Source organism: Pempheris klunzingeri, chromosome 14 (assembly GCF_042242105.1).
Source record: "Pempheris klunzingeri isolate RE-2024b chromosome 14, fPemKlu1.hap1, whole genome shotgun sequence".
Lineage (NCBI taxonomy): Eukaryota > Metazoa > Chordata > Actinopteri > Acropomatiformes > Pempheridae > Pempheris > Pempheris klunzingeri.
In genome coordinates, this window is record NC_092025.1 from 17597289 (window position 1) to 17846552 (window position 249264).

The 249264-nt window shown below is 40.8% G+C and overlaps 6 protein-coding genes across 10 annotated transcripts; 2 read left to right on the forward strand and 4 right to left on the reverse strand.

Moving 5' to 3' along the window:
- The first annotated feature begins 21836 nt into the window (after positions 1-21836).
- Positions 21837-59718, forward strand: sh3pxd2b (SH3 and PX domains 2B). 2 transcript variants are annotated; one of them, XM_070843890.1, is made up of 14 exons: positions 21837-21908; positions 25016-25096; positions 34166-34241; positions 40495-40571; positions 46006-46097; positions 49905-49930; positions 50336-50371; positions 52178-52309; positions 52943-53044; positions 55242-55359; positions 55565-55752; positions 56101-56147; positions 56245-56370; positions 56463-59718. In XM_070843890.1, exons 1-14 carry the CDS (start codon positions 21837-21839, stop codon positions 57981-57983), a joined length of 2694 nt encoding a protein of 897 aa, XP_070699991.1. In that variant the 3' UTR covers positions 57984-59718. The 2 variants fall into 2 exon arrangements, with proteins under 2 accessions (XP_070699991.1, XP_070699992.1); XM_070843891.1 differs by lacking the exon at positions 50336-50371.
- Positions 59719-60865: 1147 nt separating this feature from the next.
- On the reverse strand, positions 60866-99975 carry stk10 (serine/threonine kinase 10). Its single transcript, XM_070843272.1, has 20 exons — positions 99430-99975; positions 89844-90008; positions 83300-83348; positions 82404-82553; positions 79642-79714; positions 78258-78452; positions 77486-77567; positions 73069-73203; positions 69978-70325; positions 69272-69700; positions 66720-66844; positions 65678-65801; positions 65256-65435; positions 65005-65097; positions 64674-64803; positions 64377-64501; positions 64060-64248; positions 63847-63972; positions 63576-63689; positions 60866-62724 (listed from the first exon to the last, which is right to left on the reverse strand). Exons 1-20 carry the CDS (start codon positions 99586-99588, stop codon positions 62584-62586), a joined length of 3132 nt encoding a protein of 1043 aa, XP_070699373.1. The 5' UTR covers positions 99589-99975; the 3' UTR covers positions 60866-62583.
- Positions 99976-103094: 3119 nt separating this feature from the next.
- Positions 103095-104908, reverse strand: LOC139213566 (cytokine-like protein 1). Its single transcript, XM_070844296.1, has 4 exons — positions 104756-104908; positions 104433-104477; positions 103948-104094; positions 103095-103139 (listed from the first exon to the last, which is right to left on the reverse strand). Exons 1-4 carry the CDS (start codon positions 104906-104908, stop codon positions 103095-103097), a joined length of 390 nt encoding a protein of 129 aa, XP_070700397.1.
- A 5114-nt stretch (positions 104909-110022) lies between these two features.
- Positions 110023-165515, forward strand: stk32a (serine/threonine kinase 32A). The gene is made up of 12 exons (XM_070843813.1): positions 110023-110093; positions 114684-114739; positions 116295-116446; positions 128196-128369; positions 143095-143132; positions 149910-149999; positions 151662-151765; positions 153756-153872; positions 155421-155546; positions 156785-156913; positions 163931-163995; positions 165398-165515. Exons 1-12 carry the CDS (start codon positions 110042-110044, stop codon positions 165513-165515), a joined length of 1221 nt encoding a protein of 406 aa, XP_070699914.1. The 5' UTR covers positions 110023-110041.
- Positions 165516-173146: 7631 nt separating this feature from the next.
- Positions 173147-210924, reverse strand: dpysl3 (dihydropyrimidinase like 3). 4 transcript variants are annotated; one of them, XM_070843149.1, is made up of 14 exons: positions 210571-210924; positions 193296-193384; positions 191704-191888; positions 189834-189998; positions 188861-188922; positions 187410-187490; positions 185135-185203; positions 183936-184056; positions 182802-182958; positions 182310-182451; positions 181096-181266; positions 177568-177747; positions 175867-176020; positions 173147-173294 (listed from the first exon to the last, which is right to left on the reverse strand). In XM_070843149.1, exons 1-14 carry the CDS (start codon positions 210922-210924, stop codon positions 173200-173202), a joined length of 2025 nt encoding a protein of 674 aa, XP_070699250.1. In that variant the 3' UTR covers positions 173147-173199. The 4 variants fall into 4 exon arrangements, with proteins under 4 accessions (XP_070699250.1, XP_070699249.1, XP_070699252.1 ...); XM_070843148.1 differs by having other exon boundaries at positions 175849-176020; XM_070843151.1 differs by lacking the exon at positions 210571-210924 and adding an exon at positions 203097-203244.
- Positions 210925-217868: 6944 nt separating this feature from the next.
- On the reverse strand, positions 217869-243061 carry jakmip2 (janus kinase and microtubule interacting protein 2). The gene is made up of 23 exons (XM_070843250.1): positions 242992-243061; positions 230918-231165; positions 229807-230061; positions 229313-229555; positions 228685-228894; positions 227561-227659; positions 227242-227388; positions 226974-227114; positions 226543-226599; positions 225922-226044; positions 225666-225794; positions 225294-225377; positions 224467-224529; positions 224242-224340; positions 223163-223264; positions 222863-222916; positions 222705-222770; positions 222539-222607; positions 221781-221858; positions 221446-221496; positions 220862-221014; positions 220636-220701; positions 217869-218765 (listed from the first exon to the last, which is right to left on the reverse strand). The coding sequence occupies exons 2-23, from the start codon at positions 231044-231046 to the stop codon at positions 218586-218588; spliced, it is 2598 nt and encodes an 865-aa protein (XP_070699351.1). The 5' UTR covers positions 231047-231165; positions 242992-243061; the 3' UTR covers positions 217869-218585.
- Between the last annotated feature and the right edge of the window lie 6203 nt (positions 243062-249264).

The following is a 249264-nucleotide window of genomic DNA, read 5'->3' on the forward strand; positions in this document are numbered from 1 at the left end:
TCTCACTACATATAAACTGGTTTGTGCCAATTAAATTAAGTTGAGACTGTTTTGGAAAGGATCTCCGTGTCAAATCAAAAAGTTTTAAGACATATATTTTTTTCCTGTGTTGTGCTTAGCGGCTTGCATTGTCTTGAATGTTTCTTTAATCAAATTACTATACAGCTAAACCAAGTAGTAATCCAGCATAGAAAAGCCATACACATTACACAGGGGGGGGAAGGGGGAAGCTCCGTTGGGCCTCGCGACCCTTAGCAGATTAAATCGACCGTGGTCAAACTTTATCACAAAAACCCAGTAACCGTGCACGCTCCCTCTGTAGTCACACGAAAGAGGCAAGCCAGTTGTCAAGGCAGAGGATCTTTAAAGCCCCAGATAAAGACAGGGCCCTGGCAGAGCCCCAACAGAAACAAGAGATAGAGGAGTTTTAGAAAGAGAAGTTGGTCCTCTGTTTACATAGGGAGAAAGAGGGGAAAAGAGGGGCAGAAAAGGAGTAATGTTACGTTTCTGCTATCTTGAAGTAGGTCACGTACACAGTGCTGCATTTGTCATAAGTGACAGCCCTATTAATCATGGAAGGGGCAGTGTCAATGCCCAATGGCTTTGCCCTGCAGGTGGGTTGTCCCTCTGGATGCCAGGTCTCCAACCTCGGTGTTCTACCCCTGTTGTGCCTACTTTCCTCCTCCTCTTATCCCTTGGTGTTTGAACGCTCTGAAATGGCTCTCCTTGCACGCCCTCTGTGCACATCTGACTCTCACCTCTTTCCTTTTCCAACTCCAATCCCCTCTTTCCTTGCCCTTGGAACTTTTTGTTAGATTTTAAGTCCTGCTGTCTGAGGTTTTTCTGACTCTTCCTCTCCTTCTCTTTCTCTCTCTCCCCTTTTTCACTGTCCAGTGATTCTGGTTCTCTTCTCTTACCCTTCCCCTGTTTCTCTTCCTTTCCTTTCTTCTTTTTTAAGATCTTCAACAAGGCCTGCAATCAGAAATCAGCCAGTTTGCACTCAAAGCACTGACACGTTTCAGTTCCCAGGTGTCTTGACCAACCTTGTTCCACTCACACACCTGTCTCTTCATTCCATCTACTCCTTTCTGTGTAGGGAGTTGTTAGTGCAGGCCTTCAGGGAGAAAGCTGTTAAAGGAAGATGCCTGTGTAACTGTCTGTTTGATTGTCGGACAGGTTGTCTGTATCCTAATGTATGCAGGAACTTGGGATACGGTAAGATATGACTCAGTAAGAGTTTTGGCACTTGTGAGTTACTTTATCCCTCACATCATTCAACTGACATGCAGCATGTATGCAATTTAAAATGACAATGAAAAATATATATTGTTGTGTTTATTCCCCAAACTAAGTGTACAAGATTGCATAATGATACACATATTACCAGCATATCACTTAAATCCCAAGAGACAGTAAATCAGTACAGGATATTTATGCTATAAGAATCACAAGTTGTGCCTTTCAGGTTGTGTTGCTCCCTATATTTACCCAAAAATCTATTTGTTTAATTCATAGTAGAGACAGACATGGCTAACTGCAGCAATAGTTAGAATTGTAGATTTCTAATGTTTTCCTAATTTTGGAAAGAGCGAGAGTGCAGCACCAATGTAGCATCGCATGTAATAAGTAAGTCAAACAAAGCAGGTCATTGGGGCTACTTGAACAATAGGCTGTCTAACACTGCCTATGCATTACTACGTTAGTAATGCATCACAGTAATGTGTTTTTTCAAAAGTGAGTAAAGTACGGGATTACACTTGACGTTTTGTAAGGTCTTATAGAATTCGATGGATGGTTTGAACTGACGATGACTCTATTAAGGACAGTTAAACCTGCGCAGTCTTTCTACTTCTACAACAGCAAGCTGTTGCAATATTATCATAGAGAAGGCAACATCAACAATACAATTTATTCTGTGACACTGACACTTTCACAACTCTTCAATGAGGCCGTCTTTTCTAACACTGGCCTCTGTCTTTGTGTATTTCTATGTGCGTGTGTGTGTATGTGTGTCTGTGTGTGTGTGTGTAGGGGTGCGTGTATGTGTGTGCGCGTGAGGACGGGTGTGCTCATCACTGTTGTTGATAGTGTTACATATTTCAGTCAGATTCCACGGTCATATATCTGGGTGCATTTGAGACCCGAGATAAGGAGGGATTTATGAAGGCAGCCTTCTGCTAAGTCAAGGTGAACACCAGAGATATGATGCTTATGTGTGTGTACGTGTAGGAGTGTGTGTGTGTGTGTGTGTGTGTGATTTAGTGTTTGTGTGAGAGAGCACAGATGTATGAAGGAATGAAACACCATACACATGCATATCTGAATGAGTGTGTGTTTCTGAGTGTGGGTTCACCATTGAAGTAGTATTACCAACTTAACTATTCCCTCTGTAGAATACCTGTGAAGGATTTGATGTCTTATAGTGTTTGAAATCCATCCTTTTAATATCTCAGTATCATTTTATTCTTTCATTCATCCTTTTTTCCACATGAATATAATCCTTTCCGTGGCCAGAAGGCTTTCCCAACATGCACTTGGCAGAGGACAGGAGGATCCGTGATAGGCTAGTGATCTGAGGTGTTTCCCTGCTTTATACCAAATGTAGTATAGTTAATGAATCAAATAATTGAATTCAATGTCTCACAGCTGCACAGATTGAAGAGCTAATTTTAGCATTATTTCTCCTGATTTCCAATGATGTTATCCAACATTTTGTCTGTTTCTGATCTTTTCATATGACTAGCTTTCATAACTGTCATTGCATTACTTATTTAATTTTGAATAAATTTCTAAGCTAATGTGTAACCTAATGTTTATGCAGCAGGAATTCCAATTCAATATGCTCCGATGCAATATATATGCTTTTTGGTTTAAAATAATAACGATGCATGCTGACTTAAATATGTGTATAGAAAAAAAAAATGTCAGCTAGTGTAGCACAACAGCAGCAAGCATGTCAATAGGAAGCCCTTTTTAATTGTTGGTACTGTCTGTTTGATCCTTGCTGAGGTAATATTAATGAAGTGTTGATTCTCCATCTGTCATTTTTTAGTAGCAGGTGGAGGATCATTATGGAGTGCATTTCTGCAAAGGTTTTCTTTTTATATGGGTCACTTGCCAGCTTCAATCTTTTTGCCTTGAGACAAGCTCCACCTTCTCTCAGCATGCTCTCCAGCAATCATGGATGGATTATCATGACCATGGGCCCTGGGCACAAACTCATTAAGGTCCCTTACGTGCATATACACTCTTCCAGAGCACACGGCTAAGTAACCTACACATGCAATGTATTCGCTTATGTTGCAATTATGTTGATTAGTTTGTTGAATGACATTAACTACACTATATTTATTCTGCTATAATGATACCATGTATGTAACGCCATGTGCCTTTATCTTACCAACAGTGAAATATGCTCTAACTAAACCACAGGCTTCCTCTGGCCTTTCTGACCCACCATAGGAATGTGAAATTAATTTATCAAATAAATTGAACAATGAGATGGTATGTCAGGGAGAGTGAGGAAGGATATCTGAGGGGGTATTTTAAATTATACCTTGTACTTGGAGGTTAGAGGCTCTGGTCTCTTCATTTTATTCATTCATTCATATTCATTTTATTGGGTCATGTAGGTTTTGAGAGGATTTCAGTCAATGCTAGAGGAAACCATGGTCTTCAGATTTGGGGAAAGTGACTTTTTGGAAAAGTTGGATAGGTGATAGCAGAAAAGTACGTTTTGGAGAATGAGACTGAAGACATCGCTGCAGAGGAGAGTAGTGTTGGGTGACGCGTGTCACTCCCTATTGCATGTCTCTCTCGCCCTGCCACCCCATTCGCTGGCACACTCCTAACTGAGGAGGATTGGACTGCACAGCACACAGCGACTCCTGCCCCCTCGCATTTTGTTATTTCATCAAAGAAACTCTCTCTTTTTTGACTTTTCTTTCAGGACTCTCAGATCCCCTTGTCACTAACTTTCTTCTCTCTCTCTTTTTGACTCCCCCGCTTCCCACCTCCCCCAGGAAGAACTCCAAATCCTTACTTTATTTAACACTCAATCACCATCAGAAGGCACTCTATGCAAAGAAGTGGGACAGAGAAATATAATAACGTGTTTTCTGTGGGGGATCACAAATATGTGGCTCTTTTATTCTCTCATACTACTTTTGGTACATCTGCTAAATGCCTACGGTGTGCCTTCAAGTTCAGTTTTGCATGCTGTTATTAATCTGCGTACATTATACAGCTTGCACAGTTCACAATAAATTGTGAAAAAGCTCAAAATGTAGGCCATGCAATAATGTTAGCACTGGACATAGACAGAAGTTTCTGTCTATCACTTTACTGTGTGATTATGTTCAATTCTACTTAGTAGCCATCAAGTGACACCCTCAGTAAGTAAGACAAGTCTCCACCAGGTAATTACCCCTTCAAAAATATTAGATTCAGCATTATTGTCACATTCATGTCTTCTTATGGGGCATGTATGCCACAACAACTACTAATTTCATGCAAGGCTTGACACTTGAAGGACTCTATTTTGAAAATTCCTGAAAAGGAATGACATCTAATTAAATCTAACAGAGAGTACAAAATTACTGACTGAAATAAAGAAGTAAATCAAACAGAAGTAGTAAAGCTTTAGCACTTAATGAGAACAATATTGTCCTTTAACTGTCCCATGAGTAGACTGTGTCTGGCTGCAGGTCTCTAATTAACAGTATTTTGTGTTCCTGTGTTACACTCTGTGATTTACTGACACAGGCGGTGTGTGCACAGTATTTTTGCGAATCACATAATGGATTTTTCAACTCGACTGTACCATCCTGGTAAATATTCAAGCCACCGGTGATTCCAATGACAAAATACCATTTTCCTATATGGGAATAAGAAAAGACCTTTACCATCATGGGAGTACAGCATAATTGGGATACATTCTCAAACACACTGAGCATCTTTACCAAGTTGGTCAATGCTTTCTGTGCTAAATGGGCAAAAAAGTTCCTGTGTGCATTACTTATACCACGTCTGACAGTGGTGACACTAATGACTCCTGTTAACGATGTCCATGCTTCTAGCCCATGGTTATTGACTATAAGGCCATTAGCACACATTGTAGCTCTTTCTCTTCCCCAGCTGTAGCTCTCTGTACTGTGTTCTCTCTTTCTAGATATGTATACATGCACATGACTAAAGAAGCATACAGTGCACATAACATAATAACATATTATGAACATATTCAGTATAGTCTTGTGCACCAACCGTATAAAATTGCCTGCTCTTGCACATTTTCCGCTCTATCAATTGACTGCAGTAAATATAAACACGTTTTACAAATGCAAAGACATTTTATACACTGACTCTGACCAGCATTGCCTGGCAGAAATGTCCTTGCAAAAAACATCCAGTCAGCTTTAATTGGCAGTTGTATTCTACGGTATACCTAATAAAGACAACCATTACAAGCACAGGGAAAACATGTAAACTCCACATAGCCTGCAGCCAGCCAGCAGGTTTGAGTTGGGCAAACCTTCTTGCAGTGAGTGCTAACCACTGTACCACCATGCTACCCCTATCTTTTATTGGTTAAATTGGTTAAAAACTCCAGATCAATACTAGTACTAGATGTGTTTGGCCTTCTAGGACTGCTACCCGTCTATCACTCCATTGCAAACTCTGATTTCTTTTGTGCTTTTTTAAAGGTGATGCATTTTTGGCAGGTGGGTATGTTGAAAATTATTTTCACAAAAATGTATATGTCCTGCGTGCACCAAATCTACAAAGAGACAGAATATCTTGGAGTGAGTTTTATCAAGCAATCACAAGGTTTAAAGCTTCAGCAGGAGACCTGTTAAGATTTCGTACACTATCGGAGTTCTCTAGGTGGGTGCAAAGTTTGATATTCATGAAGTTACCATCTTAGAGGAGTCATAGGAGTGTGAGGTAAGGATATGAAACAGGTTGTAGGTTGAGAGTGACACTCCCTGGGGGCAGGGAGATAAGGTATAAAAAAACACAACCCTTAAACAATATGGGCTGGTTAACTTGCTCCAAATCATGCCTTGACCTTAAATTTAAATGTTAGCGATGGTTGAATTGGTGAGACTTCCCTTGTCTCTTTCATTCATTACTTCCTCTTCATCAATCACCTATATACCACTATTGTTTCAGCTGAATGTGACATGCTATGTGGTGGCTGTCACCTCCCGTCCATTTATGCGACAAATGGCAATTTGTTCGTGCAAAGCATGATGGGATCACTGACAGTAAAGGAGAGGCACAGCAGGCAAAGTTCAAATAAGTTTTCTTTGACTTTGAAATGCCTCTATAAGTTAGACCTGGAGTCCTTTGAGTTTATTGTGTAAACAGATGTAAACTAGCCTATCGTGTTAGTGCTGAAATAAAAACTCTAATGAGACCCATTACGATGGATCCACCCACTGATTGCGGTAGGCGTCGGCAGCCCATGGTGGTCTCGTAGTGTTCAACTCCTTTACTTCATTTCATCTAATCAAGCAACCTTGAAAGTACCAGTCCTCTCACTGACCCGCATAGGTGATTATCGCTAATCACCATTGCCTTTTCCATTCAGTTAACTGCACCTGTAGCCAGCTGCTTCCTGCACCTGACAGCAATGCCAAGAACCTTTCCCGCCACCACTGCGGACCTGGAGATGCTTATACATGCCTTTATCTCATCCTGCATTAACTAATGTTACGAATGATTGTCCATTAATTAACTCGAATGTTTCTTTTTAAATTGCTGTTAGTTTTACGTGTACTTCTGCTTTAAGTCACACACAGTCACTGCTGCTGAGCAAGGCATAGAATCCTCAACCTCATCTAGTGCTGTACCGTCAATGTCCCTGTGGTGTGATATATGTGTGTGTGTGTGTGTGTGTGTGTGTGTGTGTGTGTGTGTGTGTGTGTGTGTGTGTGTGTGTGTGTGTGTGTGTAAAGGGGAAAAAACACATACTGAAGATTTGATCTCAGTTCCACTGCCTTCCTCTCAAGACTGGTCAGTGGGCTCTGTTTAAACTGGCTCATCTGTCACTATGGGGAAACAGATAGAAAAAGAGGCACTGAACACTAATGACAAATTGAGGTGGTGTGTGCAGATTATTAGCGAGCAAATACAGTGACACAGTTATTAGCAAGCAAAACAAAAAGATTTCTCTTGTTTCACCTCTCTCACACACATTTTCTTTTTATCTGTCTCTCCCCATCTCTCTCTGTGCTTCTATCCAGTTAGGTACTGTTTGAATGATCACATTCCCTGGCATGAGAGTGCTATGTAATTAACCTATGAAAGTCTTGCTGTTGCAACGTGCCTGCTGCCTGCCTCAGTGGTCCGCTCTGGTGGATTATTACTGCCATCTTCTGGCCACACCAAAACCTGAGTATCCGTACAGAGAGGGGAAGATGTGATGGGGGAGGCAGTTGACACCCCAAGTATTCCTGAAATGACAGATTACTGCCCGCTCAAAAATCTACCTCTGCCTCACTGTCTTGCATCTCTTCAGAGGATTCTGAAAAGGAATATCTGATGGGGACTTTCTGAACAGAAAACAAAAAAGGGTAAAGGGTAAAGCCCAGAATTGTATAAATGCATACAGGTCTGGGTTTATTTATATGGCACTGTATAAATAAAATAAATATGTAAGACTTCACACATCAACTTTTGTATTAGCTAAGAATCTTTGAAAACAATCATTTTCCATCATTTAAAAAATAAGTAAATAAATAAAACAGGTTTGACAGGCTGGTTCTCCAAACCTATTATTCCGTTAAGCTGCATCGGTAAAGATTTGGTTGGAGATACTTTGTTCTATTCTTATTATCAACAAAACCTATCAGAAGACCAAAACTGACAATTAACAAATCCTACTACCAAGTATTGTCTATGTAGGATAAGCCTTATATAGCAATGTGCCATAGAACTCCATTCTTGTCTAAAAACACATCAATGTGCCACTGTGTTCCCCTGCTCCTTCATTAGAATATACCCACTTACTAAAATACACTCTCGCCATAGCAAGGTATTGTTCTTAATATTAGTGCTGCAATGCCAGAATAAACTAGCATCTAGTGCTAAATCCCACATATCAAAACAGAAAAAGAAAAGAAAAAAATTATTCTTGTGCAACCTGCAAACTTTCTGTGTCTGTAGATTACTGCTCAGTCGGTCTCCACCCTCAGCATTGTCCTGTCTCTCTTTCCACTCCTTTTTTCTCTTTGTTTTTGTGGCTGCTGGAAGGACACCACCTCATTTTGCATGTCAGGATTACAGTTTTGCTTCAAAACAAACTGAAAGTCACAGTGGGCAGGTGGACCAGAATGAAACAGGACCCTTTTGGGGAGTTTTGCAGATATTTGTCATTGCAGCAGTGGCTTTGGGATGTTATTTTGCTGTAGCTGTCAGTACTGTGGACTTAGATCAGTCATTCTTTGGAAGCCCCCTCAATTCTTTGGGGTCCAAAACAGTTTCCTGCCTCCCTTGTATATAAATTGCACACATCCACCTCTCACACCTCTCTGCTCAGCAGCGTATTACCCCAGCAGACTTGTCGACTTGTAGCATTCAGTTAAACAATTATCATGTCTGTGAGAAGGTTTATTTTGTGTCTTTGTAGATACTACTTTTTTCTCAGCCTGGTGGACAGGTGTATTAGTATCAATTTCTTTCTAATTATGCGTGTAGTAGATGCTTACGAAGGCTAATTATACATTGAAGCTGCGCTGAAGGAGTTTTATCTTGGAAGCGGGATGTAAAAACACTGTAATTATAGATAATGTGGGTGTAATTAGGTACTTCTTAATGAACATACTTTAAATGAGATGTTTCTTAGATGAGGGCAGGAGCTAAATAGGATTGGGAGACTTTATGAACTTATTTCTGATGTATTGTCCTCATGCACTTCGCCTATATGAGCATACAAGAACTACCTTTGATGTAAAAATGAGGAGTGTTGTTCGCTCATCAATGTAACCTCACAGTGAAGGCTAATCGATCCAGCAGCCGCCGTGTCTATGCTCACCACATTTAACACCTGGGATGGGCTTCATGATGAACAGAATGTCTCATTTCCCCCCTTTTGCAGATAAACCCTGAACATTGCAAAGTGCTGAACATTATGCTGCACTCTTTTGGGGGGGGTTTGTGGCACATGTTCCTGCATGCCAATATCCACCCAGAGAAACTAGAGTGTGATTCTACAGCTTAGAAAGGCTCCATGAAATGAGAGAACCTGAATCAAACTTTCACTTCTAAGAAAGCAGCAGTTCTTTTTTTTTTTTTTTTTTTTGCCCCCCAGTTGGGGTCAGATTCTCGTTAAGGTGACGCGGCTGACTGCTATGTTTTTGAGCGGTGACTTCTCTCTCTCTTAATTAATTTATTCCTCTGCTCCACCTCATCTCTCGCTGCGTTCCTCTGCCTCCTTCCTCATCAAAGAGAAGGGATGTGATTTAGCTACCCTCCCTGCTGCGTTTGATATTCTCACTCTCCTCCACACTGATCCATCAATCATGAAACCTTGCTTTGATCCGTACATTATTGGCCTTGGCCATTCACATTCGCTTCTGTCGTTATGTCCACTCCTGCGCGGTTCAAAGGCTCCGGTGCTTAAACTTTAAGCTCTCTCCAACAAACTACTTTTACTTTGTCATCTGTGACTCCACATTTTTCTTGCCTTCGCCCCTCTAGTCGTCGTGTCGTGGACTCTTGGGGCGTGAAACAACATGAAGGAAAATCTACATGTTATGTGTCAAATGGAGCCATACGTTTGAAGACAAAAGATAAGATACACAACAGTTACCTTTTTTTGCAAAAAAACGAATGTCAACATTCATGACAGGCAATATCATTATTATTGGATAAAGCCGCAAAGGCTTCTGCCACTATACTTTTGGGGCCTTTTTTCTACTTGTGGGAACAGTGCTAAGTGTAGTGTACCTCTCGCTGTGTCAAATGGTCTCTTTCAATTGGTGCCTGTGAGGCTGATAGGCCTTAAGATTCCAGTCACATTCAGTCTTCTGTTTGCTTGCCTCCCTGCTTGTTGCTCAGATCAGCTTTTAACTTGTACTGTAGGTTCATGGGAATTCACATGAGGGGTGAAGGACATGGATTGACATTTGTATATTTTAAAGGATATGTTCTGCTTTAATGTTGTTGCCCACAGAGAGACCAAGACGTGTGACCAGACTTCAGTCCATCCACCAACGCCCTTTGAAAGCCCTCCCTTAGCAGACATGGAAATGCTTTTAGTAGAACACATTATTGAGACTTTGGTGCCCCCTGTCTGCTCCCACCAGTGTCGCAGAGTTCATCGCCTGCCCTACAGCGCTCTGTTGGTCTGCTCAGGCTGACTAAACACCTGCTCCCCAAACCCCACAAATATGTTTACAAATCAACAGAGCCAAGTGGGTGTGACTGTGCCGCTGTGTTGAGAAAGCTGAATTAGACTCGCTGAGCAGTTCCGATCCATCAGCAGACCACAGAGCCTTTTCACAAGCGTGTTTTTGTGAGATGTTCCTTTCACCTGAGCAGCAGAAAGAGGCGAAGTAAAAAATGAAATGAAAGACTAATAGTCAGGCTGATGCCCAGTAACCGCTCAGCTTGTAAAAGGGTGAAATATCGCCGCATACTTTCGATATTTTGTCTGCCAACAGTTCTCAGTTGCAGTGCCTTCAACCTTCACAGGGAGAAGCCTCGCTGGGTGCTTTTTCTTTACACATGACAGGGACCTGAATGTCATTTGAAGCAGGCCTGGCCATTCGCTGAAGGGAACAGGAGGGAGAGAGAGGGAGAGTCAGGAGAATTAGAATGTATTTCAGGTCTGAGGCAAGTGGTGCATTGCTGCAACTCGTATCTCAGGGATGGAGGGAGTTTAAAGAGGGGGGTGTGGAGGAGAGCAGGTGGGAGGGGGAGAGTTTTGCAGCAAACTGTTGCTAGGAAACACTTGTGGCTTCTCCTACTCCCTCTCATTGAAATGCCAGAACTAACTGACAGAGAAGCCGGAGTGAAATGTCAGTCCTATCCTCTCAGGAGTTCGAAGAATGTGGCGCGTGTTTCTATTTAAGTAGCCGTGTTTATCAAAGGGTTCGCAGAGAGTCAACACAAGCCTTTCTTTCTGTGGATGTGGGCAGAATGGCTGCTTCTTTCTTGCCTTCTGTTTTCTGATTGGCTGTCTTTCTTTCTTCATCTTTGCCTTCTTCTGTTTTTCAAGATTTTTCTGCCTAGTTTCTCATTCATTTCCTTCCTTCACTCACTCACTCACTCACTCACATTTTAGCACTGTTCCTCCATCTCTCCTTCTCCCCTTATTTTTTTTGTCTTTTAATGGTCTCCCTCACTCCCTAATTCCCTCATTCCTTTTCAGATTCCAAGCCATATGGTCCATCAGTGTAATCCTCTGCCCAGATATTTGATTATCAAAGCTGTCTGGCTGAAAAAAGCTCAACTCTCCACTGGCCACCATAGAGTCCGTTCCCATACACTCAGTAAATTGTGATTCAGATAGAGTAAGCAGCTCTGAATTAGAATAAGATTCAAATTCTCCCGTGACCTCATCTGCACCAAATACACTCGGACATACAGATTAATAGAAATTTGAATAAGCAAACAAAACTCTAATAACTCATCATTTATGGATTAATTTCCATGTAGCTGTACTAATGGAGCAGCACCTTTATTCCTGGTATTTTAAAGAGAAACAAAACAACAGTAGGGATGTTTGAGTTGCACATCTGTTAACATAATAATTTACTTTTAGAATGCATGTGTCATCTCTATGCTCACACCAGCTAAGACTAGTTTATTCTTACCAGTTATTTTGATAGGAAACACATAGCATCTCTCAAATAAAGCCAAATTTAGGCACACTCCCATGTTGTTTTACCACATCCAACCATAAGGATTGTTTTCACACAGCTTTCCTCGAGTGTTGAACTGGATTACATCCACATAACCTTGAAAGAATCTGATTCGCCGTCTTTGGCTTTGACCGCATTCATTCTCCACAAAGCTGACTCTTAAATACCCCCATACCCACATGCTATACAGTATTCATCCTTGTACCTACGTTTCACTCTCCCACTGGGAGGAGATAGAATTCATACCATTGATTGACTTCCTTTGCATCGTGTGAGGCCTTAAAGCTAATTATCTCATAATAGATGCCAGGCTCATGCATGGAGAATAATGATTTTCTCTGTCTCGTTATAGGGGAGAAGCTAGAATTTGACAGCGTGAGAGTACACAGCAGTGAGACTTGACACAACAGTCCAATGCCTGCTGACTGCACTGCACCTACTAATGGGTTTATATGGGGGGTGTAATTGGAGCCATGAAATTAGTTCCAGTCTGTATTCCATGTTTACTGTGCTATATTTATTCCCTCAAGTGAAAATATCAACATTCTGAAAACTCATACTGCCTTTTTGGACTTTTTGGACAAGCCCAAAGAATGATAATATAATTCTGTGTTGCAGCTTTGTAGCAGTTGACATTGTATTAACTGCCTGACACGCCTGTGAACATAATCCTAGCAGGTAATTACATTTCTCGCCACACTGTATTTGGGAAAAACAAAGAAGTACTATGTAAATGTCATTTCTATGAGACAGGGTTGCAATATAATTGTAGTAAACATCTCATTATCATATTTTGTTGTTATCTTGAACATTCTCCACCAAACTAACAAGCTATTGATCATAGTGCAATATATTGATTGAATCAATCAATATAGTTTCTGTGTTATAATTCACTGTTTATCAAGGACATAATTGTCTTTAATCAAAAATATGTCGCTTATGCGTGACACGTGATCATTTGTTTTGTGTTTTACAAAATATTGCGCAGTTAAGGTTAAAAAAAATGAAATGAAATTTGTCCGTGCTGTTGCTCAGTTGGTTTTACAGTAACTAATTTCTGATGGGCCTGTAAGGTTATTTCTTCAAGCCTTACTTCCATCTTTTTTTTTTTTCTCAGAGACCAATAGCTAGCCATGTGTAATTTCAGTACAGCAACAAGAACTCAATAAAGCGAGCCTTTTCCAGCAAGTAAATGGGTGTGTTTTCTAAAGGCCAATATCAATATTGACAGTGGGGGAACGTCCTGTGGCCCAGGCCTGCAGCTTCCACAGCAGGCTGATTTTCCAACAGTCCCTGCTTTGTGTTCCTGCCCACTGCGCCTGCCGCCACACCGCAGCTTCTCTGTAAGACCTGTATGTAAAGTTACATTTTCTCTCGCTAGAAAATTCTCAGCGATATTCAGTCAGATATTTTGTCTGTTTCTGTTTGACACTTGAGATCTGAGACAGGATAACTACTGTATAAACTGAGCCAGTGTGCAGGAATATGCTTCGGGTGAAATCGGGTGAAGTTGTATGTATAAATAACCCCAATACATACATTAGCCTCTTTACTTTATTCTGCTTTTTATGAGATTGACACCCATGGGACACTTACCTGACTAGATGGAATACATTTTCTATTTTTTGATGTCATTCTGCAGATGTTTGAGTTCTGACTTGATCCTCTGATGATGAGAATGCTGTTGAGGGCCTGTCTTATCACAGCTCTGCTAGTATGCTGTAAGTAGCCTACTACAAATGTACAAGTTTTATCATGCAAGTTTTATCATGTGCATATCAAATATACAATACGCCTGGAGATTTTATGTGCAGTAACTGTATCAAGTTGACCACACAAACTCAAACACAGAGACACATGCACACACACAAAATGTCTACACACGACTATAGTACTATAATCATGCATGTGTAGGCACACTCATATACACACATACAGCAATTTGGTATTCCAGTGTGCACTAATATGATTCCTATTATAGAAACAATAAATGGTGTAGAAATATCTGCCTGCCCCTGGAGATTACCATGAACTGAGCCCTATTAGCAGACTGTAAACTCCTGTAAACACAAACCTTGGGGGGCGGGGGGGGTTCGGGCCGATTGCTGAATTGACTGTGTGTTGGCACAAGTGGATGAGACATTTGAAGCATGACTGAATGCTTAATGCAACATTACATAATTGCATCTAACTACCAACCTTGAGGCACACTGACTCTGAGGGACTGTGGAGCTACATGGAAATGAGACAGACATTTTTGTTATAGAGATAAAAGATTAAATGATTCATGCCACACAGTGAAAACAACTCTCACTCTGCAATTGTGGGAGCGGTATTTAGAAATGTGTATATAAAGTGGATTTAATAGATATATGCCAGCCAATCAGAACTGAGAATTATACCTGTCTCTGTTTGTATTTAATTGGTTGGGGTCAATTTTTGGTATTCTTTGACTGAAAATCCCTCTTTTTATGACATAAAAGCGTAACTGCATTTGTGTCCGTCTGTAGTATCTCGCCCACAGACACAATACTTTGTCATCAAAGTAAAAGTACAAAACAATGTAGCTGCTGTAAACCTTCTTTGACTGAGCAGCAGGTTATTTCCCACTCCCTGTCACTATCTTCTTTTGATCACTTCTGTATATGTTTACCGGAAAACTCACTTCTTAAACTATAGACTATACTATAAATAAATTGTGAAGAAGTCACAGCTCAAAACTGTTGGATGGAACAATAATAATTATGTAGATAGATACAATTTGGCTGTGGCTTGCCACAGTTAACACACATTGTCATAAAGAAATATCAGATGTGGAGTTGGATATGTGTGGTGCACTTTACATAATGTGAAAACTTTTCATTTTTCAATTGTTTATGTAGCAACCACCCAGCAATGCACTAGCAACCATTTAGAAAAACACCAGTACAATCCTCCTCCAACTTGCTATTGCTCAGGCAACAGGCTCACTTATGTTTCTGACGTAAAATTTTTGCCTTTTCTTTTTCGTCTTTTTTTTTTTTTTGAGTTCACATGCTGAGGGAAATTGCTTTTCCATGTGACAGCTAACCATCCTGCCTGACTGTCTCCCAGTCATTAAGGCCTTGTGGTGATAAGCAGCTTCTTTCAATCACTGAGCCCAGCATGTGCTCCTGTGCCAGGGCAGCATGATTGAAATATTTTCTGTGCCTCTGAGGTTAATAGAGTTAATGAAGATCAAAGACTCATGTCTGGGCAGGATAATTAGTATTCTGTCAGAATGAAAACACACTATGAATAACTGAACTATGACTTTGTCCGTCTATATGGACAAGTAAAACAGCTCTCAACAAGTGTGCCCGGGCAGTGAGACGTACCCTTACACATTGTTAAAATGTTATGAATAACCACGTTTAACAAATTTTTTTCCAAGGCATAATCTAAAGCAAGTTCAGTGAACTCATTAAAGTTTTTTTCTATTAACATGCATCAGTTATTAACGTCTAGACGGTGGGCTTTTTGGCTTTCTGTATTGCATTTTAGGGTATGCCATTTTAAAGCAATCAGCAGTAAGGTGTTACTTAGAAATGTATCATATTTGCTCCAGGATCAGGAAGTTTTGGGGAAAAGTAATTTATTTTTCTTCCTCTCTTTTTGATTATGTGAATTTCTTGTAATTGGTTAGTGATTGTTTTTTGAGTGCTAAATTGAACCCACTTAACCCACCTCAACATTGTGCCTGCCCAAATTTACTTGTGATGCTCTGGATAGATAGATAGGTAGGTGTGTAGATGTGCAGCACATTATATGCATACCCTCAGTTGGCAGTTTATTAGACAAAGTAATGCAGTCTAATACGACAGCCCTGCGAAAAAAAATCCTACCTTCATCAAGGTTTTAATGTTCATTTTTTATTGAACTGTTTTAGTGAGGTGTTGATTCACTTGGCCCTTTTGAGGGCTGCAATTTGTAGTGTTGTTAAATTGTACTGTGTTATATTTACAGGCGTTTCTATTACTTTATCCACCCATTTATATCAGTGAGGGTAGGCTAAATAACAGAAACAGCTCTCTGTTTGACGAGTACAGCAGCAAACAAACTGCACCACTGAGAGTTGATTGGTGATTTGTGTACAGATAGTCATACCATCTCAGTGTCCTTCAGATCAGATTATCTATGATAATTCTTTAGCATACACTGTTTTGAGTGAGTTTTATTTAATCTTTAATCCGAGAAAGTTGTTTCAAGCCACATTCTCATTTTTAATCCTCTATCTTTAACTCTCTGGGTACCTTTCATCTCTCCTTAAGGTGTCCTGTTAAGTTGTGGTTTAGAACAAGAAAAGAGGAAAGGTGAAGAATTTCAAAGCCCTGACAAGAATACTGGCAGTAACATCGAGGTGAAGAGAAATAACACGGCAGCAAATGATGGGACACCTAAGGCTGGGACTCAGAGGAATGAGGTCAAGAAGACAAGAAGTAAGAAAGTTTCCATGGGGGCAAGAAGTGACATCAGCTGCACCGGACTGGGAGGCATCTGCCAGCCGAACCGATACATCTGCCAAGGCCGATACCTAAAAGACAAGTGTTCAGGGGGCAAGACGCGGCAGTGTTGCATGCCAGGTGACGCAGTTACAAATGAATGCAAACACACTCCAGCGCATATGCAAATACTAAATATTACAAGTTCTAACTCTAGGAAAGAAATCACCAGCGCATGCGCTACTTCAGAAATTAATTTCACATACAGTCACACAAACAAACTACTGTTCTTTGCCAAGTAGGGATTAAAAGGGTTATGTAGCCTTCTTTCCTGTCTGAGTCATAAAAATGTGGGTGTGAGGCTGTGTGAGGCTGTATCGATGTCTGACACATTACTGATATGAAAAAAACATCAATACATGACATTTGAATGGTGTCTTTTTTCTGTAATTGGCCTTATTTCCACATCATTAGAACATGAAATGACTCAGACTTGATGGATATTTTATAAATTTAATTTGCACGCATGGCCCCTTTGCAATGGAAGACATTAGCCTTTAAATATGCTGTATTTTTGGGGAATTAAATGTATTGGACTACATTATTTTTTTTCTATAGTTGGGGCTTGGAGTGTCCTTTGTGCTGGTCACCACAACAACAGAGTGAGGGCATGTGATGGGCACGGCTGTGGAGCTTTCAAATCCAGAAGGTAACTCTTCCTGGTCTGATTTTTATGTTTAAACTTCAGACGATTACTCACGCTGCATCATAAGAGCCTCCAAGCAGCAATGAGTTGATAATGCAGCATTTCTGGTGTCGCATATTCTGTTCACTATGCCGCTATTGGCACGTCTTACTGTGTGATTGACCTGGTCATTAGGGAGCTGTGACAACAGCTCCACATCATTTAGCATGAAGGGCTTGGCAGACGTGTAGTCAATCCATGGCCCGACTTTCTTTTGAGCAAATTATGACTATTTGAAACATACCTGTTAAGATGGCTGTGTAATTTCTCTCTGTTCTGTTGCTCCTCTTACAGAGGTAATGGGCTACATAAAGCAGTGGACCTGGTGTGTGATGACTATGGAATTGTAAACACTCCATTCTCAGGCTCTCTGGCGGGTCCAGTGAGTCGGAAAGATCGTGCTGGGAATCAGTACGATGGGGTCAAACTTCTAAGTGATGGTAAGTAGGACAGCTGTCGATACAGTTCTTGAAAATGAGATTCCAGCTTTTGAAAATGTTATATCCACCAACACTGACACAGACAGCAATGTTAGTTAATCTGTTACTACATAAAAGTAAAAGTGAACTGTTCATTCTTCTCACTCTTCTTCTAATGATGACTGTATCAACAGCTGTTAGATAAACCATGATGGCCCTTGATGAAAAGTGAATGGTCCACCAAAGGTGGGGGAGGAAGGATTTATCATAGGGGAACCATGAATGTCTGTACCGAAATTTGTTCCAATCCATGTGGTAGAGATATTTCGCTAGATTAGTCAAACATTTGATCTGTTGTTGGTGCCAGACAAAAAGTGGGAATAGCCAAAGTCATTGGGGTTCATCATCTTGGCACTATTGATATTTGTATCAAATTTTACGGCAATCCATCCAACAGATAGTTGGATAAAAGGATAAAAGGACAAAAGGACAAAAGTTGTGGACCAGACTGACCAACATTGCCATCCCTTGAGCAACATCGGTAGCATGGTTAAAAATCAGCTCCATTTTCTGCTATACACAACTAGGAGTCATGCCCGTATTTGCTACAACAGAAAACAATGGAAAGAACATGTTTTGTTAAACTACTGTAACCTCTGCAAATAAATTCCTCTAATCTGCAGTGTATAGGGCCATGGATGGGGCAAAGGCGATATTACGTTATTGTGGTGTGGGCGTTAGGTGGGAATGAAAAGAAGGAGTGATTTAGAGGGATTAGTCAAGGTGTTGGAGAGGGGGGTTGAGACTCCATTGAACTCCTGGTTGCCTTTAACACCCAGACCCAGCTGCACGTGAAACCCCATCAAAGGCTGTTCATGAGTAATGACCCCCACTCAGGGCCATCATTACAGAACAAAGCAATGCATCAGCGTTTGTGTGTTGGTGTCGATGGAGCCTGGCAGAAGAGTGCACACATGCCTTTGCAATGTACAATATATTTGTCCCCGCCTGTATATGTGCTTGCGTGAGTGTATTTTGAGAGCATCCTCCGTTGATAGGGCACTGGAGTGATGAGTAAACATCATTAGTCCTCATTCTGCCTCTACCCCTAATTGAACTGTATTATCAGAAGAACACATGTACTGTCAGCTCCTTTCATCTCACGGTAAAGCACAGACATGATTAGACATCAGAGAGACACATTACCTCGCCATGATACCCACATTAATGCTCAGACACTCATCATTAGGAGCTTGTAGGATTTAATGACGGTGTTGAGTCGTAGACTAGCCTACTTTCGGGTTGTTTGTTTCTAAACTGGTAGCTTGCTTGTTTTTTGTCTGCAGAATGGTGAAGGGAAGGGAGACCGTAAGACAGGTGGTATTTAGGGTTTTGAACCTATGTTGATCTATTTGGAATTATAAAGGAGCGATTATAATTCCTCCACATTTCATATTTGTTGCGTGCCCTTGGAGCATTTTTGTGTGCTATACATTTATTTGCTATACAACTGTATACAGCGAGCACAGAGATGGATTTATAGCTTTTAAGAAGCACTTGCCCAAGGTGAAAACAATGCTAAAGTTAGCAAACTCCTTTGCTTTTCTCAAACAAAAACAATTATTTTGTAGAAAAATATTGCAGTTGATGCTGATTTTGCACCTGTGGTCTAAACAACCTTTAACAGGTCCAAACAGGAGAGAACGGGGTGTTTATATTCTCAGAATAGTTTTGCTTCTGTCTCATCCAGCGCACTGCTTGAAGATCTTCAACATCCGTCCATACCGTTACACCGGCTCAGTGGCTCAGGGAGAAGCCTTAGGTTATCTGTTGCCGCTGCAGGAACGCTTCTCAGGCATCACATCCCACCTGGAGCTGCAAATGTGTGACGGCACTGACCCTTCACCTTTCATATGACCTCTAACTTGTCATCTTTCTTGCAGCCTGAGACCCCTCACTTTCTGAACCCCTTACCATGTGACCGTGCAGATATAATCCCTACTGCTGAATGATGCTTATGCTAGTTTATGTTATTTCTGACTTTTCTGTGTTCTAAATGTACACTTTTTTTTCAAAAGTTCTGATACTTCATATCACAAAATCTGGTCTATGATGCAAAAGTCCCCTTTAGAATAAAACTAAAAAAAAAAACTAATACTATTACTAACTACTATAACTAACACTGTCTAATGACAGTGCTTCCAAATCAATGTCTCACATTATGAGATCTGATTATATTTTTCCCCTAGACAGCAATTTAAGAACATTGTTCTTACAGCCTCATGATGGCCAGCTTTTGTATGACTTTTATCTACATTTCTCTTTTTTGTTTTGTTTTTTATATTTTTGTATCATCCTTTTTTCCACTGAATGTCATATCTTTTTATAAAGTTAACTGTGAGGAAAAAAAACTAATAATTATGACTCGATGCAATAAATTCTCACTTTCATTTCTGCCTTAAGTAAAATATAGGATGTGACACCTCTAAATAGAAGACTCACATATTTCGATGACTTGCAATAAAGAATAAATTGTTCAATTTACCCAGTTCCTTATTCCTGCTATGACAATTCTGACTCATGACCTTTTCTCTGTACTGCAGCCATCATTTTATATTCATCAGCTGCAATTCTGCAGAGATCTACCTCTGCAGATGGGGGGGAAAACTGCCACATGTACAGTATTAATGTAATGAGTACTACACACCAAAAGATGGAGCTGTCTTGCAATAAAATTGTCAGTCAAATCTAAAACCTGGTCATTAGTCTTTAAATCTGTAAACATGAGACAAGTTAAAAGTATCCATTTTTGCAATTAGGAGTTACTTATTAAAAGATTACAATTAAATGTAAAACAACAGACTGCAACATAAGCCTGATATTAATAGCCACAAAATTATTATACTTACGAAGCACTTTTCGGAGACTAAAATAGCACACTTCCATTTTAACCCATTTTAATCCCAGCTTTTAATCATCTCATGACTGTGAACGAGACATTAACCACATACACACTGCTGATATCATGGGATGTAGTCTCGGTTCCTCTTTCAGCCCCCCTAACCCTAACCCCCCCCATAAGAAAAAATATATGTTCTTGTGTAGCATAAAGGGACTACAAGTTGCATTTTATTGTGCAACCATGTGTTGTAGAATGACAAAGTAAATACACCTTGAACCTAAAGTTTTTCTGGTTTCCACCATCACTAGGAGCAGTTGATGGCCACAGCACAGACCCAACTGTTAACAGGAAACCTGTGGTGGATCATGTGCAAGAAGGCCTGAATGACAAAATGTATCCATAATTCCCATAAATACATTGTGGCTATACAATCATTATGAAACTGTTTCTTTCAAACTGACTAACAGTGGGTGCTAAAAACACCAAAACGGATCCGGACACTTCTAGGCGGTTTTATTCAAAAAGCCCAGAATCAAAAATTCACCCCAAAGGGCTTTACAATCTATAGCAGTGATACCTACCAGGGTGACATGTTAAAAAGATATAACTTACAGTTTGATTAAAAACACAACTTATGCATATATGCTACAGCCATAACACCTGAACACCACAGGTAGGAGTGAATGAACTAACATTAGCTAATTTCCATAAATAACCATAAATTAAGTTGTTTTTTTTAAATCCCTACCTAAGTCTCATGAGTATGACACGTTTAAGTGCTGCCCCAAAGATGTCCAATAATACTTTTTTTTTTTCTTTCTTTATCATCACATAGATGTCACTCTCAGGATCCGTATGCAGATCATTGACATTAAAGGTGTCTGATCAAAATCCTTCACACCCACTGACGTTAATACAGCTTTAAGTGTATGGATTGAACCCGTGGCTGAGTGATCCTGCAGCCTGTGGTTTGCTCAGGCTGCTGGAGGGTTGGTCCGTGGAGCTTTACGGAGCTCGGCCCAGTTGCTCAAATGGGAGTGGGCGAGCTGGGATAGGCTGGGAGTTTGGTTGGAGCCGTCAGCGGGACGGGACTAGGCGCAAGAAGAAGTGTGTGTGTGGAGGAGGGGGGGGGAGGCAGCTGGCGAAGAACCGACAGACTAGGCTGTTAACTTCTGGCCTGAATGTTGGGGCAGGAAATTTGACGTAGACGGCTTTACTGGCGGGGGGGGAGACAAAAAAAAAAAAAACCCCAGCATTTGTTGCGTTTAGAGGTCACGGATCTGAGCGGCGCGGATGACAGAGAAGCGTCGCCGTGCAAACTTTCTCAGCCGGGTTTGATCGCTCGTGAAAACCCAACCGGGGGAATTCAGATTTTCTCTTTCTTCTTTCTTTCTTTCTTTTTTTTTTTTTTTTTAACGGCGTCGCGAAGAAGAGGACATCATGCCACGGCGCACCGTGCAAGATGTTACTGTGCAAGACGTCCAGAAGCGGAGAAATCCGAATAAACACTACGTAAGCCTCATTTAATTCTAACACACAGCGTCGGCGCCTTGCTGCGGAGATAGATCGAGGTTATTCGGCGGTTCGTCTCCCCTTTTTTTTCCCTGCCGGGTAATGTAAAAACAAAGAGAGTGTCAAATTACAGCTCACCAAGCCAGCCGACATGGACAGTTCGACTTGTTCGGACTCTTTAGACCAATCCTGGTTTCATTATTGGCACCAGAAGCAGTGGAGAAACAGATTTGTCAGATCTCAACAACCCATTCAGTGAACTAAAGACAGTAAAGCCTTTAGTTTGACAGCTCCACAGTTAGTCTAGTTTAAGTTATCCCCTGCTGTTTTTTTTTTATCTTTTCTGGTTGGCATTGATCTTATTGTTGAATCAGACTGTTGGGAACAATGTTGAATGAATCAAGTCTTAGTTTAAGTCTGAGATTTAACCAGCAACTTTTTTTTTTTCTTTTTCTTTCACTCCTTTTAGAGGAATTGCGGTCAGAAGCCTGTTGTTGTTGTTTTTATGTGTGTCATTAAGGAGCATTCAGATGAATCTGACTCATGTGACCAGTCCCTGAGTCTGCATACCTTCAAGTTGACCATCAGCAACTCGGTATCACATGTGTGTGTATATAGGGTTTGTATTATTACTGCCAGAATCTGCAGTCTTAACAAAAGTGCCCACTGCTTTTCATGCCACTCGTGCCATTGCAGAGGAAACGTATTAAAGAGGTGAATCGGTCCAGTCCACAAACCATCCAAATGAATCTCCATGAGGATAGATTTCCCAGCTTTGTCATGCCTCAGGCTCTCCGGTTCACTCAGAAAAAGAAAAAAAAACCTACGCACAGGCGCAGGGAAAGAGGAAGTATAACTAACAGGGTTTCTACGGTCATCACAGTGGTTACAAAGCTGTGTTTGAACAAGGGAATAGGCCTCAACATTACGTTCCATATGCCATGTGGCATTTGTAGTTTTATGGCTTTGGTTTTGTAGTGCAGTACTTATGTAGTTTTCATTTATGCTACTTTTACAGCTTTATTTAAATCAAACATGTCTGCTTTTAGCCAAATATACTGATAGCTCAACTATTTCACACTGAATAGGCCCAATTCTGCATTCTTCAGTTGATGGAGACGTTAAAAGCGATAACATCCTGATCTCCGTAAGAGCTGTCAGGTGATGCTGCCATTAACTCATTAACGGTGCCTCTCTATCGCTGTGCAGTACCTGAGCCAATTTAGGAGATCTGCTCCAATCCCATTACCGTGTGTGGGGCCGGAGAAAAGTGGGAGGAGAGGAACAGTCAATGTGTGGATACTTCTCCTGTTCCAGCTACAGTTCCCCACACGCACTGCAAAGCTTGTGTGGGTGACAAGAATGTCAGAAATACAAAAAGACCCATTGCTCGCTTCTCTGCAATTCATAAACAATAGAGCTTTCATGGGGCTCGCCTGAAAGCGAGTGGGTGAATTTGTCTGCATAAGTGCACACAGTCGGCTTAAAGTAACACATATGACATCATAGGATCTAGAGGGCCAACAGTGAGCTGCCAAAGCCTTAGCAGGTGTTCGTGTTAGTTCCGTGTACATGGTGTGTTGGTTTGCATCCATCTATGTGTGAAAATGAAGCCTGGGTTGAGGGACAAACAGACCTTCTACCGCTGTGAGTGTTAGTGGTCAAGGACGTAGAGTTCTTGAGGTCCTGTGTCTTATCCATCTGTCTGTTTTCTCTGTGGTGCAGCCCATGTTGCTCTGTTCCTCTGGTGCTCCCTCTGCACACACAGGGCCCAACACCTTGAATCTCCCACAACCCCGGAGGTGTGATTTATAGTAGAAAAAGCAGCTTATAGCTCCATTGTATATGAGAGTTGAGCCTCTCCTGGAGGGAGAAAAAAATACCTGGAAAAGTGCATTCTTAACAGACTTGCTGATAGGAGGGCATTTTATTGCCAGTGTTAACGTTTCATTGACTAGATAAGCGTTATAGCCAACATTATAGCTTTCCCTTTCTTCCCCACAGCTATGGCATCAGCCTCCTTTGCCATTGTAGGTGGTGTGCTTTAGAGAGCTCATTTGTCTCCATTATTTTTATAGACTGTATCACAAAGCCCATCACACACCTTTTTGCTTATAAAGGTTCTCCTTAATTGTTAAAAATGTAGTGAAAAACAGTTGGCCAAAGACAGTACCCTCAAAAAGTGCCCATGCGATAGACGGCCCTCCATTGGTTTAAGTGTATACACACAAGCTCTGAATTTAGAATGAATATATTATTATTTTGGGGTACCTGTTTTTATTTAATGAAGACAGCCTCCCTGCTGGCCCTTACAGCTCCTGTAGTCGGTCCATCTGACGTTAGTGCCCTGGAAGGGAGGCCAGAGAAGGTCCGGGAGCATGGCCAACAGCATTCAGCCAGACAAAGCAACCCACCAGGGAGTTTCCAATCACCTCCCTGCTTCTCCCCTCTTCTTCTCCTCCAGAGGACCAAATAAAGAACTGTGTCCGTTCTGCAGTGACTAGGCTGGTTAGCTTTGTGGTGTTTTACTGTCAATATCAGGCTGGTGGAGTACGCAGCCGCTCATGTACAAGAAGTAAAGTTTTAAGTTGACTTAGTGCCACACATGATGTATCATTGACAGGGATGCATCTCTGTATTCTAATGGTGGTTCTAGACTCGTACGTCTAGAATGTGACGTTATGGAAGGTTTTAAAACCAACATGTGAGCCAGTGTTTCCACTGCTGAGATCTGTGTGGCTGTACCTGCCACCACAAAGCTGCCATTTTGAAAAGACAGTGCAGTCAAATCTGCTGCTTCTTTACAGGATAATGATTTCGTCTTCAGCGGGAAGTGACTCAAATGGACAGGGAATTGGAATAATCGGTTACCCCTGTTGCGTTCATGTAAACGGATGATAACAGTGTCTGCTGCTGATGTTGCCTGACAAGCACGCTGTCTGCGTTTCCTCATGCTGCCCTGTCTGAGAGTCACAGCACTGCCAATTACTGGCACTGTGAGTCAGGAGTGATGCCAGAGGGACTTTGGATCATCAAGTGGTAGACAATAATGGCTGTTTGTTATTTTTTTTAGGTGTTACAATTATTTTTGTCTTTTGCTTTTCCAGGTTTACATCATCAAAGTGTCCTGGAGTGATGGCAGTACAGAAAGTATTTACAGGCGCTACAGCAAGTTCTTCGACCTGCAGGTGAGTTAAGCGCGCGAGTGTGCGTGTTTTAGTGGACAAGACGAGCAAAGGTCCGGAAGTGAATGGGAAGTACTCTCCCCCCACACACACACACAACACTGTCATACTGTAGACGCAGTACACGTAGCTAAGCTCCCCCTGCTCCACCCATATGACACTGGTAATTATATTGTGCGAGAGGAGTCGGAAAATGTCCCAATGAAGTTAATAGAGGACAGTGATGAATGTGACGACCGCACTGATGACCACAGAAATGTCTGATTCATTCTTGAGCGTCATGCTGGCAGTGTGTGTGTTGCACAAGGAGGGAATCTCATTAGTATCCTACTTTCCCTTCCTCTTTCAAAGGTAATGGATCTGGGGCCCTGGCCACGTCTGAGCTTAGAGAGCAAGGACTCCAGGAAACCCAGAAAAGCAACGTCTTTTAATGATCACACAGTCGATTCAGGGGAAGCATACGGTCAACTCTAATTGGATTAAATTCCTTTTAATTGATTAGGATGGGTAAAGCATGAGCAATAAAGAAAGAATTACAATGCCCCACTAAGGTTTTTCTGAGGCTGCAAATACAATGTTAACCAGAAGTATGTAAACTATTTCACTAATAATTCCATTACTTTGACTTGAGCTTTCAAACGCCGCCAACAGTTTTATCGTAAATCAGTTCATATCAAACTCTTAACCTTTTTTTTTTTTTTAATCGTAGCAACTTTCTGTTGTTGAGGCCATGTATAGTCCATGTATAGCTTGATGAACAACAGTTCAAAACTCCTGGACAAGCACAGACCCCATCTGTCTTTCTCATTGATTACTAGGATCAATATTGACACATATAATAACGTTACATTTCATAAAAGAGACAACAAAGATGGCTGATCTGTAGGAACGTATGCAGTGAAGATCTATACCACAATAAGTTGACACATTTAACTTTTTTGTTGTAAATATTCTGGACTTTTGGACTGGAATTAATGCTACATGAAGGATTGAATATCTGTCATTGGTTTATTTAGCAGTTCTCAGTTAGACATAGAATCCGGACTATTTATTTTATGTTTTTAAAATTGCAACTAAAGTAAATCGAGATCACTGAGGTTATATTATTGGTAATTCAGTACATTTAGGTTCACCATCCAGCCGTAGAAGTGCTTTGCTTTTGATGTTTCTGACTCAAGAATAAGGCCCTTTTTGACTTTGCGAGTGGTTTGACTAAGTGAGAGGAGAGGATTGCGAACCCTTCAAATATCAATGAGAGGGGAGTTTTCTTTCCAGTAAAAGCTGAAAAGTGAGCTCTGAAAGCCAGAGATCTTAGCAGTGGATAAGGTAATTGCTGTATCAGAATTAATTAATGGCTGCACATGTTGTCAGTTGTGTGCTTTGTGTGCATGTGTGTCGTGGTGGAAGCAAACGATCTCTCCCGTTGCCTCTTTTTAAAACATGCACAAATATTGATAAATCGCATAGTTAACTATGACTGGTAATTTTCAACAACTCATTCCATGTTTATTTCATACATACTTCAGCATATTGACAGCACAAATTGCTAGTTCATCTACTGCATCACTAAAGACCTACAGCATCGGATCAATGCCATTGAATCATAGCATACATGAGATATTTTCAGCAGGGACATTCCCCGCTGGTGCTCACCCCTGCCATGCCATTCAGCTGCTTCCTGCTGTGTTGACAGCCTGTGGGTGGGCTCTCAGTGGTGAGGGAGATGTAGATAAACCCAGCTGGAGAGATTACAAGCCAATCTCTTATCTGCTGTTAGGTTTGGCATTGATATCTTCTAAGCCACCTTGAGGCTGTGGTATTTGTTACAGAAAAATGGCAAGGTAGATTGCTCAAAATCTGATCGGGTCCATGATGATAAAGAGATTATACATGTTTTACTTGCCATTATTGTTTGTAGAATTTATTTAAGTTGCTTTTTGTGGTCTTTAAAGGTCATTTGATCATTTTGATCTGCTACAAAATGAGCTATGATGAGGAATAAGACAGGGGTTTGACATCATCCCAGGTGCCCAGCCAGGATGGTGACATAGAGCTGAGTCATTTAACTTCCCATTTCTTCATTTCCTGTCATCCTCCTTTTTTCTATTTTTTTTTACCTTTTCCCATCTGCAATTGCTCATCTCTCATTTTATGGCTTGATGCTGTTATCCGTACTAGAACCGAGAAAACATAATACAGTTTAAAAAAAAAAAAAAAAAGAGGGAAAAAAACTCATGAAGGTGTTTCTTGCTATTTCAAAGCCTCAGATCCAGACAGGAAAGATTTTTCACCACATCCTGTCAACACAGCTGGCCCAAGCAGCGGATGTCCTAGTTCAACCAAGCTGCTTTGGTGCCATGCGCTTTGTAAATGTTTTTTCTGTTTTTCTCACTCTGTTTGAGTGTGATAATTGTGAACAAAAGTAGACTGATCTGTTGCTTCAAAGAGATGGAAAGATGGCAATGATTTTTTTGCCATGGGGCCATCCTAGTCGCTTTGCAATTTTATTTCCATGTCACTAAGAACAGTTTCCATGCTGCACACGTGTCCGCTCAACTTTACAAGCTTGTGCTTCTAGCATTCATAGCCGCTTTGGATACAGGATTCAGTTTAGTTTTAAAGCTGTAGGGAAAAAAATCCACATGGCTACTTATTGACAGACTAAAGGAATCTTTTGTCAGGAAACATCAACTATTTTGACAAAAATGATTAAATGCAAATGTCTTTTGAAGATGAACTATTAGTTGAGACTGTTTTCCTCATGATTCAGTGAAAATGATACAGAGGACCAAACTTCTGAACCTGTACATCACCATTGCACTCTTTTTTTCTTAAATTTCTTACTCATATGTGTTTATTTATGACTGCTGTGGGTGGCAGTGTATTCTAAGCAGCATGGCCCAGGCTCATAGAAAGCCAACACTAAAATGGGACCTCTGTTTTTCTGGCTCCTTAACAATTTGCTGTCATTGAACTGTCTTGACTGAGATTGGCCAGCATGATTCTCAGTTGTCTGTCAAAGGGCAAGCCTTGATTGGAATTAGTCACGTCTTAGGGAAATGGCCTATTGTCGCTAGCATAATTATTGATAGATGACAGGCACAAAGGAACCCACTTGCTATTCCCGTCACATGCATGTCTCCCCTTAAAGTGTCAAGAAACCAAAAAAGAAACTATCTGCTGGAGCTATAAAATACCATAAGACGCTTGGGAAGTTGTGCTTCACATCTTGTGATAGACTGGTGACCTGTCCAGGGTGTAAACTGCCACTTGTCCGGACCATGCTGGTCTGACATTCAGCTACTGTTTATATTACGGTAGCCACCATTATCCCAGCAACAGATTCAGACACTTAATAGAATACTGTTATTTTATTCATACTGGATCTGGAAGAGCCACTTTATTTCTGTGTACTTGAGAAACACAGAGCCTCAACCAGACCCTTGGGTGCTGTTGTCAGACTGACCTCTCTGGAGGTCGATATGTAAAAGGAGAATCGTTCCTGTAGGAAGTAGAATTATTACCATAACTTGACTGAACATATAAGGCACCAATATCATCCACGAGTCCTCAGAAATTGGCCTTGGTGTTGACTGTATGATATCATAAGCATATAGTGTGCTAACTAGGCATCTGTATTAATCAGAGTTAGTGTAGTGTTAATATTAAAATGGATGTCATTTACTCACCCATCTATCTATCTGTCCATTAGCTCACAATGGGCTGTCATCCTTCATTTTCCATTACTGTGGGAACGGGGAAAGCAGTCACTGGAAGCACAAAGCATTAAGTTATCTTGGTATCATATTTTGTATGGATTTTACTTCCTAATTTGGAAACAGAGGGCTGCCCTGAATATAGCCATCGATTAAATGAACGTTCCATTTAATTCCAACTACTACACTTGATGATAAGCTTTTGTTGTCATACAGTATAGTATGTTAAACTGTTAATATTGAGAGCCACACCCCACAGATGGACTCTTTGCCCTCACCACTTCATAGGTGAACTCAACAGATCAGCCTTCCGTGTTTCTGTAAAGTGTTGTTTGCTGCAGAGGATTAACATGAATGAATGAATGAATGAATGAATGAATGAATGAATGAATGAATGAATAGTGCTTGAGTGAATAAATCAGAGGGCTTCTGAAACATGCATGTTGAGAGCAGCCATTGTTCGCTGGCCTTTTATACTCTCATTCAAGAGAGTCTATCTACTCCTTTTATTTGAAGGCTGATGATGTGGTTAAAGCGGATATGGACTAGACCAATTATAGCCCCTTGGAAGATTACATCAGAGTAGATTACTCAGAATCTGCAAAATTCTGGTAAAATTTGGCAAAAGTTGGGATGAGTTAAAAGTGAGACTGTGAGAGTTAAAAGACTGGTAATGTGACAATGGAAAGGTTTGTTATTCTTGCCTACACCCCACTAAGTATATTAGTCTTAATGTGGACTGCAATTTTTTTTAATTCTATTTTTTTGAATTATTGGTAATAAAATCAACATTGGCACATTGCATCCCAATTAAGAGGCCGCATGTCGTAAACAGATTTTTAACAGCTTATGCTCAAAGTTTATTCACTCTTTCCATTATTTACTTTCTTGGCAGAATAAAGCCTTCCTGAATGTTGCCTATTATCACAAGAAATGTAGATACCTTCCAAGCATTGTTTGTAATAATCTCTTAATCAGGCTTTGGCCATTCAGAAAATCAGCCCATGAGCAAGTGATAGTCAGTCTGAACTGAAACGTCACTGTATTTCATAACTGAGTTTGGATTTAACTTTTGACAGAGTTTTGAATATTCTGACAACAATAGCATATGTACAGAGGTATAGTACATATCCAAAACTGATGAGTTCACACATTGAAATTAGCATTTTTATTAAGCCATTGTTTAATGTGATAAGTGTGTGATGTCCACAAATTACCATCTACATCTGTCATTGTACAATATATATAGAACTAATGTGGCATGCATTCCCTCCTAACTAAAATGAACTCAGCAGTATATAATTTACAATAACATACTTCAGAATATCCTTGGAAAGTCATGTGGAGGTTGACTGTGCTCTGCCTTAGCCTGTCATCTGTCTGTAGAGCATGAATATTTGATGTCGAGTGCATGATGTAACTGGTATTTGAAAAAGACATCTTTACTCTCTCCAGATGCCATTTCTTGTTTGAGTGGCTCTGATTACAGAGTAGACACTACGTTTAGAGTAGACAAGGAGACTGGGTGTGTCTGCACTCGCAGTCAGACACATGGGAACAATTACAGTGTGTGGGGTATTGGCTCTTCTGTCTTTGTGTCCCTCTGTCTTCCTGTCTCTTTGGCTATGCAATCTCTCTTAAGGTGGTACTGTGCCAATGAGAAAACTCTTAAACTCTTAAAGTAATAAGAGAAATCAAAGACTCTCATTTAAATACATGTATTTTAAGTGACCTTCTATCGCAGAATGAGGTAACACAGTGATTATGATTGAACTGTATGTAGGCGGTGACATTCCTGTGAAAAATCACAGGCGGTGTACAGTAACAGATTATCCATCACCAAGCAGTGGTTGGTCCGAAGAGAGCAGGCAGAGCTAACGCAACACAATCACTCTTCATCTCACTCATGTATGAGGCAGCGTACAGTTGATGAGGCCAAATGAACAAAGAGAAGATCAGTGACAACAGATGATGAAATTTTAAAAACAAATGCAAATCCAAAGAAAAGGAAACAAATCGGACGTTCACATGAAGCTAACAGCCAAATGAATGACATCATACAGGCAGCACTGAAAAGTCTGGAGTCTAAAGTGGACTGACTCACCTATTTCCTTTCTTGCCTTTGAAAACAATAAGGATTCATGGCTCACTTTTTTGCCTCCCTTCTTCTTATTGTTTAAGACATAAAATTTATGCTTAAACTTTTCCAGACTCATCATTTTGTAGATATGCTCATATCTTTAAAGGATTCATGACAATTGATTGCTTGTTATTAATGTTTGGCCACCTGTGCTCATTTTTTAAAGGGTAAAATTAAGGCACTTTGCAGTGGGAGAGATGGTTCAGCTAGTCAAACATCAATAAAGATTTAGAATTAGGATTCCATAGTTCCAATGTCTTTTTTTTTTGTTTTGTTTTTTTCATGCTTGGAGATTTAGGGCTTGTGAAGCTCATTAGAGGGAACTTCTTTGTTTATAGAGTATGTGCTGTAGCACAAAATGGTCAGACTGAAGCAAATGGATATTTGGTAGCACAAGAATTGTGGAAGAGTTGGTGAAGAAATAAAGTGAACAAAGGCCAATAGGGTTTTTCTGCACAGCTGAAGATCTGTTGACATTCATTCACCTGTAAAACATATGTCTTCTTGTATGCTTGAACATATATCATGTGTCTTCCCTTTTCCTGAATGGTGTTTTTCCATCCAGATGTCTGCAGCGACTGTCCAGAAACTGTCAGACTTTTGGCTCCAGTTCCATTGTGGCACTGTTTGATTATATTTTCTCCTAAAATGTAGATTACGTTTTAATTTTTCTTTATTGTTTCAGTCTATTTGCAACCTATCCACAAAACTATCAAGTCTTATCTACTTAACTGATTTGATGCTGTTTTTATGTCACTCATTGTTTTATGGCAACACCTTTTGGCACCCGAAGCAAGTTACAGAAAATACTATTTGGCACGGGTCTCTGCCTTTCCCATAACCTCTCCATCACCTCACCTCGTATTACACACCCTCTGTCTCTCTCCCTTTCTCTTCCCCTTAGGTTTGGCTCAATCCAACTTATTGTTTTTTTGTTGTTGTTTTTTTTCAAATTTACCAGAGGACATTTTGTGACTGCTTTACATGACTTCATTTATACTGTAAAAAAATAAAAATCAAATGATTACACTGGAAAAATATAGCAAAATACCTATCATTGACAGTAACAGGCCATTAATGTACTAATGGCCTGTTACATTTTTTTCATGCATCCTCTATTTGGTGATGTTCATGGTTAATGTTTCATGATCCTCATGTACAAGAAATTGAATTTAAGAGTAGGTAGATTAGAGGAGGCTGACCAGTGACTTAATATTTTGAGTCAGTTTTATTTCATGTTGAAAGCAAACCTGATCCTAGTAGTATCGCCAAACCAAGTGCAAAAGCTTTCTTACTGTCAAATGTCAAAAGTTTATATTTTTGTTGAAACATCTAAGTCCAGAAAAAAAACAGGTACGGGCTCATCCACTCCTACTCTCTTTGTGAGATCTGAAAGCCATTGAGGGTGAATATACCAAAGCACGACCTCAAGGGTGAGCCTTAACATTCAGTGTACGCAGTGCTGCATATCTAGAAATGAGTCAGTGGTTGGGATACAAAACATCCCTGGTTTTGAGATTTGGCAAGACAATTTGTTTTGACCCTCAAATACCTCCAGCACAGCCTTGATTCTTTATTTTATCAGGTTGACATTGAACAGAATATCAGGAACTGTATTAATCACATTAAGTGGTAGCCCTGTCACAGAAGCCAACACACTGGTCAGCTCTGCAAACCGTTTTAATGGTTAACTATTATGTTTTTGTTACTTGGGAGCAGAAGATCACATGATTTGTTGTCACCCTGATTTCAGTTAAAGCTTAACTAACTCTGGAACACCTTCAAGTGAAGAAGTCTACATATGTGACATTTGCTCTTCTCATTTGCCAAAACATTAATTTATACCAAAGTCTTATTAGGTAAAAGTATTAATGGGTAATCTGACTCAGTAGTCCTTGCTTATGTTTCTGATTAGAAGTAATTTTTGCTGGCAACTTTGTGTCAAAAAGAACAATGGATTGAAGTATCAGCAGCTGTATGTCCTGTTTTTGAGAAGTGAATGTAGTTTGGTAATAGGATACCTGTACAGTAAAACATCACTACAATGCTGTTCATCGGTATCAAGTGTTTGCAAGGTTTTCTGATGTAATGCATCCCAGAATTAATGCTTAGGTTCAACTTGTGATTTCATTAATACAACATTCAACTGTGAGGCGGTGCCTGTGGTTAAAACAAAAACCTGCAGAGCCTTTTTTAGCCAGTTCTTTGACACTGCTAATTAAAACAGTATTTAAATAAATAGGCCATCAATTCAAGACATGGTGTAGCCCTTTATATCATCCAGCCAAACTTTGGCTGTTTCTGCAGAGCCATGAAGCACTCACTCCAATCCCCTTAACAATGTTTTTCTGTAGTCAAAGAAGATTTACCTTGGAATGTGAAAGTCTTCTCTTGTTCTCTTGTTTTTGAAGTATTAGATCCTGCAGTCTGAGTGTGTAATGTCAAAGAAAACACTCCTCTCAAACTTCCAATTGAGTCAAGTATTTTTATTCTTTAGATCTTTTGGTTGGTGGTTTCCTATTGTTTTATGTCAAGCACCATGCGAAGATCCATACCTGAAGAAAAAGCGCAGTTCCACTGTCAGAAAAGTGCTTGAGAAAGATGTCATTTTATTGGCCTCAGCTGCACGGAGAATGGAGGACATGAGTGCACACACATGCACACATATACACCATGTATGTATATGTAAACAGCCATATATGTAGAAGCACCTCAATTTCCCCAAGAGTCAATAACAATGGAGACATTAATGGCTGAAATGATGGAACATAACCTGTAGTTTGTTGTGACAGAGACAGAAGTCAGAAAGTAGGAACAAAAGAGAATGAAAATGACTCTTTAGACAAAATTATCTGGAAAAACTAAGAGAAATGGTGATCATCAGGTATAAGGAACCACTGCTCTCTGGCCATTGAAAATTATGGAAGCAGAAATGTTCCACTATGTCAGTGGGGCCTTGCTGCTAACAGCCCCCTTTGCTGCGGCAGCATGTGAAGTAGTGGGGAAAAACCATACCATCTGCTCAGGACATTCCTAATCATTGGCAGGCCTTACTTTATTGGCTGAATTCCTTCTAGGAACTGCTGATTTGTAAAAATGTGAACCTTCCTCTCTAGCTTCAGCTATCCTGTTGTGTGTAATGTTAAGTGCATGTTTACGCATCTGAGTGTAAATGCTTTGTATGCTAATAAATTTAAATCAATTGTGGTGTTTCAGATGGAATTGCTGGATAAATTCCCGGTGGAAGGAGGCCAGAAAGACCCTAAGCGCAGAATCATTCCATTCCTACCAGGTAAGCGTTTAGCACACAAACACACAAGCATTAAACCCCCATGACCTTTGCTCACATACACAAGAACCACTTTATTTTTACTATGATTTCTGATTTGAGTTGAACTATTTTACTTGTTATATATTGAAAATACCTATCTGAGGATTTTGCATCAGTACGTTTTGGGTTTTTGGCAGTTGTTCAATAAATCAAGCAAACTGAAGATGTCTTGGGTTTAAGTAATTGTGACGGGCATTTTTTGTTATTTTATGAAATTACAGACTAAGAGATGATCAATTAATCAAAAAAATACAACAAAAATAATTGTTAAGTCCCACTTGCAGTAAGATGTGAAATATGCATATAACAATACAGTAGTAAGGAACAGTGAACGTATCACTAAATCATTTCCACCTTTATGTATTGTCGTCATCTCATTCCTGCTCCCATTGACTCGTCCATCACAAGCATTTGTTGAGCTGTTGGCTTGGCTTAGCTACACCAGTATCCTGGCTGAATCATCATCTTGTGTAAAACCTGACCCAAAATGATGCTGTCTCTTTTTATTTTCCATTACTTTACTACAAGTACAAGTGGCATTGAAGTGTGTTTGGAATACAGGCTTTCAAATGGTTTGAGATTTAGATCGTGCTGAAAGTAATCCTTTTATAAGAGTTTGGAAGAAAGCCTCACCCAAAGACCCCATCCACATCTCCCCTACCAGGCTTGGAATGAGTGGGGGATAGGACATTTTTTTTTCCTTCTTCTTCTTCTTCTTTTTTTGTGGCCTTGCAGGTCTGGAACTCATTGAGAGAATACACACTTATGCAAACACACACATGCACACATACCCTCAGACTGTTTGATGAACTCTGAGTAGGAGGAGGGGAAGAGGGTTAGAAAAACACTGCTTTTCATGCTATCCCTTACTATCCCTGTATACAGTCAGACAAAACACACTGGCCATGAATACTATTAGAAATTTTCATATAACTTAATGCTTTTACTGTAAACACATGTTTTAGAGAAAATGTAGCATTTCAGGGTCTACTTCCCATGAAGGATCTTTGCTTTGTCTATTCCTGTCTTCCACTAAAGCTCTGAGTTTCGGCAGAGGTTTTCACTTCTCCTGTGTCCGTGCAAGAAAATGACCGTTGAAGTGCCCCTGAGGACGGCATCAAATCCCCAAATGCTCATGTGGAGCTGCTAAGTCACCAGAAGTTAAAGACTGATTGAACTCCACATTGCACTCTCTAGGAATACCACTGTGGAACTGCTTGCCTTTGTGGCGCAATGTTGCTGACAAACATTGTTTATGCTCCGCCTGCAGAAACTGAGGTTGAAGAGATTGACCACTATTAGTCTTAGATCTCAGATCAGGTCATACAACTCTTTGAGATGGATTCCAAGGTAACATTCGCCTGACTTGCAGAAGAATTTTCCTGACAGCCCAGAAAATCCTTCACTTACTGAGCAAAAGTCTGGACTGCCGGCTGAGACCAACCTAACAAGTTACGGAAGTGGTTTCAGTTTGGTTTGTTCAAGGCCTCAAACTGTTTTTACTCCTTTGGTATCTGCACATCAGCAAAGGGGCTTGTCTGCTGGGTTTTTTGGCAGGTCTACACGCAAAAACCTTGGCTGGCGTATCATGTTCCGAGTCCACCATAGAGTTTACCTCTCAGAGGATGTTCCAAAAATTCCAAAACTTGGCCATCTAATTCATACTTAGACTTAGACTCTTATCTCAAAATTGCTTGGTATGTACAGACTATCTATAAGCCATTTGTCATTTGAATACCTCTCATAGTGCTAAATTCCGTTTGAGGTTCGTACATGACATTTAGATAAAAGAAAATGAATTCAATCCGTTGACCCTGGGGCCCTGAATGATGCACTTTAAGGCAATGTCAGAAGGTCAGCCTTTGAAAAAGAGCTGATATGCACAATTATCTAAAGTTGGGGTTGTTGAACTGTGAGTCAAGCCCCAAAATGGAATGTGGGTCTGTTTCTTTAGGGCCCCTGCATGATAAAAGAGGTGATATTCTTTCACGAACTTGGATCCCAGAAGTAGACCGTGAATCTGTAGTTTGGGTTGCCTCTTTTTTCCTGTTTCCTCTTAATGATAGATCAACAGTACATGCTTCTTTTCAGCCACTCTGTTTTCCTGGGGATTTCTCAGCCTGTCATGCTAGGAGGCACAGTGTGTTGGTCGGGTCAAATATGTTTCTGTGGATCTGAATAACACATTCCCCAGTTGGTACTCTGTGAAGGGCAGGAAAACAAAAAAATAACAGAACAGTTGCTATGACATTATTGCTTTTTCCTCAGTCATATCACATTCATCTCTTGTCTGCAGGGGAAAGCAATCACTGCTCTTGTCTATTTGAATGTGGTGTACAAGTAGCAGACTTGTCTTTTTTACGCCCTTAGTCAGCAACTTATCTAAGAACAGAGTAATTACTACACGCACGCAGCTTATTCTTTCATGCTTTAACTTGGAAGCTCCACACATGCCTTGTGGAAGTGTTATGTGGAGCCTTTTGGGGCAAGGGATTTTAGACAAGTTAAGTTTTATGTCTTAGAAGTCAAGTTTTTGAATCAACTTGTTTACTAGTCTCAGGTCTTGAGTCATTCAAGAGTCCACGTCAGCTGATGTCTGGTTAGTAATAGCAAGTTTCATGTACGTTAAGTTTGGCATTCATAACTCTCAAGTCTTGTATAAGCAAGTGTCAAGCCATGTCCAACTTGTGTTAGACAAGCCCAAGTCTTTTGTTTGTAGTAGTAAGTTTCATGTCAAGTTATTCAAGATAAGTCCGATCCAAGCCTCTGGTTGAGGAAAATTGCAAGTTAGTATTTCAGTATCAGTATATCTAAATTCTAACCATAAAATTGACACAGGATTCTAACATTTTTCTTTCAATGCATAGGCCTTATTATCAAAACATGTGTCCATACATTTTTTTTAAGGTCAGCATTCAAAATGTGAATGTTTTTGTGTACTCAAGTCAAGGGAGTCAAGTATCAGAGCAGCCAAATCCAAGAGTTTTCAATTCCTCAGTTTTTTCCAACTGACCAAATTCCATGTTTTAAGCTTAGGTTTTAAGTTACAGCTTAGGCGTTACGTAATGGTTTTAGCTACTCAAAATCCCCTTAAATAGCCAAAATAGGGTGAAAAAACAGGAATAATTCATGTGTGGCAAGTCCACTGATTAAGAGGTGAGCGCTGAGAACAGCTTTCTGTGTGTCTAACAATGACCCTCTCTGTGTTCCCACATCTATCTGTCTCTTCTCTCCATCTACCTCCCTCTCTCTTCCCCAGGAAACAAAAGTTGTTTGATAGCCCTTGGTCACTGCTTGCTCTTAGATTCGCCATAAAATCTACCCTGCCTCAGCCACGGCTTCCAGGCAGCAGCTTTTCTGCCCTCCCTCCTCCCTCCCCAAGCAAGCCCTTTTCTGGGCTGCACCCATGAGCTGCCGTGCATACAGAGTGGGCAGTGTTGAGTCAGTGCTTCTCTCCTGACCCGAGAGCTTTGGAAAACCTTCAAGAAAGCTTTCTGTTTGAGGAGTGACTAGGGGAGGAGAGAAAGAAAGAGACCGAGAGGAGTAGGACTGTAGGCGTCCAGGGTTTGACTTTCAAATCTCTTTAGTTTTTGTGAGCTGTCCAGACGGTGCATCCTTTTGGCTGCCCCGGCAAGATGCTGCCACTTGCCAACACCCTACAGATTTTGAATGTTTTCTTTGACTCTTCATCTAGTTAATTTCATTCTTAATAGTCTCCCCGCAGTCTGTAGTATTATACTGTTCTCCTCTGCACAAATGTGCTGAGAAATTAAGCTGCACACTTTTTATATTTCCCCTTCATTCTTGTTTTATGTAATTATGTTCAACATGTGAAACTTAGGAACATATAAGGTTGTATTTACTCTGGCATAGGATAGTGTCAGAGTAAGGATCTTTGGTGACTTGTATAGAAAGGGTTTATTGTGCAGTCCATCCAATAACTGTCAAGATTTCATTCTGACCTGAAAATTGTAACCTTCTGATGGTGTTAGATAAAATGGCAGGGGATCATCACATAAGTCATTAGAATACATTGTCTGGGAATCATTAATGTCTGTTCCACTTTTTTTGCCAATCCATCAAGTAGATTGAGCTAACCAAATCATTCTTTGGATATCTTGAATATCTGTTCCAAATTTCATAGCAATCCACCCAATAGTTGTAAAAACTTTCTACTCGAATTCAAAATTGTCAATGTCGTGTTGGCAGGAGATGAAAAATCAGTGGATTCATCTTCTGGAGACTATGAATGTCTGTACAAAATCCATCCAGTAGTTGTTGATTTTACTCCGGCATGGCCAAATAAACACCACAGTGGTGCGGTCCAATGTCCAAAGACGTGCATTTTTAATGTTAATTGGTGAGTCTAAATTTCCTGCAGGAGTGAATGCGAGTTTGAATGATTGTCTGTCTCTATGTGTCACCTGGCCAATCACAACAGAAGTTCCTTAACAAAGGCCACAAGAATAGGAGCTGCAGGAACACCGATTATTTTGAAGATCTAAGTCGTGTGTTTGTGGCCAAATCACAGTGGTTCACACCAACCAGCATAAGCTTCAGGTGGGCCTTAGGTGTATGGCAGCGAGAAGAAACAACAATGGCGGCTCCTTAAGTGGTTAATGCAGATGCTGTTAAAGCATCAGAGTATTTTGTCACTGAAAGAAGATCAAAGCATGGCACTTTTCTGTCCCGACTGGCTTCACCAAGAGTTTTATCCACGTCATATGCGTTGTTGAATGGGCTGTTGGGTTGAAGTGACCCATTGTAAGACAGTGATAGACAGATGGTTCATCCATTTAATTTTTGGAACGTGCCTGCACCCTTACGAATAATTTCTGGCTCTATGTAACAAATCATCTGCCATGTCAGGTTAAAGAGGAAGTGTCATGAATATGATTTCCTATGTTTTGCTCCATTGCCTTGCACCTGAGTCAACTAATGTGTTACTCTCAGAGATTGGATGGTTGGATAAAGTACAGAGGTGGGGGCCTTCTGGAGGTTTGGTGTTGGTGGTTGTGGTTAATGTGTAAAATGTGTGAGATCTGAGGTCTTTTGAGGAAGTCTCTCCAGCTATACACTCACCAGTCAACATCTATTTCCTTTTTTCTGATATACCATTAGTTTTGATTTACAAGATGAGCAGTAACACTTAAGCATAAATATTCACATTAAGACACTGTGATGATCACAAATTGTCACTGTGTGCCTGTGTCTATATTTTCATCAATATCTAATTCACTCACTCACTCACACAAAACAAACACTTGTGATTTTGAGCTGTAGGCACCAGGGGAACACAATCGCCATTTTTAGTAACATGGACAGAACAGTGGAGCTGTAGGGGGGTTGACTGCTCAGCAGTGATCTCCTGTGAGATAGTCATGTCCCAGCAAGTCTCTAAACAAATACCACAATCCTGTAATGGAGGTGATACAGTAACTTCTCAAAACATGTTTTTGTGTTTAGGATCTTGTTACAGCCTTGACTTCCTGCCCAGTTTATATGTTTGCATTAGATCTGTCTGAGTGAGTTAACTGGAGAAACTTCAGCAGCTAAAACAAGGAGAAAGTCTATGCTGGCACTGAAATTCCCCGCACGCCATTAAGCTTTTTAAAAGGCCTATTTGCAGCCATTTCTTGTTATTGTTATGGCGACCCACCTCGTCTATGCCGGTGGTTATTTGTGCCTGGAGATAAGAGCGGGCAAGTAGCATTTCAGCTGTCAGGCAGACATAATTTGCTTTCCCAAAATCATTTATTCATGACTTTTAAAGGCCAGCTATTCACCTAGCTCCTTACCCACCTCATTGTGCTGTCAGTGTTATTGATGACGTGGATGTATTGCGTCTGCATTCTAATTCACTAACTGTGCTTTGTAATACCCACTTTGTCCTTATTGTCCTTCAGTGGACACTTAACTTTTTAAAGTTGGTCTTCACAGCATCATCCAAATTAAAAAGCAATTGTGTGTGTTTTTTTTGTTAATTGTTTTTATTCTTTTTATTTTGGGTTATTGCTTTTATGCATGTGGCGGAAAACTAATATAAATATAGAAATAATAGCTAATTATAAAGAATGATGACAAGAATTTATTATACAGTCATTAAAATCTGCATCTACAGGAGATGCATCCACTATCTAATAAGAGTTTTGACAACTGAAAGTAAGTCTGACTTTGCTGACTTCTGCATTTGTTTTTCCCTCCTTTGTTACAGGCAAGATCCTGTTTAGGAGGAGCCATATTAGAGATGTGGCCATGAAAAGGCTAAGGCCCATCAATGAGTACTGCAGGGTAAGTATACTGACCAATTTGGTACTATAACCTAGAAATCTGCAATGCCCATATTATTTGTAGTTCTTGAAAGGGACACTGACCAGTGAGTATTTACATCTTCTGCACTGCAGTCAAGGTAGAAAGTAAAGTGGTCAGGGGAAAAGAAAAACAAGTATCCCACCCACATTGTATCAACTTAGTCATGAACAGGAAAATGGAAAATAATCTTTTCATGTCCTCTGTGTATATATAAGCAACATGAATTGCTGTTTCTTTCAGCACATTCATTCATCCCAGCCATCTGATTTCAGAACTTCTTTATAGTTGAGTATTCTTGGTTTGTGATTTTTCTCGTGACAACTCCAATGTTCCAAATTTGTAAACCTTCATCCAGCAAAAATCAGACACTGTAGTTGTTAAAAATTCAAACACACATTCATTAAACTCATAGCTATAATTAATATTTGCATAACAGCTAGATTTGTAGTATTACATTTTTCCAAGAACAGCTGTATGAATAATGCCATTGCCCTTGCCCTCTGTATTGGCACTGTGTGGTGGGTAAAATGCTAAACTCCCTGGAGCCAACCCTTTGTGACAGCAGGCATCCACCCTGCTGATGTGTCCTAAAAGCTCCCCAGGTGCTCTATAACCGACTCTGACCTCCCTGCTGAAAGAGACCAACTGAAGGAGAAGTTCTCTCCAGGGATCAATATGTATAAGCAAAACATCTGTTTGATGCCATTGTACCTCCCAAATAAACAGTAAACCCTCATGATCCCCGTGGACAAGAGAATTTATAAGTGCACTTAATATGTTTATGCTGTTGTTGCTGTTTGGTGACAAAGGCAAGACAGAATGGACACCACTTTAGTTGAGTATAAAAGTGTGTCATTAGTCAGTGGTGTCTGTTTTACCATTTGATATACTGCAGCTCTTTCCACCAGTTAAAATAGAGATAATGTAAAACCTGTGCATTATCCAGCCCATTACATGGCTTTTTACCAAGAAGATTAATCATTTGGCCTCAAGAAAAGGGGGAAAATGTGACTGTACATTCTCAGACTCCGCTATAGCAGAAGTACAACCATAAAACTGCCAATAGCTACCAACTAATTGCTCCAATTTGACAGAAATGTAACCACAGCAACTTAAATGAATACATTATGATTAATGTCCAGCCTCTTAGCAACAAGATTAAGGTTTTTTTTTAAGGAAATTCAAAGCAGTTTTAAAATTCCCATTCGTCTAAATTAGGTTGCTGTTTGTCTGCAGTAACCAAGGAGTGAGTGGTGGTTATTACTTTTTATGAACAGACATCTCCAAGCAGATACGTTGACCACAAATTCACATGATTTTAGGTGTGAAGCTGTGTGGCATTGAGAAAAACCAGGCCAGATGAGCTGTTGTTGTGGTGGTAACTATCAGCAGAGTAGTGCCAAAGAGAGAGAGCTAGCTAGTGCTGAGCTTGCTCCAGTCAGCACATCCACAGCCCATAGATTGTGTTTTTGTTACGGGCTTGCCTTAGGGCCTCCAAACCTACACACCTCCTTCTGTCTCTAAGAGGGGAAATTTGAGGATGTTTTTACAAGTTAGTTCTGACCTGTGCCTTCTTGACTTTCCAACTGTATTGTTTTATCATGGGATCTCTTGTACAAATTGGTTTCTGATGTGGTGCTGATTGGCCTTTTTGTCACATTTTCATCCCTGAATTAAAATAACAATTAAATGCCTCTGAGTGAGGAGAAACAACGCTGTGGACTGCACGGGCTAGTGACTGTACAGTGACTGTACAGCTCTACTCCACCAAGCGTCGTCTGGGGTTAAAGGAATGTACAGCTGGTGTTAGCAACATCTTTAACCACTTATGTGAAAAATAGGAGTTTGGGGGAGGAATGGGTAGAGTTGTTGGTTCGTGTCCATGGGTGTGGATGTTTATGGGAACAGCTGAGCCACACCAATGGTGTTTCTACAGTCTAAATTGTTGCTGAGGGTTTGAAAAGACAGAACAATTGAATGTACCTGTCGAGGATGATTTAGTTGCGAAGGTGAATGTCCTCTGATTAACATCAACATTTTGTCAAAATTATTTATGGCATTGGGCTGAGTTAATGTTGACATTTTCACATTATGATCGCAATGAAGAAAATAGCAAGATATCTGTATCAGATTCATGAGTCTTACCTGATGAAGGTCCACCGAGTGAAACGTTGCAACGGGATTTTTGTATCATTTTGTCTTTAAGATTTTATGCTGTGCAAGAACTTTGTTAAAGTCATATTTGTATATTTTATACTTCAGAATATGTGTGGGCATCGTGTGAAGTGGAAATTAATTAAATCCTGTTCCACTGCTTTTAAATTTGAGCAGTGGGAAGGCACTGCGCTCGAGCCAGTGAGTCAAATGCTATCTCACACATCAGCAGTGTCTGTCACACATACCTGGGAATGATTTAAAACATCATTCAGCCCTATGATAGCATCATGGCAGGTCGGATCTCAGAATGCAGTGGTGGCAGTAAATCCCAGGTATTACAGTAACTGCTGAAACAAATCTGAACTTGACTTCAAGCAAAAAAAAAAAAAAAAAAAGGCACTTTCATCCACCCCCGCGTGCAGTCAGGTTTTAGAAGGAGAAACTTCATGTTTTTTTCTGAGGAAAGAGCCGAGTCAGTCCTTCTGTTGTACAGTTGAGGCTTTAACCTGACTCATATGGAATTTCCCTGGTTGTAAAATCTTTTTCAAAATGTTTTTATTCATGTCAGGAAACACAGCTGGATAAAGAAAAAAAAAAAAACACGGAATCAGGGATTGTTTGCACAAACAAACAGAATGTAAGACTGCTGAGCTAGCATGACATGAAGGTCACACAGCTTGACAAAATACATCACATAAAAAAGTCTATTACGTAATATCGCTATACCTTTATTCATTAGTTGGCCTAATCAAATCATTAAAAAAGGTGTTTGTATGTAAATGCATCAAGATTTTGCATAAATACATCAATTCATACATTCAGAACAATGGGCATTTTAAATATGTATTCATATCCCTTTATGTTTTTCAAAAAATTGACACGTTTTAGTGATTGATGCCTTTTTAAGATGTAACAAAAGCAAACATTTAACATAAACCTTGTTGTCAAGACAGAGGATCCCTATTTGCTGTGTGCGTCTGTATGTGAAAAAGCTCTTGTGCTCAGATGTACTGTACGCTGTTGGAGTGCACAAGTAGACCTCTCATTTCCATTACCTATTTTTCCTGGGAGAAAACACACACACACACACACATACACACACACACACACACACACACACAGACTCACACAATTACCTTAATGCTGCCTGCTGTAAAGAACACCCATAAAGTCCATTTGCTGTAATGTGCCCTGAGCCTCCCTCCCGTCTGCTCCCTGGGGAGAATTGTAATGAGTGGACGGGCCACAGGCTGACACGAGGAGAGAAATAAATCCAAGTAGAGGATAGCCAGTTCAGGATGCACTATGACCTCAGGCACAGCGTAGCGTTCCAGGCTGCGGGACTAAAGATTGGGAGGGTCTGCTGGAGGTCACCAGTAAAAACTCTTAAATCAGCCACTTAGCTGCAGTGTCTTAAGATATGGATGAAGCTACTGGAAAAGGGGATATTTCAAGATCATGTTGATGGATAATAATCAAACAATATTGTATGTACCATGAATGAACAAACATCTAAGTGAGCACACATGCACGCTCACGCTCTGTACGACTTTGCAGCTAATGGAAACCGTTAGTTCATGGCAGTGGTCCCACTCCTTTCTTTCAAGACAAGCTGTTGGCATCGACTTGTGGTTATAAGAATGACAAGGCAAATATGGCACATGGGACAAGGGCACCTTGGTTGGGTCTTTGGCTTCCATTCCATATTCGCCAGCCCTGATATTATATTGGTGTGTGTCAGAGAGTGTGAGATGTAGACAGAGACTGTGCTCCCTTAAATGACAGAACTGAAACACTTAGGAGTATTAAAATCAGAGGTAGGGGCCAGCAGAGGAAGCTTGATGGATAGCATTGAGCTTTGCCTGCCAGCTACAGGAGAAGGAGTGGCCTCCTGTAGCTGCCTTAGCTGACAGAGATGGTCACCACTGGGTCGTAGCTGGCAGTTATTCTGTCTTCTTCTTAAGAGCACCAAGCTGCTGAGGTGATTAGCTGTTTTGCTGTTGCCCTTTACTGGGTTGGTTGAAAGAGAAAGAAAACACAGACTCAGGAGAGAACAAAAAAGGGCTAGAAACAGACTGTGCGATGACGTGACAAGCCGTGTGCCCAAGAGAGCGATCACACTAATAAAGACGAAGCTGAATGTGGCTGTTTGTCTTTCATCTCCAGGCGTGTTGTCAGGACTCATCTCCCTGCCGCCAGTGATCCTCCACAGACACATAAGATGTGGGAGGGAGAGAGACGAGACAGATCAATGAACCAGACAGGAGAACAGAACCAGCTGGTGTGACAGAAAAACACTGCAAAAAGAGAATGGAGATATACTAGTTTTTATTTATTATTGATCTGCCCATCTTTCGAAATCATGCAACTTTTTACTCTTCATACACCAGCGGAGACAATAACTGTGATATGAGAAACAAGTAGAAATTATGTGTGAAACTACAGGGCACATATGTCTGCCCAGGCAGCACAATCCTCTAAATGTGTTATTTTAATAAGATAATAAAAATGCAATCTCCATTTGGCATCGTGCAAAACGTGAGCCAGATTCACACAATAGTATCAGATTTTGCACTTCAGTTGCTTAAAGTTGGCATGTGCATGTCATCCAAATGTGAAATTGCACAATATGTTTCATCATATTGTGATGATGAGACCAGACCTGATGCAGCTTAGGTGAAGTAGGCCACACCTACAGGAATGTGTCAGTAAAAAACCACATTAATTGATATTAAAAACAAAACAAAAAAAACTTTTTTGGAAGTCATCCGAATATATATTTGTAATATATACAAATTTTGATACAAATGTTTTAGTTGTTCATGAGAAAATAGCAAGAAAATGATACGTGAATTATATGGTCACATGGTGAAATTTGAAATCTGTTTATTTGCAATCCACTGACAAACAAACTCTATGAAGTGAAGGAAAACCAGTAGTTAACAGTGTTACATACCCCTGTATGTGAGAGGAGAATGTACACAGGTAGTTGATGTCAGATGTAACGTATGACCGAAAAAAAAACACACTAGATAAATAAGGTGCTTCTTGCCTTTTGTAACATTTATCCCTGTGCAGGAGGGCAGTCTGAAAATGCACTTAAATACTGTGTTGGTTGTTCTGTGACTTCTTAAGGAGGCCATGCACCGAATGAACACTATATTTAACCTCTGGTTGACTTCTGTATTTACTGAAGTGATTGTACCTGTTAGTTTGTGTGATTACCCATGTTTCCTGCTATCTTTTGTGCCTGCAGGCCCTTATTCAGCTGCCAGTCTACATCTCCCAGTGCGAGGAGGTCAGAGTGTTTTTTGAGACCAGACCTGAAGACCTGAACCCACCCAAGGAGTAAGCACACACACACACACACACACGCGCGATTCCTAAACCCAGGATTACATACAATACAAAACACCCTTCATTGTTCCCCAACTCATGTCGTGTCATGTCGCATCCCGCCAACAGCCTGCTAGTAATGAGCATTCATTACACCCTCTAATGGATATGATTTCATTCTGTTAAACTGCTTCCCGTTGGATTTTTCGAGCATAAATACACTTGATGGATCTCTTTGAAAAGCTGAATTAGCATTTAAGCATGTAGCTGCAGCTCAGTTCAGCCACCAGACTCCAGACAGCTGAGACTGCATGGTTTCTCAGAAGGTGTGCAGACCTGCTCTGTTGTCTCTTGTAAACCTCACTCGACACATTAGCGTCACATCCAGCTCTGACAGTTACTATGTGCCAAAACTAAGACATCAGCGGACAATGAATGCCAGCGTCCAACACACACACACACACACACACACACACACACACATGTTGACACATATGACTTCACACACAGGCCTCTCTTACAGATGTGATGTTATTTAGGTTACTGGCACCTTGAGGGCAGTGGAGGTTACGGGTGGCTGGTTTCATAGAGACCATATTGTGGGGCTCACATTTTGATCCTGGAGATGGTTTTTACACCAACAGCTGTCAGCTGACTTATTAGTTTTAAGCTCTCTGTCATCACATACTGATGTGTGGCACTGGGCGTTGAGACGTCGCCTCAGTCGGGAGGAAATTGAGTTGATAAGTCCTGTGATATATGCCGGGAGTGCACATAGGGTCAGCAGTAAGCTAGTGTGTAGAGAGACAGTGGGTTTTTCAATTTGCTAGGTTGCAAAATCTGGGTCACAGAAGTGAGAGACTTCTCACAGTGTCCTGTTCCCTTACTACAAATGTAATATTATCCTACTGTGGTGCACTAATAACATTACACTGCACTATTTTCAGGGAACTATAGGAGACGTTATTGTACTTCATCATATTGTATTTCCACTAGCAAAATGTTTCTTAAATATTTATTGGTATCTATTTATTAGAATCCTTTACTCTTCACTTGCTACAACTAAGATGCCCTCTCTGCCGCTTGGTTCAGGCAGCCACAGTCTTACAACTGCATTGATCAGGTGTGAGTGTGTCTTTTTGTCCCCACAGTCACCTTGACATTAAAAATAAAGCAGTTGAGCCAGTGAAATTGCAAAATGTTGCTCCACTGTTGGATTCAATTTTTATACTGTAGCTCCCGGTGCATTTGACCTGAAAGCCACTGTGTGTAGAATTTTTTGTGATTACAGAATCTTTCAAGATGTTTTTTTTGTTGGTTGCAAAAATAAGAATCAGTAGGAATCAGTGCAGTCTTCATGCAGAGTTCATTTCGGTTCTTTTTTCACGGGCGTTTTGATACTACGTTTAAAGTTTTGCGGATAATGTAATATAATTATTAACACATCTTTTTGGAAACGGCACAATATTTACATTCATATTCTTGGTATTCAGCTAATGTCTGTCAGAGTGACTTACACCGAGTGAGCAGCTGGGGATTCTTGCTCAAGGACAATTCACAGGACGCAATGATGTTATCGAGATTGAGTGTGAGATGGGTACCTGCCACATTGTCCACTCTAATGTGGATGGGTTTAATGTCCCTTTGAAGTGTGCTCTCCATTGCAGTCAGGTGGTTTACAGAGTTTGCTGTATTATGCAGGCCTGTGATAATATATCAGAATATTGTGAATGTGTCACTCAGCAGAGATGCTTCTCTCATCCCAATGTTTTTATTAGTGTGACAACCGTAACCCATAACTTCTTCATATCTGCGTGTGATCATTGCAGACAATATACTGTATGTACATGCACTCACTTTGTTGTCAGTCCTTTCTCAGAGGATTTTGGACACATTATATCTTCTTACTGTTCATACCAAAGCCCAAGTATGTGTTGGGAGATTCAGGAAAGAGAGGGAGCTTTTACTCTCGGCAGATGCATGTACAAAAGACCTTGGTTTGTCTTTATTGAAATTGGATTACTGCTCTCTGCTAGTGCAGCCTGATGTTTGGCTGAGTGACAACAGGGTTGGTGTACAGACACAGCAGCCACCGAGGGAGAAGATTTATCATGGCCTATAAATCTACTGCACTGAGCGGGACATCTTAGACTTTCTCCTTAAGAGCAGCAAAGAAAAGGAGAAGTGGGAGAGGAGAGGAAAAGGAGTACTCAAATGTAAAGAGGAAGTAAGGGCTCAGAGCAAAAGAAGATGAGTGAGAAGTGAGAGTCTGCTGGAAAGGGGAAGCATTGCAGCAAGGACAGGACAAGGAAAGCAAAAGGGAACGTGAGGGAGATCAACGGAGAAGAAAAGTAAATTAGATGGTGGATCAAGATGGAATAAGAGCTGAATGGAAAGAATGAAGAGGAGCTCGTATATAATTAGGATAGAGGGAGATGAAGAGGTGGGGTGAGGTGAAGCAAGGAGGGGTGGAGACGGCGAGAGAAGGGATTTCATTAATCATTCAAAACAATATGGTGTGAATCCACAGTGGTACTGCACCTGTTTACTGGAAGGTTAAGGTTTGGCTCCAGGTGTAGAAACTTGATGGCTTTTATTTGTAAGAATCAGAGCCCAGAGTGAATACATCCACATCATCTCTTATGGTTTTAAAAAGTCACATCACGCCAAGTGTGTAACCCTGTGGTGATAATTTGCTGCTGATGTATTGCTTTTGGGCGTCTTTTTGTTGTTTTTTTTTTGCAACCAACCTCAATAATGAAACAAGTGGAAGGATTCATTTGATTTGAAACTAGTTACAGTAGGATAATCACATTAGGGTCAAGATCCAGGTCAGTGGCTATGTCCAGTGCGTAATGTGACCCTGGTTTCACCGCAATTCAAAACAATCAAACGAAGCATACGCGCACTTTAGACACACATTCCTGTTCTATAATAATCCAAATCATTGGTACTGCTTTGGTTGGTCATGGATTTCTTTTTATAGTACATTAATGGGCACTCTCATGGGTAAAGATTTATCGAGACTTGAGCCTCCGCAATTAACAGTTCTGCCGATCGAACAATGCTTTATGCGAGTGAGAGCGTTCGTGTTGATGAAGGGAAATGAACAAGCACTAGTTGCCAAGGAAAATGATCAAGGGAGATGAAGGAGTGAGCTGAGTAGACATGGAAGATGTGAAATGGAAAAGGGAAGGCGACTGAAGGCCTCAAAGTAAAAGAGTAATATTTAGATAACAAACAGGGAGAGGCGGAACAAGTGAGAGAGTAAAATGCTTGTGCATTAGCCATCGTTGACTTTTCAGGGCATCTGGACATTGAATCAGCTCCTGACTGCTGCTGTGGAGTGATGGTCTATTTATCTGGCTAATGCCTAAGCCAGACACAGCAGATGCTGTATTGAATTTAACATCAGACTAAATTTCAGAGACCAGCTATCTAGAAGCTCTTTATTCAAGTCGGCCTGGGGTGGGAGAGAGAGGTGGAAAGAAATGCCTTTCTCATGCGTGTGTGTGTGTAGCACATTGATAGATCTAATTGATAACGATAATGGTAGCAATTATTGTTAATTATTAGCTGGAGTAATCCAAGTAAGTGTTGTGCTGTGGGAGCGACGAATCCTCAAATCGAATGAAACTATGAAACATTTGATCAAATTAAATAAGTCCAAAGTTTATTTAAAAAGCGTCATTAGTGCCAGTCTGCCACATAAAGTCGTTCAAATGACTTTGCATATGATATTTGTAGGTCAGGGATATCTCCTCAGCTCTGCTCTTGATATTTCCTGGTAGTAATATGATGATCTCCTCTCTTAAACAGGGAACCCATTGGAAAGAAGAAATCAGGTAAGACACTTGTTCATTTGTGTGTTAGAAATGAAAATGGGGTTAGGTGGCCCTGGCTACCATGTTTGTCCTTGAAAAAACATCAGAGAAATACATTCACATGCTTTATTTTACTTTTTTAATGCTCCACCTATTATAACTTTACACACAATTAGTCTGTAGTTTATACTGTGGCATTGTCTCCCTCTAGTGGTCACAGAGTTTTACACAGGAAAACTGATTCTACCAGCCCAGAGATATTGTTTCATTATTGAATGCATATTCTGTTAATACTCAAAAGTTTTTCCATTGTTTCACTGTTTCTTTTTAATAGTCTCTCTTTCCTCTCCATTTATCTAATATTCTTAAGTTGCATCCATGTCATTTTTTTCAGTTTTCTTCTCCATTCATTTTCCTTTCCATCAGGGCTTGTGGAGAGAGCGACCACTTTCCTAAAGCGAGGTAGTAAACACTTGGTCCTGCTGTATGTGTGACCCAGCGGGTTGCTAGTGGCCTGCCCCCCCCCCTCCCTCCCCCTCTGGCCTGGGCAGGTGGGATGTGGCTCAGATGAAGGCTTGGGGCTTGTTCTGTAAAGAAATCATACAGTATAGTGGGTGATCTTCAAACCCTGTGTGACTCGTTTGTTGGGAGTATTTATGCATCTTGCGCCGAGACAGAGTAGAAAAGATAATGGCAAGATTGTCAGTGGTTAGATGTAAATGGTTGAAACCAAAGTGCTTGTGAACGTGTGTGTGCTAAGTTGCATTAAACTAATCACTAGAGAAAAAGATTTTGAAAGTTAAAAGTTAATCTGAGTTACTTAGGTTAGCTTGTCAGTCTAATTTGTCTAATTAATCAAGTTTTTTTTCCCCTCTCAAATTAGCTAACTGTGGTTCTTTACTTAATTCAACCTGATATTAGTTTCCTTTCTGCTTTTGACAAATGTTTTTATTACTAATACAACAGAATTGCAGACCTACTGTTCTGTTGAATTTGCCCAGTTCGGTGCTGCTCACTGAAGGATGTGCATGGAAATACCAGCTGTGGTATTTTAAACAGCTTCATGAACCATACAAGCAGAATTCTACAACATGTGTTATTTTTAGATTTTCCTGTCCAGTTAACTCTTTTGTCTGGTGAGACCTGTTTTCTGTCTCACTGTGTGTCACGAAAAACCTTTGTTGAAAACGTGTCCTTCAGTGATCTGCACGCAGTGGTGGATTTCAATGTCCTGTCATTATTCCTGCAAAGGCAGAAAGATCATTAGAATTTCAATGCATCATCCATCCATCCATGCATCGTCTATACCGCTTATCCTTCAGGGTCGCAGGGGGGCTGGAGGGAATCCCAGCTGACTTTGGGCAAATTTCAATGCATTATGTGTCATTTAGAAAATATTTGGTTTTCACCAACTTTGTGAATTTAATCTATGAGGATTTGTTCTAGAGAAGTTTTTAGAGAGCATAGATCAAGAGAAATGAGCCTTAGGGGACATATGAGTTTGTCTAACTGCTTGTTTTGTGAGCCCCAGTGTGTAAATGCTGATTTCTCTCAGGCTGGCTGGGTGCTAACATTGGTGGAGGGTCCTAGTGGTGCCGGTTTGATTCTGTGTGGAAGTCACAGCCATGTTGATGATTGACTTAACCCCCTTTACACTTTTTAAACCCCTACCTTTCACTCCCATTCTCTAAATCTCCCATCATTCCTCTGTCAGCTCATTGTTTCCCTCACGCCGTCTCTCCAATCACATCCGCTACCTCCTCTGCTTCATCTATGGGTGAATCTCCATACTTTACATAAGCCTCCCCTCACTTAAACTTTTCGCTGAAAAGCTTTTGCACAAATTTGGACCTTCAAATTACTCTTGGCATTTCATCACAGATGAGTTGTTCACTTATTATAGCTTTATAGATGCATGTTGGCTGTTTCGTAAAGACCATGCTTGGCTCATCGCTAAGTTTCTCTCAAGTGTGTCTAGAATCTGACATTTTAAAAATGTCATAGCCCCTTCATTTAAGTGGTATGCAAGACATTTTAAAAGGTCAATATCTCAAAGTCATACAGATATAATTTTAGTATCCAAGTTCATGGACATCATTTTAATATCACATTAAAACAATATTACTTACGATCCTCAGTGAAAAGCAATGTAATGAGTGGAGGCTTTTACATTATCGAGAGTTCATCCGTAGCTTCTCATACAAAGGAGCAGAAAGGGGGAAAAAATGAGCTAAATAAGCTCGTGTTTTGATGTGTTCTCCCTAACAGGAGATTCCACCTCAGCAGACCCTCTCCTCCTCGACCAGTATGTGGCAGTAACAGACTATGAGAAGCAGGAGAGCTCTGAGATCAGTCTGCATGTGGGTCAGGTGGTCGAGGTCATTGAGAAAAATGAGTCTGGTAAGTCCCACAGATTCCAGGGTATTCGGACATTATTTTCTCAAGTTGTATAATGGAAATTGTAGCTGCGGTTGACAGCTGTAGTGCCTCTGACTAAGTTGCTAAACTCAATCGTTTGGAGTTTTTCAGCAACCATTGGTAGAGTAGCAGAGGCATGCTGGGAGCCAACTATTTTTATTTACATTTTCAATGTGCGCATAGAAGAAAAAAACCATAGCTTGAAGAAAGTTTGCTTATCAATAAAAATGAACATGAAACGAAGTGCATGTAACTGAAATGAATATCTAATCTGTGTAGACCAATGAGGAGACTGTGACTCTTAATTGATACACGAATTGAACAGTATAGGCCATAACTGCCACCTTTTTAAAATCATGTTATCTGGTTGCACCCTCTTTTTTCTGCAATAGTTTAATGGCAATGTTCTGGAAAATCTGTTAAAATTTGAACGACGTTTGGATGGAAACTTCAGTCATGTGTAACGCGTACTTGGAAGATCACATCATTTCTCAGCTTAGCTGTAAAATAAAATAGGAAGAACCATCACATGCATTTCAACAATGAACTGCCACAAATAGAATTTCCTCAAGATATCTTGTATGTCAATGTGTTTTTTATTCTCCCCCTTTTTAGGGTGGTGGTTTGTGAGCTCAGAAGACGCCCAGGGCTGGGTCCCTGCCACCTGCCTTGAGGCACAGGATGACCCTGATGACTTCACAATTCCAGGGGAAGAAGGTACATAAAGCTTTCCATCTGTTGTTTTGATCCAATGTTCCTTCAAAGTAAATTGTATGATGCATAAAGGCCATTTAGCATTTATTCTGAAATCCTACTGTACATAGAAGCTATTTCTTACCCTTGAAATAGTGAGAGCAAATAGAAGTTAAATTGTACTCATATGCAATTCTGACAAATGTTTCATGCTGTGTTATTTCTGTTGCCTTCTAAAGTGCAACACACATCACATGTAGCTTTGTGTCATTTGACACACCAGAAACTCCAAATGTGATAAATGTGTCATGTTAATGCCTTGACAGTGCCACTGTGTGGCCAAGAACTGCCGGTGTTTGGATGTGTGTAACATGCTGCTGGTGTGTGTTGCCCTTAAGAACAGCAATCCAGATATGCTTAAATACCTGAATTATAAAACATATATTACAAATAATATATGTAAGCAATCCATTAAAAGGTGAAGCTTTAGTGAATTAATCCATGAAGACTTTGTGGGGAAAAGCCATCTGTGCCATAAATTAGTGTGGATCCTATAAAAAAAAAAAAAGTCTAATGTAGATGTGAAAAGCGTGATACAGCACATGGTAGGAGCTCCACTGAGCGAAGAAGTTCACCCAGCCAATATGCAAATTACAGGCCATATTTCAAGTCTTGGCAAGCCACAGAAGTATGTATTTTAAAAGTGGACGTTGAGCTGGCTGCCCTGTCTTTGTTGGGTTGGTCAGTCCTCAGAGTCCTCAAATTAGAGGCACTCACATCTAACATCCACATTCAGCGACGTTATCACAAAGTTATAGAAAATAAGATACAAACACAGGAGCAAATAAATTAGTAATTGGGCGAGTACTTAATTAAGTGTGGTCAAGTTGTGCCTATGTTAGTCAGCATCGGTTCTGCAAGTCCTCCACTAATGAGAAAGATTTAATCAAACAGTCCCAAGACAATGTTCACAGCCAACTTCACCCCACAGACCCTAATTAACCATGGCCTATAACCTGCTATTAAATAAACATGTCAGAAATTAAGTTACCCCCTGTGGCAGTAGCATGGTGTAGTAACATCCTCAAAATACTGGGAAGGACCACACATTGCATTTGAAACTAGAGCCGGGATCCAAAGGGAGAAAGCATGGAAGAAACCTGTAGAAATAATTTAAGGAAAAAACATGAAATGCGCACCAACCAAGAGGGATTATTTGTAAATAAGCAGCAGGCCTGCCAGGAGTAGAACTACGTTCTAGGCCCACTGATACTGAAAATGCTTTCATTTAGGATGAAAACATTCTCCAGATGGCATATGTAATGTTCCCTTCCTATTTTGCCCCGCTTACTGTGCTGGGATGTCAGTGCCTCGGAGATTCTGGTCACTGCCAAGGCACGTGGGTCGTCGCAGAACTTTAGGGGATCTATTCAGCACAGGCTTTGGGCAAGGTGGAGCGCACGCCTTTCTTCTCCCCCTATTCTGTGTGTGTGTGTATGTGTGCACACACATGCATACACACCTGTGTGCATGTTTGTCCGACTGTATGCACAAAGTGTTTGTTTGCATGAGAGATCCAAGCATGTCGACTAAATCCTTGCATGCAAAGTGGATTGTGTGTTTATTATTTCATAATAATTCATAATTTCAGTTAACTAGCATTAAACACTTCAACTATCTGTAGTACTTAATAGAATATTTATAATATGTTAATAGTAGAAATAGTAATGATAGTAGAAAAAGCTGCATAACAAGTTTGTCCTGTGGTGAATATATGTGGAGGATGTATGTGTGTTTTATGTGTTGCACATGTGTGTATCTTACATCTTCTTACTCCACAAGATCCTGCTCAAACCTCGCCTCGTTCAGTCAGTTAGCCAATGCACTTCTGCAGTGTTACAGTACTCTGAATCACATAGGGAGAGTGTTGTGATAAAGAAAAATGTTTTACCCCTTTTTGAAAGGTTGCAGACATTTTCACCTCAACAACAACAAGCTTAGTCTATTAGACTATTCACTGCCGCAGTTTAAATTTGAGGAAACTTAAAAGGTCGCTACTTTGAAATTCTACAAGCCTTTGTAATCCAAGTGTCCCACTGCGTGCTTTGTCTCCCAAGCTACTACTCTGTCAGCATTTATTTTTGCTTGCCTATTTGTCAAACCTATACACAGCAATCACGTTCTTATTTTTTTTAACAATATTGTCTTTTTTGGACTCCAGAAGAGAAGTACTCAGTGATTTACCCATACAGTGCAAGGGACCAGGATGAGATTGACCTGGAGAGAGGCATGATTGTCGAGGTGATTCAGAAGAACTTGGAGGGCTGGTGGAAGATCAGGTAATGAAATCAATGACATCATAAAAGATAATCTGTATCAACTAAACGTGCTAATTCCTTCAAAACATGAAATGAATGTATCATCAAAGGTCTAATCAGGGGGGAAAAAAACCTGACTGTCATTGTACAGACTGCCAGTACGTCTGTCCCAGTCAGTTTTTTCAGTGTTGTCACCTGAAATCACTTCCTGAAATCCTCCACTCAGGTACCAGGGCCGCGAGGGCTGGGCCCCAGCCTCCTATCTGAAGAAGTCTGACATCCAGAGCCAGAAGCAGTCAGCAAGTGCTGCCAGTACCAATGACCTAGACGGAGTTTCTAAACAGTACCAGCAAAACAATGCGGCCAAAGACAACAGCCAAAAAGAAAACAGACTCTCATTTTTTTCTGACAAAAGTAAGTGAATTTCCAATCCAGTTAATTGTCTTTTGTTTGTTACTTTGCTGCTGCGACACTTAATATATTTCAAAGCCATCTATATAAAATGAAATAATGCCAGGATATATAAACACACTGTAAAAATATACAAAAAATATTCATGTACATCAAGTGATTAACAGTCGTTTGACAAGTCAGTGACCTGTTTCAGGCTACAGTCCTTTAGTATTCAACACCAAATTCAAATGGAAAAAATGAAAAGAGGTGTAAAAATCTATTGCGCACAGGTGGTATGTTTTCAGATGGACTGAACAACACTGCTTTGCAAATGTAGAACAGAATTATTGAGTATTTTTGCCTCCACAGAAGTGGGATCAAGACACAGACCTCCTCCACGCAGAGATCTTACCATCGTAAGAGATCCCACATAAATCTTCTGTATTGGAATACAGTTTCTCTCAACAGTTTTTCATTGACTTAACCTTTACGTGCCTCTCTCACATTCCACAGCCACGTGGTTCAAACTTACCCAAGCCGCCCATTGCCCCTCAGGTTGAGGAAGAGTTCTACACCATAGCAGACTTCCAGACCACCATCCCTGATGGTATTAGCTTCCAAGCTGGAGTCAAAGTTGAGGTGGGTCTGGCAACTCCTGAAGTTATATATAAAGAATATATTGAATCATTCTGTAATATGGTGAAGTAAAATGAAAATTTTCAATCTACCAGGTGATTGAGAAGAATGCAAGTGGTTGGTGGTACATCCAGATAGATGACAAAGAGGGCTGGGCCCCTGCCACCTTTATCGACAAGTACAAGAAGACCAGTAATGCCCTGCGACCTAACTTTCTTGCCCCTCTGCCCAATGAGATGGAGAAGCTGAGAATGGAAGATAGTGTGTCTTCGAGTGTTTCAGGCATAGATGACAGCTGGTCTAAGCCTCTGCCAGATGAGCCAACTACAGCCCCCGAGTCCTGCGCCCGGCCTAAACTGAGAGATTGGAAGTCCAGTGCCAGCAAGGGGGCATCTGCCTTCTCTGCGCCTTTACCTCCAGCCCCAGCTGCCCCTCCAGTTGAGGAGAAACCAGCTCTGCCACCGCGGAGGGAGTCCATTAATAAGAGCTTTGAATTGGAGGTAGCAGAGAAACCAAGATCTGATCATTCAAAACCTTTGCCCCCAAAACCACCAGCTCCTGGGGTCATCATGCCGCTGGTTCCACCCAAGGCAGCTGGCCCCTTCAAACAGGAAAAGCCACCTGAGACCAAGAAAGAAGATAAGAGCAAAGCTCTTCACCTGCGGAATGAGATGGGTCTTGAATGTGGCCACAAGATCTCTGCCAAAGAGGTGAAGAAGTTTAATCTGAAACCTGTACCTAAACAGCCAACAAAACCCAAATCAGAGGCGCAGGAGGAGAAACCAGAGGCAGCTGGCCCCGCAGTGTTTATGAAGCCAAAGCCAGTGATCAGACCTAAACCTGTTCCAGCTGCAAAACCAGATCCACCCGCAGAGAGCAAACTGGACATCACCAACCTGAGAAGCAAGCTGAGGCCGTCAAAACCTGCAGATCTCGGCTCTGACACCACAGCTGCAGCTAATAGTTCCCAACCCAGTTCACCCCCTAGTTCTCCCCCCATCCACATCCCTACTCTCAATAATGGTAAGCCCTGGGATGAGCCAAAACTCCCCCCAAAAAACATTAATGGTCATAGTCAGGAGAGCTCATCACCCCCTGCAAAACCAACCATGCCTCCACCCAAGGAGCCCCCTCAGAGACCCCCCGCCATGGCTCCAAGGAGGCCTCCACCTCCAAAGAAGACCGACCCATCCAGTCCAACCGAGCTCAAAACTTCACCTGCTCTGAAAGAAGCCCAGGACGTGCCCAAGGCCACGACGCCCCAACTCAGCAGACCCCCTCCCCCTAAACCCAAAGGGTTCGCTCAGGCACCTGCAAACAAAGAGAAAGAAGAGCCCAAAGTTAACAAAGTCCCGATTCCTCCCAAGCCCCTGTTAAAGAGCGAGAAGCCCGGCCCCCCAAGGGACAAGCTTCCACCTTTAGTAAAGGAGTCCAGTAAGGATGAGCTGTATCTAGCCGTGGCGGACTATGAAGGGGATGAAAACACATCCAGCTTCAAGGTTGGTACAGTATTTGAGGTGCTGGAAAAAAATGGCAACGGTTGGTGGTTCTGTAAAAATATAAGAGAAGAAGTCGAGGGCTGGATCCCATCGAACTACCTGAGCAAGAAGCCTTAGTGTGCCCTAGTGTAAATGTGCTCTCAAAGCCATCGCCATATGAATACATAAACAAAAAATATCACTACTTAGTAGCTATTTAGCATTTTTTTTTTTATTTATAGGTACCTTTTTTTTTTAATTGACACATTTGTTATGTTTCGTTTTGATAATATTCTACCTAAACTGAACCAGCAATAACACACGACCATGTTGGGTCTTGTGATGTTTACTTTTTTTGTTGTTGTTGTTTTGTTTTTATCTAAAATATTACATGAAATCTTGGGTAAAAAATATAGACGCTAGAACAGCTGTAAATGTATCTCCACCCATGCCTTCTATGATACGGTGCCTCTATATTACATACAAAGTGCTTCAGTGCTTTATATACTGTATGCAACTGTAGACATAGTCCTTGTTGGAATCTTAAATCTTCTGACTAAAAATCCAAAAATTGAATACACTAGATGTTCAAATCCTGCTAGTCTCTCCCCAGCAGTAGACAAAAAAAAATGTTTAGATAACTCACTGGGCTATTAGGAATTACTAAAGAGATGTCTTTGCCACGTAGAAGTGCTGTTTGTTATACTAGAAACGTGCTATTGTATTGCTTTCTTCGTTAACTGCATAATTAATGTTGCAGTGACTTGTAACAGATGTGCACTTTTTCAGTCATTTCAGATGAGGTCAAGCTTAAGGTTCGCACGCGCTGAAGGAAGGGGAAAACATGCCACAGTGCATTGTTGTTTCTTAGTTTTATTATTCATTTTTATTAGCTATGATTTTTTTTTTTTTTTTTTTTTGTATTCACTGTAACAAATATCCACCAATGTAAAGATGAGGCTGGAACGACCAAGCTGACAAGGTGAAAAGAAGGTCTCTGTCAAAGTATGTTCACATTATCATGTTATCTCATTTGTGAAATGTGACTTGCAGAGCACGTCTGTGTATCTGTACCAGATGGCTGATCGGAGAGATAAGAAATTGGAGATCTACAGTGATTTGTGCAATGATTTACAGTACTGTAAGTGTACAGTCTGTCCTCAACCGAAGTTTGGTGCTCAAATAACAGCAAAGTATGACCATTGTATAAAAATAATGTTTTACATTAATGCTTGACTGGTCTCAAGCATGGTCAGTATAGCAAATTATTTTTATTGTACAGAAATGAGAGGCATATCTTAGCTGTTGTCACTTTTTCTTTGATGGCCCATCTGTTAGGTCTCTTACTCTGTACTGATGAAGGAATTGGTAGAGGGGCCAGGAAAGAAACGGTTTGGCTGATTTGTGGAATTTGCTAATCAGAGGAAATGTAGAGGGGTTGTGTCAGTGGAGGAATAAGTCATGAAAAGAATGTGAAACAACTGAATGCTAACTTCAACGAGTTGTCCATAAATTGGAAAGTGCCAATGTATGTTCATGGGTCTTGACACAATGAGACAAGGCTACGAGCTGTAACATTGATTCTGTTCTGCTTCTAGTCGCTACAATGTTATTCCACCATCCACCTATGTGTTATACAGAAAGAAGTGGGGAAAAAAAAATCAGCTAGTTTTAAATATACGTAGAATTTGTCTTGTTTGGGTAAATGCAATGTGGACAAGAGGCAGGAAAGTACAGTGCAGTGCAGTGCGAGGCAAATGGGTGGATGGGGTCGTCATTTCAGTATTGTAATCTTATTTACTTTTTTTGCTATGTATTTTTCATTACATTGAGTCTGCTTTTACTTAAGTCAATAAAAGTTTCAGATTTTTCAGTTCAGCTGTCATACTGTGTCTCAATTGGTATTTCAAAAAAATCCCAAGAAAAATGTTGGTTATCAAGTTGTTTTTTTTTTTTGTTTTTTTTTAAAAGCAAACATTTAAATATTTCTCCTTGTGCTAATCAGCGTCTTTACAAAAGTCTCATGAGAAAGGAAATACATTCAACTTGTATGTTAGAACTAAGATACAGGCAGAACGTATTGGTGAGAAACGCTGAAGGTCTGCAGGAGCGCACTATTAACAGTGGATCCCATCACATGAACCCAGACTCTGCTACTGCCCTTCACTCTTATTTTGCTCAATGTTATGGTTTTGGTTTAGTCTCATTCCTCTCATCAGTCTTGTTTCCTGCTCGAGCAGGCGGCTGTTTTCATGGGAAAAGCTCAGATAAACACACTTTAACGACCCGCCCAGCGTCAACTAGCTGATGAACTCGGTAGAGCAATTGGCCGTTAAAGAGCCATGTCATTTCCGTCAGCAGTTGAAGGATTGTAAAATTGTGTAAACATTTTTTGGGCAGGCAGAAATACAACTCCAAATCTATGCTAATGTTGCCCTGTGTTTGTTGGACGAGTAAATGGGCAACTTTCCGCGAACGGATTAGTCCCATCAACTAGTAGGTGGTAATGTTTATGTTGTCTTCAGTTTCTTGCACTGCCTCCAAGTGGCCAAAAAACATGAATGAAGGTTTATCTGCATTTTGTGGCCACCTGTTTGACCCACCTCTGATAGCACAGCTCAGTGCTCCTTGTGTTTCTTCAGGGCCTTACCTTGTACACTGTGTTGGTCCCATTCTTGCAGACGTTGAGGGTGCCAGCAACGTCAGCTACAGTGAATCATGAGAACAAAGACATGATTAGATACGGCAGAGTAGGGCTGAGTAATTACAAAAAGTCGGTGCAGGTATTTTGGATGAAACTTAACTGATCAGATGATCCTCCTCTTGCCCTCCATTCAGTGTTCCTCTCTCCTGTCTTTTGCTGCTTCCTGTCCCTCTACGAAACTCAAGGTGCCAGAATAAAACTAAAAATCCAGACTTGAGGAGTCATGTCAGCATGACATCATGTTGCAGTCTTCGTAACGTGACGTGTGCTTTGATGCTCTCACTGTCACCACGATTAGAAAAAGCCTCCTCCGTAATCCAATAATTAGAAAATTTGCCTTTATTAAGAGTTATTTACAACAGTGGTTCCATCTGACACGGTTTCATTCACACTCACAACCCCTCCATACAAATAATGACATGTAAACTGAGGCACAGAGAAGAAATCATAGATAGAGCCATTAAACATGACAGAAAAGAGCATTTTTACAACAAATTTAAATACTTTTGAGAGAGTGTGTGAGAGGGAGAAAGAGGTTAAGCCGTACCTGATTGCTGACCTGGTTTAATATGTGTCTGCAGGCCAAACAGCTCCAAGAAAAACACTTTCTCTCACTCAACAAGGCAACAAGTTCCTCCGCTGCAAACTTGAAGTTTAGTTTAAGATTAAACATCTAGAGGCATTTTACAGCAGACTAAACTGCACTCCCTTAAAAATTATATAAAGAGTTATGGACAAAAAAAATCAGATCAACATTTGATGAAATCCTAAATTATTGCAAAACATTTTGAAGATGGAAATATTTTTAAGCAATGCTTCCTTCAAAAGGTTGACACATCCATCTATTTTTGAAGTTTAACTCTTTATATTATTCCCCCTCTCAGTGCAAAGGAAGGCAAAGTTAAAGAAAAATAGACCTCTTTAAGCTTAGCAAAGACATAAATGTGATATTGCACTTTGGTTAGCAGGCAGTGCATTTACTGCACATGGCATAACAATTATACACACAATACATTTTTTGATAAATCAAATTTAAATCCCCTATCTAACATCTTTCAAAAAACAACAGTATTTTGCTTTGGCTTTGTCGGTTCCCATCCAGTGTGACTGATTTTACAGTAAAAATACAACAGAAAAACACAGATGTCACAATAGCAACACTTTGTGTATGACCATTAGTCTTCCCTTGTGTTAAAAATGTCATTCCTAAATAATCATTTAAAAGAAACTAATAAATTCTAATCTGGATTCAACCTCATTCCCCAACTTCAAACAATACACAAATCAATAGGCACATCCTTCATACCATAGGTGCTGGTTAAAAAGAGAGAAACTATTTAAATTAGCATTTACAGTGATAAATCTGGATGGGGTTGTTTTATAATTAGTAAAAATAAATAAAGGCAGACTTTCGCTGCTATGTGACATCCATCTAACAAAACAGGTTAATGACCCAAGGCATACAGGAATAAAGAAAAAAAGTTGTAAATTAAATTTTGGGTGCGTTTTTGGTCATCTTATTGCTAGGCTGGAAGACGGCACTGATAATCTGGGGGTAAACAAAAAGTGCTTAGTTACTGGCTCACCATCTTTCAAAGAAACAAACTTTTCTTCCTCCTCATGTAAAAAAAAAAAAAAATCCCCCAAATGGATACTTAGAGAGCTGTTTCAGCTCACCCAAAGTCATGGCCACTGTATCATATTACCCTCATGTTTTACTAGTGAGCAATAACAAGTGGACTCATACATAAAAGGAAATAAAACACTGTGTGAGAGCAGAAACTAGGTAATTGAGTCATGTGAAACGTGTTTTATATCCATCCAGGACAACACTTTTTCAATGAAAAACCCTAGAACATGAGTTAAAACGAAGATTTGGACTAAAACAAAGGAACCTAATGGAGGGATAGGTATGCTGCCATTACAGGCAAAGCAAATTCAAACTGAAGCGGCGGGACATTGGTAACGCCTGTGGGTGTATTGGTGAGTATGCGTATGGTTTTGTGATATCGTGCGACGTCACTGCAATTGTTTTTATGTGGCAGAAGAGTCTTGGTAAGGTACAAACTTGGAGAGTTTGTTGGGAGAGCTTGGGTTTGGGCAATCACAACTCTCGCTCATCCTGAAGAAAGCCTCCTGCTCCCTTTTCTTCAGGTTAAGCTCCTCTTCGAGGGCCTAGCAGAGAAGAAAGGAGGAAAATACATTTAGATTACCTGACCAAGCTATTTAGAGTGATGTAAACTTTATTTACACTTGGTTCATGCCACACAGGTGGAATACTTCTAAACCAACAAAGGGAAAACAATCACATTGAGTTCCTTTGAGTGCTCTGCAGTACAAAAATGAAAAATACGAGACAAAATTTTCATTATGGGAATTTTTTTCTCATAATAGTTAAGGGAATCTTTTGACAGTTTGTGAAATATGCCGAATTCATGTTCTTGCCAAGAGGATGGGATTATTGTTACCACTCATATCTGTGCTTTAATTACTGTATGAAAACTGAAGCCAGAGGAGCTTAGCTTAGCTTAGCATAGAGACAAGACAGGAAGTCACTGCCCTTTTTTTTTTTCAAAGAAATTGTTACAGCATGGAACCCCCTGTGAAACCACATCTGGCTGTTTTTTACATATTGGCATATTCTTGGATTGATTTCCACTCTTTATGCTAAGCTAAGCTAAACGCCTCCTGCCTGTAGTTTCATATTTAATGCACAGACAAGAGAGTGGTATCAATCCAATTATCCAAGCGTCAGCAAGAGAACAAGTAAGCATATCTACCAAAATGTTGAACTACTCCTTTAATTAGCTAGCTACTTTTGTTTTAAGATTAGCAGTCTTAAGATAAAAAAAAAAAGTTAGTCTAATATGTTCTGACATGCAGAAAGTTATTCAAGACCATCTGGTCACGTTCGTATCACAAACACTTAATAAATAATTTCAGTAAAAATAATGAATGCAGATAAGCTAGTGGATAAAATCTGTTTTGTGTAGCACACTGTAATAACACTTATGGGAAACACGTACCATCTTTCTGGGTTTCAGATGATCCCTCCATTCCTTCAGCAGCTGGTTGTGTTGTTCGTCCAAGTGCTTGAGCCTCTGAGTCTCATTCTCAACTAACAGGTGACATTTTTCATTCTGGAGCACAAAAAAAAAGGGGAAAAAAAACAACATATTGTCATCATTGAGTGTTCTGTCCTACAGACAAGTAAAAGGAGAAATATGCCTTAGAAACTTTGATGGAGTGACAAATGTCATGTGTGTAGAAGATGAGAAAGTGTCGTCCGTCATCCACCTGCAGCTGCTGCAGCTCTCTGATGTTGCTGTCACACTGGCCAATCATCTCTCTCATCTGGTTCTCGTGTTTCTGCTGCTGATGAAGCCTCTCTGCCTTCTGCCGCTTATCCTCCTGCTGAGAAAACTAAAGAGAGACAAGAGGGAGTGAGTTACTAAATTATTAACTTTGTGCATAATTATGTGAGGGAGAAAACCCGTGCTGCCCCCGCACCTGTTTGATCTTCTCTCTGTCCTCTGAGGCGCTGCCTGTTGAGTTGATGCGGAGGCTCTTCTTAAACATGGCCATGCGGGTCTTGGCCTCACTGCGCTGGATCTTAGGCATCCGGCTCTTCTCCTGCTGCTGCCGAGCTTTCAGGATCTCAATCATTCGCTGATTGTAGCACTGCATCTGTTCCTGCTCCTGTAGTGACACGGAAAATAGACACAGTGTTGCATTCACGTGACGCGCACGTATCCGGTGTGTGCTCATTCCCCACTCACGATTCTGTGATTTAACCCCATAGTTAAAATAGTGTAGAATCATAATACCTTCTCGTGTTTTTTGAGAAGCTGATGCCTCTGGAGGAAGTACTGGTCTTTCAGCTGCTGCTTCAATAACTGGTGCCTCTCGTAGAGGTTCTTCTCCTCCATGTCCCATATCGTAGCTTCACGTTCTAATCATAACAAGGAGGGAAAGAAGAAGTTACTGAAACACAATATGTCAACACAGTAGAATATATACAGTATAACATCACATTACCCCAGGGGTACGCAGAAAAAAAAGACTTATGATCAGGTGGTCTGTTGAGTTGAAGCAACCCTACGCCCCTATGACAGATACCATACCTCTGATTAGGTGGTGTTTCTTGTTAAGGCATCCCCTCTCCATCTCTGCGATGTCCCTCTTGTTGTTGGAGATGATTCTCTTCAGCGTGGTGTCCAGGTGGCTCTTCTGAGCTTCCAAGAATCTGTTCTCCTAAAAACACAGAAGAGAAAGACGTGGAGGGAGAAAAGGAGATGTGGCTCATTTATTCCATAAGAGAAGAAAAAAAAAGTTTGATTGGGCTGAGAGGTTAATTTATTGTGTAGGTTATATGATAGCTTTTCATTTCTCAGTATTTTCAAAAGCGATCCAGTGAAGCAGACAAGAAAATACCACGAGCGATAAACAACTTACCTCTCTGATTTTCGTTTCTTGGAAGGAGTTCATCATGTGCTTCAAGGATTCTTTACGCTGACTTCTGGGCAGCTTATCAACTGATTGTTTTACCTACACATATCAAAATAAGGCACTATATTCAATGAGTGTGACACAGGACTTAAACACAAGAAAGGATGTGAAGACTTTCTTTGACCTATTCGCATTCCTTCATCCCACGAATTCTTATGATTTAACTGAACTCAACGAACGAAAGCAAGAAAGCGCACCTCCTTCTTCTTGTGTTTCATCTGATCCTGGAACTTGTGGTGTTCTCGCTCCTGCTCTGCTTTGATGCGTTTGGTCTCTTCCTTGAGTTTAACATTGTGGTCTGCCTCCATCTTCTCAATAGTCTGCTTCTGGTGCTTCTCCAGGTTCTCCAGTTCCACATCATAGTGCTTCTTCTTGGCCTGGAAGATAGGAAACAATCACACTATGAGTTTGGTGAAAATAAAAACAGCCGTAGAACATTTTGTATGACATTAAACAGAGTTAAAGCAACAACCTTCTGACAAGAATTCAGCAGAAACATTAACTGTGAATCTTCACAACTGTAGAATTTAGTTGCATTACATTATGTTGCTTGGTGTACCTAATAAAGGGACAGCTGTGTGTGTGTGTGTGTGTGTGTGTGTGTGTGGCTGTGACTCACATTCATCTCCTGGTCAAAACGTCTCTGCATTTGGTCTTTCTGCGTTTCCAGCTTGGCGTTTAGAACGGCCTGAGCGCGGTGCTCTTCCTTCTGCAGCAAACGGAGCTCACGCAGCTCCTGACGCCTAAACACACGCACAGTTATTTTTAACAAAAACAAAGCATTTGTTTAAATTTTCAAACAGGCAAATATAGTTCATAGTAATATTTAAGGTTAATAGTGTATTAATTAGTTTAGAAAGTTAATGGGGAAATATCATCAATGTTCTGTTTTCTCTCAGCCTCTGAACACACGTAATATCAGTGTCCTACCACTAGATGGCAGGAGTAATGCAGGAACTCCACTGAGTTTCAAAAGCAGTCTAACATGTTTAAGACTGTTGTAAATTTACAAATTATTCAATTAAGAAAAATGAAAAAATTGGACAGCACATATAAAAAATATTGTGTTTTTATTGTTTTTATTTTGTGTTGTTGTTTGGTTAGTTGTTTAATTGTTAATTGTTTTTTTTTTATTACATGTACGAAATAAAATCAATCAATCAATCAAAACTGCAGGGACCCTTCTACTTGAACATCTTGACTCCCTTCACCAAAAGTAGCTAAACTACTCATCCTTATCTAAAAGTAACTTCAAAGACTTTTTCTCTGTCAAACCAGAGACTGAATATAAAGAAACTATTACTTAAATTAGTCTTTTTCCATAACAGTTTGAATATTGGTGAACTAAAATCTCAAGGGGCCAAAGCCCAAAAGAGCAGGATGCCTGAAATAGTATGTATTATAAAAAACAACATCCAACAGGCCACTTATCATTGTACAGGCTTCACTCTGGCCTGAGGAATGAACAGACCCCGGAGTTCATTGCCCTCATTCACAGAGAACGAAAGCAGATTATTTTTCCAGGAACAAAACAAGGCCGACCAAAGATGGAGACACGGACAGCACACGTGTCAAACTCCGCTCATCGAGATGGAGAGCGGATCTATATTTAACTTTCTGTACTGAATGTGTGTTCTGTAGACAGACAGTCATCCGCATACCTCAGGAATCTCATCTCCTCATCTTTCTTCTCATCGTCCCTGATGATCTTGGAGGTGGTCACGCTCACCTCCACGCCGTCAATGACAAACTTCCTGGTTCGTTTTAGAGTCTTACTTGAGAAAGCCTGAGAGACAGACAGAGAGGGGCAAAGGTCACAAAAAGGGATGACATTGGACTAAACCAGAACTTAAGTGCAAGTAAAGTAAAAAAAAGGATCAAAATAAATGCAGCAGAACCAGGTACATTTCAGATTCTTCCATCCTGAAGCTAAATTAACCACCGACAGCTCGTCAAGTGATGTCAATCACATTGCATCAAGGGACGTCACTTGAAGCAATTTATCAGATTTCGCACAGGTCGCTAATTGGCGATAAGAGGCTTTGACTACACAAGTAGGAGAACCCCCCCCCACCCCCTCAAGACCCGTAAATTGACTTTAAAGTGTTTAAAGCAGAGTTCCTCTTTAAATATGCATGCATTTGGGATTCCCAGTGTAGTCTTTATCTGTTGGAAAGAGAGGCAGCTGTGTGTTAATGTGTGTTGACAAAGGCATTAATATTCCTGTCAGTCTGGTTCTACTGTAACAAGCAGCAAGGCGCTCCATCCATCACTGTAATGGGGAGCGCCATGCAGGAAGTAACAATACAGCCTCATGCAGTTCATATGGCACAGTGGGACTCTCTACAATGTTTGGTGAAAGCTTACTTAATCTGTAGCAAGGTTGAGAAACTATCAACCAGCTTGGCAATTTTCTTAGTTAGTGGAAATCTAGGTTTTAACTAAAAATTAGCAGTCTATTGCTTTATTTTTATTTTCTCTAGTTATGTCATACTCTATGATACATTCAGAGTCAGGGTGTGACCCCTCCTTATAATTGAACAGACAAAATTGTGTTGTTGAAGGATCACTGTTCCATTGTCCCCTATCTAAATTAGCCACATCAGACAATATTTACAAGACTGATATGGCAGGGTTTACTCTGCACACACGGAGTGGTTTAAACCCTAGATGTTGTCATTTCCTGGTTTATAAAGGAGAGAAGGAAACTGAACCAATGAGCTAGAATTAATTTGGTTTGTGCAAAATGTTGTCCACCCTGACAAAGCTTCCTCGTGAGTCCTAAACAGCTGAGCAAATACAGCACTACTTTAACAGATGACAGCCACTGGATGTTACTTTTGCACTGTTCTCTGCTGTTGATCCTCTTTCTACACGACTGACACATTTACAGTGACACTAAATCCATGTGCGTGTGTTTGAGTGTGTCATTAAGTCCAAACTGGCACTATAATGAGAGGACATGTGGGTCATTCTGTAGCTCGGCTGACTTGTTTGCGTTTGAGGCTCTACATGACTGTGTTTACTTCCTATTACTTGCCATTCACAAAAATCACAAACGCAGCTCTCCTGTACACAGATAGAGTTTCCCTTGCACATGCTCGTGCACACACACACACACACACACACACACACACACTAATGCTCTCAATCATACACACTTGTGCAGACACACACTTTCACACAAAAGTCAGTGTCCTCCTGTCCAAAAACAAAGACAGCCCATTCACTCTCAGTGCAGGCTACTGGCTGAGTCGCCTGCTGAATAATCTGTTCTGGAAAAACTTAACATACCACAAACAGACACTACTCCACACACAGTCAATAGGATTTCAATCATGGTCAGTACATAAGCCTCCAGAAGCAGCAGAGTGACAATGAGCTGCATAGAAACTCCCATTCACACTGGTGAATACTGAACCGTGCCCACACAAAGGGCAGTGTTGGTCCTAATGAATGGAAAATGTTGCATATTTCGCTTCAGAAAGGCTTGGTGTCTACTGATAAAATGCTTTCTCTCTTCTCTTCCCATCAGGCTGAGCACAGACTTGGTGATCGTCAAGGCCTCTATTGGTTACAGGAATTATCCTTTGCTAGACTACTAAGCCTTAAAAAAAAAAAAAATCGAATAAAATAAAAACTTGCATGAAAAATGCATATTGATTTTCAGCTTTCACAGAGGTGTTTAAAACTGTTTCTAAATAATTCAGGCCAGCTTCGCCAAATAAATCCATATTCACCACAAATTACACTTGATTAAAAAAGAAAACATTCGGCTTAAGAGTATAAAATGATTTATTCTCCAAACCCTAACGAATTGCTACGTGTAGTGGAAGTCTAATGGAAGACAGGCCATCCTCTGTTTCAGATGGTCAACACCCACACCCCAAAACACAACACAATGCAGTTTCAGTTCCTCTGTGGGAGCTGCGAAATACTTTTTCCAAGGAGGGGTTTTCCTACAGAGGAGCTGCCTCTGCACCTCTTTTACACTTCAATACCGGCCTATTTCGCTTTAAAAGACACGACCTCCTGAAACACTTAGTGAAAACAGGATATGTCTATAAGCCATTCCCTGCATCAACAAGTCATTATGCAAGGCAATTTTCATTCGGGTACTTGTGAAGGGACAAGACTGAGTGAATATTCATACAGGGCAGATTAGGCTGCGCATTTCTTCAGTTAGAGAAAGTGCTGCTCCATGGTTACTCACCCTTGTGGACATTGAGATGTTCTCCTTGTGGATCGACATGTCCATGCTCTCTGACGCCATGCTACCTGAATAAGAGTACCGCTGGTTGATGATCCCTCCGTTGATATAAGGTGAGACACTCTCAGTGTTTCCCCCCGTGGATGTTCTCTCTGGGGTACCCTTGATTAAGCTACCGTTTGGCCCAGAACGGGGTGTGGGAACGTGGGTGGGAGCTGAAGAGGAAGCTGGCGTGGGTGTAGGAGTGACAGTGGGACTTCGGCTTGGAGTTGATAAGCCTCCATTAGCCCTGACTTTGCTCTCTTCCTCTGTCGCCTGGATCTTGGGCACCTCTGGGTCTGCTGTATCTATAATGATGTCAACATGTTCCTCGGATGCCTCGGGCTGGGGAGGAGATGGCGGCTGCTCGGTCTCTGGGGTCTCCCCAACAACCTTAAAATGAATTTCAGGATTATTACCAATACATTTCAGTTTTAGTACCAATACTAAAGTACCAATAACTGCAATATACTTGTTCCCCTCTTTTTAAGGGTATATATCTGTCCACTAGTTTATTATTTATTGTTTTTCTAAAGTTTCCATTTTCTAATTTCACCACCATGGCACTAATAAAGTAATATCTTCTCTTAAATCTTTCAATACAACACAGTCAACACCATCAACAGAGGAAATAATATTTCATTTTCTGATACAAAAGTCTGAAGGGCACCTTTTCCTCCTCTGATGTTGGGGTAATCTTCCCATCCTCAATGCCTGAATCGGAGCTGGTCTTAGTCGAGGCCTCGCTCTCAGATTTCTCTGATTCAAGAATGACTTCATCAGCGAGTTTGTCACCCAAGTCCTCTGGCGCTTTTGGAGGGAGATTCTGCCGTGGTAGGGGAACAGGGACCACCATGACGGGGCCAGGCTGCTCTTCTGTTGGTGTATCTGGCTCTGCCTCCCTCCTGGGTAAAGGAAATGGTGTGGTTGGAGGGGGTGTGGTGGGGCTTGGGGTGTCCGGAGACTGGTCTCCTTCCAAACTGGTCTGACTTGTCTGGCATGGCTCCTTGCCTGGAGACTTGGAATGAGGAGAGACAGAATAGAGGTGTTGTTACGCAGTGATGCGACAAAAAAATTGATATTTTTATGCTTGAAGCCTGGCCATTTAGGAGGTGCAGGACAAGATGTGTGTTCATGTTTTTAAGTCAGTAAAAAGGAGAGTTTAGACTTGGTGGTTATCAAAGTCTTGTCCGGTTGCTCTCTCTACAACAGAATGCTGACATCACTTGTTTATGCAAGATCTAAACACTGGTTTTAGCCCAAATGCTAATTGCTAAATTCCTTCAGGCATCCCATCTTCAGTGAAGTAACATTAACTACGAGCTTCAGTAGGAATGCAGTCATTCCTGCTTAAACACCTGCACTGTTACCTTTCACTGTGGCAGAGATCTTATCTGTAATGAGCACACTAATAATTAAACAGAGGTGGAAGCCTGTGTAAATCACGGCTGACAACCAGGGACAATATGTGTGATAAATTGATTCTTGATAAACACTTTGAAAATAAAGCAGTGGAGAGTCTATTGGTTTGTGCTTCACTTTGAAAATGCATTTCGCCAAGTTAAATTTAAGATTTGTGTGAAACTTTTAATACCACATAGACTGCATTTAAATACCTGTTCCACAGTCACACTGGAGCAAAGTACAAAATATATCAATGAATATAATGAAGGGATGATAAGGCCTAGAATTATTTACAAAGTGCAGGAATTTATTACCATTTATATAACATCTTATCAACACTTGCATAACCTAATCTCATTGAGATTAAAAATCTTTTACAATACCTGCTAAAACAGACTGACATCATGAAACATAAAACACAAGAAAACTGTATACAAAAATGCAACTGTAAAATGAATTGTATAAATTTGCTAAGAAAAGTCACAACCATGAAGCAACCAGAGGAGGAAGTTTCTGATGCAAATACAGATTTCACAGAATTCACAGAAAAAGGTCATTTTCACGGTTTTAAATCTAATTACAGGTTCCCCACATGTGTGTTAGACATGCTGATTCTATGGTCTTTAATTATAGCACCAAAATGGTATTTTAGAATTATATGCCCATTTATCTGTCAAACGGAGCAATTCTTCTTCCGGAAATACCTCTCTACTGTCTTCCTCTAGAGGTAAACAATACCATGAGACATCTTTATGGTAAGGTTCAGCCTTTCTAATGTCTCAGCAAACATCTCCGTCTGGCTGGGTACGATATATAGGAAGAGATAAACAGTCAGGCAACTGCTTGGCTCACTTTCAGGGCCTCGTAACTTTGTGTCAAAATATTGCTGTGTGCGTGCAAGAGTGGCCTTGCTAGAAAAGATGAGGAAACAACTGCGAAGATATCATAGTTAACCAAGCACAAGGATTAGAAATATGATGTTATGGCCCATATACAGTCATTTATAGTGAAGTCTGTGATAAACATCAACATACATTGATATTTACATTCATCTCATTATTTCCCTATAAATAAATGTTTGTTTTGCAACCCCAAAATCCACAGGAAAACTGCGCAGTAGCAATAAACCCAAATCACAATAAATGTAACATTTTGTGTTTAAAACCTCTAGTGGGTTTTATCTGGGAAAACTCCTGACACACTGGAAATCATGAGTTTCAAGTCTTCTTTTTAGTAAACACAACGAGGCAAAGAACAGATACATAAATAGTAATATAAATAAATAAATGCATAAATGGCACCGCCTGCAGAAACTCAAACTTCCAAAGATTCATCCATAGACCTAAAAGTGATTCACTAGATGTTTGGAAAGGGCAGTGCAAAGCAGTGCAGCAATGACCGCTAAGCCAAGTTTCGAACTACACTGGAGCCAAGTTATTCACCTCAATAAATTTGGACTTCATCACACTAACTGTTGACAATAGGGGAGGAAGAGATAAGTGGGCCAACATTCAACTTCACGGAGAGAAAAACATCCACGTTCAACACATTATCAACACATCTGTCTGCTCACAGCTATGATTTCTAGGGTCTTCTATCACTGTAGGTTCACTAGTGTACAATAACTTGTGTGTCTTTAGTTAAGGGTCACAGCATAACAACAGAACAATGTGCAACTTTAAATAATTCACTCCATCAGGGGTTGCGAGGTGATGGTGTTTCTATGCAGCACCGAGACTGAAGGCAGCACCTATATTTAACCATGTGTGGGTGTGCATGAATGCCAGGATTCCTGTTTCCGCTCCTTTGTTTGTGCACAGGGCAGGCGGTGAACTGCACCCTCCTAATATGTCACTTTCTAATCTTATGCCCTCTTAGGATTTCTGAATGGCTTCTGCAGAATGAACCCTCAGGAAGGCCGTGTTTACCAAAAATACTATTCAAAGAGGTCAACAGGACAGTAGGGAAAGTGGACGACCGGGGAAGAGCCCGTGTGTTTGAAGGCATGAGTGCATGTGCAGGTAAATGCATGCCTTTGTGTGATTATGTGAGTTCCAGCTTAATTACATAGTCTGGGACTAAAACCAAAGCACGTTTTAAATTATAACCTGTCAGTGTTTTTTTTTTGTTTTTTTTATAGTAGAAGTCAGATCACAAGAGTTACTGTCCCATTATTGACCTTGTAAGTCCAGATCACGTGTACTTTTACCACCTAACAGCTTAAAGCCACAAGGCCTTCAAAAAAAAGCTACTGGAGGAACATGACTGCCTACTGCCCACTCTCCTTTTGGAAACAAACAATGACAATGAAGAAAGTGAAGGGACATAAAGGAGAAAAAAAAAAAATAGTTTGGTACCACAGTGAGCTCCATGGCGTCGTCGTCCTCTCCTTCCTCTCTATTGTCCTCTATTTCCTCCATGACCTCAGCCTTGGCCTCGGCCACCAGCTCCCGCAGTGGACGGTTAGTCGTCACTGAACTCACAAAAGGGTGCTGTGGACACAAAGGACAGAGAAGACTTGGTTAATTAATTATAAGACAACATTCACAGAGTGACTGGTGCCTAAATGGCAAGACTTTAAGATTTTTCCCCTTGTATTTAATTTAATGCATCTTATTCTGAGGATAAATGACCACACAGGAGAGAGAGAGACTTTATGTGACAACAGGATGAACACTGTTACAACCATTAAACAATATTTGCTGGAGGGAAACAGGACACATTACCCATGGATATGAATATCAATAAAACATGAGTTAAACATGATTATTGCTTGAGAGATGCTGCAAGTACTGAGTTGATGATGAGGCCTTTAATTAAGTTACTGAATTAGCTGGAAATGTCTAAAATGAAACGAAACAATTAGGAGATGTAAAAGGCTTCAGTTAACAAGGCAAAAACTGTGTAAAATATGCAACCACTGTAAATACAAGGCAGCAGAGGACTTTCACTACAAGGGAAACTCTATCTGCCACCTGCCAGTTCCTGAACAGCTACGACAACAGTGGCTCTACAATACAACTCTCCCCATGATGACACACTGATGGAAGTGTTCAATCTGACATCATTTTCTTAAAATACCAAACTACATTTACTTCAATAGCTGCAAAAGGAGAAAATGTGTGTTTTGCCTGGGTGCAAACAAGGCAGTGATAAGTAGATTCCAAGGAGAATTTCCAAGACTAAATTAAAAGTTGAGCACAGCATGGATACAAGGCTGATCATCTATTATTCAGACGCTTTGCACTACTGTGTAATTTAATTTGAACAGCTGACAAAGGGAAAAGGCTAAAAGTGGTGGTGGACCATGAAGTCAGGGTGTGTGTGTGTGTTTGTGAGTGTGTGCGTGGGTGTTGTTTGTGTGCAGGGGCATGTCCTCGAGGACTGCATTAGGCTACAGCTTTTAACTTCTCCAATGACTACCAACAGTCAGCTCTTGTCTAATGAATCACTCAGTGTAAATGCTGAGTGCCAGATAACCTTTTATTACACCACAGTGGAAATAATTGTGTTGGAAAAAAATGTTTGGAAAACACTTTTCATTTTGAAAAAATATTATATATAAATACACACACATGCAATTGTTTACAGCAAATGTGGGAGGATACAAAAGGGTCTTAGTAGGATCTACTGTGTTTCGAATTCAAGCAAATAAAGGTCCTGGAGTGGGATTTATATGTATAGAGGAGGAGAGCCTCACTGGGTTAATTAAAGACACATTTAAACTGACATGATTCAGACTGAACAAGCACTTCCTGAGAACACACCAACATGCTGAGTGGTCAGCCATCGTATTGTAAAAGCCATACAAATCTGTAGTGGTACGGAGTGAGATAAGCAAATACTGGGACAATATTAGCATATTTGCTCACCGACCAGTCCAAAAATACTTTCCAAGCTTGTGATGCTTGAAGGAGGGTGTGACAGTTGAGCCAGTGTTGCAGTAGGTGCATGCATTTAAAGGACAGCTTTAGTACTTTCCTTTATATAATATAAAAGCCTACAGAGGTATATCAAAGGGAAAAAGCAAACACTGCAGTATAGCTGCTCTGTTAAATCAACCTTTCTTTTGTAAAAAAAAAATAATGAATCAAGATTTGGATCAGTGGAGCTCATGTCCTCTCTTTTAGGTTTCACGTTGCTTTAGACCCAGTGAGGCCGGTAACTTTGGGTCTTACATGCGTGGTTGTGCGTGAAAAAGTTAAATGTGAACAACGTGGCCCATTAGAGGTCCAGAGTGGGGCTCTGCCTGAGGGCAGAGTTACTGTGTGTCGTATTACAGTGTGTGTATTTGTATGTCAGTCTGTGTGAGAATAAATGTGAGTTTTAGTTGGGAAAGTGAGGGCATTGTGGTCAGTCTTCACTTCTTCGAGGGTGGTTCAGAGGTTAAGACTTGTTTTTAGGGTTAAGGTTATAATTAGCTCTAGGTTACGCTTGGGGCAAGGGTTGGGGTTAGACAAGTAGTAATTTAGGTCCGCATAAATAAAATTCACTTGACTTTTATTTGCCAAATTTTTGAAATATCAGTCTGAGAAAAAGTTACAGTTCTTATTATATATCATTTCAAGAAAGAAATCCCTTACTGTATAATCCACAGACCTCACAGGAACTATTTCTACTGAAAAATAGTTCCTGATGAAAGCTTGTTCTTTGGTTTATCCAGAGAGACATAGTATTTTCTAGAGAGATGTTATTACATTTTTAAAAATGAAATTCTTCAATGCTTTGACCACCAAGGATCTCAGAACCTGCGCAAATGTAACAAACTTAAAAGTGGTTTTTAAAGACTGACATTATATGACCCCCCATCAGACAAAACTGAGACAACTGAGCCATTAAAGTATGTCAAATTAGCTATTAGCAGTTTGCAAAGGACCATGGATGTACAACAACTCTTCAGTACTTTGGTACAACAAAAACTTTGGTAAAAAAAAGTAGGCAAGTTCTGGTGTTCTAAGGGTCTAGGGTTAAAAACATATATTTTTCTATGATTTTTTTAAAGATTTGTTTGGGCCTTTTCAGCAATGAACATTAAAGATATAAGTATAAACTATAATAAATCCATATAAATTTGAATTCCTGCATTGACTTCTTGTTGTTACAACACTGTGAAGCACCTATCCCTTGAACTTGTCTCACACCCTTCACCTCCTGAGAATCGTGCTTCACTTCTGAAAACCAGAACAATCTATGGGGGAAAAAAAAAGCGTGGAAGTTGTGTGAACTGACCCTTTAAGTCAGGGTCGGGTTTGAACACACAGCTGTATGTGGGCTAGGGAAGGCATGCTGCCGATGAGGGTTTGTCCGTCTGTGTCTGCACATGTCAGTGCTGCAAAACCACAACAAAGCCGTGTCTCTTAGATAACATCGCCAACTATTCCCGTGGAAAAATTACTCAACATACAGACACGCTGTGATCCAAAACAACCAAGACAACCGTTCAATATCATACACGAAGGGAAGCTATGCCGAAAAGACTGTAAGAATCCTGACCATGAGAAACTATGTGGGAGGAGAAGCTATATTCAGTATGGGTACAAGTCATCCAGATGGTCTCCCACCAGCCACAGTGACTGATTCTGTGTCATGTTGTTTTGTATACATTCTTTACAAGCACACATGTGGGACAGACACGAGGCAAGAGGTTCAAAAATGTTTTAAACCAATGCCACCCTAGAAAAAAGCCCGATGACGAAGACTTTTTGAATCTTTCATTTCCTCTTTTGATAGTCACACATACCTCATGCAGTTATCTTATGATTCATTATTATATTCCTGTTCACTTACTGCACTTCATCTGTTCTCGACAGCCGACACACTCCAATGAATAACTGCATTACAAAGTCTGACAAAAAATGTGTCACTGCCACTTCCAGTAAAGCAACATCATTCAACATCTATTGCATAGTAGAATTGAATGCTATCATTGCATAACTATCTACAGCAAATACTATCTGACAGCCGTTAGGAGCAGCAGGCATGATAAACATCTAAAACTTCCAGCACGGCACCAAAAACTGGACCGCGCCCGTCTCTTTCCCCCCACTAGAGAGCACATGCAGAATTCCCAGCGGGCCTGGGTCTAGAATTTTCATCTCTGCCTCTCTCTAATTGGCCAGAGGTGGCGAGCTCAGGGTAATCCAGACATGCTATTGGCGGAGGGTGGGAATGTAAATTGTTGGCATTCCCTCAGCTGTGGGATACAGACAGGAAACTGTGGCTCTGAATTTTAATAGACACTGTGCTCGTGCTTTAATCCACACCCTGTTCCCCTTTTTCTCTCATTTTCTTGCTCGAGATTCTGGATTTTGAGAAAGATTTGTCAAGGCTCATCCTCAGATATCAAGGTTTTACTTCATTAGCACTTACATGTAAAGTTTTCTTTCTAGGGTCAACAGCCTGAATCATTTGTGATCATTCCAAAAAAAAAAAAAAAAACCACACTTGTCCTTGTGAGGAAAATCTTAGAGGCAATTGGTGAACAATTGCTTCTAAAAGTTTGGAATGATTCTTTTTGAGCTGTGTTCTTTCACTCCTTCTCTGCCTGCTCCATTTCTTGCCCATTCTTGTACACACCTTCTATTCCCCTCCCACTCACATGCCAGTGTCCACTCACTTCCCTGGCATAGATCAGTCCACTCAGGTCTTAAAATAAAAGATTGTGTGTGTTGGCGCAAGATAAGGACAGACAGAGGGACAATATCCCATCATACATCAAAGTGCAGCATTATATAACTTTTGCTGGGTTATAATTGCACATTGCATCAGGCCTACCTCCATGAGTTGCACTGCAGTCGGACGAGTCTCTGGGTTTTTATCCAAAGCTTTCTTCAGGAAATCTCTAAAGTCCCGCGACCTTGGGTGAACAAAAGAAAACAGAATGAATCAAAAACAAGAGGAATGAAAAAAATGTGGGGAAGGGATTAAGGGGTTGTGGCGAAACGAAACTTCTGAAAAGAACATTTCCAGATATGTCGGATATGTGACGCTGGCACATGTGGATCATCTTTGTGCACAGCTGTGCTTCGTACAAAGCTTTCAATAGGGATAAAGAGTCAGCTCCCTATCCAAAATCTCCTTTCAGCACCAGATAACTTCCCATTTGCTGTGCTAAATTTGCTGCTATGGAACATTCAGACTCATAAAATTGATTGGGAAAAAGTTTAGCCTTCGCCTAAGTCCTGACTCTCTGCTGAATTGTATCTGGGGTTTTGAAAAGGGCTAAACGATAATGCGAAGGGGGAGGACAATGTGATATATCGAGCGCCTGTAGTCGATTACAGGACAGTGAGTGGGCAAAAATTTGGTAATAGAACGAAGTTAAATGGCCCGGTGAAATCTAGACAGGAAGATATAAGCCCCTGCTGACTCCCCCTCTCATATCCTATGCCAAAACAAATGAATCAAGCATTGCGCAGAATACTAGGCTTTTATTTCCATTTACTCCTGTTTGGAGTAAAACATGCTTAACATATCCCTGTTTTCTGTTCCCATTGTGCACATATACGATACATTCTTTGTTTTTGTTTTTTTTTTGCATGCTCACCATTTGTGTGGCAGCTCCAGGGTGGGAGGCTCCGATTTGGCAATCTTCAACAGCACCCTCATGGGGTTGAGCTCATGATGCGGCGGTTCAATCTGGGCGAGCTCAATCAGAGTGATTCCCAGAGACCAGATATCGGCCTTGTAGTCGTATGGAGCGTCCTTCATTGTCTCACACATTACCACCTCTGGGGCCATCCTGAGAAAACAGCAGGTAAATACCTATTACACAGTGTTGGACACCGACCCCTCAATTAAAAGCCAACATGCTAACAAATAGGTCCAAATTTACAAATCATAATAATTGGTTCCTAACATGTGAAGATTTGACTATGACACCATGTTGTAAAAATCTTTGTTTTGTTCTATTAACAGACTACTACCGACATGAATTGATAGTCTCTGATTTCATAAAGACACATCTGCAGTATTATTGCAGTATTCTCAGTGTCAGGAAGTGACCGACTGATAATTAGTGCCGAGGGATAAGGAGTGTGTCTCCCCTCTCTCACTCACTATTTTGCGTGTGTCAATATGAAGCACACTTCTCCGGTCAGTGTGTGTTTGCTGACAATCTGAAAAATGGCCCTCATAACCCGCAGCTCTTAGATTTACTCAAGTACAAAGAAAGAAATGTTTGCTCTCCATTTCTTGTTGACTTTTCTAATCGGCACATTCAAGGGAAAGCTGTACACCAAACCATGTCTGCAATTTACTTTTCAGGGACTAATCTGTATTGTGCAAAATGAGAGCGCTGCCGTGTTTCTTAAGCTGGGATGGAATCCCTGATCGATTGCAGCCCGTTCTGGTCAATGATTAACTGCTTCCAACCATATTCAAGCAGGACATAGCCTTGAGGAACAAGGTTCAGTGTGGAGACTTCAAAATGGAGCTTTTCCAATTTGTTCAGGTGTGGAGGAGAGAGCCGCGCTGTTGTGACAACAATGGAGGATTAGAGTAGTGAGCTGAGGTATTGGGTTTACTGCATGTATACACAACATCGTACTCTTTGAAATACTATGGAAAAGTTGTGAGTTGCAGTGAATTTGTTCTCAACAAACAATAATCCACCTCTCAGCCAGGGATGATTGATATGTCTACAGATGGATATTTTGCTATATGCTTTATACCAACATGAATATCCTTTTAATAGCTCAGTGAATTGGATTGGTTATTTTGGATTTAGAATATGTTGCATCAGTGTGATGAACGGCCTTCATTTGCCAGGCATTTCATTCACTTTATTAAGCAAACTGTACAAATGGTGTAAATGGTTTCTCAATTGAATTTCTGCAAGGAAAAAAAAAAGAACAAGTCATCCAACCCTTATAAACATGCATAGCTCTTTTCTTCAGCGGTGTGCCGATGTAGAGTAACGTCTCACTCACCAGTATGGCGTTCCAATGAAAGAATCTCTTCTTTGTAAGGTTTTGTTGTTTTTTGCAGACACTCCAAAATCAGCTACAAGAATGAAGACAGACAAAAATATATAAGACGTGACAGTCGAACAAAGTTCCCCAGAAGCACGTCTGAGTAAGAGGGAGCGCAGCCAGTTGAAAAACTTCCACACCTCTTTTTTCTTTATAGTGAACAAATGGTTTGTAGCTTGTAAAGCTGTCATGAAATTGTGATTGGCAGATACATAAAGCCACAATCAGAGGATTTATAGCAGTCCTGTTTCCTGAACAAGCTGCCCCCATTCCCTAACATGACCCTCAGATTACAGGGGTGCTGTTGCCACTTTGGCTGCTTTCTTTTATTTCTCTCTGGAAGCAGAGTGGCGTGCCCGGTGTTGAGGACAGTTTGGCAGAGGCCTGAGGATTTTACTCAGAAGGAAGCAGGCTGACTGCTTCAATTACAAACTGGCATGTTCTATTACGGGGACTTAAGTGACTGGCTTGGTTTTGCAGACTACAATTCAAATATCTTTGACCTCCCAGCCAAGCATACCATTTGGGCTGTTGCAGTCTAAACTTTTGCAGAAAGAATATACAAAATGTCAATAAATAGTTCTACTGCCTGAACTGTACATCAAAGAAGAGCTCACACATTAATGTGCCGCAGGGTGATTACATACTCCATTACATACTCCAGTAAAATCACACCAGTGGGGGTGGACAGTGTGAACCCAGAGGTTAAACACACATCAGTACATTCTGGAAAAGCGGCTCCTTCCCCTCCCCTCTGCTGGATCACTTGGTTTAGCCCACACTAAAAAGGGGAGCCTCTTTAGAAGCATTATTATGATTGAATGCAAATACTTTTTTCCCTACACACCTGTTTTCTAGTCACGTGTGTAGCTCAAATTGCTGAAGAGATTAACAAACAAGAGTTTTATAAACATTTACCGAAAGTTTATAACAAGTTGTGCTGCATGGAAGAACATAATGTTTAACGCCATGGATCATACTGCAGAAGGATATAATGCACTTGGCCGACCTCAAAGACATTTAATTGCTGTTTTCTTTGGGGTTCGGTCTTGACCTGCTCTTTATGGAAAGCGTCTTGAGATAACGCTGCTATGGATTGGCGCCATATAAATAAAGATTGATTGTTTGATTGATAGATTGATTGATTGATTGGCATGATACGTTTGGAGCCTGCAAATGAGTCAGTGTCATAACTAAATGAGTTTAAACTTTGGTGTCACAGAAAAGGACTTCAACAAGAAGTGCTGTACAAGTTCAGGTCAGTGAGCGCAATGGCTGACAAACTGTGCCAGACAGAGAAAGAGAGAGTGAAATTGAAAAAAAAAAAACAGTAATGCAACAATAAACCATTTGGAATCAAATTAACTAAACTTAAGTGCAGTTCCACAGAGCCAAAGAGAGTACAGAAAGTAAAAACACCACGCATGCAAAACAGACCCTGATATTTTGGTTTTTGCTTTATGTCCGAAGATCCAAATTTCAGGCAACCATTTAGAAAAAGCAGCACGTCCTTAACTGACACTCGCATAAAGCGCATTAAGATGCTTCTCCCTTTTCTGGAAATGACGCCTTGATCCAACACATACTGCCGATTGGGTTGGATCCACAGCATCAGCTGTGCAATGTGAAGAATGCGGAGAACTCTTCAAAAAAAACCAATAAATGAAAATATGCAAAACTTCTAAGAATCCAGTTTTCCCACACAATGTTCACTTATGATCCCCCTACAGCACCACAGGAGGGGTACAGGGCCTCTTTGTGTGTGTGTGTGTGTGTGTGTGTGAGAGAGAGAGACAGCATATTTGTAAGCTAAAGAACAGACCAGTGTGTCAGAGATAACCTGTTATGTTAAGTGGGAATGTGGGGTTTATCAGTGATTGGTTACACTTGCATCATTTTGGCAGTGAAATGTATTTTTCTATGTGAATAATAGGATGTAAACATTACTCCAGGTGGAAAAAAAAGAGTTTCAAATATGTTTATACACTTCATCTTTTGTTCTGCAATAATCTGCTGAATTCTTCCTTTTCTTGAGTTTAATTCAATTTAATGGCCTCACTCCACTCAGTGGATGTACATGACACCACAGACTCTTAATGGAGACTGTGCTGTCTTGTATTCTACATATATTATTTTCATCTCTATGGAATATTTGCCAATTCAACACATTTAAAAAAGCAAGAAAGTACTACCCCATGTCACACATGAAGAGATTTGTTGAATAGACAAAACCCCATCTTGTACTTTGAACAAGATTTGACCAAGATTTTTTTTTCTTAACATCATTTGTACTTCAAAAGGATGTGGTGTTTGGATTTAGCCACCATAACCTGTTCAATCGAGGTCAGAGACCACAAATGCATGTTCTGCAGCCATGCACTGTTTAAACCCACAAAACCTTATTTTAACCGCCCATCGCGTTTCCTAACCTTCTCAAGATGTGGATTCATTTGTGCACCTCAACAACTAAGACACAACCGAAATGTTGCACTGTCTGCACAAATACACTAATGGAAATATTGTGTTTCTGTCAATTCCAGATGAGATTACCCCCAGATTGCATTTTTCAGACTGTGTACACCTACTTGTGTGATCATGGACAAAATGGCACTTGGACACCGTGACGCTTACACAAGGAATAATGGTCAGTGCATAAGCTCTTGCTTTCTAGATAAATCTAACTACCAATTTTCTAAAAGTATAAATATCTCCACCCTCACCCAGCTTGATGTCTCCATCCAGTGTGAGGAGAATGTTCCCAGCCTTCAGGTCTCTGTGGATGATCTTCATGCAGTGGAGGTAGACCAGAGCTTCCAGCATCTGGCGACAAACAACCTTAATCTGTGGCTCCGTCAGCCCACGATCCAACTCTGATAGAAACAGGAGAGGTGGAGGCAGGAGATGAACAGGTTAAACACAGATGGGGGAGAGGGGTGAGAACAAGAGCAGAATGGTGGCGAGATTTGAAAAAAAAAAAAACTTGCCGACAGGGTTCAAAACCCATTACGCCCGCCGTGCACATTCCATATTATTGGGGACACATACAATCACGGCAAAATAAAGTCTTGAGGACTGATCTGGTGTGTGAACTCCATGTGGGAAAACAGAAAAGGGTAAACCCACGATGATATCAATGAGGTCTATAAGATAGTGTTACTGGATAAGTAATCCCAGATCAGAGAAGCTTTCACACATCCAAGCTAGTACTACCCTGCAGACTTTATTCTACCGTGTCTGTGTTTGGTTAGCTGCAGTGGGGGTACAGACAGTTATGAGCATGTGGATTATCCAGTAAAAACAGACCAGGGGGGTTTCCCACACCAGAGGACTTTTCTATGTCTGACTACTCCAAGGCCATGGTAGAGAAGTTGCAGAATAATATCATGTTTGTAGTAAATCAACTATACTGTGATAAAAGCTGGCTTTCTAGTCTTTTCCTGTGTACAATAAACACACAATGATTATCCAGTGTATGAACTGGAGTCTTAACACTACAGAACAGACTGACAGCACATTGACTCTTGTGACAGAAAGGAAGGTGGAGCACTTATAAAAACACACAGAGAGCAAGAAAAAAAAAAAAGAGAGAGAGAGAGAGAGAGAGAGAGAGGCCTACCTAGCATAGTGGCATCCACAGCACCTCCAGGGCAGAACTCGATCATGATCTGGTGAGTGAAGGGGAGGGGAGAAGGAGAAGTGGTGAGGTTTAACTTGACCTAGCTTTATGAATATACAGTACAAACATACAAATGGCAGCTGTAATCTCTTTTTCCAGGGATTTATATGTACAGTAGCAACAGAAAGAACAGATTGTGCTCCATCAGCAGCACACGCTTCTTCTCTCTGATTGTCTGGTTAGAAATATTCAGCACTGATAGACCATGAAAGGTTTCGCACTCGACAAAACCTCGACAGAAGTGTGGCAATAAAATGAGTTAATGAATAACACACACACACACACACACACACACACACAACACTCCACTAAAGATGAAAACCACAACACATTATGCAAAATTCCCAATAACTATAATTAACTCTATTTTTGAGGAGGAGTATGACATTTTTGGTGTTATTTCTGGTTAAGCCGAAACTTGGGGAGGAAAGAAGATAGGACAATGTGTTTTACGAGGAGATTTGATTAAAAATGAAAAATAATAAATACTCTTCACTGCTGAGTATGGCCCCACTACGTTGAACATTGCCTCACTGCTATTATTTTCTTACAACACCAGCAGATGTTGACCTTGTTGAAATCAGTGGAGTATGTTTCCCATAGAGGATAGAATATAAAGTAGGTACATCTGCATTAATTAGAGTTTTTGTTATCTTTAATGGAGGCTGTTAAGGTGATTTTGACAGCAGCAAAATTCCAAAATAACCAAATTTAGCAGAAGCGCACTGCACCGCAGGCAGGGTTTTGATAGTCATCTCACACACAAAAAAAAATAGAATGACTCATGGGAATCAAGGTAAGTTTATGCAGCACTTGGAGGAAAAGAGGAAGAGGATCAATTCCTTCACGGTACTGAATGTAGCTAAGTATCTGTCTGCACTGTTGACTGTTAATGTTATGACATCACTACCTACAGAGCTCACCCTGCACTCAGTCATCCACAGTGAAAGTACTAGAATACACACACCTTGCAAAGTGGGCAGCTGGATTCAGACTGAAGTGTGTGACAAACAGGTCAGGCCGTAATTATACACACTTCCCAGGACGCACTTGCCAAATATATAATACCAGTTCAGCGGTGAAGTAAAACCAGAGACAGGAGAGAAAAAAAAGATCTGAGAACACCTTCCCTAAATGGTGTCTTCTTGGCTTATAGCGACTTCCAACAATCACCTTTCATTTCCTTACATAGTCAGTCTCCCTCTGATACACACACACACACACACACACACACACACACACACACTCACGTGTCAGAGAAACCTGGAAATTTTTCATTCAGTTAACGTGCGACAAAATAAAACAAAGACACAGGATTTCATAATAATTCTGTGCAGAGCAGGAGTGTTGTATTCCAAGAACTGTGTATGTATAGGGCCCATTTACAAGAAGCTCACATAGAATGTGTAAATGCAGCATCCAAATGGAATCAAAAGATCAACCACCCCAGGTTGTGTGCCGCATATCTGCTGTGTGATATCAGTCTTATTCAATCAGTGAGTCCTGCTTGCAAGGACATAACTGTCAGAGCGTCAACCTGGCACAGGACAGGGTGTGGAGTTTCAGTCCAAGGTACAGACGTACCAAGCACAAATGAATGGGAGTAAATGAGATGCTTCCATCACATGCAGTCATATGAAAACACACATATACACACACACACACACACACACACACACACACACACACACACACACACACACACACACACACACACACACACACACACACACACACACACACACACACACACACACACACACACACACACACACACACACACACACACACACGTGAAAGACGAGGAATGTCAATCTTGGTATGCAGCTCCAGTTGAAACAATGTTCTTTTGTGAAGTTCAGATTGACAAACCCCATTAGTTTGGGATTTGTCAAGTGTTTGTCAAGGATGTTTCACTTAGTTATGGTGTCTTTAAATGACAGGTTCACATCTCATCTGTCTTCTTAAAAGACAGACAGTGTAAAGACACTCTGGTCTGCGTGTTGCACACTCTGCTGCTTCACACTTCCATATCTCTTTACTTTATTATAAACATTTGTCATCTGTTTCTTAGGATGTGGACATGATTCAGGGATTACCAAAGAACCAGAAAACTTGGCCTTATCTGGATATTGTTTGTGCTTGGGTTTCAGATTCTGATTCTCATGTTGCTAAATTTGGATTTGTCCAAAGTGACATCACCTTTTTCCAGCATAACCGTGCCCACTTCAAACCAACAAGAGGAAAACAGAAAACACAAATACCGAACCTTCTCATGCAGAATAAGCAGGATTGTTCCAACTTTGGCGGATAATATTCTGCGCACATTGAACCTAATCTGATAAATTGGTCACACTGATAGATTGGTAATATTCTAGTCTGAAAGCACTTCCCTATTCCTGCTCACTGTTAACCAAACATTAATCATCTTAATGTCTCCTCTGTTTAAAAACTCACTAAATGATATGAACGGCCCTTCAGTAGTAGCACACTGTACTGTGCTACTGCCCAACCTAAACAGCTGTACATTACACTACTGTGCCCTGAAAACCACTGGTTTGTGTTTTCATCAGTGTCTCTGCAGACAGATTTGCACACACTAGCCTAAAAGAATTCAGAATGACGTGTTCTGCTGCGGTGAAGAATGTGACCCGACTGGTCAAGCTACATGCAAAGCATATCCACTATGGGCTGAACAGCCACGAAGACACTGGCTTTCCCTATCTCACCTTAATAAAAGCAAACATTCCAGTTTTAATAGGAAGTAATACAGTCGTCTATCTATTCTTTATAATTATGTGTAAGTAATTAATGTTTTAAAATCAAGAGATGAATCTGATTGAAGACAATTACCAGACTAAACCACCTCTGCAGCGTCTTACAGTAAACAGTGTCTCAATTATGGAGTTCCTCCTCTGTTCGAGCCAAATTACTGTAGACACAGTCTACAAAATCCAAAAAGCTTTAAAATAGATGGAGCAGGCCTTGCTGACATTGCAGTGTTCCTGCAATTCTCTGTACTCTAACAGTGATTTGCCACCTAATTTCGTCAGAAGTCTGAAGAATGTAAAAGGCTATTTGCCAGCAAAGACCTGCTTAGAAACTGAAATACAGAACAAAGAAAGATATACAAGCATACAAAACCTTAATCAAACAGACACACTGACTTATTTATGAATATGACATTAGAGCGAGAGCCAAATCATCTCTTCTCATCTTCTTCAAACTAACGGCTATTGAAAAGAATAATACAAACTCTGAATTCACATTATTGAGCTATTGTCCCTCCTCTTCACAGTTGACTTAATGGGTTAAACCTCGAGGTCTTATCTGTCTATCCTCTTAATTTGAGGATAGAAAAGCTGCATTGTTTCTATTATTCTATACATAAAAAACATTATGATGAAATTAGAAGATGAATTTTAATGAGATATTTTGGTTTTAAAACTCTGATCTGAAACTTAGCTAAACCTGCTGTGATACTACACCCCCGCTGATGTACACCGACAGTGATTGCTAAAGGCCCTTAAAAACATTGCATCGGGCTCTGAAGGGTTAATAAACCAAAATAACAAAAAAAAAAAAGATAATGAGATGCATCTCTGAGATTTCTGCTTACAATGGAGGTAGATGGAATTTTGTTTGTGGTGCACAAGGCGCATGGAAAGTAGAAAAAGTTCATTAAAAAAAGTGCATAGCTCGGCATCACTAGAGGCAAATGAGACAACCTTTTAACAGGTAAAGCTGAACCTGCGGAACTTTAGCGTCCCCCTGTTGGCAGAGGGGAAGTAATTAGATAAACACTGTCAATGCACGCTTATGATGTATGCCAATTTTATTTATTTATTTAGTATATGTTTCTTTTCTTATCTGGAGCATCAGAAAGTTTTCTTGGATGCCTATTTTTTTTTTTTAGCGGTTGCTCTCTCCCTCAGCTCTGGCAAACCAACGTAACCGATAAAAACACATCACTACGAGTGTTCTAGCACGGGAATGTTGGCACAGAGACCACATTTAAAAAAAAAAAACTCCAGCAGACTGCAAAACACACACGTTTACCTGGCGGCTTAATGAGCATTGTGTGAACTCATCTGGCGAGGGCTTTTCAATTTCAATGTAAAAGTCCTGCTCTCCAGCTTTAATTAAGCTTATAAATGATGTAAGTTCTCTTCTCCGTTTATTGTCTCTTTTTCATCCATTTAAACCGTTCTCCTCCCTTCTCTCTCTCTCCGTTTCTCCATTCGTTCCTCTCAGTGTGCTGATGTCAGCAGTCCTGTCCCCATGTTAAAGGCCCTCTTTTTCTCACGCTGTGGGCCCGACTGCCCCTTTAGCCTCAAGACCAGATTGTTCTTGGAAGGGAATAAACAGCCCTTCTCTCCCCATCTCTCTCTTTCTTTCCTTCTCTATCCCTCTCTCACTCCGTAGAAAGCAGAACGGCTGGGTTGGGGCTGGAATGCATCATCTATCCCCTGCCCTGCCCACTGAACCGAAGGTTACTGAGGCCTGACCGCCAACCACCGGGCTAATTGTTGAGATCCTGAGGCTGGCGCACGCACTCATAGCAGTGAGGTGCACAGCTTGTTCACTGTGTCATGTTTTATATAATTATTCTACTGCCAGTCGGACTCTCATATGTCCCTTTTGGCACAGAGTTGCTGTACTAGTGCAGGAAAGTATGGTTGCTCTTAAAATAGAGGAGGAAGAACAGATCATGAAGGGATTGAGAGTAAATATGTGGAAAATGTAAAACAAGAGAATATATTAGAGCACAGTTTCAGAGAGAGACATTAAAGCAAAAGCTGACACCCTGAAGCCACACACACACATACACACACACACACACAGGAAGCATGTGGTTTGAATGCTGCAGGAAGGGATGTTTGTACATTTGACTTATCAGCAAAAACTAACAAGTCTCAGAGTCCACCTTAGACTGACTGCGGACATTCACCTTCCACACTTTGCTTTGTGTGTGTGTGTGTGTGTGTGTAGGCTGACATTTTAGGATATATATAGTAATACGTGGTTTGCCAGTGTTTGTCAAGTTTGCTTGAAGTTATAATTCTTAACATTTTCATGATATGAAACCCCATTTTTAATGCTACTTAGGGTCATCTTTTTTTCTGCAATAGTCATTCAATATATTATATCTAGTAATTAACTCTCTATGTAATGTGCATGTTTGTTTGTTTGTTTTTTTATTGGTAGTGGTCTAATTCGCTTTTCCTGGGCAAGATTCAGATTCTCTGGATAAACACAAAGAATTCACAGGAAAACTAGGCATGTATGTAGTTCAGCATAGTTTTATCTCATTGATAACGGCCTCACTGTTTATTGTTTGCTAACTTCACACCACGCCAGAGCTGTATAGTAGGATGGATTTATGGAATTATTATTGATTGAGTTCTTTGTAAACAGATACACCAGTGGCTGTTCTATTGTGTTTCTATTTCTACACTTACAATTGTTTTGATAACTGAGGACGGATTGAACACTGGAAACAGTCAGTTCACTAATACTTAATTGCATTTCTATGTAACAAAAAACAGAATAGTTAGAACTAAACTCTTACTCATACTCTTATAATAACATCACGAGTAGAGGAGTAAAAAAAAAAAAATACTAACACAACTATCTTTAGTCTTAATGTTGCCTTATAATTCCTCAGAAATTCAGGGTCGTGCCCCAGCATGAGGTCACTATTATTTTTCTTGGCCAGATAGACGAGGAGATTACAAGGGGAGTTGAAAAGTTTACACTTGACCCAGTGAGCGAGTGTGGAGAGGAAAAATAACTTGCGAGCAGAAAACACTGAACTGAAACTGATCTACGTTCTTGCAGTAAGATCAGGGTGAGGATTAGGTCATTTCTGATGCATTATGTCACCCCTGGGGGTCTTCTGTCATCCCAGTTTAAGCGATCCACTTATCTTTATGTTTCAACTGAGCTTTCGTATGTAGGAGAAATATACTCTTGATGAGATATTGTTGCAATGAAATAACAAGGTGGCCACAGATAGAAATGGAACATCCCATGAGCCAGCCAGCATACATAGTTCAAAAGGTGTGTTTTTCCACCTCCCTGCTGATCGTTCAGGTTTACATGTTGTGGCTCTGTTTGGAAAGGCTGCAAAGAAAACTTGGTGGAAACAATACATCTTGTGAGGAAGACATCAGAGCAGACAGCAGATAAGGTTCCTTTGGTACATTATGCACCCGTCTAACATAACAGCAACCCGGACCACATTGTTCTCATGCTGCAGCATACTGTCTGTTCATTTAAGTAAACTGAGTGAGCTCTGTTCAGCATCTGTGGTACTTGTACTTGTTTTTGGATACAATTTGTGGAAAAACAAGAGCAATTTCTTAAAAATCTCATTTAATTTTTTTATGGCAACCTTGTTTAATTAAGGAAACATGAAAAAGAAAGAAAGAAAACTCGACGACTCTGTGTTCCACTCTTTAACCATGTCTGTGTTACCTACCCACAGTTTGTTGTCATGGTAAAATGCATCAAGCAGCTTGACGATGTAGCGGTGATCACATTTAGCCAGGATGTCAATCTCAACCATGTAGTCCTCCAGCTCTTCCTCGCATTTTGTCTCGATCTGTTTGGCTGCAGCCAGAGCTCCTGTCTCTTTGTTCCTGGCCTGAAAGATAGAGAAAAAGAACAACAGATAAAAAAAAAAAAAATCAACATGCATGAGTAATGGTAGGCCTGTTTGATGAATTCTGGCATTCCCTCTCATTCAGTGTAATTGAACTCAAGAGTTTCACTTCTCTAGAGAGAGCAAACAAATGTCCACAGAAAACATAAATAGCCGGAGAGATACAGGGTGTGGCTGCATGATATGAAGAGGGTGTGAAGAAAAATATTTATCAGCCTACATGCAAACATTATAGAATAAAAAGTTTGACTCAAATACCAGTTTACTGTGCTTTTTGCATGCTTGTCACTGCCAGCCAGCCTCTTTTACCCCGGTTGTAGCCAAAGGGAATCCAAAACATCAAGACACACAGGACAGCAATTAAAATGTTGACTAACTAACATTTAGAGACAAAAAAAGAAAAGAAACTCCACACCCTCTCCGAGCAAGTGGGGAAACGAAGGAACCACAAAACCCGTTGAGTGTCAGGGTGGCTAAACAAAGACACACACATAGAATTCCAAGTAATTCTGAGTAATAAAAGGAAGTGCACATAAACATAAGTAGAGTTTTCTGAAAAGCATCACAACACCCAAACCATCGCGTGACTCAAAGTGCAGCACAAAGCACCAAACACATGATGTTCGTCGAGTGTTGCCAGTGCTGACTGATGGGACTTTGTTGGTAAATGTGTCATTAACGTGCGTCTGCAGACAGAACCGCACGTTCGGTGCCGTAATTGCGAGAGCACGACCGGAGACAAACCAAGACTCGTGTCAAAAACATGTAACGTTTTTCAGACATTTACAGTGAAACCTGTCTGGAAAGAGAAACTGAAAACACCTGAGAAGATGCAGCACGTCGTCAGTGAGCAAGGGGAACGTAATTGAGCGTGAAAGTCGGTGCATGAATGACAAAATTCGTCTGGACAGGCATATGTCACGGTGAGAAATGGAGGAGACACCGTTGTGAACGTATTTCTGTGTGCATGTATGTGTGCACCCAGTGAGCTGCAGACGCGCTACAGACTAAACAGCCTGGTGGGGTCCGATGCCTCCACGCGTTACAGGGGCTGTGGGAAAACATCTGAATAAACAGACTGAGGCTTAGGGTAAAACATTCATTTGAACTCATCTCAGTTCACCGTGACTGTGTGTGCGTGAGTTTGTGTTTGTCAAACAGAGAGGGTAACCCACAGTGTGAGTCAACAGGACGTCTCCTGCTGCCATCAAACCATCAGTCAGTCAGTTAACAAGCCTCGACAGTATACACAGAGACAACAGACACTTTCACTTCTCTGCGAACATCTCAGCTCTCTGCTACCCCCCCTCCCTCTGCACCAACACGGTCAGCCTAAACACACTCACTGTCTCTGCTGTGAGTTGCAGTAAATGTTGCTACATGTCATGTCAGCTGTTTAAATACCTTCAAATGTATGAAACTTTAGAAGATATTTAATGTATAATACTGCCGTGTTTAACAACAATTATAAGCCGTGGTGTCAGACATGACACAACTTTTATTACGAGACTTGCTTTATTTTACCTGCCATCTTACCTGTACTGCAATACTGTGTCTCCACTAAAACACAAGACCTCTTCATCATCATTTCCTCCTCTTTTGTCCCTGATCATGCGTCAGATTTACAGATCGACAGAATGATGGCCGACATTATATCTTAACGAGTCAGAGTAATGTTGCATCTGGGGTTTTATTCCAGTTTGTCTCGAAGAAAACACAGATATGAACGTCTGCCACCACGTCAAAAAGCAGCAAGTGGACTTGTCAGGTCGATATGTTTTCTGTCTGAACAGATGTGATCGACTTTATGTTATGCTGAGATTAACAGCAAACATAAACACATAGGACGGTGCGAGCCAGAAGCTTAAAAATGTCTTTCTGCTGTGGTGCTGTCTTAACGTTAACAGCCAACCCCCTGACCCAGCTACACAAGGGCATCCACACATGCACACGCACACACACACACACACACACCTTTACATCTCAGTAGGAACAACGCTGAGGAATGCGCCTCTGGCCTTCAGATGGCTGTGGGAGTGGACAAAGGGGGCTGACAGAGAAGTGAGCCTAGTGAATTTATGCAGTGCTTTTTTTTGTGTGGCGCGGGGGAATGCATTACGTCAATGAAGGTCCTCAAGTATTTCACGTAAACATGCATGTTTTCGTGTGCACCGTTACCAACAGTATACAAGCATGCAGAGAGGAAATTACCCCGCAACGCCTCATTGTGTCTCTCACATGGGACCCTCAGACTTCCTACGCTAGTGTGACATCAATGCACAAGAGTGTGTAAATGTTTGTGCGTGTTTCGGTAAGTACACACGAGAGAGGAACAAGGAAATAATTGTAGCAGGAGGTTTCATCCTTCTTAGCGATCTTTAATCTTAATCTTGAAAAGAAGAGCAGCAGCCTTTCCCGTAAACCCAAATTCCTGTCTGATTGACCCACGACAGGAAAATACTTTCTACCAATGTTGTTGTTTGTTTGTAGAGTTTGCTGCAAACTTAACCTCCCATCCTGACGTACTATCCTCCGTGCTCTTACTGCATCCCGCAGATGTAGCAGGGTGTAGATGCAGCATTTAAGAATTTCTGCACAACTAAAGGTTGAGGCCAGAGAAGCATGCCTCCAGGTTTAGAGGGATGGCTCAAGCTGTCATCAGTTGGCCCAACGGACACAAACTAAAGCGACAAGAAAACTAAAGAAAAAGCACATAGAGACACCAGATGTCACACAGAAAACACTGTAATGTCATCACATCACATCACAGTTTATGACCACAGGACTGAAGAAGTAGGAACACAGTTAACTACATACTGTAGCTGCTGTAGCCATCCCAAGAGAAAACAATGCTTCACTGCGTCTAACCCACTGACTCTTCACTCTCTCCAGAGCAGAACAACAGTCTTGGGCTTTGTTTGGGTCTGGCTTCCATGGAGACCTACTCGATCTCTGCCTGGACATTTTCCTGTTCATTAGAGACTTGGCTTTCATGTAGGTTAAGTGCAAACGGATTACTTAAAAAGGACCCTACCTGGCAGAGAAACATACAATTCCACGCTCTTCTACGGTTGCCTAAAAAGTGAAAAATGTCAAAGTGCTGGGACATTTTAAATATCTGCACCATTTCTAATTTGGCATTGGTAAAATACTCCACTTAACAGCTTATTAAAATACATGAAATATGTGTGAGCTGTGTCACTGCTATCCCCAAGTATAATCTAAGCACTTTCCCATTTTTAATCCCCTTACTATCACATATGAACAGTCCACTTCTCTACCCTTCTGCCACTCTGCTCATCTTTTGTCCCTCTCACCAAATTTGTCTGTCATCTCTTCATATACACCTCTCTCCATCTGTCATGTATATTTATCCATCTGTTCTTACTAACAGTCTCTCTGAGGGCCGCAGACCATGACGAGATGAACACCGGCTGCTGCTCGAGGAAAAGCTTCAGAGAAGGCAAAGCTGTGAAAGCAGATGTTACTGACCCATGTGTTGGTATACAAACACACTGTACTGTATGCTCTGGTAGACTAAGTAAACACGCTCATAAAGCACACGCTCCCAGCCTTGTGTTTGCGATCATTTAGAATTCAGACAAGCAGCCTTTTTTTAAAATGACTCAAGCTGAAATTATGTTTAATGCTGTCTCTGTTGACTAATGTACTGAGGAGGTGGGGTGGCTTACAGGCACAGCACTGGATCACACTCAAAATGGAAAAGAACCCCACGGCAAGGTAAGACACCAAGCCCAGAAATAATCTGGAATTTAAAGAAAAATACCTTTACCAATAGATTTAACTTTAATAACACATATAGGGAGCCTTCGTCTGTTTAGACTGTTAGCTGAAAAGAGCGGGGAGTAACGTATCTTATTGTCAATGGACCACATGCCCTCATGTAACCAACAAGACAGAGCACTTTCCCTAGGGTCAGTCACCTCCAGGTTGAACGAACATACCACATGCTGACAAGTATTTTCAGCTTGCTAGTGTTACAGTCTCAACAAATACACACACACACACACACACACACACACACACACACACACACACACACACACACACACACACACACACACACACACACACACACACACACACACACACACACACACACACACACACACACACACACACACACACACACACACACACCCCTCTCCTTTCAGGGGAATGTGTGTGTATGTTAGACCTTTGCCCCATCATAAACCTTTAAACCGCCCCTCCTCTGTAGGCTCTCCCCATGTGTCTGCGAATTGGAATGTGGTTCTCAGCTCCTACATAATGACAGCAGCTAATAAAACCTCACCTCTGACAGGAGACGCCTGTGGAAGTGATGATCACTCATTTGGGAGAACAAGGTGCACGAGCAAGGCGTTTTAAACCAGCTTTAATGGCAAAAGGTGGAATGTATCTACAAAAATTAGCTGCCTTAGGAGCAGAGATTGGTTTTCAGGTCCCGGATTTTGTCTCTCAGGCAACGTACAAGCTGCCCCGTCTTGGTGGTGGAAGCTGTATGCAGCTTTTGAGGAAGACTGCAGACACAATTAAGAGCTAGAAAAAAAAAAAAGCTTTCTTTTCACTTGGAGATTTGAGTAGAAATGTGAACTTCACACCAAATCTCACACCTAACTTCTACCTTAAAAAGAGACACCGTAATGCACTGATCTCTCTCTCTGTGGCTTTTCCAGACAATGTTAACAACTTAAAACTCTAACAACTGAATGCAAATGCAAAGAGTGACAATCTCTGAGAGAAAAACTCAGCCACTCAGACTTAACTCTTACTGTCTTGCACAACCCGCTGACTGCCGGAAAGCCTGAATTTATGCACACATAGTGCAACTGGGTGAGAGGCACACAACGGAGCAGAGTTCGAACTTAAAACCCCCAGGTGGAGCACTGCGTCTTTTCAGGATGTGAAAGTTTTGAGCAACATTGCGAAATGTCCCACATTCAAAACGTAGGTCAGTGAGACAGGAAATCTCGATATGCCTCAAAGAGCTTTGAAAGACAATAACACACACTTTCAGTGTGTTCAGTCATACTCAAGCAAAGCCATGTACAATATTTCGAAAGCATGAATCACATGAAAGATGAGAACCACTTCCTGAAGACGGCTTTCAGTGCAAGCAACAACAGATTGGATGGCTCGTGCATTCGTGGTCAGAGCGTGCTGGTTGCAGACAGGTATTTCGAGATTATTAAGTGTAACTCTATCTCGAACTGATCTGAACTTCAAGCAAATGGCACTGGGACAATGAAAAGTAATAGTGAAACAAAAATGTCTGAAAAAAAAACATCACATATCTCACAGGCTACATAGAGGTACGTGGTTACTGTGAGTGTTATTCTGCTCTTGCTTTAATTCCAATGTTTTCAGAGTGGATTCTGACTCTACGAGACTAAAAATCAATATTGTAAAACCTCTCATGAAAGTCCTCAACCTTCAGCTTGTCACAGGCCTATAATTACCGGCAGTATATGGAGGTACTGTAGGAGTACAGAGGAAGCTTTCTGTAAGTGCCAGTAACAACGTCATCGTGAGGATGAAGGGGGCTCCCTGCATGCTGAGCCTACGCCCTCCCACCACCCCCCGCCAGCGTGGGCTCTTATCAGTCACCGTGGGGCCCAGCTGGTCCCCGAGATTAGGCCCAGAGTTTCAAGGGCACTGACGACGGTCTCACTAACAGCATTTCAACATGCGTCTTTGTGTCACTGCAATAATCTAAATTAAGACGTTAGCATTTCACATAGACTTTGTGGAGAGAGGATGTGGCAACCTGTGCCCTCCCCCTCACCCATGACACCCTGCGGGTTTCTCTTTCACTTTACCAGAGAGGATAATCATGCTTGAAGTGACTGCTCCATAAGCCTTTCACTCGTTTAACCATCTGTCATCGCAAGTGACACCAGCACATCACTTTTCCTATTTTGTGCTATAAAGCCGTCCAGGTTTCCTACAACATCTGGCCTGGTGGTAAATATCTTCAGCACATCAAAGAAACAGACCTGTTCTGAAATGACAGATTATTAATTATTCAAACCTAATGTCCATTCATTCATTAAAAAAAACAAAAAAAACAAAACATACTGGTTCCAATAGTGCCCTACAAATTAAGTCTTTTCCAAAACAGACCCAGGGACAATTCTGTTTTGGCCTTGGCTGAAAGGCATTCAGACCCATTAAGCCCTACAGTCTTGAATGAAAAGCGACAAAAGATGATGTGAGAAACAGACTGTGCCCCAATTTCATTAATGCAGTGTCATCTAACCTGCAATCTCTTTCCTTTTACAATCCTCGATCAAAAGAGTATTTTCGCAGCTTCGTGTAATCAGCAATTGTATTTAAACACATCTTTATCAGTACGGACTACTTAAACAGCAGAAGAGGAATTATTTGTGTAATTGCTCTTTAAGTCCAGCTTTAGAACACTGTCTTTCACATTACAGACCAACAGGGACAAGGCGCACTGCGGTTATCAACCCACAATGGGAATTTGACAGCGTGTAACCTTACAGCCTGCGCGTGTCTATGGAAACATTTCAGCAGCAGCAGCAGGGCAGTGTGCTCAGCTGCACGTGGCCCATTAATTAGTGAGGGGAACCATAAAACTCCTCTGTTTCATGCTTCACTTGTAGCCACACACCTACACCAACAAGTGCAAGCATGCATAGATAGATGCGTACACAACAAAGAAGCCATCCTGTCACACCAACTCGGGTGATTTTTAAGAATCACCACAGTATTGTGATATTGTGTTATTTGAGAGTGTGCACAGCATTGTGCAACATTTAAAGCAGGATGCTGCGGACTTCCAACGTGCACCGAAACTGCATTAAATATTACCCACGCTATTAAATCGAGCTGTATTTCAACTCTAACGGTAGCGCTGAGGGCAGAGAAGTTAAAAAGCTGTTACACCATTCATGACGGAGATGGTGTAACCGTATGACACAGAAAACTTGAGAATGTCAACAGCAGCTTGTTTGTGCACCTAATTGCTTCTGTGTGGCTCTTACCTCATGAGCCTGCATCTGACAATGAATGCTTGTTTATTTTGGTGCGCTAAGGCGCTCATACATAAAATCAACTCATTAACTTTTGATCTGAATCCTTTGCGAGTTAGGCTCAAAAGACAATTTAAACAAAAACCATATAGGTTTATTGTTTCTTATTTCATATGAATAAACTCAGGATACCAATATATCATACGGTAAACCATCATACGGTAAACCAGCAATCTTTTTGGCATGTGACCATTAAAAAAAGCAAAACTATGCACAGCAGTTTAACCAAACAGTAATGAAGACATAAAACGATGTAAAATGATGACTGAAAGATTATATTGCACTTTTTCAGATCCTTCTTTCACAGTGTTCGTGCAGTATAAACGCACACAGCTCGATGTGTCCTTAACACTTAACACTCCCACACAGCACCACAGTAGGACGGTATTCTCCCACTGGTGACATTAACCTTTAGAGTTAGTTTGACAGAAGCACTCTGTACTCTCAAACAGCACCGTACAATTAAAGAGGTCTGCGCTTAATCTCAAAGACAGGTGGTGAAAACAAAAGGCCCTTGCCGTGTGCGAATGACAACAATTAATCTTTGTTATGAAGAGACACTCGGTTCTGCTGCCAGTCACACATCCAAAACCTCAATACAATTGAAAAACGGAAAACATGTGTGATTCACCACTTGAGGCCTTTCACTCCCACAGACGAGCTGATTATTCTTTGGGAGCTGTGAGAGGAAGATGTCCCAAGATTTCCTCTCTTGGCCGTCGCCGGCTCCCCCTCTCTGCCTCCCTCCCCTCCCTGCCCTCCATCTGACACATGCAGGTGTGGAGCTGTCCCCCTCCAACCCACTCAAGGAGAGGAAACAGAAGCCAAAACAGAGGCTTGACCTTTGTATAAGAAAGCGCATAGTGGGAAAATATTATGTTTTTGGATAAACCACCTCTTAGTTCGTCTTTAACGTCACCGAGTGTGTGCCCTCACGCTCTCTCCACAAACTAACTTCTGAAGGCGTCTTCAAACTCGAAGCACCGCGTGTTCAGTCAGTCCCTCAGCTGCTTTGAAGCAAACTGAAAGCAATATTTGTTTTCATGGTATACTGTTTGCTTCACTTGTGCTTTTCTGTTATTTTCTCTGTGTTATCAAAAGACTGTCCACAGGACGCCTCACATGCTCGCTCTGCTGAAAAGATACATTATAGGACGACTTGTGTGATGCTCAATTCAGACCTGTGGCTACATGAGCAAGAATTGAACTATTGTGTCTTGTTTTCATTACAAACAAATCACCATCCCACTGAGCCTCTGAAATAACGTATGAAGGGATGATGAACTTTCAAAAATCACCATCCCATGTCTGTGCTCTTTTCATTCCCCCACTGTATGTACATGAAAAACAAAATACCTAAATAAGGTGGAGTCCCCTGAAAAAAAAGACTACATTTTGTGTTGAGTGCAGACCTCTGGTGAGGCATCACTTCTTCCACTGAGGCCCCCGATGTGTCAAAGGCTTTCACTGTGCTCCGCTGGGCAGCGCAGACACAGCGCGCCTGTGCCATGCTTCACAGAGCGGACTGACCAGCTAACAGATCCAGATTAAATAACTCCTCTGAGCCAAAAGTGCTGCCTCGGAGGTTTGAGGGGAGAGGACAGGACTAGTGAAGAGTGCTTTCACTGTCGCTGAGGCTGCTGCACACTGGAGTCACAGCAAGGAGTGGGCGAGTGGGTTGTGAAGATGTTTAGATGTTTTTAAACTGCAGAAACTCTTAAGAGAAGCAGCTGGTTTCACATGTACTTGAGGAAAACTATGGTGATACAAAAGTGTTGAGGAAAGAACAATAATAAGGAAAGAACTGATGATGAAGTGGATCTCAGGAGGTGAACTCTCTTTGACCAATCTGAGTACAATACATGGTTATTTCTCTAAACAGGTTCAGCCTTTTCATCCACTGGTCCTGTTGGAAGTAGTAAAACTTCTTGGCGACACCCAAAGCCACAGTATGGTGACTGCCTGAACTCTGGACCAACAACATAGTTGAAATATTAGTCATAATCTCAGCAATACTGGGACGGTGAAGCACCCATGGGTGATTGAGAGTAGTTCACACCTCTGCTGTGGGCCTTATTCAAAGGGGTGCGTGTATCACAAGAAATGAATGTATGAGCTGTAGCTTATAACTTACAATATTGCATCATAGAGTAGGAGAGACAAACTGGTGAGCTTTAAGAGAGAGAACAGAAGAGGGACTTATGGTAGTGTTGCTGAATCTGGCAACAGGTGGGTGACTTGTCAATAAAGTTTGATAGGTTTAAGGACTATAAACAGGGTTATCACCAAAACTAGAGAGGTCACTTGGCAGGTGCCTCGTGTCTTACCTTGTAGACTTTACCAAACGCGCCGTCGCCAAGCTCGCAAATAATTTCCCATATGTCGTTGGGATTGATGTCCCGATGGACGTGCTCGTACTGCTTGACTTTCTTCTTGATTTCAAGAGTGGGCAGACGAAGTATTTTGCTGAATCTAGCGAGTGCCATTATTCACAACGAAGCAACATTCAGCGTTAAAAAGAAAAGAATTAAAAAAAAAAAAAAAAAAGTATCCAAGCTCTCTACATAGAGAGCTTTACGCACGCAGAGACGCGCAACACGACAAAAACACTTGTCTGCTAATTTACTAATCTTCACTCTCCGCGTCCTGGTGAAAAGAAAAATGAAAAGGGAATTGTGTTAGTTCAAAGAAGTTATTCTACTCCGTCCATTTAACCCCGCGGCTCTGAGGGCTCTGCGGTAATAATCCCATTCACAAACTGCTGGACGCGCGGTGACCACCTGCCGCTGGAAACACGATGGAGAAGCCTGCCTGCCTGCCTGCCGACCTGCCAGGGCAACTTCTTTCAAACTGTGCGACAAAGCCCCACCTCGTTACTGGACAACCCTCCCACTGCCGTCATGGAAATGTAGTTTCTTTGAAAGAGCAAGTCGTCGTCACCGCTTCACTTGTGAGGTAAAAAGAACTTCATGTCCGGATCGGTGCTGGGCGCGTCCGCTGGCACAGCCCAGACAGCCGTGCCAGTGACAACACGACTCGGCTTGAGCTCTGTGAGATGCCGTCACGAATTGCTACCCATGTATTGTGACCCTTTATTTACTGTTCTTTAATGTCTAGTGCTGTTTGTTGTTGGTTTGTTTTTATTACAAACAAAAAAAAAAAAAGAAAAACTCAGATTTTGAGTTAACTTTGCTGAAAATCTTAACTTCACAAATCAGTGACTTTAAATTCATAATCTACCTGCGGTCTTATTATTGTGGTTTACTCCCTTCATTTAAACTCAAGGCTGGCTTAACTCGTTTGCCTTTCACTTGTACAGGCTGTACTATAGCGCCCCCTAGAGGCGCACTCAGCTCAGTGAACGTGTAGCTGTTGAGCATGTGGGACTGAAGTACTGAAATGATTCAAGTCCTTTAAGAAATGTATCAAGGAAAAATGCCAAACACCTACCTGAATTTGTTTTGGGACTAAATAAGTAAAGTGAAGACATCAGCTTGGGCTCTGAGGAAACAGTGACTGGCACTTTTCATGAATTCATAGAATTAAAAATCAACCAATAAAGCAGAAGGTCAATCAGTTATGCATAGTGACAGTAAAAGGTGTGTGTTTGAACTGTGTTTGTTGGTCTAATGCTTTTATATTACAGGATTAATGAGCATAGAGAACTAAATGAAGAATCCGATTGTAAGATGGATGATTTAACCTCTTTTCGCCAGTGTATTCGGCATCAAATACGCTCTATGCTGCTGTGATATTTTACTGTTATCTTATCGCTTGTTTTTGTAACATTTTGGCCCTTAAGATGATCATCTGTGCGTAACTAATCTGAACACGACACATATGTGGGGACAATACATGTAGTAAATAATCAGTCTGTGGTGTTGTTCTTTTAACTGGCGCTCTGTTAATCAGTTTCACCTCTAACGCTTCAGAACCAAAGTTATGAAATTAGGAACCGAAGGAGAGGATAAAGAGATTTGTCTCATCTAATCATGTCTGATGTGTACTTATTATGTTACTGACCTCAGGTGGATTCTTCAGTAGAAACTAAGGTTAATGTTGGGGAAAATGTGTTTGAAGAAAGGGTAGGATCTCCGTATAAATGAGTTCTTCCATTAACATGAAACTCAGGTCTCATTACTACTGAACACAATACTGATATTCACAGAGGACACAGTAACTGGTAACTCTGAAATATTTGTCAGTGAACATCAGGTAACGTTTTCCTTCAGACTGTTGAATGAAGTCAGGCCTTAATTTGCATGAGTAATTGTCTCTCTAAATTATATGGCGTGATTAGTCAAACAATCGAATGCTGAATTAAAAATTACGGACACAAAGATTGGTGGCAGTGAGCTGACGGTTGCTCATCAGTTGGGCACTGAGCTGCTTAAATAGGCTGAAAAACACAATTTGGCATGTTATGTTTCAACAGCAATAGTTCTCTCAGCTGTTTAATGCAAAACCGACCTCGCCATTAATCATGCTCTAATATCACTGTGCATTCTCGATACATTGCAAACAAGGTGAAGCAGCTTTTAGTTTCTATGCTCCCCACCTATGGAACAAGCTTCCTGAACACCTAAGGTCTGCTAAAACTGTCAGCACATTTAAATCAGGTCTTAAAACATTGCCGTTTACTGTGGCTTCCCAATAATAGTGCTACATAACTTCTTTTAATTTGTCTTCTTTTACTGCATCTTCTCTTAAGCTTTAACTATTCATTTCCTCGTGCTTTTATTATCTTTCACATGCAATTTCTTGTTTCGGTGTCTTGTTTTTATCGTGTTTTATGTCCCTGTAAAGCACTTTGAATTGCCTTGTGTCTGAAAGGTGCTATACAAATAACTTTGCCTTGCATATATGTTGTACAGCTGCTATGGCTATAGAACTGTCCAACCCAATTAAGCTCCAGCTTAAGTTAACTTAATGCACTTTTTCCTTCCTCTAAAATCCCTCAAGTGCGTGTTGATTCGATCCATTCCGCAAAACAATTAAATTAAATGGTGGATGATGATTTAGAAATACACAGAAATGTCCGGAAGCCTAACAACAGACCTTTAGTCATGGAAGACATTTGACATGTCCCAGCAGGAAAAGCAAATGTGTGAATCATAAAAGAAATAATGGCTGAATTCCATTTAGCTGCTTCAGTTCCAGCGTCCAGGTATTGGACTCCTGCTGAGTCACTGTTAGAGTCACACAATTCACACTCGAATTGTATGGTGCCATTGTTAATGTTATTTGTAATACACATGCTTGTCCTACTATGACAAGTTAAAACATCTGCTGTGAAAGAGGCACAATGTCAACACCACTTCAAAATATGGCACAGAATATCTTACCTGCATTCACTTGGTAGTTATATTTACCAATGGTGTGAACTCAGTAATCTTAAATTAGTACATTTAATATCACTGGTTGAGTAATTGGCACAAATACATAAAATATTTTATCAGAAAAAAGAAGATATACATTTTGTGTATTTTTTGCCATATAACTTTTTTTAATGCTCCAGATTATACTGTGATTTAAAGTGTACTATACACAGAGCATTGAACATTGGCAGAGTGAAGGAGAGTTTCAATAAGACTGGTCATTATCGCTGTGATTCTATATATAGTAGCCTATATTTTACATAATTGGCATTTCATCTTTCCTGACAAAGAAAAAGTCTGCATGCATTTGAGCAACTAACTTTTGAATTATTTTTTTTACCCAATAATAAAAGGCATTTAAACAAAGTTTGTGAAATGTTTCCTCACTAAGATTCCATAGGAAATATGTGATAATTAGTGGCAGTAAACACCATTATAGTCAGAAAACGGATGATTGAAGTCATTTTTTAGGAACCTGACAATAGTTACCCTAGAATGAAACTGAATGAAACATCAGTCTTGTGTCTGTCAATCATTGCCAACATTTGGAGTATGTGGAAGGGCTGTACTGCTGTCTCTCCATTCTCCTTCTCCTCATTTCAGGATCCAGTATGTTAGCGCTCCAATGCAGCACAGTCATAGATCGTGAACACCAAGTCCTGTAAAAAAAAAAAAAAAAAGAAAGTCAAAAGATGTTTGTGACTGATTATTTTTATTCAGGATTTATATTTTATGTGTTCTGAGCAGCTCAATTTGATGTGCAAAATGCGTTGTTAACTGGATTGAAACTATACAAATAAAAATCCTCCGTAGAAAGTATTTCTTTCTGTTATTGAAAAGCCCATAATGAAAGTGAATTAACTCTATGCCTTTATGGTGACATCACTGCCTGCAAAGCAAACACAGGTCATGTCAGTGTGTCATGGGAAATAGGCCACAGACCCAGATGTGTCTGACTTCACAGTTCAGGTGAGCAGAAAAAAAAAAAACATCCACAGAGCACTGAATGCTTTTCATAATCTGCATCATAAACCCTGCTTAATCTTGTGAAATGAACAACTGAGTGACCCGTTCACCAGCAGTCTGTTTGGGTGCATCTCATCAGGCTTAGCCTGTTTTATGTTGGGCTGCAGTGACTCAGGCTCTTTGGATATACAGTTAATAGGTGTTCAGGTGCTTTTAGGTGACTTTAAAATATGATTTGATGGACAGTTCTTTAATTTATCTTTGACCCCACCATGAAAATGAGTTGCAGACTCCATATTCAGTAGATTAACCCAATTTCAGAGCTGGATTACAGGTGGATTTTTCATGTAAATGTGACAATCGTGTTTTTCATGTAAATAAACAATCTGTAGCTCAATAGTTCTCAATAACAAGTAAATATAACTATTTATCTGAAACTGTTAGATTTATTGCCATTAGGGTTTGTCATAGTCAGTGGCTATAGCCAGTGTCTTGTTTTACCCCGTGACATTTCTCTGACATGAAGATGAAGAGCTGTCTCAGGGTGACACCCAGCTTCCTCACTTCTCCAGTGTATGCGCAGCGACGCTGTCGCAGGCCTTCCACCAGGGAGATGTAGGTCCTCATTTTGTACATCACACAAGCATTCTGATGGCAGGAGTAGCAATTAGTGTCCCTGTGCATGATTTACAGCTGAGGTCTCCAGTCAAAATGCCACAGATGTTAGTGTAGAAAAGTTTGGGGCAGTCACATAACTCAGAACAGTGTCAAAGATAAACATCGGCTAAAAGTACAGAGCAGAAAACTTTCTTTTGATGTTTGTTCTTTGACAGAGGAGTTTAGGTAGAGTATGAATGGTATCTTAAAATCTAATCAAATATGTCAATTCCTGTATGTCAGGTATATACAATAAGAAACCCAATCATTCTCATTCACAGTAATGTAGGCTTTTGTTACAATTGTGGGGAATTTGAAGTCATACTTACATGAACATCAAGGTAGAGATCTGGCATGTGTGCCATGCAGTAAGTCTGGATGAAAACAACAATATGAACCATGAAGATCCACAATTTATCATTGGCAGGATAATCTATGCTGTTTTTATACCCATACACCCATATGATGAGAAATCAACTCAAATCTGCTTGAATTTCTCCTGTTTTAGCCTCCTGTTTAAATTTGATGGGAATAACCTATATGAATGGATTGACACATATTCAAGTACAGCATGGCACATAAAATCATCTAAAATTAGATATCAAACACAACTTTAGTGTTAAATCTAATCCATATAGAGCAGCTGACTTACAGTTTCAGGGTCCCTCTTTAAATCGGCAGCCCACTGGGTGAGCTCCTGTGCCATGGTCAGCACCTTGGTGTAGCATGTCGGTGGGTTGAAAGGGAGGCTCAGCACCAACGGCACCAAACACGAAACAAGCAACAAGTGGTTAAAGATCGCCATGACTCACCGACACCTACAGCACTGACAGATCCTTTTGTTTGTTTGTGTCACAGATGCAGACACGCAGCCACGTATGCATGTGGACAGATTTTAACACACCCTCTGTTTGCTCCAGAATAATTATACAACTGAGGAGGAATGACAGGAGACAGCCCATTGTGTCAGATAAGCCAGAGCTGACCTTCAAGGAAGAATCAAAACGCGGTTGACAGCAAAGTGAGCTGTGACTTCTGCCCAAAAACTTAAATACTGAGAAGACATAAAATAGTCATTTGCTTTAGGGCGGCTCGTGATGGGAGGGTTTATTTAACACGGTATTTCTTAAATCAGACTTTTAGCTGTGGAAGTATTAGCCACAAAAAATATTTGCTAAGTGCTAAATGTAAGTAATCATTATGCAGAAAGATAAATACAATACTGTAGTTATTGATGCATTAATATGAGCATCACTTTCACATCACAGCTAGTAAAGGTGGGACTAAATTTAATGACTTTATATATTTCTTGTGAATTTCCCACTAGGGATCAATAAACTCTACATGATGATGAAGTTATGTGCTGAATACATTTTATGCTTTTAGTCTGAATTTCTACAGTAAATGGAAACTAAAGTTATTGAATAAATGTAGAATTATTGCAGAAAATGGAAAAAAAAGTACTTCAAAATTCTAAATTGTAAGTAAATACTTAAATGTTCTTTGTTACTTTCCACCATTGAAGATTTGTTTCAATACATTTCATCTTTACACAAATAGCCAATCTAAAGATCCCAACTCAATGCCAGTTTTTAGATTCCTATTTTATGTTATTTGTTTCTGTAATTTAATTTAAGCACAATTAGTTTAATTATGATGAAACGTGCTATATAAATGCCTTGCCTGGAAGAATGCTGAAAGCCTTGAGGCCAAAGACGGACCACAAAACATTTGACCTTAACGTGCCATAGAAAGTATTTGGAGCTTTATAACATTGGTGCAGGTGTGCATACATAAACTTAAATGTTACATTTGTCCTCCTTCTTTTGATTATACCAAACATCTGTAACCTTATATATTTAATGTAGTAAAACTGCATATATTTCCTGCAGTAAAATAAAGAAAATAAACATCAGGTATGAAACATACCTCTTGATATGTACACATTTTAAACAGAAGACCTTTAATAGCTTGAGCACTTATATGTGTCTTCCATAGTGAAGCGTTTTTACATTAAGGGGGGCGGCGGTGTTTAACTGCTGGTACTTTTACTGGAATACTGATCATGAAAGTGTATTATGCTGTAAATTCTAATCCCATGAGACCCTTGCTGCATTAAACTGGCCGCTGTCGTATCATGTTGTGTCTTTTTTTACCCACTAGATGGGGCTAATTGCACAGATTAATCTCTGTGCATTGCACTGACCTTAAAAAGGAAAGCATCCTTAAGCATCATGCTCAAGTTCAGCAAATAGTTTTCATTTCTTCATTCAAATCTGAGTCTAATTTATAGAACTTTACGGGCAAAAAAAAAAAATATCCTTACTCACAAAACTGGGGCAACATTGCCACATGCTGAGGCTTCCCGCCCATTGGAAAGCTTTACTCCATCTCTATCCAGGTGTGATGTGACACTGTCATTACTCATCTCATCTAACAGAGCACGCTTCCTGATGCTGCCAAACGATGATAGTGTATTGGCCTGCTTTTGAGGGATGCTTGTCACCTATCATAGAGTGCGTTGAGAGTTGGAGGTCTGTCTCCTCCCTCTGTATGAAGATAGATGACCAACACAGTGTGCGTCTTGGCTTGACAGAGTGGCATAAAGAGCAAGAAAATGTGCAGTGTGCCCTGTAAGCATATTTTCGGTCCCACAGTCCCACCAATCAGCCACTCTCCTCTCGACCTTGGCCTGCTCAATTAACAGGGGACACGGGTGACCGCGCCGTTCTTAAAATGGATGTATTTGTTTTACAGTTAGAAGTTAATGGCTGCAGAGGACTATAAAAATCTCAACCCCAAAAAAGACAGCAAATTTCAATGGTGCAAACACATATTCTGGTTTTAAAAGCCCTGAATATTCATTGCAAATGAATCACAGAGCTAACACACATAATGTGAAGGGCCTAATTTGTCACATTTCTAAGAAGCTGAATCCTGCCGGTAGCCCAGTTCTATACTGTGGGCTGTCCAGTGGTGAGCCAGTGAGGGTTGAGGGCCTTGCTCGACAGGACTCCAAACATTAACAGTGATCGTTGAGGTGAGTGATGTCAGTTCCCCACTTTTATTTCTTCTCTGCTTCTCCAGAAATGTTAGCCAAATCTACCAACTGCTGTGAAAATCATGGGGAGTGATCTTATATTTCAGGGTTACTACATTATTTCAGTCATATCATGCTATTCTAATTATGACTTTGTGAAATGCAAGACCAGAATGATATAATCCAGACCTTTATGAAATGATAAGCGAAGGAAACTATGCTCATATGAAGAATATTAAAGGAATATTATATTGATGATATTGAAGAGATTTAAAAAAAATACAATAAAGCACAATGAGGTCAGCATAGACTCACAAAGGAACACAAGAGACATTAGTCTCCATTATTCCCCCTGTATAATGTCTTTGACAGCTATTATGAGACAGTAGGCTCAGCCCGTCTATAAAGAGACGTCTATAAACAGCATTGTCGACAATCTGTTTTGCTGAAGTGCCTTTAAGCAAGGTAGCAAGCCAGTATCATCTCTGGGGGGCGCTGTTCTAAAGCTGACCATAACCTCTGACTCCATGGTGGCATCAAGATAAAGAATTATTCCCTGCAGACATGAATAAAGCAGAGTATTATGAGCCCATGCAAATTGTTAAGTAATAGGACGCTTAATATGAAAAAGATCAGAATCAGATCATTTTGAATTGACTTTCCAGTGAACTCATACCAGGCACAATATTATCTCCAAAATATTTCCAAATCACAACATAAAGATTGTATGTGGTGTGGCACATATTGGTGTTTCTCTGGAAATAAATCGAGTGATACATTTATATATATATATATTTTTTTTTTTGTTGTTCTGATGAGTGAATGTTAACGACAGGGAGCCCACAGTGCCACAGTTACAGCTGATCAGCCTGACCAGCCTATGAAACGTGCCTCTCCAGACGCATCAGTGGTGGCCAGCCTCATTACACAGGCGGCGATGTGGAGGTCAGTCGCTCATGAGTGCGACGCGCCGAGCACTTTCCCCCCTCTAAACTCCAGCTGTGTTCCCTTTGTCCTCTTGCCCTCCAGAAACGAGGGATTTCGCATCGCACTCCGTCGGCGCATCCCGCAAGTCACGTCTCGCTGTGCGGTTCCATTTTTTTCGGGCGGCGGGCGTCCGAACACAGGACAAGTGGCGCTTTGAGGTGCACTGTTGCTCCACCGTCGCCTCACATCTCTGCAGCAAACCGGGCTGGACATGGTCCCGTGCTCAACTGGCCGGCGGCGCCCAGAGGTAGGTGCCCCGCAGCTGCCCCGCACGGATGCGGGAGAGGATACTTTCCCATTCAGCGCATGTTCGCATGTTCCTCCCAGCTGATCAGATAAGGGCTCCGGGCTCAGCGTCCTCTGCGGGGAGCTCGGCACTGCGGCTTCCCGCACTAGTTTTTGAATATTTCATTTAACTCCAGGGGGGAAATTTCAGATATGCTGTGGTGACCTTATCATGCAGTCTGGGGATGACATTCATGAAAGGGTTTCCCCCGGCGGACTGAACGCTGCCACGATGAATTGAAGTTTGCCTATTTAACCAGGGAATGCGTCTCATGACCGAGTTCATCCATTCTCCTTTAAGATATTGTAGTGGGGCAAGCTGTCAGTCAGTTTAAAAGAAGATCGTGGGGAAACCTGATAGTAATTCTGTGATATGAATATTGGAGTATCATAAGAGATGTCATTTCAACTTAAAAATAAACTTACTTTCTGACTCCAACTTCCTGTGGGATGATGTGGGATGAGGCTCTCAGGGTAATGTAATATTATAGGATGCCCAAATGACAGACTAGTACCTACACTTCAGTTATAATACACATTTATTTGATGACTTCCTAAAGAACAAAACATAGTAACCCGTGAAATCTCATGTCCTGATGAGGAGGGCAGCCCGAGGGATCCCATTTACAGTACACAACACCAGCAGAACTATAAATCAGAAGCCTCCAATTTTGTGCTGGTAATGGGAAATGGATCATGCCATTCATCACATGTGCGCTGTAGACGGTGCTGCACTGGGATGAGTTTCTAGATTAAAATCTAGAAATTTAATTATTGATAAATGACAGATGAAGGAAAAAAGGAAGGAGTGAAAGAGGAAGGAGACCCGCATATGTAAAAATAGTGACGGGAGTCATTGCTGCCTGTTTACTAATCGAGTTGATTGCTAATCAAGTCCTTAACATTAATGCCAATGACCTTCTACTATTAGAGTTTTAAAATCCCTACATCTAAGAAAAGTCAGTCAATCTTTCCATTGATCAGTAGATGCTGTGTCGGGAGCTCTCTCAGAGGCTCCACCTTTCTACTTTTTTCCTCCCTCCCTCCCTCCATCTGTCTCTCCTTCCCTCACTCTGCCAGTGGTGTCATGTTTTCCTGCCTCCCCTCACAGGTTAGACTCTCAGTCAACAGAGGGTCACAGCCACAAACACATCACCCACCCTCCTCCTCCTCCTCCTCCTCCTCCACCACCTGGCTGGCAAGAGTCGTCCGTCTGCCTGCATTCATCTAAACAGCAGTGAAGACCGACAGGAAACACTGTAGCGCTACTGCCCGTGTGTGTGTGTGTGTGTGTGTGTTTCAGTGCCTCAGTCCCTTTGGTGGTATCCCAAGCCCTCCAGTGTGTGTGTGTGTGTGTGTAATGATGTGTGGTTGTGTCAAGGTGGAGAATTAAGAGGAAGACGGGACCTGTTTAAGTCAGCAAAACCAAGCCAACTACTGCGTATGTGTGTGTCTGGGTTGAGCAGCCCTGCACGTGAGAGAAAGTGTGTGTGTGTGTGTGTGTGTGTGTGAGTGAGAGAGGGGCTAGAGTTGACCAGGCAATGAGTGCGTCTCAGAGGGAGAGGCCGTTCGATGCTGAGTTGAGCTAAAGGAGCAGAAGAAGAAGAATCTGTAAGAGGAGCAGCCATGGGGCTCGGACAGTCCAGCAAGGCTCCGGTCACCGATGACACAGACGAGGGTGAGTAATGAAACAACCACAACTCTTATTTCACTTTTCTTCTGTTTGTTTCTCTACTTTTCTGGCTCAAACTTTAGGGAAGATAAACAGGGGAAAACAAAATGTGCAATGACACAAGTTGTGAGCAGGAACCGGAGATGGCCTTGTCCCTTTTGGTGTCCAGGGTGGGTTTTTTTTCTGCGGCCTTATTAATGGGTTAAGTTATTCCTATTAACTGGCAGATTTAGGAGCACTTATAGTAAAGGGTTACACTGATCTGCCACTAGTTTTCCTCAACAGCAGAAAAGAGGAACTCCCCTTGCAGTAGCCATAGTCTGACTTTGATGTGGCCACAGCATGTACATTTATGAAAATATACACGTAGCAGAGGAAATGTAAAATATGATACACTATAAAGTTGTGTTCTCATATCCATGGATCACTTCTAGACATTTTTCCCTAATGTTGGCTTTAGTTTTCATATTTATGATTTTTTGAAAACAGCTTGAATCTTGCCAGGCTATTATCTTTATTTATTTATTTTTACAGACCGACTGCCATCAAGGTCGGCATCAAAAGGAGTTATTACTTTGATTGGCAAAGGTCTACGTTTGAATTTATTTCCCTATTCTTTGTGACACGAGTAGATAATACAATGTGAATTTATTGATCCGAGTCAGTCTCTGAAATTAATTCCACTCTGGCTGCACCCCAAGGACTTCAAATAAGTCAGCATTACATGAGTCAGTGATTTAGTCAGAAGTGAACTGGTCTTACCCAGGTTCTTCCGTACTGTAGAGCTGTGTGTCTGGTATCTTAAATGGTCTGATACATTTACTTAAGTTGCAAACTGTAATATATGTTTTCAGTTTAGCCCATTTCACAGGTTAAAATTCCATTAATTATTATTAGAACTTTCTTTTGTTTCTTTGCTGAAATAAATATTTAATTATCGTGTGATGAACTAGAATTCTTTTTCCGCCCTGACTGTCAAATTACTGCAATCGCACCCTGATGAAATCCATCATTTCGGTGGCTCCCTCTCTTTTTTTTTTTTTTTTACTCGAGGCAACCTCTATCAAAGAGGAAATCATTATTCATGGTTAACCTTGCTGCTTAGTCATCTGGCGTGCTGTTCTGGAAATGTCACTCATAGCAGAGCTTCTCTCAACTCTGAGTTAATGCAACAGTGCACCTTTCTGACTTCCCTCTCGCAAAACAGCGTGGGCGATTTCACCGAGGGCAGGGGAATAATAAACACAGACGCACATCGTTTTGAATTAGAAAAAGCCCTGCTCACTGGAAACAAAGTAATCCCCGCGCTGATGAAACTCACGTCAGACACAGGCAGGATTCTCCTTTTGAGGTTGGAGGAGCCAGACGTTTCCCTGCGTGTTGAGTATACATCATCCTCTCACCCCTCTGAGTAGCAATAAAGATGCAAATCAAGTTTTCATTTCACACTTCAGGTACGGTAAAGGTTGCTTCAAGCTAATATTGGCCACTGAGGTGGGATTTATGTTTGTTTGTTAATTCAACAGAGAACATTAATAAATGCAGACATTTCATAAATATATCATCAAAGTACATGAATGCTCTGAGATCATTTTCAGCTATAGTTCCTGTGCAGCTAAAAAAAAAAAACTACCTCACTATTTTAAATATAGCTGGTGGTAAAGTTATGAATATTTTACCTGTTTACAAATATTTTTTTTAACCCTTATTTTCATTTAAGGTTGTGGTGGCACAGCACCGCACCACCATTACAACTTAGTTTCTCAGAATATATAATTATGTATAACAATGTATAATGATAATTATTAATAAAAATCAGAATCAGAATGCGTTTGCTGAATGAACTTAGTTAGTTTAGAACTGTTTTCCTTGTTGACGTCAGTGCAGAGACAGGCTTCATACTCAAGCCATATTAAGTGATTTATAGAGGTGTTTGCATGAAGGTGAACTCTGCCAAGACATGTTTATCTCCTCTGAGAATAATGTGTGCACCACATGTTCCTTATGTGCCACATCCGTTTTCCACTTTGTGCAGCCCGGAGAGTCTGGTTAATGGACAGGCGCTGTTTACTGCTGATCATGCTTTATTCACATTGCAGCAGCACATGGACCCATGGGTTCTGTTTCAGTTGTCAGAGCAACAGCGTGATGTTTCAACAACGATGGGTCCTTAAGTGATTCACAGGATTCTGTGTGAGAGGCAGGAAACAGAGGGGGGGGAGAGAGAAAGGGGGCACGTCCACAATTGAACGCGTCATTTGTGTTTTTTCTACACAGAAACACCTAAACAATGGAGGATCTGCAAGTCTCTTCCTCTCTGTTCTTTACTATAAAACTGTTTAGTTGTTTAATCCTCTCCTGCTGTCTGTAATCACCTACTGTATTCTGTGCTTTGATACAGCCAATTTTTGGCCCTTCATATATACATACTTTACTGTCTCTGTTGTCAGGAAACTGAATGAGTATCGACAAATGATTTGAGGGTCACAAATGTGGTCTGTTAACCAGATCACACTCCTCCACTGCGATGAACGTGAACACTGTAGTTTACTTTATATCAATCCCACATGCACTGACCTGGAGGGAATACTGAGCATCAATTGTGAATTAATCCACCGCAAAAAATCTTTGAAACAATTAAAGTGGCCATTTTGCCCTGATTTTAAAAGTGTATGTCTTCAGTGGAAATGATTGTGCTGAGAGTTGAGTGCAACAGATGGTAGGGAAGTTGGAAAGTACTAAGAGACCGACTAACACACTGTTGGTTTTGGCCTTTTCATGGGATTTTTTGAGAATAAGAAAAATATAGAATAGCGCCAGCCTTCAAAATGAGTGATCACACTTAACTTTAGTGTTTACTGGCTTAGTGTGGACATCTGACTCAGAGACGGAGATGCAGAGAACGTCTGACAGACAGAGGCAGGAAGGCACAGACATACATTACAGTGCAGTCATCCAGAGGGCACCAGAGACAGTGTGAGTCTTTACAGTGAACCAGCGTGATTACTTCAGTCCAAACTGATTAGCAGGTGTCAGTCAAATTCCAGTTGACTAGCAGATGAGTTCCTCTGTCAGATGATTTCCTCAGTTAGTTTAAGCAATGGAAAGGCTGTCAATGTGTCAATTCCACTCATGTGAAGATTTCAGTGATTACACGCTCTGTTACTCATCTGTCCATCATTTAATACAGCACATTAAACCATTCAAAATTCTGCTAGTAAAATGTGACTCCATTTCTTTCTCTCTCTCTCTCTCTCTCTCTCTCTCTCTCTCTCTCTCTCTCTCCCTGTGTATGACTGCCTCACTCTCTCTCTCTCTCTGCAATCACAGAGCTCTGCCCTCTCAAGACCACAGCTGTCTCTGAAAAAACCCATCACAGCAGAATCTCCAAGTAGCTCAGCAGGAAAATAACCATGTTTATCTGGAGCGTGTGTCTGTGTGTATGCTAAGTATGTAGACCACCATCTGCAAGTCTGTGCATGTGTGTGACTGCACCATAAAGCGGGCCTCGCATGGTCCCTATCAGAGGAGGTTGTGTAAACACCCCAACACAGATAGTGTGAGACGAGGAAGTGCCAGTGATACGTGACTAACAGAGCATAACATTAACTGTCACATCCAATAGATCGAGTGACTGCAGGCAGAATGAGAGTGTGCATGCGTGTGCGTGTGCGCGCACACTGCACTGTTGCAAAAGAACAGGTGATGTTTTAAATCAGCACTTTATGATCAAAATATAGTATATGTGTATGTTTGAGAAAGATCATGAATGCATCGTGAATATAAGTGAGCCCGTTTGCGAGTGTGTGGTCAGTACAGAGTTGTTCAGAACAGCAGCTGTTCTATCCTCGGGGAAACGGCACAGAGGCAAAATCTCCTGTCCTGGTTGTCATGGCAGCAAGAAACAAACAGCCCCATCCGGTTCAAATTGGCGATAAATGTCGCTGATAGATGGAGAGCGTGATAGGGAGTTAAGCTCTGGTTTAGGCTGTGTGTGGCTGTGCGTGTTCGTGTGTGCAAGCGTGACAGCGTGTTCATTGAGTGTGCAGAGGAGAGAGCGACACAGGTTGAGAGGATATCAAGCTGCAAAAAAGAGCTTTTGTTCAGTGGAAAAACGTGTAACGATCATAAAAGATGTCTTTGTGCAGATGCTTATTTTAATTCTGTGCTCTATAAAGCCAGTAACCTGTGGTCGCCCTGCAGACCTCCATCTGTTTCAGCCCGACTGTTGCATTGTTCAAATGAACGTGGGGGGAACATAATGTGACTGTACTTACACTTACCATTTCCATTTAGAGGGATTTACGAAATAGTTCTCATTTTAAAAGCGTTAAAGTGTATTTGATTTTTACACAAGTTTGTATCCAGCCGTAACATATTCTAATCTGCTTTTCTTTCCTCGTTAGTTTACTTTTGCAGTTGTTGTATTTCAAGGTGAAATCCATACCATAGCCTCTACAGCAAAAATGTGTATCCAGTGCCGGACCTGTAAAGTCGTTTCACCTCGTTTTAATAGTGAGGTCAAAACAATACTGTGAATTTATGTTTTAAATTTGATAGAAATTAACAGAGATTTTCTGCTCTTCTTCCTCATAGTGAATTTCGACCACTTCCAGATCCTGAGGGCAATAGGAAAAGGAAGCTTCGGAAAAGTAAGTCCATGTTTGCCAAAGTGTTTTCTTTTTTAGACTCCAAGTAGACTCAAGTTGCAAACAGTGTGCTGGTGTGTTTCAGCCTAATGATACATACATGTATTAATCCAAAAAGGGGAACCTTTTTTAGTATACTGTATATACACATCTGATCCAATAGTACTGTAAATGGCCAATCACAAGAGATGCACCTAAAAACATGACTGATAAAAAAAGGCAGACATAGGAAACAAAAACCTAAATAAAACAGTATATCAACTAATCTTTGCAGTTCTACATGATGGCCCTTGAGGGGCATGTGAACATTAGGCGTAGCATTTTGTTAGAAATAACATAAAATGTCTCCTTTCTCCCTGAACAATATTATCATACACAGTCTAGTAAAGTCGTTTGGTTTAATTTGCTTGTGATCAACCAACAGCTCACAGAAACAAATCTGAGGCGATGGCAGTCGTGTTTCCTCTTGCTGTTAAGCCATAGAGTGCAGAGTAATTCACGTCAGCACTTAGAGTACTTTTAAACACATGTCGCGACGCACATGCACACTCTCGTGCACATGCATACACAGAATGCAGACCCACACAGCATCCATGCTCTGTCCAACAACAGATAAGCAGTCTAATCACAGTAGATGGCAAGCTGTTCAATGGGAGGAGTGATGCGATCAGGGTTTGGCTGATTAACTGTGCCAGCTGGTCCACAGATCACTCTCTTAGATAGCAGTAATCACTGGCTTATTGATGCTTATAGCACAGGCAGGCACGTCTTCAAATAAATATGCAGTATTACACTGTTGCATATTGAAAACAGTGTCTATCGTCAGATACGTTGTCAAAAAGGGGGTAATCATGTACAGTTTGATATATACACACACAAAGCTTCAATATTATTACGCCAGTGTTGCACCAGCTGTTATATTCTGCTTCACACATCTGGGTCATGCTGTGTTTTTCCATTGACGTAAGTACGCTGATTGCCGTCTGAATGCAATTTTGAAAGAAATGTCGACATTGAAGTAACATGTAAGAAAAATCTACATGATGTTTCCCATCTCTGAAATGCAGATAATAGTGGTGTGAAAAGTTGAGCATCTTAAGAGAGGATTAAATTCAAAATCACAGAGATTAAAGAGAAATCCTGAAGTTTCCTTCCAGCGTTGTTAGATGGACATTTCTGGCTATTGCACTGTAACACTTCACGTGTCTCATGCAATAAAGCTTTGGACAAACATGGATCAATGATGGTAAACTCACTACTGTATTGCCACATGCATAGTTTTTCACTGTTTTATTCTTCTATGCATCATGCGACATGACTAACTAACATGACTGTTCATCATACTGGCAGTGAGGACTACAGTATATTAACATTTAGTATGGACATGCCATCTTTTTAGACTTTTTAGACTAGCAATGTAATGTGTGAGTCACTTTTGAAAGCCTTGAACGTACTCGAGCATAAGAGAAGCAATACACAACTACAACAGAGCAACAAAGCACTCAGACCATTCTGACCAAAGCAGTAAAGGAAATATATGCTTTTGTGATCTTATCAGGTGTGCATTGTACAGAAGAAGGACACTAAGAAGATGTACGCCATGAAGTACATGAACAAGTTGAAATGCGTGGAGCGGAACGAAGTGAGGAATGTCTTGAAAGAGCTGCAGATCATGCAGAACCTTGAACATCCTTTCCTCGTCAACTTCTGGTAAGCCACCATGCTTGGTGAATGAGCACTGGAATGTGTGGTTGTATATGTCGGTGTATCAATTAAGTTTTTTTTGTGAATGAAAAGCAAAAGCAAATAACCCTGGAGCAGTTCTCAAAGAGTTTAGGAAATTACTTTTGCTACTTTTTGAATTCAAACTCAAATTTAGCACTAAGTGACACAGACAGAACCTTCATTCCTTAAGTACGAGGAAGCTGCTTTGTGAAATCTTAAGCACACTGTGAGTCATTTCTACCTCTGTAGGTCATCTCCACAAAGGCTTGCGTTTAACACAGGCTATTACCATCAGCCATGATGAATGATTCTGTAGTGCACTCTGTCACCCATTTGATTTTTATGGTGATTGCACCCTATCCATTAAATCGGTGAATGCCCAGACGCACAGAGAGGCTATCACCCATTTAAAAATAAAAAATAAAAAAACCCGGATTGAGTCTGCAGATGTATGCAGAAAAGGTGTCGTCCACTGAAGAGCACTCTCGAGCCACCACCCACGTCATCTCACTCTTTGAAGTTGCTAAAAGGAAAATGTAGTTTGCTCACTGATCCAAGCTCAACTTTTATGGACACAAGCCTCCTCTCTTGGCAGCTTCTCGTTTGCTTCACCGCATCTGGGCGTCAGGGAAGCCTTTCCCTCAACACCGTACATGCTCATTCAAACTCTGCTGTGCTAATCTAAGTTGACTCATCAGGTAATTTTCAGCAACTCATTCATCGTAATTTGGAAGCTCGAGCATACTGAGCACCAGGATTCGTACTTTTGAGATGTCTGATAAGTATGGCTTTTTAAGTTTCTGTCTGAAAGGCATCATTAATTCTTGATAAGCACTCCCACTCTGCCACGTCTGAGAGGAAGCCACCCTGGTTTTCTGTCAAGCAGAAGAGAGGAGGGGATGTCTATCCCAAGACAATGAATAATGTAGTCCTACTTTTTAAAAAAAAAAATCAGATAATGGTTATTTACTTATATATTCTTAGTATTATTTGTTACTTCGATTCTGTTTTATTTGATTCATAAGTTTGTTCCCTGATTTAAAGACGAAAAAAAACCTGAAAGTGAACAGTGAATAATTAAATGAGATACTAAACGAGCAGCAACGCTCTCCAGGTACTTTGTCCCCATCGACCCTTTGTCCTCTGTCCCACTTTCCTATCCTATCCTCACCCTACTTCCCTTTTCACCCATTTTAATGCCATATCTTTTTGAAAGCTACTCTGGAAGAATCAATAGCTGCCTTTTTAATTACTAATTTCTGGGAAACAAAACTAAATCCTCCCACGGTGGGAATGAACGAGGAGAAGAGATTAAAAAACATTGAAGAAACAGAGGAGAGAGGATAGGAAAGGACTGTAGCTACAGAGCATAGAGAGGAGGTAGAGAAGGAGAACAACAGAGGTGAACAGAGACATAGAGAGAAGAGCAGTGTCCAGACTCATCAGACAAACAATGCCAGTGCTTGCTTTCTTGCTTGATTGCATGCTGTGTTGGACAAAAAAAAAAGGTTGGAAGTTAATGCTTTTGGCAGCATAAACCCCCCCTGGGTGGGGGTGATTTCCTCTAGAGATGTGCTTGGGTCAGCGCTGTGCCCACTCTCGCTCCCTTTCTGTCTCTCTCACTGTGTTGAGTTGGCGTAAGTTATGATTGTCCTGAGGTAAGCGCTCAAGGTCAGAGACGGGGAGAGATTACCTGCAGGCATATGAACCGCACTGAGCCAGCCGCATGCAAAACACTGTTCTTTATTTTTCTTCAGCCCCCCTGTGCTGTCTTCTCATCTTCCTCCTCTGTCCTCTTTTCATTCACCTCATCTTCTCTCACCTTTTCTTTCTTTCCTCCTTCTTTCTTTCTCCTCCTCTCCTGTTTTCCTCCTTCACCACCTGCTTCACTTCCTTTTTTCTCTCCTCTTGCTGTCACTGCACTTGCTACTTGGCATAACCTCAGATGTCTGTTTGAGCACTGCGCACAGCCAAGCAACAGGACAAAACTTCAAAACAAGGCATTCCCCTTCCGTGCAAACTATCAAGGAGGCTATAATATGAAATACTGAAGAAGGAATATATATGAAATACTTTGAAGAATCTTAACCTTGGGCATTAAGTGTGTGGTACAGTCAGTGCATCGATATGCCAGCGTTGCTGGGGCAGTCCGTCGTGCCTTTGCTGCACCAAGTCTAACTGTGTAAGGGGAGCCCTTATTGGCACTGCACTGCTTTGACACAGAGGCCAGAGATACACTCACGCTGTATCAAGAGACAGACGGAGCGAGGGAGAGATGGCAACCAGCAGCTGATGCTTACTGTCTTCAGCTGTCAGTCTTGATGCTTCTTGAACTGTGGATTTTGCAGTTGATTTGTTTGGTGGTGGAGAAAAGTCACAGAGGAAAAACCTCTTAACTGCTTGCTTGCTGTTTGGTGCGATGGATGCGTTGATCGCGGGCTGTGTAACGTGTTCTCTGTGAGCAGCACATTTGTTTGGGGGCATCTAACTGTTGACAATCATTTCTTTTTTTCACTATTTAGGAATTTGCCTTTTGAGCTTGTTTTAATTATCGACCATACAGATGATTCATACAGACTTGCAGAGATTCAAAATTGTGAATGATCTAATCCAAAGTAAAAATGACTAATTAGTGTTGGAAAAGTTGGAAAATGTTTCAAAAGAAGTCATGCTAATTTGAAGGTTTGATACCAACCAAAAAGATAGCTAGGATTTAGAGGAGCAATATTTGTGTTTGTATTACAATTTTTCTTAAACTTTATGTTTACATGTCCAAATTTTGCATCATCTAATTAAATTTGCACAAATTTGCATTCATTTCCAGAACAGCAATTGGATTTTTGTATATTGGATAAAGCTAGGTCGATTTTGTTGACAGATTAGAGCCAAATGTTTTAGAAATGCTAGAATTTTTTTTAGAAAATATGGGCAACAGCCATAAAAACATGTTTTTTTTAAGCAAACAAAAGTTATGGTAAGTAAGAGCTACTGAAGTGAAGATTTCTGGCTCAGAGTATTAAAATAAAACTCATTTGGCCTCAGATATAAATTTAGGAGACATTTACAGACGCAAATGTGCAGTAAGTGCAGTAAAATCAACTAAATGTGTATTTTGGATGATTTCTTCCCACTAGTCTGAAAGACTCAAAATCTCTCCATCAGTGCATGAACAAAATAATGTTTTTACCTGTTGCGTTTCTCCTAAATTACATAATCCTCTTCAGCTTCTTTTCTAGGTTTTCTTCCCCAGACTTGGCCACAGAGCAATAATGTTCACTGCCAACATTTTTTCAACGTATAGTTAAGATTTCACCACTAAACCTACTTTTAATAAAGTCCATAGGGCACCCCATTCCTTTACATCTTCCATGTATAACCTATGATGTAACATGCTATTGAAACTATGTAACTGTCAAAGAAGAAGAAGAAGAAGAGGCACAACAAAAGCCTGAAGTGGAGTAAAAGCTTCACTTGCTTCAGGGAGTCCCCCTTTCACGCAGTTATGTAATTTTACTAACGCATTTCATTTCTATGCAGAGCAAGACATCAGTCCCCATTCATGTGCATGTTTGCGTCACAAAAACCAAACAGAGATGACATAATGTCTCACAAAGGAAATTATTTTCTCAAAAAACCCAAGTGAAGAATTCCTCCAAGCATCATGTTATAAAACATCTAGTACACCAGATATGTTGTACTGCACAGGCACTACAGTCTGCTTAGGTATAGGGTACATTTTGAATGAATGTTTTGAGCCAAGGATTGATTCCAGGCTTCAATATTACAAATAAGCAATAGTAAAATCTGCTTGTGCCTAAGGTACAAACTGTATCCTTGTGTAAAATGTGCACATCACATCCTCATTTTACTTTTACCACCACAGGCGTTACTGAATACTGGAAAGCAGCGTGTCAGCATGGCAAGTGTTTGGTCTGATGTCAAGGTGACCTGATGAAATAGGAGTGTTGAAAATTAAGAAAACATCCCATCACTAAGCCTATATGTTGCCTTGATGGAAGTAAAACCAGCCAACTTTAAACACCTTCTTAAGTAAAAGCAAAAAGTAATTCTTTTAAAATCTGCTTACATGTTAAATTACTGAAAAAAGACTCGGATATCACTTCACTTGTCAACTACAAGCGGTGTTTTAGCGCATAGTTTACATGTAAGATCATATCTCCTGTGCCTTTTGTAAGAGATGTGCGTATGTATCTTTGCATGAGAGCGCATCTCTGTGTGTGCGCTCAGGGAGCATTAGACACAGACCGATGGGAGCTGTCAGTCAAAGGAGGTGTTGGGAGATGGGATGGGAGGAAGGTCGGAGGGCTGTCGGCATCGATCCAACATGTCACTGTCTGAGTGGTTGGCCGGCTGCGCCCTTTGGTGAGATGCTGTATTTGTGGAGATGTGTGTGAGTGTGTTTATATATGGGTAGTTATGCATGTCTAATCACCATGGTGAGCAACATTTTATTACTGAGATTCAGTGATTTTCTGCTGGGGGCTTTCAATAGATAGATGTTAATTATCAAAAATGACTACAGTTTAGCAGTCATTCTACAGGAGTATAATATCATCTAATAATGACTGGGTGCAAGTGATGTTCTCCTTTCAGAGAAGGGGACACGTTTAGGAAGATTGCCAATATTACCGTTACTTATAAAGAGGAAAAATTTATATTTATGAAAGCACTTACTGTAGGTATTGAAAAATTGAGAAATCATGCTGAATATTGCAGTATGACGACCTGTCCTGCTTGACTGAAGGGCCAAAAATCAACTTATAACAAGAATAATTGGAGTGTGTTGAAAACATTTCCCTCCTTTGAGAAGCAGAAATGTATTATAATTCGGAGAATGAAGCGGTTGTAGTAATATTTGAATTAACCACATGTGCCTTTACATGTCAGTGTTACCTTTGAAAGACAGAAAGTCTTTTTGTAAGGACACGTTACCATTAGCTTCTAAACCCCTGTGGTTTCCCGAGACTTCCATTACTGAAGTGGCCTGGGGTGCCTGTGCCTCTAAAAGCTCCATGCAGGATGCTCTCATCAGACTGGCTGCCTTGAGGCCACCAAGAGGTCACATTGAAATGCATGTGTTGCGGAGCAGATACACACACTGAAAGACAGAATTGGACAGGGCGAGAGAGAGGAGAAAAAGGCACGAACGACGAAAGGACAAGAGAGAGAACAAGCAAGCAAGAGAGGAACAGCTGCCACCAAGGCGCCAGCGAGGCTGATGAAAACTCTGCACCGTTTCAGCATAATGAAGGCTACAGGTGCTAATCTGCAGTCTGACTGCTGTTCTCTTTACCAGAAATGAGGCATCAATGGACTGAATGACTTTAAAACATGTCTAAAAGGCTTTATGCGTTGACACGCCATAAGGTTCATGAAAATTTATGTATGTAAAACACTGCCCATAAAAGTCGGCTGCCATAAGTGTACACTGGATCCCTTGGTCACAGCTGCTTATATGTGATGGCACTATTTTTCTGACTCACTTCTTTTGAAAAACTTTCAAACAATTGCAAAAGATTGTGATAAACTTTTCAACGCCCATGCATAGCTTCAAATCGAATAAATCGTACAGATTTCCAGCATGTTGTCTTATTAATAGTAACTTGGGTAACTACCCAGGGCCTACCTGTGATTAACAACTTACCATTTGTAATTCATTTTGGCAGCTGTGGCACCGGGCCACTGGAGACTTCATTCATATTAAAACAACTTCTAAATGCTCTGGCGCCATGTCAGAGAGAGAGAGAGAGAGACAGAGAGAAAGAGAGAGAGAGAGAGAGAGAGAGAGAGAGAGACAGAGAGACAGAGAGAGAGAGAGAGAGAGCACACTTGTTTTTAGAGGAAATAGGGCTTTTAGTGTCATAGGATATCTATTTACACTCTAAGTGGTGAGGGGATTTTGATGAAATGGCAGAAAATAGAAAGTTTAGTTAGCAGCAGGTCATTCAGTCCCAGAGGGAGGACGTTGATTTGATTACCTTACATACGGTACATACAGCACAACAAATTATTCACTGCAATAATGTGCATGTAAGCAGTCAAAGTTGTTGACTTTGTGTGTGTGCGTAGAGTATTTCAATTTCAACCATGCACAGCGTGTGTGTGTGTGTCTGTGTGTGTGTGTAGTAGGTATGGTAAGATTAACCAATTTGCATCGGTGCACCAGTATAAAAGTTCATGAAGTGATTGCCCCAATTAAAAATTATTATTCTTTCGCATTATATCTAATCACATCGTATATCGTTGAACCGTGGAATTGCACTGCATCACAATAGGGGTGAAACGTAGTAGCTTCATGTGTTGTATTAGATCGTTGGCAATGCATTAAGATGCATATGTTATCAGTCTCAGTGATGGAGATGCATATCCCTGTAGTGTTCATGACATTTGGTAAGTCCTAACATCTATCAAACAATATTTCATCATCTGTCATTCAATCTTACGAAAAAAGGTAAGCCGCTAATACAACAGGCTGCTTTGTGGAATTAATACATGTCTAAATACATGTGTGTGTCCCCTATAGTGTGTACATTATAGTAATTATAGTGTACTGTATGTGCCCCACTGTGTGCATATGCATGCCAGGCTGTCGCCCACCTTTATGGCGGCTTTGCTCCTGAGCAACCATGTGAGAGATTGCGGTGAGTCGGTCGTATTTGCTTACGAGGCAGAGCTTCCCCTGACAATGATGTGTGAGCCTCTCCAGTTTGTACCACTTTGGCTTTCTGATGGAAAGACTTGTGGGACAGAAAACACGGAACCCTCAGCCAAGTGTGAGAGCTGGTTTTCTACTCAATTAAACTGGTTTCAAGGAGCACTCGCATGTTCTGTCAGTTAGGTCAATCGATGGATTTCCTGTTCCACCTTAACCCCAAATCAACCAGTGTGTGATAGAGTAATAATACATTCTACTTTGGCGTTTTCTGTCAAATGAACATTCAAGTTGATAAAAAAGTTGCTACATTACATTTCTGCTTCCTATAGCCCAGTTTTCCAAAGGGAAAAGTAATAATAATATTATCAAAAGAAAGTTTGAGAATTGTCAACATAAAAGTAAGTTTGGAAGACAGGGAGATTATAGTTCTCAACACAATGAATAGAAATAGATTAAATGGTAGACATTAGGGAAGTCCCAATCCTGATTTGAGTGTTTATTAAACTATACCAATAGCCAATACCAATCGTTAGGATCGTGATAGTAAAGAGTAAGTAAAATGAATAAGTATACAACACTAAATACTTAATAGGAGTAATTAACTAAATAATAATTACCTAATCAAAATAAGAGATTAAGTTAAACATGATGAAGATGAGGAGTATAGAGGGAGTCACCGAACCCTCTTCACTAGAAGAAATACTCTGATTGTATACTGAACTAAATAAATAAACTGCTGTTTTCCTGGAAGAATACAGTGTTTGTCTGCCAAGAAAAGGTGCAATTAAAGTTAAGTTTGTGTCGCCTAAGTGCTTGTGACAGCAGCCTCTTGGATTTTTTTTTTTTTTTTTTACCACCTTTACTACCTCTGCTTTACCGTGTGAGCGTCTGAGTGTGTGTGACAGAGAAGGGATAGAGAGAGACAATGAGGTAAACTGAAGGAGAGGGAAAAAGTGAGAGGCTTGGAAAGAGAGGGAGAGACGAAGGGAGTTAATCAAATGATTAATAGACAGAGTACAATGGAGTCCATCCAGCAAACAAACTCTTGCTCACACTTTGCACCACTGACAAGCTTTTTTTTTTTTGTCTTGGTTTACAGTTTTCAGCTAGCCTTGTTTTAAGCTTAGACCATCAAATGTGGTTCTTCACACATATTTAGCTTGGCATTAAAAAAAAAAAAGACAGTACACATATTTTGTGTGCTGGATCTCATATTATTGGCCTTAATGAATGTTTATTTCTTATATCCATGCTTTTTCTCACGCCAGTATTTTTTATAATGTTCTCTTTAATGGCCGTAGCAGCTTTTTATAGTCAAAGTTCTCTCTATCCTAAAATAGAAGCTTCAAATTAATAACAACTTTCCTTGACTTTCCTTGACTCTTCAAATTTACACATTTCAAAATGTGCAGTGGATTAGTTCTTCACATGTCCAAACATGTACACGGAACCGGAGCAGCAGCACTGTGGATAATTGGAGAGGAATGTTATGACCGTCTATGAATTCAGAAGTCAGAGTCGTGTTGGACCCGAAAACTACAAATCCCGTATCAAAGTGAAGCAATGCTTTGATACTTAAGAGAATGTGATGTTATTATGAGGCCTGTTTGATCTGCGCTTCCTCTTTCTGTGCCAGAATAGAGTGTCATATCATTTTCCAACACACTATCCCTCTCTTTCCATGCACACACACACACACACACACACACACACACACAGATCCACTCTGTCGCCTCAGTTATCTTTCCCTTACATCTAATGGCAGCTACTGGAACTTTGATTGAAGTCTTTGTAGACTATCCATGGGTGTCCCCTCTTCTCTTCTCGCTTTTAAGTAATTTTGTCTCCCCTTTAATAAAGGTTCGAGCTGTCAATTGTGCTTCAAAAAATGCAGGACTGATGTGATGTTAAAATCTCGAGTAGGTATCTGTCATTCTGACCGAATAAAGAATGGTGCTTTATATGAGTTTTGGTATCTAGGAGGCTAAAACTTCAAAGCCAGTCCCCTCACAGACTGAGACCTTTCTTCATCCATCTCACACTGACTGACTGAGTTCTTTATTTTGCTCTTTAATTTGAAATAAATAATAACAAAACCTGAAAACAAAAATCTACCCAAAGAACATACCTACAAAACAATCAATCAATGTCAAAAAGACTATGTCCCTTCCTTGTAACTCACACACACACACACACACATAAATAAACTTTGCCAAAAACTTTGGAGAACCTTGGTGTCCACTGCTTGTCTGAGTGATTGATGGTATTGCAGCTGGTCTCATCCATTCAGCTGTATTGTATTAAACCCTTTAAGTGGGGAGAGATGGCCTTGTCTATTTCTGTCTTTTCCTTAAAACTGATATTCATTGTTAGAGAGCTGTTTCTTGACGGGCTGTGTGTGTGTGTGTGTGTGTGTTCAGATTCAGATTGTGCATCTGTGTGTTTAGGATAGAGTGACTCATTCAAATTCAAGATGTGATGTTTATATTTGCTGGTCTAAGCTGTTTTATGATAATGCGTAACAATATTCAATGATGCATGTTTCAACTAAAACGTGGAGGTGAGGGGGGTGAAGGACAGCACCTTGTGTGTGTGTGTGTGTGTGTGTGTGTGTGTGTGTGTGCGTGTGTGTATCTTCACACACCTTTTTGTGACATTGGCAAATGTGTGTGCATCTTCAGGACGGGCATCTAACAGATAGTCTTTCCACAGTCTGAGGCCATCAGATGTTAAGTGGTCTCAGCATTATCTGAGCCTTAGCAGACAGTTTAGAGTCAGCTCAATCAATCCCTGTCCATCCAGAGCAGAAAAACACCACCTCCAGTTCATTGGAGAAGGGCCCCCGAGGTAGGGAGTTCACCAACGTGGCAAAAAACTAACCTCGCTCTCTGAAGATTGAGTTTGAGAAGTCAAAGAAGTATTTGCCAGTGGAAACCCAAGCAAGGTCTGTGCTGACGTCTCCAAAGTGTTCAGTGAAATTAGCATTTGTTTCGGCTCAGGAAGACGTTGAAGGACTTGGGAGAGGTGGTAGTGTTGTGTCTTCCAAATTTATGGAAGACCTAAAATTACAGATGTAGGGCGTTGCATTGCACACGAAGCAACGCTTTAGGCAAGCCAGGAAATGTTGGCTGCTGCAATTTTTTAAACATTATTTTTGCATTAATTAGGCTCTTGTGGGAGAGATCTAATTAGCTTATCGTTTAGAGGAGGGAAGAAACACTTGGCCCCGGTGGGACGCTCTGCATGTAAAATCAATGACGATTTGTGCAACGGCCTCTCAAATGGCGATGCAGTGGGCCGCATGCTGACACAGGCTTGCTCTGCACGACAGTGCTTGATGGATGGATGACTAAATGGATGACCACAAGAAGCATAACCACCCAGAACATCCCTCACGCACACTAAATGAGGACTGAGGCACTAAAAACAATGTAAAAGCATACCACTGAGCACAGAAAAAAAACATTTAAATTGAGTGTTATTTCATTTATGAATAAAGGAAGCAATATTTTGTGCCATTTTGTCACTTTCCCTGTTGGAGACATAGAAGCAGACAGTTGTCCCCAACAAAACTTCAGACTAAACACTGACAGAATATTTAAAAGGTTTAATGGTCTGCTTTAAAGAAATGGCAAGATACTCACCAGTACAATGGAAAACCTGATAACAAGAGATAAAAGAAGGGCAGGGAACTGCCGGAGCAGATAATGTTGCTGAGTGGATGCAGAGTTTTGCCCAAGAATTGAGCTAGAATCAAAGTTTTTCATACTGCCAGTGTCGATGGGATAGAAGACGTACAAATGCTCAATAACCCTGCGTACATCAATTCATGGAATGAAATCTGTTTGTTGATCATTAACGTAATCACAAATGAGATTATGGTTTCTCTGTGTTGACTGTCCTCATTCGCTTTCTGCTATAAAAACCAAAAAGCAACAAAAACAATTGGATGTAACTATGATGGTGACTGTGTCCATAATGATGTATTGACTGTTATTTTGCTATGTAAGGCTGTTGTATGCACGAAATATTTTGGTGAAAAGTATGCAGTTTTGTTCTGTCCATTATAATTACAACTGGTGAAATCCTTCCTATCAAGCAGAATGGCAGGTATAGTTGCTGCTAATAAATGTGGGCCTGAACACTTTAGTTTGTGCCTCTTAAATGAACAAAAAAAAAAAAAAAAAGGAGTCTCTGCAGGGGTAAACACTGAAAATAAAAATATTCATTGTAAGTATCATAAAAGAAGAGATGGAAGAAAAGAGAAGACAGAAAAAATAAGAGATGGAGGAAGAGCAAAAACAAAGATTTTACATAGTTTACAAAGTAAAGATCCTGTCAAACTGCATGTCTTTTTAAGCTGTCAAAATGTGTTCAAATAGGAACACTGTTACCTGTCTCACCTGTCTCCAGACTATCATAGCCACTTGTGTACCAGATAATAAAGGCTTTTCTTAGCTTGCTAGGATAATGAGCATTGCCTCGGGCATGACTACGCCAATATGTGCTCCTCCTGCAATGCAAAAGTGTGTGACAAGTGCTTTTCTTCTGCTTGCTGTAAGTCATAGAGAGGAGAGCACCGTCTACCCTCAGAGATCCTGCGAGGCTCGTGAGGTTGTGTTTTCAGAGATCATGAGGTTGAAACACTGATGAGTAATATTTGTTGAACCATTTGTTCTTGTCAAACCTTTTGTTCTGAGGTCTTTCAAAAATAAGTGACTCTTAATTTTGGCTGTCTTGTCACTTTCTGCTTCTTCCCCTCCTCCTCCTCCTCGTATCCCTTATTTCATCCCTCCTTCTCTCCTCCTCCAACTTCCACATCTCCATATTTCCTCAATTTTCATTTTCTCTATAACCACTGTATTTTCCTCTTTTGATTCCCCCCCCCCCTCTAATATGATTGCATGCATCTCTTCTCCTTCCACCACCCTTATATGCATCTACCACTTCCATTTCATACCCTTTTCCAAATCTCCTTTGCCTCTCCCCCATGTTATTGCCAATACCTGGCATTTCTCTGCCCTTGTCAACTCCACTGGTGACTGCATTCCCCTGCAGGTATTCCTTCCAGGATGAGGAGGACATGTTTATGGTGGTGGACTTGCTCTTGGGAGGAGACCTGCGCTATCACCTCCAGCAGAACGTTCACTTCTCAGAGAGCACTGTCAAACTCTACGTCTGTGAATTGGCCCTGGCCCTGGGGTACCTACGCACCAAGCGCATCATACACAGGTCAGATATTTTCTCTTAATTTCCTTCCTCTGAATCCTTTTTTGTAATTTATTATACTGCAGTTTGTGTAATAACCATTATTAATGCAGAGGAAGTTCTGGCACCCGCTCCATCTACACAAATAACATAAGAGCAATAGCCTTTGACTGGCCTCCCCATTAATTCTCTTCCTGATACAGTATGCGTCCCCCTTCTGTCTCTGTACCTTGTTTTTCACCAATGAGTTTGAGCAGTAAGTCCCCCGGTGTTCCTTTCTCCTTGGCTGTCCACTTCTATATTATTTTCAAATATGACGGCTCTACCGCTGTGTAGAAAGGTCAAGCTGTCTTGACATGAAGGTCACACCTGACACAACAGTTTAGCCTGCGCTGCAGACTATGGCCATCGTGAAATGCTCCAATTCTGTCTACGCTGCTGTGGTGATGCTTCATTTAATTTGCAAAATGCAGGTCAAGTGCTTTTTAGGCAGAAATAGCTGCTGCTGTGGTCATGCCACAGACTCGCTCAGCCAAGAAAGACATGGCTACTGCCCAATATTATTATTTTAAGTTGTTGAAGTGACTCATAGAGCTTGGGAGATCCTGTTACAGCTAAGAATGCTGCCAAAATACATTGAATTGAAGTTGAGAGAGTGAAAAGTTAAAAACTATCTCTCTTAGGCATTAACCTGCTGAGACTTCCTTGTGGTATAAATCTAACACTGACACCGTTTTCATTTAGTGCTTAATTTCAGTATTCCCGCTTGGATTTTTTTCTTGATCTATCCATATTGTTAATGAACATCAACCATTTTTGCAGATTTTTCACATTAAAAGCCTTCCAAGCTGCCTTTTATTGGTACGCTTTTGGTGAATATTGAATTACTCTGTTAAGGTACTGAATGAGCACAGTGGAAAAGGACATTAGAATTTATCATAAGAGCCACTTAAGTTGGCTATGTTATGGGTGGCTTTTAGTCACCGGCTTTTATTTCTCTTTGCTGGCAGTGGCTATCAGTTCAGATTATTTGAATGCCTTCTATAATATGAACATTTAGAGTAGTTTTAGGCCACTAAAACACTTGGTAATGGGAATGATTATGGTTTTAGTATAATATTGAAAAAGCCAACATTTCCTAACTAACAACACTTTGAATTATAGTTGCCTTTATATTCAGCTAAGACCTTGGTCTTTCCTTAACCTTGATCGAGCACTTTGAATTGCAATCAGTGAAAAACATTTGATAAGAAACACATTTGTTGATGCTGATAAAACCTAGACTCTTGGCAGTTTTATGCCTCTTACAATAGGCATTTGCTGATGCAAATTAGTCATACATTTGTTGGAGGACTTTAGACACAGAAACATACACTGACTGCTGCAGGCTACTGAAGCATAACATAACACTTTTGGCATTTTAACGACTCTTACAGAACTGTGAGTGCATTTTTAGCATTGCTCCAACCTCTGAAGCACTGCGATGTCCATATTCCATCCACTGCTTAGACTTACTCCTCCACTCTGGTGACTGAGCTCAGAGGTAAACATAGAAAGAAAAGCCTTCGCAGATCATGACTAATAGGAACCATCACTGCAACAGAGAACACTAATTCGTCAACACCCCCAGATAACAAATTACGCCATTTAATGTAACGCAGACTACTTGCTCTTGTCCACACTCTTAAACCTCCACAAGAGAGAGAGAGAGCGAGAGAGAGAGAGAGAGAAATAAATGGGACGGATTATTAATTTGCTTATTCACTGAGTCCATTGAGAGATATGAATATTTAAATCATGTTTTCTATTTCGGTGCCGGAGAGGACAGACTTGCCACTTGATGTGCAGGTGTTGGGGGCGTTTGTTTAGATGGAATCAACATCTTTTCAATCTGCATTCATTAGCTTCAAATAGGAAGAGGAGCTGAAAGTAACTCTCAGCTCATCTCTATGGAAATTGAATGTATAATTTCCTCCCTCAGATGTGGACGTGCTGACTTTGGCGCGGCAAGTGAATGCATATAAAGCCTCCAGAATGTATTTGTGTGTTTGCACCTGTGCATATGTGTGTAATTGCAGTATGTACACATTCTCCTTCCGTTGGTCTTTGATAATAAAGAGGGGAGCAATGGTGATAATGATATCAATCACATGCTAGATGACGATACGGTAATTATGTTATATAAAAGTTTGATCATTACCATGGCAGAATATACTTGGCAGCATTTTAGTTCACTATGATAAATGTCCACATTAGTTAAGCTAAGCTTCATTTATTTAACATGTCTCATTGAAATAAATATCTCCTTTGACAGAGAGACCTACGAACAAATTTCATACTGAACAAGTTATAAGACGTATCTGTCTAAAAATCCCAAATATGTTGCAGTACATCAAAAGCCTGTACTCCTGTGAAGTGGATTCATGTTGTCTTTATAGTTACAATAATCTTGAAATGAATAAATGAGGTCTGGGGGTCATCAAAAGCAAACTGCAATCTGGAGAAGGGCTGGCTTGTGGGAGAGATGTTGGCATACATGCTGGCATCATCAGCATAAAAACTGACATGGCAACATGGCAGTATTGAGTTGTGATATAACTTATTTGTTTGCACAGGGAATCTAATATTGATACTCGTAATACTTTAATAAACTATTTGGAGCCTTGATTTAAAACCACTAGAAAAATAGTGTGAAACATAGTGTATGGGTCCCACCTGGGACACAAAAAAAAGCACCCAGATTTTTGAAAAACAAATTTTGATTGAAGGATGAATAAATGTTATTTCATTAGCTTACAAGTAGCTAAGTTTAGATATAAGATTTAGTGTGGTCACAGTCAGGGTAAGAGCTTAGAGGGAATTTCGTCCGTAACTATACTTGGATTCACAATAATATAACAACCACCCTGTCAACAACAGACATCTGTGTTTAGTATTGCTACTATTTTCTACAATGAGCTCTTGCACTGTATGCTTGTGTACGGAAAATAGGTACAATCTCAGGGGAGTGAGGACAGAGCAGCAATGAGGTCAACAACAGCAGTTTACCTCATCTTGACAGAGCTGGATGGAAAATCAAAGAGACGGTATCGTCATCATGGGAGCATGATGCACAATTCCATTTAACTTAACTTCCACTGAGCTATTAAGTGGAAATGGATTTTACTTGAAACCCACAATGTACTGTAGAGAGGTTCTTAAGTGTTTGTAACACTTATCCTTAAATAAAACTATATCAGTTTGCTTAAGTAAATGGCAGGTGTGTTTTTGGACCTCATACTAACAGAGATCCAAACAGTGTCCTCACTGATGGTCGCTTTGCTGTTTTAATTTAATCTTTCATCATTATTAATAATGATTAAAATGAAAACTATGAAAATAAGGCTCATGTTGGAATAACCCCTTCTGCTTTAAATTCAATTTTTTCATCATGATTAAATTACATATACATAAATGAAACTCAACTCACAGAGTAGGAGTTTTTATCATAAGCTAAAAATGTAACCCATGTTTTCATAGACACTGGCAATTCATCCCATTAAATTCCATCACACGTTGTGTGTCATACTACTGCAGTCCTTTTCTAGTCTTATCTAAATATGTGTGGTAAGAAAACATAATTTTATGAATGGAGTGTGTATTTGCATTTTGACACATCATGCTCAGAATCTTATCAACGTCAGGAGTATCGTATATCTGGTTCAACCTAATTCAGCACCAGTTGGTCTGTGTTTTTCAACCCTCAGCTCTCTGAGGGGTTTGAATTATTAACAACAGAATGTATCTCAATTAGATGACATCTTCAGAGACTTGATGAGTCTCTCCAAACAAGTGGAAAGATAAATGGCAAAGACATATATGTGTGTGTGTGTGTGTGTGTGTGTGTGTGTGTGTGTGTGTGTGTAAACCCCAGCCTCTTGACATGAACAACAACAATCTCTGCTTGAATCCTCAGGTGCATTTTGTTGCCTCCTGAAATCCTTGTAATGGAAAGACTTCCATTACTTTCAGGCAGAGGACTTTTAACGAGTCGATATGCCTCACTGTTTCATTTAGGAAACGCGCTTTGAAGTGGTTAAGGGACTAATTGTTTGGTCCATATCAAACTGACTGATTGATATGGATAGAGATCCTACAAACAGACCTCAGCTTACAGTTAAGATGGATGCTCATTCTGTGAATCACGATTATGAAACCTCACAGTGAAACATGTATAATACACGTATGTAGTAATAAACATGTAATAGTACATTGCTTTGAAGCATTAGTGTGTTGCATGAATTAATTGAATAAAACCAAGCAATTACGAGACAGTACACACTTTGGTTGCTATTATAAAGCCTATTCTTCTATGTTTTTATAGTGTGCAGAAGTGCTGTCTGTGCCATGCTTTTTGAATTTGAATCTGTTCAAAGGGAAACAGCAGCCATTTTAACAATGAACATTTATTTTTCATGTGTCATGTGGTCATGTGACTTGGCTCATGGCTTGTTCAAGTTGCCTATTTGTTAGGCAGTAGAAGTTTTTCTTATTGTCAGCATATCCCATATCCCATGTCATGTCATGATAAGTGCTGTCTGTGTAATGAAAGCAGGATATACACATACATATTCCGTGCCACAGACTGTGCCTCAATTATTGTTCTTTCATGACCATGAACGTGGTTGTTGTACTTTTTTATGACAAATTACCACATATATTGTCCCACTGATGTAAATGCTCAGTAGAGCTCCAAATTAGTAGGAAACACAGCAACATTTCAGATTATGGAAAAGGTGTGTCCAAACAGTCCAGGTGCACACAGCTCTTATAAACTGGCCCTTCTGATGCCCTTCTGAGCTTTCAAGGCTCTGTGGAACATTTTAATGTCATGATATGCTGAAAGCATAAAGAGAATTGCATCATATGAATGCCCTTTGTTACAGTAGTCCTTTATGATTTCAATCTCCTCTTCCATCCTTTCAAACTTAGTTTAAAATTTGTGCAAAGACACTGCTGAGAGTCGTGCACAATAGAAACAGGACTTCGACATCGAACCTCCACCAGGGACCTGGACTCTGTCCACTCACAAACTCAGAAGTGTCATCCCACCTTTTCCCTAATATAAGATGTTATGTTTTGTGAAATAATGTCGTTAAATGTTGTTTTCTGAGAAGTTGCTGTGCTTCGACCCACAGGGCCTCAGTAGAAAAAGCCCCAAACAAATGCACTACTTAGTCCTGTTAAGTTTGCTAAAATCTACAGTGCAAAGCTGAATCCACTTACCATTTTTTAAATATAAGACTATGCACTTGTGATGCATTTTTAAAAGATGTCATCTTCAATTGGAGCAAATGGGTTTGGGAGTGAGTGCCACAGTGAGGCTGGAGAGGTTGGAGTGTATTGAGAGACAGACTAACACATTGTTGGTTTTGGTCTTTCCATGGAAATTGTCCACTCTTTTCATTCAGATTCCTATTTCTTATCAAATAAACTGAAGCGTACGGAGACCCCAGCTGTTGCAACAGCAAGCCTGTTCCATATGAGGAGGATTTTCTCTCTCTCCTGCCTCTCTCCCTCACACACACACACACACACACACACACACACACACACACACACACACAAACAGTGTTCAGTGCCTTTCCCTCATAATCTCTCTCATTATCACTCCCCTTTTTTCCCCTTTTGTGCTATTTTCTCTACATGCAGTCCTTTTTTTTCTTTTCTCCCTCACCCTAATTTCTTAGTCTCCATTGTGCAGGATTTGTCTGTTTCTCTGAGGGGGTGGCATAAAGCATAGCTCTGCCTCAAATAATTTATTTGCTCCTCCATCCCCCTCTACTCTAGAGGCTTTTTGCCAAGCTGTCAAAGGGTAATATGGCCTTAATTCACCTATCTGCTTAATTGAAGGTGAAAGAGAAAAAAAACAACTTGGTTCTTACGGATGGTTATGAAAATGAAGGGATAAAATAGTGCTGCAGATTGCATGGATGCAGGCTAAGTCATTACTCTTACTCTCCATCAGCTGCTTGAAATGGCGAGCGTTTGTCATGTCTTCAAGTGAAGTATTCTTTATTCATGGAGTGTGTTAATGTTTTATCTCCCAGCAGAAGAGCAAAAAAAAGAGCCAGGAAACCAGGAGGGAGGGTAGGTAGGGTGGGAGAAATTATACACTCATATTTCATAAATACAGATTAAGGTGCCAGCTGGTGCCAGCGCTCTGATTTCCATCACAAAATGGTGAATTGAGCATTATCGTTGTGCAAAATCTCTCTCAGCTCAACCCAGCTCACAGCGCAGATTAGCCGATGGGAGGACGTTTACGCTCTGAACATGATAGAATGTTTACTAGGTAGTCTGCTCCAAAAACATCACTAATTGCCTGCTTGTGTATCTAGCTCACGTGTCTGCCTGTAGGAGAAAGGAGAGAGAGTTTAGCAGGAAAAAAAAATGTATTCAAGGAGTCAGAAAGGCAGACGGGGGGGACAGATAGAAGGAGCTACAGGCAGAGATGCAGAGTCAAAGAGCCAGGCAGAGGGTGGAGCGGCTTAACATTTTTTGTAACACTCCCTGAATGTTTCTGACTCAGTGAATTATTCATCACTGGTAATTGTGATGTGAGTTTTGGCCTTGGCTTTTTAGTGCCGACTGGTTGTTTTCAGTGTCTGCTCGGGCCTCTCTGTCTCCCAAAAAACGTCTCCAGATGAGACTGGGGGCTTGTCAGGCCCGACTTTCATCAACTAGACACACTCAGTATGTGTTAATGAATAAGGAATGAACATCTCTCAGCTGAAGAGCTGTTACTGTCACACACACACACACACACACACACACACACACACACACACACACACACACACACTGTTTACCTAGCTGTGCATAAACACTGCAACAAACACACACATGTACACCTGTGCCGTTCTCACGCTTGTCAGAGCTGCCTTTCTTTCACGGCAAGAAGAAAGGGCGAGTGAGATGCAGCAGTTTGCTGGGTTGGAGCCGTTAGCCTCGCTGGGTCTAGTTGGGCTTTCAATTCACGTTCAAAGGCAGCGGCTGTCTGACTCGCTCTTAACTGGCTGGTGGGCGTGGGTACTTAGAACTAAGGGATCGACACTGTGTGTATCTGTGAGAGCATGCATGTTTCTACGCGCAAACTGTGCATCACCGTGTCCATGTGTGTTTACGTGTGTGTTGCTTGTTTTTAGTGTGTGATGTAGCTGAGCTGCGGGCTTTCTGAGGCTTCCAGAGCTCCTCCACTCTCCTTTGTGACAGAGAGGGAGAGGCACAATCTCACAACAGCTCTCTGCTTTTATTCTGGAGTGTAGATGAGAGCTACTACAGCAAGAGAGCCATGAAAGAGCCTCTGATTAAACTGCCGGCAATCTATGACCAGAAAACCAGCAACAGCAATTCCACTGTAGCAGCTATGTTTTTTTTTTCTTTTTTGTTTAATGGAATTAAAGTGGAACTCCACTAATTTGAAGGTTGTTTTTTTTATATGCTGAGAACAATCCATCCATTTTTCATATTGCCCAAAGCCAGAAAACCAACAAAAAAAGTCAAACGCAATGTAACTAGGACTGGGTAGCAAATCATAATACAGTACTTTTGGGCTTTGGGTTCAATCCAAAGTGTGTCAGTAGCACAGAACTTCAAAAATTATTTAAATGATGAAAATGATTAGGCAGAGCTGAAATGATTAGTTTAGTAATCAAATAGCAGTAGTAGCAGTAGTAGCAATAGTCAATTGAGAGAATATCAATCTGCAACAATTTTGTTAATCAATTAATTGTTCATGTCATTTTACAGTAAAAATGCAAAAAACTTACTGCAAACTGAATCATTTTGTGGGTTTTGGACGGTTGGTCAGGTGAAAAAAGTAATTTGAAGAAAAATCTTGTACTGAGAAAACATATTATTCAATTAATAGAGGAAATAAGATTAATCAGTAACGACAATATCTGTGAACTTCGACATCTTTTGTTGAAAAAAAAAAATACAAATATGGTTTTAACAACAACAACAAAATTTCTGTATATCTCGCTAAAATAAGCTGTATCGAGAAAAATAAGTATCGCTTTGGTAACAAACTAGTTTCAGTCAATACCCAGCCTTAAATTCAACTCTGGAAAAAAAGAGTGGCTGTGCATGCTTCACTGAGAACAAACAGGCTGATTTGCAGAAACACAAAGTGTTTTAGTGTGTTGTTATCAAATGGGGCCATTATTTGTCACCTTTATCTGCTCTTATTCCCAGAAAAATCCCTGGGATCTAATGGAAGGGAATAGTGCATTCTTGCATGCACTCGTGTAGGCTTTGGTAAGCTCTATGAATGCTCCGAGCATGAGGCTGTATGGTTGCATGATCGGTGTGTGTGTGTGTGTGTGTGTGTCTAAGCCTTCGTTCTCAGATGTGTTGGCCTGCTCCAGTATCAGTGCAGTATCGTGTGACCAGGTACAGGGTTCAGTTACCTCTCTGCCTTTGATGGCAGGCTGTAATGAGGCCATTAGATCCTGGTAATAGCTTGTAAGGTCAGTCAACCGAGAGAAAAGCCGCGGGGATCAGCTTGCAGTGAGCACTCCTGGCCCTTCGTCTCACTCCTTCAGGGGAGTCCCAAATTTTTTACCTCCATTCTTCCCTTTTACTATTTTTCCTTCCATTCCTGTAAACATACTGTCTCAAGTTGCTCGTGGTACTCTCTGCTTCTCTCTTTTAATCTACCCATAGCTCTCTATATCTCCTTCTCTCTTTGTCTTTCTAGTCCAATTCGTCTCATTGGCTCTCCACTTCATGTTCTTCTCTTTCGTCCATATAGAATAGCACCCATTTCCTCCCTTGTTATGCCTATAGCTCTCTTCTAGCTTCCTCACTAAATAACTGTATAACTGTCTGACTTACTTGCTCGGTTCAAACTTGTCCCTCTCAGTTCTCTACATAGCACCATCTCCATCCTTATCTTTCTGTTTTTCCTCCATATTTGGGCATTCAGACCCTGCTGTCAGTTCAATTATCATAATGTTTTCTTCTCTTTTTACTCTAAGATGGAAAATCAGAGAATCAGACAGGAAAATGTGCACTTAAAAGATTAAAAATGGTTCCCTCATGCCTTAGTGACTGTCAGTACATGATGCAGGATCTGGGTTTAGAAGATGAAGAAATGCATTTTGTTCAAACCCACACAGTCACACACTCCTACAGTTTTACTTAATCAAGCATTTCCCAACATTATTTTTTCCCCATCAGATTGCATCTGATAAAATAGTGCAACTTTTTCATCTCACACGCCTTTTTCTCGTGTCATCCCTGAAAGCATCCCATTCAAAGCGGTAAACGCTTGCAGATGGTCGAGGTTTCACCTAGCCAAGCAGTCTCGTCTCCACGCAGCACTGGTGTGACCGGGGCTGCAACAGACCCATCTGTTTCTCAGCACTAATAGATGCTGCATAGCAGTTATCCGGGCTAATAAACAAAGGAGACACCGAAATGCACTGCCGACAACTCAAGGTGCTTTCTCAAGTCATATTTTTTTTTTACTGTAAAGATAGAAAGTCGTAACGATGAGTTATTTTTAAAAAACTTCATTCAAACCAGTAACATTTTCCTCAGAATTGTAGTCTTAAAAATATACATGTTACGCCATCCGATGCACAATGCATAGAAAGATTTCTATCTCGTCAATGGGAAAATATATTAGTGGAATTCCTCACTAAGATGACTTCTGTAGAAAGTTTTTGAACACGTTTATCATGTCATAGCCCTCCTGTAGCTGCGGTGATCACAGGGTAAACACTAAAGTCTCTAGCTGAGTCAAAGAAAAAAAAATAATCCTGTGAACATTAGTGCTGCTCTTTCCCTTGACATCATCATTACAGAGCCGTCTGACCTACTTTCCATTATGAGTTTATTTTTGATAGAAAGACTTTAGCTGGTAATTGCTGGGTAATTCTTTTATGTCAGCTTTTATGAAAGGAAAACAGAATTGAATTCATGGATCATTAAACTGAATGCAACTGAGAAACTGTAAGTATTGATTTTGACTGGTAGAAAAGGCTTCATTTGTATCTGAGGTTCATTAAATATTGACAATTCTAGTGCAAAACCACTATTTATACGGGGCTGAGCCCATGAAGCTTGTTTGAGACTATTCTTTCATTTGTTCTGTATTTGTATAAATTGTAAAGTAGTGCTTATTCATTTAGTTAAGTAACAGGAGCCAAATTATCCAGTTTTATAAGGTGAGTGATGATGTCATTGTAATTATCAGAATTATCAAAATGGGGAAAAAAACAAATATTGATTACCTAGAGTGAATGTAGGTTGGCCAACAACTTGGAAACTGATACATATCACATATTAAAAACAAGGGCATTTCTTTTAAATTCATCATGCCACCCATATCTCACTTTAAGAATAATGACCATGGTGATTTAGAAAGTTGTAGGAGTGAGTCCTCATTTCCTCGAATATCTACAAAGGCAAGTGCAAAGTTAGCACAAGCCATACGGCCACAATAGCTGCCTTTTATTAGAAATATATCAGGTTTAAAGAATAACTTTATCCACTTTTTTGAGTTGGAATTACTGCGTATGTACAGTCACTTTATTATGCTGTCTCATTCATTCGGGTCCCAGACTAAAAGCATTGATTGCAGCAGCAGTTCTTTCTCTTTCTAACTGTGAAAAATAAGCAATGCAGCAAATATAACGGTCAAGAGTGTGGGACCGAGGGAAGTAGCTGAGGTATATGTTGTTGTGGAAAAACTGCTTTTTTTTCAATTCTTCTAAAAGTTTCTATTACAATGTACATGCCTTGCACTCACACACATCGTCTTTCCTGTCATTTTCAATGGCTTCAGCCCTGCGAGTGTTTCAAATCAGCACAGCTCCAGACCGCTTTTGAAAATGTGAGTGAATGTTAAGTTGCCCTTTAATGTCAGATGACCAGGTCACTCGTGGCCCTCATCATCATCACCTCTACCTCATCAGCTTGGCTTTTACCGCACGCCACCTCCTAATGAGCCTCGCTGCTGTGCTTTATTGCTTGAGTCACTTGTCTCAGGCCCTCCTTGCCCTGTGGCTTCACAATGGCAACGTGGCCTTTAGCTTTAAAGGAGGCTTCCTAGTTCTCACTTACAGCCTGCTTTTTTAGCAGCGACACATGCCCCTCCCCTCTCCCCCAGTGCCAGTCTTTGAGGGAAATGTCAGCTAATTAAGGCTTACATGGTCGACCTTTCTCGCCCCCACCTGGGCCCACGCCATTGACTCCACCAAAGCACCCAAGTGCTGAGCTCCATGTTACAGGTTGTCCTTGTCTCCAAGAGTGCGCCGCAGAAACGCACATATGCGCACACCAGCACACACAAAACACAGGTCAGCGTGGCCTTTGATATGCTAAATACTGCTGGTTTCCTGCAGGGCAGTAGACTCAATTAGAAAAGACACTCGCTGTCTAACAGGATGAGGATGCACAATGAGTTGGCTGTCAAGGGAGACTGCCAGAAAGTTGATATGCGTGTGCTTCAGTGCTACAGTTGCCATGTTGTTGTGATTCAAAACACAAGAATGCCCTCTTGAATGTCTCAGCGTCCTTTGATTCCTGTTGGTGTATTATCTTGCTCCCATAACAGAGGGCCATGTAAAATGCAACATTCTCCACTTTGTCAAATGTTTTAGGTGACATAGGAGTCACTCATTTGAACCCATTTTGTAAAATCCCCTGCTAACCTGTATACAAATCATGTCATATTAAAGGCGCCCACTGCAGAGAGATTATCAATAGCATCTTGATTTCACAGCCCAGCTGACAATAAGTTCTTCTCAAATGTCTCCATTTGGTAATATTCATGTCACTTTAAGGGTGTGGCCGTTCTCAAAATGTATGGTGCATTTGATCATCAAGCACAAATGAAACATTTGAGAAGGGCGCTAAATATTAAATATCATCTCTCAAGTTCAAAGCATTTTTAGAGCTGTGGGGATACGTTCCAGAGAACAGAGAGAAGCTGGGAACACACTGTATCCTTCCACTATTTTAGTCTGCAGCAACGCACATGCATCAATAAATGGACTGGCCAGACGAAAAGCACTCATATATATTACAACATTGTAATTATTAACACTTTTGTGTACCTGAGCATGCTTGTCTGTGTGTGTGTGTGTAACAGGGTCTATGTTTCTGTGTTTGAACGGGCAGTGGTGGAGACCAAAAAGGGGAAAAAAGTATGTAAGCAACTGTGTTATTAGGCATAGTCTGAGTGGCATTGACAATGTTAGGTTATGAAAGAAAGACAGAGAAAGTTGACAAGGAGTCAAGGACAGATAAAGATCAATGGAAGTGAGAAGAAAGAGAAGAATAATGCTGCTCTGAATTAAAATGAATGGCCAAGAGGAACGTCATTAGGCACTTAACTCTTCTTTGAAGTGGCGTATTGTCACCAGGGACCTTGGTATTGTTACGGTTGCCCTTATGTCACCATGTAACAATTTGGAAATCCACAGTCTGCTCTGAATTCTGTTTTTAAAGGGTATTCTCCTCTCTATTAATTCACTTTCTGTGGTTCCAGTACATTGAAGAGTATTCAATAGGGCATCCCTAGTTCTCTGAGTAGCCTCTGAATGCCATTTCGATTTATGTGGTGTCATAGAAAAAGAAAAAAGAAAAAATAGCTGCAAACACAAGTTGTTGCATTAGTAAGAGCCTCAGTCTACACCTGCTCTCAGGTGTCTCAGCTACTCCCACAGCTTAACCTGCTGTCTCCCCTTTACCCTCAAAAGTATTGGATATTCATTTGTTTTCACCACACAACTGGTGCACAGTGGTGCAACGTGACAGCCACTCTGAAGTTTTGATCAGGGTGTTATATGTCAGTTTTTGTCATTTACTGTAGGGCAATGATTCAACTCAGTAGTGAGCCAGCCTATTGTATATCCACCTCCTGGATGCTTTTACAGGTGATGATGTGTGCATGCATTTCTGGGTATTACTCTGACACACAGGAAGTGTTTGGTTTTCAGAGTTAAGCAGCAGAAAAAGTGGTTAGTTCAGAAGTAGAAGGAAAAACTGGGTAATAAATATGAACAATGTCACCTTCTGGCAGGACAGACAAAGAAGAGGGCGGTACCCACAATAACTCAATGATATTCTTCCTCTATGTGAAAGTGCATTTCATTTCATTTTGTTGCGATGATGAGACTGGGGTGAATAATGCTCGCAGACAGAGTTGTCATCTCAGTCTGACACCACTGGTCTCACTTTGATGCATTTTGTTGCCGTGTTAAATAATAATTCCTTCGACTGGTGTAATGAGGTCACTGTTACTGAATGTCCAAGGTTATAAACCTCGTCTAGTTTCAATAAAAGTTTGAGGCATGATGCAAGATGTTACCGACGGCATTTCAACAACCTCATACCTTCACAACTAACCAAGTTGTTTGTAAGTGCATTCAAAGTCTTCAAAAGCCACAACTTCTAAAAAGAAAAAAAGTGTTTTATTATCTGCCTCCACTATGGTGAAGTTATGCTTGACCCAAACTAAAACGTCATATATCCTACATTTCTCTTAACCTAATGACGCAAAGCCTGGCCTCCAGTGCCAAAGTCATTGCGTAGGCTGGTTGTTCAAATAACCCAATAATATTATTTTACACCCACAGACGCAGGCTTGCAATGTGCCTCATACTCAACAGTTGAGTTGTGAAAAGATGTCTATGAAAGTTGTAGCTTTTATTAAAAAGATTTTTTTTTAAAACTGTGATTCAGAGTTACAGTGAACTGAAGAGAGCAGAGTGAAGGCCAGTGTAGGCTAGCTCTCCATTATCACTGTGGTACTTCAGTGCAGAATCACACAGTTATATCTGTGTGCTCACACTCACACATACACCCACCAACTACACTGGATTTCTTGGCATTGGATTCACAAATGTTTTGGCTTAATGCATATCTAGAACGCTTAGTGCTTGTTGAGGTAATAGCAAGTGATACTAAACTGGCAGATTATGTTTGTGATGCTACACCGAAACCATATGGTTCCAAAGGGTGGCGTGCACACACAGATCTTTGAAGCTAAGTTGACTCTTCAGCCACCCTGCACTTCTTTGGACTTGAACAGGTAACCCCTCCAGCCAGAGGGGGCAATCTACCAAAATTACTCTCCCAGAGGGAAATGCACTGTTTTTCTATACTCAACATATTGACACCTCCTGGATGGAATGAGGATTTCAGCTTCAAATGCGTCCGTAGAACAAGTTTCAACACATGGAAATGAAATATGTACATTACAGAATTTGTAACCCCAGAGTTGTTCATTTGTATGGTTTTAGTCACTGGCATATTATTAGTAAAAAAAGTTGTATATAGGACTTCAGGAGGTTAATCACTCACCATGTGGCCCTTTAATCATGTGTTACATAAATGATATGACTTCCTTTGGTAACATGGCCAGGATAAATCTGTAAAATTGAGATTGGTCAGCTTGGTCCTGAAGAGCTGTGTGTGTGTGTGTGTGTGTGCTACCTTTTACTTTTTGGTATTCAATGTTGATACTAAACTGGTATTTTCATATTGATAATTTACATTCTGTAACTATTGTCTTCTTAAGACTCTGACTGTATTTACCTTAATGCCAGATCGTGTTCTATTGACAATACTGTGAATAACAATCTTAAATATTTGCACAGAAATTACATGCAAATACAGTCTGCTCCTGTTTTACCTCACTACACATAAACACATACTAATCCCAGCGTACTGTTTGTGTTTTCCTTTCCAGAGACATCAAACCTGACAACATACTACTAGATGAACATGGTAAGATACCTTCTCTGATTCTATTTGTAATTAATTCATGTGTGTGTGTGTGTGTGTGTGTGTGTGCCTCCTTGCCTATTGGCCTTCCAGCATCAAGAAGGAAAGTATCTTATTTTGACAAATGTAACATAGAGAAGAAGTGCATTTTCATTTTCTGCCCACACGGTTAGTCTGCGTTGGACAAAGCACTGTGACATTTACATTGTGTGTTTTTCTCTCTGAACTATGAGATGGAATAAAAACGGAGTGAGTGATAGTGAGTGTGGCGGACCGGGAGATATTCTTCATGTCTTCTCTGTCTGAGAGAAAATCCAGCTCTGAATGATTGATTAAGTCTCATCACAGGATTTAGTGTCAGTTTCACACACACAAACAGACATACACACACGCACACACATACAATGAAAAAATGGAGCGTGTATGTCAGAGGGAGGGGAGCAATAGTAAATTATGGCCTCATAAAGACAGACTGAGAAATTCTTCATCAATATGTTAATCAAGAAGAATATTACAGTAATTCATGTTATGATCTATGCTATGAGAAACACAGACACCCTAAGATAAGACGCGATGGTACAGCACTCACATGTGCACCACATGGCCAAAGGATTACAACATTACAAACATTATAGTTTAACATAAACCCATGGGCAGTAATGTGCTGCAGGGATTTGCTCCCATTCAATCACAAGAGCTTTAGGCAAGCTAGCCAGGTGATATGGTCTGGCTCACAGTCTGCGTTCCTGTTCATCCAAAAGGTGCTGAATGAGGTTGAGGTCAGGGCTCTCAGCAGGCCAGTCAAGTTCTTCTGCACCAAACTAGGCAAACAATGTCTATGTCGACCCAGCTTTATACATGGGAGACTTGTGTTGAACATAAACTAATAAATGTGCTATATGCTTTGCATAGTTTGAACTGAACACATAATTTGACCTGTTAATTAAGGGTGTCTCCACAGTGACAAAGTCTCCAGCCAAGGAAACCATCATAAAACCATAATGCATCATTCTTACACTTCTTTTGTGCATGCATTAAAATGCGTTAATCAGTGAGCTTTCTTTGCGCTAAGTTATGACAGCCAGCTGGTGGCTGTAGCTTCATATTACAGCACCGACGTGAGAGAGGTGTTAATCTTCTCATGTCATTCTTGTCAAGGAAGAAAAGAATCTTTCACAAAATGTCAAGCTATTCTACTGTTGACTATACTAAGAACAAAGCGTGTCAAGTTCTTATATATGATGAACCACCGGCTTGATATACATGATAATTATCTAAACATAAGAATCATGTCGTGAACTCACACCAGGTTCAAGTGATGGAGGTGACAGATTATAACAGTATCATTGGGAACTAAACCCTTAATTAACTGTTCGGAATTGAAATGATGTCAGCATTGTATTTAGAGGCACAAACGAGAGTTATGTTGCACACTTTGTTAAAAATGTTGGAAAAAGATTGTGTTGTGTTGCAAATTTGTTCATGAGCTTGTGATATTGTGAATCCAATATTAATATTGTACTGTAAAGTAATATTTCAGTCAACTAATAATTAACTAACCACACAGTGGCGTTAAGATTACCCTTAATTGGAACTGAGCAGTCAAGCCCTAAATGTGAGACACCGCTGAGGTGTCCGTGTACTTTTTGGCCATGTAGCGTACACACATACACACACACACACATACACACTCACACACACACACACACACACACACACACACACACACACACACACACACACACACAGACGTCCTGAGATCTCAGAGGGCACTGGACAGCTGCTTAGGGGAGCTGAGGAGAAATGTGGGACGGCAGGCCGGCTGTCGCTACAAACTGGAAGCAAACAAAGAAAGACAGAGAGGGAGAGGGAGAGAGAGAGAGAGAGAGAGAGATGGAAGAGAGAGTGTGACAAACACAGAGAGCCACACAGATAAGACAAGAAGGAGGATAGTGATGAGCAAACATTTCTGGACAGAAATTTGTCAAAGGAAGAAAAACAGGGCAGACAAAGAGTGGAGATATGTGCAGAAGAGAGATAAAGAGAGAGGAGAGAGATAAAGGCGGCTTTGTCAGACTTCCGCAGGACAATAGACGTTCACCTTTGCTTTCTTTTTCTGAAAGGACACGCACATATACACAATGTGCGTGTCCTTTCAAACTCAATAAGCACTTCTCTCCTCCCCATGCAGTCTACCCTCACTCTGCTTTTCTGTGCAGACCTGTAGTTCACCTCTCCGCTAAAGTCTACAACAACAACATGAGGTATCAGAGGTGGCGGAGCGGGCTGTTTGCTTCTGCGCACCACGTCAATTCCGCCAGCTGAAATTGACCCGTTCCTCCTGTGCTCCTCTGGGAGCTGCTTCAGATAGAGAAAAACAATTTATTCTTCCACATGCAATGTTGCTTTGTTAAACAGCGTAGCCCCAGGATGCTGAGAGGAGCTCCATGAGGGCTGTAGTCTAGGTTATCCACTTGCACGCACGCACGCACGCTGCAAAAGCAGGCACCACTTTAAAGTGATATTTGTGAGCTCTCGCCTCCTCACCCAAACAAATACAAAGAGGCACTGGTGCGCATGTATGCCACGTCAACACCTATGAGACTCTTTAGAAAAGTGAAGTATATGATCTTTCCTGACAAGAAGCACCGAGTGCAGTTTTCAGGGTAATAGAATCAGTAAACGCATATTGGAAATTCACACGCCAATACAATGCCACATGTCTGCAGGCTAATATTGTATTGCACAAGTTTGCAACATGCATGTTCCTATGTAGATATTGGCTAGGTAATGCCTTCATTAATTTAACTGATGGCTTCATCGGCATAAGTGTGAAGATGGTGATTATTTCGTCAATATGATTTGGCAGCTCAAGTGGCTGTCGTTCACTGTGGTAGTATGATATCTAAATCCAATTCCACAATAGTGTGTCGGCACGTAGGTCCCTGCAAGGTAGTTAAAATCACATCTGTCTCCAATGCAGATAAATGTGAACACTGACGTAAAACAACCCAGGCACCTATGTCACTAGACAGGATTAATGCATCATCTAGATAACTGCACTGAGTGAGTTAAACCAGGAGCAACTCTCATTACACTTTTGTTCAACACTATTAGTATTATACTGTATCTTATTATTGTATTTGTACAGAGTGCAGGTCTTGTATCTAACTTCTGCCCAAGAAGGCATTCAGACGAAAAACAGTCCGGCATTAAGAAATGCAAGGGGGCTGCCCTGCTGGATGATGATTCTTCAGGTACTGGTGAGACAATTAAAGTGAGTGATACAGTGATAGAGCCGGGAGTTTAAAGGCCTATCAGACATTGTATAGTATTACGGGGAGTTCACAGCTGCAATCACTTAATCTTCATAGAAATAATTGTAACATAAAAAGTCAATATGTGGCATTCAGATTTACACTGCATTCATATGACTGGCCAGCACACATCTAGCAGGATGGCGCCGCATCGCTGTCAGAAAAAGCAGAGCCTAGTTGAGCTTTTTGCTGTACAACCCTACTTTTTTTTTTTTTGCTAGGGTCATCTGTGTTGGTACAGCTGGTGCTTTTCGATGGAGAAAGGTGGACATGTGCCAATGGGATAAAGCATTTAGAAATAACTACAAAGAGAGAGTGATGCACTGATATGGAATAAATGTAATGTACGAATTCTGACTCTTTTTTTTTTAAGATTTTCTTTTAAATTTTATGCTTTTTATGCTTTGTTGAGCAGACAATAGAGAGTCAGTAGAGGGAAGTGAGGAGAGAGAGAGGGGGGATGGCATGCAGCACAGAACCTTTGAACTGGGGCTACCAGGGCATCCCAAATGCTGAACTTCTGCTGTGGCTTTGTTTTCTGCTTCTTGAAACAGGCCAATGCAGTTTGAGTCATGTTACATAAAGCTTATATCGTATACAAAGTTCATGTAGAAAGGCTCCAAGAGATAGTCCAAGTGTGGATACATGGCCCACGGACATCCAGGATGGGAGCAGTAAGCTCATTTGTGTATGTACAGTATGTTATGTACTTGTCAGAAGGGGGGGGGGGGTGTTTTGAGGCAGCAAAAAGCAAAGAGAAATTAAAAATAGAAGAGATATGCAGCAGCGTGACATAACCCTAGGATCTAACCTCAACAGTTGTGGACGTAATCCCAGTAAAATATGTTAGATAACTAAGCCACCAGAAAACCTGCTGAACCATTGTTTAGCCACAATTCCAGCTTTGACTGGAGACAAACAGGGGTTAATGTCACGTTCTGACAAAAGAGTTGGAGCAAGAGAATTTATTTGAATTCAAGGCAATGGTGCCACTCTGAATTACATGTATTATTTCAATTCAAATTTGATGTGTATTCTTTCCATTAAGTGCACATGCATGCATCAGAGTGAGTGAAGTGGCCATCTCACAAATGGTGTAATAGCAGCTCAAAATCCAAAAGGGAAAAGTGCAACAAGAAACCGTAATTGAGGCTTAAAAATCTATATATCAAAAGCATTGGACCAACAGTTGTATTCAGGCCTCTAAAACAGCATACCATGTCAATAACGGGAGCAAAACGCTGTGTCTCAAACGCTCTTAGCAATAAGCCACTTTTTTTCTCCCTGGGATGCACTTTTCATTCACTCACAATGGATCCCACTAGTCAGGAACCACTGCTTTATTACATCCAGCCGCGGTGCACTGTCAATATCTCGCTGACACTACTATAACCCCAAAGCAATGTACAGTATGTTTTTCATTACACACGTTTGAAAACTGTCCCATAGGTCATCTTTTAGTCTCTGTCTCTCGCTGAAGCCATCTCTGACAACGCCACGTTTGGATCCTGACACTTTTACTCCTATATATGTCCCACTGTAGAGCAAATCCATGAGTCTAAAAGCATCTGCTGGCTGTACTACTCCTGGGGCAACAAGGTTTGAACTGACCAAGCAATGAATCATCACTGTCATCCTTGTAGCTGTTTTCAACTGATCTTATAATGACACACTGGTTAAAATTTTGGTCAGTGGGTCGATTGGTTGGTCGATATCCTCTTGCCTGACTTAATTTTCATTTGTCAAACAGTCGCTGTTGTCGCTGTCATAGGGAGAAAAGCCTTTGTAATCCATTATTTTGGTAATTCACCACCAGTGGAGGACTGACGCTGGACTGAAGGGTATGATGGATATGAGACAGTACAAGAAGATGAACATGGATGTGAATGAAGATGAATGTTGTTCTTGCAGCAGACAGGTGGAACAGGTTGATCCGCCGCTACGGTGGAATACCTGTCCGTCAATCTGTCTGTCCCTTGCAAGAAGAAAAACAAGGAGCAGAAGAAGAAAGCGTGTGCTGACAGTGCAGTGAGTGAATTAGAGTTGCGGTAGAAAAGCCCGTCCTCCCAATTGTCCAATCAATTGGTTGAAGAATAGGTAAAAATTTCAGTCAACCAAGATTTTATTTAGATGACTACAGCCTTAATATTATTTTGCGACGAGCTCCTTTTGGCCCAACATTTTCATGATGGTTGTCTGTTTCTTCCCGCTGGCTACTGTGTAAAACTCCTGTCCTAATTCTGTCTTCTGCAAAGCCAAAGAGAGATGAAGACAGAAAAGGAAAAAAAAAAAAGAGATACATCTATGACAGATACCATTAAATATGAAAACGTGAAAGAAGCTCTACTCATACTCAAGCTCCACTTCAGTCTAAACTGACTTGCTTAACCTCTGTCATATTCATCATTAACAATGGTCCTTTTATAAACCCCCTCTGCATCACTAAACAGGTGCACAGCACAGCACCGACTACACTATGTGAGCATATTTCAAACTGTAACAGACACAGGCTGAGAAAGTGGGAGCATAACTTAGCAGAAAAAAAGATATGTGGTTTATGGAGGAAAAAGAAAATCAAAACCTAAATAATAGGCAGAGGATAGAGGGAGATATGGGAGGCAAAATGGAGAAGAGAGGAGGGCTGGAATAAAAAGATTTTTTTCAGCTCTATTATCTTTAAAACACAGCTCCTACCTGCTTTATATTCACACAGTTATCCGTTTGTTTGTGTGTAATTAAATTGTCTGCCGTTTTAAAACAAATGTGTACAGTATGGCTGTGCAGCTTTTGTGTGTGGTGGTACTGTATGGGATGTCCGTTCATGTGAACAATCACTCTGCGGCAAAAAACTCTCCTGCTCTGGGCACACTGTATGACACACACACACACACACACACACACACACACACACACACAGCTCATTAGTGTGTGCTCGGTGTGCATGGCAAAGACTCTGGGCCATCTTGCAGCATGGTGAGACACAGGTCAGTGGTTTGACTTTGGGAATCACTGAGGTTGTCACTAAAAAACTCAAAACACACTTTCGGCTCAGTCACAATATCATCACACGTTTTATTCAGTTAATAAAGCTGCAGTTCCTTAGAATTTGATGCCTCTTAACAATATCAATGTCAGAGCATTATAAACACAAGAAGGCATAAAGGAAAATGCATTATTTCAATGGATTTATGTTGTATATTAGAGTTCCTTTGATCCTTAGTTTTGCATATCTAACACTCACATAAGCAGCATACAAAGTAGGATACCTGCCATCTGTAAGCTGCGGTAAAATTCCAAAAGAAAAGCTGACGCTTTAGGAGAAAACACAGTTATCGTTACTGATGGTGTAAACAGAGCTCTATGATCTCACAGTTCTGTGCCACCTTAGGATTCATAAGTATCACACAATTGATACCCTGTAAGTGTGTATCAATTTTGAGGTATAATGATCTCTCTTTTGCAGGGCATGTCCATCTAACAGACTTCAACATCGCAGCCATTGTAAAAGAAGACCTAAAAGCAACGTCTATCGCTGGGACCAAGCCATACATGGGTAAGAAAATATATTTTGACGGGTGACATCAGACGTAAGCCAGAGGAAGCAGTTAGCAGCACAACAATTGAACATTAAGTATTTTCACCCCTAGAGCCCCCACAGCCAAGTTCAGAGAGTTTGACTTTTGTCAATATTAGCCTCTCCATGGCCAAGAACAAGATGCAGCTAAAAATAAGTGGGCAGTTATTGACTAATAAGTGGTAGTACTTTGTGGTAAAGTACATAGTGAAGGTGAAAAGCTTAGGGAGCTTTATGCATATATTCTATTCAAGAAGAACATAATTAGCTCAGATAAACATAATATAGAGACATGCCATACAAATTTGTGTCATTCTTACGTCGAAGTGTTGGGAAAAAAGTATATGTCGTATCTTCTTAAGTCTTATGCTGTTTGATTTTGATGCAAAAGCCTGAAAACCGAGAGTGGTGCTAGCATTTGAAAGGAAGTAATGCTGCTTTTAGAAACCAACATTGATCCTTTTCAGCACTGCTGCAGTCGTCGTCCTCCTCATGAGTCCTAAGTACAATAGTGATCAGGTCGATGTGTACTCAGCTCCTGAGAGATCAGATAGGAGCTAACAGGATTTAAGGAGGAAATGAATGACGAGGCAGGCGCATGTTTGTGTGTACAGAGCTGCTTTTGTCCTTATGAAGTGTGTGCTGATGATTGAGAATGATCTTGTAACTATGTGTGATTCGATTTCAGCTGAAAACTCTGTGGTGTAATAGATAATTCATGGGTCCTCCGGGAAGAGGAACCCACACACCCAGTTGGTTAGGTGTATATGTGTGTGTGTGTAGTGTGTGTGCGTGCCTGTGCGTGTGTGTGCGCGTGTCCATGTTTGATTTTGAAAGTGTAACACTACCCAATTTAAGGATTTAGATAGTTTGTAGTTAGTTTGTTCTGCCCAGCAAACCTGCTTAGTCAGTTATTCAATTATTTATTACGAAGACATTATGATGCTATATTGGCTAAAAAATAGACCCCGATAATTAATAGTTACAAGAATAAAATCTATATTTTTCACTCCAGAACGACAACACAAACACAGCAGTTAAGTTTATTCTGAGGAGGTCAACCTCTTCTGTCATTGTCTTGCAGTTCAGCAGATTTTATGTGTATACTATTCTGTTTCACTAGCTCCTGTCAGACAAGCACCTTGTTATGTAAATGCAATGGCAATTTTACATGTCGGTGTCATGTCAGAGTTGGCACCCAAGTTGTGACTGCAACACTTCCAACATCGACAGTCGCCCTCGCTATTATTTCAGTTTTTATACTGATGATGGTCAGTAACCTCTTAACATTCCATCCAAACCTAACCCTTAGGGCATGCATGTAAGGGGCTTCATTAACCCTAACCCTACCCTGGCCCACTATCAGGCCAATGGAATTTAAAGGGATTAATTAAGGCTAAATACGTTTTAAAATCCATCATAATTCAGTGCCCAATATTGTGCAAGCTGTTTTAGCAACATGTCTGAAAAGGACTGTAGCTAAACTAAACTATACCTAACCCAAGTGTCACTGAAAAGAAGAAAAAGGGAACGTAATACACACAAAAATGTCAATTTGTAATTTTACCTGTGAAAGCTACAAGTGGCATCCCATATAATGCTTCTATTTAATTTCATTGTACAATATTTTCTGTCTATTAGCTCCTGAGCTTTTTCAGACCTTCGAGGGGTCCCACCCTGGCTACTCCTTCTCTGTGGACTGGTGGTCGCTGGGTATCACAGCCTATGAGCTACTAAGAGGACAGGTAACACACACACACACACACACATACAGAGTACCATCATCATGTCCACATCTCTCAGATGACTTCAGTGTGGCCTGGCACACTTCACTGCAGTGAATAATACATAATATAAATATACATAATACATACGACATCTACGGGGGTATGCAAGAAAAGTCCTGTGAGAAGGAAAGCAGACGTACAGCAAGTCCTCAGCTTTCAAGAAACAAAAGGAGGGGCAAAGTTATAATTGAATTTTACATTTAAGCTGACCTTACTGGGGAAGATGTTTAAAGGTTTAGTCACGGCGTGAGACGAATCGCTGCAGGAGGATGAGAAAATAGAGCTTGAGTTATTTGGAGAGGCATGTAATTGGAATTGATTTTTTTTAAAAATATTATTTAATTTATGCTGTTCCAATCTGGACAACTTTAATTCTGATGTCATGGACATAAACACAGGACAAAATGTTTTCACTCCATCTCCTGGCTATATCAGACAGAGACTTAGAGGTGGCTGCACTCATTGTGGACTGCAGCTGCAGAATTTCCTCTCGTATTTCAGGATGATGATTACTCAAACTACAGTAACCTCTGTGTACACTGATCAGGGCCCAGAACGCCTGAAACTGATCTGGAGCTGTCATGAAGTGTTCCTGAAATCAATTCCTCTTCCTAAACAATTTCCGTGATGTCCCTCTATCCCTTCTCCATGAAGCTGTTGACGGTTACTTTACCGAATAACTTTCCGCTCTGATTTCTGTCTGCTCTCTGACCTCAGAGCTACATCTTGCACACGCTGAAATATTTTAGTCCTCCCTTAAGCTTTATTTTACCTCAAAACCTTTCTTCAACCCTTGTAAAAAAAATGTTTTGTCCTCTTTTCGACCTCAAAACTACAGCTCATCTGCACCAAAATACCTTCCCTTTTACGCCTAAGCCGCGTCCTGTGAGTTTCAAGTACTTTTAACCTTCACGCGTTCAGGAGAGGATTATTTAGCACACACTTATCCACCTTCACACTTGGATACCCCTTGGTGTGAATTACTTACTTTTTCCTTACTCCTCTCTTATGAGATTCCTTTATAATCTGCATCATCTCGGATACTGTGTGTAATCGCTCCTCTCAAACTTTTTTTCACCCCTCGCACTGCACACCAACCTCACCTTCTCCTGGAAAACTCATTTTCACTTCATCCCTGTGTCTCCAAGGGACTTCATTCAACTCCTTTCCGCCTACAATGCATAAATCAGTCTCATGGTGGTAAAAACTGGCCTGTTTGATGTACAGTATTACTTGGCTGTTGAAAGTGGAGGGCTAGCTCACTATTATCAAGCCCCAGGCACCTTTTGATCCCTTCTCAGCCTTTACTTCATCTTATCACTCTCTTAAGTACCAGACTCCTCTTACTTCATTCTCATTCACACATTTGCAGACTTGAAATATAATTGATATCATGCATTTAAATGAGCCTGTAATGAAAATGGAGAATGCCAAGAATACCAACATTCACCTTGGTTGCCTGGCGTTTCCATTTGTTTCTTCTTGCAAAAAAAAAAGGAAAATGTGTCAGAAACAGACTTTTTGATGGTCCAGCTCAAACCAGTGTGATCTAGCTATATCACTCTCCATCTCAAGTGAAATGAGTCTCTTTGTCCCAGAAAAAGACCAAAGGGTAGAGAAGGACAACTTTTAAGAACTCTCAACCGAGTTTTCCTTGTTTACTGACCCACAGAAAGCCCTCTCACACTGAATGGCAGAGAGTTTAAGTTGAGTTTTGAGAATAGTCCGTTATTCTCGGTTTTATCATTTGTCCTCATCAGTGCAGGAAATGGTTCACGGGAGGTGAGCGCAAGGAGAAGAGGGAGAGAGAGTAAAGAGGGCCAACTGCAGAACAAACTTCAAGACACGTACTTTATCAAAGAAACTCCTCCAGGCAGAACACGACTGTGAATACAGGTTATCTGTAACATATTGTCTCCTCTACTCTCCTCTCCTCTCCTCTCTTCAGAGACCATATGTGATGAGATCCAGCACACCAGCTAATGAGATCCTTCAGACCTTCCACAAGGTCCATCCCAGCTACCCAGCAGCCTGGTCTTTGGAGATGAAGTCTCTTCTCAGAAAGGTAAATGAGTTGGAGGGGTGAACTCACAATGGCAGAGGTTTGCTGTTTCTTATATGCCAGTCCTGATTAGTAAACACGGTATCTTCAGTATACAGTGACATTTCGTGTATTCCTTCTAATATTTCCCAGCGCCCAGTATCTTGAGTAACTATCGCCTGTGAATTTTTATTGTCCGCCAAACCTCTTTCATGTGGGTGGGTGATGTGGGTATGATGTTTCTTTGAATTAGGTTCACCACACTCCCAGTTTGGACTGATGTCATTTATTTAAACCTGTACTTGCCATCTTCTCAAATTGACAATGCCTGATGGCAGAGTTGAACTCTAACACCACAATACTCTGATGCAAACCAGGACCAGTAAACTGAATACACCATGCATACATTGACTGGAGTAAGCTTGTCATAAATACTTAACACACTAAGATCTAATGTTGGTGAGTCTCGCTTTTCCGATTGACCTCTTTGCTACTTTGTAGAAGATTGCTTGGCTTTTGCTCTTAGGATCTGAATTCTTTATTTCCTATGGGAAGACAATTATCCATACCCGACACTGAGCAAACAAGGTGCATCTACAGAGTCTTCATTAGAGGAACACTTTTGTTGTTGCAGCCCTGCTTTCTATACTAGCAGTTTACATGAAGATTTTGCAGAGTTATCACGGCTTTAGAATTATAATCAACAAGTACAATCAGTATGCAAAAACAGGGATCTGTGTTGTTGGCGAAGAACATTGACTCACAGTGTAAAAGATACGCAGTAAAAGCAAATAAAAAGAAAGAAATCAAAAAGGTACGTAATCAGCAGAGTCTCACAGATTGTGCAAATGCACAACCTTGGCACTGACAAATCACTAATGACTCATGAGATCACTCATTAATTACAAAAATGTTTCAAATGTAATTAGCATACTCATAAATCTTAACAGTCCATCCGCAGTTACTGTCAAAAGTCTATTCTTCTTTTTGCAATTAAGCCACTTGCAAAGCTAAGACACACACTGTTGCTGGAGCATTTGGATTTTATCTTGGCAGCGATCCACTGCAGTCAAACTGTTGCATTGCTTCGTGCTCAGACTCCTCGTGCCTCATTGGCATTCAAGTTGCATAAATGTGTGTGTGTAGGAGTGAAAGGGAAAGTGTGTGTGTGTGTGTGTGTGCGTGCAAGAGAGAGAGAGAGAGAGAGGGGGTAAAGAAAATGAGAATGTAAGGGGAGACTTCCATGCTCAATATATTTGTCCTCTATCCTTCACACTTCACAACCCCTTGACTTCTCCTCATCACCATTTGTGTCCTATATGCATTTCATCTTTTTCCCCTCTCCTTCTGTCCTCTCCCTCTATCACTTTTTATCTCCCTCTCCTTCCATCCTCTCCTGTCCTTTCTTCAATATCTTCCACTACCAACCCCTTTTGTCCCCATATCCTCATTGTCAGACACATCCTTCAGGGCAAACATGTACTCCTGTCTCGGGAGGACTCTGCCTTTAACTTTTCGGCCATGCCGCCCCGTGGACAATTGTTCTTATTCTAAACCTCGTGTCTCCTCCAGTTGCTATGCATAGATGTCCAGAAGCGCATTTCCTGTCTAGCAGAGCTACAGGATCTGGACTACATGTCAGATGTCAACTGGGACGCTGTGCTCAGCAAACAGCTTCCTCCAGGCTTTATTCCCAATGTGAGTATCAGAAATAAACTGAGCACTGCCTCAGTATGCTACCCAACAAAATGTTCACATCTGAATAGAATAGACTGTTTTCTTTTTTTCTGACATTGTGCTGCTGTATTGTGTTGCTAATCAGATCCATCACAGATCCACTCCAGCACTGTCCAATGCTTTACAAACAAAATGACAGTCAGTAACAAAAAGAAGAAAATTCCATATGATACATATGACATGTGCATGCCTTATCCAAACTATGTTACATCTTCTTCCAGCAGAATAAAAAGACCATTCCTCCCTGAAATTATTTCCCCCCTTCTACTGTTATACCCCATACCTATTACCACACTATAGTTCCCCGGAGGCAACAGAGATGCATGGAAAAGAGGAGAAGGTGTAGCTAGAACTACCCATTCTTCATCTAATCTTTTCTAGCCAAGCTGTAGACACCGCCCCCTGCTGGGCCGAGGCGGACCTCCCACTGAGTGTCTAGACACCCAGATGTAGAATAAGACAAAAGGAGCACACGTGTGAAAGCCTCTGCACGTCTACCTGCAGCTCTACAGGTGGTCTGGATCATTATGATGAGTTTGGTGAAGACGCTGCTCGCATGTAATAATATCACCAGGCAGGAGGTCAAGGGTGCTCGGGTGGCTCTTTCTTTAGTGTTAGCTTTTCTACAGCAGCTGCACTGATTTACTGCTCCAAGTTTCAAAGAGAAAAACATCCTACCTAACAGTTAAGGTGACTGTCACTGCTTGGTGCCAGAGCTGAATACGTGCGGTGTAATGACTGTGGCAAGTGACTAGATAACTAAATGACTTAATCTAATTCTAAGTCCGTAGCGACTGCAGAGAAGAGTCTATCCCCAGTGGCCAGGCTGGCACAGCAGAGGAAAAACACTGAGGATCAATGGGGAATTGACAGTGTGTCTCTATCTAATTATATGCCTATACTCTGTCTTTAGTCCTTTATAGACTATTAATTTCTGAACATGAAAGGAGAACTCAGCCCTATAGTTTTGTTTCCTAATTTTCTAGCTTTCAATCTGCTTTGTCTCTATTGGCTTGCTGCCATCTGAGACTTGATCTTTGTGTATAATACTGTATAATGCATCATATTTCTCATTGCATATTATTTTACGGGAATCAGATGTCACCGTTAACACTACGACAAAATGTACTATTTAAACCTGTGGATCTGTTGTGTCTTTTTTTCTAAATGTACACCCTCATGTGTCCATGACTCTACAGAGGCGGAGACTAAACTGTGACCCCACATTTGAGCTGGAGGAAATGATCCTCGAGTCTAAACCACTTCACAAGAAGAAGAAAAGGCTTGCCAGAAAAACCAGGGACCAGGGATCTGACGGGTCCCCGCAGGTAGGACTTCTAACAAGAAACATTAAATGCAGTAATTAAATATCGCACAAGGAGGATGAAAAGGGTCTGCTCCAAAATGAGACACCAACCTCTCGATAGCAGAAGCAAAGAAACACTGCTCAAGAGACAAAGGAAAACTTAACATAGGTTTAATTTATATCAGATACTACAGATCCTCTGAAAAGCATGTTTCAATATAAATCTCAACTTAACCTTAGGTTTATCCTGTTCTTAATGGAGGTGTCTCTCCCTCTCAGTGCTCATCATTATTCATTAAAGAAAGCTGACCACTGCTTCCATTTGGCCCAGTTACAGGTGATAAGCTGCTCCTTAGTTTGCCTTTTAAATGTGTCTAGAGTGCCATTAACAATGTTGGGGACACATTTTAGAGCCCCGTCCTCCCTCACCTTCATCAGAACAAATGGGACGCCTGCCTGCTGCTTGGAAAGCGGAAGGAAAAAGAGACAGAATGCAACCACCTAGCTCTAGTCTTTCACTCTGTCCACATAAATCAGCAGTTGTCCTCTGGGTGTTTATACAAAACAGAGAGGAAAGAACTGAAAGGTTAATTTGATCACCCGGCCAAGTGAGAGGCGTGGGAGGAACACACACGTACACACCAGGCAGCAGTGATTTTATTTTTGGTCTTGTGCAGCAGTGAGACCTGATCAATGCGGTCATTTCTGTTTCAAAGCTAATTGTAGCTCAAAAGACCTCTAGTCATTTGTGTTTACTTCTGTTATCTTCAGTCAAAATAGGACCTATAGTGTTGAAACGCTTGAAGGAAACCCTGAAAACATTCTGTGAGTCAAGAAATTCAAATTGACATGTCCTTCTGCTAATCTTAGACCTCGTTTTCGAACCTCTTTTGACTCCACGTCGTCCCTGAATTCCTGAAAATGGACACCTCATCAACATTATCCATTACCTAAGAGATAAAGTAAATGGTAGAATTCTCTCTCAACACTAAAACAGTTTCCTGCCACAAGAGAAATTTTAGTAATGCGCCTTTAAAACAGGTGGGTTAATCACAAGAAATGTATTTACAGTTCTGGGGCCAATTGATTGGTACAACAGGGAAGTGCCACACTTAATTCTAGGCTTCTGTCCAATTTTGAATCTTTAGATTTATCCTACTGAGACAGTAAAAGCTCCGAGAGGAAGCCAGGAGTGAACACTAACTAGAATAAGACAGGTCAGGATTTTATTTGTGTTCTATTACCAGTAATGGTGCAGTGCTGTGTGTTGGGTCTATCTAACAACATTGTACTTCACCATTAAAAGCTGCCATGCACATACAGCACAGTATGCACACACGCAACCTAACCTACTGCGCCTTTGGACCCTTTCACACTCTTTGGCACATTCAGCACAGTTTATGGCACTCTTTTTAAACAGAAGTGAAGCAATTTGTGTCGTCTAGACTCTAGAGCGCAGACCTCGCCAGCTCGCAATAAGAAGTCAGAGCTGGCCCGAAGTGCGCCATGTTTTATGAAAGCTGACAGCTGCTTGTGGAGACCTGCCTATGTGTATATATCAGTGATATCTCACCGTGCAGCCAGACAACATTCGTCATACCTTGGCCCATTCAGACAAAGAGAAAGTCTCCCATTCTAATAAAATGATGATAGCAGCCTTTCAGTGAAACATCTGTCATGTTTATGGAGACTGATGAAATAACGGTGTATGGTCAAAATAAGGAAAACTAACATCAGTGAAATGGTTGTGTATTCTTGTTGCTTGCATTTCCTAATTAAACCATCTTACTCATTCTGGTACTCTTTTTAGCTATGTCTTATTAATGCAGCTGGACCAAAACCAGGGTTAATAATATTCAGCTGTATTAGACACGTTAGGTCACGTTTAAATGGTGAGGCCGCCCTAAAATTATTAACAATAATGTTAAGAGAAGGAGGGTATTGTGCAATCTTAGAGTGATTACTAGTTACAGGAAAAGGTGCTGGACTTTCTTGAAGAGATCAAAACAGAAGATTACAGGGAAAACATTTTAGTCCTGTTTGACTCACTCACAAGAACAATTTCATTTTATCACAATAACATCTGGAGTCTGGAGCATTTGTTCTCCCCTTTTAAACTACTTGCCAAGTTTTTATGGTGTTTCTGATTGATATGTTAATTCAGAAAATCTAGCTAGTTGCACCTTAAAGTAAGTTCTTTGCTGTCCCTCCGATTGTTTTTCTCTAGTTGTCCTTTTTGCACCCCTCAGTTTGTGAAGACTTCTGTTGCACATTGGTTTGTGTGTTTAAATCACAACAGAGAATGCCACCCAGTTAATCAGTTAAAACACTTATTCACTTCAAAAATATATAGTCTGCATATTTAGCATTTCTGAAGCACTGCACAACAGTATTGCGTGACGTAAACTAGCTGCCCTGATGTCTGTTCCTCTCCAACCTTATTTCCCCTCCCTTGTGCTCAGACTCCGTCCACAATGCTGTCACAATGCGTCCCTCCTCCCCCCATACAGTATTGGTCCTCTTCCTCCTCCAATTTTCCAGCTCCTCTTTTATCTCTCCGCCTCTGCCTCCCTGTTGCTGCCACGCTCATAATGTAGCATAAAATTAGCTCAATTAAATCACTGATAATATACAGCAGAAAATTGGACTGTGCCATGAGAACAATATAAATTGGCGAACTCCCATCACAACACAGAGACATACACACGTCTCTCCTAATCAGAGATGTCATTCACGTTTATTATTTACCGCGTTTGTGAAATACACTGGAAACCCGTCTTATATAATTTATTCAGATAACGTGCACCAGAGTAAATTCAAAATAACGACGATACAAAAGGACAAAGTGCAGAAGTGCAGCATTTGTGTGCCTGCTTAAGGAATTCAGAGTGCAGTCTCGCCTTCTTTCCTGTAATAATTCAAAGCAAATAGAGTGAAGGCAATGTAGAAGATTTTGTTACAGAACAGTAATGACTACTAACATAAAGCAAATATTAATACGCTATCATTTCCAATAAGCATTAGCCTTTGCTGTTAGAATTTCTGAACTTTCATCTGAAGCAAAACGTGCGTAGATTAGGTGTTACCTTGGTAGAGTGCTGCATCTTTGATGAGGCATTGCTAGGTGGTTGCTTTGTAGCAGTAAAAATGCTGCTCAACATTTTCTCTTTGTTTGGAGAAGTTGCTGGTGTCACACTAGGTTGTTGCTATGGTGGTTTGAGTGTGTAGCACGATGTGGCTTCATGGTTATTTGGCTATTATTGGGTGTTTCCAGGTTGCACCTTGGTGGCAGCCACAGTTTTTCACGTGATAGCTGGAGTGGTACCAGGCAGGAGGTCACAATGATGTTATTTGTGTTGCCAGTGTATTGATAGGTGGTCTATAAGGTATTTACAATGGTTGTTTGGGTGATAATAGGTTGTTGTTGCTGAGTCGTTTGCTATAACAATTTTCAGTGGCTGCCATGGAGTGCTGCACGTCTGCCATTATGAACAATGCATGTTGTTGAGTTACCATTAATAAAGCAGCTATTATCAATATATTTAGAATAACAATGTATCAATTGACAATGTGTAAACAATGCGATAATGTGAAAGAGGTCAAAGCTACAGACAATTATCACCCAAATCTGTAGCAATCAGCTTTGTGAGCTCGTGTTATGGCGTCCTGACCTGCAACTTCACATCCCAGTTCACTCTCACCACTCTTATATGCTTCAAATGCTTCCAAAAAGCACATGTGTTTTATTGCACCTGCAGGTAGCATAAAGGGTCTACAGATGAGATTAAGAAGAAATATGAATTATTATGCTGGCAGCTTTTCCATACTGAAAAGAAGGGGAAAACTCAAAAACAATATAACAGAAAAATGAATGACATTTGTAGCTTTGTAGGACAGGGCTTAGCATTCTTCCCAATCCTTTCCAATTATTTTCTTCAATAAAAAAAAAAGTATGCGTGCCTGCAACTAAGCAAATAGAATCTTCATAGGAGTATTGAAAAATCACTTAATTAGAATTAAAATCGGGCAAATCAATGGGCCAGTGGACGAGGCAGAGAGCTGCATATGTATCTGGGGACACAGCTCCATGTGTGTCATTAATTAAAAGTTGCAGAGTCAGAGCTCGTCTTCCCTTTTGTTCTCGCTGCAGGAGTTCTATCAGAGGCAGGCAAACTGTTGTAACTCACAAAGTAGAACGTCACATAGATTTTTATAGTTGGGAAATGGCAGCCTCAGCTAAAAAAAAAAAAGTTGACATAAAATATGTGTCTGCTTTTTTTTTCCGCATATCATGAATAATATATGAAAGATTGTTCTTCTACGATCCAAAGCACAGGTCAGATGTGTCATGTATGTATTTGGTGCCAACAGTCTGGTAGAATTTAAAAACAATAGTGTGGGAAATGAGAAAATCTACTATTTATATCATACTTTCTAAAATATTCCATGGTTTAAAAGTGATCACATTTATTTTAATCTGTATTGGAATTTAATAGTCACTCGTGCTCAGTCATAGAAGGTCAATTATACTTTGTCCTTAAGGTAAGGATTGGGAATTCTTTAAATGATCAGGGTATCATTTAATTTATCATAGATTGTTTGAATATATAATTCCTACTTCAACCACAGCACATATTAGCAGTCACATTACAAACAAAAACTGTCCCCAGCTTCAGACAGAGACACAGTAAAAGCCCAGATAAGGACGCTGAGAAATGTCCGTTTGGCTCTCGTCAAGCAGAGCACTCCCTGTTGGTTTGTCTCATTAAACGGAAAGTTTAATCTAGCAGTTGGAGCAATTAGCTTCTGAACTGTCTTTTTAGAAGCATCCAATAAAGCGAGAAGGAGAGAAGGAGAGACAGAGAGCGGCAAATTGTCTACAGTCGAAGCTGCTGAAGCTAAAGTTGCTGTGTTCTCCAAGGCCAGACACTTTTGGCATCATGCATGTGTCCGTCTACCTTTCCATCTATCCTTCTCTCTTCTCCCCTTTCCTTCTTTTTTTCCTTTATGTCCTTCTTCCTTTCCTTATTTCATTTATTTTCCTTCCCACCTCCCCCTTCTTTCCTTATGTTGCTAGTTTCTTTCTGGCTTACTTATTTCCTTCCATCCTTATATCCTATCTCCCCCTCTTCCTTTTTTCTTCCTTCCTTCCCTCCTTATCTCTTTCCATCCTTCCTTCCTTCTGTCTTCCCTTTCTCCCTCACTTCCTTATATCCCCCTTTTTCCCAATTTAATACCCTTCTTTACTCACTTTCCTCCATCCATCCATCCTAAACTTAAGGAACCAACAATCACCGTCTGACCCTCAATGCTCAATACAGATGGTAGCAAGGAGATGCAAAACACATAAATTCAGAGAAGAAAGCCTGAAACAGGGCTGTGTGATATGACCACGTCAATGCCCTATCCAGATAATGATACATATCGTGGTGAAGCACATTTTCTGTAAATTCAAAAGCTGTAAATAACAAAGTACTTAGCTGGTTCTTTGAATCAAGATGAAAAGGAGAGACAAGAGAAACCAGAGACGTTCTTTGGACATGAACTGGGCTAAGGTTATACAAAGGACGTATTTTTATTGTCAGGTTCAGTCATGCCTTCAGATATCAGAATGCCATTATGACAGCATCAGAGAGACACTACATCATACCCTGTGTCTCATCTGCCATATTTCTTAAGTATCACATCTATCACTGATGGCTGACAAATGATGCACAGTATCCCTCCTCTGTCTCTGTCTGTCCGTTTCTTTCTTTGTCCTTTCGTCAGTCTGCATCTCCCGGTTTCTTTCTGCTGTTTTCCTCTGTGATACTGCTGTGACACGGGTCCCTCAACCAGCAACTAAAGTGACTTTTTTTTTTTTTGTTGCAATTAACATATATGCTAATCATAGGCCCGCTTCTTGTTTCTTCACTCCCTCCCTCTCACGCACGCATGCAAAATTACACAATGCATGCTCCACACCCTCTGTTCTTTTCATTCAATTTTCAAACAAAAAAAGTACAGAGCTCCGTCTCATTCCTCTCTCTCTCTCCATTTTCCTGCCCTAATTTAGCTGATTTTGATCTGACTTTTTTGGTCTGCCAGTGGCTGCTTCCCCACTGTGACAGCACCTGTACAGAGCCTGCTTGGCTGTGTGACTGACAGCTCTGGGCAGGGAGTCGGCCATTTCTCTCCTGAAGAGGTTTTGCCTGGAGTTTTGAGGGCCAGTCTGACTGGAGGGGTGTGTGGGGAAGCAGCATGTTCTCTTAGCATGATCCTTTTCTTGTAGATGAGCAGCTTGCCGTTAGATACCATAACTTTAAAAAATTGAGGAGAACCCCTCAAAGTGAAGGCATTTTGAAGTGGCCAAGTGGGATTTAGTTGTGTGGAAATTATATTAGTGGGCCTTGGAAACTTGCCGTCTGCTCAACCAAATACAACACACTTCTGCATTTGTTCATTTTCACGCTGGTGTTCTTGTGTCTCTGGTAGTTTGTCTCTCTGCCTCTCACACACACAGACACCCAGTCACACACACACACACACACACACACAGTGTACAGTGTCATAATGATGATGTATCTCTATGATCTCTCTCCTCACTGCCTCCTTGGGAGAGTGAGAAAGTACCTGTCTACTTGTATTGGCACTACAGCAGTGCGAGGACAGCCTGGCATGACAGAGCCGGATGTTCTCACATGATTAAGTGGGCCAAATATGTATGAGTTCATGGAGCAGGTGGAGACAAGTGTCCTCTAAAGTTAGGTCAATTTTCTCTACTGGCACCATTTGAAAGGAGAGGAAACGTATGTGAAGAATGTAGTGTGTGCTGCCCATTTTGCACTAAACTGTGAGTGAGGATGTGATCCAGTAGGTACATCTCTAACTGATGACACCAAACAAATTTATGTGCATTTAACGTAATTGACTCTGATTTCGTAGCACGGAACAGTAATGACAAATGATCAGCCCGGATCTTGTTGTTGCTGCTTTTTTCAAAATTGCCAGCAGTGATAATTGAGTAGCTGATGCTACTCTGTGCTTGTCTCTCCTCCAGAATGGACAGTTGCAGCAGCGACTGGATAACGTCCAGAGAGATTTCATTGTCTTCAACAGAGAAAAGTAAGGAACCTCTCACTGTTTTTAGTTAACTGTATGTATGGTTGATAAAGTGTTATGTAGCATGAGCTAGTTTTAAAGTGAAAAGTTTTCCTTGCTTGCTGGTGAAAGCATGTAGGATGGTGTGAAATGACAGTAATGTGGCTATTCATGGCAGAGGATCTGGCCCATATATGTGGGTGTGTGATTAGGGCTGAAACCCAGTGACTGGCAGGGAGAATACTGTCTAAATACTGTATATGTATATTAGATGTTTTTGGAAGTAAATCCAGAAACTGACAAATTATAAAAATAAGATAAGTCACCACTGATTTGCATGAGTAAATACTGCAAGCTTTACTCATCCACACAGAAGCCAAGACCTACATAGAACTGAATAATAATATCAAAATAGAAAATATTTGATAAGAATGGGGGATATAGGATAAATGCCTTAAATATCAAATCAGATTGCCTGGGGCGTTACAAATTTAAAAAAAGTACTCAGCATAGTTAATTCCGTTGAAATTTATAACAAGAAATGTTATATAAATTAGGGTTTATAGTATTTTTGAGAGTGAAAAGAAATATGTGGTGATCAACACACAAACAATAGATCAAATTATTTGTGAAGCAACACGGAGAAAGAGAGACAGACAGCCAAACTGGCAAACTAGTAAGAGCACTATTTGTCCTACGATGGAATACATCAACCTCAGAAAGTGAAATGACTGTTTATACATTAGGTTATACATTAGTTTACTTTGGCACTACAAAGTATGGCTTCACAACATACAGACAGGCCTGTAGGTAAGGTAAATTGGTAAAAAAATGGCTAGCTTTGGCCATCACAGGTCTATGGGAAAGGTAAAAGAATAAAATGTCTAACATTAGCGACTATCTTTGATCATCAAAGCTTTGGGGAAAAGGATAAAATGTCAATAACATTAGCTGTTAACTTAGGTTCTGACGGGACAAATGTTGAGGTAAAATGGTAAAATAACTTTAGCGACTTAGTCCACCATCACAGCACAGAACTAGAGTTAGTTCAAACAATATCAGTAACATCAGCTGCTGCATTTTTGTCATGTTAAAGCTATGATTAAGAACAAATGATCAAGTGTAGTGTCAGTAACATTACCTACTAACTTAGCCATCACTGGGTAAACATCAAACTATAATGATGAAATGGCAGTGAGATTTGTTACTAACTTTGGCCATCACACGTCTAAGGCAAAGGTAAAATGACAAAAGGTCTGTAGTACCACTTGTTAATGTTGGCCATCACATGGATAGAAAGTACACAAGCGGAATTAAATGTGAGAACAAAAAAATGATTTTGACTATGACTGAGCCATCTTCTTGTGCTTTCTTTTGATAATAGCATCTGTTCAATATTAGTAAGTGATGTTTTTTTACCCAATAGGTCAAAGAAAGCAGTGGTGGACTCAGAGTCCTCTGAGCTGTCCGTGAGTGAGAAGAACAAGGCAATAGAGGATGGACAGAACAACAATGTTGAGCCAGCTGCCTACTTATCAGGATAGGTCTCATGACCAGAGATCCTCATTTGCTCCCTTATCACACGCACCTGCCCACAGCTTGTAGATCAGCAAGATAACTATTGTTCTGTCAGCACAGCCACTCAGATCCAGTCTTCAATGTTCCTGCACATCGAACACAAATGCAGTATGCTCTTGTGCGTCACTGTCCACCCACAAAGGCCACACTATCGAGAGCTCCAGAAGTGGAGTTACTCCTGGAGCAGCAGCCGTGCCAGAGTGGCTTTTCGCTTTTCCTGTCACCAAGAAGAATGACCCTCAGCAGAGTGTCGCTCATATCGTGCTCCCTTACATCACTCTGGTGCTCTAAGGTCTGCTCAGCCTCTTCTTCGGGCAGTTGTGCTGAAGCGAGAAGGAAGTCACTCTAATGCAAAAAAGGTGACGATGCCACACCTGATCAGCTGTTACAGGAAAGGCTGATGTGGTCAGCTATGGCTGAAAGCAGTTTGTGCTGCTGCTATCTTAGCAGGACACTCCGATATTTAACCATAGCGAGGCATGAAAACGGACTCAACAGGAATTGCTGTAAGGAGTTGGTTTGGCAAAAAAATAAACATTGAGCTGGATGGTTTTGTCCGAGGTGATCTACATGACTTGTGATTTGAGCATGACACTAAGAGTACAAAACATAAAAAAGGAGAGGTTGATAAGGTAAAATGAGGCCTTTGCTTTTTAAGACGGTAACCACAGATTCCTCTAAGATATAAAATAAAGAGCTGAACTGTAGGCTTGGGCATGAATGGCTCACTTTATCATTGCAGCAGATACATGGTTGTAGTGGTCATTATGCTTAGCTTTGCTAGTCAAGCTAACAACGATGGTAGGATTGCAACATTTGGTCCAATAACCTGGCTCCTTCAGCTGCAGATGTAGGCAAATGTGCTGCAGGTTTCTTCACTTGTGTATGCTTTATGTTACTACTGAGCCAGTACAGAAATGTGAAATGCAGTTAACAAACAGCTTGGTTTATGTGGAATTGCTCAGTTAAGGCCACCAGATGCGGTTGACAGTTTCAGGCAAACTGGCTTTAAACTCCTTTAAAACGCTGACATTTTGGACTAACAATTGCCTCAACTGCAAATGGTCAGCTGGGTCTTGAAATAAAAGGTTTATAGCTATGAAAACATAGACAAGGTAGATGGTAGATGTTATATGTTCTGCACTGAACCTTGCTTTTGCACATGCTTCTTCATCAACTGTAGCAAAAAAACTCTAAAGCTGTGAGTGAATACTTGTTCCCTTAAGGGTGGTTTTATAGACAATGATTAAGCTGAGTCCTAGATAAGATTCATTTTTTCAGTTTCTGTTTGCATTGATGCTAGTTTTTGTCCAATCATTTTGTAATGTCCTTCCTCTTTTGTGCTGGATACAACCAATTACATGTGTGCCACCAGATAAGTTTGTACATTTCTATTTGCAATTAATTCTCCCATAGAAGAATTTTCTTCATTCTGCACCAGGAGTGCAGATGATATTCAACAGTAGTTCAGCACCAGCTGGATGACAAAAAAATTAGTATAAATATGACATTTTCCACATTTAGAGTTGTTAACAAGAAAATAATGAAGGAAACAAATAAACACAGAGGCAAGGCAATACCCCTATTCTTACTGTAAGATTCAAGACTTGGCTAAAACCATGTCTAAGAAACCACGCCTGCCTCTGGAGTTTGTGGAGAGGTGCCTTATACCACAGATATGGCACACAGCTGGTTCCCTTAAACTATCTCGTGTTGGTGGTAAAAACCTGAGCTTTTTTCACGACCAGTACGTTAATGTGATTTCTACTAATACCTAGTCGTTCTATTAACCTTGGTCTTATCTACCTGCAATATCACTCAACCCTTTCAAGTCTATGGTACTTATAATTGTACTTAAAACGTGTTTCACTCTATTCATTAATGTTAGCACTTTTCTATTGAAAATTGATACGATGTTTTGACTTACCTTTGTGTTGGTGGTGTTGTTGTTGTTGTCACTGATGTAATTTTGCAGATCCAAAGGTGGTTTCCTGTATAAGCTGTAAGATATTGAGGGATAGTTAAACAGATGGACTAATCCTTGGTATACCCGTGGGAAATATTCGTGAATGATTGTTAATTTGTTCATACATAATAGGACTACCAGATGGGTGGGGTTAATTGCATCAGGTTAGTGATTGGTAATTATCTGATGTGGCAGACTCTTCTAAAAAAGTGAATGTGTAAAATAATCACTGAAACATAGTATTTGACCCAGGTTATACCATTTTTCAACAAAAAGTCTGTCTAAAAAACGATTTCTCTGGGAACAGAATTGTTCCACACCAGTGTATTTCAGTCCTATTAAGGTTTTGCTGTCCTTCAGTTGTCACTGTGTTTATTGTATTCAAATGTGATGGAGTTGCAAACTATTAAGGTGTGCCTTAAATAATGAAATTTCTTTTTTCTGAGCCAATCTGACTGTGCCTTGTGTTTCATTTCACTGCATATCTTTACGGATTATCATATTTTATTCAATAAAGTCAAATTAGACAAAGACAGGCATCAGTAATAAGTAAATTTTTTTTAATCAAAACCAAGAATAGTGACAGGATAAAGGCTAAAAAGGAAAAAGGTGTTAATCATTCTAAAAAGTCTTCATTGGATGTACACTATGTACTGTATGTGTGTAGGTGTTGACTGCTTTCAACCATCTTAAATATAATGCTGCCCCCCAATGTTAACTGACGAGTGGTACAGTTAGTGACTTGGAGAGATGTGAGATATAATTGAGCCACAAGGACAAGCACTGAACACATTTGAAATAAGACAGGGGGAGAAGCGGAAACAAAGAACAGTCCCTCCCTTTCTAATGTGTCTCAGGGCGTTCAAAGATAATGAACCCTCTGACATGCACCATAGGCTTTCTCTATTCTCGCTCTCTCGCCCACACAAATCCACAGTTTACACACTGGTGTCCACCACTTCCCGAGGTCATCTAGAAGGCACAGTCGCTTCTCTCCTCCACAGTGGGCTGAGCCGAGGCAGCACTTTTCCACATTAATGGCTGATCTGGGGGGGATTTTCAGTTTGTAAATGCTTCCACAATCTGCCTGGAATCACTACAGATAATGATCCTCAGTACAAAACTATTTACTGTAATCTACTCTCTGCGCACACACACACACACACACACACAAAAGGTCTGAGAAAGGAACGGACTGAATAGTAATGTACATTATCTTGTCCTCTCTCATTACAGTAAGATACATTTCCCCATTTTGTACCCTACAACACCAATATGCAGCCACCGCACACCACCCCTGTTCAGATTGCATTCGCTGACTCATCTCTTTGTTCAGACCTGGCCTGCATTTTACGATCGTCATCTCTGCCATGTGACATGATTGCTATGATGTCATGAGACATTTACGCACCATTAAACAATGCACGTGGGATCTTGCAGCAGTTTTACTGGTGGACCTCACAGTGAGAGTGTGTAACTCCCACTATGAGGGAACAGAATAGGACTGAGTGGCCACTTTATTCAGCTTAGTGGTTAGACCCCACAGTGAAAGTGTCATGAGTGTGTTTGTTTTGTTAAATTGCTTCCATAATGTGCGCTCTTCCTACGGGTATGCCAAATCGGCACAGATCAGATACGTCATAACCTCCCATGACAAACATGATCAGAGTCCGTTAAGCAGGAAAAGCCTTAATGATTATTCATATGACAAAAAATAAAATAAAAGAGATGTGTTTTCACGTTCACCCATGCTGCGTGGCACATACACAGATTTATCTTTTTTTTAAGTTCACTGTAACTTCTTTCTACCGTTTTCATCTTTTACTATTCCTCCCTGCAATATTAACACACAAAAAAACACCAAAAATGTCCATATGTTTATGGGAACCTACTTTACTTTTATGCCCCAAGAATTTAGCAGATAATAATGCCGTTTAATGTTGTTGCCCAAGGCTACAGTAAGGTGTAGCTGCTTCACAATAACAACCTTACAATGCCAGTGGGAAGCTTTTTACTGTCACTGTAGGAAGCAACAGCTAGTGTTACGTTTGCATCAAAAAAAAACACAAACCCAAAAAAAAACAAAAACAAAAAGCAAACAAAAGTCCTTATTCTGTTGTTTTTGTTTAGTGGATTTCTACATTTTTGGATTTCATCAGGACCAGAGTTGAATACTACCATGTTTCTGAAAACAATTAGAGACATATATTAACCTTTACTATCCGGTTCACCAGTATTGACAGACAACCCGTAGCCTGTGTAACATTTGTGACATTCACATCTGTGAAGTTTAATTGAGGAAAAGCAGTCTATGGGAGTCACTCCTTTGTTCACACCAGGCTCTTTGTATTTACCTCTAGTTTCAACTTCAGAAATGCTGTAAAAACTTCCCTATTGACTCTACCGCTAAATCAGGCTTCTTCTTTTATTTAGCTTGTTTTGTTTACTTCATCTTAAAATGAAAACAGGAAAACATGGTCAATTTCATTCTCTCACAGCAGTTTCCAACTATTAATAACTCTTTGCTGTGTCAGCAGACCTGCACCAGGCCAATGACAGCAGCCAGACATCACCCTTTAGTTAAAACCAAGCAATGTGCAACTCTTGGGTTATTTAACAGTCATGTAAGATCTAATTGGTATTGACTTGAGTGTTGCTTTTGACAACTAAAAACAATATACAATTTGCACATAAATGGAAAATATTACCTCAAAGTGGAGCTCCTGTGACTTATTGCTGTGAATCCACTGGGGTCGTCTAAAGGCAGGTGTGTGTTGAAGGTAGTGATGCCTCCATGCTGCCATAGCTGTGTTAAAGTAGCTTCTTAACTTTAGCGAAAAAAGCTAGCATGACACTTTTTAATGACACTTTTTTCAGGACAGTCATATTTATCCTGGAGGACCACCCAAGGGACCCATGGCAGGCGTTTGGCTCTAATAAAGTTGAATAAAGTGAATAAATGTTTAAAATATGAACCAACTTCCGGACAGGTGAGGCTGTCGGCATCAGTTAAGAGGTGTAAAATATCATAACACTGTATTGATGCAGCTCTTCTTCTACTCTCTACAGTAATGTGGTGCTGCTGCTCAGTGCTGCCCCTGGTGGCCGCCAGGTGGATGGCACTCACATATTGGAGTATACAAGACTTCCTTTCTTTTATTTGTCTTTCTTTCTTTCTATCTTTCTTTCTTTCTTTCTGAATAACTTAAGTATTAGCATTGGGACACTCTGCACCTGTGACAGGAGGTCAAGTGTCTCAGCTGTAAATCATCCACATTAACTTCACCCAGATTATGCATGTGTCTGAATTGTTCACACAGCAACAGCCATTACTCATTGTCTAAATTAATAGGCTGTTCATAAACTGTATAAACACGAGGAACCTAATAAAGTGGAAACTATGGGCGTATTAACACTGAGAGACACTGGGATTTTAAGCAATTCTGGCTTGTTGGGAAATGAGTAATGATTGTTTTATACAGATATGTGGAGAGATTTGATATCATTAAGTTCATCTGCACGGATAATAATGGGAATACATGTGTGCCATTGAATTTATAGAGCAACTTTATATCTGATATATCAGAAATTATATTTGCAGTAAACAAAAATCACCATGCAATACCAATGCAAATGCAAATTGGAAAAATTGCAAAGTTAATGCATGAAAAAGGCATTTCTGATGATCATTTACAACATAAAATCATATCAAAAATTGTAGGCTACTCAAATGTATATAAATATATATATATATATATAAAAATATATTAAGAAAATATAAAAATATATCTTAAAAATGTATATAAAACTAAATATTTCTCATGTATGTGCATACTTGTACCTAAAGTGAATAATAAAGAGATCCGAGTCAGTCAGTTGCAACTCGTGTTTATTCAGGAAACAAATCATACCTCCACAACACACCCTATGTCTGACCTGCCATCTCTGGGTTTTGATACAACAGTAAAAAAGAAACAAAATAAAAACAATAACAAAGGTTGTCAAACTAACATAAATACAACAAACCACCATTTGTGCCTGCCACAGAGTCTGCCACACCACTGCCAAATAAAAACACCATCTCCTTCCTTCCCTCCCTCCCACACAGCTGGACGGCGACAAAATAAAAGCCTCCCGTACTGCACCGCAACCCTCTGCCTTATCAGAAAACAGCAGAGACATAAAAAAAGAGCCCTAAAGACCCTAAACACAATCAGATCCAGAGTGTGTCAGGTAAACTGAATCGGACCCACGGTTAGATTAGGCTGATGTTGAACTATTATTGGTCAGGATTGTGTTCAAGGCTGTGTTGGGATGACAAGGGAATGATGGTCTTCCTCGTCCTAAAATGAGAGCCCAGTTTTTCAGCTATGAAAACGTAAAGCAAGAGGTGAAGTGCTGTTATCTTTTTGTTACTTATTCATTTCATTGCATCTGTTTTTTTTCCCTTTGTTTTTTTTTTGTTTACCCTCAATTGAAAAGCTCTTTATTACAAGTTACGGTAGAGCTACAAGGGACAGTTGACTTTATCCGTGCTTCTTGTGAAAAGGTTTTTATATGTTTTTTTTTTTCCTTCCATTCTCTTTCTCAAGATGACTTCAGGATGACAGGAGCAGGCAATAAGATAGAAGCATATGCAAAGGACGGTTTCTTACATTGTTCTTTTTTTTTTAAGAGAGCCATGATGGAGTGGAAGAAATAAAAACTGACATAAACCTTTTTTGGGGATAAAGAATAGTAAAACCCTTTCAAATATTTGTTTTTTCTATTCTTTTGTCCTAACAGAATCGTTTCTTAAGCAGATGTGTCTAACTTCCTTTTTTAACATCAATAATTATGCAACCAATACATCATAGGGATGGTATTCGTCAAGCACCTCAGAGGAGGGGGGGGGCACAAGGATCATGGATCACGTCACCCATGTTCATGTGGCCCATGCAGCTCCACGTCCAACACCCCCCTTGCTCTAAGATGTGGATAAATACCTTTCACTTGGTCCAGTAAACCCAAACAGGCTGTAACAACATCATTCACAAAGCTACATTACATTTACATACAATGCCACCTAGAGCTAATCAATGGTACTGCAAGATAATACATGGCTAATGTGGGATCTAGTGTTATGTTTTGCTGACTATGGAGAAAGCGGGCTCCTGAAAAGGGGGTGACATTGAGAGCCAAACAGGACGAAAGAACCATAGCGTCATTCTGAGAAAAGCTGTATCCATTTTCCTTTGAGAACAGTGTGTTTTCTTTCTGGACTGAATGTGAAAGTATATGGTTTTCTCGTGTGCTGCCCCATTACCAAAGCACCAAGTGAACACTGTATTTGTGATGTATTCTATACAGAGAAAAGGTGAGGCTAAGACTGCTTATGTGTATGTGTACTGTGCATTTATTATTTATTAGTGAATTATTAGTTCCAAACCGTTTCCATACTCCGGTCTGAATTCCCCAGGAAAAGTGATACTGTTCTCATCTGAGCAAGGTAGCATTGTGACAGGTAAGGCATGAGGATTCAGTGTTTTGCTCTTTTTTCATTTTTAACTAATCATGGTCCTATGCATCTCCTCCTCCTCCCTCCCCTTCCCTTCCCTTCCCTTCCCTTCCTCCCTCCCTCCCACCCTCAATCCTGCCCTCCGGCTGCTGTCCTTTTCTGGATACGTCCCCCATCTTCCTGCTGTTTAACTGAGGGATGTGATGTTGGAACGACCACCAGGGGGCACTACAATACGACGACCAGCAGGCCTGATGGGGATGTCATCTGGGGTGGGGGGACCTGGACAGACAGAAAAGGAGAGAAAGATCAAGTGAGTGACGTGGAAAAAAAGCGCAAAAGGCCCCACAAACGGCAGAAGGGAGGAAGAGCAAGACCGGAAAAGACAAACAACAAAAACTGGCCAAACTGAAAACCTGGGCAAAGAGAGAATTAAAAGTACTTTGGAATCATTCTGGTCTGAGGAGAATCAAACCCAAATAAAATCAGTAAAAATCATCTTAACTGTAAGAGTATGATTTAAAAATTCAGGTCACTGCTACAAAGTGGACAATAACACCAAATGGAGAAAGGCAGTAGGCTTCTATAACAATGCAATGAGATAGGGTCTATAGGGGCTATTTGCTATAGAACACAAGAATCTGACTTCTGTAGGACAGTACAGATACTGACAATGAGATTTACTACTTTCTCTCCTCTGGAAACTAGTGCTGGTATCATTTGTCATCTCTCCACACGCACTCTACACAAATAACTGTCGTGAAACACTCACATTATTACTTTCCAGGCACTAGAGTTTTTTAAGACACTTTATTATTGTCTATGATATACAGTTTGTGTCACTGAGATAATAGGGGAGTGCAAATTTCAGCAGACCGTGTGGTGTATGAGTGCCTCTCAAACATTAAAAGAGGCTAGTTTGACATAAAGCATGGCTTCCAAAGGATGAGCCAGGGTGTCTGCTGCAACAAATTAGTACATAAATGGAAAATAGAATGATGTCAGAGTATGATGCACTGCATCTGAGCAAACAATCCTTCCCCTCTCCTTCCAGACAAGTAAATCAACTCTGCAGGTGGTGGTCCTGGAAAAACTAAAATAGATCGGAGACTGACTCATTTTTAGGGTGCGCAAACATAAGAGAGTACCTACATTCTTATACTCGAATAACCACTACAAAGCCTGGGAAACCAGGAGCAGTTTTACTCCCCTCGAGATTCATGTACTCAAATGTGGAAATTCTTTCCAGCGGAGGTCAGCTTCTTTTCTCATCGATGAAGTATCACACATCAGCTACACTCGTAAAGACAGGTTGCTCAACAAAGCCAAAGGCTGAACACCGCTTTCTCTCAAAATGAGTTATCCTCCATTAAAAATACTACAGTATATGCAGGCAAAAAGACAGCCGCTACCACAGTGAGGACAGCTGTGTTCTGTCTAGGTTAAAATGGTTTGCTCTCTTTGATTTACATGGACACATTTAGCCAAGTCAAGGAGGACAGGATGACCAGCTACAGTAACAGCTACAGTTGCTCTATTTGATTATAAAACAGTGGAAACGCTGACTATCTGGTTAGTAATTTTTACTGTGTACAAAGTTTCACTGCTTGGTAGCCTGACAAAAACAATTTCTCACACGTTGGTTGTCTAAATCCAATGCTGACCTGACATATGGACACAATCAGACAGTCACTCAGCAGCGCTGCATAATGGAACAGATGTTGAATGTGAATACATAGTGTTGTGATCTCTCACATTAGAAAGGCTTTCTCAACAGACCATTTCCAGCTGCGTGAGCTGAAATCTTGTACACTGGACGTTTTTCAGCCTTGAGCCAAAATTAATATCCACCGTGACATGCAATAAGTACAACTGTGGAAAACTTTTTCATTGGAAATAAGCTGTCGTTAAATGTCACAGTGTCCCAAAGAGTAATCAAAAGAATTTCATTTGAGATGTGTGAGATACTGTAAGAGGCTTCAGAGATTCAGTGGGAGAAAAAAAGTGTTTAGGTGAGTCATTAAAGAGTCATCTAGCCAAGTTAGGAAGACTAAACAAATAAAACGTTGAGTAATGCAAAATGTATGTTCTATATACACATATTTTTGTGTCCATGTTTGAAATAAAATGCAAAATTCTGAGCACAAGTACTATACAATTATACTATTTGCTTAGTACAACGTGCCTAATAAAAATATACAAACCTACTTGAATGCTAAATCATCTTAAAAATTACAGTTCACATCATGAGTATGAGTCAAAAGTATAATTTCTATGGTTTTAATTTGGGTTAATGTTGACTCATGTCATACCCACACTGAGGCAAAAACCAGAAAACCAGCCATCTTTAACTGATTGTGTATATAAATCTAACTTAATGCTGTCAGCTCTGTGACTCATTAGCCAACTTAATGACATGTATAAACAGACAAATTGTCATATAAACGGCGTATAAACCCTTTTACAAAGGAGCACGACAAAGTACTGACAGATGCATGCCATACTGTGCACATCATTAAGAGTGAAACAAGATTAATTAAGAGATTATTAGGTCAGTCTACAGGCTTGAGGCTTGAGGCTTATCGTCGTGGACTTCGAATGCATCACTCATTAAGAGCAGCATGCGAAAAAAAAAAAAAAAACACACACACACAGGTCCTCCACAGCGTGAAGTAGTAGCTGAGTTGAGATAAAAGGGGAACATGATGGTGGATCACCTGATGTGCATGCGTGCTTCTGGGATGTTTCTGCACACAGTATAAATCAATACAGAGCACAAACACAAGGACAACTGGGTGAGAGGAGATTGGGGGTCGTATTAAGAAGCTGGGCTCACCGCATAGTGCAGGGTTACCTGCTAGACTAAATCCAGACTGGTGCAGGTTTCTGACGGGCTGTTTGGTGGGAGAGGTACGTGCAGAGGCCGAGGGGGTGCCACCACGGGACATGGAGAATTCAGACACCGGGCCGTCGTACATTCCCCTGGGGACTGCCCTCAGTACTGCCAGCTACAGGACAAACAGCAAGAGAAAGATGGAGGTGGTCATGGGAGAAATAAAGCATAAGAACGGTGTTGAGCCTCACAAAAGATTCGGTGTAATCAAAGCCACTCATGCAAAGTATTATATGGTTGTTGTGTCCTGAGAGCACTTCCCTGCACAGAAAGCAAATGATTTTACAGACTGGAGCAGTAAAAGCACAACATACAGTATATGTATGTTGTCAAAGCAAAATGAAACTTTATGCTAGTAGTGAACAGTCTGTCTGTCTGTCTGTTTGTCTGTGGCGTGACTCCGTGGAATCTTGGAGGCTCTGTCAAGAGTTAAAAAGAGACATCTGTGAATGAAGAAAGCATAACAGTGACTGCTACCAAGAAAAACAGTGCACTGTTACTACAGCTCCATTTTCTCATCAGCAGCCAGCTGCAAATTAGGAAATGGTTGAACAATGAGATTTTTTGCCCATAAGTAAGCAAGAAAGCAGACAGCAGTTGATTTTCAATCATTATGAATCAAATGGTTAAATGGGGTTAACTCTTAATAGTGCCGAGGGGGAAGAAAGTCCTTTTATTCTAATGAGGTACAGCTACTGGACAGTGAACTGACTTTAGCACTCTCTGTTGGTGGGTGCCACCAGTATGTTCTCTAAAAAGTGTTTCCAAGAGGCATTTGTGGTATATAGGAATATCCAAGGGTGCAATGAATGTGAGTGCCATGTAATATGTGTTTTATCTTACTTTAGGGTTTGACGCTTGTTTTTTCAATGACTGTAACAGTAAACGTCATGCTACAATGCTATTTCTGTCCACATATTATTTCTTACCAGAAAGTGATATAGCTGTTGTGTCTGACTCCTGACTTTTGATGAATGTGTGACATTGTAGCTATAGATTTTAGACTGTCAATACATTTTGATTATTTAATCTGTCGACCTGCTAGCGCCTGTAACACAACTGTTACAAGAATGTATTTCTTTGGGCCTTATTCTAAACGTATACTTTGGTGAACCCTTTACTGTGCGTGTGGTAGGTCTCCATTGAAAGTTTTCCAAAACCAAACACTCTGCATCCTTTTAAAAACCATGATGACAAAGCCTCGACCACCCTCACTGCATCGACCTTCGGCTCTGTGATATAAAGGCTCAGTCAGCGCCCTGTGGCTGAACCTTGAAGGCTGATGTCAGACTTACTGTATTTCCCCCCATATCCTACTTCACTCCATCAAACTCCCATACCTCCCTTCCTCACTTACAATCCCAAAGACATTGACTCTTACATTCCACATTCATTTATTTTTTCCTAATCTTCTCTTAGTGCATTGTGTGTGTCACTTGGTAACTGTGTTTATTTAAACCAACAAATATTATTTCTCCTATTATGTTTGTTGATAGCTTTCTGCATCAACCTTCTCTTTCTTGTTCTTTCTTTTTCTCTTGTCCTTGCCTTACAAAAAAAAAGGCACACTGTGACACACGGTTAAAAGATAACTGCCTCAACAAAATGACTGCAGTGTGAAGTGTAAAAAAACAGGCGGACAGAAGTAAAACCTTTATTTACCTGCTTCCTGGCTTTAACACGCTTGTAAGCAAAGTCAGGGAAGGGAGAACAGGGAATAAAGCGACCCACGCCGGAGGTGACATGCAGGTTCCCGTCTTCCAGGATAATCTTCCCCTGGCAAATCACCACTAGTGGGGCTCCGCGCAGCTCCATGCCCTCAAAGACATTGTACTCAGCAGCCTAAAGCACAAATAGAAAATTGTTAGATACTTGTGGAGAAAAGGGGATGTTGCAGCTTAGCATTTTAGCACGGGGAAATATGCGACACAAAAACTATGAAACAAAATCTAAACAATTGTGTGTTCAATAAATACATTAACCACATAGCAGTCCCCAGTATTATTTATGATGATGATGATGTGAAAACTACAGAAGGGTACAATTACAGTATTACATGCTGTTGTGTAAATGTGCATCATATTCATATGAAGAGACATGTGCATATATGCTCCCATAAAACATACGTATACATACAAACATAATCTGTTACATATAATATGTTTATCAGAGCAACACTGAAGCAAAAGTTTGAAAAGATAACTCCACTGATACTGATTCTCTACTTGGAATTAACAGGGTGGAATTTTCAATGAATTTGTCATAGGACTTTATGGTCATTTTGAGTTTAATAATTAAATCAAATTAAATTTGATCAATTAGACTCAATTTTGAGGGAAAAACAACTAAAATAAAGCGTCCCGAACCTTCCTTAAATGACTCATGGAGGAGATGAGGAAGGCAACAACAGGGGGAGCTGTGGCAGGATGGATGAAGAGCAGCGTAAACGTTGTTTTTCCTCTACTCACATGTAATCCCACTATCTCTTTCTCCCATTCTTCATCATTCATCACCTTGGTTATTGCACTTGTCTCTTTGACATGTACAAACAGCTGCCATCATCCAGCTGGTGTTCAGTGCTTTCGCAGTACTTCTTTCTCTCCCCTTGCCTTCCTCTCACTCTCTGCACATTGCTCTTTCCAGTTGTCTGTCCTCTTCATTTATTTATCCCTCTATCTTTGCTTTTCTATCCCTCATCTTTGCCTTTCACTCCCTCATCTGTTCTTGTTTATCTATTTATGTTAGTTATGTAATTAGTATGTATTTCTTTGCAATTCTTTTTCATCCTTGCATACAATTCATCCTCTTTCAATTTCTCCTGTGCCAACTTTCTTTTCATGACATGTTTGTGATCTGTGATGGTCCCCTCCCTTCATTCCATTGTTGCTTATTTCCTCTGCACACGGCTCTGTTTTCTGCTGCCGTCCAAATTCAGGCCAGAACAGGACATAACTAAGACGTACCGCATGCCAAACATGATGTCATGACTAAACTGAGTGTGTGTTCAGTTTGTGTGTGTGCGTGTTGCTGCCTGTTCTTGTCTATGTGTCAGGATATCACTATGTGCATCTATGTGTTTTTATGTTGACAACAACAAGCAATCCAGACCAGATGTGGGTTCACTGATAACAAACCAAGACACAGCACAGTCTAAGCCATATTTACTCTATAGGGGGGGAAGGCATTCCCCTACAAAGTGTGCTGGTAAACAGGGCCGCTCCTTTTTGGCCTGGTGTCAGATTATCCATTAAGATATATTTATTGGAGCAGGGAGCTGCTGTGCTCTGGTCTTTTGCTCTCTTCTGTTATTTTATCTGGAAGGACGACCAGCAGGAAATGAAAGGGTGACATCATTACGTAAGAAGCCAGGATCCTCAGTGGATGTACTCCACATTTGGAGAAGGCATATTATTAGTCCAGTTCTCTCTCTCTCTCTCTCTCTCTCTCTCTCTTTCCATTCCTCCATCTGGAAACACAGCAATGTTCCCTCTCTCTTGCTAAACAACCCGTCACAAAACCTTTAAGCTAGGCAAATTAGACCAACCTGCATACATTGTTAGGTAGTGCATTCTTCTTTCACACATGTGTACAAGCAAGATTTGTGCTAGGCTGGTAGAGGCTTCAATTTCCTGAGCGGACATTTCCTCTGCTGCCAAGTGGCCTGTTTGTGATCCTCTAATGTCTGTTTAATGGTAAGAACCTCATTACTCATGTGCGCCAGGTGTGCTGTACACACAGTGTTTATGCAGAATGTGTGAGAGGGAATGTGCGCGAGTGTGTCTTTGTCAGGCCCTTGTCTGAGACCCCTCGGAGCAAGGACAAAAAACATCTGTAATGGCATAATGCAGTTTCACATGTTTCTAATTCTAGTTGGTAATGTCGTTTGAATATTTAACTCTGAACACATGACAATTGACAAACAATGCTCTGTTTTAGAATGACATTAAGTGTAATTTAAGACAGTTATTGAATCAAACGTTCAGTCTGGGGGTCCGGATTTCAAAAGAGGAAGACACTTGTTGGAACTGTCTTATCTTGTATATAACACAGCTACACAGAGTAACACTACAGGAGGATTCATTTATTTTCACTATGGTGTGCTTTGTAAAAGGAAAGGAGGACTAGCAGTCAATAGCTTGTCTGGAGTAAACGATGGTCACATTACACTACCAGCTCTGATTCAGATTACATGTTGAGTGAGATATTTCCCATGAAATCCAGCGTCTTGTGACCAAAGCTGTTTTCTTCCTCTGGGATGAGCTGTTTTTTTCTACTAGCAATATGTACAGATGTTCCAAATCTCTGGGGTTTGTGAAAGTATTTGAAATATTAGTGGTTACTGTTGCATAATCCTGTGAAAAAACGGACGACATTCTTTAAACCCACTACGGTTGTCCAATCATGAAAATATTTTTGGTGATCTGTTCAAGTAAATATGATATAGAGGAAGGAAATACTTCTTGATTATACAGCACGTAGACTCCCTGTTGATTAACTGCAGTTAAACTGTACAACTGGGTATTTCGCATCACAGACAGACTGTTTGTTGTATGTGGATAATCCATTTTTTTTCATATCATTACTCCAGATTTATTGAGGCTCAACTTTACATTGAGAGCTGGTCATATGATAAGCGCAGTGTGAGTCAATTAGTAGTGGACATCCACTGAGACTCCATTTCCGTTCAGAGGAACTGAGAGCTTTCTGGAAGCTGCTCAAAAATGTGCTTTCTCTCCCTAAATCTTTCTAGCTAACATACACACACAGATGTAGACACTTAACTCATATCTCATATTCTGATTTACTCTTTCCTTAAGAAACAGGCCTGTTTTTAAGAGCATTTTTGGACCTTTCTCTCCATTTTTCACCCCAGATCCTATATTTAACCAATCGCATTTCTGCAAAACAGAACATATGGATTGGCAACACCAGGAATTACTGTGACAATAACAGCAGTGACACAAATCAGGAAAAAGTCACTTCAGTGGTGTTGATTCACTCTAGCCATGTAAGATTGACTAAGAGGGTGTAAAACAACATAGTCTCACTTACTCAAATGCTGAGCTTTTTGCGGAAATTATTTCCAGCGCTACTGAACGGTAGAGCAAAAGGAAAATTCCACAAGCTGTGAGTTGAATTTAGTTGAAACAAATAAAAGTATGAACTCTGACCGGTGCACGCTGCACGTACCGAGTTGTGTGTCTTGGCAGTGATGGTGCGAATGGAGTCTGTGTCCCAGATGACCAGGTCGGCATCAGAGCCCACGGCAATCCGACCCTTACGAGGGTACAGGTTCAGGATCTTAGCTGCATTGGTGCTGGTGACTGCCACAAACATGTTCTCGTCCATCTTACCTGTAGTCTGGGAGGGAAATGAGCAACATCAGGGAGCAGTGAGCATTTGGCAAAAAAGAGCGAGTGGTTACTTGATACAATGGTGCCTCTTTCACCTAGTATGGAAATGCTTTTTACTTCGCTTAGCTATAAGGATATATGTAGCTGTAGATGACATTCTCATTTCAACACTTAACTGCAAAACAGCTTCAGATGGTACATTTAATCAATTATTTGATTGACTTGTGGTGTGTTTTTCCTAATCTCACTGACAAACAAACAGGGGGAAATAACCACCATGGCTCTGTACAAACTACCAGCCCCTCTAAAAGGCTCCATTCACTCCAAGTTTGATCTGAGCTCGGATTTTAAATAACTGGCTCAAAGAAATAGATTTGGTTTAACTTGTTAAAAGCCCAACCACATTTTACAGTCAGCAGAGTACTCCGCAGCTGTCTGAGGCTCAATGCTCTGTGTCTGTAAGCAGAACACTGATGCAGTGATAACGAGAGAGAGAGGGAAGGGAAAAAATGAGGGCAGTGTGCTGCATTCAAGGGTGAAAGAAAGGACACGTGGAGATAGAAAGGGGATAGGATAAAACGAGGCGAAGACAGTGACAACAAGACAGTGAAATAAAGCTGGAGACAGCAGGGAGAGAGAGAGAGAGAGAGAGAGAGAGAGAGAGAGAGAGAGAGAGAGAGATGGCTGAGAACAGCAATGTCAGGAAAAATAGTGAAATCCAGATAAAAGGAGGGAGACAGAGAAAAAGAGCTTCCTCATAAAAAAATAAAAATAAAATTAGAAACCGCAGAGATGAAAAAGATATGGATTTGACTGCAGTGCGAGAGCAGCTCAAACTGAGCATCACAGAACTGAGACAGCAGATTTCCTGAGGGGACAAGTTTAGAGATCAAATGAATCAAAATGAAAATAAAATTAAATAAAATTCTAGTATAAATCGTCACTCTTCTCTCATTATTCTCTCTCATCATTCTTGTCTTTTTTGTCTCTCTCCTTAAGTTTTAAACATGGAGACAGAAAAAAACCTCAAAAATCCAAAGTAGTCCTCACCACAGCCTTATCCCAGATGAGGGTCATCCTCTCCTCCACTCCGTTGACGCCCTCTGGGATCTGAGTGAAGTCATCCTTGCCAATGGCCTTCTGGGCCACACTGAAGGTACAGTGAGCACTGCCAGTCACACTCAGGTCTCCACTGGGACACAAAGAAACATGGAAATACAGCTTTAAAATGGGATTATAGCAACGCTGCACAATCTGAGTACAGAAGTAAAGTTCTGCAGCCACAAGGAAACTTGTTTATTTATGTTAGCAAACAACAGAACGAGGAATGTGAGTAATTTGCTTCGTGCCAGAGTTTGTTCGTCTGGTACAAACCATTGCTAATGTTTCCTGTTTCCATATGACGCTCTAACTAGCTTGCTAGATAAAGTCTGCCCGAATTTATCACCAGCAAATCAGAACACCACAACTCCAGTTTCATGCATTAATTGAACCAATACTAAATATAGTTCTCCTTTTTCAGTCAAAGGTAAGTTTAAGTACCTGGACAGCAGTGTGTTCAGATAGTCTGGAGTGGTGGGATCAGGGCTAAGAGGAGGTGATGTTACAAAAGAAGCCGCCTTGGCCCAATTCTTGCTCCAGTAATGCGTCCCATCAGTCCCCAGGCTGGCAGTGATTGGCTCCCCAAACACGACATTTCCTGGAAAAGAAATAACGGTGAAAATAGGTTAAGATATCAAATGTAAAGCGGAGCAAACGTGATTCACTTTAGTGGTTCTGGACATTTTCAAAATCACGAGCTGCATCAATCAAGTCTGATTAATTTGTCAGCAGTTTAATCTCACTAAAAGCGTTGGTAATTCATCTGAGAGAGAGAGGAACCGTGCCTGAGCTCTGAAAAGCTAAACATCACCCTTGGCAATGTGTAAATTTCACCTTGGCTCAGTTATACTTGAGCTTGCTCTTCAACACATGATGAGCCACTATGCACATCACCACTGCGCTCAGATTCTTCTTTTCGCCCTATCCGTTCTATTCTCAAAAACTGTGTATGTCGCAATCCATCACAGCCAGGCAGCCTCTTGGTTCACCTCTGTTCTTTCCTGGGACTGTGAGGAATGGTCTGTGTGACAGCTGAACCACAGAAAACGACCAGAATGACAAAGCTGAAAATTCCTCTGAGAATAGCATCTTTCTTCATTATGTCAAGCAGAGCCAGAGTCTGTGTACGTCAGAAGCTTCAGGAAGGACAGTAAAATCATCTTATAAGGACATACATGTAGGTGCACTGATACTGGTATGTGCATACCACTCATTTCGTGAGAAGGATAGAAACCAATGAGCAGAAGTAAAATACCAAAAGGAGAGGATTTCTAAAATTTAGATATGATTTCCTAGACTACACATCACTTTAAAATACATTTTCTAGCTTTTTGTACTTCATGATAAGTTCCTACAGAACCTTTATGTAAATATCTATATGGAAAATAAACCCTTAAATTGTTGCTGGAGTGTAAAACACACCATCATGTTCCTTGTCTTAGATGCACAGGCAGTATCACTTCAGACAATCACTTCAATTAACATAATGCTCATTGGATATAAATGTAAAAATAGAAAAGCTACAAAATATAAATATTTCACATTGTTCAGTGACGTATAAATGCTGCTTTTTACCTTTTTTCCGGGCCTGTGAGATAATGTCAGCGGCACTCTTGCTCATGACTCGGGTCACATAGAGAGGACAGTTGGTTTGGCTGGCGATGGTGATGGCACGAAACACCGCCTCTGCCTCCAGCTACAGACGGACAGGACATTGCGGTTGACTTGAAAATGTTTTTCCCATTAGGATTCTCTCAAATAAACGTCAAGTTTCTAAACCACAGCAACTTATGTATTTTGAGCACTGTATTATTTGAAAATTCATTTTTAACCAAAATGACAAGTGGAAGCTTATAATTTTAACATCATAGGCTGGTGAGGTTTAATCAGTTACACTGAGTTAGGGGATTTAATGCTAAAATAAACTTGATGTCAGATGAGAGCACTGTGTGCTCACTTTCTTCTTTGTTTCTAAGTGGAAGAAATTGAAATACATACAATACATACATACACAAGTCCAAAATATTCATTCAAAGCAAACATCTCTGGGCTCATTTTGGAGATCCAAGTCAATGTCGAAGAGCACCTGCCATTTTATTGTCTCCATATCTCCATGTTTGTAAAAGGTTAGAGAGCAAGAACAAACAACTTTCAATACAAAATGTGACAATTGTCTCCAGATGGGTTTTGTTAGTTGTAGATGATGCAACCATTTCAGCTGACTATTGTGTTTCTAGTCCACAAACACAAAATGGGTCCAATTACCAATAAATCAAAACTAAACAGGACAGTGATAGAAACAAAGTCTGATAAAACACTCATCCAACTTGGCCTCTGCTCAATTGAATTATGTTACAAAGCTTTTGATTCTTAAGACTCCGTTTAACTGCATGATACTAAGAGAGTGGTTGGATGACTTCACTCCACTGCACCACAGAGTGGAAAATCCCAGTCAAGCTACAGGCAGACAAGTTGCTGAGATGGAAGCATGGCTTTCATTTTGCTGTTTGCAGAAGAAACATTAGCAGCAACAGTTTGGGAGAATCAGAGAATTTTCACCCAACGCCTCTAATGTTGTCTGTAAACCACATGTCTGTAACAAGAGCAACATGTGTGTGACAGCCAGTCCGAGAACGTCATCCTGGACAATGGAAGTGGCTGTATGTGTGGCCATGTTTGTTCTGTTTGCTGTTTGTTCTTAAAATCATTTAATTAGTGTATCATGTGCACAATGTGTGTGTGTGTGTGTGTGTGTGTGTGTGTGTGTGTGGTACCTCTTCTGGCCTGCTCAGCACGTGTCCCTCTGGTCCAGTGATACCCATCTGCAGCATGCGGGCCTGCTCCTGTTGCACAAACATGTACAAAGTAAGCTGTTAGCTGCTTACCTCATAGATAGACGCTGGATTATTTTTTGGTTTGAGTGCTTTGGGCTGATGTAAGGTTTTGGTCGCACTCCAAAATGAGATTCTGTTTCAGCTTCTCTCCGCCTGTGTGATGGATATGAGCTGCAGTTCTGTCATCTGGGTCAGGCCACACACTGAGGACTGTGGGAATTCACGGGCTGTTAAGGGTCTTTGTATACACGTGGATCTACCTCCCAAAAGTTCTGGCTGCACTTTTGTGTCATAGAAAATGCAGAGGTGTGTGGTGGTGTGTGTTGTCACTGTGAAAGCTTTCTAATGGCGTGATTCCCGAAAATGGATTTCTTATTAACAATTAAAGGGACATTACAGTATTTTTCAACCTTGGTTTTACTCTCGTGATTTGACCATGTTCACGCTAATATGGCACCATACAGATACAGAAAAGGCAGACAAGGGCAAAACTATATATATTAACTCCATTTCTACCACTTTAAAACGGGAAGCTCCTCCTACAGACAGACCAAAGTCGGCTCATAACCACACCGGACGATCAAATAACATTTATATGTGAAAACAAAAACTATTTCTAACCATTATTCCAATTGTAGTAGCATACAAATATTTATTATATAGGTTGTTTAGGGTCCTTTAAAAAAAAAAAACTGTCCCCCCTCTGTACTCTATGCAACATGGTACAGCCTGACTTCCCTCCACTATAAAGCCCATTGGATTCTCCCACTTCCTGCTTGGCTCTTTGAACCTATGACCACTGCTTAATATGGATGGAAGCAGCAAACATTTTGTTGACTGAAGTTGCATATAACCAGAAGATAAATTTGAATGTACTACATTATGATGATTGTTATTAGCAGGTTAGCATGAAAAACCTACATATACTTGCTTAACTCAGCCACAGCGGCCTGGGCTGCACAACTCAGCAACACGACGAGGACTACAGATCTATTGCACTGGCAGGATGGAGTAGATAATACAAGTGGCTCAGAGTACACAAAGGAGAAGTTAAATCAAAAGAAAGATAAAGAATAGAGGCAGCAGGAGGAGTCGTACGTCAAGAGACCAGTGGTCTTCCTCTGGCCACTGCTCTCCAAAGCGGAACATTTCACTGCTAGGGGTGTGACCTTTTGATGAAAGCCTTGGAAAATCTAGCCGAGTCTACAGATGAGAGCGATCCCAGCTGTGTTACTACAACAAGCAAATTTGCAGCTCTGATCAACAGTGCTGTGCCAGAGACTGTTTTACATCTCCAAAATCAAGAAGAAAAGAGCGGCTGGACCAATCGGCCTCCACATGGTAAGGAACAGTGATTACATTACAACCAAGTCGTGCAATAAATAAAATGATTAGTAATGAATCTTTATTGTTACTGAAGATTGACAGGCACTTAGTTTGGTTAACATTAGCTAGCTCATTCACCAATGAGATGTATATGTTGCGAAGAAAAAATAAAATGTATTTTGAATTTTTAGTTCTGAAGAGTTCTCCTCAAGCAAGCATCTAGTGGTCACAAGAAGAACTGCAGCTTTGCCAGTGGTTTCAGTGTTTTCTCATGGTGGCTGCCACTTGGTCACAACATGTCCTCTGTAGCAGCATTAACAACATTTATCACACACAGGTCTAAACAAGGCCTCTCTATCTCAGCAGCTCGAAAGCAAGTTGGGGTTTTTAGACATCTTTAGTCTTAAAGCTGATGGAAATCAGACTCCCTCAAAGTCCTAGTTTAAGACTGGGTTGGAGAGCTGGGATTTGCGATGAATCGGATCCAACACACACACACCCATACACACACGGTGACAGAATCCAGGCATGGTCTGGAGCTCTGACTAATGCCAACCCTCTCAATCCACCGACTATTACAGTTCATTCACTTTCATTTGTCCACAATACAGCGCAGGACTGTGTAAACTACACCCACACATTACTGTCCTACAGAAAACACATTCTCCCTCTCATCAGTGACAGTGTGTTTAGTCTGTAGGTAGTGGAGATGCACTGCGATAAGACTTGACCAGAGAGTTGAACTGGAGTGAACCAAACTGTAAAATAAATCACGCTAAACTAAAACAGATCACAGAGATCATGCGACAAGTAATTAAAGAGAGAGGATAGGAGGAGAGGAGATATGGCAAGAAGAAGAAATGTTCAAGATGTTTATCTTTATTTTTACCTCAGCAATGATCTCGCCATTTTCAGCATGGACCTGAGCGATGCCTCCCCTCTCTGCCAAGAAGGTAAAGATCTCATAGAGCTGGAGGAGGAAGACACAAACACAGAAAAATTACAGTGGCACTGTTTTTATATTTAAAATGGCTGGCTGGCTGTTTACATGAGAATCAGACACTCCTTTTCATCCAAGGGGTCGCCCTTGAAGCCACAATTTAAAAGAAGCCCGCAATTTACATGATGTCCACCGCGACACACTGCAATTACTGTGTGTGGTCTCCCAAATGGTTAAACTCATGTGGGATGAGCTGCAGTTGTTGTTCTGTTGCTGCGCCACGGTTTTTCAAGTGAGCTGCATGACATCAGTTTTTCAAGCTGGACCGTTTCAGTTGCCTCATGCGCTCCTCTGACGGGCCGAATTAGCCACAGCTGCATGAGAAACATGAAGCGTCCTGCCTCACACTGTCTGGACTTACACTTTGTTTTATCACATTTACCAACTAGACCTACGGTGTGAACTCACACCATACATCACAGGAGACAGTTACATAAGAGCAGGGGATTTCAAGGGAGAAAAAAAAAGATAAATGGTTTTCTAAAACATTACACTATATTGGGAATCTTGGTTGTTAAAGTGAACGCGAACAAAAGGCCATAATTTACTTTTTTGGACACTGTGTTACTGCTTAGAGCAAAGCCGTTGCCATGTTTTCTTGCTTCTTGACTATCCAGTTTATCAGCAGGTCAGTGGAGATTGATTATATTGGTTGGTTATTGGATTGCTTAAATAAGAAAAAGATATCTTAATTGCACATTGAGCGAAACAAAGACAACACCACCACCATGTTTTGGATTTCTAGTGCAGCCACACTTGCCGAACTGCACCTGAACACATGTATATTATGTATTATGTAAAGGAAAATATACTCATATCCATATGTACTCTGAAACAGTTTGTGGTCGCTGTAATCCTTCCTGTTATGGCTGTGAAGACATCCTTTCTAATGCGATCCCAATGTAGGAGATAAGGGACAAAAGCCACAGCCTCTACTCTGTGCAAAGCTAATATTAGGGCTTCAGCAAACTAATGTTTTTTTTAGAATTTGTGAATTAAAAAAACTAACAGTTTCTCCACTGACACAGTTACCTTGCGGCAGTGGAAGGAGTGTAACACAAAATGGGAAATTTGTCCTAAAAAGACTAACTTTGGAAGTGACCCACTTGATTTGTCAGACTGTGGAAGCCTCACATGATCTTGATTGATTTGATTTGATTAATTTAATAAGGTGTGGATTTTGTCCACCATCTCTTCACTTCCAGTACAGAAAGAAAGAAAAATACAGTGAGGAAATGTATTTCAGTGTATGTACGGCATGTAAGTATTGTTTTTATACAGACTTGAAAGAAAATGTGAACCTATCTTTAAAGGTGTGCAGTAAGTTTAAGGTTTTGTACCTCACTGTTGCTCATCTGGTAGTAGTCCTTGTAGGCCATGTAGACCTGGAACGAGTTCACGCCTGTAACAAATAAATACATGGTAGAGCAAAAAATGTGAAAAATGCTCAATGCTGAGAAGATCAGAATAGAAATTGACTAATAACCAGCATGAGGTCTGTCATGTTAAGGTGCGATTAGAGTCTCTCAGAATTATCTGTTATTTTGAATGGAAAGGAGGTTTTTTGACTTTGACTTTTATTCATCAGTTGCTCCATTTGTATTTATCTCTCTCTCAAACATATTACTTACTTACAATTTGTAGTACCAGGGCGAAATATATATATATATATATACAGTGCTTAACAAATTTATCAGACCACCTGTCATAAAAACGAGAAAACACGAATATTTTAGAAATTTGTCAAAAACTTGTTTCAAATTAAACATATATATAACAAACTGGAACAACTAAATAGTCCTTATTCACATATTTTAACCAAAAGTCTTAATATTTTGTTTGACCTCCTTTGGCCCTGATTGTTCTCATGGACTTTTCGACCGTCTCTTTTGTTATTGAGTTCCAAATAGTTCCCAGCTGTTCCCAGAGACTTGCTTTGGATTAAATTTGTGTGTGATCTATTTTTTAATTCAATAAATCCCAGATCTGTTCGATAGGATCCAAATCTGGACTTTGACTTGGCCAGTCCATCAGTTCCACTACTCCAGATTCCTTTTACATCATTTCAAATACATCATTTTGATTAAAGAGCTTGCACATACTGGTGGGTTAACCATTACAGAAACTAAAAAAATATTTTAGTAATCAGCAATACTGTTAATTTAGGGCAGGGGAGGCAAACACCTTACACTGGGTGGTGGTCTAATACATTTGTTAAGCACTGTATACATACATACATACATATATATATATATATAGAATATAAGCAATCACTTCCTCAGGTAGATGTTCTGTTACACCATCACAGCCTACCTTTTTCCTTGATGAGGGTATCCACCTCCTGCTTTACACTGTCGTTCCACTGGGTGATGTCCACGTGGAGGGAGTAGTCGCAGCAGGCCTTCTCGTCAGCCCACTGCCTCCACTGGTCATAGAACTCCATCAGGCTGGTACCGGGCTCCGGGATCACATGGTCCACTGGAGGAGACGACAAAGGGAAGTTTGCAGGGTGAAAGGGATTTTAAGGGAAGAGGCAGGTGAGGAGGAGAGATGGTAGATTAAATCAAATGAACAGGCAGACAGGGAAGTGACAGAGTGAGGTGGGGACAGTCACACATAGGAGGTGAAGACAGGACAATGTCAGGATTTGTCTGCCGGTGTTTCTACTTTGCCTCTGTTGTTTATCTTGCATAATCAGCTGTCTGTCTGAGTTCTTGCAGTGCTCAGCCAGCGGGGACCAACTTTGTCAGATGTCACATTGCATTTTGAACATCTTTGTCTGGGTGCAGGTGACCTCAATAAATTTAGGGGCCACTTCGGTGGATATTTTCAGACTTTAGCTTTTAGTTATGTAACCACAATCAATTTTTTAGTTTAGAGTTTGGCACGCAAGGGCAGTGGATTTCTTTGAGATGGGACCGCCCATTCTAAAAATGTTTTCAGAGGTGCAGTGAGGTGCTTTTTTGTGACTGCAATGTCACACAATACATGGAAGTTCTTGCGTTAAAGCATTAAGAGCATCTAATACTTTATGCTAACTATATCATTTATACTAACTGAAGTGTATAAACATGATACTGTGTTATACAGTAGCATTCATATAATTTTCATATTAATTAACATAAAAGTGCTCATGCTTGTAATAAAAAATACAAATACAACAGCATACTTAGACAAAAGGTTTCTGATGTGTACATTTGCATGATTTACTGAGTATATTCAGAAACAGAGTAAATGTTTGCCTTTGTGCGTGCGTCTCTGTAAGGTGCATATTCATTTTGTGAAAATCTTTTGTGTCAGTTTGCTCCTAAATTATTCATGGACAGTAAATCCTCTTTGTACACAACACTATCATCATGCACAAAATACCCCACTCCATCTTACTCAGCTGTAATAATATAAGGCCGCCTGCTGGCTCACCACCTGACTGGCTTCTTTAGCTCATTAAAGAAGACCTAATCTGCTTATCTGGTCTTTGCAAGTTAATAGGATAGAGTTGGAAACGGCAGTCACAAAAACACTGTTGTTTACTACGTCAACTATCTGAGCTACTTTTTTTTTGTTGACCGTCACACAAACACAACATCATCTGTTAGTAGAGTCGGATATATACAGTGTATAATACACGCAGTACATGTTTTTACTTTCTCTCCCACACATCACCCACTGGAATATAATCCCTCTCTGAATGGAGCCCATGAATAGAGCTTACTACAGTAGCACGCCTGTTAGTGAATGTGTCAGTTTGAACACAGAGCCTATCTGGCAAACAAGCAGCAGAGTAGCGGCCAGCTCAAAAGAAGTTCTTGGTATTAATGTGGCTGTGGAAGCTACCAGCTGTTGGCTGTGATAGCGTCTGGTCTCTCAGCACCATGAAACCCCCATACAGTATAAACCCACACTGTACAAAGGCGTGCACGCAGACAGACACTGACATTGTATTGCCGTGGGAGCAGTGTTTCACTCGGTGGCCCCCTCCCCAATCCTACCCCCTTTACACACAGTCTTTTGTATGTTCCTCCTTTGGAGAGCTGCCCAAAAACAGACCAAAAACAGCTCCCCAGCCCTTTCTCTTGTCCTCTGTAGGGGTCTCGGCCCTCCTTCCCCTCCATTTTTCCCTATTTTTAGTTTTAGTCTCTGTCTGAAACTTTACTGCGCGGATGACCTTTCCTACAGCACTTACCGACCATGGTCGTGCCCCCAGCAAGAGCAGCCTTTGTTCCCTGACTGAAGTCATCCACTGTTGTGGTTCCACGGTAAGGCATCTGGAAATGGGTGTGGATGTCAATGCCACCAGGAATCACCATCTTCCCATTGGCCTCAATGGTCTTCACCCCACCGGGCACGATCAGGTTGTCTCCGATCTGCCTGTGGGGTGCAGTTGATGTTGTCAGAATTGTACGGTGATATGACGCTGCATCCACAAAAGATGTTAACACAGCATAAAATAATGTCTGGCTTTTTTTTCCTGGGCCTATTACTATTTTTTATGCATATGTAAGAAACATAAGCAGAAGTTTTTAACTTTAGACTGACCCCAAAAGAGAACACAACAGTCACTCTTGATGCAGCACAATGCCAACACATCAAAATTTCAACTGTCAAAAAAATCCACTTGCTCAGACTTTACAGAGGAGACAAGCCAGACAGACAGACAAGCAGAGGCCAGTGTCTCTGTGAGTTTGCCAGCAGCCCAATGGTCCAGCAGGCATCTGGGTGTTTATTATGCAATACCAGGCTTTCTGTGGGTGCCTCTCTCTCAGCTGCCTCACTAAAGGGACAGGGGGGACAAAGGGCCTGTAACTGGAAAATCAAGTGGGAACAGAACAGGAGGGAAAAGAGACGGAGAGGACGAACTGATTCAGGGAAACACACAGAGAGGAATTCACCCAAACCACCTTCGCCTTGTCTGGTGGGACGGGGACAGGCTCATACTAGGCCATAAAATTGGGGACTAGACTGGCTGTCCTACCTTGTCTTTGACCCAGCAGCCACTAATGTCTGGAAACAAGGACTATTTTTTTTTTTCAGGTCAGCCAGCAGGACGCAGTGAGCCTGATGAAGCAGTTTGTGCTCATGCATGTATTCATTAAAGTTTCCATATCATTCATTCAGAAGGGAGAGTTAATTAGACTGCTATATTTAGTTTGGGTTCATTTAGACAATAATAGCAATGTTTGCAGCCCATTTGCATTTTAACAGAGCTTTGCATCGCTGAGAGTGATTTCACCTACAAGTGTTACACGTCTCAAGGTCAAAAAGGTTTTTTTAATGAGTTACATCCACTTGTGTTTACTTGGGGGAGGGATGGATGGAGGGATGGATGATTTGTCAACCAATGTATTATTCTTTTCATTTTTCTGTCAGTGATTACATTTTACTACCCACCTGTATTATGGACATTTGACAATATACAATGGACTATATATAGTAGGGATTTCCAGGGGACTATTTTCTGTTTTTGGAAAGCTGAAAGCTCATGCTTCTTTCCTCAACCCATTCTTGCAAACCCCTGTGGAACAACTATTGGGAGTACAGTCAAAATGGCCAAAAATATTACTATAAAGAACACATTTAGAAACATTTGCTTGGCCAACCCGTCTGATGGAACGACATCTTGCTTAACGTTGTCAAGAACAACTGTAAATCTCCCCAAACATTTAGCCTCTGTAGCATTGATCTGATCAAATGGATGATGAGTTTGAGTGGGAGTGGAGGGATGAAAGCCATTGGGAGTGAAAAGCAGAGCAGAAAGGAGGTCAGTGGAGGACTTACTTAATGAGGCCATCCTCCATGTAGATATCGGCATGGAAGGACTGGTCATCATTCACGATCCTCCCGCCTTTGATCAGAAGCCTGTCGCTCTGTAAAGAAAGGAATGGGAAGAGCGGAAACAGAAATGTTATCATTCAGTGTAGTTTCCTTCCAACAAAGACCCAGAACTGTCAAGTGAAGCCTAATTGGACAGCCATCTACTACTCCCAGATCACTGCTGTTCTATATTTAGAGCTGGACAATGCTTTTCTATTTCTCTGTAGTTGGATTTCGTGCTTCTTTCTCCACCCAAAGGAGATGAACAATGTCTCATTCATTTACTCATTCATTGCTTGGAAGAGACTGGGCATGTTTGTCAGTCCTGTCACAAGTAAACACACCACATACAGTCCAGCTATGGACCACCCTGTGGGTCTGCCTGTCCAGCTCCCCCTGTGGTCTTGTGCAGCAAAGTGGTTCGGTTCCCCTGCAAGCAACCCATAACTGATTTTACATTTTCTTGATATGGTTGATCAATTATTCTATCAAACAATACCAAACTTGCAAAGCCTATCTGGCACTCACTGGAAAATGTGCAATAACTCTCTAAGAGTACTGCACCAATGCTACCATTTACTGATACAAATACTGGGTAAATCCGAGAGTGCCAGTTTAATCATGTTTATGCTTCACAACATCAGCATCTACACGGTATTCGTAAAGCGAGACTGGGACGATGACGGTTTGCTCTTGGAAGCAGAACTGAAGCTGCTTTTAAGGACTGATCATGGATTAACATCTTAACCACGTTTATCCAGATTTTGTTATGCAACAATGCAAACTGTGGATGTTATTTTCTCAGTATAATCCATTTATCCAACAGACCAAATGCATTCACCAATATCTCTTATTGATCATTTCGAGAGGAAGGACATTTTGAATCTGCACGAGAAAATAACACTCTTTATGAATGATGAATGTGATGCTCACATCACACCTTGGTGCCCTAAAATGAAACCACAAGTACTGTCGCGTCTAAGGAACCCTTCAACCTCACATCTCATAATGTGGTCTGATCTGGGCGTTGCCATGTTGCCACATAGTCAGACATCATATCTGCTGCTGCCGCTGCACCACGGACTGACTCTAGCAGGCCGTTGTCATGGCGACAGGTTGACTGCAGGGAGACAGACTAGAGAGGAGGGGAGACTGGGCGCCTGATTTTGCTGACTGGTTGGAGAGCTAGTTCAGTGAGCGACTGGCTCAGACAGGGTGGAGGGCTGCATGGCTAAAGGGGAGTTGTTGGGAGCTAAATGGGCAACTGTGCAGTCAGATCTGTGGGTATACTGCTAATTTAAGGTGGTGGTTAATCGACTGGCTACATGAAGATGGGCTGAAACAAGTCAGTGGAAGCAAAGCGCCTAGAGCTCAGTGATTAGTCATTTATCGATTGATCAATGCTAAACATTTTTGCTGGAAAAAACAAGCTGATACCAAATTTGCTGCAATATCTCGATATTTTAATATGTTTTAGAGGTTTTGGAGAGCAGTTCAGTATCTTCTATGCATGTAAAAAAGAAAAAAATAAGGCATGCAACCTTCTGAAGGAACAGATGTCTTCCTGCAATTTAAATCCACCTTTATGATATACCTTTGAAATTAATATTCATATGAGGTTTTATCCAGAGCCTCACTAATACATTCACAATGGCATGACTCAGTTCCTCGCCCTGCTAAGAGGGACAGACTTCCATATTTTCCCATCAGCACATGTGTGCAGTGATTTACACCCTTGGCTGTGGACCCAGTGTTTCATCACTATAATGAACTGCAGCCACTCCTTCACACATCAGAAAAAAAGGAAAAGGCATAATGCAGTTTTGTACGTAGCTCCAACAATAAAAGCTCACTATCTGCTGAGCTCATAAACACGTAATGTGTGTATTCTTGTGTCTCCATGTGTGTGTGTATGTAATGCTGATGGTGGTGGAGTAGTGTGAAACAGATCCCTGAGCCTTCCCAAGCAACCACACCCTGAAGTAACACATTACAACACACAGTCATCATTGGCTGAAACATAGTACCAGCATAGACCATCCTGTAGAGCATGCTGCCCTGTAATTGTCACTCATTAGCTCAGGGGCAGTTCCATGTTAATCTAATTTGGAACTTGAACAGGGAGTGCAACACAACTTATTTTTACCTATTTCATGGAAGTATTGAAATATGATTCTAGGTGTGATGTGGATAAACGCCCTAATTCCATAATAGCGGAGTACAACTCAGCAATACAGACCTGCTCTCATCAACTGCATCAGTGAAGTAAAGATTTTTTTATGTGATTTATAATACTGCAGTGAGGGGTGTGCCCTCTTGGGTGCCTCCCTGCATGGGTGACCCTCTCTCTCTCTCTCTCTCTCTCTCAGACACACACACGCACAGCAACACACAACCATATTCCCCTTCATCAGTTTCAGCCCACTCTCCACACTGGTCTATAACATCATGTAAGAGACCACAATCATTTGAGAATCAATAGCTTTCCATTTCCATTACAACCCAGCGCCTGTCACTGTGCTGATTTCAGAATTCCTCAGTTAGTGCATCTGCCAATGAAATACATAGCGAACTTAATGAACTAGCCTGGAGTTATTTCCAGTCAGTGGAAAACTAGACGTTAAAATGCTTAATGTCATCATTCCAAAATGTCACGGTACAGATCTTTCGAATGGCAACAAGCACAGCCAAACTGTCAACGAATTTCAAGAAACACAACTTAAATCCACGGGGCGATATGGGAGACCAAACTGTCAAGCTTTTTCAAAGACACATCCTCGGAGACAGGAGATTTTTCATTAACACTTCGTCATCGCACTTCATAAATGTAAACGCAGGCCTAGCATTTACTATTTTTTTCTGGAATTTATAACAAACAGACACAGTCACATTTTCCACTGCTCATGTCAATTGAGCACAAATAGCAATATGTCACACTTCCAACCTTTCATAGAGAAGATTGCGAGTGACAGCATGCTGTTTCCCAATGTTGCCACAATTACGCGGTCAGACTGTTTATTGTTTCAGAATTTATCCACGATTGTGTCAATTTTTCCAAAAATGATTTCTCAGCATTATTTTGACTATTTGCGAAAGGAAAAAAAAAAGGGGATATGACACAAAGAGTGTTTTTCCCGTGAGTGAGTATGCATCCAAGCCAATCGCGCCACCAGGAGGTCCTGCCATCAACTTAATTCACTGCATTTTTTACATTATAACAATTTTCTTCACCACTGTAATGAAATTCAAACTCTTGTGGTGATAGGAATAAACTTCAGCGTGTGTTAAAACATTAATGAGACTGCACCATCCACATAATGAACAGAGACCACAGTCATATTGTTTTTTGTTACAGCCCTGACTTTGGAAAGGACAATTTAATGGCATCCAGTGCCTTATGGCCCTGGTTGGATTAAAATGCATCCCTGCTCTTGTATTTTGAAGTAATCTCTCTTGTTGAACTTGTTCTGTCCTAACCTACCTTTGCACTAGAATCTATGGCAAATACCTCGATCTATTCAGAGATGTAACCATTCTGGTTTGGACTGGAAGAGGCAACTCTCAAACTGGGACAACCACATTGACCAGTCATTGACCAAAAATAGTGATTTTCTAGGTTTCCTAAAAAAGGCAGCTACAGTGGTGAAGAGAAGTCAGAGAGCATGTAGAGGTACAATCAGACCGAAGAGAGATTAGACACATAGCTTGTACACTATTTATTCTCCAGTTTCAGGCACCCTGCCTACATGCACATGCATGTTCAGATCTTATATTCTGCTGCATAGCAATCATTTAAACATGTCACAATATGCATGAATCGCCCATTTTTGTCATCTCATACCCAACCCAGTTTCTTCAGAGAGTACCTGTTTTGTGCAAAAACTTCAATCTAATAACATAATTAGACAACAAAGATTCACATTAGCTTAAAATAGTTGAAAAGCTATTCTTGGTTTAGTGCCTGTCTTGATCTTGGGTTAGAATATTTACACAAGACATCATTTATAATGTTGATCCTGATTTGCTCTGACCTTCCAGGGTCACTGGCCATGTCCTCATTGATCAATCATGTCACTGTTACAGCAGCCACTTTTTGACGGGAAAATAATCTCCCTGGGTGAGCTGCACATGGTAGTATAATAATAAGCTACAGTGTGTATGTGTGTGCAAGCAGAAAGCAAAGCATGAATTTTTTGTTGTGTTTATTCGCCATAAACTGCCAATATATTGACTTTACAGATGTTAACTAAACCTAACTTGCATACTAGCTAACTAGCAGCACGCACATCACCATGTCGAAATGTGCTGTCGAGCGTTTGTGTGGCACCGGCCCAGCAGGAACTCCAGTTCTTTCTGTTCTTTAACTCCACTCTCTCCCGCCTTTCTTATAAACTCTGTACGTTTATAAAGCAGATTCATAAAGCCTTGGAATACATGCAGATTTATAATATTTTTAATCAGTGAAGCAAGTCACAGCTGATGTACACCATGAAAACATGAAGAGCTGCAGCAATGAAACAGTTTGAGAGGTCTTTTAGTGTGGTTCTTACTACTCAGTGTGTGTGTGTGTGTGTGTGTATTGTGTGTTTAGGGCAAACAATGTAAACAAATAACTGCTAGGACAGACTGTTATGGCTCCAACCACCACAAATATTTCTTACCCATCTTCACCTCCATATGCGTACTTGTTTATATGCGTGCCTGCATGACTGTGACCTACTCTCAGCTCTTTGGCGCTGGATGAACAGTAGAGGATTTGGTGTTTGGTGCTACTGTAAGTCAAAGAGCGCAGGATTTCTTGAGCCGTCTGAGGGTCAACAAATTGGGACAGTTGGAGGAGGATTAGTTTTAACACGAACGTCAAGCACTGAGGTCAACCATTAAAGGTCTGTTCTAAGTTGTTACAATCAAACATGTCATTCACTCATATAAACTGATCAAATGAATATTAGATATCTGCATGGTTTAGGAAACTGTGTGCTCCCAGCTTCTTTACTCATCTGATGCATTTTCAAATTTGATGTCATTGGAAAAAAGCACTTAAGCTCTTTTTACCTTCCTCAACCGCATCCTACCTCTAGCGCTGACAAGCTTAACTATTACATTTCTGGCAACAAAGCAGAGCAAGGTTCAAGTGGAAAAAGTATCTTGTCATTTAACTCTATGAAAACACAGCACCAAAAATAAAGCATGTCTCCCTGCACAGGAAACTGTCATTTTCTGTTACACAAGCCAGCAGTAATCAAAAATAGACGGCAGGATGTTGTTCTTGTACTACTACGCTGATATGCACTGACAACCTTTTTCCACTTCCACCAGACTGCAGGGAGAGGCGCTCATAAACTGGGATGCAAATTACTAATAGCTACTCCTTGGTGCTTAATAAGTGGGAATGGTCCTGGAAAAGTCCAGGGCACAAAAGAGGCCAAAAAGGCTGGGGGGATATTAGGGGAGACTTCCATTAGCTGTGACAGAGACCCTTGTGTGGGGGAGGAGTAGCGGGGAGACAGGCTGGGACCAGTGGAAGAGGGAAGTCATCCTGAATGTGCACCAGTGCCTCTGCTTCAGCCCTTGTTGCCTAGCGAACAAAAATATTTACTCTTCACCCAAAACTGCAGAGGATTTTTTTCACATTCTGGAAAAGTGAGAACAATGAGACTTATCAATCTAAATTAATTGCGGTAGCTCCTGCCAGCCACAGTCATAGAGGGAACCTGCTTGTCTGGAATGTTGATCTTCTGATAGGCTGTAGTAGTATAACCTTGTAACCATGGTGACAAAAAAAAAAGAAAACCCAATATGAATTTGATTAAGCCAGACAGGTTGGATTATAAACTCTCGCAGTCAAAAAATCATTGAGGTGTCTGTTATGTGACTGCAGTGTGTGTGTGTGTGGGTCAAATCCCATCCCCACATACACAAACTAAACAGGGGTTATATTTTCCTGCCCTCCAAACTGTATGCTGGTCGCCATGGAGAGTCGCATGGCAACGTCTGGGTGGCCACGGGGTATTTTGCTTGCACTCAAGCCCACTGTGTGGCACGCTCTGGCGTGGCGGAGCCCTGTTTTGTGGTGCATCAACGGGGGTAACAGGTTTCATTTCCCGGGCAGAGCCGCTGTCTGCCGACCCTGCTCATTCCAGCTGGAGGGGATTACTGATGACATGTACTAGCCTGGAACAACACTGAGGCTGCTGTGAGTGGGTATGAGGGGAGGGAAGAACCACACCTAGGAATCTGACAGAGCCACTCTGGCAGAGAGCAGACGCAAGGAAACAGCTGGAATAGAACGGGCTGGAAATACAGGAGGAAAGTCTGGGAGGGAAGGAGCATTATGAGCGCATATAAGGTCGGCGTGTGGCAGTATACTCCTTTATACTTTATTTTATAACATTAGCATTTGCTGGGGAGTTATTGTCCATTCAGAGAGCTGATATGACTCTGGGATGGCTGTTAAAAACTCAAAGTTTTACTTGGAAAATTAAGTAAGAGTGCCTTTTTATATTGGCTTACTTGTGCAGGATTCAAATTGCATTTTAATGCTAGCAGCAGGAAACAATTACAGCAGGAAAACAATTAATACACTTAATGGATGTTACACTAAAGACACCAATTGGTGAAAGTCTACTTTAAGTTGAGAATTACTCATGAAATAGTTGACTGCTTTCTTCATGCCAGGTTCACACTGAACAATATGGATGGCGATTAAAGAGTCATAAATTCTTGCTGTGACTTGGCTAAGACACATGACAGACAGGCACGCTGATCCCCGACCAATCGTAGCTTGCCGTCTTTCACGACCTGTGTGATGACATCAGGAAGGAGGTGCTAGAGACCGACTTCCAGGAACAAGAATCTAAACACACAATGTAGCCCTGGGTGGTGTGAATGTAACTAGCTGTCAGGTGTTAGTGTCAGAAAAAAGAAAGAAAACTAAAAAAAAAGAGTTCATTGCCATATTTACAATTGATTGTGGAAGAGCTCTCTATGCTCTTATTGGTCAACATCACGGAACATGCGGAAATTATAAGGTCAAAAATTGTGGCAGGCCCGCTTCTAGTCGAGATGTCGTGAGGTATCCCAGAAGTGATGTTGGTTGTTGTCCATACACATAAGATCAAATGAGCAGTTGTGCCCCCTGTGCCCTTCTTCATTCCCGTTGCCCTACATCTGTCAGGTCTGGCAGTTTTTGGACATCTCAAACGGGCATCTGTGTTATTTACTAAAGCGATGTGGCAACAATGCTATGGTTAACGCTTGGGTAGGCTGGTTAGGTTTAGGAAAGATCATGGTTTCAGTTAACCTACTTTGCTGAAGTAATTGGATTGCCATTGCTATGGTTGCAGTGCAGTAATAACCACTTGGTTAAGGTTAGGCAACAATCATGGTTATGCTTAAAAATATATATATGTTGACTCCTATGTAAGTCCATACATCCACTCTAACCTCCTCCCTATTCAGACATGGTCAATCAGATGGTTGTTCAGAACTTTGTCTAAAAGGAAAAGACTTATACTGTCGTTCTTCCTGGGAGGAAAGTGTGAATGAATAATTGGTTGTTCTGCTGCATTTCCAAGTAGCCACTCTAGACATGTTTGCTGCCCCCTGTAGTTGATACGGGTATTATTTCTAACACAGTATTTTGTCCTGTGCTATTGAAAACCTGCCGTTACCACCATTAAATACAGATGTTGCCAATTCAACAACTTTAATGGAATTTTGAGGATTATAACTCCAATGAGTTGGAAAAGAGACTGGACTGGAATGATGTGTTGAAAGCAAATACTTATTGTAGTGGTTGTGAAAACTGTGGTTCACTACATCGTGCGTGAAAGCCATTGAATACGTCCCCTGTGAACTGAAGTGGCGTGAAGCCACCTTATCTCTGCTCTTGGTCGAGGACATCAATGAGATGTGGTAGCAGCTGAATGTCAGACGAGTCAACGTGTTGGCTACAACTGGTGGAGCTCGTCTTTGAGGATCACAATAATCTCCACCTGAAAAACTTAACTTCAGCATCCGGATAGCATGATTTTTGAGGCCTCCAAACTGCACACAACTCACTCAAGTAGAACGTTTCCAGTGTGCGATTTCTTGCCTCAGTATCAAAAGAGAGGACACAGATCTTATCTTGGTCTTTGTTGTAGCATTACTTACTGATTTTGTATGTGGACATGTGTCTTTTGATATAAATATCTTCCTTTTTGCAAGTTCAACACCCCAAAATGCTATCATAAATGGCTAATGAAAAAAACCACCCTGTCTCTCTGTGGGGGGGTTGGTAAAATTAAAATTTCCATCCCCATAATGACTGTATAAAACATGCCATGGAAAATTCTGGCCCACTTTAGTATATTTTAGCGAAATGCCCTACTTTAGGAGCAATGAAATTGAGAGACTGCGCTCACAATATGGATGCACAATACAAGACCTCTACGGGCCAAAGCTACCTCAGTCCTCCCCAAAACCACCCCTTTGATGTTGTATCAGCTGAGGAGACGAGACAAAGGCTGTATCTCCCACAGCCGAGCTACACACCCCTGACTGCAGCCTGAGCTGCAACAATGAAAACTGGAAGGCAGGCATATCAGACACACACACACACACACACACAGCAGAAGATGGAGTGGGAGAGGTTTCTCTGCAGTTGTAACACACACCAGCAACCAGTTGGCCGGCAGGGTAACACCAGCCTGCCCTGAATTCAACCTCCATCCTAGATGCTGTGACAGGAGTCTGCATCTTTCTCCTTCTCATGATGCAGGACAACGAGGCCAGCTTATCAGAGCTCATCCCAAATGGGCGTGTATTTCCTCCCCCCCCCTCCCCTCCCACCTCTCCTTTTCCACCTCTCACTCTCCTCTGCACCAGCCTGCAACATGAACAGTAGCCCATGTCTGTAGTCTGCATCATCCTCAACATTAAAATAAATTAAAAAAAAGGCCCCTTGTGGCAATCAGGAGCTGATGTAGAATTTCAAACTATTTTACACTACTCACTTTTGTCCAATTGTAACCACGGGAGAATACATCTGGTTAGTCATACCGTTAAGATACTCTGAAGCATGTCTTAAAATCATTGTGCATAAGAAAAAGCAAGAGAAGCTCATTGAACACCACAGTTCAATAGCCTCGTGTACAAGTGATCAGCTGGGCCTGAAATAATCCCCGTTAGAGAAAAAAGGCTGAACACATTCTTGTCATAATAAAATGTGATTTTAAATCGCCTCATTGAAAAACAGATTAATATATTAACACATTGGTTTTTGCTGAATGTATGGGACATGTGGGGGCAGTGGACAGCCTATATAGCACGTTAATGTAATATTCTAATTATATGCTACCAAACTACATTTAAAATCGTCATTAAGCATTTTGTGAACCCACAATAATGCACTGCAGACAGCAGACCCTTGCAGGAGCGAAACAGGGATATTTTCTTTTTTTTTTTTTTTTTTATGGGCGAGCCGGCTCGCACCACGCATGGATCCGCTCAACAAAGAAGATGCGGGACACCTTTAAGAAAACGCCTCATCTCCCCCTGCCTGGCTGTCACTATGGCAGCCGGTCATGCCATTTCATTGTGCGTATTTTCTCCCCTTCTCTCAGTTAAAGCTTGACAATAAAAAAGAAAAACTGACGAGCATCGAGTCGCGCTGCTGGGCGCATTTGGAGACGGAAGCCCGCAACACTAATGCAGTGATTTGCAACAGCGTGCATCAAAGTTCCCACAGCCAGTGAAGCGTAAATAACTCCTTTTACTCACTGTGATCTTTGGGATGTTCTTTTTTCCTTGATAAGACATCTTTCGTTGGATTCCACCCTTAAAAATGAAGCTTTGAAAAACGCGATGTCTCCCTTTACGGATGCTGCAGCGGCCCTCGCCTGGATGGGAGCTTCAGGGAATGGTCGCCGCTCTGTCAGTGAGATGTAAAGTGCCTGGCTGAGTGCTATACGAGCGTCTGTGGCTCAGTCACCCGGCCCCTCCCTCAATAGGCTCCATTGGTTAGGAGCGGTGTCGCAATCTTTCCACCGGAGGGCGCAGTGGAGCAGCTGGTCAGCAGCCTCCATCCAGTTGTCTGCATTACTGAGCTGACACACATATCTCCTGCATGTGCGTGGATCTGGTATTAATCATTATTAACCTATCAGAGGCTTCGGCTAATTAATTTGAACGAGCTGGTTTCAGATTCACAAATCAAAGTCACCGAGGGGGGATTCAGTGATTGAATATGAGACACTATATAGCAAATAGGGAAACAGGACTTCTCTGTCTCTGTGTCACCTTCATCATACTCCTTACTGTCATCCTCATCCATCAGTTATTTGACTACTTTAAAATCCTATTGCACCAAGGCAATACTGTTTCACTGTAAAAGGCGTACGCTGAATGAATAGATCTGAAAATGCTTCTAGTTTGCAAAAATAAACTCACTGGGCTGTTGATACAAGAAGGTACAACCAAGCTTGTGTTTTGAAGGGAATTTTTAAGTTGTTAAAAGTCTGACTGAAAAAAGCACAGCAAAACACATGTTCACGTGTCATGTTTCATAAGTACAAGCTAATTTGTTTGGATAGAACGTAGATAAATGATCCTGAATAAATAGAGGATTACATTTTTTGTTCAAATTGAAATACTATATAAAATGTATTTTTAATGGGGGTTAAAAGAGTAAATCATTGCCAGTCAAGTCATCATCTGCAGATTTTAGTGTTTTGTTTTTCTGAAAACAGAGGAGGGGTCGAATGGTGTAGCAGCTGTCACAGAGCTTGCCCACCACATTACACACCCCACATGTCTACTCACCATGACACACACACACACACACACACACACACACACACACACACACACACACACACAGACTCTCTCTCTCTCTGCATGCCCCCACCCAGCCATGTGTCTCTTTTGTTTGGACCTAAAGTGAATCCCCCCTTCACTCCACCGTTCGTTTCCTCCACCACTCCCCTCCTCAGCACTACTAATGCACCCATAATGAGGAGGCACGTGACTGAGGGTGTGCCTGTGTGTGTGTGTGTGTGTGTGTGTATACTACTACCATCAACTGGAAAATCATACTCACATTCAGTACATACTTTTCATTGATTTTTAACAAAGATAGATTTACATCATGAAGGATTAAGAGTAATTATATATATATAAATATTATATATATATATATATATATATAATTAAAGGTTTTATGAAAAAAAAATGGCATTACCTCATCTGTCTTTTAAGTTTTAGTACATTTATTAAGGTTTATTGAAAAAAAATATTAACCTTGTGATCATATGTTGGATTTCTCATCTTTTTGGGCCTATACATGGTGTTTATTGTAAAATTTAGATGAGTGTTAATGCTTTGCGTGTGCACTTACACGTGCATGCATCCTAGATATCCTTGTATTTGTACTCAAGTACACAGGATTAAACATGAATGTATAAAAAAACATACATTTATCCTCAAATTTCTAATCTTTTATCCATTAAAATGTATTATATCACCCTGAACTTTTCTCTACAACCACACATTTTATATATTGTGACAAAATAAGCTTTAGAATGTGGTTTTAATATAAATCAACAGCTGCTTATTGTTTTCCTCCTGCCTTTGGCTACAAGAGCACACAGCGCCCGTATGCTGACATGTCCTTTCATGGCAGTGAGTCAGTAAGGCATTAGCTCAGCATTCCCAGGCCTTGGAGAATGCATCAACAACACACTTCAAGTTTGCAGGGCTGCTACCTCTGCAGACCCCATTAACCAGCTGACACTGACAGACAGACGGGGGGGCAGACAGATCAAGGATGCAGAAAAGACTCGGTCAGGTCATCAAAGCTGCATCAGCAGACTAAGCATCTTGGTGGCCCCAAACGGAAAAATGAACTTATAAATGTCCACTTCAATACCAAGCAACCATATGAAATTAATTCATTAACCTACGCACATTAACATGGCTTGTGTCATGGTTATGTTTACTATATGGTTAATGTTGGATCGCTTCATACTAAAGGACACCAGAGAATTGGCGGGTGCAGCTAACTCTCGCTGACGTTTTGAATGTCATGCATAGGAGAATTCATGTATAACTTTCTCTGGGTGAAAAAATAAAAGGCAACAAGACACACCAGCACAAGGGGCATGTTTGGGTAAATGAACAAGGAATTGCAAGGAAACTCCCATAATTTAGTAATGCATTTCCAAAAAGTTAGGAGACAGATTAAAAAATATTGAAGTAGCTGAGGCTGACGTATCCTCAGTCCCTGGTAGGAGCCTACACTTCCCATAATGCAACTCGTAGTAGTTGTTCCACGGTAAATACCCAGATTTTTCAAATTTCACACCGCAGTATGTTATAAAAATGAAGTCTCCAAGCTCAAGTTAAGATAACCTTGATAACGTGACTATGACTATTGGTAGAGTATCCCTTTAGTTTCTGGGGGCTGACTGTTTCTCTTCCAGTGTCTTTCTGTGAATCAGTATTATAAGAAAATGTTAATTTACTGCAACTTTAATAACTTCCTAAGGGATGCCTACATAATTTACTAATTGTGGCTCACACAGAAAGCCAGACATGTGCATATGGACAAGCTTAAATGTGCCAGTATATATGTATCTTTACTGTATGCGTATGTCAGTGTGAATGTCAGTGTGTTAAGTGCCTCTCCCAGTCTGACCGCCACCCTGCAGGACAACAAAGAGGGGGGAGGTCTTCACAAACCAGCTCCTCTGGACATCTGGCTAACCACTCCCTATTCCTCGCTCCATTACAGCAGCTGATTGCACTAATTAGCTCACCAGACAGGAGGAAACCTATAACATCTATAACCACGATCAAAATTGTTTACTACTGCTACAACATAAACACAAGATTATTAAATATCTATGTTGTTTTTACCATAGCCATAAAATAACCATGTGTGACCCCGAAAATTCAGATATAACATAACTACAGCTTTATAAAAACCAATTACATTCTTAATTAATGGAAATGAAAGTGAAGCTGATGCAGGAAAAGGGACACTCGGTTATCAGACATCATAAACACACAGCTTTTCCTTTTCCTCTTGTCAGTCGATTGCATGAAAAGGTTGATGATAAGCCTGACTGTTCTGAATTATGTCAGGAGAATAAATGAGTCCTGTCCCTGTTGTCAGTCTAGTGTCCTCAAACAGTTTCCAAACAAAGCAAAAAAGCACACACAGCCTAACTCTGTCTGGTGATTTCTGCTGCATCATCTGGTCCCTCAGGAGGTGCAATACTGCAGTTCAGCATCAGGCCACACGGCGGGACATTGGCTGCCTGCCATACTGAAGACATGTGCTGTGCATGACCCGCATAGAGGAAAAACATAATTTTATACCACGAACAACTGCTGCAGTAAAGTCTGTTAAAGCTTGGACACAGATTAGATTTAGAATTCAAGAGAGACACAGTAAATATATTATTAGAATGATGTGAGGATTCAAATAGGTTAGTTATGGTGCATGCACCAGCACCGGTCCCAAACTGTCTGCTGTCAGGCTGACAGTTTGGGACTGGTGCAATAACAGCACAAGAATCACTGAGGCGTAAATGATCGGGACAAACCGTTCAAGCAAAACAGAGGAAAAATATATATTTACATAAGTTCGACAATGGGTCATTTGTTAATATTCTCAAATAAATAAAGCTGCAAGGCTTCAATCAGTCCCTTAGCATTAGTCTCAAACAGGTCTGTCACTCTTCTGCTCTCCGCTGAGTCTCCAGTGAAACAAGGTTGTGAGTCAACAAAGGGAAAGAAGATATCTGCCACAGTGGGCAGTGTTGTTTCACCTCTGTGATTAAACTCTGCTTAAGTTGTACTGAAGAATCAATGAGTGAGACTTACACCCTCGGCCAATGCAATACTTAAAGTGATAATGTATGATTTTTCTAATCAATGTGTCTCTTTTGGCCAGTTTTTTTTTTTTTTTTTGGACATATTGTGCTGCCAAAATCATAAAAGTTCATATCGCCAGTGCTGATGAGGTGTTTCTGAAGAGACACAGGAAGTGTTGCTCTCCAAATACATTAAAAAACAAGCTGTCTCCTAATTGAAGAAGTAAATAGAGCAACAATGCTAGCACAATCAAGAAAAACTGACTACCTCTTTAGAAATATGACACTGCGTTGTCATCGGTATCCACTAAAGCCATACACAACACAAAGTGTCATTGTTAACATGATTACAGTGAACACAATCTGCTCCTGCTGATTTCAGACCAGAGTTGACGTCAGGCTGATGATACATTTATGCAGTCAAGCAGACAATTAAATTTTATTAGCCTCTATTTGACTGTAGTCTATGACATATTGCATTACATCAGGTCGTTCCATAACGTTTAACTCTTTAGTGCTCCTTATGGAAATCATTTTGCTCCATTCAAGCTTTAAATGAGTATATGTGTGTGCCAATATGTGGCCAGCCCTGCAATGACTTAATAGTAATCTTCCTCACTTTGTCTAATGGCGTCTCTCCTCTCTCAGCCAAAATTGTGTGTGTGTGTGTTTGTGTGTTTGTGTGTGTGCGTGCAGAGAGAGAGTGGCTGAATCACTAGTTTTGACACCCAGAGAGTGATCTCAGTCTGACCTCAGACTTCTTCTTCTTCTTCTTCCTTAAACTCATTTTCCAAAACTTTCAGTCCACCCTTTTGGAGTCAGGTATAAATAAAATTTGTCAAAACATGCATGATGATGATGATGATGATTATGATGATGATGATGATGATATTGATACAAGTAGTGTTTGAACGTTGACAGTTTTGTCATACTTAAAACTATAAACTTCATTAAAAATGTTTCCACAATTTGAATTTACAGCCCAAAATCAAACAATGAAACAAAACAAATTCGCTTTAGTTTCCGTCAAAGAATTGAAAAACACACATTTCTGTGGGAAATATGTAAAAGACAGACTGGAGGCTGTCTTTGACATTGTTGCTCTAATGTTTGGATTTGGAGAGTGACGTAGATTATTGCATTTTGCTTCACCTTGCTCTGTGTAATGTGCTGAAACATTCAAACCCAAACCTTCGATCTCTGTTCATGGTGCCACGTACAGAAAGGACATCATTAGCTCACAGAGGACACCACTGACTGTTCAACATGTCACAGTAGGAAAAGCACAGGTATGAGTAATAAAACAAATGATTGATGAATTGTATTTTGCTACCCCGGTACGTCAGGGTCCTTGTGCTGTGCATGTTGGCTCACGTTCCTCACTGAGACACTTGAATTGAACAGAGCCATTTAACAAATGATGGTGCTTTTACACCATATTAATGACAAGTCAAAATGTGTGCTGTGATTAAAAGCCTATCTGGTTTATAGTTTTCCAGAAATTTGCAAGCACTCTGAGTATAATTGAAAAAAAACAATGTGAAGAGTGCTATAACCCACTCCTTTATGAAGTCTTTCAGCTTGTACTGTAATGCACCACACTGAATATTATTGGTTTAGATAATGATAATGATACTACTGACTGCTGCTGCTCACCACTACTTCTACTATTATCACTACCTGGCCTTGCAGTTCCTTCTGCGAGGCCACACCCATCATAATAATCAAGTCACACACAATAGCAACCAAACAAAATCACTATAGCAATGATCACCCTTGAGAGCACCAATGCAAAAATTTCAACCACCACAGCAACCGCCCACGACACCACGGTAACCACCTGAAAACACCCTTAGCGACCACCCTGAACATGTTAGTAACCCATCACTCAAAATCAAGCTCAACAGCAATCTCCAGTCTCCAGTATGACTAAAACCACCTGTATGAAACAGTCTAAACAAAAACAGACTGTGATAACCTTTATGGAGCCTTCCATGTGTTGTATTAATGTGATTAGGTGTGTCTACTAAAGTGGAAGCATAAAGTTTAAAAGAATTAGATTTTGGTCTCAGGATTGGATTCATTTGAAGTACCTGGGTGCTGTATGACCGCGTCTTCACTGAAATCGTGTTGTGTTATTGTGTTATTTTTTAAAGGTTATTATTATTTTAAAGAAAGGGAAACGCTCATACTGTATATCTCAGTTGCATTTGTTGTGAATAACATTTCTAATCTGTGTAAAATAATATTATGCAATATTATACATGTGGCTCTATACTACAAAGATTTCTTTCAGCACCCTGTCTTCTAAGCCGATGCATTTCAGCTTGTTGCTTTAATGGACCTGCAGTTGTCTCATGAAAATAGCTGGTCAATACGTAACTAAATGTGTGGGCAACACTTGTTGCATTTTATTTTTTCAATAGGCCTGTGATATTTAGCATCATGGTCGCCAGCTCTGTGGTTTCACCACTACAGAATGTCTGCAGCGGCCCAGACGCTGTGACGATGACAGGAATCTTCTTTTGTCCAGCCTTGAGCCTTTCCAGTTATGTCCTGTGGCCTTGTCTACTTGAGTCTTTTTTTTCCCATTTTATTGTCTTGATACACTGGCAGAATTTCCCTGCACTATTATTCAAGGCTTTAACCCCTGAGGAATTATTGTAGAAGCCAAAAAAAGTGTTGACGGATGTTGGCTGTGGATTTTAAGTCTGTCTCGTTTCTCAGCCGTTTTTGGCAGACGGTCTCGCACCCCCCCCACCCTCATTTCCCCCCCCACAATATACCTTCAAAAACTACATTTTGTTATGTGAGAAATTACATTTGCTCCTCTCCACCAGCTACACAGGGCTGTGCACTATATGTGTTGTGCTCTTTGGGGTAACATGCAGTATACACTCATTATTACTGGGTGCTGTATCTGTTCTGCAGTGGCACTGAACTAGCTCTACAGTGTTTTTCAGGAAAGTTTACATCATTCAGTAAGTGATCAGATATGTCATATAGTGATGTGGTGCTGTTACACACCCAGAGAACAATTTAGGGCTTGTCCTTAATTGAGTTCCCAAACGCAGTGGGCATGAATCCAGCCTCCCTTAGGTGAATACGTTGATTGTAGACTTTGAATAGGTGGATGAATGACAGATATCACATTTCATTTAGGTGTAGCCCACAGAATGACAGCACCAGTGTCCATGTGAGTCAGTCACATTATTGTCTAATAATGCTAATGGTATTTTTCACTCAGATTTGAAACATCCCAATTTAAAAAAACAAATAAAAACAGAGAGGGGGATCCACCAAACACGCACCCAAACCACTCCTGCCATGCATTTATGCTGCATCAGCAATTCAGGAAAAAGTTACAGTTTTCTCACCTTTTCATCTCCCAGGTTCTGCAACACTTCTTTACCGCCGCTGGTTCTGATCTCTACCTGAGGAGGCTTTTTCCTCGCTGCGGGACTTCCCTCACCGGGGGAGCTCTTGCTGTCGCTGGCCGGGCTCCTCGCCTCCTGGCCGGTCTCTCGTTTGGCGGTCCTCGGGGTGCGGGAGCCCCTCTGGCCGACGCTCAGAGCGTCAAAGTCTATGGTTTTACTCTCAAACGCGCCCTCGACGCTGCAAAACAAGCCGCCGTATTTCTGCCGCGGCACCTGGTCTGCCGTGCCGGGTCGGGCCAGATAAACCGGCAGGTCGTCCTCAGCCGTGTCCCGGTTTCCCCTGCGCTCTGCCATGGTGGAGCCCTGCACAAGTGACCGGGAAAGACGGTTAAACTAGTGCTGAAGAGGTGTGTGTGCCTCTGTGTGTGTGTGTGTGTGTGTGTGTAGTGCTGTGAGGAAGCCTGAGCTGACAGGAAGACAGGGGTTGAGTTAAAGCCAGAGGTGGTACTGTAGCAGTGCCTGATGCAGAGGTAGCACATGGTTTTAAAATTAATTCATTTAAATATTGTTGATTGTGGACTTGTGGATTTATTTCTCTATTTCACGTAAACATACATTGCAAAAATTCGATTTAAAAAAAAACAAAAAAACTTTTATTGCAATATAAATACCTACCTTATCTTTCTAATGCAGTTTTTTTTATTGCTCGATATACTAATAAAATTATTATGCTCGTCCTTTCAGACGTCAGTGTTCAGCAGTTTGGTCTTCGATCTAATATCGAAATGAACTAAGTGGACCTAAGTTTGCGCGCGGAGCTGTCCCTTCAGCACCACTTCACGCGTCTGACGCGCAGCTACACCTGCTTTTGGCTGCACTTCATCTCCCAGGAAGCCTGAAGGTGATGTTTCCTCAAGTGCCTGTCTGGGCCTTGACGGCGACACCTTTGGGCTGATGACCGAACGCCAGCACAAATGAGACAGGACGGTGTCAGCAGCAGGTCTTCACACCGAAAGACTGCTGAGCAAACAGGAGGAAAGCAGGAGTCAACACCGTCACTCAGTTCACAGGAATGCAATTATGTAAGGGGCCATGTAGCAACATGCTGCAGTGGAGTCAAAAGAGGGACGCTGAGTCCTTGTTTTTTGTTGTTTGTAGGCTTTTACCCTCTTCTTTTCTCCTCCAGAAACTGCACACCTTTTTTTTTTTATGGTAAATCTAAGAACAAGAGGATAAATATGGCACTGCATTGCATTTTTCTGAAATTTTCCCCAGCAAAGAAGCCAGTTAGGAAGCCTTAAGAATTGAGAATTACTGCATAAATGCTTATATATTCACCACTAATTACCACTTGTTGATATGGATTACAGAATAATGGCGGTTCAGTCCCTTAACAGTGTGTCTGGCACGGCATGAGGATGGCTTTGGTGTCGCTGTGAGGTTGAAGCTCTGTGAAAGTTTTCCCGTTGAAATGCTAAATGTGTGTGCATGTGTGTGTGAGTGTGAAAGAGAGATAGAGCGAGAGCGTGATATTAAGACAAAAGGGCACACAGGGTCCACAGAGATGAGAGGGAGGCTCAAGGTCAGTCACACTGTAGGCTACAGTGAAGTCACACAGGGCACGTCCTCAGGTCTCATCTAACAGGTTGTCATCACTGAAATGAAGCCTTGGCTGTTTTTCAGGCTGGGGGCCACATCATGAGGCACGGCAGTCAAGCCTGTTATGCTCCTGCAGAAGAAGCTGACTCATAGCAGCCGGATTTAAGCTTTCAAACGGCTGAGCTTGTTGATCAAAGTTTCAAAAAATGTATTTCTAAGTGGGACATGTAAATGGCTGCAGTGTTTTACTTTGCAAATGAATGCTGGCATGATCTGAGCATGCAATGATTTTTCTGATCTTATCTGTGCATTGCATGTGTTGCTGTTATTCTGTCTCACAACAGCTGATATTGCCCACCTTTTAGATTTTTGAACAGACACAAAAGCCAGTCAGTCAAAATGCATGGTAAAGGGAAAAAAAAAAAAAAAAGAATGATCCAGCACTTTATTCTGAAAAGATGGCTTAGTAAATTTTTTTTCAGGGGACGGAAGCTGAGTAAAATATTATAAGTAGCTCTCTATCCACACATTCCTTGCTGAATACCACTGTCACAGCTCCTGTGGCTCTGTTGGCATCGAGCACAGCAACTTGTCAGGGCAGCAGAAATTACCCCTCAGATGAATGTGATTTAAGCATCAGGGTTTGTGGAGATGCTAAGAGCCCAGTAAAAAGTCCTGCCTCTGTAATTCTATGGTAACTTATTGAGTCACTGTGTTTTAGGGCTGTCTAATATGTCCTCCTTTCCTCCAGCATGTCACTTGTGGGTAGACAAAATATTATGCAGGGAGAAGGGGCGACAAAACAAAAGAAAAGAAAGTTGATAGCGTTTTTTCCCCGATGTTCACTCATGCAGTGGCCGCGTGTTTTGGCTGGCCACACATTTAGACACTGACACCAGCCAGTTCGAATGACTTGGAAAGAATTAAATATCATGTGAGAGAACAAGGACAGTGCTCAAAGGCTAGTGCAGATGTCTGTCTTCAACCGTGCCCTGTTTTACTGTGGTCTGGACAGAGCAGACTGACTTGGAGGCTGTGGAGCCGTCAGCTCTCCCTGTCTGGCTTTCAATGTCGGTGATGTCATGATAGCTGCAAACCATAATAACAACAACATTCAGTCACTTGTTTATTTCATTTGGGTGTATTTTCCAGTGGATTTCCGTAAACCCCTCTGATCATGAACAGAAAAGTCATTCAGAGGAGAGTTGTCTGGTATTTTGCTGCAAATCGTGACTAAAATGTTGGTATTGCCCCTTTTGAATGACATTCATCTTTTGACAAGCTGTTTGCCACTTAGTTAGGAAGCTCACGAACAGGATATTACCCTGACTTAATGAGGCTTTTAAAGCAATGCTAGAACAAAGCAGGAGATAACCCCCCGTCTTTATATTAAAAATGGATGAAATGTAGGGCAGCTAGTAAAATTATTGTACCCCATAAGACAATAGTGCTCATGTTGCCACTGGCTTGAGTGCATGCTCATCCAGGCATGATGGAATGATGGCAGATAGGACAGAGTTTGGCAAATTCATGCCCAGTGCTCTTCATGGATTTGGCACAAAAGGCCTTACGGCGAGCGAGACCTGTGAAGAAGTGGGTAAGTGGGCCACTGTTCTACAGTCAAGTCAATAATAGTTAATTCAGTGATAAACGATAAGACATGAGGTCTGACAAGCTCTGCACGGGCTAACTTTTACTCTGGAAATTAAATAAAATGAGTGATGGATTAAATAAATGTTGAAACGTTGTAGTACAGAATTATTACTGTCTCGATCCTACAAGAATTTCTGGTTTTCTGCACAAAATGTAATTCCAGAGACTTGATAACATGCACAGATTTTTAGTGTAACAACCATTAGTATGTTCACATACTCTCACAGTCTGCAAGTTGAGTTATAGGATATAACTACATGCCCTCACACCTATATTTGGTGGCTCTATTTAGCGCTTTTACTCTACTGATTTATTATCGTTTTATTTTTTAGAAACTGTGAAACACAAGCTGCAAACTTTTCCCTTCATTACTCACAGCAGCAGCAGCAGCAGCAGTGATCTTTGGCAGAATGCACAGGATGATCAGAGGGGAGCAAAGACAAAGGCTCACATGCGAGACTTCTTTTTTGAATGCCCGAATGAGCCTGATGTAGCCGGAAACAAAGAGAATGTCAGACAGAGGACAGAGCTGCAAGGAGAAAAGATACTTCAGCTGCTTTGCACAGTACCTTACAATGCTGATGTAATTCCCATTTAACCAATTTTGATTAAGTGACTCATTTTTGCCTCTTTGAAGGACTTTAACACTGCGCATCGCAAATTGTATTCTTGGATCCTTTTCTGACACGTTGTGGAAATGAATCTTCATTCATATTATAGTCAAAAGATGAAGACGAGGATGAAAGCAAACAAGTGTGTTGCCATGCAGTCAGTGTATAGGCCATGCAGTCAGTGTTGCTGAGCAGCTGAACAGAGCAGACGGGCAGCTGCATCCGCTGGGGCTGGTTTGGCTGCTGACCAGCTGCTGCTGAAATAAGGTTAAAGAGCCTCCAAGGATGTACTGTTGGACATTTCAATCTTGTATCCCTTACAGCAAGGCGGGCTTTCTGGCACATAATGGCACAGTGGCTTTCATGTCGTCCAGAATGACTCATAATTGAAAAAATATGAGTTTTAATCTGTCCACCATTTTCTGAATTCTGTCAAATGGGTTTCAGCTGATGGTCTGTGGTGAAGTGCATCTATAGAAGATTTTCTGCAGAGGAAAGCCGTTTCCATTTGCACACAACAAATATGTCATCAAGAATTATGTTTTCAGAAACTGAGACATATGCAGAATTCAAGGTAGAATGCAGAAAAAAATGGCACACTAACTCTTTTTATGGGATGTTTTCCTTTTTCATTGCATACAGTTATTCAGACAGTGTACACTCAAGTCTCTGAGAGTGACCTCTGTGTGGGTGGTGAGAGGAGAACAGATAGAAGTGCTTTTATAACAGACATCCTTTGGCAGGGTTGGTCTACATCACGAAACCTGGCTCGATCCCTGTTCCCTTCTGGCTTGGCAAGGACAGTCCTGACTAAAGTGAAAAGACAGACTGTTATCCTGGACTGACTCTGCTCTGTGTCCTGCATAACTTAAAAAAAAAAAATGTGGAAAAGCCTACTGTTTAACAAGCTTGTGAGACTACTGAAGCATTTACTGCTTCAGTGTAGGAAAGATTCATGATTCTTATAATATACCACAAGTCTTAAAGCCTGGGCACTTTTATGTTCGAGCTGTTTTTATGAATGAATTTATGAAAACCTTAAAGATATCACTGGAAATAATTACATTTGCAGGAAATAATGTACAGTAGCTGCCCCTGCTTATTTCTGACAACGAGTGAAACATGCAGCGCACATCAGATGGAAGAATAACCAGCCACAGCTCAAAGCTTATTTCCCTCTTCCTGACCTGAACAAAGCAGAACTCCATTAGTCAGGAGAACTGATCACTGATACTAATAGACACTGACAGAAGTCAGCAATTAAGTGCAAAACAAACAATAGTACGGCACATAGTGTAAAATAAAATCCTGCTAACAAAGATACCACAGAAAAAACATTCATTCTTGATGAAGCAGCACATTCACGTCTCAGTGCACAGTAAAGTGACAGAAATTACCTTTGGACCTTGCGGTGAGATTGTTTTGTCAGTTTTAAGAATTAACTTTCAGTCTCCAGTTTTAAGTCAACATGGATGAGAAGTCCTTAAAGTGCTTAGAGAAGATTCAAATTTGAACCCTCCAGAAAACCACTAAACGGGCCTTGGGGTGAGACTGATTTGTCAGATAAGATACTGATTAATCTAAATAATTCAGGGAAAGAATTATTAATATACTAAGATACCTTAACTGTGTAAGTGTAACTTCATTTTAAACTAATTTCAATATAATTTTCTTGCCTTTTGGCCCAAAATGGATAGTATACTCAAGTATAAGTATAAAATATATATTTGACAAATCAGGAAATATCAGTGTCTTAAGTTAGGCTGTAGAAAGAAGTAGGATACCGATACTTTGGAAGAAAAGTAACAATGAAGATAAACTAAACACAAAACCCTTACCAGGTATACCTCTAATAATAATACTCTAATACCTCTAACAAAGAAGACAATTGCTCCTTTAACGTCAAAGGCCATGAATGTTTTTTTTTATTTTTTACAGCATTGCTCATTTTTCTTTCATTTTATTTAATAATCTAGACGAAAGTAGGAGGAGGGGTTAAATTCTCGCTGGAAGACAGACGGGTTACAGATTTAAAAAAAAAAAAAAAAATCCTCTGTGAAATAAAAACAAACCAAAAAATATACATTACATTACATGATAATATCAACCGCCTGAAAAAATAATTGTGGGAAAAAAAGGGGAAAGTGCATTTAAGGCAACTGCTAGTTAGCTGAGTTTGCACAAAAATAGTCTCAGTAATTCCCCTCAGATAAGTGAATGGAGTGGATCATAGTTACTGTCTGCTATGGAATGAGATGCCTAGATACTCTAGACCTGTGAATGGAGCCGTAGGGGTGGTATGATGGCACATACATTAGCTCAGGTACACAGGGAACAAGCACGGTCAACTAGTAAATATTGCAGGGACTGGGCAGAGTTAGCCTGACAGGAGAGAAGTGGAGCAGGTGTAGTGTTGCATTCACTTTCTCCTGTTTCACTTTGGGGAAGTGGACACCTCCATGGCGAGTAGTGTATAGTAAAAGAAGGTTGTTAGTATCAAAGACATTTTGGTGAGTAAAAAAAGAACTTCAGAGAGAGAGAGAGAGCCTGCAGTATTCTTGGGACACAGGAAGTGATGAAGTCAGAATCAGTCAAATGATGAACTGATGAATTTAGCTTTTGCCAATTTTTTTTTTTTTTTGTATAACAGGAACACAAGTGTTAGATTTGAATTTAAACCGATCAATCATCCAACCAGAGTTGATAAAGATATTTTGCAAGATAGTCTGAAAAATATTTACAAGTTTGTTGTGAGATCATGTAACTTTAAAGGGAGGATTGAAAGTCGCTCAGGTGAAGACAGCACCCCCTGCTGGCCCACAAGAGCGACACATTTTTGACAGTAGAACGATGAATACAGTATGCAGTGTGTGGTAAAGGACGGAAGAAGGACAGGGGAGGCAAATATTCCATTATCCACATTCATATTCCAACTTTTTTTTTTCAGTTATAATTGTCAAGGAAATAAAGTTCATCTTTGCAGCCGTCACCACAATAAAACAGAGCAATTTATACCCTTTTGAGTCATTTATAAACTGCCAAGTACATCAACTGTTCAAGCTGCTTCAGAGAATTAAAGAAAAGTGCAACTATTCACAGAAAATAAAAGGGGAGATTACATGAAATAATTCGGACACATGTACATATCAACAAATGTATATATTACAGTACAGAATTGGGATGCTTTTTCTCAGTGGAAATCTTGGGACACAGTATCAGAGTGGTAGGAGCTGTAAAAAAAAAAATAAAACAAGGAACCAAAGAGAACCAGAGAGTAAAGCTCTTATAATCTGCTGGTTTTTAAGACAAATTAAAAAGCGGTTTGACAATCCGTAGGTTTTGCTGTGAGGATCCAGGTTGAGTGGAGCTGGATCAGAGTGTCATTTGCCTCATCACCTTTTCTCTTCTCTGTTCTTCATCTCTCCTCACTCAAGCCTGTGATGTGTGTCCACTGAAGACGCGTCAACCTGAGTGTCCTGTATCCCCCCCCCTTAAGTGTCTGTACACACCAGTCTCTGCAGAGCGGTTCTGTCCTTTTCCAGGGAAAACAACCCGGAGAGTCCAAGCAGTCCGTGTAAGCACCATTCTGCGAGGGCAGGCCAGCAGATGACACACCGTGTCCAGAGTCTTCCTTAGCAATTCTGACCTGAAACGGCCTCTGCACTCATGGGCCCTGAGTTGGCTCACTTCCACTAACCAAGAGGTTGCATTCATGAAGAACGTCCTTTCAGGTTTGGAAAGGAAAGGAAAGAAGAGGAAAAAAAAAGGAGAGAAGTTGTGGTCTGGTGATTTGTTTGCTTCGTTGTCTATGAGTTTTTCTGTCTGTTTATATTCCCGCTGTGGCTAAATGGTGGTGAGAGATATATTATTACCCTGCATGGCAGAGAGAACATTTCCAAGGCTTTGGTTTGGATTTGTCAAAGCATGTGTGAGTGTGTGTGTGTACGTGTGTGTTTGCATCTGCATGCATGTCCGTGAACTGTATGTCTGCAGGTATATGCGTCCGTGTCTGCATCAAAGAGTCTCTCCAGCTGTGTGTTGCCGTTGCAGTCTGTTGCAGTACTCGCAGCTGTTTTGGAGAGGCATTACATTTTCCAACATTGTAAAAAGAAAAATGTCATTTTGGGCAGCATTCTGACAACCCCACCCCCGTTAAAAAACAAAAGAATAAGATTTGAAGAGTGGACGTCCCTGGCCAACACATCCACATACACCGACAGCAGTCACTGATGTTATGACACTAGCAGCCACTGCTACGCACACTGTTCCACACTTGTCCAGAAAATAAATAACACTGCAGTCACAAACAAGATCTCCAAGCTGAAACGCCACCTGAGAGACAGAGAGAAACAGAAAGGGGTCACAAAGAATTAGAGGAGTAAGAAGTCCAACAAACGCTGCTCATTTTATAATACTTAAAAACCGGTATAATTTTTTCTCCAGCATGTCTGTTGTTTCAATCAGCAATCAATGCTCTTTAGAAATAACTGTAAACAATATGTACAGAATAGTGTAAGTGATCAATGCTGTTTCCCACTCCCCAGTCTGACATTCCTCCTAAGTGCTGGCAGGACTTAATGCTTCTTAACGTTTTAGCAGATCTTCCATTTCAATTTCTTGCCCGGTTGTAACCTTGAATTGAGAATCATCACTGGACTCTGCACGTCCCCTCATCTCTAATAACTGCTTTACCGTCTTTCATCTTATCATTTTGGTTTACAGACCGCAACTTCACTGTTGTGGTTCACTCTCAGCGCTGCCACCAGCATTGTCTCCAGAAGCAGGCAGCTGTTTTCAGGGAAAACACTCTTATAACCCCACTGCGCTCTATCTGCCAAGCACCAAGCAAACATTAGCGACTTGCTGTCGAACATAATGGAGCATTAAGCTGCCAATGTGCAATATTTTATGGAGTCGGCAGAGACCAAAACAGAGCTAAAAGACAAGAGGATATTGGACTTCTTCAGGTGGCCACAAACATGACGCCAAATGAATACTAATCTACTGGAAGTGTGAAAAAGCAACTGTTTGAATAACAACTTTATTAGGTGATAATATGTCAGTGATGTTTTTACAGCTTGCTGCGCTGCCCCCGTGTGGCTGAAAATCTATAAATGCAGGTTAAAAGGTAGTTACTGAGATAAAAGTCAGGTTGTTCAAAAATAGAACTGAATTCTCTTATAAGACCACGTACAAACCTCAAAGACTCTGCATCAGAAATGCCTGAATGGAAAGTTGTTGAGAGCACGAGGAGAAAGACAGAATGACGGAATATTTCTAAGCGATGGTAAGGCAAAGCAAGTAAATGTATAGAGGGGAGCGTGAGCAGACCAGGGTCAAATAATATTTGCTTCCGGAGAGGACTGAGCTGCCCGGTTTGTATTTGGGTTGTGGATTCCTTTCTGAAACAGCTACAGATTAAATGTCAGTGTGAGGATTAAGAGAAGTACTTTGACAAATTTGTGTAGAGTTTTATTTTATTTTTTTTTTATTCACTATGTGCAGCATCTACTGTTCAACTTAGACACTATTTCCTCTTTTATTTGCTTTTGTTTAATCAGTATAATGAATAAATACCAAATTACATTACTTTAAAGCTATTTTTCAAAATAAAAATAAATTCCTTGCTTTTATTCTCGGGGTCACTTTAATAGAAAAGTATTTGACCGAGGTCCAGAGGAGAGACGGCAGTGGTTTGAACTGTCTTACTCAAAGCCCTCAGGACTCACCTCTTCTACAGGACACGCCAAAGACTTCAAGGCCAAAGGATAAAGGCAAGAGAAAAGAACAAGAACAGAAACAAAAACTGGAGAAAGACATGTGAAGAAGGGACAAAGAGAGTGGGAGAATTAGAACACTCAAGATATGTTAGTAACGGCAGACAGAGACAGAAGTTAACAGGGGAACTGCAACAGTATTCATGAAGCCGTACCTCCGAATATCACCCATGTATGCAGCCAATGTGGCATTTTTACTTTGAGCTTCCATGAGAGTGGTTTCCTATACAGCATTTAACATTCAACTGAACATTGATTCCACAGGTGTTAGAAAACCAACTTTTGGTTTCCTGTAAGCAAAGATCTTTACACTAATGAACTGAGTAGCATTTCATGGGGAGTTTAGTGTTTTTTCCAAGCAGCTGATCTATATTGAATGCATGTATCCACTTTTTTTTTTTTCCGGAAAGACAAGCATAGTCTACCTTTTCCTCCAGGTCTTTAATCTGCCTCCTCTGGATTTCTGTCTTGTCTTCAAGGTCACGAATTCTCTGCAAATATTCAAAGAGGAAACAATATGGAACCTTTGCAATTGAGGGGTCAAGTGAGATTTCACACACAAAGAGGTATTATCTCTCTCTCTCTCTTTCTCACACACACACACACACACACACACACATATATCTGTGACAGCTACAGACATAGACGGACCTGGTGGGCCTGGTGCAGCAGCTCCATCCTCTCCTGGAGGATCTGGCAGTCGTATTCGCGACTCTTCCTCAGCATCTGCCTCCTAAGCTTCTCCACCGCCGTCCGCAGCTCGTCCTTCTGCAGCTCATCTAGAGGCTCACCGTACTTTATCACCTGGTGGGAGAAGACAGGTGTCACATAGGCGTGCAGATAACATGACGCTTGTCTCTGGTCTTACTGATCTCACTGCTTATATCAGCAGGGCTGATAGGAATTGTGAGATTTATAGAAGATGTCTAGGAATCTTGTGTTTCCTTGAAGCCTGCGTTTCCTTAATTAGCCTTCATTACTGCAAAGTCTCTGTAGTCAGCCATGTAAATTGGTTATGTACACTCACAGACACACAGAGACAGAGCAGTTCCATATTAGTGGGATGTGTATGATCACAAGGATGCATTGCGCATTTTCTAATTTTCTAATGACATCAATGTAACCAGCGCTGATGTTTTACAAGAGGCCGTCGTATTACAAGGCAACAACTCTTTGGTGAAATTTACAGAAGTTTTCATAACAATGAGGCTGTAATATGTTGTGACATCGAGCACCTTGTCCTGCTGCAGGGCATTGTATAGCGTTGCTTCCAACTCCTGGATTTGCTGTCGGGAGGAGAAAAAGGGGCTGTTATTGCTCACTTTTAACATCATACAAACAAAACACTCTTAAGACTTTGTATTGACTGTATTGTGTCGACTGCGGCATGCACAACCCCAACCCATAACCTAACTTTGTCATGATTCAAACCTTAACCATAAAACCCAGCCTTAACCTGAAAAACAAATAAGAAACCAAATATTTGTGCCTAGATGGGAATTGAGTTCCAACAGTGTAGGATTTTGATTCCACAAACTGATGTGTATATGACACACAAATACACGCTCACCATGTAGGCCTGGTCCAGGGCCTGTTTTCTGTAGTCCAGCTCCTCTTCTAGATATCCTTTCTGTTTACAAAACATCTCCTATACAGAATGAGCAGATCAGAGACAGTGGTTAAGGGGAGTATTTACTAAGACAACAGAATTATTAAATGAGCCCAGCCACAGTTAATCCTCACTGAATAAGACCTGATGCTGGGCTGTTTAACCCTTTAACGTCCTCACCAAGAAAAAAGCAATGAAAAAATGTATTCTTTATATATTTTATTTCCTTGGGGCACTAATTACAAAAATCAATGTTTTTTTATGAACAGACCCCACATTTTTTGAAATACTGGCCTCTACAAAACGGTTGAGATGTTGTAAGTAAAACATGTTTTCAATAAGATATATAGAGTCAAAATGTGCTCTACCATATGGTTGAGCAGAAGGTTAAAGGGTTAAGACATGTGGTGCTAATGTCTGGAAAGCTATGGTGTACAAAAGAAAGAGTTTTCTGCTGCTGAACATTGATTACTGACTGAACACATTTTTGGAACATTTATGCATGACAGTCACTATATGTGTGGAAATATTATTTGTTATATAGCTTAATGTCATTAGTGCTACAAGAGGTATCAATCAAGAAAAGTAGATAAAACTTTTTAAGTCCTGCATTATTGTTGCAAACATGTTAAAAAACACAACAGGAAGTAGCTTCTTTCTTATAACACTGGACTGGAGTTCATAGGTGTTTAGTTCATTAGTAAAAGGTATTTTCTCACCATCTCTATCTCCAGGTCCATCATCTTCTGGTGCAGCGCTGCCTCCGTCCCCTCAATCTGCTGAATCCACTGGAGCACAGGAAAACAGAACAGCGTGAGTCGCCTCGTCATAAAACTATTCTGCGTGTCGAGTTTTTCACGTCATCACATGAGGTTCCAAACTTACCTTTTCTGCTAGTGACAAAACAGTGCTAGCCTGAATAATGGCCACTTGCTCCTCATTTCTTAAATTCTATACAAAAAGAGAGAAAAAAAAAAAAGTTGAATTCACAACATGGGCGTTTTAGCATCATCTGTCAAAATGTTAAATTACGTATGAATTACCCCGTTGTCTCCCAGGATATCTAAAAGTTTGATAAGATCTGGTATGCACACATCCTGTAAGGAAAACAGAATAAAAATCAATCAGGACTGTACAAATAAAATGACCTTTACTTTTATTTTTTACTTTTATTCGAGGCTCTTTTTCCACTATGAAATGTTCAGAGTACATTAACGTGGCTTGTTAAATTGAAGTAGTCATACGAAGTGAGGGATCTGTATAACAAGTGGCACCCTTTACCACAAAAGACTAAGAAACCGGACCTACTTTATGATTAATTATTATGATAAGCAGGTGCTTACCTTGACCCCCTCCTTCATACAGTAGATCTGCAGTGCACTGACCCCCTCAGAGAACGGGTGCATCCTCAGGTGGTTGAAAGGAGGGGACTTCCTCTCACGCTCCTACGATAACAGAAGCATACATGTCATTGTAGAAAGAATGTAGAATTACTGCAACTCTCATCACAAGTTTCTCCGCATTAGAGCAGAGAAACTTTTATTTTGTTCAGTGATTAATGTTTAAGTTCAGGTGATGGAGCTATTTGCTTTGTTCAGCCATGAAAATGCTGACCATCCACATTTCAGACAAACTGCTACTACCATCTGGATATGCATCAGACAAACAACTGAAAGCATCAGTAAAATAATAACTTTAGGGTTCAATCACTGCGATGTTGGATCGGTTCATTTTAACACAGCTCTAAGCACATCTAAGCGATCTGTTCTCCTCTCAACTCACTAGGTGGCAACTTAAGCCTTCACAAGCTGCTGTCAGTATCTGCACTGCAGCACCATAAAGCACAAAGAGCACCGTCAGCTTGTTACCACCTTGACTGACAGACTGGTGGGCTGCCTGTCTACGCGGCTAAATGGCCATACATGTCTAGCATGCATTTCACCTCAGTGCTTTATATGCCGAATCAAGGCGTGTGCACGGGTCAGCACACTCCACAACATGGGACATCTTTTAAATCCTACTGTTGTGTAGAATTATTGCAGTTGTGAAGCTGTAAAAGAAGTGCTACATTTAAAAAAAAAAAAAATCAACTTTCACCTCCAGGTTCATCTTTTATCACCAAAGTTGCTTTTGTCAGATAAATATGGTCAAAAGATTTTGAGAAAGTGTAAAATGGGTTTTGAAACTTGATAAAGTCCCTATAAAATGATCTCAGGATGTGTTATCAGGATAGTAAAATGTTTCTGGAACCCAGTGTAGCTCTAATAAAATAATCGAGGCTCGCACTGCTGGATGTATAAATAGCAAGTACATTTTACAGTACAGAGTTTTGGACACTGGAGCATGGCATCTATGGCATATTTTGTGCTCACTCATTATGCTAGCTTAACAGAGGCTTAGTAGGAAACTCTCTGTGACTCACCTCCAGCTCCAGTATCCTAAACTCTAACAGTTCATTCTGGTCTTTGGAGTCTTGTAGCTCAGAGTGCAGTCGACTGCACTCCGACTCCACCTTTTCCACCTGAACATCACAGACAAACAGAATTAATAAGGAGACAGGAGTAACAGTGCAATCCACACAACCACAAACATCTTGAGAAATACTGTAGATTGATTGTCGGAAAATAAAACAAACATTTAGTCCAACCTTGTCTAATAGCTCCTGATTCCTTCGTAAGAAGAGCTGCTTCTCCTCCACCCATTTGGAGTCCTAGAGGGCAGACACAATTGATGCATTTAAATCAAAGCAATTCAAAGAAAGTACAAATACCATTCAACACATTACGTTATACCATATTTCATATAGCCTGTGTTATGAGTCAAATCAAAAAGTGATTATATTGTTACTTCAGTTTGGTGTTTTAGCAGTAAGTAAATTTCATATAGATGACTGGATGTCCAGTGGTGGAATGTAACTAAGTAACTAACTAACTAACTAAGTGATATTTATTCAAATACTGTACTTGAGTGTAAATTTCAGAAAGTTAACTTTTTAGAGATAGAGGTTCTCACAGTACAGCGACAGTCCAAACATTATGGTTTTATAGAAAATGATGCATTGCTGTACAGTAGCTTAAAATACCCAACAGTGTATAAAATAGTTCAAATGAGTGCAACTTCAAATATCTACAGCAGTGAAACTTAATATACACATGAACATTTTTACTTTTGTTACTACTAATAATACTTTTACTTAAGTAATGCTTTGAACGCAGGACTTTTACTGGTAGTGGAGTATTTTCACAGTGTGGCGTTAGTATTTTTAAGTAAGAGATCTGAATCCCATCTCCACCACTGAAGATGTCTCACACACATGCATGTTTACAGGAAAGCACATTAAGCTGCCCTCTGTGCTGCTTGTCTTTATGGTATAACAAATATATTGCATTGCATTATATTGTTAGTTCCAGTTCCTGTTGTTTTGTCCACCACATAGTGCGTACATTCATCTGCCTTCATTCATACGTGCCCTACCTGTCCCTTCAGGGTCAGTTCCTTCTCCAAGTCCTCTATTTTGGCTTTATACCTGAGAATGTCTGCTTGGACCTGCTCGTGAGCCTAAAACATGTGGAAAAAGAAACATTCATTAGCCACTGGACACATGGGGGGTTTAAAATGTGTCATTATTAGATTTAACATTTATTCCTTAGTCCTCCAACAGTTAGACAAGCCTGACCCCCCATTTTTCATTTCCCACATCCTTATGGAAGCCATAACTATGCTTCAACCTACCTCCAACATAATGAATTATTAGTGAATACATGCACTGGATTGCTAAACTGAGTGACGGTGCTCAACATTTTTCACTGATGAGGCTATTCTAAATTTCTCTCGCTGTGGATGTACCTTGGCCTCCATCTCAGCGTCCAGAATGCCTCCTTTCTGCTCCTGCAGCAGGGCGTAGGCTCGCTGTAAGGCCTGATACTCCCTGGTCAGTTGACGGAAACGCAGCTCCGACTCCTCAGTGGATAGACCCTTGTTTGAGACACACAGGTTAAAGGTCAACCTCTGTGGACGATGGATTTTATGGACAAGGAAGTGAAGGAATCAAAACAGAGCAAAACTTTCGTGGTGGTTTGACGAGTACCAGGGAAGTTCTCACCTCATCCAGGTCTTCATCAGGGGTAGCAGGAGTTCTGTCCATCCGGAACGAAGCCACTGAGGACGTTTCTGAGTCCATAGACTCTTCATCATACCCAAAGAAGGTGTCTACTACAATGTGCCTCTGCAGAGAAGTTTAAAGATTTGCAGATCTTAAAATCTCTGATGGTAAATGCCAAACAATAATTATGCCCTCTTCACATGATCTCATAACAGCTCACTCTCAGGTGTCCTTGACAGCTTTTTCACATTGTTGTATTCAGTGAAATATATCTATGTTTCAGCATCACTTACTCCAGCAAGGTGAATGCGGGTTGGAACTGAGGTAAAACTGGCAGTTTTGACTTTACTTGAGTGGCAGACTTTAATTTTTGAGTTTTCCTGGTTATTATATGACTCTCTTGTTGAAGAACTCTTGTTCTTGTGACTCACTCACTCACTCACTCACTCACTCGTGTAACTACATTCAAAGCCTCATTCAAAGTACACACATTTTTCAAAAGTGATGAAATAAAGTGTTTTCAGGGTTTCATTGTTTACACGGTCACAAAATGTGTTTGTGTGTGTGTATGATAGTAACCAAACTAAGTACATAGCTAGAAACATATTCAATCCTCTCTACCTTTATTGGCCTTGAACTTCTTTTATGCCTTTTCTTTCTTAGTAGTTTTTCTCGGTCCTGAAAAAACAGACAAATGGAGAGAAAAAACATTGTGAGATAACGAGAATGCATCAAATGATTCAACACACTATGCACAAACGCTGCCTTGTGGTCATTGCAGACAGTGTTTACTAATTCACCATTTCTAATTCCCATTAACTTGGTTGATGCAGTAATAGTGGTGGTAATGTATACCCCAGCTTGCCCTTAAAAGACAGCAGCACACAGGTGACCGCAAAATAATGCTGATGTGCAAATAACATCCAAATGTGCAATTACATGAATTCTAAGACAGTTCATGATCCACAAATCTGAAATTCTTGCCTAAATCAAAAGAAACTTCAAACTAAAATGCTAAAATTTGCACCATCAGTAGATAGATAAAGACATACTCTTGTTAGTTCATCAATCATGCTTTGTTGCTCCAGGACTTGAAGCTTGAGAAAGGCTATTTCCTGGTCATCATGGGCTTGGTCCAGGTCATTCAGAGACTTCAGCTTCTTCAGTGGGGGATGAGAGCTGATCTTCTCCTTCTGCACAAAAAGCACAGGGAACACAAATCATCTAAGGTCACATGATCCACCTATCAATCAGCCTGTCCCTCTTGCCCAAAAAGTAATGATAATGGTACGTGTGATGCTAATGTGACTTTGTGCTGACCATCTCAAAGTTCTCCTTGGCCAGGCTCTTAAGTTTGTCCTCCAGCTTCTGGATGGTCTGCGTCAAATCATCATTCCTTTTACTCAGCAGCTTGTTCTTATCCAGCAGGGGCTTACACTGCTTCTCTGACTCTCGAACTCGCTTCAGCTGGTTGGGAGAAAGGGACACAAGGACATATTAGATTGTAAATGACACAGGGAAAGTGGACAGCGAGAGACAGAAGCTCGGAGATTTTAAAGACAAGCAGAGGGATGAAGAGATGTAACAGATGGGAGAGAGCGGGGAATCCAACATTTTTAACCAAATCATTTGGTCGCACCAGTTCGTTTCTCTCATCAACCAGCAGTGAGTTACGGTCCTCTAATTTGCGTATAGTTGAGTTGAGTTCAGCAATGCGTCTCTGGTTTCTCCTCAGGTCCTGAAACAAACGCACAAAAACACAATAATTGATTATTTCACTACTTTAATCGCTTGACAGCTGTAGGTGTAAAGAAACAAAACTTTAAATGATCTAAGTTGACATTTTCTGACATAGGCCTGTGCAACAATTAAATTCTTTGTTCAGCAATTCTATTAGTTACAACAAAACTAGCATACATTTAGAGTTCTGTATTACTGGCATGTGGCAGGAAGCTGACTTCAAGAGTGTCAAGTCAGGAGTACAGTAAAATGACTGGATTGACTGGAGCCATGACAATTGATGTGCTTGCATCTCATGGACATTAAATCTAATGCTCATGAGTTGTCATGTTAAGAGTGGGTTAACAACAGTTCACACACTGTAACAACAATCAAGTGTGACAAGTGACATGTTTTCCTTTGTCTTTGTGACTTTGAGGTGATCATGGGACTTCCAACTCACGAGACCTGAATCTGATTTTAGGTCAAATCAATCAATCAAGCCTGATCATGTGTGTCTTGTTTCTGCATCTGGTCTCTCAGCTTCCTCCAGCTGTTTTGGGAGACTCTGAGCCTGAGATCAGAAGAGGTCACTTGCTAACCATCTGTCACAAGCATGCTACAACTGTCATGACCTTTTAAAACTTAGAAGAAACTATGCAAATATATGCATATGGAGCAGAAAAATCACACTAGAAATAGAATAATAATATGAGTATAACATGGCCACTATGACATATAGACATGTAGAGTACTTTAAAATTAATTTGATTTTGCTAACAGGATTTGCCAACAAACTTACTGTGATTTTAGATATTTAGCGTCAAGACAGACACCAGATACTGCTCTTTGTCTCCATTAGGTGATTAAAACATCGGTACTTTAGTTACAAAGAGGTGTTCAAATGCTAAACCAAAGAGGAAAAAAAAAGGGGCTCAAGAGGTAGGAAGGCTGCCATTTTCTCTCGAAGGGATAGGATGACATTAATGTTTTATATGGATGAACGGAGCTTGAAAGGTCTCCTTGCTATTCCTCTCTACTTACTGGGCTCCCACAGTGCTCCGCTCCATCTCCAGCTCTGCCTGGAATCTCTCTTTTCGGGCTTCCCAGGCCGCACTCAGCCTCCTTGACAAGGAACAGTTGTTCATCCAGGGCATCCTTCTGAAACTGCAGCTTCTGTAAGAAGCCCGCCGTTGACTCTAGCTCCTTCTCCAGAGCAAAGATGGTGCGGTCTTTAGATTTGATTTCATCCACCTACAGTGACGGAGTAAGATACAGTGGTGCGTTTAAGAAATTGCTGAAAGGACAATACTTCATTTCTCAGTTTTATGTTACTATAAATACCTTTTGGTGTGACAAAATAAGGAACTGAAATATTATTTTAATACATTTCATGGGCTAAAAGACTAACTGATTAATTCAAAAGGGCTTCATTACATTGAATTATTACTGAAATGAATGAAAACAGTCATTAGTTGTACTTTGCACAAATGTAGCTGCACACACCTGGTACACTCTTTGCAGCAGATCTCTTCTTTTGCATGAATATTGGCATGTTTAATTTTTGCAGCCAACTAAAATCTAAGCCTTCTCTCCACCCCGCTTCACATGCTACATTGATAGCCAATGTAATATGAGCAGATGCTAAAGATTTCAGTAGCAATGAGCATACCAGTCTGCGGATGTCCCTCTCACAGTCCCACTTGATCTTGGAGATCTGCTCCTGGTGATGCTGGTGCTCCACCCGCAGATCACCAGCCTTCATCTTGTCAGCCTGGATCATGTTGCTGAGAGCCTCATCGGTCTGCTTCTTGGTAGATTTCAGCTCCGCTATCTCCTGCAGCAGCTTCACTCTCTCTTGGTCAAAGAAGCGACGTGCCTCCTCCTTGGCTTCCAGGGTGAGTGCAGTGCGCACCTGAGGAAGCAGGGGGAGAAAGAGGGAGGCTGTGGATGTGGCTTGGCAGAATTTCCACAGACATTTTTTTTTTTTCTCTCAGAACTGAAGGTGACCCTCCTGTGCCAAGACCCTTTGTCCTGGTTCAGTTCCACAGCTGCTGCTTTAAGATTTTGTTTTGGGAGAAATGTATCTGATTCTGAAGTTGTGAAACAGAAAAAGGGTACAGAAAAAAACAAACACTAGCTTCATTCCCCTGTTTTAAACCTCACCTTTTCTCCGCTGCCATCGCGCATGGCGCTCAGTGCAGCTTTGAGCCTCTGGTTCTCCTGGTCTTTGATTTTGGCGTGGCGGGCAAGTTCCTGCTCGTGCTGCCGTGTCAGGTTTTCCCTGAGAGCTTGGAGGTCCTTTTGCTTTTCCTCGTGCCACTTGGCGCGCTGCTCTGTTAACATGGCAGTGTGACGGTGCTGCTCCTGCTCTCGCACCCGCTTCACCTCCTGAACCTTGTCGCGCTCCAGTTTGTTCACCTTTAAGAGGAGCAACAGATGAAGGAGGGCATGCCTGTTAGTTTGCCCTGAGCAGTTTCTGCTGTCCTCCCCTCAGACTTACCAACAGAACCCTCACAGATGGGCAATATGTAATATGTATAGTAATATGTCATCATGTCAATTCTGCGAGGGCACTGGGCCACACGGGGACAAAATGTGATAAGACGGGACTTCAGAGCTCACTTGTTTACATGGAAATGAATTGAAATTCTTGACCCTGTGACCAATTTCACAATGACCAATGGCACAATGCTGACATTGGCAGCTATTATTCCTGTTCATTACATCATCACATCCACATTGGCATGAACTATGGGTAATCTTTTAAGCAGGAGCTAGTGAACTCTGTTCTCCAAGTGGACACTCTGAAAGTATATGTATAACTTGAAAGTATGTGTATATGCTGTTCTGTACAACATGTCAGAGGCTCAATGTATAAAGTCAATATTTAACCTGATAAGCATACTGTAAGGGTGTAGAGATGAGAGGAGTACATTGCGTAGGTGCCATTGCAGTGCTACTATGTGTAGAGGCTGTGCATTAACTTATTGAATGTAATAGTTCACTGCATGAGTGCATAACGTGCAATGTAGTATATACAGCTGTTTTCCATTAACTGAAGATGTGCCATGCACATTGTTCTAAGACCCTGGTTACATATGTGCAAGTTGTAGGGTTCAAATGTTGCTCTTTTGGACCTTAGTTTATTGGCTGGCTTTCAAAAACGTAATATGCCAGTGCAACTTAAGTTTGTACGAGTGTCAACGTTTAAATCTACCGAGCTTGTAAGAGAAATATTCAGAGCAAATTTAAATATGTTGATGTTGTACAGTACCTTGCATTTTTCTTGGTGTAGCTCTATCTGAATGTCAGTTAGCTTGGACCTGAGATCTTCATTGGCTGCCTGCAGGGCAGAGATGAGCGCTTCGGGCTTCTCGCCCTTCGTACGCCCTTTCTTGGCCATTGAGTCAAATACTAGAGAGGCTCTTCTAATGCTTTCATTGAGGCTTCACAGAAACTTTCCAAGGCGCTCCCAAGGTTTCCAGTTCCTCCTCTTCTTCATTCTCCAATCAGACTGAAGGGCTTAGGGGTGAAAGGGAGACAAAGAGAGACAACGGATTGCAGAGGTGACATAATTATAACTTTGTGTATGTGATGATAACTGAACTCAGTGTTGGTTGGGTCTGAAGAAAATATGTTTAGAAATGAAGAAAATCTGGTGCTCGAGTTAAAAAGAAGTGAGATCATCAGACCTCTGTATCTTTACTTGAGGCAACATTAACTGCTACTGGTATAACACACCTGAATCTCATACCGAAATGAGTGCAGTCAAGTTGCACTGTGGGTAATGTAGGTTTTTAAAGAGGAAGAATGATGCATGCAATAAAAAGTACTATCTCTGGATCTGCTTAAAAAAAAAGGGATCACCAGAGTTATTAGAATTACTTCTGTGGGGAATATGAACTGTCCCAAATTTCACAGTAATCTATCTGATAGAGACAGTTCTCACTCGAAACCACAAATGTCAACCTTGTGTTGCTGCTAAAGGAAAAGCCAGGGGATCATCAAAGTCATTGGAATAAAGAATTATCATACAAATTTCACAGCAATTTATCCAGCAGTTATTATAGTATAATTTCAGCTGACCAGCCAACAAACCTTGCCTGACCTGTAACCACTGTGTCAAATGTGTCAAAGACCATGAGGTCAGTTTTCCTCATTAATAACAAAATGAATTAAAATCTGCATTGCCATGTCATTACTGCATGTTCTCTGTGATCTCAGGAGAAGACATCACATGTGCATCCTATAGCTACACTCAAGAAATTGTTACTAACAACATTGATGCATCTAAAAGCAGCTTTCATGCTGCAGTGCATTAGTGCAGTTTTGATGTGCAGCCGGTTATGATTCTCATTTGAACCAGCGTCTGTCGGCTAGACGGCTACTTGTATGTTCATTTGAGATTCAGTGGCACTATAGCTTACTCAGGAACTGGTGCAGGCGCTTGGAACACAAGCTTACTAAATACAAATGCTGTGTTCTATTTGGGTACATTTTTTGGATGGCTGTTATAAGTATACACCAGGCTTGGTGATTCCCTTTCCTGGAAAAATGTGTCATTATAACATTGAACACAAAAGTACAAGGCCCAAAGGACGGCGTATGAAAGTCAGAGTCGGGATATTGGAGGTTATTGTTACCCTATGACGTTTTCAAATGCAAGTAACTGAGGATAAAACGCCTATGTTTCCCAGCTCCTGACTTTTTCTAAAACTGGTGCATTAATCATCAAGTGAATTATGGGTGATCTGAGATAAAAAGAAAAGTTATGATAATTTATACCTAGAATCACTGAGGGGGCGTTTTTACCCCTCAAAGAAACAGCTGTATACTGCAGCTCTTAACATCCACGGCACGTCCAGTTGCATGTCCATTGTCTTTTCGATTGCAGCACTGCACATAGCCTGCGTTTACAGTGGGCCATATATAGCTTACTAAAAAAGAAGAAATGGTCCATGACAAAACCAACAAATGTCTATGAGGCTCTGGCAGTGCTTCAGTATCACCTTTAATGCCCACATCGCAGCTGCAGGACGCCTCTACTGTTACAGCCAGTGAAGTTCATAATGATGCTTAGTCCCTGAAGTTAAGCAGCAGAATTACTATTGATTATTCAGCAACAATTCAACAACTTCTAATGGCTTGTTTGTGATTGCAGATGCTGATGCATTCCGGGGTAAAAATGACACCATGCCTCTGGGAGTATTGGTGTATTGGCAGCTCTACTGTTAACATACCAGAAGACTGTTTTTTGGAACAAATAGTTCTCTGGGTCTGCAGAGTCAGTGGTAATCCTCCATGCCCTACTATTGGCCTTTTCTTCATGCACAGCTTGAGGTCAGCTGAAAGCCAATGGCCTGCTGAGTGCTGCAGACAAACAAGCTTAAGGCCTCTTCTCAAACAGACTTTGTGAAAGAGTGAAGACTTTCAAAGCAAATCAGTCAAAATCGCTTGTATCAATATCATGCTTTCAAATTAAGGCTGCATCTGTGTAAAATGTTCAGGTGACACATCATGAAATGAAGTTATTTGTATTTTTTAGTGCATATTGCAACCAGTTTTGCAGCACTGTGGCATGGCCCACCATGACAGAGTCCTTAACCCTTTAACCTTCTGCTCAACCATATGGTAGAGCACATTTTGACTCACTATATCTTATTGAAAACATGTTTTACTTACGACATCTCAACCGTTTGGTAGAGGCCAGTATTTCAAAAAATGTGGGGTCTGTTCATAAAAAAACATTGATTTTTGTAATTAGTGCCCCAAGGAAATAAAATATATAAAGAATACATTTTTTCATTGCTTTTTTCTTGGTGAGGACGTTAAAGGGTTAATATACTTAAAACATTTAAACGCAAAACAGGCAGAAAAAGGAAAGCGCATGTGGTAGATTATGTGTGCAACACATTTTGTTAGACCTGATGTGTCTGACCAAAAGGCTTGTTAAGGAGAAGAGGTGATACCTTTATTATCAGTGTGCACAAGTGAGTCTGTTTTTGCGATGTCTCCTGTCTACACTTTCACTGTCTACATTCTTTTCTTTTACATGGTTCAGACTACAGGCCAGTCAAAGTGTCACAAGTGGAACACTTTGTTGAGAAATGGATGTCACTGCAGATGAACTATCAAACAGCCCCCAGCTAGAATACACTAGGCTGTCAGTGTTATGGACTGAACCAGAAATCCGGTGGTTACTGGTCAGCTAAAATAACGTGGTCACTGCACTATTGATTAATTACAAAATGACATACCAATCACTGCTGACATCAAAATTATCCTTTACCACTGCTTACAGTATGATACCAATCAGCACCTATCAACTGCATGAATTGTAATCAGTCCTAAATTACAAGTCGTGGCCCCTTTTGTGATCTGTTATGAGATTTACAAAACAAACCCAACTGAACAACTTGTTACAATAAATGTGTGGTACAGTAACAGATGTATTTCAAAGGAATTCCCATGGAAATCAACAACTGCTCATAAACTCTAGCTAGCCAGCTATGAAACTTCTAGATTAACATTTCCTGATTCTTTCTTAAAAACTCTAATTAATGAATGAATATTTACTCCAGTATATTATAAAGTCCTACCAAATTCTTTTTCCCATGAAATGTCTGACTGACGTGTGCATGTGGCAGCTACCCTTTTTGCACTTTTGATGACATTCTACATTAAGTTGTGATTAGGATCTGTCAATCGATTCAATTCACATTAATCACTGTGATGCTGTGAATGCTGCTGACAATCAAAACGTCATTTCTAAAGGACTTTTTGTACAACTGTCTGTATTTAACCACTTGAATCTCTAACAGAATTCAATAACAAATGACAACTGCTGACAGACATGACACATGAACTGTGCGCTCGTTGATTTCAGACACTTATTCCATTGTCTGCATTATATTTTTCTTCAGTTTCAATTTGAAACTGCTGTAATATCTAATTCAGATATTATTACAGGACACAGAAATGATTGCGTATGCTTATCTCCTATTACAGTTCATGGGATTTTCCCAAAGGCTGGTCCTTTTATCAGCGTCTCCAGTTGTTGGGTATCCTAATCAACTACCACAAAAGAGCACGTGCAAATGAACGTGCACACCATCATGCATCGTCACGATGACTCAAAAGGAGTTGGATGGTGTCCGTCATAATCTGAAGAGGGATGACATAACATTGCTTAAAAGATTCTGAGATCCAGATTAGAGAAGAAGCAAACATCATCATCAGTGCGTTCAGTCTGCATGGGCTCATCACTCAGCAGTGTTATGGGGCATTTTAAAAGTGCTGCTGCTCACTTATGGAGTTTCTCCAAGGAAACTGACTGGTCTGTCAGCACACCATACGGAATAAAGGGCAAATTAATTTCAAACATGACTTACAATGTGAGTGAGTTTCAAACACTTTGGTAATTGACTGCTAACACTAATGCCAGTAATTAATAACTATTTGATGAACATCAATGCATTGCTTTGCGGAGCGAATTCTGACTTAGTGTGTGTTATGTAATATCTACAGTATATGCAGTGTGATGGGAATCTTTGACTCTGGTTAGCTCTGACTGCTCACTGGAGACTTTGATAACTTATGTAGTGGTATTTACAGAGAGAACAGAGACAACAGCAACCAGTGCAACCAGTTTGGTCATTCTACATGTACCATGTAAGTCAAGTCCAATGGCTCTTATACATCTTAACGAGGATCTACGACTATTCACGTTACTCCAGATCACGTTATATGAATCGTCACCATCAGCACCTTTCTCCAGCAGGAGACTATCTTGAAACGTCTGGTGCACAGTGAAGCTATCACCTCCCACGTTCATAACTCAAAGAGCTGCGTCACTCCTTATCCGAAGGGCTCCAGCCAACCACAGTCACATCAAACAAACTGTGCTCCAAAGACAGAGACAGGGCTTCCCTAACTTTATGTTTCACAGGTGGCTTCAATGTGACCCCCGCGACTTGGAGAAACTCCTGTATGTAGAGGCTAAAGAAGGAAATTTTCCTCACATACAGTCTATGTGTGTGAGCGCATACAGTAGTATGCCCTTCCTTCTATGGCAGTAAAAATGCCTAGTGTAAAAAAAATGTGGTGGTTTATAGTGGTAAAGTGATAAAGGATGCTTTCCTTAGCCTCAACACCTCAACTCTTCTCACCCTAACTTTGCCTGGAGTCACTTGCCCTTCACTTTCACACTATTGTGTCTAACTACATGGTATCTGCTGTAGTGTATGTTATTCTGAGCAAGAGCAGATAAAGGTAAATGTAAGTGTAAAGAAATAGAGGAAACAGTGACAAAATCTTGCATTCTCTATCAATGTCTATCTCTATCAATCCAAACAATATGAAAAGCAAGAAAACACAGAACAAGATCTGAATTAGAAGCACAGAAAAAATGAGCAATAGACGAAATGATACATTAGACGTGATACATAAGAATAGGGGAAGGGAATAACTCCAGAGAGGAAACTCTAGTCTCAGTAAAGGGTTACCCAGATCTCTCTCAAGGGACATTAATTATTATTTGGCAGTTTTGGCACAAGTCCAAAGAGAAGTCCAAGGAAGGAAATCTAGAAATGAAATCCCCTGATGTACACATTAGAGTGAATGTCAAAGTAATTTCATATTGTGGTATGTTACAATTTACGTTTTTAGATACAGTTCTGATGATAATTTTGCCACTACATTCACAGAATTCAAGCAAATCATGGTTTTATTGCTTTCCTACGCTAACTTAATCGGTGTGGTAGCTCAAACTATCAACAGAAAGTAATTGGAAACAAGTTTGATGACTTCGTCAGCTTCTAAAATATGATGATTTGCAGCTTGTATTCTTATCATATCGGATATCTTTTCGGGTTTATACTGTTTGTAAGCAAAACAAGCAAATTAAACAGGCATTTTCACTAATTTGTCAAGTCTTTTTGATTAATTAATTAATAAAAAAATCGATCAATTGATTAAAAAATACTATTTTTCAGCATATTGCAAACATTTACAGGACCACTTGCAAACAGAAATATCATGGCATGATCTGTTACTTTGTTTTGCACTGTGGCATATGTGATTACATAATGTACACCACTCTTATCTATGGGCACCAGACACTGAGATTTCATACCAGACAGTCTGTTCTCCTGTAGAGCCTGTTCCTTCGTTTGCTTTGCTTACGTGTCATCATTACTCAGTACTCCCCTCTCCACCTGACAGCCTTTACGTCTAGAGTTGGTTTAATATTTTAATAGAAAAAGCTACAGCAGCAGATTCCACTGCATAAAGGGAGGGTTTACCCAATAGCTGCTTCTGCTAGTAAGCAATTCTTAGCACATGATGGACTTGCAGTGGGGATAGAGGTGTGCTTTCTAAGCCTGCCCTGTACTTTTCACAACACTACTTCCCAACTGTAGGCTGGGATCATAGTTCTGCTGGTTTCTTCTCATACGGGGTAGTTACTTCAGTGACTGTACCAATTATTGTACAACATAATGGTGCTGAAGTAGAGCTGTATGTCAGTTTTCATTATTTCTCTCTTCCAATTTTATCAATTTCGCTTAAATATTTTATTTAAAAAATACATATGATTATTTGTTTCCAAACTATTGTTATATTGGTACCCCTTTCAAATCTAGGACAGACAAGATACATAAGTTGTAGCTAATGCTCTCTACATGGCTAATAATTCATTTACTAATGCTTTGTAGACCAGTTAAAGAGCATTAATAAGAACAACTTTAAGGTTGCCAGGTTGTGAAAAATCTCTTATGTTCTGCCTATTTGATATTAATGCTGTTATGAATCCATAAAGAACTGCTTAACAAGTTGTTAATAAATGGAATTTGGTTCAGATTCTCTGCAGCCTTTGGTTGATACTTTCAGGACGATTATTAACGATCAATTATTAACGGCTTATTCAACTAATCTGTAAAGTTTTTGCAACTTGTTGATCAACCATTAATAAAGCCAAAATAACATATTTTTGGAAAACACTCTGGAAACATTTAATGGACATTTTTCACTGTGCAAAAAACACTTCTAATAGAGAAAAAGCATTCGAGTGGTAGTGATGATTCAACGATGATTCATCTATATCCATCTCCATCCAGCTGAATACACTACCATCATGCAAAGCCAACCACAACTCACCATGACTACTAATACTGTATTAACCTACAAACCATCCACAGCAGCCAGATACTGTTCTGAAGGGTTAGACTAGATATGAATTTGCTGTGAGCGCAAGTCAATCTGATTACTGTCATATTCAATTTTCAGACTGCCCTGGGAAATAATCCTCTGACTAGTCAAAGGAACATAACACACCCAAAGACAGGCATCAGGGGCAACACTGGGCAATGCACCGGATGTTGCCTTAACTGTCTACCCTATTTTGACTTTCAATTCTATTTTCTAATGTCTTACTTTCCCTGTTTATCACTCCGGTCTGGGGATTCTTACAGTAACTGATTTTAGGCTTAATATGGAGGTGAGTTTCACTGCGTTGTCCATTTGCCCCCTGTACTTCCCTCTTTGCACTTAACAGGTTGAACATTTGAAAAGCTTTAATATTTAAACACAGGACGTTAGAGCAGGAGATGTTTGTTGTTGAAAGAAAGGATTTTGTATTTAACAGGGTTCAAACTAAGCTTGAACAACTTTGGAGGCTTCTAAATCACACTGCAATTTTGCACTCGGCAGTCCTCATCTCAGAGACACTGTGGTTCTTAGAAGACACAAATTGACAGCAATATATGGTATTTTCATAGACCTTATCTTCCTTTAAAGGTAAGAAGTAGCCTAGCGGTTGCAAACCATTTACCAACTAAAATGCATATTGCTATAGTAGCAGAGGCTGTACTGTTATAGATAATTGTCAGGAAATCCTCATACATTAATAAAATTAAGAATTCAACGCTTAGATAAGACGAAAGAATGAGCTACAAACTCATCAGACATCAATCAGCAGATTTCAATCCCTTTACAGCAAATATGAAAACATAAAAACACAAATGAAGATTGCAGTGTGAATTACTGACCGCACTGATTTAGAAAGAAATTCCTAACAAGTATTATAGAGCTCAACATAGCTAGGACAGTATCAAGCACCATAATACATAATCTATCCAAAAGTCATGAGTCATCATATTAAGAAATAAGAAATCATGTCAAAAAGAAGTACCAGTACCTTACACAACACTCCTGGTAGCTGTCAGACCAGACCCTGTAGCTATAGTATGCAGGACTAGCTCATTCAGCAAGAAATTGCACCGTCTGACACAACTGAAGACCAATTTATATGGACTGAAATAAGTTAATGGAATTACAAATGTCATGCCAGAAAGGGTTTAACTTGATCTTGCAAAGCTGTTTAGGGCTTTCCTCTGAGAACTAGCAAGCAGGTCAAGCATCCATCGCACTGTCATCCCTTTAAGTAGAATTTAGTATTTAGTATGATTACCCTAAAATGGAAAGATGTGCCAAATAATGCGTTCACTACCTACAATGTGTACATATAGTGAGCACAGCAGGATGCCTATTCTATAGGGGCAAACTACATGCACATGGTTGCACGCGCCATATGAATATACTGTTATTTTCCTCTTTCCCTGACTGTTGTCTATGTAACAGTGACTTTAGGGGCAGAGGAGGTCTACAAGAAGTTGACAGGGGCTGACATATCATCACCTTATAAGGTTATTACAGCTAATGTGATAGAAAACAGTTGCCTATTTACACATCCATCTGACGGTTGAGTCGTGTTTGTGGCCACCTGAAATATGTAAGTCCAATATTCAATCTTCCTTATGCTCCGTTTTAGTCTCCACAAACGTCTTTAAAAAAAAAAAAAAGACCAACTACTCAGTAAATGTGTCTGTCTGCCATTTTGGTGCTCAGAAGTGTTCAGTGGTTTATTGGAGCTCTTTAACCAAAAACAGCTGCCGATTTGAGTGGGGAGGCTCCACCGTGCAGTAAACTTGAAGTCCATGAAGCCAAAACAATGAACTCCAAGCTGCTACAAAGCATAATGGTTGCTGCAGATTTGAGTGATGATTCTCAGGGGCTTGTTGACTGCGGCAACACCTTTCACATGAAGCACACTGGCACCATGACCCACTTTTGACTCTTCAGACATCAATTTGGGGTGTTAGTGCAGGATTTTCCAGACAGTCTACCAGGGTACAAACAGATATGCAAGGCTTGCTTGCGGCTTTAGTCTGACCGAGGTAAAAGCTGTGTAGAAATGTCTGATAGTTGATGAGTTTTAAGGAGACACTTCTGGTCTTTTTGAAAGACTTCTGATCTTTATCATGTTAATTTAGACTGCATGCCCATGCTGCATTTAGTAATTTACAACTGTTCTTGCCAAATCTGGTTCATTCGCAACCACTTATTTGTATACATCATAAAAAAAAAAATAAAAGTGGCAGCTAGTATGTTCTGCAAAGTTGACAACATTTTCTATATCAGGACCTACCATCTGTCAACCACTTCCCAGGCACGCTACTGCACAAGCCATACTTTGCCTTGGGTTAGAGTAAGATAATATTTGTTTTGAGGATCATATCTGGCGTTTCTTTAAGCACATTACAACTGTGTTGAGGATACCAGCCAGGCAAAACATCAATAGGTCTGTAGGGAAGCAGCTGATAGAAACATAAAGTGGATTTAGTGTAGGACAGCTCTTCATCTATTAATTTCTAAAAAATAGACACTTATTCAAACAGGATTCTTTAAATCATGAAACCTACGCTATTTGCAAAACGGTCTTCATGGTGCATGGATAACAATTTTGATGCCACATTATCACAGTAGAGTCAAATTGCATTAACTGGGTGAATTACATAAATGTGGTTGCTTCTATTTCATTACTGTCCCAATCCCAGGGTTGGCAGATAATCCCAAGTGACAACATTAGCAAAATCCACACCAACCTTTGACTGGAAATGTATCAAAAAAATTCACAGTCTGCTCATATTAACATTAAATGAACCATGTCTGCAGTTTCCCCATTGACATGTGGAACAGGAGTTCTGATGCCAGACCTAAACAGACTATTTAGTGATCACATGTGCATGCATACTTTTTTCCCAGCATACAATATCTAACATTTCTGGGCTATTTTTCTTTTGACTAATCTATATTATGCAACAGAGTCAGCAAAAAAATAGTCAGAGTGATGCCAGCACTGCCCACATGTCTATGGGCAAGTTTAATCAGTGTGGGGTCTGGTTGTGACCCAAGTTGATTCAAAGTGCCATCACATCGACTCGAATCAAGCAGCACTCTCCTGCTTGTTTTTGGATTAAGTTGGCTTCTTGGTCCAGGCCAAAAGTGACTTCTAATCTATCTGCCTGAGGTCAAAATACCAACCCACTGTCTGAACAGAGCTCTACCAATGCTGGAAATAGTACAGGAAAGTGCATCCAAAAGGTCTAAATTCATATCTGCTCCGTGATTTGTGTGTGACGTGAGTTATCAATTTACGTAATATTTTTAAAGTGCACTTTATTCCTCAAACAATGAATAAAAATTCACTGTATTAGTTGTCATAACCAAACACTGTTCACCAGTGTCATCCAACAGATTTAGTGGGATGTTCTAGTTAAGACTGTTTCTATTTATGTAATCGAGTTGGAAAAAGTTAGTCAGACTGATGCAGCACTGCCCCAATGTCAATGAGCAACTTAAGTGTAATCAGTCTGGGATCTGGTTGTGATGTAACTTGGTTTAAAGTGTCATCACACTGGCTGGAGTCATGCAGCACTCCTGCTTGCTTTCCAGATTACATTTCTCTGCTTCTTAGCTCAGGCCAAAAATGACTTTTAATCCATCATCCTGGGGTCAAAATACCAACTCAGTGTAAGAACAGGGCCCTATTAATGGCGGAAACAGCAAATGAGCGAGGTGCACATCTGCTCCATGTTTTGCATGTGGCTTGAATTATTAAATTACATTTTTTTTTTGTATTTTTACAAACTGGTAGTATTTTTAACCTGCTGGGACGTTCTGGTTGAGGCTGTTTGTGTTTATACAGATAATTACTATCTATGTAGTGTGACTCTCAAATCTCAGTTTCATGTTCTATTAGTCCTTCACACTAAGTTTACGTTTGACCTTCATTAGAACTCAATGTTAAGGGAGTAACTTGTTGTGCAGTACATCTAAAATCAAACTTGATGCTTCATGTAACAACTTTTTAGCTAAATGAGGCCGTCCACTGATGTTAGATGAGCAGGGACACACGGAGGGGAACGTGTCTATGAAATTGTATGACAATGCGCGATAATGCAACAAAACTTGATGGCAGGTAGATACAGAAATGAATATAACACTACGAATCACAGAGGACCCCTTTTAATTTCATATTCCAAAATGTAATATCCTAAATCCAGTTCCGACCAAACGGTGGAGAAACATAATTGGAACACGTGAATCATATTGCCTTATTGTGACAACTGAGTTTATTTTGGTCATTTTTATTTTTGCTCCATCAATGTGTGGTATTGAACAGCCTCTTCGTTTGCGATTCGATCTATAACCTATTAACTTGTGGGGCGGTCACAAGCCAACATCTGTGCTGACCCTAAACCAACAGTGTGACAAATGCCCTCCCAGCAGGAGTGATGTGTGTCCAATCAGGCCAGTGTAACACCCTGAGGCAGTGGCAGGCTTCAGAGCCCTGTCCCTCAGTGTGGAGGCCCAGACAGGCAGCTCACTGTGGACCAGCATCCTCTTGCAACATCACTGCAGCGTCTTTACAAAACATGGGCAGTAACGTGGGATGACTTGTCAAGCAGAAAAACGCACACACTGCAAACCATACAGCACATGCCTAATTATGTATATAAGCCAATGCGCATCTGGCTTTATCTGAGGCACAGGCATCAACAGCTGGAAGCTTCAAGTGAACAACTAAGTTAGCACGGCTATCGAAAGCCTAGCAGCCGCAGAAATGCACACACCGATGAACATCCGTCGTGCGTAAGATGGCTCTGCATGGCGATGAAAATCCCAGAGCGGACGCGAGCTCCATCCTCGTCATCTTCGAAGGGCTTGCTAGAGTAGGCCAAGCTGTGCCACTTCCGACATGCAGGCTAAACCTAATGCTACACGCTCGACCAGGACAGGCTGCATGCTTTAATGTCGTGCAGGACGATGGTGGCATTTATTGCTGCAACATTACCTTTTCGGTTCAGTGGGATAAAAATGACTCCAATATGTATCTGGCACCAGATGATCAACCTGACTGAGACCAACAGGCCCGCTAGTCCCAGTAACTCCCACTACAAACGGTGTCAAACCCAACAACAGGAGCATTAATAGCTTCCCTTGACTTACCTCGTAATCGATTCTCATCGTGCGCGGAGTCTTAATCTGCGTAAAACCGTGTCCATGACACGCTCGTTGTTTTTTTTCTCTTGAGGGAAAAAAAAAAATCGCTGCCTCCGCTACGATCTCAGCATCAGCAGCAGCTCCGTACAATGAAGCAGTGATGGCCGGTGGTGATGATGCTGGGAGCCCCGCCCTCCTCCCCAAGCAGCCAGAATGAGCTCACTGGTTTCCAGCTCAGCCACCAGCTCCGGCAGCGCCGCAGTCCACCAGCACCCAGACCCATTCACACACCCGATCTCAGAATAACGGCCCATTAATTAACCATAAGCGTCCAGTAAGAGTCTCTGTGATGTTTCTTAGAAGCGTTGAAAATGTGGGGGAAAACGCTGGAACTGCAACGAAAGCCTGCATATAATAAATAAATGAGTAAATAAATAAATAAATGAATAAAAAGGTTCCTGGAACGTTTTATGTTGTGCTGTCAACGTGAACACTTGTACAGCAGTGAAGGTTTTTTGTCAAAAAATTCCTTGAAGAACTTCCCTGCAAACATATAACTTTTTTTCTTTTCCTGCATGTGTTAACATTAACCGCAATACTATGTTGACACGTTTAGTTTTCTAACGATTTGCAAGTTTTGTTCATTTTTAATTCGTTCTAATGGTATTTTTGGCTAATCCAGATTTAATTTTTTCCATTTATAGTTTACAATATTTTCTTCACAGGTGCACAGCTTGTATAATACCTCGTCTACATTTATCAAAAAATAAGAAAACTAATTTAAAAAGTATTTTCTTCAAGAACAGTGGAACTTACTGTTTCCCCTTAAAGGGGTCCATTAAAGAATCATTCTTGTTTTTTTATAACCAGAATCCCACTTTAACAACCTAATTAACTCACTTTCAAACGCTCCTACTTGTCCAATTGCTATCAACAGCTTGGCAAGAAGTTAAGGCACCACCATCAACATTGCTTGACTCCACTCTGCATTGACAAGCGGCTCATCTCTCAGGTTAGCTCTCAAGTTAGAGGCAGACATTTGGCTGACATGGGACATAATGATGGAGAGGAAGAGGAGGATAGAGAATAGAGGAGCTCAGTGCACCATAGGAGTCCCCCGGCAGTCTGAGCCTATAGCAGCATAACTAGGGGCTGGTCTAAGGCCTGATCCAGCCCTTAACTATATGCCTTGTCAAAAAGGAAGGTTTTTAGTCTACTCTTAAATGTAGAGAGGGAACTGGAAGGAGATTCCACAGGAGAGGAGCCTGATAGCTGAAGGCTCTGCCTCCTGCACTACTTTTGGCGACTTTGGGAACCACCAGTAGACCTGCATTCTGGGAGCACAGTGCTCTAGTGGGGTAGTACGGTACTATGAGCTCTTTAAGATATGATGGGGCCTGACCCTTAAGAGCCTTGTAGGTGAGGAGAAGGATTTTAAACTCTATTCTAGATTTTGAGAAGCCAGTACAGGAGAAATGTGGTCTCTTCTTTTAGTTCTCGTCAGAACACGAGCTTTAGCATTTTGGACCAGCTGGAGAGTCTTTAACAACTTATTGGGGCAGCCTGATAATAATGAGTTACAATACTCCAACCTAGAAGTGACAAATGCATGTGCTAATTTTTCTGCATCGTCTGTGGATATGATGGGCCTGATTTTGGCAATATTACGTAGATGGAAAAAGGCAGTTCTAGAAATCTGTTTAATGTGGGAGTTAAAGGACAAATCCTGATCAAATAAGACTCCCAGATTCCTCACAGTGGAGCTGGAGGCCAGAGTAATGCCGTCCAGAGCAGTTATGGTAGTAGAAAAGCTGTCTCTGAGGTGTCTGGGGCCAAGCAAAATAACTTCAGTTTTATCTGAATTTAGCAGCAGAAAGTTGCTGCTCATCCAGGACTTTATGTCCAGATTTGAAGTTTAGCCAACTGATTGGGTTCATCTGGCTTTATTGATAAATATAATTGTGTATCATCTGCATAACAGTGGAAATTAATGGAGTGCTTCCTGATAATATTACCCAGAGGAAGCATAAGATAAAGAGCATTGGTCCAAGCACTGAACCTTGTGGAACTCCATGTCTAACCTTAGTATGGACAGAGGATTCATTGTTAACGTGTACAAACTGAAATCGATCTAGTAAATAGGACTTAAACCAGCTTAATGCAGTTCCTTTTATACCAATGAACTGCTCGAAAGTAGCACTCAGGTCTAACAAGACCAGGACAGAGAGAAGTCCTCTGTCTGATGCCATAAGGAGGTCGTTTGTAACCTTCACCAGTGCTGTCTCTGTGCTGTGGTTCGCTCTAAAACCTGACTGAAAATACCCTCAATGGTCTATTAGAATTCAGAAAACTACACAGCTGATTAGCTACGACTTTCTCCAGGATCTTGGAGAGAAAGGGAAGGTTGGATATAGGTCTATAGTTAGCTAATACACCTGAATCAAGAGTGGGCTTTTTCAGGAGAGGTTTAATTACTGCTACTTTAAAGGACTGTGGTACATAGCCTGTTAGTAAAGACTGATTTGTCATATCCAGTAAGGACATGTTAATTAGGGGCAGGACCTCTTTAAGGAGTCCAGTAGGAATGGGGTCTAGGAGACATGTTGACTGTCTAGATGAGGAGATTATTGAGGCCAATTCAGCAAGATCAATTGGAGAAAAACACATCAGGTATAACAGCTGTTTCTAAGGTTCCTAGGTTTGAAGTTGGACCAGACCCTGTTGAAGGCAGGAGGTGCTGAATTTTGCAAGACTGTTAACTGTTCAATTTCAACACCATAAGCCAAAACAAGGTCAAGAGTGTGGTTAAAACAGTGAGTTGGTTCATTTACACTCTGGGAGAAGCACAAAGGCAGTGCTGAGACTATCATTATCATTATCCACATGAATATTAAAGTCACCTACTATAATCACTTTGTCCACACTAAGGACTAAGTCTGATAAAAACTCTGAAAACTCAGTTAAGAATTCAGAGTATGGACCAGGAGGGCGGTACACTGTGACAACCAACACTGGTTTTAGAGTTTTCCAGGTTGGGTGTGAAAAACTAAGAACAAGGCTTTCAAAGGAGTTATAATTAAGTTTGGGTCTAGGTTGGACTATTAAACTAGAGTTAAAGATTGCTGCAACTCCACCTCCACGTCCAGAATCTGGGAATATGAGTATTAATATGACCTCATTAAGGCTACCATATTCCTCAGGACGTAGCCAGGTTTCAGTCAGACACAATAAATCAATATGATGGTCAGATATCAGATCATTTACTAAAACAGCTTTGGATGGCAGAGATCTGATGTTTAAAAGTCCACATTTAACTCTCCTGTCCTGTTTCATAGTGCCAGTGGTGGTATTAACTCTGATTAAGTGTTTAGGCTGAACTCCTCTCCTGTTGGACTTAATAGATCTAAATGATCTGAGTGGTCGGGGGACGGACACAGTCTCTATGGGATGTTGGGTGGGTGACTGTACTAATGGAGGAGCAGAGAGGTGTGTAAGACTGCAGCTCTGCCTCCTGGTCTCGACTCTGTGTTGTCAAGTTTTAGGATTTATAAACTTCGCCACATAGAAACAATGAAGGCAACTATCATCATATGCCCTAAGGGCACATACCAGACACTACACATCAGACAGCACACGATCATGCTAATGATTGCCTCGTTTCTGACGCACAAGTTCATGGGAACTCATTTTGTGCTTCTCATGCTTGTCACTAGGCTAAATACACCGACTCAGACACTTCTGTGGACTCGTAATCATTTACTCGGTGCAACAAGTATGTCCTTAGTTCAAAATCGAATCATAATCTAGGAAAATCAATCAAAATAATTGCAGACTTGTGCTGTATATGTCTACTGTGCAAATACCATGTGTAACAGTGAGCGGTGGAAGCTATATTTGACTATATTTACAGGATAATGCAGATTTGAAAATGACAATGTAATTCTGACTGAGAATCAGTTATATTTGCCAAGTATGTGATAGTGATGGGAATTTCGGCTGTTTTTAGAAAGCCGGCTCTTGTGGCTCCCTCTTTCAGCTCCGAAGTGGCTCCCCACATTTTTCAATACATTTATTACCAAATCATGTGTAAAATGAATTACTAATGTAAAAAACACATTATATCGAATATGTATTATTTATATTGCTTTATTAATTTTAAATTTAGTTTTACTGGGGTTTACTGGGGTTATAGCCTTTTGCAAAAGCATGGAGCTCTGGGCTGTAGGTCTTGGTGGCTGTGGTGTTGTCCTGGATGATGCTGTAGACATTGTAGAAGCTGTAGACACATTGGCACCTTCATTAACAGCAGCTTCCTTTGCTTGTCTTTTCTCCTCCACCTGAATTGATTGGTGACCAGTACACACATGCCTGTGCAGGTTGTTTGTGGAGCCTGCCCGATATAGAAAGGAATTCTGATTCTGATTCTGATTCTGATATGAACTCTGCCCTCGAACTATCAATATTAAAATGTGTCCACATTTTACTACATTTTCTGTCGCTCATGTTTCTCACCTGTCCTGCTTGTAGTCTCTGACTATGTAGCAGTGCTCTCTGGCGCTCTCCTGTCTCTCCCTCACTCCAGTTCGTGTGCTCACTGTGCTGTGTGTCTGTAACCTCCTGCTCAGTGTGGACACACAGACACCACCACACATCTTGACCAATCACGTGCGGCTTTAACAGAAAAAAGACGAGAAAAACAAACTTATCGGCTCCCAATCAGGAGCCGGCTCCCGTCGTTCACTTCAAAGATCTAAAAGGCTCTAAGAACCGTATCGTGACCGACACATCACTAGTATGTGAACACATACAAGGAATTTGACTCCTATTTTTCTACTGCTCTCGTGTACTTGCACATCAACAGATATACACGAAAACAAGGACAACATAGCTAAACAAAGTATGTATATAAGTGAAAAAAAATGTGAAGAGGATAGTAGTGCAATGATGCAGAATGCAAAGATGCTGGAATAAATATGGGATGATTACGATGGCACCAATGATTTTCTCTGAAGTCCTAATTGTCCATTGTAGTATGCTCTTGTCGTGTTGAGTGGTTGATCCAAACCAGACAGTGATAGAAGTGCAGAGAACAGATGGGATGATTGCAGAGAAGAACTGCATCAGCAGTTCCTGAGGCAGGTTGAACTTGAGCTGGCACAGGGAGTATAGGGAGTCCTCTGCTGGTCCTTGTTGATGATGGAGTCAATGATCCACTTCGGGATCCGGGAGAGTGCTGATTCCTGAAACCTGGAGGTTCCCACAGCAGCCACAGTGCTGTTGAGTGCAGTGAGGGGTCCACTGTTACCTGTACCAGCAGTTTAGCCTCCAGTTTGTACGCAGATTCATCACCATCCTTAAAGAGGCCCATAACATATTTAAGACTTCATTCAGTTTCTTTGCCATTCAATTATCCGTTTTCTCTATCAATACAAAGGTAAACAAATACAAAAGTATCCATTTATGTCATGTGTCTGAATTAATCTATCCCTATTTTTATTGTCAATAATATTTTGTAGCATTTAATGGCATATAAATGTAATTAATGAATCATTTGTTTACTGTTGATTATGTTTCAGTCTTAAACCTCCTCTCATGTTCGTTTCTCCCCCCTTACTTTGGTGTTCCGGTCTGTTTTAACTGCTCTTATATTAACACAAAAACCATTAATCATCACCAAATTTTATTTAACACTTTTTGAAGCTGTAAACAATGTCTCAGGCTAGTGGTTTACATGAATAACTGCTGTGAATATTAAAAGAATAGACACTCGCTAAATTGACATTTATTGTAAAAAATCTAAATCTAAATCAAAACAGAGACCAAATTCTCAGAACATCAACATGTGTGTGTGTGTGTTCATGCACAGGAGTGGCATTGTACAATTGGGTGTCTTGCAAGTGTGCCTTGCAAACATAGGCATCACATTTGTAGCATTTGAGGCTTGTCTCTAGGAGCACAGAGCTTGCATCTCTTTCTTTTCTGCCCCTGACTCCTAACCACACCGGCAGAGGCTGGTGTGCGGGGAAGGCGCTGGCGCCATTGAATTAGTGGAATCACTAAAGCTTTCCCAAGCTCTGCTCTCAAGAGTCTCCTCTTGAAAAATTTCCCCCAATTCCAGGCTGGGTCGATCGCCATCCACACCACATATGCATTATATGCAGACAAATCCAGGATGTTGTGGAACACCGCCACAGGCCAACGGGCTGTCAGGTGCGGTCTACCTGGTCCAATGCTTTCCACGTGTCCCCAAACACTAGCCTCCCCTCCAGGTTTGTCATG

Coding starts and splice junctions, on each gene's coding strand:
- sh3pxd2b (XM_070843890.1), top strand. CDS start 21,837: ATGCCACGGCGCACCGTGCAAGATGTTACTGTGCAAGACGTCCAGAAG. Junction 34,242..40,494: donor AATCATTCCATTCCTACCAG/GTAAGCGTTTAG, acceptor CCTTTGTTACAG/GCAAGATCCTGTTTAGGAGG. Junction 53,045..55,241: donor CACAATTCCAGGGGAAGAAG/GTACATAAAGCT, acceptor TTTGGACTCCAG/AAGAGAAGTACTCAGTGATT.
- jakmip2 (XM_070843250.1), bottom strand. CDS start 231,046: ATGGCCAAGAAAGGGCGTACGAAGGGCGAGAAGCCCGAAGCGCTCATC. Junction 221,497..221,780: donor CCCTGGACCAGGCCTACATG/GTGAGCGTGTAT, acceptor TCCTCCCGACAG/CAAATCCAGGAGTTGGAAGC. Junction 221,015..221,445: donor ATGCCCTGCAGCAGGACAAG/GTGCTCGATGTC, acceptor TTCTCCCACCAG/GTGATAAAGTACGGTGAGCC.
- dpysl3 (XM_070843148.1), bottom strand. CDS start 210,924: ATGGCAGAGCGCAGGGGAAACCGGGACACGGCTGAGGACGACCTGCCG. Junction 187,491..188,860: donor ACCAGATGAGCAACAGTGAG/GTACAAAACCTT, acceptor TTCCTCCTCCAG/CTCTATGAGATCTTTACCTT. Junction 182,452..182,801: donor CTGAACACACTGCTGTCCAG/GTACTTAAACTT, acceptor TTTGTGTCCCAG/TGGAGACCTGAGTGTGACTG.
- stk32a (XM_070843813.1), top strand. CDS start 110,042: ATGGGGCTCGGACAGTCCAGCAAGGCTCCGGTCACCGATGACACAGAC. Junction 156,914..163,930: donor GATCTGACGGGTCCCCGCAG/GTAGGACTTCTA, acceptor TCTCTCCTCCAG/AATGGACAGTTGCAGCAGCG. Junction 163,996..165,397: donor ATTGTCTTCAACAGAGAAAA/GTAAGGAACCTC, acceptor TTTACCCAATAG/GTCAAAGAAAGCAGTGGTGG.
- LOC139213566 (XM_070844296.1), bottom strand. CDS start 104,908: ATGGCGATCTTTAACCACTTGTTGCTTGTTTCGTGTTTGGTGCCGTTG. Junction 104,478..104,755: donor TAAAGAGGGACCCTGAAACT/GTAAGTCAGCTG, acceptor GTTTTCATCCAG/ACTTACTGCATGGCACACAT. Junction 104,095..104,432: donor ATCTCTACCTTGATGTTCAT/GTAAGTATGACT, acceptor TCCTGCCATCAG/AATGCTTGTGTGATGTACAA.
- stk10 (XM_070843272.1), bottom strand. CDS start 99,588: ATGGCACTCGCTAGATTCAGCAAAATACTTCGTCTGCCCACTCTTGAA. Junction 65,436..65,677: donor GTTTTGACCAGGAGATGAAT/GTGAGTCACAGC, acceptor CCTATCTTCCAG/GCCAAGAAGAAGCACTATGA. Junction 64,804..65,004: donor AAGAAACGAAAATCAGAGAG/GTAAGTTGTTTA, acceptor CTGTGTTTTTAG/GAGAACAGATTCTTGGAAGC.